The sequence below is a fragment of the Pseudorca crassidens genome, chromosome 16 (genome assembly GCF_039906515.1).
Source record: "Pseudorca crassidens isolate mPseCra1 chromosome 16, mPseCra1.hap1, whole genome shotgun sequence".
Lineage (NCBI taxonomy): Eukaryota > Metazoa > Chordata > Mammalia > Artiodactyla > Delphinidae > Pseudorca > Pseudorca crassidens.
Genome location: NC_090311.1, coordinates 19792488 through 20053410, shown reverse-complemented (window position 1 = coordinate 20053410; position 260923 = coordinate 19792488). Strand labels below are relative to the sequence as shown.

General features: G+C 40.1%; 1 protein-coding gene, 1 long non-coding RNA gene and 1 pseudogene across 12 annotated transcripts; 1 reads left to right on the top strand and 2 right to left on the bottom strand.

Moving 5' to 3' along the window:
* Nucleotides 1-69998: 69998 nt before the first annotated feature.
* LOC137208784 (uncharacterized) lies at nucleotides 69999-78276 on the bottom strand. Of its 2 annotated transcripts, none has more exons than XR_010935761.1 (3): nucleotides 78177-78276; nucleotides 77182-77291; nucleotides 69999-70104 (listed from the first exon to the last, which is right to left on the bottom strand). It is a non-coding gene; the product is annotated as an uncharacterized lncRNA (long non-coding RNA). The 2 variants fall into 2 exon arrangements; XR_010935760.1 differs by lacking the exon at nucleotides 69999-70104 and adding an exon at nucleotides 75671-75952.
* ADD3 (adducin 3) lies at nucleotides 78206-203479 on the top strand. Of its 10 annotated transcripts, none has more exons than XM_067709451.1 (16): nucleotides 78206-78372; nucleotides 171742-171803; nucleotides 175898-176121; nucleotides 186663-186801; nucleotides 188808-188959; nucleotides 189953-190033; nucleotides 190873-191022; nucleotides 191508-191651; nucleotides 191764-191862; nucleotides 192976-193158; nucleotides 193716-193973; nucleotides 195263-195382; nucleotides 195820-195906; nucleotides 198746-198869; nucleotides 200508-200603; nucleotides 201208-203479. In XM_067709451.1, exons 3-16 carry the CDS (start codon nucleotides 175927-175929, stop codon nucleotides 201498-201500), a joined length of 2121 nt encoding a protein of 706 aa, XP_067565552.1. In that variant the 5' UTR covers nucleotides 78206-78372; nucleotides 171742-171803; nucleotides 175898-175926; the 3' UTR covers nucleotides 201501-203479. The 10 variants fall into 10 exon arrangements, with proteins under 10 accessions (XP_067565552.1, XP_067565551.1, XP_067565556.1 ...); XM_067709449.1 differs by lacking the exon at nucleotides 78206-78372 and adding an exon at nucleotides 80224-80502; XM_067709448.1 differs by lacking the exon at nucleotides 78206-78372 and adding an exon at nucleotides 147774-147868.
* LOC137208781 (ATP synthase subunit f, mitochondrial pseudogene) lies at nucleotides 96846-97109 on the bottom strand (annotated as a pseudogene).
* Nucleotides 203480-260923: the final 57444 nt, after the last annotated feature.

Here is a 260923-nt window from a genome sequence, read left to right as displayed (position 1 = left end):
GGGCCCTTGGACTTGCTCTTCCCCCCAAATCCAGGGTCCCTTCCTCACCTTTCCCTCCTCTTGCCTTCTAATCTTTGCTCAAGTATCACCTTCTCAACAGACCTACCCTGACCACCCTATTTAAAATTGTAAACCACCCCCAACATTCCTAATCCCCCTTAACCTGCTCAGTTTTTTTCTGTAGCACTTATTATCATTTAACATGATTTAAAAAATGTATTTATATGTATTGTATTCTGCCCCGTACTTTACACACACACACACACACACACACCATAGCCATCAGTGCAGGAATGGTATCTGTGTTGTTTAATGATGAACAATACCTGACATGCAGTAAGTTCTCATTACATATTTTCTGCATCAGTGAATGTCCCCAGAATGTGCAGTACTCAAGGGTAGGGATGGTCGCTCTCTTGTTCATTGTTATGACCTGGTACTTAGAACAGCTCCCAGAACAGAGTCAGCACTTCAGAAATATTTGCTAAATGAAAGTGACTACATTTTTATTTATTTATTTTTTGCAGTACGCCTCTCACTGTTGCGGCCTCTCCCGTTGCGGAGCACAGGCTCCGGACGCGCAGGCTCCGGACGCGCAGGCTCAGCGGCCATGGCTCACGGGCCCAGCCGCTCCACGGCATGTGGGATCTTCCTGGACCAGGGCACGAACCCGTGTCCCCTGCATCGGCAGGCAGACTCTCAACCACTACGCCACCAGGGAAGCCCCGAAAGTGACCACATTTTTAAAAGCGATCTGCACCTCTTGCTTTGACCTTGGTGAACCCCTGATACACCTGTATCACAAGTAAGTTATGCTGCCTGCAAGAGCTTAGAGTTCTAGTTGTTATTCAGTCAGCATTTAGACAAGCTAAATTAGACCCTGTAGAAAAAAGTATAAAAGAACTAAAAGATGTGGCGCCTTGTAAAGCAGCAGACCGTCTGCTTCATTTCCCCAAATTTATGGAGCCAAAAAAAAAAAGAATGTAAATATAATGACTGGTTCCAGCCCACATCTAAAAGATGGTGGGCAAGATCAAGTTGTACGAAAAAAAAAGGAAATGTCTGAGAGACAGATAAGTGGGACCTAAAGGGAACAGGTATTTCGTAATCACATCGCCTAGGAGGAGGCTGCTCAAGATTTATCGCATCTGGCTTTAGGCGAGAAAGAGAAATACTTTGTGTTCTCTGAACTGGATTTGAATTTCTGTTTGCAGGATAACAAAGCATCCCTCCCCTTCTTGAATTTCTTTCAGGAGAACCTCAGGGAGAAATTATTGAGCCGAATTATCAGCAGAGGGTGAGAACACTGAGGTTATGTCAGGCTCTTCTCCTATCTCTGCAGTCCTCATATGTTTGAACAGGTGGAACAGTTACACTAACATTTACCGAGTGCTGTGTGCCTAGCCCACAACAACCCAATGAGCAAACGACTGTAATCCTCATTTTACTGGTTGAGGAGACAGATTTACAGTGGTTGAGTCACTTGCCCAAAGTCCGCAAGCTAGTAAGTGGTTGGAGTGTTGTATACATTCAGGCAGCAGGATGGATTCCTAGCCCCCAAACACTTAATCATCACTAAGTTATATAGAAGGGACCCTAGAGGTCACCTCATCCAACCTCCTAGTTTACACAGTGGAAAGCGGGAGGCAATGGGATTCATCATTCAAACTCAGACTGGATGGGTTTTAAATGTAGCCAGAAACATTGTGTGGAAACATTTTATGGGTTGAACTGTGTCCTCCCAAAATTCATATGTTGAAGCCTCAACCCCCTATACCTCAAAATGTGACACTATTTGGAAATAGGGTTGTTGTAGATGTAATTAGTAAAGATAAGGTTGTACTGGGGCAGAGTGGACCCCTAATCCAAATTACTGATGTCCTTATAAAAAGAGGGAATTTGGACACAGAGAAAATGCCATGTGAAGATGAAAACAAAAATCAGGGCAATGCATCTACAAGCCAAAGAACTCCAAAGACTGCCAGCAAACCACCAGAAGCTAGGAGAGACATGAAACAGATTTTCCATCCTGGCCCTCAGAAGGAACCAACACTAAGGATACCCTGATCTTGGACTTCCAGCCTCCAGAGCTGTGAGACAATAAATTTCTGTTTGAGCCACCTAGTTTGTGGTAGTTTTTTACAAAAGCCCTAGGAAACAATACAAGATGACTTCGAAATGTCCAAGAGTATGCATTGCAGAACTGTTATTTTGGCCACACAACATTCATCCATTATTCTTCTGGTAACCCTCCTCCTATTTCCCTCTAAGGACCCATCTTTTCTTCCATCCCTCCCTCTCTCATTCTCAGTCTGTGTTATTTGGTGAAACACTTGGATTCCAGGCACAAGCCACAGTGATAGGCTCAGAAATTGCTTTGGGACCAGTGCAACAAAATTTCCATGGTGAGTGCTGGAAGAGAGCCTTGTTCACCTTTGCCAGGCAAAAACCTGGATGTATCCACTCTGGAACTGCTGCCTCTATGTGCAGCATGTGGATGGCACCAAAGCAGCAGAAGGCAGAGCAAAGAGAAAGAGAAGCGGAAACCTCATAACATCATTTGATCCCTGAATCCTGCCATGCCTTAAACCAGATCTCCCACTAGACTTTTCAGATGTCAGCCAAAAAATTTCCTTTTGTGTTTAAGTCAGTTTGATATGGATTTTCTGTCACTTGCAATCAAAAGACTCCTTGCTGAATCATTTAAGTAAATTATGTTTCATCTATACAACTGGATTTTATGCATGAAGTAGATATAATTGTATTAATATTGATAATCTTAAACTAAGAAATGGAACAAGTATTGATAGATTGTAAAACAATGTAATATCCCATTTTTATAATCTTATATAAATATGTCTATACTGATATAGATTTATTTTTTAGAATAAAAAGAAAATGATCCACAAAATATTAATAATGCTTATCTCAAGTTGGCAGAATTTGGGATGATCTTAATTTTGCTCTGCTTCTTTGTGTTTTTTGAGATTTATTTTTTAATTTAAAAGAAATTCAAAGTACTAATCATTTCTCTGAGCCTTTCACCTTTGAAGAGAGAATGGGGAGCCTGTTCCATCCTTCAAATCTGAGCACCACAAGTAATAGTAGTCCTTCAATATTCAACTTGATAACTGGTTGATGCCCGGACCAAGTATTGCGGCGAAGGGCGACATCCTTTTTCGTAAACACCCAGATGAGAGGACTGAGAAAAGAGAGATTCCTGTAAGCTCTCAAACAAAATTACAAACTTCAGAGGATGGTTTTAACCTTTTCAGACATTTCAATTTGTGCTAATAAAATTGATAGTTATAGGAACAGTGATGAGTGAGGCTCTCATAAATTGTTATAATATGGTCTTATTTTCTGTAAAGTTAACTGAAAGATAGGCTTGTGGTTACACCCTAGAAAGGAATCAGAGAAGAAAAGCCAACTTTCAGGATTGTAGAGTCTGCCAAAACAATGTACTGTAAATTAAGGGTGGGAGAATGCATTTGGCTCAGTTCAGAATCCACTCACCCTTTGTATTCAATGAAAACTGAACTCAGACCTTTGATATCTGAGTTCCATTTACTCTTGGCAAAGTTCAGTTCTCTGGTTCAAAAAAAAAAAAAAAACCTCAGGAGGCCCAGAGGTTTTCTTGGACATCAAAAGTTTCTTGCACAAACAACATATTGATGAGCTAAGTGTAAATGAATCAGAAACATACAGAATAAGTGAATCTAAAACACACACACCCTCCCATGCTATACAAAAAACTTAGCACTCAGGGAAGCACTATATTTGTCTCTTCCCTTAAAGAGGATTCCTTTTTACCATATTTTATCCCTTTCTCAAGAAGTCTTCGAGGGACCTTTGTAAAATGTAGCAAAAGAAAGAGAGTATATCCAGCTGTTCCTGATGTTGGCTTCTCACAGTCCCTTCCTGGCTATGCCCTGAAACTTAGGCTTTGGATAGAGGTAGCATGGCCTAGAGGTCAAGGTCAAGAGACAAGTTCTGGCCCTGGCTCAGCCACTGAAAAGTCATGTGACTTTAGAACTAGCAGAGCACCCTCTTCTCTGGTTTCCTAAGAATTTGGGTTGGACCAGCCCCTTCCAGACCTGCTATGCATTTGATCAAGCCTTAATAAGAGGACTTGAAGTTGGCAGCCTGGCAGATAAGTTTTGTGTGGCCCTCACTGTATCCTTTTTTCATAATAGCTTTATGGGTATATATTCACATACCATACAATTCACCTATTTAAAGTATGCAGCTCTTTAGTATATTCATAGAGTTGTGCGTCCATCACCACGATCAATTTTAGACCATTTTCATCACACCAAAAAGAAACCTACACCCTTGAGCATCACTCCTCAATTCCCTTCATCCTCTCCATTCTAGGCAAGCACTAATCCACTTTCTGTCTCTCTAGATTTGCCTCTTCTGGACATGTCATACAAATGGAATCATAATATATGGTCTTTTGTGATTGGCCCCTTTCACTTAGCAAATTGTTTTCAAGGTTTATCTATGGTGTAGTATGTATCAACTTGATTCCTTTTTATTGCCAAATAATTTTCCCTATAATGTTTATCCATTCTTTAGTTGACGCACACATGGGTTGTTTCCACTTTTGGGATATTGTGAATAATGCTGCTATGAACATTCATGTATAAGTTTTTTTGTAGACATATGTTTTCATTTCTCATGATTACATACCTATGGAAATATTGAGTCATATGATCAATCTATGTTCAACCTTTTGAGAAACTGCTGAACTGTTTTCCAATGTGGCTATGCATTTTACATTCCCAGCAGCAGTGTATGAGGATTTCAGTTTCTCCAAATCCCCACCAACATGCGTTATTATTTTTCTTATTGATTCTGGCCATCTCAGTGGATATGAAATGGTTTTGATTTGCATTTCCCTGGTAGCTAATGATGGTTTTGATTTGCATTTCCCTGTTAGCTAATGATGTTGAGCTGCATTTCGTGTGCTTCTTTGGCCATTTGTATATCTTTGATGGAGAAATATCTATTCAGATGCTTTGCCCATTTTTAAGTTGGATTATTATTATTGAGTTGTAAGCATTCTTTATATATTCTAGATGGAAGTCCCTCATCAGATATATGACTTGGAAATATTTTCTCCCATTCTGTGGGTCGTTGCTTGTTTTATTCTAATGAGACAGCAACATTTAAAAAGGAGGTGTTCGCTATTTAAAAACCCACATCTTGGGAATTCCCTGGTGGTCCAGTGGTTAGGACTCCATGCTTTCACTGCCGAGGGCCGGGTTTGATCCCTGGTGGGGGAACTAAGATCCCACAAGACATGTGGCGCAGAAGCCAAAAAAAAAAGGTTGTAAATTCATTAAAAAATAAATAAAAATAAGAATCCACATCTTCAGCTTCTTCTGGAAGATCAGAAGTTTGGCTTTAGCAACACTGCTCCTTCCTTCTTGTTGCTGGTTGTTTCAGCAACACCAGCATGAATGGAGCAGGGGCTACTCCCTTGAGATGGGACAGGGAGGCCTCCATTTGACCATGTTGTCTTTTCTGTTTTACCTGCTACGCCTCTGTACATATTCCAGTTTGTGACTCCTTCTCCTAGAGAATTTGACAAAGCACGGACTGAATTTCCACTCTGCTGAAATTGCCCTGGCAATTGAGTTGAATCAACTACTTCTTGCTAGAATGTTTTCACCTTTAGCACTTAAACACAGACTCCCCCAAACTTAGCACAAACAAGCAAGTCCCCCACTCTTCCTGTTTTGTGATTTGGATTTCGTAAGGTGTGAGGCAACTTATCGGGGCTTGGCAAGGCCTCCAGGGTTTTGGCAGCCCTGTCGGTGCTGATGTTATGAGTGTCCCTTTTGCCATAATGCATCCTCATTACTAACTCAAACCAGTTAAACTCAAACAAATGGAGTTGAAAAATACAGTAACAGGCTGCCTGAGCTTCAAAACACTGCCTAAAAATACCAGAAAAACAATTTTGTGCTTAAGACCATAGCCAGGAGTGAAAATCACAATTTCTGACTGTTGACCATCCCTTTCCCTAATCATAATTTGCCTTCCAAAAGCAGCCCCTCTTAGAATAAAATGAGAATCTCTAAAGAGATATATTAGTAACTTAACCTAGTCATATAACATTCTTTTCCCCTGTTTCTCATCAACCTTTGTTTAACTCTTTACTCATCCATTCCTTCATTTAAATATGTTTATCCTTACTATTCTTTTTTGAAACAGTTTTATTGAGATATAATTCACATACCATACAATTCACCCATTTAATGTGTACAAATAAGTGGTTTTTAGTATATTCACAGAGCTGTGCAACCATCAACACTATCTAATTCCAGAACATTTTCATCACCCCAAAAATAAACCTCTTATCTTTTAGCATCAGTCCTCATTTCTCCCATTTTCCCCAGCCCTGGGCGACCACTAATCTGTTTTCTGCCTTAGTAGAGTTGCCTGTGCTGAGCATTTCATATAAATGAAATCACACAATATGACATCTTATGTGTCTGGCTTCTTTCATTTAGCTTAATGCTTTCAATGTTCATCCACTTTGTAGCACTTATCAGTGCTTCATTCCTTTTTATTGCAGAATAATATTCCATTGTGTGGATATGCCACATTTTATTTATCCATTCAAATGGACATTTGGGATATATAAGAAACTCATACAAACCAATAGCAGCAGCAGCAGGAGCATCACCATCATCATCATCATAATCCAATTAAAAAATGGGCAAAGGACCTGAATAGAGATTTTTCCAAAGAAGACATACAAATAGCCAACAGATATATGAAAAGGTGTTCAATATTACTAATCATCAGGAAAATACAAAACAAAACTACAATGAGATATCACCTCACACCTGTTATGATGGCTATGATTTTAAAAAAATTAAAAAGATAACAAATGTTGGCAAGGATGTAGAGAAAAGGGAATCTTTGTACCCTGTTGGTAGGAATGTAAATTGTTACAGCCATTTTGGAAAATAGTGTGGAGGTTCCTCAAAAAGTTAAAAATAGAACTACTGTGTGATCCAGCAATCTCCCTCCTGGGTGTATAGCCAAAAGAAATAAAATCACAATCTCAAAGAAAAATCTGCACTCCCATGTTTATTATAGCATTGTTCATTATAGCATTGTTCATAATAGCCAAGATACGGAAACAACCTAAGCATCCCTTGACGAATGAATGGATCAAGAAAATGTGGTAAATACACACGATAGAATATTATTCAGTCTTCAAAATAAAAGAAAGTGCTCCCACTTGAGACATGGATGAATCTGAAGGACATTATGTTAAGTGAAATCAACCAGACACAGAAAAATAAATATCACATGATCTCACTAATACGGGGAATTTTTTTTTAAGTCAGGTTCATAGTAACAGAGTAGAATAGTGGTTACCAGAGGCTGGTGGGTAGGGAAAAGAGGATATATTGATCAAAGGGTATCTTAGTTATAAGATAAATAAGTTCTAGAGGCCTAATATACAGCATGATGAATATAGCTAATAATAATGTATTATAGCTGAAATTTGCTGAGAAGATAGATCTCAAGTGTTATTCCCACCAAAAAAGGTAACTATGGGTGGTGATAGATATGTTAGTTTGATTGTTGTAATCATTTCACAACGTATACATATATCAAAACATCACATTGTACATCTTAAGTATATATAATTTTTATTTGTCAAAGATTAATTAATTAATTAAATTTTTAATCAATATGTGGGTTGTTTCCACTCTGGGGCTATTATGAATAATGCTGCTATGAACATTCATGTATAAGGTTTTTTTGGTAGATATAAGTTTTCCTTTCTCTTAGTTATATATATAGGAGTGGATTACTGGGTCACATGGTAACTCTATGTTTAATATATATATATATATATATATATATATATTTTTTTTTTTTTTTTTTTTTGCGGTACACGGGCCTCTCACTGCTGTGGTCTCTCCCATTGCGGAGCACAGGCTCCGGACGTATAGGCTCAGGCCATGGCTCACGGGCCCAGCCACTCCGCGGCATGTGGGATCTTCCCGGACCAGTGCACGAACCCGTGTCCCCTAAATTGGCAGGCGAACTCTCAACAACTGCGCCACCAGGGAAGCCCTATGTTTAATATTTTGAGGAACAGCCAAACTGTTTTCTACAGTGGCTGTGCCATTTTATACGCCCACCTGTGATGAATAAGAGCTGCAATTCCTCTACATCCTTGTCTGTTCTTACTATTCTTGATTGATATGTTTGTCCTCCTTCCTCCATCAACTCTCCCCAGATTTCAATGAAATTCTAAATGACTTTTGCCACTGGGGAAGTGAAGTGGCACTTCTAGAGAGAAGCCTTACTTAGCCTCTCTTTTCAGGGAAGCCATTGGAAAAAGTATACTTCAAAGGTCCCCATTACTCTAGTAAATCAGATTTATTTCTACAGTGTGCCATAAACCTGAGTCTCTAAGCACCTAGTCTACATATTTTAGATACAAACAAAAGAAAGTAATTCAATCACGTAAATTACAGCCATAGATTTATGGAATTTCGGAACTGGAAGGAACCTCCTACCAAAGATTTTGTTTTATAAATGAGGATGCTCAAACCAGGAGATTCATGTGAGCGATGCCACATAGTCGGTTTCTAGCAGAATAAGACCGGAACCCAGCTCTGATGATTCTCTACTATTGGTCTTGTCAGTGCAACCCAGTCACTCAGTGATCTGAGCAAACCCAGCTCAGCAAACACTGGGGCGGTTATAATTTCAAGAGCAAGGGCTGCATCCATACACACACCAAGCAAAGTGAAGAATTAGGTGATTCCCTGGATAATTCCTAGACAAAAGCCACTCAAGTCAAAACCTAGATCAAAGGTTGTGAATCGGGTACTTGAGGGCTGAGTCTAGCCCATAGGTATGTTTAGCTTAGGCTACATGGTATTTTAAGATTTAAAAACAAAATAGTTGCCAACTCATAAAAATGAAGAGATTTCACCCCCACCCCCACCCCCCGCAAAAGATCTATTAACATTGGGCCTGTGGTTCCTGCTTAATTTTTGCAACAAACAGGCTGGAGCTGAGCGGCACCACCAAGGGCCCACCTAGTGGGCCCCACTCATCAGGCCACATGCCACGTTCCTGAATGTATTTGAATTTAGGGCTCTTGATCCAGATGACTGAGACGTGGGTGAGGCGTTGGTGCATTTGCTGTCTGCAGGAGTATTCCCACTCTGTATGGCCCTGGTTAAAGAGAGAAGACAGACACCAGACAGACGGCCGAGTACTGGTGGGCAACTGAGATCTCTGCAAGGCTTATCAGGGCAGCAGATGATCAAAACAGGAACACCAGAGTGCTGGGAGAAGCTGTTGGGCCTCTGCGGGGCCTCCTTTCGACCACAGTTCACAAAATAAGCAGCAGATGCTGCAAGGCCGCCACAGATTTCAAAGAGAAATCAAGACAGCATGTAGCCTCAGAGCACAAGTCCCCACAAGAGAAAGTCTGGGAACAGCATGCCGCCTTGTGAGCTGGGGCCCTTCACCTCTCCAGGTATGAGGCGCTGGGCTTTGCTTGTTTCCAGGAAGTGCCTTCTAGTTTGCTGGGCCATGCAGCCTGGCAGCTCTTCTAATCAATTGCTAATTGGTGACCCTGGGGGAAAAGAACACCTGAGACCCTAAAGGCGATTCTGAAGACTAAACAAAAGAACACAAGACAAGCACTTTGCACTGTGTCTGGAGCCCAGAAAGAACACAAGAAATGTTAGTTCTATTATTACTGGTGAACTCCCACAGGGCATTTTAAAAATCTGATACCTATACATCTTCATAGAATCAGGACTGTCAAAACCGCAGGAGTTGTGGAGACCATCTAGTTCACTAAACTTACGAGAAAAGCAGTCTCCTCCTCCCTCAGAGGAGGTGGTGGCCCTGACCAGTGTGTGGTCCCATCAGTCTAGGGTTTTGTCAGTGCCTCTATTGTGTAAAGCAAGGCACACCTGTAGACTCCAGGGTCCGTTTGCCCATGGGGTAGGCCTCACTGTTACGCTAAAGAGTCACCTTTCCTGGCACTTTTGGCTCACTACTTAATAGTCAGGACTTAAGAGGCCCTTGGGTGAGGCTCAGAGACAAATGAGCTCGGAACACATGGGGGAGGGCATGATTTGCGTCCTTTCCCTCTTTGCTGGAGTTGCCCGAGTGTGTGAGGAGTGGGATAGAGGGCTCTCAGGTTGGAGGTGAGGCTCAGAGACAAATGAGCTCGGAACACATGGGGGAGGGCATGATTTGCGTCCTTTCCCTCTTTGCTGGAGTTGCCCGAGTGTGTGGGGAGTGGGATAGAGGGCTCTCAGGTTGGAGTTCAGCACAGCTGTAAAAACAGCCCGTCCCACTGGCCTCCCCCAGCTCCTTGGCACAAAGAAGCCATGGAGTGGCTTCAGGAAGTAGGAGCAAAGGAGGAACTGCTCTTCAATGGAGAGAGAGTAAAACAAAAAGTTTCTATTGTATGACCTCATCACCAACCAAGTCTTTCTTCCTTTCTTTGAAGTTAGGTGGAATTGGAATCATGTGGGTGTTAAGTAATAAAAAATAAATGTAATAGATTAAAGCTCTCTAAAGAAGATTTTGTTGTATGACATGATCGCCTGTCAACTGCAAATGGGCTTTAAAAGTTTAAAAACCTTAAGCTGCTATGCTGGGCAAGGCTCTGTCCAACCCTCCACCTCACCAATGCCCCTCTTTCTGGGCTCCAGCCTCACCATCCAGTTCCTCAGAGGGACCTTCCCTTGTGTCTCAGGACCTTTGCACACTGTGAATGCCCTAAGAGGCTGCAGGTTCCCTGGAACAGCAACTGTGCTTCCAGGTGTGTGTGTGTGTTAAGGGGCAGGGGAGACTGGCATGGAGCTTAAAGAAAAGAGGATCCAGCTGATCTCTCAAGAGAAGCAACAGGATGAACTGGAAGGAGAAAGGGTCTTAGGAGACCTGCTTCTGCCAATTGCTGAACTGTGTGACCTCAGGGGTCATTGTCCCCACTGGGCCATAATCCTCTTATCTGTAATATGGAAGAATGGATGCCCTCTAAGCCCTGTCCCTGCTCTAGCGTTTGGTGACTCTAATATCAAGTGAAGAATGACCAAGATATTCTTCTCCTATGTCTGCACAGTCAGCAGACAGACAGACAGTCATAGGTTCACCAAAAGGCACATACAATTGCAGCGCTATTCATTGCAGCCCCAAATCAGAAACTACCCAAATGTCCATAAACAGTAGAATTGATAAATTGTGGTATATCCATACAACTGAATAGAATAAAGCCATGGGAAACTACTGCTCATGGACAACGTGAATGAATCTTACAAACAGGACCCAGACACCTAAGAGGTAGATGTTGTATGAATCCGCCTTTATAAAGTTCAATAACAGGAAAAACCTATTTGTAACATTCGAAGTCAGGTTAGTGGTCACCCTAGCAGGAGAGTAGTGACTGAGGGAGATGAAATGGGGCTTCCAGGGAACTGATGATGTTCTTTCTTGATCTAGGTTCTGGTTCATGAATATGTTGACTTTGTGAAAATTCATGGAGCTGCACTATTACAACTTACACACTTTCCTATATTATTCTTCAATTAAAATTTTACTTAAAGACAATTTTAGAATAAAATACAGAAGACTATCTTTAAGATTTTGGGGTAGGGAAAATTTTTTAAATAAGACACAAAGAATACAAATCATTAAGGAAAAATTGATTAATCTACTACATAATTTTTTTTTAATTAAGAGGGAAACAGAAACAACAGCATGAACCTGTACATAGCTTCAGTCTAAGGAATAACATCATGAATAGGTAACATTTATTTTGCCATGAACTATGCCACACCCTTTGCAAACATTATCCATTGAACTCTCATGACTACCCTGTGAGGTCAACGCTATTATCATCCCTATTTTGCAGATGGGTAAACTGAGGCTTGGAGTTAAATGGCTTGGCTACAGGCACTTGGCTAGTGAGCCAGTACTTGAATTCAGGTGGGCCTGACTTCTAAGCTTCCTCACTCCCTACTCAGCCAAGGAGGTTTAGAGGTCAGGTCATCAGATATCCAGGCTGTAGGGAGAGGGAGGTCACAGGTCACAGGTCACAGGTCCAGATTCCCATCCCAGTCCATTCCCAGCTGTGTTTTCGAAAAGAGCAGATGAGTTATGATACCAAGATGCCTCTCTCCAGAGATCAGGAGCTGCAGTCCCATCAGAACCCTCTCCTCCTGAGGGAGTAGAGTGAGTATGAAGGATGGGATATGGGGTTGAGAATTGAGAGGAGGAGGGCAGCCTCCTCCCTTTCATTCCCTGTGCTTTTATCATCAGTGGTGATGGCTTCCATGGTTGCTCAAAAGGAAGTCTCTGCTCCATCTAGGCCTCTTCCCCTGGGTGTTGTCCCAAACTGCCAGGTTCATTCCAATCTCTGAGTGCAGTTTCATAGTTTCTCCCACCGGGAAGACCCTACCCCTCCTCTTCTACCTAATTCTGCTATTGTCCAGGCCCAGCCCGAGCCATACCTATTCTATGAAGTTGACCTCTATTACTCTAGGCCAGCTCTGCCCAATAGAACATTCTGGAGAGGAATAATATTCATTTGCTCTGTCCAATAGGGTGGCCACTGGCCACATGTGGTTACAGAGCACCTACTATTGCTAGTATGACTTAGAAACTGAGTTTTTAATTTTATTTAATTTTACTTTACATTTAAATAGCTACATGTGGCTAGTGGCTACCATATTGGATAGTACAGCTCTGACTCCCTGTAATGCCTTGATTTTATTCCTCAAAGAACAGAATACAAAGTTGATTGTTTCTCTAAATATTTTCTTTGCCTGAGTGTTGCCTTTGGAGCTGAACCATTAACATAAAGAGGGAGTTAAAGGTAGGAAAAATCTACTTTAATGGCCCTACTAAGCTCGTGCTGAGCACAGAGCAGGTTGGTCTCTTGCTAAAATCAATTGTCGCCCAGAACAGGCAGAGGTAGAATGCAAGACCTGGAGTACTTGGAACCACAAGTAACCTGATGCTCCACTACAGAGGGGAGGTGCGGGGTGGTGGTGACTCCAGGGAACAAGCAAATGCTCCCCTGTTACAGAAGCAGCGCCCAGTGTCCCGATGAGGGCAGCTTTAGTCCCAGCCAAGTATTTCAACCCCCTCTGAGGCCTCATGCATTTCCTGGAATCCTCTTCTTGCACCTCAGAAGTGGCTCATGCTTCCAGAAACTGCCCAGGTCTGAGGCCCAGTGCAGAGATGAATGCAATGCAGCAGGACAGCGGAGTGCAGGAGCGCCTCTGGGCGCTAACTAGAGGCGTTAATCTTAGCATTCCTGTGAAGCATTCCTCTGAACTCTCCCTTCCCTTCTCCAAGTCCCAGAAACACCCTGCTTAAGATTTTCTCTCTGAAGTGCTGACAGACCAGCATGGGCCCAGTCCCCATAGCTTGAACTTAGGCACCGCCCACTGGCCTAGGGTGATTTCCATGGGGACAGGCAGCGAAGAAGGGGGTCACAGGGGTACTACCAGCAACAGCTAGAAAGGAGAAGGGTCTGTGAGTCCCTTGAGACAGGAGGATGAAAGATGCGCAGGGGCTAAAGCCTATTAAAGATGTTCATCAGATGCTGTGTCCCAAGTCCCAGGTGCTCCCACAGCTCAAATAGGGATTTTTGAAACAGATGAAGGTTGAGCGGCCAGATGAAGATAAGCATGAAAGGGAGAGGACTGGGGAAGCTCGGACATCGTGGGAAGTAGTCTACACACTAGACAATCTGGGAGGTCCTCGTGTGGAGTTGGAGGAGCCTCAGTACTTCCTGTAGGGGAAGGTGGGAGTAGAGAGGAGTGCAGATACCCGCTACCACCCAGGATGCCCAAGCTGCCACTCAAAGATGCCCTGGGGCTGGCCTGGGTGGAGAGGAAGGGCAGGAAGTCAGCTGGGTTCCTGGGCGCTTTACGGATGGTCACCCTGGGGCACCACCAGTCCTTACCTAGTCTAGAAAAAGGAAGGATTTAGGCTCTGCCGGCTGTAGTAGACCCCAGCCTCCACCTCCTATGCCCACACTTGCCCTCCTTGTCCAGAGAGAGGAGCATCAAAAGGTTAAATGGCCTGGTACAAAAAGCACTAACCCATTTAAGACCCTGTCAGGAAGAAGATCGTCTTCTCCCTCTTCTCTGAGTCCTGCCCTAGCTCGCCCTGACCTTCAGAGACAGGCTTACAGGATGAGGAAGCCCTGTCACTGCCTGCACCACCTCCCTTCCCCGTCTCTCCCCACTGACTCTCTTCCACCCGCCGCAGACCTCCCAGCTGTCAAACTGAGCGCACACCACTGAGGCCTCATCTAACGTGGCCTCTGAGATGACGCCTCCCTCCTCCGTGAACTGCTCTCCCCCAGGCCTTCCTGATACAGCGTTCTCCTCCAGCCCCCAGGGTCCCCCTCCCTTTTCCCACTTCTGTAGGTGTCAGGGTTCCTTCTCACTCACCCTGCACTTCCCCTGGGCACTGGCCCTGCACTGCCCCTAGATGCTCAACCTGAACTTACTTGTCTCCACTGTCATGTCCTTAACCACCTTATCTAAATCGCCAGCCCAAACCTGACTTTCTGAGTAATGAATGGGTCCTTATTCCTAACTCCCTACTCAACAGTATTGCCCAAATCATTCTGTGGGCACTTGAAACTCAATATGTCCAAAATTAAAATGATCTTCTCTTTTCTCCTTGAAATTTGATTCTTTTGTAGTAGTTACAAATATTCAATACCATTCTGTCCATTAATAAAAAGAACCCCTAATGAGATGAATTTTTGCATGTATTCCCCTTCCTTCTGTTGACAGTATGTGGATTTACATTCAGCCAAAACCCTTACCCACCCCCACCCCACAACCCAGCCCATCTTATCTTCCCCAGTGTCTGGGGAAGAGACTGCCAGGCATGGTCCTTATTTACCAGCATATCCCATCCTCCGGGCCACAAAGTTTGGTTTAGGAATAGGCAGTACATGTTCCAGTTTGAACTAGTGAGATGGGAGGAGATTCTCTGGGGAAAAAAATGCCTCACCCTTATAAATTCCTTGGACAACTGCTTTTCTCCTGGTGGAAGTAAATAAGGAAGCATGTAGCTCTCAGAACATTCTGGCAGTCATCCTATGTTCCAAGGACAGCCAGCCTTAGGGTGAAGCAGACAGCCTGGAAGTCTGAGAAGAAAGAAGAAACTGGGTCTTTGGTGAAGTTCTGGATCAAACCTCACCTGAAGGCCACCTTACCACTGGGCTTATCAATAAATTTGTATTATATTTTAAGACTGTTGGAAATGGATATTCTCTCCCTTGCAACCAAAATCACCCTAAGTGATACAACTAGTAATAAGTCTCCAATAACTATTTGTTGAATTGAACTGATCCCTGAAAAACATTAATTATACATTCGCCTCTAGGCGACGTAATGCCTTGATCCAGTTAAACTACACACGTCTCATTAAGAAAGCACTTCAGTGGCACAAACTGCTTGTTTTAGAGGTTTCCAGAAATAGCAGGCCTTGAGAAGCGCCTCAGTCATACTATGGAGGTAGTTAACCATGCTGCCTACACATAAGCCTGGTTTTCTCTCTCTGTTGCAGTTTCCTTGTCTCTAAATCCAGGTGATAGAACTTGTACTTCCTTCTACTGTTCCTGCATATGAAAAAGTTGAGAAATCAGAGGCATTAAATTTTGGTAAGGTTTTCTTCACATAGCAAGAAGTACAGATTGCAATCTATATAAAGGAGGCCTTAGCAATCTTCTCACCTTTGGAAGGACAGTTTATTTCTTGGAAAACTTGCACGAAGAGCCTTTAGGTTGGCTCCGTATGTTGAGAAAACCTTTAATGAGGTGTCAAAATCACAAATAAAACTTCAACTCATTATGCCCCAAAACAAATTTATCAAGCTACAAGAATATCTGGAAAAAGAGAGGATCAAACTAGATCAGAGGTTTTCAGTCAGACTATTCTAACACCCTGGTAAATCACAACCCATTTGTAACGTACTTTTTAAGTAACTTCTTAAAAATAATTTTCTAAGTATCATGTTTACTGTAGAGAACATCTGTTGGTTTTGCCCACCCAGCTTCCATTCTCCTAGTTTCTTATAACAGCCCCTCAATTTTCCTTTAGGGAATACCCCACACCCACTCAGTCTATGTGGTTCAGACAAGACTGAGCCCACCTCCATCCCCCATCCCCCCATAGTGGAAAGAGTGGGAGACAGTATAGTCCCAGCCAATCAGCACATCCCATTGGCTTGAACCCTGTGGCTGATTCAGGAAGCGGGCAGTGCTTCCAGGTCAACCCAATGAGTCTTGATCCTAGGATTTATGCTAGAATTACAGTATTGAGAAACTAAAGCTCTCTTTTCACAGAGGGTGCTAAGCTTTGAGAATACAAACCTAAGGTTCAGCAGTCATTTATCACTCATGAAGCGATTCTTCCTGAAAATGTCAACACAAACTAAAGTAGAACCTAAAGATGAATACATAGTCCAAGTCCCGATAAAACCATTTGTGCCTCTGGATCCATGACAGAAGCATCTGCCCCTGCATATTCTCATATGACACAAGTCAGTGCATTTTATCTTCTGCTTAAGTCAGTTTGGGTTGGGGTTCTATTACTTATAAGAATCCCAAGTTTGCATTTTTGGAAAATAAATTGAATGAAAATGAATTGAGTGAAATCAAGGTTACCCTTATAATAACATCTCACTTGCTTGCATTCTGATACACTTTCTTGAGTGAAAGGGAATGAGGTGGAGAAAGAGCCAACACAGGCAAAGGCATTTGACCTACAGTTTAGGCACCCCTTGAAGTGAGAGAGCAAACATCTGAACCGACAAAAGAAATGTGTTCTGTTCACGACCACCATTCATCTGTCTGTCTTCACAAGAGAAAGCTTGAAAACCTCTTTACTGTTTTATTTCTTAAATTCTTACAAGAGTGTGTAAATGACTTTTATCATCACAGCACATTTCTGTCTGTAAGCATACCTCAGAGATATTTCAAGTTCGGTTCTAGACCACGGCAATAAAGTGAATATCACAGTAAATCGAGTCGCGAGTTTTTGGTTTCCCAGTGCATATAAAAGTTACCTTTTGGGGCTTCCCTGGTGGCGCAGTGGTTGAGAGTCCGCCTGCCGATGCAGGGGACACGGGTTCGTGCCCCGGTCCGGGAAGATCCCACATGCCGCGGAGAGGCTGGGCCCGTGAGCCATGGCCGCTGAGCCTGCGTGTCCAGAGCCTGTGCTCTGCAACGGGAGAGACCACAACACTGAGAGGCCTGCGTACCACAAAAAAAAAAAAGTTACCTTTACACTATGCTCTAGTCCATTAAGTGTGCAATACCATTATATCTAAAAAAATGCACACACCTTAATTAAAAAATATTCTATTACTAAAAAAACGCTAACCATCAGCTGAAAACGCAGGGTTGCCACAAATCTTCAATTTGTAAACAACACAGCATCTGCGAAGTGCAATAAAGTGAAGCACAATAAAATGAGGTATGCCTGCATAGCTTTTTGGATTTCCCAAAGCACTTCCCCGCTTTGGGATACACAGGCACATTTGTACGTATCCAACCCTAAGCACCCAATAGCAATTCTGATACCACTCGACAGATGGAGAAACTAAACCTGAGAAGCGACTTGCCGAGACCCAGAGAAGGAGAAACTCAGATTTGCTCATCCCAAGCAGCTCCCTTTCCTCCTCCTGTGAGGGCAAAATGAGATCATAAGTAGGAAAGCACTTGGAAAGAAGGGAACTCTATCGATGCCAGATGTATCATTATAAAGCCAAACCTAAGTACAGAATGACCTTGTTATCACCCCTGCAGTGGGAATGCTTACAGATCAGGCCTGCTTAATCTCCTGGTACCCTGGGGAGAGCATCTGGGGCCTCTTCTCCAGCAGGGTTAAGTCTTGCATGTTCCTGACATCACTTTCTCCAGAGGGGACCCATCAGGAAGAAAAGAGTGACATCCCCTTCATTCCTTAAAAACATCACCCCCAAATTATGCCCAAGTCAGGCCAATCCAAATGTCAGAGGATAATAACATCGATGTCAGGATTCAAAATTTATAGACACTGTGGACATGTGTGATGTTTTGTTTGGGGAAATGGATTCTTCATGTGCATGATATATGGCACCAGATAAAACATGCTGACAAGATTACACACTTGGGGAAGCGGGGGGATGCACAAGCATATTATTTTGAAAGTACACTGTTATGACATTTAAAAATTCCAGAGTGAAGGCTGAGCAGATCCAGAGGTTAATGCGGTGCGGGAACATGCAGCTGTGCGGGACCGTGAAGAACCATTCATTTTGCATCACAGTGTGCATTTTCATTTTCTTCTCTCTCAAATCATAGAGCTCAGTGTATTTTAAGCAAATTTGATTGGGGGTATATTTAAAAGTGCATAATGTGAAGGTAATCATAAAGACTTTTTTTTTGAAGTTTTGAAAATACTCTAAAATTCAAAATCTGTTCAAAATTGCAAAATTTTTCACCCGAGAGCCCCAGTGAATTGGAAATTCTGCTGATTCTCTTGCCAGCTGGCCAACATGATGGCTGCTATCCTTTGCCAGGAAGAGTCTTGCTTCATGAAATTTGTTTGTTTTTTACTTACCATGAGGTCTTACAGCCTAAGAGGTAAATAATACCACGCGCACCTTACGGAGGAGAAAATGGAGGCTTAGAGGATTCCAGTAACTTGTCCAAGGTTACATAGATAGGAGGATGCAGAGCCAGGACTCACAGCCAGGATGTCTAACTGCTCATAGCACAGACACCGCAACCCAAAAGAGGTGGAGGACATTCATATGTGCATCCATTGACCTCTAGCTTGACCCAGGGGCTGGGCTAAGTGTTAGGTCAATGGGGAGAGGATGATGCCAGGACCAAGATTTCCAAGGGTCAGGCAGAGGCACAAGATACAGGGTCCAAAGTTCCAGGCTGGTTCCAGCACGCTTCAGTACCTAGAGATTCCCCTGCCAGTAAGATCTGAGGGGTTGTGGGGTGAGGGTTGTTCCTCCTACCAACTGACTCTCTCACTTTCTCTTATTGAGTTCAAAGCTCTGAAAGAGAACATCTGGTTGGTTTACTTAATCACTATTAATCCTCTTGTGCAAAACTTTTGTACCAGGCTACCTTATAGGCTGCTTTGGGGAGCCTGTAGACTAGCTGCCCTTATGACAAGTGTTCATCTGTGATCTAATTAGCTATGACTTTGGGGTAGGAGATGTTAGGGATGTTGTCCAGTTCCAAGGATAACTTGGTTTACAAGATCTAGGCACCAGGCAGCACCCCAGCACAGAGAGTACAGCAAAAAGTTTAAGCAAAAGCCCAGTCGTTTCAATTAGGCAAAGGTAGCAATAGGTTGCAGTTCAGGGAACAAGTGAGTCTCTGAGACATACCTAGTGCCATTGAGATATTGGACCCTGATGAGCACAACTAACTTGAAACCCTACTTCTACAGGCTAGAGACTCTGACTTACCATCTGCCAAGATAACGGTGGGCTCAGGAACCAGAGAAAAGTGGACAAGAGAGGGCTGGGCTTCAAGACTCTGACTGCTGTCTTTTGTCCAACTTTCCCTTTCTGGGGATGCTGGCGAGTCTAACCAGCCTGGACTCCCCAGAGCTGGAGCTGGGCATGGAGCTGAGAGGAAGACAGTCTGAGACATGGGTGACTGGGAAGCAAGAACCAGCTACAAAATAAAGGGTCAGCTCAGCAGATCAGGTGAGATGGCAGGAGCAGTGGGGGAGACAATGTCCAGAGACACGCTCTGAGATAAATGTCCCAGGGCATCTGCATCAAACCTGTCGGTTGGCAAGTAAGATTGAGGATCACCATCTGGTTTGGATTTTGGTTTGGCGTTTTGAATTTTTTGCACCATAATCCACACTTTATATACTGATCCAGTATACAAATAACTAAAACATAATTTCACAAAACAATGTTTACCATTATTAGAGGTGGCTTCTCTGCTTCTAATCTTTTCAATTTCATTTTTATGTTTTTAAAAGTGTGACTCACTAAATTGATTTCACAGCTCATTAATGGATCATAGCTCACAGTTTAAAAACATTGGCTTGACAATATCTATATGCCTTTTGGCTATTCATTTTTCCTGTCACTGGCCCTTGGCAATGCCAATGCCGAATTCTTTCAGTAGATGCCATGTTTTGAGACATCTATCCTTCCCATCTAATACCTTCTCTCCCATATAACCCCAGTGCCCCCACATAGGCTCCCCAAAAGGACTGAAACTCTGGATCCATGTGTCTATAACATGATGTTTCTAACTTGGGCATATCTGATTGGACAGGAATGAACTGACACACAATGGATGACCATTTTGAAATTAGACCATTGAGATGACAGTTGGATGGTGGATGGTCCTTGAGATAGGTCTGTAACATATGGTTGTACAGGTTGTGGACTACACAACTCTAGGGATTACCAAGCACATAGATCATGGTGTAAAAGGTGTCCCCTAGAGTCACTTGGTGTACAACCTGTACAACTGTACATGACAACCCTTCTGGAGCTCAAAGTTAATTGCGTTCCAGGGCTAAAAGGGCCATATTCCATCATGTCCATGTAAAATAAAGTGAAAAACATATTTATACTATTACCAGAATTCATTTTAGGGAAAAAAAATTATCTCTGTATGGGAGAGTACCTCGATAAGCTACTTAGGGAATCCTTCAATGACAAACATAAATTGGTGCCGAGACATCAGAGGAGGAAGAAAACCACACTGCTTGAGACAAAGGGAAATATTTCTTGGTTTTTCTCCTAAAATGGAGACAGTTGAGCAATGCTGTCTTAGGAGGAAGTTGGTAGGCCACAGCCTGGAATGCCAACCTATAAACAGCAGTGAAGCCGTACTATAAAAATGCCACTGGAAATGTGAAGGAAATGGGAAAGTTGAGGTTCCCAAAACTTCTCTCAGATACAAAAGTGTAAGTTTGCAACAGATACTCTGATAAGCCACATAGGTTGGGATGAGCCACCAGGAACATGATTGTATAAAAACAGAGAATTGGTTTTAAAACAACTTTTTAGGATAGTGGGTCAAGCTAAACACAATACTTTTATTTTACTCAGTGAGCTGTGCATGTTTGGGGCCAGAGTGGAATTGCTCAGGAAGACAAAGCGGAGGCTGAGTGTGATGCTCCTCTTTTGTTCTCCCCCCATGCACCCCATGCAAGGCATTGCCTCCCCTCCAAAGATGGATTTGAAAAGTTATCCAATTATCAGTCTTCCCAGGGTGACAAATTGTTAAACTGTCCACTGTGTCCAAGAGCTTTTGTCTGGTTCTTGGTATAAGTAAAGGGGAAAGAGAAAGAGGAAGGGAGAAGAGTAAAAACTAAGGAGATAAGGTGAAGTGAAGGGCTAGTGAAACTCACCAGGGGTGGGTGGTTTAAGAATGGTGACACCTACTGTTTCATTGAAGTTTTACAGTTCATGGTTGTAAGCTCTTCCTCCATTTCTTCCTCACCAATTTCTCTGTACAGCCTCTCATGCTCATAAGGAATTTGTGTGAATGAGAGGTGTGTGTGATGTGTATGTGTGTGTATAAGTCAGAAAAGGGTTGAGTTTCTTGTCTGGTCACTATGGAACAGAAGAGAGAACTGAGGAACTCAAGAGGGAAAGGAATCCGTAAGAACAGAAGCTCCACTGGGAATTCAGAGATATCTTAGAAAAGTCTTTGGATAACCACAGGACAAGGAATTGAGAGTTCATTCCAGTTTCACCTAGAACTCAAGGAGGAGGGAAGCTCCAGCTAACATCTGAGTTACACACAGAGGAGCAACGAAAGCCAGTCTTCAGAGAGAGAAAGGGTTAAGCAGACACAGAGACTATTTTGTTTCTTGTATTAATTAAGTAGGCTAAGCTGGGGTGACAAAATTTTATAAATGCTCACAAACAGTAGGAGTTTATTTTTCGCTTACTCAACAATCTGAAGACAGCTCTTTTCCATGTGCTGATTCAGAAACCCAGGCTCCTTCTAGCTTGTGGCTGCACTATTCTCCAGGGTCTAAGATCTCATCATTATCTATATCCAGCCAACAGAAAGGGAATGAAGCAAGGATGTGACATATAACCTTCTTGGCCTGGAAATGGCTTACATCACTTTCACTCACATTCTTTTGGCTAGAACTCACTCATGTAGCTGTGTCCTACTGCATATGTAACCCAGGAAGTGTGGTCTAGCTATGCATTCAAGAAGAAGAAATAGATTTTTAGTAAATAGCTTCAATCTATCACAGTCCACCCTTCCAGACACTAACTGACCATCTGTACCCTTCTTCCCACATAAAGAGTCTGCACTCATGTCCTTCTCAAGGAAGACAACCTAAAGCTCCATTTAGTCACTACATGCACCTCAGAGTCTGGGATTCTTGAGGATTCAATGTTTTCTTAATCAGGTCTGTATGTGGTTCCTCACAGCCCAGTGATTTATTAACTAAAAGACCAGTTATCGGGCCTCTAACACACATCCACTCTAACATGATGGAATAGGACTTGATAACTGCAATAAGACTCCAGTTCAGAAAAAGGAAGAATGGGAAAAACAGAGTCCTTGGTTAATAGCATGATGGAGCCCTGCTAGGTGGACAGTACGAAGACACTCTGCCTGGTAAGAAAGGGTAAGTTCCCTGTTTAGTCCTTTAATCGCCTCTTTGGGAGGATTTCACTGCCTAGTTTTCTCTAGGCCCCTTTACTCCACCCTCCTGATATCCTTCCTTGCCCACTATTTTTGGCCACTTCTGACATGTCCTCCTTGAAGGCTCCACAGCCTTCATACTCTACTTTCTACTCATGCAAATTTAGGACCAAAGGGTAAGGCTTGACCAATTTAAGATTATTTCACCCAGGTTTGTGACTCCAGTAGTAATACAATCCCCTCAAAAAATTTGGTAAGCTTCTCATTTATTTGCTTCTAGTAAATTCCAAATGCCAATAACCACACCCAAAATTCTTTCCTGGATGTAGTTCTGAGTCTCTGTAGCTTTCTCACAACTTAATGGCAGCTACCTTGAGGCCATCTGAACAATAGACCCAAGTGGAAAGGATACACCCTTAATCTGATCTTTGCTGCAGGGGTTGAACTGCTATATTTAACTGAGAATTCTTAATAGGCTTTTGTCCTTTCCAAGTTTGGGGTTTTAGTTTTTTTCTTCTGGTCTTATTTCTTACTGTTTGAGACCCAGAATCAGGTTTTTCAAATTCAGAGGCTTTCTTCAGTCCCTTTTATTTCTGTTTATAAACGGGCCAATTATTGCCAGGGCTCATATTTTTCTAGTAGTAACTTGTTATAAGTAGCAAGGAACTCAACTCTAACACACACTAACATTCTGTCTCTTTTTAATGGCTTCCCCTAGAGCTACAGGTTCATCTTGGTCTGCATTCCAAATGACTGCTGGCAACAGCTGAACAAATATTCTGCCACTGCATGACCTGGGTCACCATTTTTGCAGCCCACTCTATTTTCTTGTCTCTCATTGCACAACTGATAAACGAGTGCCACATACTGTAGGTGTTTCTTACTTAGCAGTCCCTTTCTAACACCAATTTCTGTATTACTTAAGGTAGGTAAACTGCGGTTGAAAATAGACGTGAAGTGTATAATGATTTGAGCAACATAGAAATTTATTTCCCACTTGCCTCGTAGTCTAAGGCAGTTGTTCCTGGTCAATTGAGTGACTTCCCTCCACACGGTGATTCAGGAATCAGATTCCTGTATCCTGTGGCTCTGCCACTCCTAGAACTTCCTCATCGTCTGTGTCCAGTCTCAGAGTGAGACAGGCTGGGACCTGGGACCCTCTACCGGAGTGCTTTGCACCTGAACAAACCTCTCCCTGAGCAATAGGATACAAAGAAACTATAAGAGACTAAAAATAACTGCATGTTTGTGCAGTTGGGGCAATTATGAGCAATAAGATACAAAAAGGCCACAAGCAAACTGCCCTTTCTGAGGTGCCGGGAGAAAAAGCAGGGTGCTTCCGTGATCCCTGCACACAGCACCACCAGGACGGTGGACAGACCACCTGAGCTACACCTCCTGCCTAACCCATGGATTCACCCTTGTTGTTATCCCATTTAAGGACCCAAGCACCTCCTCTCGGGAAGCAGGCAAGGGTACCTGCTTCTTGCTTTCGCTCCCTTGTGCTGTAGCATGAGCCCCATTAAAGCCTTGCCTGAAATTCTCATTTGGTCTCATCAATTTCTGTTGATTAAAGAGTCCAAGGACAAGGATCAGTAACAAGAGGGTAAAGAGAGTGTGAAGGGGCATTGCGGCTTATTAAAAGATTTGACCCAGAAGTGGTCCACGTAACTTCCACTTGTGTTGTGTTGGCTAGAACTCAGTCATGTGGCCACACCCAATTATAAGGGAAGCTGGGAGATTAGCCCCTGGCTGGGCAGCTATTTTTCCAATAGCAACTCTCTAGTTCCAGGGATCTGCCAACTATAGCCCACAGACCAAATCCAGCCCACTGCATGTTTTTTAAATAAAGTTTTATTGGAACACAGCCATACTCATTCACTTACGTATTACCTATGGCTGCTTTTGCACTTTAAAAGAAGAGCTGGAAGCTGCAACAGAAACTGTGTGGCCCACAATGCCTAAAATATTCCGCATCTGTCACCTTTACAGAAACGTTTTGCTGACCCCGGATTTGTACTATGGAGGCTAGAACTATCGCAGCCACCTTCCTACCACAAGGGGGCGTCTGGAACTGCTGGGGCCCACCACATGACTGCTGAAAATGAAGCCAGTCAAACAGAAGGCGGAGCCTAGAGATGGAGAGAAACCAAGTCCTGATGACCTCATTCGAGCCCTGAAGCCAGCCATCCCAGAAGCCAGCTTAGCCTTGGGGTTTCTAGTTACTTGATCTAATACATTTCCTGTTTCGTTTAAACCAGTTTGAATTGGGTCTCTATCTCAACAGAAAGGGCCCTGTCTGATAACCTCTCCCACCTTAGGGTGGCAGACCACGGGGGAGAGAGTGATGCTTACCTTATAACTAAGAACAGTGACGAAAGTTCAGTCTGACTTAGCACACCAATGGGTCAGACCTGAACTGTGGACAAATGCTACTGAGGTGTAACCAACATGTGACACGTCCCCAATTTAAACACTGCAAGCTGTTGAGACACTGGTCGCTGGGAGCTTCCTTTGAATATTTCATGTCTCTCTCTGAGTCGATCAAATTTCTAAAAGCAGGTGAAGTGAAAGGCAAGGGTTCAGCGAGGCAGCTGCTTAATGATCCCTCAGCCCTAGGAGACCTTGCGTAAAACCTGGCCAAGAAACAAAGCAGAGATTTTTTTCCGTCTGGCTTGTCCTGGAAAGGCCCTGTGTCATCTACACAATGAAACATAATAAGCGGCCTCTCTTCCAGGCCGAGCCCTTGGAGTTCTCTGCAGGTGCACTGGCAGAGCATGGAGGGGTTGGCAAAGGGCAGGTGGCTTTGTTCCCCCTGCCGCCTCCTCCTCAGAAGTTACTCATTACAGAGTGAGACGGCGGTGTTATATAACACAAACTCGGCCTGATTCCACTGCAATACAAGGGAGAACAAAATGTATAATGTCTTCTAGACACAGCAGACTGAGAGGCCATATATAGGCCCCTTTAGATTCCGACAGGCAGTGCATTGAAGTCAGAATATTCCCTAGTGTATGTATAGCTGATTCACTTTGTTATACAACAGAAACCAGCGCACCATTGTAAAGCAATTATACTCCAATAAAGATGTTTTAAAAAAAAAAAAAGAATATGCCCTAGACTTACTGTGAGGTGCCCCTTATGAAGGCAAACTCTTGTTGTATGATAAGAGTCTTCTAGAGTAGAGTCAACAATAGCAAAGCCTGTGTTTCTAATAATTCTTGGCATTGGCCAAGCAACCTCCCTTTGTGGATCTCCAGGAGCTTTGCAAACACTTGCTGTCAAATAACTTTACACACAGGCATACAACTGTACTTAAAAATCTCCCTTGCGAATAAGCGAAAACTAATTATACATACTCTCTTTTAATTAATAAATATGTCCTTCTATAACCACATATATCCTGCGACATGAACAAGAAATACAATACCCAGGAGATGGAAATGAATCCAGCTGCTTTTTAACCCTTTGTAAAAGTATGGGGACATTGTGTAAAGAATGTGGTTTCTAAGCAGAAGTATGTAGGGCAAGAACGCCCTAAAGCTGCTGAAGCACAAAAAGGCAGGAGCCCTGGAGGCTGTGAGCATGTGGACAGCTGTGCGTGTACCTAGCTGAGCTCAGTCATACCTGTTCAGGTCTCTTGCGGTCACTCAGTAAGGTCTCAGAGCTGGAGGCAGATCAGAGGAAGTTTTATTCAAGGAAATAAACAGTAGCTGGGCCAAAAAGAAAGTTTAAATCTTGGTCATCTAGGAGGAAAACACAAGGTTGGAACTAGAAATGTAGAGGTGAGAAGTGAAGCAAGTTCATGTATAGAAAAATAAGCCAGAAACTGAGAAGGTCACATAGGGAGGTCAAGTGCAAGGTGAGTCAGGGCAAATGGTCCAGTAGGAAATATAGAGAGAGAGAGAAAGAGGAGAAAGATTTATTTTCAGAAATTGACTCATGCATTTGTAGAGGCTGGCAACTCTGAAATCCATAGGGAAGCCAGTTAGCTGGAAATCCAAGTAAGAGCTGGTGTTGCAGGCTTGAATACTAAACATGCGGGGCAGGCCAATAGGATTTCAATTCAGGCAAGATTTCTATATTATAGTCTCGAGGCAGAATTCCTTCTTATATCACAAGAAATCTCAGTCTTTGCTCTTAAGATCTTCAGCTGATTAGATGAGGCCCACCCGCATTAGAAAGAGTAATCCACTTTACTTAAAGTCAACTGACTGTAAATGTTAACCATGAGTGCAAAGTGCCTTCACAGCAACATCTAGACTAAGGTTGACCAAACACCTGGACACAAAATTAACTGTCATGTGTTGTTTAAAGGTACCCAGCAGAAACAAGTTCCTTACATCATAAAGATTCGGGGCTAGGAGAGACTCTATAGATGAGGAATCTAAGAAGCAGAGAATGGTGAAGAGTGACCCTGGGGCCAAAAAGAGAGTCTAGGATTTATGTCTCCTAAAACCCAGTCAATGCTTTTTCTCAAACTCTGGAGCTAGACATCCTAAGCCCTAGTGCCAACTCCCACACCATTTCTTTTTTTGATCAAACTTGGTTGGGTATAAAAACAGACATGTGCCTTTAAATTAGTGCCAGCTAGATTGCATTCTATTCATCCAAATATCTATTTCTCCAATAACTTGAGGAGGAAGTTAGGGATAGCAGAAGGCTAAGGACAACAACAAAATGCAAGAGTTTCCAAGAGTCTGGAAAACATATGTGGACTTGGAGCCTTGCCCTTACGGGTTTTAATTTTGAGTCAAATGCATCTAAGCAGTATTTACTTTGGGAATTCTCATTTGCACTCATGTTCATCTATTTGCAAAAATGAGTTGCCTCAACATGGGTCTGCTTATCAAGATAGTGTTGTTCACTTTTCCATTTATTAGGGCTATAGTGGAAATATCAGCTTATTTCTGACTCTTGTCAATGAAATAACGGTGCTTGCTGTGTGGAACCATCTGGCCCACGCAGAGCCTGGATCGTTTGCATCAAAACCTGCCTGGCATCCCTCTGAGTTCAGAACCCTCCTGTGACCGGGGTGCCTCCAGGAAGTGCTTAGAGCAACAAAAAATTGGCAAAAATAATCCACCAGAGCATCATGAATACAAAAACTCTCCCCACAACAGAACAATTACCAGACAAGCCAAGTACTTTTCTGTGGGAACCAGGGTGTACTTGAAGAAATCACCCAGAGACTAAGGCAGAGAGAAACGATCTGTTACCATTCTTCTAATTTGGCCTGCTTTCATTTCTCTAAAATCACAATGTGCAGTGTGTGGGTGTTACCATGCTGTTTTTTCCCCCAGCAGAAATGACAACCACGAGAACCTCCACCCTGCATGTGAGCGAGTATCTGTCAATTAGAGTGGTGTATATTGAATATAATAATAGCAGCTTCAGTGCTTATTATGTGTCAAGGAATGGTCTGAGCATTTTAAGTGAACCAACTCATTGAATCCTCACAACCCTATGAGGTAGGTACCATTATTATTTTTATCTCTTAAGTGGGAAGGTGAAACAGAGAGAGGTTAAGTTAGAAAGATTAAATTTGCTAAACAAGTGCCATTGTTCATCAATTCTAAGACAAATTTTTGTCATATTTTAACATCACTGAAATTAGGATATTTCCTGCAATTGACAGCATATTAGCATTGTGTCATAATTTGGTTGGCAGCTCTTTTTCTTAGTGAGGCTTAAAATAATGATTGTTTTACAGTCAATGGCATCTTAAACGTGATGAGATCCAGAAGGTGAGAGAGCCAGGGTACAGTCCAAACAGTTTGGTTCTGGAGTCTGTGTTCTCAGGCCATACAGTGAGAAGTTCCTGCTGCCCCAGGGAGGGGGTAGGGGAAAAATACACTTTGATTTCAACCAGGAGTTCAGAAAGTGCTGTGAATAGGATTTCCAGGAAGACCACACCACTTACCTAGTTCTTAAATTGGCCATTAAAAAGTAAAACTTTACTTACTTGGTTTTGAAATGGGAAAAAAAAAAAAGCTAAGACCGTCTAAGCCAGTTTCTCAGTCTTTTTTATTTTTTCAATCCTCAACACTTTTTGACAAATCTCATACCAGTTCCCTCCCTCAGACACCTCCCAGGAATTCTGATATGCTGACCCTGCCATCACCCCACTCAGAGTGAGAGTCTTCGGCCTGAAGATTACCCCCAAATGTTCTTGTTCTGTGTACAGTTATGCATGGGATTGGATCCCTTTCTCTTTCCCTATCTTCTCGAGCATAGTAATATTCACACAGCACTAAACTTAAATTTTTTTAAAGAGTGAGGCTGAGTCACAGGGTGTGAAGAAGAGTTAAGTTTATGTGCGTGTGCGTGCACACGCGCGTGCGTGTGTGTGTATGCTGTGTGTGTTTATATGCTGTGTGTGTGGTTTGAATTTTTTGTTTGCTTTTTGTTTTGTTTTATATTTTGGGTTGTTGGGCAAGAAATCCCTATTTTAGAAAAAAAAGAAAATCTGTAATGTAAACCAATTGATTGTTCCCAGTTTTTCTATCAACAACACATTGATTTTGTTGCCCAGGAAACTAGAGGGAGTTTCTGGAGAATTAATTACCTCATTCCAAACCAAGGGGTCACGAAACACTCTCTTTTCAACTCTGTTTTCATAGGAAACAAAGACCATTCCTTGTAGCTCACCTGAGTCTCTCTTGAGTCTGAAACCTGAGCCTCTACTCATAACTGGGATTTCGCACTTCCTGCTGCAAACCATATGTTAGGTTATAACAGGAAAACCCTATAGTTACAGTTCGGGGGAGGTGGAGGGGGGGAAAGAAAGGATGAGGTCACAAACCCCTGCAGGAGGCAATCACAGCTCTAACCCAAAGTTGCTAGAAAAACATGTTCCAATAAATTAGATAGATTGTTTTCGTAGCCCTTCAACTTCAACATTTGGCTTTTTATGGTTGGAAGTGTCTTTCCCTCTACTCCTTGTCATGATTGGGCTCTTTCTAGACATCTGCAAAAGCAGCTAGCCTGCCCTTGGCCTGTAATCAGCCTGGATTTTGTTCCCTTCACCTGGAAAGTTACTTTAATTAGATGCATTTTTATTCCTCTTCTTCCTTTGGTGGAAGCACCATATACAGAGGATCTGGGGGCAGGTGGGGTCTTCAGAGTCACTAAACCAGACGGAGCCCTCTTAGGGGGCTTCCGTGGTGCCGAGGACCCCCCAGGACTCTAGAAAAAGATGCCTGAGGGATCCAGGTGAAAGCACCATGGAAGAATTTGCCCTCCCAAAGGCACAAGGTTGGGAGTGAAGACTCACAGACGTGCCCCACTGTCAAAAAGGAAGTCTTGAGTACCCAGGAGTAATCCAGTTACCAATCTGAGCCAAAGACGACATTCACCAGGAGTGAGAACATAGTCATTGTCACATACGTGGAGGCCGACAGACGACAGGAGTGTTTCCTTAAAGATGACTGGCAGAGAACTGACTCACATGCCAATGGTTGGAGGAGAAAGGGAACAGGATTGGAAATCTGGCAGACTTAAATCTGCAACCTGGCTCTGCCACTTGCTAGCTGAGTGATGTGCAGTGAAATATCTGAGCTCTCTGAACCTCTGTTTCTTCTTCTATAAAGTGAGGATTACAATAGAAAATAGGATTCTTATGAGAATTAAATTATGCCTTGTATTCCACAGGCACTGAATAAATGCTCTGCCCTATGCAATGCATCATGGGATCTTTAAGCAGAAGGTCCTCACTCTCCACAGGAGAGGGTTAAGGCAGCACCTTTGCCTATGAGGGAGCATCTTTCCAAGATGGCAGTTATGCTATCCGTACCCCCTCACCCCCAACAAAGGTCACACTGCTCCTACTCTTCAGCGCATCTGAATTCCTTTACTCTGGGGCCTAGTGAGCCTCAGAGGTTAGAGCTGTGCTTATTCCACTTCTCCTAACAAGATACCAGGAATGTGGACACCTCTGGCCTTGCAGGAACCGTGCTGTTTGAACACATCTGGATCAATGTCATGGATAACTTACCATCTTGTGCACTTTCAAAAACAATGTAAAGGGACATATCCCTTTCTTTCAGCTCTGTTCCGTGAACTTATTTCCATAATAAGCACATTTTAGAAGGCACTTGGTCTATTGCTGCTTAATCCTTTCTTTGGCCTCTAAGCCTTTAAAATGCCCATTCTGCCTGCTTTGGGAGCCCCACCTCCTCTGTGAGGCCCCCTCTGGTTGCCCAACACCCAATCTGCCCTCCCTTCTCAGGACTCCTGCAACACTTCTAATAAGCATCATATGGTTGAGCAGAGAACGTTCCTCCTCCCCCTCCCCCCTCCTCCTCCTCCCCTCCCCTCCCCCCCTCCTCCCCTCCTCCGTAGTGCCGTGGTCACCTCTTTGACTGATGTTAAGTCCCTCGACTAAGGCTGCCAGATAAAATACAGGATGCCACTTAAATTTGAATTTCCAAGAAGCAACAAATACCTTCCCAGTATAAGTGTGCCCCATGTATTGCATCCCATATTTTTATCTGCTACATCTGGCAACAATAAGGCCAGACTATGATGCTTCTGCATCTACCACTGCACCCAGCATGGAAGTGAGACTATTCTGCGCCAGGCAAAAATAATTGCTGGTAACAGCAACAATAATAATAGCTAACATTTATAGAGCATCAACCACCTGTATTTGCCAGATGCTGCACTAATTAATTTTATATAGCCTATGTTAAGGAGAGGGCACGTGTACATACACATGTTGTTGATACACAGGGTAGGATACGATTTTTTTTAAGGCAATACAGCTTAAAGATGGAGGGGAGGTCCTATAAGCCATGTGACCCAGCTCTGTCACTTACTGTCCCTGTGCCCTTGGCTGTTTACCTACTCTTTCCTTATTCCCCTCATCTGTAAAGTGATGTGTTTTTCTCCTGGAGCTGTGTAATGGAGAAAATACACTAAAATAAGTGAGATAATACACTAAGGATGAAGAACAGTGCCCAGCACACAGTAAGTTCTCAGAAACTGTCAAAGACATCTGGTGATGGAGATGTTGTCACTCTTGTTAGAAGTGAGGAGGGAAGCTCTTTAGCCTGAGTAATCAATAGAACCCTCAAGGATAGGTAAGTTTGACAAGTCAGGGGTGATTCCCAAGACAGCAGGAAAGTGGGAAGCAATTTTAGAAAATGTCGAATAGACTTGTTGGCCAGAAATCAGCACCCCTGCTGCTTCGGTTTGCATGGGATTGATTAAAAATTTTCTTTACCATCTAAAGTGCTCTGTTAAACCTGAAGTCCTCAGAGCTAAAAAATTTGCTATCTTGACTAGAGCAGTTTATAGGTCTAAAGATGCAAGTTGAATATTCAGTTATATGGTGGATTTTTTTTTTAAAGAGGAACCACCAGGTACAGTTCTACACTTGATTCCTAAGCTTATCACAGTGAGATAATATTCATCAAGGCGCTGAGATATTTAATGACTATAAATCTATCAACTGATAGTCTTTTGGTAATGAACCTTGGGAATCCCCTCCCAAATATCTTTTTGTCCCCTTCTTTTCTACAGGAAAACTAGGGTACCAAAGCACGGGCCCAGCACTTGGGACCTTTGCAAGATCTGGGCTTCCGCTGAGGTTTCTACTCAGATCTGGGGCTGTGGGAACGAAACCAGAGAGGGTGCCAGATGGCAGAGTGTGGGAAGTCCTGGGCTGGAAAGGAATGGCCAAGATAAACAAGCGACTGGAGGTCTGAAAAATGAATGGATAAACATCCAGACCAAAGTCAACAGTGCTAGAGAATCCAACCCGGTCTCCGTAGCCAGCGAGGTTTGGACACATGAATTCAGCCTCAAGTCCTTGAAAGAACTTTTGTGCATCTGATTCTTAAGCAGCCTTGCCTTGGGACGTTGCGGGTGAGGGCAATCACACAGTTCCAGTAGCAGCGCAGGAACTGTTAGATTTTCATCAGCATGACTTTCTGTAAGATTTCTGCTTAAAAATCAATAGATGACTGGATACTGGTTGATATTAAAGAGAGAACGTTAATTTTTATAGTATGATAATGGCATTGCGTTTATGTTTTTAAAAGAATCTTTATCTTTTAGAACTATATACTGAACATTTACAGATGAATGATATGATGTGGATTTGCTTCAAAATAAGCTAGGGGTGGAGGCTGGGCGTTGGCCATAAACTTAGAGAGCGTTATATGAGTCTCTCTACCTTTATATATGATCCTTGAAATTTTCCATAATACAAAGGTTTAAATTAAAGTTATCACAGACATATTTATTTTGTATCATAGAAAAAGATACAAACAAGGATCTAATAGAATATATGTCTGGGTTTTTTTTTTAATTTATTCATCATAAGGGACATTGGTTTCAGGTATACATAGAACAAAATGAAATGGCACACTGGCAAATTTAAGCCATTTGGAGCTATGGATTAAACCTCTTGTATATCAGAATATTTTATGACAGAATGCCTATGCTTTCCTGTAAATTCCCTGATAAAGTGTTTATAGCACTGTTTGTATTCTCACTTTCCGGGATAATTGGATTGTGTAGACTTAATTTTGGGGAACAGTAAATTCAGGCAGTAGGATTTATGGTGTGGACCTAAGAGATGCTTCAGACTAGCAGTTATTCCTTGGTTGGCTGGTGTCCTGTTTGCCATTCAGTGGGGTCTTGACACAGACTGGGGCAAAAAGAGGAAACAACTGCTTGAAAATAAGAAGGCTAACACACTGACCAAAAAGTCCCTGCTGGAATTCTTCTCTGACTCAATTCATTTCCTCCCAGGCTTCTGGTACGATGGGGTTTTTTTTGTTTATTTGGTTTGTCTTTTCAATCTCCGATAAATTTGAATTATACTCACTCTATGATGTGTGTTATGGAAAAAAACAAAAAGGCAAACTCTTTAGAATCCTTGTTTAAACTGGAATAACGGATTCAACTTTGAAAGTAATACATGTTCATTTCCTGACCAGCAAAAGACCCCAAATCCTGTGTGACCAGAGTTAGTATTCATGCAACTACAATGCCTTGAGTTCGTTTGCTGTTGTTGGGGGCTGGGTAGAAATGACCTGCTGTTTCTCTAAAGTACGGTTGGCACAGTCATTGACTATATAATCTTACTTAGGTTGCAAATGTTGTTAGAAAACCAGCACATGTCATATCACATTGTTTTTAATGCAGTAAAGAGTCAGATGATCCTGCACAGCTTGCGCTGCGCGGGAAGGCCGTGTGCAGGACGGCCTGCTCTGCTCACGGAGTCTGAATCAATTATGCTCTAATCAGGACTGTTTCCGGAACTGGTCGGATGGAGGTTCAGAATGAAAAGGAAAAATTGCTATTTCTCTCCAGATCCTGTTTGCATCAGTGGACTCCATCTGAGACACATTCTGTTTGACTTTTGGCATAGAGGGGGAGGGGAACTGTTCTGTTTGACTTTTGACTGTCACTGATCCCAGGGCCTCCACTTTCTGTTGTTGTTTTCTTTTTTCTTTTTCTTTTTCTTTTTTTTTAGTAAAAGTTTGAATTAGTACTAAAATTCAGTCATCATCCTCAGTCCGTGAGGATACACAGTCTGAGCTATTCGTGCTTCTCAAATAGTGGATGAGAACTGCTCAAATCCAGGTTCCTAATCTCAGACCACTGAATCCAGTGAGGCCTAACTCCCCTATTAACATTCTAATGCTGGGAAAATTGTTTTGAATTTGGGGTGCCTAGAAGGGACAATCAAAAGAGATGCCTTCACTTGTGGGTCAGGCAGACTTAAGGACATCACATCTATACATTACCGGGGAGTGATCAGTGAGAACTAGAGGGTCCGCAAGAAGGCTACTGTCAGACCCTAACCAAGTTTTCACCAAGCCATGTCAAAAAGAGAAAAATAAGGGTAAAGTTATTCAAAGTATTTTCTGATTGTGTTAGCCATATATTTCTGGAAATGTTAAAATACCTGTCTTAGTCTGTTTGGACTGCTGTAACAAAATACTACAGACTGCGTAGCTTATAAACAACAGAAATGTATTGTTCACAGTTCTGGAGGCTGGCAAGTCCAAGATCAAGGCGCCCGCATGGTTGGTTTCAGGTAAGAGCTCCCTTCCTGATTCATAGCCTGCACCTTCTCGCTATGTCCTCACATGGTGAAAGGAGCTAGGGATCTCAAGGGAATCTCCTTTATAAAGCCCTAGTCCCATTCATGAGGGTTCTACTCTCATGACCTAAGCACCTCCCAAAGGCCCCACCTTGTAATCAACTTTGGGGGTTAGGATTTCAACAAACAAATTTTGGGGAGACACAAACATTCAGACCACAGCAATAGCTTTTCTTTTAGAGATTTATTTGGCATTTACTTACTTATTTTTGGAGTAGCTAATACATGAGGCCCCTAGCACAAAATTCAAAATGTGAGAAAACCTCCAATATTGATTATGTAGGCCACCTCCCTCCTACCCCAGAGTTCTAGTTCCCAAACCCAGAAGCAGCCACTGTTACTGATTTCTTATTCTTCAAGAAACGTTTCAGCTTCCCTGGTGGCGCAGTGGTTGAGAGTCTGCCTGCTGATGCAGGGGACACAGGTTCATTCCCTGGTCTGGGAAGATCCCACATGCCGCAAAGAGGCTAGGCCAGTGAGCCATGGCCGCTGAGCCTGCGCGTCCGGAGCCTGTGCTCTGCAACGGGAGAGGCCACAGCAGTGAGAGGCCTGCGTACTGCAAAAAAAAAAAGAAATGCTCTATGCATATACAAGCAGATGTGTTTATAGAAACTCATTTTTAATACAGCAGGCAGCATCCTGCTTTTTTCACTTAATAACAGATTGTAAAGATATTTCCATATCAATACATTTGGGAAATCTTTTTTAATTAAATGATAGTGATAATATATTGTAATTGAGTAGTTTTAAATGTTCTGATGACTATACACGCATACACACACACACACACACACACACACACACACACACACACACACACGGCAGTCTCACATTAGAGACCCAAAAAAGTTGAAAATTTTTTTCTAGTCCAAGAAATCTGAAAGCTGAAGCCACTGGCATGATAATAATAAATATGTAATATATATAATACTAATAAATTAATTATAGTATTATAACATTTTATAATAAAGTATTTTATAGTAATCATTTATTAAACTATTAAATAATAATAGTAAACATTTCAGAATCAACTAGTTCTAGGCTTAAGCCTTACTTCTGTCATTTTCTAGCTCTAAGAACTTAGATAAGTTACTAATTTCTCTGAGCCAGTTTCCTTATTTAGCAAAACTAAATAAGGGTGAGGTGGGAAATAAAACCTCCTTCCTAAAGTTGTAAGGATTAATTAAGTAAATAATGAATAGAAAGCACCTGGAGACTTGAACCTGAGGATTGTCAGTATGTGGGACAGCTATTGAGAGTTGGCAGCAGAGAAATGCTGCAGAGAGGTGACATTAAGTAAAAGCTGAAAGTATGCATTGACTTCAGCGGTTAGAAGATCAGTTAGAAGATTCAGGCAGAGTTCAGCAGAGTGTTGCGGGCAAAAAAGCAGAGCTGGCAGGAGGGGAGGGGCGGCTGGTGGCGAGAGGAAGAGGTTGGTGGTAAGTACATCCATTGTTGCTAAAGTTGGATGCTTTGTGGTCCAGGAGAGGTAGGGTCCTAGCCAAAGAAATACTGTCTGATAAATAAAAAGAAAATTCAGGAATTCCCTGGCTAGCCAGTGGTTAGGACTCCACGCTTCCACTGCACGGGTTCAGTCTCTGGTCAGGGAACTAAGATCCCGCATCCTGCATGCCATCCATGTGGCCAAAAAATTAAAAAAATAAAATAAAAAAAAAATCAACCCTCTGGTCCTTTACCTGCATTTTCTGAACACCTAAAAGGGAAAAACAGTGTAGAGTAGTATTTCTTTCCTTTTTTTTTCCCACCCAAATCCTATCTGTAAATGGGAAGAAATGGAGAGTGGGTCTCTTCTGCAACTACACTGGGAAAAGATAAAAGTGGTATAAGTATTATTGAATAAGTGCTGTTGAAATAAGTTTTAAGAAGTGACTTATACCATCTTGAAAAGTGAGACATCATAAGATTTTTTTTTTAAACAGTGATGGCAAAACTGATACATCATGTTCTGTTTTTTCACTGTCTGTTTTGTTGAATTTTTTTTTAAGGAGAATTTCAAACATATACTAAAGTAGAAAGACAGCATAATGAACCTTATGATCATCTTCAACAATTATCAACTCATGGTCAATTTCCCAGTACACTCCCTTCACCTCTCGTCAGTATTATTTGAAGCAAGTACCAGAAACCATATCATTTTATCTCCAAGTATTTCAGGATGTATCTCTAAAAGATAAAGATTCTTTTTAAAACAAAACTGCAATACTACTACCATCCCTAAAAAATTAACAATAATCCCTCAACATCATTAATTGTCTAATAAGTGTTCCAATGCCAATGGTCTCATGGATGGCTACTTTCTTTTAACAGGTGATTTGAATCAGGATACAGATAAGATCCACATTGCAATGGCCTTTTCAAAAAATCAGTAGGCTCTCCTTTCATTTCTCTTTCCCCGTTCCCCCTTGCAACTTATTTATTGAAGTGTCTTTCTTTCCATCAATCTGGATTTTGCTAATTGCCTCCCTGTGACATAGTTAACATATTCCTCACACTCCTTCCTAACCCCTATATTTCCTAAAAATTGAAAACTACAGACTTTTCCTTTTTTTTTTTTTACAATTCAGTGGATGTAAAATAGTATTTCAGGTTTTCCCTGGTGGCGCAGTGGTTGAGAATCCGCCTGCCAAGGCAGGGGAAGGGTTAGAGCCCTGGTTCGGGAAGATCCCACATGCTGCAGAGCAACTAACCCCGTGCGCCACAGCTACTGAGCCTGCACTCTAGAGCCCACGAGTCACAACTACTGAGCCCATGTGCCACAACTACTGAGCCCATGTTCCACAACTACTGAAGCCCGTGCGCCTGGAGCCCATGCTCCGCAACAAGAGAAGTCACTGCAATGAGAAGCCCGTGCACCTCAACGAAGAGTAGCCCCCGCTCGCCGCAACTAGAAAAAGCCCACGTGCAGCAACGAAGACCCAATGTAACCATAAATAAATAAGTAAATTTTTAAAAATAGTATTTCATTATAGTCTTAATTTGCTTTTTCCTGTTTATTGATAAAGTTGAACAACTTGTCGTGAAAAAAAGCTGAAAATTACATCTGAAACCTTGATTAGATTCAGGTTTGATTTTTTTTAAAAGACTATTTCATAGTGTTCATTTTCATCAGAAGGGACTTAATGTCTAATTCTTTCCTTTCTGTGCTGTTAGCAGCCACTGATGTTTGATGGCAAGTCTCTTAATGTTTTTGGTTTTTCCATCTCTTTTGTTCACTGTCTTTCAGTAAGCTGTTGCTTCTGGGCAAGGCTGAGTCACAAGTTAAGTTCTCCCAGCTTTGGACCACTAACAATTTTCAGAGACCCATTACCCCAAAGTTATGCTTTTCCGGAATGATTTTTTTTTTCAGTTATACTGAGATATAATTGACATAAAACATTGTATTCATTTAAGGTACAACCCAGTTATTTGCTACATGTAAATATTACAAAATGATCACCACAACAAGTTTAGTTAACATCCATCACCTAGCATAGTTACAATTTTTTTCCTTGTGATGAGAATTTTTAAGATCTACTCTCTTAGCAATTCTCAAATGTATAATACAGTATTGTTAACTATAATCACCACGCTGTACACTGCATCCCCAGAGCTTATTTATCCTCTAATTGGAAATTTGTACCTTTTGACCACCTTCACCCATTTCCCCCACCACCTCTCCCTGCCTCTGGCAACCACCAATCTGTTCTGTTTTTTTTTTTTTTTTTTAATAAATTTATTTATTTATTTATTTTTGGCTGCACTGGGTCTTCATTGCTGTGCGTGGGCTTCCTCTAGTTACAGTGAGCGGGGGCTACTCTTCACTGTGGTGCGCGGGCTTCTCATTGCGGTGGCTTTTCTTGTTGCAGAGCATTGGCTCTAGGCACGCAGGCTTCAGTAGCTGTGGCTCACAGGCTCAGTAGTTGTGGCTAGTGGGCTCTAGAGCACAGGATCAGTAGTTGTGGTGCAGGGGCTTAGTTGCTCCACGGCATGTGGGATCTTCCCAGACCAGGGCTCAAAGCAGTGTTCCCTTAATTGGCAGGCGGATTCTTAACCACTGCACCACCAGGGAAGTCCCTGTTCTGTTTCTGAGTTCAGTTTTTTTTAGATTCCACATGTAAGTGAGATCATACTGTTTTTGTCTTTCTCTCTTTGACTTATCTCACTCAGCATAATGCCCTAAAGGTCCATCCATGTTGTCACAAATGGCAGGATTTCCTTCCTTTTTTATGGCCAAATAATACATATAATTATCTATTATATACATAATAGATATATCCCACGTTTTCTTTATTCGTCCATCTGTCGATGGACACTTAGGTTGTTTGTCTTGGCTATTGTAAATAATGCTGCAATGAACATAAGGGTGCAGATATCTTTCCTAGTGATTTCATTTCCTTCAGATATATACCCAGAAGTAGAATTGCTGAGTCATATGGTAGTTCTGTTTTTAATTTTTTGAGGAACCTCCATACTGTTTTCTATAGTGGCTACACCAATTTACATTCCTATCAACAGTGCACAAGGGTTCCCTTATCTCCAAGGGAACCCTTGGAGATAAGCTGGAGTTTGGCCTGCTTTAATCCAACATTCATTCATTTGTGAGGAGACAAGAATTATTACACAGCAGAGTGTAATGCCCTTTCCCCCCTCTTTACAGCCAAAAAGGATTGTGTAATTGTGAACGGTTCTGCCCTTGGAGAAGGATTCTGTCAAGAGATAACAAGGATTGGTGAGAAACATTTGTTATCTCTTGCCTTTTTAGGACAGGTGTTCTGACAGGTGTGAAGTGATATCTCCTTGTAGTTTTGATTTGCATTTCCCTGATGATTAGTGATGTTGAGCATCTTTTCATGTACCTGTTGGTCATTTGTGTGGCATGCAGGATCTTTAGTTGCGGCATGCAGGATCCAGTTCCCTGACCAGGGATTGAACCCGGGCCCCCTGAATCGGAAGCACAGAGTCTTAACCACTGGAACACCAGGGAAGTCCCTGTGTGTCTTCTTTGGAAAAATGTCTAGTTCCTCTGCCCATTTTTTAATTAGTTTGTTTTTGCTATTGAGTTGTATGAGTACTTTATGTATTTTGTATATTAACCCCTTATCAGATATATGATTTGCAAATATTTTTCCTCCCATTCTATGAGTTGCCTTTTCGTTTTGCTGATGGTTTCCTTTATTGTGCAGAAGCTTTTTAAAGTAGTCCCACTTGTTTATTTTTGCTTTTATTGCCTTTTCTTTTGGTGTCAAATCCAAAAAATCGTTGCCAAGATCAATGTCAGGGAGCTTACCACCTATGTTTTCTTCTAAGAGTTTTATGGTTTCAGGTCTTATATTCAAGTCTTTAATCCATTTAAGACTGGTCCTGGGTCTTCCCTGGTGGTGCAGTGGTTGGGAGTCCGCCTGCCAATGCAGGGGACACATGTTCGAGCCCTGGCCCGGGAAGATCCCACATGCCGCGGAGCAATTAAGCCCGTGTGCCACAACTGCTGAGCCTGCGCTCTGGAGTCTGCGTGCCACAACTACTGAGGCCTGCGTGCCTAGAGCCCGTGCTCTGCAACAAGAGAAGCCACAGCAATGAGAAGCCCACGCACCACAACGAAGAGTGGCCCCTGCTCGCTGCAGCTGGAGCAAGCCCGTGCACAGCAACAAAGACCCAATGCAGCCAAAAAGCAAAAAAAAAAAAAAAAAGATTGGTCCTAAATCTGTATTATTCTGAACACCAAGAACGGAAAAATAGTATAGAGCGATATTTCTTTAAGCCCCACTTCTTTCTTATGGGCCTTAAAGACTGTTGTGTTTCATTCACTAAAACTGCCCCCACCCTGCAATCTTCTTCAAAAACTTTCTTGATGGTTAATATGCCTCTTCCTACTCTTCCCCTTCCTTTCCGATTCTGTATCTAGAAAGCCCAAAGAACAATTCAGCTGGCGGTGACAGGATTCTTCTCAAAGGGCAGAGCAATTCACAATTACACAATCATCTTTGGCTGTCAAGAGGGGGGAAAGGGTGGGAACTCTACTGTGTAATAATTTTTGTCCCTTCACAAATGAATGAATGATGGATTAAAGCGGGCTAAACTCCAGCTGGGATGCACAGACCCATGGAATGTGTGAAGAGGTGTACCTAAGCAAAACCATGAGGGACTGTGAGAAGAATGTGTGCCATGACAGATGGTGCACTGCATTTAACATGAATTAGTTGATCACAGGCACTTTGCTGGACCCGTGGGAGTGATATTTGGGAACAAAGACCATTCTAGGGCCTCTCCAGTAACTGTATTAAGGGAACCAGTTACTCTCTCTCTCTCTCTGCATATAGAGCTGCATTCTTGACCCTAGACCATGTATCATGCCATGGCATGCTACCTTTTTCCATTTCTGAGTAAACAATCCATGGCCAAAGGCTGACTAAAAAGTGCTCGGAGAATCCTGGGCATCAAGCCCAGCGTCCCAAGGTAAGCATAGGATGGGCAAAAGAAGACAGAAGCCAAGGGGAAGGGGCCAGTTACTTAGCTCTGCAAGCATCCTAAGCTCCTTGGAATAATGCATCTCTCAGCCTCTCCTCCCAGTCCCCTCCTCCAGAAAAATTAGAGCCCAATTTAACAAAGCAGAAAGGTGGACAACTTGACCGTGTGTTAAGTTTGGTTACTTTCAAAGTGATAGTCTGGTTTACTTAAAGATACAGTGTAAATAATTGGGTTCATGTTTCACCAACTCAGATGAAAGATGGGTGTCAATGTGAATAAGTGATAATTCTCTTTTACCCAGAGAAACTCAAACTAAGAGAGGCAAAACAGTGGAGTGGTGGAGCTGCTGAGAGCCCAGGCTTTGGGATTAGACAGAGCTCGTTACATCCTGTCTCCATCAATTTGTATCTGTGTGTCTTTGGGCAAGTTTCTAGAAAATGAAGATGAACTAACCACACCTACTTCATAACAGTTCGTGAGCACATGAGTAAGACATTTTGCAATATGCCAACCAGTGTATGGGTTCAATAAACAGTTTCTGTTGTTGCTACTAAGAGTTCTTGGAGAATCAGACTTCATGAATGTGCAAGATTTTTTTTTAATAAACTTAAAATTTTTTGGATAATTTTATATTTATGGAAAAGTTGCAAAGACAGTCTAGAGAATTCCCATATATGCTTCACCCAGATTTTTTTTTACATTAACATCTTATATTACTGTGGTACATTTGCCAAAACTAAGAAGCCAACCTTGGCACATTACTATTACTATTAACATATCTATTACTATTAAACTCAACACTTTATTCAGATTTCACAGTTTCCTATTCCAAGATATAATCTTGGATATCACATAGCATTTAGCAGAATGCTTTTAATTGGCACAACAATCAACATTATTAATCTATCAGTTAGTGACTCCATGGTCAAAACCTAAACATGCCTTCCTAAAACACTTGAGAAGTTCAGTAAGTGGTGCTGGGAAAACTGGACAGCTACACGTAAATGGATGAAATTAGAACATTTTCTCACACCATACACACAAAAAAAACTCAAAATGGATTAAAGACCTAAACGTAAGACCGGAAACCATGAAACTCCTAGAAGAAAACATAGGCAGAACACTCTTTGACATAAATCGTAGCAATGTTTTTTTGGATTTGTCTCCTAAAGCAAAGGAAATAAAAGTAAAAATAAATAAATGGGACCTAATTAGACTTAAAAGCTTTTGCACAGCAGAGGAAACCATTGACAAAACAAAAAGACAACCTACTGAATGGGAGAAAATATTTGCTAATGATATGATGGATAAGGGGTTAAAATCCAAAATATATAAACAGTTCAACATGAAAAAAGCAAACAACTCAATTAAGAAGTCTTGAAAATCATTTATTCTCTTAAGCAGTATTTTTGCAAACTTATTGACCTATTATTGGCAAAGTAAATCCTTTCACATTGTTAGTTAATCAAATGTAGGTTAGCATCTGCCTGAATTATTACAATATTCAATTTATTCAAATTTGAAATTAGTTAGATTTTACTGTGTACATAATCATGGCCTGCAAAGCACCTGGCACTTAGTAGGTGTTCAAAAAGTGTGTGTTGCTAAGCTACATGTAAAAGGGAACTCAGATCTCCTGAAAGCTTGATTCCCTTACAGGTACAGTTAGGTGTATTTTGCCTTGAGCTGGGTCTTGTTTTGAATAATTTCTTAGAGTGTGACCTTACCTTTGCCCATAGAACTTGTTTGTGCAAGACTGTACAGAAACTGAGCAAATAAGAATTACTGTTTGGCAAACCATTAACTTCTTTACCATCTTTCACTCAGCAAGGGTTGTCCCTTGGGGGGATCAATTCTGATGTTGAAAATATATATTTTACTTTTATCTGTGAAGAAAAAAAATTCATGTGTGTGAATTCAATTTCTTGGAGGTTGGTTGTGGTAGTTGCTATTTTTCATAAACAGTATTAACCAGGGGTGATGAGAATCACCAGGATAGCTCTGGCAATGAGAAGGACAAAGATAAGGATGTCCAGCCAACCATGAGCTTCCTGGTGTGACCAGGTGGGTCTGCTGTAACCACACTGGGACCTCAGGGGTAAGTTATTCCATGACAGGTGTGGCAAGGGCATGGCTTCCTCCACCAGTGTTAACAAACGCAGCATTGCCTCTAAGTTGTTCATTTAATCATTCTTTTATTCAACTTAAAATACCTATCAAATGACAACTATAGACCATCTACTAGATTTCTACTGAAAGTAGATTGCTACTGAAAGTGTGGCCTGTGGAGCACCCATTTACTTGAGGGCTTGTTAGAGATGCAGAATTTCAAGGTCCATCCCAGTCCTCTGAATAAGAATCTGTATTTTAGCATGATCTGTGGGTGATTCTCATGTGAGAAGCACTGGACCAGATGACAGGGTTAAGAGCCAGGATCCTGTCAGGAGATAAATGATGTATTTATTGGAGGGACTATTAATAAAATCTCAGTCAGAAGACTTAAATAGACATTTCTCCAAAGAAGACACACAGATGGCCGACAGACACACGAAAAGATGCTCACTATTGCTAATTATTAGAGAGTCAAATCAAAACTACAATGAAGTATCATGTAAAAGTCTACGAATAACAAATGCTGGAGATGGTGCAGAGAAAAAGGAACCCTCCTACACTGTTGGTGGTAATGTAATAAACTGGTGCTGCCACTATGGGAAACAATATGGAGGTTCCTTAAAAACCTAAATACAGAGTTACCATCTGATCCTGCGATCCCACTCCTGGGCATACATCTGAAGAAAACTCTAATTCGAAAAGATTCATGCACCCCAGTGTTCATTTCAGCACCTATTTACAACAGCCAAGACATGGAAGCAACCTAAATATCCATCAATAGATGAATGGATAAAGAAAATGTAGTATATATATATATGGAATATTACTCAGCCATAAAAAGAATGAAATAATGCCATTTGCAGCAACCCAGGTAAACCTAGAGATTATCATATAAAGTGAAGTAAGTCAGACAAAGACAAATATCATATATCACTTATATGTGGAATCTAAAAAAATGATACGAATGCACTTATTTACAAAACAGAAATAGACTCACAGACATAGAAAACAAACTTATGGTTACCAAAGGGGATAGTTGGGTGGGGAGGCATGGGGGTATAAATTAGGAGTTTGGGATTAACACATACACACTACTATACATAAAATAAGTAAACAACAAGGACCTACTGTATAGCACAAGGAACTATACTCAACATCTTGTAATGACCTATAATGGAAAAGAATCTGAAAAAGAATATATATATAGGGACTTCCCTGGTGGTCCAGTGGGTAAGACTCCACGCTCCCAATGCAGGGGGACCAGGTGTGATCCCTAGTTGGGGAACTAGATCCCACATGCATGCCACAACAAGAGTCCGCATGCTGCAACTAAGAAGTCTGCATGCTGCAACTAAAACATCCCACTTGCCACAACGAAGATCCTGCATTCCGCAACTAAGACCTGATGCAGCCAAAATAAATAAATAAATATTTTTTAAAAAAGAAAATATAATACACACATGTATACGTATAACTGAATCACTTTGCTATACACTTGAAACTAACACAGGATTGTAAATGAACTATACTTCAGTTTAAAAAACATGAAAAAAACTCACTCAGTTACAGGACACCAATAAAGAATGGTGAAGCATCGTGGAACTAATACTAGCAGAAAGCTATTACATCCCAGCAAGAGCTATAGCATTGGGACAGGGCCGCTCAGTAGAACCAATGGTCTTCGTTAGAGGGAAGCAAATATTACCAAACTGTGCCTTGGCAAGGAGCAAGCTATGGAATAAATACCCCAACCTTTCTCTCATTTTCTTTCAGCCCGGTGCAAAGCCAGAGAGCAACAGACCCCAGTTGGTATAGTCTGTAAAAGTCCCATGTCATGGGCAGAGAACACAGAAGGAAAAGGTAGAAAGTGTCTCTGGTGAGGCCAAAAAAATATCCATCACACCATGAAACACAGGTTCTGTTCTCAGTTGAGTCTGGTCTCTAGAAGGCTATGGGTTGGAGGTGATGGTAGCCCCTACTGTTACAACTTAAACTTATTTTCAAAATGGCCTTGAATTTGGTATTCTAGGATTCTCCTAGATCAATCTTTACCAAGCTAACTATATTTCTGAATAACTATTATGTGAAAGGCACTCAACTAGAAACTAAGAAAGACATAGAAGTGTTAGATTTGGTCTCTGCTTTCAAGGAGTTTGTGATTTTAGATAATCGATGTTTCTTATATAAAACTTTGCAAAGAAGCTCAAACAGTCAACCAGAATCCAATGAAGCAGTACACAAAGTTGAGACTCTGGAACCACACTGCTGGGTTTGAACCTCAGTCCTGATACTTACTAGCCATGGGGCTGTGGACATGCTGCCTAACTTCTCTGTATCTCCATTTCTTACTCTGTGAGGTTAAAATGATAAAAACGGTTGTCTGCCTGTAGAGACTTTCTAAGGGGACAGCTTCCTACAAATCTTTCCAGTTTAGAGGAAAATAAAATGTAAGTATAAAAATAAGAGGGACTTCCCTGGTGGCACAGTGGTTAAGAATCCACCTGCCAAGGAAGGGGACACGGGTTCGAGCCCCGGTCTGGGAAGATCCCACATGCCGCGGAGCAACTAAGCCCGTGCGCCACAACTACTGAAGCCCGCGCACCTAGAGCCCATGCTCCGTGACAAGAGAAGCCACGACAAGGAGAAGCCTGCGCACCCCAACTAGAGAAAGCCTGCGTGCAGCAATGAAGACCCAACACAGCCATGAATGAATGAACGAACGAATGAATAAATAAATAAATAAATAAATAAATAAATAAGAGTGCTTTTAAGGAATTGAAGTTGGTTTGTACTCAAAATTAATCAAAGGCAAGAGGGAGGGGACATGAGGATATATGTATACATGTAGCTGATTCACTTTGTTATACAGCAGAAACTAACACAATATTGTAAAGCAATTATACTCCAATAAAGATGTTTAAAAAAACTAATCAAAGGAGTTCTAAATACATATGGGGGTGCAGTTACCCTGGGTATTGAATGTGTTATGCAGCAGTGCCGATGGAGTCCCGTACATACTAAGGGCAGAAGTCAGTTCTTAAGATTTTGTATAGTTACCTCTGTGTCAGAATTTCCAAAATTGCAGGCTCCTTTTGTTAGATCCGGCACTGGTTATTCTTTGCTTTTTTGATGAACTTTTTGTCCTAAATTGTATTTCCAATCTCCAATCATTTAGTGGGAGACCATTCGTGACTGGTTAAACGCACACGTGCCTGCACACACACACACATTCATATATTACATTTCAGGCCAATTGAATTACAAAAGGAACCAATTTGAAAAGTTATTGAATTAAAACCCTAGAAGAGAGAGATGGATTTTATTGTTTGGGGTTGGCATGACAACTTGATATGCTGGAGAGTAATATGTGCTGAGTTCACATCGTTGGCGACTATGACAAGTTCAAGGCCAGGACTGTGCCTCTAAATCTTGTTGCCACGGTAATGCTGCATAATGCCAGAGTCCACTGAAATGAATACCTCTGACAGCTCATGCCAGCAGGAGCTATCTGATTAAAAGGGATCTTTTTTTAAAAAAAAAACCAACAACAGTATTTTAACAAGAGCAGGAGCAGAATGCAAAGGCGGGATATTGAAATATGGGCAACAGAAAATGTAAAAGGAAAGCAGCCAATGGATGCCAAGAAGTAACTAATAAAGGATCTGTTTTATTCTCAAGGGGTTGGTGATGTGTGAAGGTCTGCAGGCAGGGAGTCCAGCCTGCTGGGCCATTTTGCAAGTGAAATGATACTGCCCCAGTTTGGTGCCCTGGCTCAAGTTCAGCAGAACGATTTCACTTGACTGGTGGCCACCTCCCTTCCCACCCAGACTGACAGATTTTCTTCTCTGATAATGCATGAAAGAAAATGATTTCTGAGGGACTTTATAGCTCACACATATGTCCCAAAATGAAAAAGAGGCCCACAAAAACCTCAGCCCAGAGTAGAGGCCACCAAAATGCCACGACCTTTAACCATTAGAATGGCCTTTGGGATATTCTCCTGATTCATGTCCCAGTAACTTGTCAGTTGATGATTTACAGGATAATGGTCTTAGGATCATGATCTTAGGGGACCCTCGTTTCCTAACTTTGTGTGCCAGTTTATCTTGGATTTGTCCATGACGAAACCGTAGTCTTCGAGTTTCTTATGCTCTAAGAGTGGAGAAGAAGAAAGGATCCTCAAGTTCATGAGTATATTTCCCATTGGGATTTGACCCAGGCTCCACAGGAGCCGACTCTCTTTTACACTTCCAGGGATTTAATGGGCGTAATCGGTAAATGGGGACATGCAGGTAAGAGGGTGAAAGGTGGAATTTAAAAGGAATTCAGAATCCCAGATCAGCAGCTCTAATTTAAAATTCAGATCAGAGTATTATGTCATAAGCAAATAAAAATTTACTATGCTTATCCCTCCCTATACAAGTGGCTTCTACAGTATAAACTGTAGTGGAGAGAATATTGACCTTAGAAATACCAACCAAAATCCAACTCCCGCCTCCACAAATAATTCACTGAGTGACCTTGGCAAAGTATTTGACATGTTTGGTCTTTTTCTTAAGATATAAAATAAGGTAGATTATCCTAGCCTTCACCTGTTGTAACAGTAGTTTGGAATGTACAGCCAAACTACGGAGAGAACTTTTTAGAAATTCAGATTCCCTAGGCTGCACCCCAATTTCTACTGAGTCAAATTTTGTAATTTTCAAGAGCTCTACACGTGATTCTGATTTGCATCTCTGTTTAAGAATCACCAAAGATTACGTACAACTTATACTTACATATATTATGTAAGCTAATATATGAGTTGTCTTAAGCTATCAATCAAAGAAGAGTACTGCTAAAGTCAGCTTTTTTTTTCAGCTTATGTTTAATATTTAAAACAGGGCAAAGAAATTAAGAATGCAGGAAAGTTGGCATACATAAAGTGGTTATAGTTACTTCTATCATTTGAAGTATTTGGAGACGTCCAAGCTTTAAATGAAAAGCTCCTTGAAGTAACTCTCTTTGTTCACAGTTTGCAGTATTCCCCTCAGTCTTTATTGATCCAGACAGAATGATAATTGATGTTTATCTAATGCTTTCTGGCACTGTTCTGAATGCTTTGCAAGTGTCAGCTTATTTGATCTTACCCCCTATTACACACATGCTGTAGAGAGAGTAAGTAAGCTGTCTGAGGCCTCACAGGTAAAAATAGGTGGAGGTGGGCTTTGAAGTCAGGAACTCCACTCCAGAGCCCCATTCTTAATCACAGTGCTGTTCAACCACTTTGTAGGTCATATATTTCCAAAGGAAATTGTTCAACTTTCTGAGGTAAAAACAAAAGCCTAAAAATAAAAGTTTTCCTGGTCTATATCATCTCTTAAAGTGTGGTTCTTAGACTTCCTACATCTGAATCATCTGAGGTGCTTATTAAAAATGCAGTTTCTGAGGATGTGGAGTAAAGGGAACACTAGTATGCTGTTGGTGGGGATGTAAGTTGGGGCAGCCACTATGGAAAACTGTATGTAGGTTCCTCAGAAAACTAAAAATGGAACTACCATATGATCCAGCAATTCTGCTCCTGAGTATATATCTGAAGAAAACAAAAACACTAATTTGGAAAGATACGTGCACCCGTGTTCATAGCAGCACTGTTTACAATAGCCAAGATATGGAAGCAACCTAAGTGTCCACAGACAGATGAATGAATGATGAATATGTGATTGATACACGTGTGCACACACACACACACACACACACACACACACACACACACACAATGGAATATTACTCAGCCATAAACAAGAATGAAATTCTGCCATTTGCAAGAACATGGATAGATCTAAAGTGTAGTACGCTTAGTGAAATAAATCAGACAGAAAAAGACAAATGCTCTGTGCTATCACTTACATGTGGAACCTGAAAAATAAAACAAATGACTATAACAAAACAGAAACAGACTCACAGATATGGAGAACAAATTACTTGTTACCAGTGGGCAAGATAGGGGTAGGGGATTAGGAGATAAAAATTACTTTGTAACACATGAAAGGATGCTCAACATCACTAATCATTAGAGAAATGCAAATCAAAACTATAATGAGGTATCACCTCACACTGGTCAGAATGGCCATCATCAAAAAATCTACAAACAAGGGCTTCCCTGGTGGCGTAGTGGTTGACAGTCCGCCTGCCGAGGCAGGGGACATGGGTTCGTGCCCTGGTCCGGGAAGATCCCACATGCCGCGGAGCAGCTGGGCCCGTAAGCCATGGCCGCTGATCCTGCGCGTCCAGAGCCTGTGCTCCGCAACGGGAGAGGCCACAACAGTGAGAGGCCCACACACCGAAAAAAAAAAAAAATTCTACAAACAATAAATGCTGGAGAGGGTGTGGAGAAGAGGGAACCCTCCTGCACTTTTGGTGGGAATGTAAATTGATACAACTACTATGGAGAACAGTATGGAGGTTCCTTAAAAAACTACAAATAGAACTACCATACGACCCAGCAATCCCACTACTGGGCATATACCCTGAGAAAACCATAACTCAAAAAGAGTCATGTACCACAATGTTCATTGCAGCACTATTTACAATAGCCAGGACATGGAAGCAACCTAACTGTCCATCATCGGATGAATGGTTAAAGAAGATGTGGCACATATATACAATGGAATATTACTCAGCCATAAAAAGAAACAAAATTGAGTCATTTGTAGTGAGGTAGATGGACCTAGAGTCTGTCATACAGAGTGAAGTAAGTCAGAAAGAGAAAAACAAATACCATATGCCAACACATATACATGGAATCTTAAAAAAAAGAAGAAGAGCCTGGGGGCAGGACAGGAATAAAGATGCAGACGTAGAGGGTGGACTTAAGGACACGGGAGGGGGAAGGGTAAGCTGGGACAAAGTGAGAGAGTGGCATGGACATATATACACTACCAAATGTAAAATAGCTAGCTAGTGGGAAGCAGCTGCATAGCACAGGGAGATCAGTTCGGTGCTTTGTGACCACCTAGAGGGGTGGGATAGGGAGGGTGGGAGGGAGATGCAAGAGGGAGGAGATATGGGGATATATGTATACGTATAGCTGATTCATTTTTTTATACAGCAGAAATGAACACAAAAATGTAAAGCAATTATACTCCAATAGTTAAAAAAATTACTTTGTATAAAATAAATAAGCAACAAGGATATATTATTGTACAGCACAGGGAAATATAGCCATTATTTCATAATAACTTTAAATGGAGTATAAGCTATAAAAATATGAATCACTATGTTGTACACCTGAACCTTATATAATATTCAATTTTTAAAAATACATTTTTCAGAGACCACTCCCAGACCTATTGCACTAGAATCTCAGGTATGAGTGGAAACTGTTATTTAGAAAATACACTCCTTAGGTGATTCTTCTTTTTTTGAGCTTAATTGAGGTATGATGGACAAATAAAAATTGGTTATATTTAGGCTGTGATTTTTAAAAGGTATGCAACATGATTTAATGTAACTGTATACACTGTGAAATGATTACTAATCAAATTACTAATTGATCAAATTACTAATTGATTACTAATCAGTTTAATTAACGCATCTATCACCTCACATAGTTGCTTTTGTGTGTGTGTGTGTGTGGTGAGAGCATATACGATTTAGTGTCCTAGCAGGGTAGGTGATTCTCGAGCCCAGTGACGTTTAAGAACCACTGGCCTGGATCAACGTTTGTGGGTCATCACTGTTGGGGGTGAGGGTGGGTAGAACACTTGGGAACCACTGAACCAAAGCTGTTTGCTTTAGAATCAGATGTTGGGTGCTGCCTGGGGTGGAATGTTGTTCAGTCTTGTGACTAATGGGTGGTCTGAACAAGGCACAGCTTCTGCCCAGGAACAACTGGCTGTTGTCTGTCAGGGAGGGAAGCCAGCAAACTGACAGTACAAGTTTGCCCTCAGGGCCCAGATCTCAGTTCCCCTCGGTGGGTTCCCGCTTGTTGCTAGCAGGGCTAGCACTGGCCTGGAACTTTGAAGTTTTCCTTTTCAATATCCAAATACCAGGGAGGCTTCGTGTCACTGCACACACCGTCTCCGGCAGGATGGCAGAGTCAGGGAGCAGACTGCTTGGAATGCATTCTGGCCCCACTGGGGATTTGAATTGGGCTAGAACTTGCAGACTTATAAGAGTTCATCCTGGTGTCTTTTACAGATGGGCAAAGAAAAGGAGGCCAAGAGGCTAACCCAGAAGCATTGGGGATTTGTAGATTGGAAGAAGTCCATGGTGATTCTTTAAGGAATTGAAAAAATTTTAGTGAGGCTTATTGAAGTATAATTTATATGCAGTAAATTTCACTTTTCTTGAGTGTACGGTTCGATGAGTTTTAGAAGCTATACTCAACATCATACCACCAATGCCAGTTCTGAGTTTTGACTAATGCATACAATCAGGTAACCAACATCAAATAAGATGTAGAACATTTCCATCTCTCCCAAAAGTGCCCTTGTAACCCTTTGCAGCCAATCCCACCCCCTTTCCCCCAGCCCCTGACTACCGCTGATTTGATATGTCTGTATTCCAGAGTATCACATAAATTGAATCTTACAATATGCACTCTTTGGTTGTTGTATATGTCAGTAGTTCTTTCCTATTTATTACTAAGTAGCATCCCATGGTATGGGTTACCACAATTTATTTATCCATTCACCAGATGATGGGCATTGGGATTATTTTCACTTTGGGGCAGAAACTGAGATTTAAATGAGCACTAATTCAGCAAGTATTTATTGAACATGCATATAAGTAGACTCTGAAAACTGAAATTGTTTATGTTTGCAGCCTCTGGTAAAAAAAAATAATAATCATTACACTGGAAATTCTAACACCTAAAGAAGAAGGAGCTTCATTTGTGGCCCTGGAAACAAATGGGAAGGAAGAGAATGCCGTTAAATGGTGTTGGCATGACTAGAAGAGCATTTATGCCCTTTGAAAACCCTGAAATGATATTACCACTCTGAGACACATGAGGGCGCTCTAACCAACAAGCATTGCAAACACTTTTTTTTTCATTCTAACAAAGGTTGTTTGTTTTTTAATTTATTGGAACGCTTTGTTGAAAACCCTGGTGAATTCCCACTCCCACCCTTGGTCTCGTTGGCCACTCTTGGGTGATAGAAAAGAATTTGGCATCAAGTGAATCCGTCTTTGACTAGTCCTCAGGGGTTTATTGTACCCAACCACCGTTTAATGGTGAGGCTCCAGTCGGCTTCCCTACTTAAACTCACAAGAAGAGGCTTCCAAAGAAACCCTAGTGTAGAATACCTCGTGAATCACAAAGGGAACCGAGATCGGCCCTAAAGTTCTTTTTTAAACTATTGTTGTTTTCGGACCTTCCCGGAACAGAGCACACAAGTGTTAAAGATAATTCCTGGGCAATATTTTACAGAGACTTGTGAGGTGCTTCTTTCACCTGGTCAACAGTTTGGCTGGTTGAGAGTTGCTCATTCCTGTCAGAGGAACCATGGTGATCCGCACAGAGGAAAGCTATCTTTACAGCAAAGCAGTGGGGAGACAGGACAGGGTTACCGGTTTTGGCTTCTGAGTGGCTGTTCAAAACAAAGACCAAAATGGTTCTGGATACATTTAAAATTTTTTGAAAATCACTGACTCATTTGTTACAGGGGAACCAAGTACAAAACAAAAGACACTTTATAAAAATTGCATTAGAACGCTCCGGTGGGACTCTAAATGAATTTAGGGCTGGGGATGCATGATTTTCTTGCAAGGTCTGGGAATTCTTAGGGATCACTCTCTTAGGGGAAGAGCTGGATTCCATCGTTTGCAAATGGTCTCCACAAGGACTTTCTACAAGGAACAGCATAAAATGCTCACTTGAAGAAAGAAGACTTTTACCCAGTCAAACCTACCCAACATAAAATATGATTGTCTCAAGCAGAAAATTACCTCTGGCTGTATATCCAAACTATATAACAGCATGGCCTTAAAACCGGGAAGAAGACAGTAAAGAGATGATTCTAGGGACAGGGTGTGGCCCTGGCCTGAATTCATGGATGCTTGTCGCCAGTCAGGAGGGCCGCCCCAGGGTCCTCTGTCTCCACATATGGGTAAAATCCTGAACCACTCAAGATGCCCAGACCTGGGCACCTTTATATGGTCCCACTGTAGATCTTCTCAATCACCCCCTTCAAAAGGCATTCTCCCATTCTATCTTTACCTTAAACCTTGGATCCAAAGCTCATCATCATCATTATCATTAATATTTGTCGTTGGGCTCCTCTCAACTATGATCTGACCTCCCCACCCTGGTAATCCATCTTCAGACTACTGTGGGAAGAATCTTCCTAATCAACAAAGCCCTTAGCCTCTTCTGCCCCTGCATCTCCCTCAGGAACGTCTTCCCCTCCCACGAGGGCTCACAAAGAAAATGCAGCCTACCCCAACAATCTGGTACCTTCTCATATCAGAGTTGTGTTAAGAATGCCAGGAATGTCAAGTGGCCATCACATTAGCTAACCATCAATTTGGGGTGGATTTACCTAAAAGGTGACGTGCACTCCATTCTATTATAAATCCCTACACTCTTCATCCAGGGGAGAAAGGTGACTTCAAGAACATATTCTGTACATCAGCAATCGTCTAGTGACATGCAGAAAGAGAACAATGTGAGAGGAAAGGTGTTCTGTTTATGGAGAGAAAATGCTATCTTTTGGCATTTCAGTTATGTCCCCAGCAAGCAATAGAGTCAAGGGCCAAGCTGACCCTCATAACGCCAAGTTTCTCAAGAGAAATGGAAAGGAGGAAAAGGAAATCCAAAGAGTTGGTGACCTGAGTTGGTGATCAAGTTCTGCAAAAGATGAATGAGGAAAAGCAAAGTGCCTCAAAATAGATCTGTTAACATTTTCTTTGAAGAATGGAAGGGGGGGTTTCCTACATGCAGTTCAGAATAACTTAGAGACAAATTGTATTTTAAACAAGTTTTCTGATTAGATGGTGTAGTGTTTAGAAGTGTAGATTCTGGATCTGTCTATCTGGATGAAATTCTTCCCCAGCCCCTTAATCTCCATAAGCCTTAGTTTCCCCATATGTAAGATGGGGGTAACACCATTGCCTACCTTATAGCATTGCCATTAGAATTAAATACAATAGTCCATTTATACCATCAAGCACAGTGCTGGAAATGAGAAGGGGGATAGGAGATGAAGGAGAAGAAAATAATAGAGTAAGATAAACAGAGAAGGGCCTTGTCCAGACTAAGGAAGAAAGACTGCGTGAACCCATGAGTGTGATCAACACAACCCTGTGCACCTGAGGTCCCAGGAAAGCAATAACGTGAGGGAGCTTTAGTACATGGACTTTGATGTTGTGCTTGTCCATTCAGCATCTTTTGGCTTATTTCTTCATTTTCCACTGTGTCTGATTGAGTTTGCCTAACAGCCAAGTTCCAGAGAAAGTAAGTAGCGAACAAAAAGCAATTATAGGGCTTCGCTGATGGCGCCATGGTTGAGAGTCCGCCTGCCAATGCAGGGGACACGGGTTCGAGCCCTGGTCTGGGAAGATCCCACATGCCGCAGAGCAGCTGGGCCCGTGAGCCACAACTACTGAGCCTGCGCATCTAGAGCCTCTGCTCCGCAACAAGAGAGGCCGCTATAGTGAGAGGCCGCGATGAAGAGTGGCCCCCGCTTGCCACAACTAGAGAAAGCCCTCGCACAGAAACGAAAGACGCAACACAGCAAAAGTAAATAAATTAATTAATAAACTCCTACCCCCAACATTTAAAAAAAATCAATTATAAATATGCATAGAAGTAAATTCACAAACTAAAGGGATGTTAGCGGTACTTTAGGTCAACCCTCTGAGGTTGGAGAGTTTAAGTGGTCTGCTCAACTCACTGGCAGCCACGGAGTAGCCAAGCCAGGACTAGACGCTGAAGGATCTCCCTAGGACATTAGACTGCAAGAGAGATGGAGATAATAATAATAATGTTACCTTATTTCATATCGTTTGTCCAACGAAAAATGAAACAGAAACTTTTGTACAGACATCTTTTGAAGTTCAATTCACAATAGGCCTTACACTTTAAATGGGTCACTCTCCATCACCATGGTGATTCTTCCAAGTTTTCCTGGAATCATCGCTGTTTTCTAATGAGAGCACTCCCCAGAACTTGCAGCTCTACCAAATGGATAAATATTTCCTAGTAGAAAATACTTAGATCCTTAAGCAACTTAGTCAGCAACTGCTTTTCCTTCTCCACTTCTCAGGGAAACAGTCTAGAGAATACTCCTACATTTGCTGTAGGTGTCATAGAGTTCTTTAAAAAAAAAATGTCTTGATTCTACTGATGGCAAGGCTACTTCCCTGGGTGTTGTGTGGTTTATATATTGAAAAAACAGCCACCTTCTTGCCTTCTATCTTTCTAACCAAGCAGTAAGTATATAACAATTTAAAAGCCTTGTGACAGTATGGCAGCTCCTCAAAAATAGAATTACATGTGATTCAGCAGTTCCATTTCTGGGTATATACCCAAAAGAATTGAAAGCAGGATCTTGAAGAGATATTTGTACACACATGATCACAGTAGTATGTTTTACAATAGCCAAAAACTGGAAGCACCCCAAGTGTCTATCAATGGATGAATGGATAAATAAGATGTGATATATATGATGGAATATTATTCATCCTTAAAAAGGAAGGAAATTCTGACACAGGCTACAACATGGAGAAATCTTAAAGATGCTATGCCAGGCACAAAACGACAAATACTGTATGAGTCCACTTATATGAGATATATAAGGAAGCCAAATTAATAAAGATGGAAGGTAGAATGGTGGTTGCCAGGGGTTGGGGGCACTAGGAAATGGGGAGTTGCTGTTTAATGGGTAGTATAGAGTTTCAGTTTTGCAAGGTGAAAAAGTTCTGGAGATTGGCTGCAGACAATGTGAAGATACTGAACAATACTGAACTGTACACTTAAAAATGGTTAAGATGGTTATTGCTATGTGTATTTACCACAGTTAAGTTTCTTTTAATTAAAAAAAAAAATAAGAAAGAAGAGAGAGGAGAGAGAGAGAGGGAGGGAGGGAGAGAGAAAGAGATGGGAAGTGTCTAAGTTCTGTACAGTTTGTTACAAGCATACATACAGCTATTATAGTTTCATTATACTTCAGTAAAATTGTGAAGGTTCACTGGTAAAATCTCAGAGCATTAAGGCAGCGAAAAGCATTAGCCTGCTTTAAAGCAGGGTAAGTAGACAGCAAATGAAAGAAAACCAGAACCAAGTATTTATGTATTGTTCTTCTCAGTATCTCAAGTTTCCACTCAGCTCATATTGATCTCCAGTCAACTTGAGATATCTGTTCTTCCAGTTTTTTCAATATTCCCAGAGTTCCTTTGCATAAAATATGATTTTGACCAAAACTTTAAAACTAGTGTGTTGATTATTTCACAGGAAAAAAATTGGTTTATCTCTAAAGTGGAGAAATCCAAAATCCTAAAGTTCAAATCTTTGCACATGACACAGATAACATTTTTTTTTTTTTTTTTTTTTTTAGCGGTACGCAGACCTCTCACTGTTGTGGCCTCTCCCGTTGCGGAGCACAGGCTCCGGACGCCCAGGCTCAGCAGCCATGGCTCACGGGCCCAGCCGCTCTGCGGCATGTGGGATCCTCCCGGGCCGGGCCACGAACCCGTGTCCCCTGCATCGGCAGGTGGACTCTCAACCACTGTGTCACCAGGGAAGCCCCTGATCACAAAAATTTTTATATCTGCTTTTATGGGTTGAATTTTATGTCCTCCTTCCTGGCTGAAATATGTACATGTTGAAGTCCTAACTAACCTCCAGTACTTCAGAAAGTAACCTTATTCAGGAATAGGGTCCTTGCAGATGTAATTAGTTAAGGTGAGGTCATACTAGAGTAAGGTGGGTGCCAATATGACTAGTGTTTTTATAAAAAGAGGAAATCTGGAAACAGGCACACACCCAGGGAGAATACCATGTGAACATGAAGGCAGAGATCTACAAGCCAAGGAATACCAGAGATTGCCAGAAGCTAGCGGAAAGGCAGAGAACAGCTTCTTCCTCAAAGCCCCAAGAAGGAACTAACCCTGCCGATACCTTGATCTTGGACTTGTAGTTCCCAGAACCGTGAGACATTAGATTTCCATTGTTTAAATAGAAACCAATAAGAAGTAAAAAATAAAAATAAAAGCCTTGGCATGAGCTTCCCTAATGCTAACATTACTCCTTTCCTTGATTCTTTTGCCTCTTAGCTCCTTCTGCTTTTTTTCAACTCTCTTCTCTCCTGTTTCCCTGTCCTTGGGAATTTTACTTACTCCATGCATCATGGAGTGTTAAAAAAAGGCTTTATCTTTATGCAATTTATTAACTTGTTTCCTGTTATTATGAAAGTAATACATAGTCACGTTTTAAAATTTACTTTCACATAATTTATAAAGAAAATAAAGTGGAAAAAAAGAGACCTCTCTTTCTTTGAGCAGAGTTTCACATCACTTCCCCAGAGGAATCTTTGTTAAAGTTGGGTAGTCCTCCAGAATTTCTGGTGCCTATACATGCATGCATATATGATTTATGCATTTGTTTTCTAAAAGAGAAAATATAATCAAATAATGTATGCTGTTCTACACTTGTTTTTCTTCAACTAACAATGTATCCTGAATAGCCTTCCGTATCAGTATATATAACTATGCCTCTTTCTGTACAGATATTCCCTAAGTTATTCAACCAATTCACCAATAAAGAATATTTAGATTATTTTCAGTTTAGTGTTATTGTAGTCAGCACTGAAATGAACATTCTTGTGTTTGTATCTTTGAGCACCTATTTCAGTATATCCACAGGATTATCGATTCTGCACCCAATTTACAATGTGGAGGCGGGGTGTGGTATTCCCCACACCACCAAGCAATTCTTTGACACCAACTGAGTATCCTACAATTCAACTCAATTCTGACACCATCTACCCTAGAGATAGCATCAAATTCTACAGGTTAAGGGCTCAGACTTCCACTTCAGACACAATTCCAGATGCTTCTGACCTGTGCTTCTGACTGACCACTATAGATTCAGAGTTCCAAAGACTCCCTCCTTGGGTTCAATTCATTTGCTAAAGCAGCTCACAGAACTCAAAGAAACATTTTACTTACTAGATCACTGGTTTATTATAAAAGGTACAACTCAGGGACAGCCAGACAGAAGAGATGCACAGGGCAAGGTATGGGGAAAGGGCACAGAGCTTCCGTGCTCTCTGAGAGTGCCACTCTCCGCGAAACTGCACATATTCACCAAACAGGAAGTCCTCTGAACCCCATCCTTTTTGAGTTTTTAGGGAGGCTTCATTACAGAGGAATGAAGATTATTGTCCATTGGTGATTAAGCTCAAGGTGGGGAAAGGGAAGGGGCTGTGACTCAAAGTTCCAACCCTCTAATCACATGGTTTGCTCCTCTGGCAACCAGACTCCATCCTTAGATGTGATACACTAGTCACCTCATTAACAGAACAAAAGACATCTTTATCTCTCTCATCACTTAGGAAATTCCAAGAGTTTTAGGAGCTGTGTGCCAGAAATGGGACGTAGACCAAATATATGTTTCTTATTATAAATCACAAGATCCGAGGATAAATTCCTACAAGTAGAATTACTGGGTCAAAGGGGATATGCATTTTACACTTCCATAAATGTTCTCCATGGACTTCAGCATCAGACAAAGCTGGGATTGAATCTGTGCTCTGTCACTAACTGTGTTACTTCAAACAAGTTACTTTATTCATTCTCAACCTCAACTTCCATGGCTATAAAATAGATATAATTTAAAGTCTATCTCAGAGTTGTTCATGGATGAAACAATATGTTTGGTTCATATGGTTAGCAGTTAGTTCACATATACGCATCCCATTCTCTCTCCTTTATTGTCTCTCTCCTAACTCCTCCACGGGTTTTTGCAAAGATCTCATTTCATTTCATGTCAACAAATAGCACATCTGATATATGCAAGATTTGACAAATGCTAAGGGGACTCTAAGTTTTGTTTGTTTGTTTGTTTGTTTTAAGGCACAGTTCTTTTTGGAGCTTACAATATTATACGAGAAAAACAACTCTCAGCTGCTAGTATGTGGTAAGCTCTTACTTAATATTGTTGGAATGAATGAGTAAAGGAAGCGAGGAATGTTACTGTGTAACATTGAATGAGTAACAACACTCAATCTGGAACTCAGTTCAGTGGAGGTCCTAGTAGCCTGGAGTGCAGCATGGAGTTGGGAATGATGGAGATGAGGCTTCTTAAAACTTTTCCTCTGAATTCCATGTAATGAATGCAAAGGGGAGCATTGGGCCTGAAGGTCAAAGCATTTTTTTTTTTAAAGCAGAGGCAATGCTTTATTTACTTTTTTTTTTTTTTTGGCTGTGTCGGGTCTTAGTTGCAGCGCACCGGCTTCTCTCTAGCTGTGGCACGCAGGATCCAGAGTGTGTGGGCTCTCTAGTTGTGGCACGTGGGCTTGGCTGCCCAGAGGCATGTGGGATCTTAGTTCCCCGACCAGTGATCAAACCGGTGTCCCTTACATTGCAAGACAGGTTCTCAACCACTGGACCACCAGGGAAGTCCCCAGTCAAAGCAATTTGGCTAGAAAATTATTCGAAGTCTTGTGTTTTATCTTGACACTTCACATAAAATTTGTATTCTACTCTATAACCTATTGTTTGCTTTCATATACATGGCATCCTTCTCCTCAACCCTGGAGACACTCCAGCAAGATGTACCATATTTATCAGATGACTCAGGTTCCTCCTGACACGTTGTCAGGGGTGTGCATACCTGAGTTTGAGAAGCATAACAATAAGATAGATGCTCTCACTTCATGCTTCATCAACTATCTCCCCATCTCTCTACCCTACATACCCATCTCATACCCTCATCAGCCTCATTTCTCCCAAATTTCTGCTGAAATTCTCCCCTATCCCTGCTTTCTCTTCAATCCTGATTTTGTTTTTCTAACTAATCTAAATTCTATGTTGAAACTCCACTACTCAAAAAATATTTAAGAAAAATAGCTCAACTGCAAAAGTCCTTCAATATCATTTGAGGTCATTAAAGTCTCGCGGGACAGGCTTCATTTATCCACATTACTTTGACTTTTGGTCTGTCTCATCCTTGTCATCTATGACAATAGACTCTTAGAGGAATGTAGCTTGTTTCATTTAAATCTTGACAAACACCCAAACTAATGTTGTGGTCAATTAATGTTGATCTCGTTCTGAGCTCTCTCCTCTGTGTTTGAAGGACACTGTAAATGGCACATATGTTTTGAATTGCTTCTCCAGAGCTCAGGGTGACTCTGATCTGTCCGCCTCTTCTCCATTCCCACTGCCTGCGCCCTGGGTCAAGCCCTCATCATCTCTCACCTCGATTATTGCTCTAGCTCCCGCATGGAACTTCTTTCTTATCTTTCCACCCCCCACTCCTCCTAGCTGCTAGAGTGATTTTTCTAACACAGAGGTCAGCCCAAGCCACTCTCCTGCTTAAAACTTAGGTGGCAATGATCCATAACTACATACAATGACATCATGTTTCACTTATCAACATGAGTGAAAGAGCCAGACACAAAAGAGTACATATGTTAAATAAAGCACAAAACCCAGTAAAACCAATCTATGGTATCAGAGGTCACAATAGTGGCCAACAGGTATGTGAAAAGGTGTTCAACATCACTAATCTTGAGGGAAGTGCAAATCAAAAGCACAATGAGATATCACCTCACACATGTTAGGATGGCTATTTCTTTAAAAAGCCCCAAAAGATAAGTACTGGTGAGGATGTGGAGATAAGAGAACCTTCATACACTATTGGTGGGAATGTAAATTGGTGCAGCCACTATGGAGAACAGTACGGCGCTTCCTCAGAACGTTAAAAATAGAATTATTGTATATGACACTGCAATCCCAATTTGGGGTATTTATCCAAAGGAATTGAAATCAGGATCCCAAAGAGTTCCTGCACTCCCATGTTCATTTTGTAGCATTATTCTCTATAGCTAAGATAGGGAAACAACCTAAGTGTCTGTCGACAGATGAATGGATAAAGAAAGCGTGATACATACACCCAATGGAATATTACCAACCTTTAAAAAAAAAGGAAATCTTGCCTCTTGTGACAACATGGATAGAACATTAGCTAAACTAAATAAGCCAGACACAGAAAGACAAATACTGCATGACCTCATTTATATGTGGAAGCTAAAATCGTGAAGCTCATAGAAGCATAGAGTAGAATGGTGATTGCTAGAGAAAGGTGAAATGGGGAGGTGATAGTCAAAGGGTACAAAGTTTCAGTTCTGCAAGATTAAATAAGTTCTAGAACTCTACTATATTATATAGCTCTTATAGCTAACAATACTGTATTGTACACTTGAAATTTGCTAAGAGAGTATGTCTTATGTTAAACTTTCTTACAACACACAGAATGATAATTATAATAAAGGGGGTGGGAGGAAGATTTGGGAGGTGATGGATGTGCTTATGGCTTTGATGGTGGTGATGGATTCATAGTGTATATTTATCTCCAAACTCATTGAGTTGTATACATTAAATATGTATAGCTTTTTACATGTCATCATACCTCAATAAAGTGAGGAGCAATTGTTGGGATTGGTAGGGATCATGAAAGGGGCTTTTGGGATGTTGTTAATGTCCTATATCATGATTGGGGTGCTAGTAAAATAGATGTGTTCACTTTGTGAAAATCTATCAAACTGTATACTTATGTTTTAGGCACACTTCTCTATTTTTTTTCCTTCAACAAAAAGTAAAAACAAACAGCCAGCATTGGTTGCTTCCCCTTAGCACGACACACAGTCTTTCATGTATCTCCCACTTGTCCCCCTCCCCCATCCCCAACTATCTTCCCCAGGATCCAGCCACACCAGATGACTCAATGTTCTCCAAACAGCATGCTTCCTATATTTTTCCTGATGCTGCTCCCTCTGACAGGAAGCCCTTTAGTTGAAAGTCGACTTATCCTTTGAGGTTCCACTCAAATATCACCTCCTCCATGAGATTCCTTTCTGACCACCCTTGGCAAAACTAATGGTTCCCTTCTCTGTGTTTTCACAGTACTTTGTAGTTCCTTTCCTACAGCTGCAGTGACCATACTTTCAATGTACAAATACAGGATTCTTGGTTTCAAAAGTATGAATTATACTTAAGAGATCAATAAAATACTGGGATCAGGAAAGGCTTAGAACATCTAGGGTGTGTATGAAACCTCGTATTATAGTAATTTCTCTGGATTTGTGTCTCCACCTAGACCAGAGTTTCTTAATCGTTTCTGTGCCATGAATCCCTTTGGCAGACTGGTGAAGCCTATGGACCCCTCTTTTTAAAAGTAAATGTTTACAAAAGTACAACAACTATAAATAAGTGCTATAGATGGATAGCTCAATTCATTTGTGTAAAGTGAACACATTGATATTGCTAACATCTGGATCAATAAATAATACAAAAGTCCCATACCCATTCCAGCCACCACCCCACAAAAGGGTAAACACTATACTGATGTCTAACTCCAGAGATTAGTTAGCCTGTTTTTAAACTTCTTATGAATTGAATCATACAGTATGCTCCATTTTACATCTGGCTTCTTTTTCTCAATCTATGTTTGTGAGATTCACCCATGTTGCTAAATGTAGCAATTGTTCATTCAGTCTCATTGCTGGGTGGTATTTCATTGTATGAATATACCACCACTGATTTATCCATTCTTCTATTGATGAAGATGTAGTTTTGTTCTGCTTTTCATTGTGATTAATAGTGCTTTTACGGACAGCCTCATACATTTACCATGTCCTCATATATGGTAAATGTATGTTATGTATGCATTTCAAAACAATGTTTTTAAATGCATAAAATACAATACATAGGACCACAAAATAAATAAACTAATATATAGTTTTTAAATTATAAAATTTTAGGTATAGCTATGTTATGTTTCTTTATTAACACAATTCCCAGAGGCAGCAGTGGGTCTAATAACTATTCCAACTAGTGCATCATTTAGTAGTGATGCACTAAATAAAATTTCTGCAAAACTACAATGTGCTATGACAATGTCTGTGATTTCTGTGGGTGACAAAGTCACACATATTGTGAATTCCTCTGTGATTTGTTGTATAAATTCATAATTAAAAGAATGTTAAATTTCAGTTAAGAGGTTAGTGAAAAATAGATATGTGATTTTTTTTTCCCATCCAAGTTCAGGAAGTCCCTGAATTCACCTCTGATCTAAACTTAACCCTCTTAAAAGCAAGGATCATACCCTAATCATATTAAAAATTCAGAATCTGACACAAAACTTGGCACACCCTAGGTGCTTAATAAATATTTTTTTAAATGACAGTAGTAAATTTTGATTGTGTGTATAATATGTGCCAGGTACTGTGCTAGGCCCTTTAAATGCTCTTCTAAACATCCTCACAACAACATTTTGATAACTACCCCTATTTTACAGATGAGGAATGGAGGCTTGGATAGTTATGTAATTTGACAAGATTCTATAACCAGTGTCAGGCCAGGAATTCAAACCCAAGTATTTCTGACTCCAAAGCCGCCAGCTGACTGCTAACTACAATATTTTACTGCTGACAATTGAATGAAGAGATATATGAATAACTGAATGAACAAATTGTTGACTAACCAATCACACACACCCTCTAGTTCCCTAACCTTTACAACTAGTGGAATAGTTTCAAGATGCAACCAGCTGGAGTTAGTGATGAAGTCTGATTTAGTGAAGAGTATTTTTTGTGTGTGAGGCAATTTGGTCCCTTGGGAAAAAACTCAAACCTAAGTGTTCATTAACATCGTTCTTTAATCAACTGAACTCTCATCTAGCAAATGGTAGGTGACAGATGTTTCCAGTGCTGAACTTGAGAAGGCGAGCTCCTGGACCACAGAGCTTTATTCATAGTAACCAGCACTTAACCCCAAGTGTACACATCAGGTTGTGGAAAGATATCTGATGACCAAATCTCACTTCCTTTCAAGGAAAACACTTGCACTCTAGTTAAAATTTTGGCCATCTCTGAGGTCCAAAGAAAGCAGTGGAAAAGTGTGAAGAAACCCTGGGATGTCAGGGGTTCCAGATACCCACCTTGACTTGAGGATTCGGATAGGAGGGTATATTTCTAGGGAGTTAAACAATATGATTTTTCAATTCTGAGACTCTTTTCATCCAAAAGAAACAGGTTAACTTTATCCATTTCCCTTGAAAAGGTATTCTCCGAGTGAGGACTCCTGAAACTTAGGAAAAGGTAACTAAGAGCTTAAATATATGTTTCTGAATTCAGCTATTCTCATGTCATTGTTTTTCAAAATGATACAAATAATATTTACACATGTAAAAACATTCAAATATATAACATTTAAAATAAAAAATCAAAGTGTCTCTCACCCTCCTAATCCCACTTCTCAGAAGTAAATACCTACTGTTAACATTAACCGTTTCATGTACACATTCTAAACCTTTTTCTAAAACATATATTTATACCTATTTGCACATGCAAATATATGTACATTCACATATGTATGTATGTATATATACAAATATGACATTACTCTCAGCATGTTATTCTACAACCTACTGTTTTCCTTTAACAATATATCATGGGCACCATGCCAGGTTAGTATATCAAGGTCAACATCTTGCTTCATCAGTGCTGCATAGTATTGTTTTATGGATCCATTAAAATTGTTTTTACTGTTCTCCTATTTAAAGATTTAGATTGTTGTTTCTTTTGTTTTGCTATTGGAAACCACATGGCAGTGAATATCCTTGTAATTATCTCATTCAAATGCTCATACAAGGATTTCTGTAGGGTAGTGTCTTTTAAGTGGATTTACTTAATCAAAGAGTCATATGTTTTAATTTTTGACAGTTATGACCAAATTTAAGAGGACACACTTTAAAGCTTCTGCTCCTAAGGAACTCTCTATGAGGTTTTGACTGACTGTGGGATCCACAGCTCTGGGTTAACTCACAGAATTCCTTTCACCCCAGTAAAGTGAACATGCTCTCTATATTGCCACAATCTCTCCTCCTGGTGCACATTTAAGCAACTATGCTTTGTTTCAGAAGCAAATAATTTCTTTACAGCAAAACTCAGAAGCCGCTCTGTTTCAGAGTGAAGATTAAACTCCACCTCTACTGTGGATTTTTTCCCTAAATGGTTAGCATACACTCACCTACAATTTCATTAAGTCTGAATTCAAGTTCCTTTCTCCTTTTCTGATTGTACAAGGAAGAGAAGATTTATTGGGAAGGGAAATGCAATGAAATATATAGGAAGTAGTTATTTATTTAGGACTGGAACAAGAGGAAAAGCTAGCAAATCTCAGAACAAACCATTGTAACAAGGACATGCCATAAACTCCTCAGGCCTCAATAGATATTGATTTTATTATATTCTAAGAAGAAGAATCCTCTTAATGGTCTTTTTATGTGAAGGCCTTTTAAATAAATTATTTCTACTTGTCCCAACAAATTTGCAGGGTGGGTTGCAATTTCTCCATTAGACACATAAGGAAACTGAGCCTCATAGAATTGATGCAATGGTCAAGATTTCACAGCTAGGTAAGTGCTTGAGTTGGGATCCAGACTCAGGCTCATCCGATTCTCTTTTCACTGTATTGTATCATCTCTGTTGCCATCCAAGTTGCCAGCTTAGAACTTCATAGGAAAGAACCATGGCCAAGGAATGGAGGTCCTGACGTACCTCCTGAGGTACACAGAACTTAGCTCAGTTTAAGGAGAATAAAGAGATTATGAGTGCCCTTTCATGGGAGGTTGGGTGATTGGTTTTCTGTCAAAAATACTGTAGACAAAATTCTTGCAGTGGATCAGAGCCTGGATCAAATGACCTCTGAGTCCGTTTCCAAGTCTACAAATGTATAATTTGATTCCCACACCCATTTCACAGATCAGAAAACAGAAGCTAAGAATCCTTAAGTAACCTGTTCAGGTTCACAACTAACTAGTGTGGAACCCAAGCGTCATGGTGACTCTTCCACTGACCTTTCCATTGAACACACATACTTCCATGACTGTAGCCTTTCTAGCACTCAGCTACATAATTTTGAATCCCTTTTACAGACATATTTTGTTGTATTGCACTTTGCTGATACTGCAATTTTTTTTTTTTTTACAAATAAAAGGTTTGTGACAACCCTGCGTCAAGCAAGCCTATTGATGACGTCTTTCCAACAATATTTATTCATTTATGTCTCTGTGTCACATTTTGGTAATTCTCACAATATTTCAAGCTTTTTCATTATTATTATATATGTTATAGTGACGTGTGATCAGTGATCTTTGATGTTACTATTGCAAAAAGATTACTACTGACAAGGCTCAGATGATGGTTGGCATCTTTTTAGCAGTAAAGTATTTTTAAATTAAGGTATGTACCTTTTTTTAGACATAATGTTATTGCACACTTAATGGACTGGGGTATAATGTAAACATACTTTTATATGCACTGGGAAGCCAAAAAATTCACGTGACTTTCTTTATTGTGATATTAGCTTTATCTTGGTGGTCTGGAACAGAAGCCATGATATCTCCGAGATATGTCTGCACTCCTTTGTTTGTGCCTTTAGCTCACCTAGGTTCCACCTTGATACCCCACAACAAATACATGATTAGAGGCAGGGAGTCATGCCTTTGTTTCGCCCTCCCATCTCTTCCTTTCTTTCCCTCCTCCTGTCTCTTCTAAGAGCAAAGTCACCAAGGGCAGGACCATTTGGTGTCACCCTACATTCTCTCTCTCTTTTTTTTTAACGCCTTGGATTCCTAATCCAGTAATAAGAGTATTAATGTTGTATGTAAAGAAAGTAATGGCATGAGAGAAGAGGAGCTGGCATACTCCCAGAAAAAACAAAAGCCAAGCCCAACTAGAGGTACATCCTGTAAAAACTCTGTCAGTCTTTTAGACAGCAGTCAGAATTGGATCAATTCTACAACTCATTTCAAGGAAAAGAAAAAAGAGTAAGAAGAGTCTTCAAGAAACTACCCACCTTCTGGGCTGAAGCACGCTGTGCCATGGCCAGACTGCAGGGAGACCGGCTCAGAAAATCTACGCTGTATCTGCAGAGCCTCTGAATGTTCGAGAATAAGTTGTTTAATGTATGTGTCACCCTCACTCTGTACCCAGGTGAGTACAGATGCAAGTCCCAGGCTGGTCTCTCAATTATCTCTCTGGCAAAGAAGTAAAACCCACCTATCAGAAAAAGAACCCACTTTTCTGTGAGAGATCACCACCCATTCCTCCATCCCAAATCCACTGTAACAGCTTATAAACCCTTCAACAGAATCTGAAAATCAAAGGCCTTGCTCATGCATTTGGAGACTTGACTTGGTTTAGATCTCTAAATTCTTACTATTTTACTTACTGTAAAATCTGGGTAAGTAAATTTCTGTCAAGGCTGCTGGAAAGGCTCACCATTTAGTTAACAATTAATATCCAAGTAATTTGGCATCTGGAAAGCCTAATTATTTTGGTTACCTAGTTCACATAGTTTTCAAAATGTAGTTTTAAACATTCAAAGTGAGGGTTAGAAGGGCCTCAAGTGCAGGTGGAAGGAAAGACCAGGTGTTATTTCACTAATTGACTAAGCAGCGTTGGGAGGCGGTAAGAGAAGGGGCTGAGAACCCAGATTTTGTAGTCATTTTACTGCCTGGATTTAAAACCCAACCTCTGCCATTTACCAGCTCTTTGATCTTGGGCAAATTACTTAATTTCTCAGTGCTTCAGTTCCCCTGTTTGTAACAGGAATAATAGGATAATACCTTATGGGGCTGTTGTAAAGATTACATGAGATACCTATATTATAAAGCACTTTGAATAGTACCTGGAATATAGTAAGTGTTCAGCAAATGCTTGTAATACTATTTTATGCTTTAATAATGAGAGTGGTGATCCACCCCTCTCATCTGAGAGGAAAATGACCATGCAGACTCCGTACAGATTTATAGCCAAATATTGTTATGACTAGTTTTCACAAATAGCAACCACTGTTAAAAATTTAAATGTTTAGGGCTTCCCTGGTGGCGCAGCGGTTGAGAGTCCGCCTGCCGATGCAGGGGACATGAGTTCGTGCCCCGGTCCAGGAAGATCCCACAGGCCGCGGAGCGGCCGGGCCCATGAGCCATGGCCGCTGACCCTGCGCGTCCGGAGCCTGTGCTCCGCAGCGGGAGAGGCCACAGCAGTGAGAGGCCCGCGTACCGCAAAAAAAAAAAAAAAAAAAAAATTAAAATGTTTAAATTAATGAGACTGTTTTTTACATTTGACCTCCACTAACACTGCGTATAATCTGCAAGTGATTAGATGTCATTTTTATCACTCCTGTTAAACTATAACGTGTTCCTTATCCTCCGTGGATGTGGTTCACACTCAGCACGCTCTTGGCTTTGTTCAGCATCCTGTCTGTTGTCGCTTAATCCCAGCAATCACTAAGAATGAGGGTGTGAGAAACTTGTTCAAGAAAATATTGCTTACAACACATGAATTATTAATTTCTTAAGAGTCTTAAAGAGTTACAGGTCTTTTTTTAAATGGGGGGAGGGGAGAGGTCAACGAATGACTAGGATTTAACAGAAATGATTAAAAGGACAGGATGTTCTTTTTTCCCCCTAGGGGCCACAGAAGGAAATGAGAACTAAATTTAATATTATGAGTTCTCATGTTCATAAATTGATGTGTTAGGTTTATGTGTCCCAGTAATTATGCCCTGCTTTGGAAAGGCTTACTCTGAAAGTTTAGTCTGAAGATAGAAATTCAGAAGCTGGGAGAGCTGAGTAGGAACTATGAAATAAAAGTGTTGAGAGTTTCCAGCAAGCTATTTATCTCATGTGTAAATTCAGGGCAAATTTGTAAAGTGGGATTTATGTGTCATGTCCCAGCCATCCTTTTCTTTCGTACCTCAGTGGTGGAACCAATGTCAAGCCACGGAGCCCTTTCACTCTCATCTGTCTGTTCAGTCTCTGCTATAAGACGTTTACACTTTAATGAAAACTTAGGTCAATGTATTACTGCTTTCAGGAAGGGTTTGTTTTGAAAGTTTTACCTCGAATGACAGGTTGCAAGGTTTGTAATTGCTGTGTCATAGATTATATTGCAAGCAACTGAGACCAGTCTAATTTACTTAGGCAAAAGGAATTTATTGGAAGAATAAGGCTCACGGCTCATAAAATTGAAGGTAAAGCTGAAGAATCAGGTCTTGGAAAGGACAGGAGCCAAGTCAAGCAAGATCTTTGCAGCAGCATCTAATCACATTCTCCTCAGGGACCTCATTCAAAATGAACTCATCTCCTTAAGTTTTTGTGTCATTCTATTCAATATTTAAATGCTAGGGAGAGAACATTTGGTTGGTCCAGCCTGAGGCCAACCCCTCACTCAGGGAAAGGGAAGGGTCCCACTGCAAGAACGGGATGAAAAAAGGTTCCGCAAAGGAATACTGAGGCACTCTTAGCGGAAAAGGGAACAGATGCTGTGCAGACAAAAACATACATTTACTATAATCACCAAGTAAAGGCATTTCACATACCTGTCAATGGGTGCGGGACACACTTTGGAGATGTGGAAGAAGAGGAGGATTGTCTCCACACTCAGGTAGCCATTTTTCTTCACATGAAGGAGTGTCCTACGAGACCCTTTCCAATTAGAGCACATAAGTCAAATGAGATGGGAGGGACCTCAGCATTCTTTCAATGGTTTTCTCTCAAAAGCTTTAAAATGAACACCTTATGATTTAACTGCACTTGAGAATACCATTGAATTCTTAAAGCCACACTTTTCAGTCTTTTGGGATGGTGCTGAAATGTGGTTTCTAAAGTAAATATTTGAATGAATACTAATATACCTCAACCACGGGTTTAGATTGTAGCTCACTGCCCATCTCCTGTCCTAACTAAATATGCAGTTTCCTGAGTACAATCCCAGACCCACTAAAGCCGAGTTCTGGTGGGGAGGGCTTCAGGCAGGGGCTGATACTGAACGTTTAATAAGCTTCCCAGGTGGTTCTGATGTATGTTTGAGAACCACTGAATGGGACTCAACAAATCTCAATAGCTGTTGAGCACATACTCTGCACCGGTCAGTGTTCCGGCCTCTAGGGATCCAACAATGAACAAGATAACCAAAGTTCCTGCTCTTTCAAAGATTCTTACAGGGAGGAAATTAATGATGAACAAATAGAAAAAATAAACAAGATAATGTTAGAGTGGAACAAGCATTCTGAAGAAAGAGGGTGATCTTAAGCCAAACATGACCAAACAGAAGTGTTCACTTTTACCTGTCATGCTCTTTCTTCTCAAGTCTTCTCTGTCTTAGATAATGGTGCCCTCTCCACCCAGATGCTCAGGCCAAAGGCCTAGAGGTCATTCTGGGTTGATTTCTCTCTTTCCTTCCCTTTCCTTACCCACTACATGAATCTATTCTCAAGTCATGTCAGCTCTACTCCCAAAACGTGCCCCAAGTCCATTCACTTCTCCTCATCTCCACAGCCACCCCTGCAAAGAGACCCCATTTCCTATTGCATGGATGGCTTTGATAACTTCCTAACTGGCCTCCCAGCCCCTAACCACTTCCCTCTTGAGCCCATTCTCCACACAGCAACCAGAGCAAAATTCCAAAAATGTAAATGAGACCCTATCCCTCCTTAGCTTAAAACTTCCCAAAAGTCAAACTCTCACCCTGATCTCCCAGAACTGCACGATCCAGCCCAGCACCCCACCCCCACCCCCAGAACTCTGGCCACCTCTGGGGCGCTTTGTCCCTTGCACACAGTGTTCAACCACCATTCCCTTCTCTCAGTCTCCCAGACATACCAAGATTATTCTGCCTCATGACCTTTGAACTTGCTTTTCTCTCCAGCTGACAACTTCAGGTCATTTGGGTCTCAGCTCAAATGTCACCTCCTCAAAGAGGCCTTCTTCATCCTTCTTAACTAGTCATTGTCAATGGTATGTTTTCTCTTCTTTATAGTCCTTAGCATCTGAAATAACCTGACTTGTCAACTTGTTTACATGTTAACATCTGTGTTTTCTCAGTACAATAAAACTTCATGAGTACAAGGATTTTTGTCTGCTTTATTCATTGTTCTATCCCTAGCACCTGGTGGCTGGCACATAATAGGAGTTCAAAAAATGCTATTGCCTCAATGAATGAAAAGAGGTGAGTATATTAATGGAAAGTAACTCGAGATGGGGCTACTTAAACAGGCTATCCATAAATGAAGGTTGAGTTTTCAGGGTCATGTTTGGGGACTACATGTATTCTAACTTTGCCCCACACAAACGTTTCATTCCAGGCAGACAGGTTTACTTGCTGTTCTGCCAACATTCTTTACACTTTCCTGTCTGCTCAGTGAAGAGACCCAAGTCGTGCTTCACCATGAGCATGGCCTGAGCAAAGTGCTGGGGGACCTGTCTCAGGAAACTCACACACATACCTTTGCTCCTGCCACCTCTGTCATCAAAGGCCCTTCTCCTCCATCTTTTCCCTGTCACAGTTCTGCCCTTCATACTTCCTGTTTTCTCCAGCAGGAATTGATCTCTCTCTTCCCTGACTCCTTTTGGATTCTTTGAGTACACTATTTACCTTGACTCTGGAATACGTATCAAATATGTGCCTTGGGCAAGTTATTTAACATCTCTGAGCCTCAGTTTCCTCATTTAAAAAATATGGTTAATGGTACTAATTTAGCAGGATTGATAAGACGATTAAATATATATATACATATAAAACACCAAGCACAATACTTGGCACATGATCACTCATTAAATGGTAGCTATAACAATTATTATTTCTTCTTATTTTTAATAAAACTATAATAATTATGACAATGATTATTAAAATAGAAAATAATATTATGGATAATAATTGATAATATAATATTGGTAATAATATTTTTGATAAAATGTATTGCTTGTTTACTGTTTGCTAGGAGCTTCACATTTATTAGCTTATATGTAGTGATTTTGCAGTCTGATTGCTTCATGCATTTGTGTTTTATTTTCCAGCTGGGTGTTTAGGGTATAGGCTAGATATGTCTCAAGGTTTTGTTGCTGTGGTTTTTTTTTTTTAATAATCCTTTAAGTGCCAAACTGTGCATAGTTCATTGCAAGTGCTCAAGAACTATTTGTTGCAAATGATAAGATTATCCATAGCTCTGAAATGTAGTGACTTGCATTATGTCAGAATATAAGCTGATCTAGAAAATCTGGAAAATTTAAAACTTGGGCTTAGATATGTCACCTGCTTAAATAGTATGCTGGTGAAAGGTCTGCCGTACATCTATTCAATACTTTTGAACACCTACTATGTGCCATCCTCTGTTATAGGCAACTGGCAAAGGTTTCTAAGATAGGCAAATGATGGCATTCATTTGTCTGTATTTCTGGCAGGTTTATAAACTCCATTTTTGCAGTTGCTTTTTCCTTCTAAGAGACTGGCTCCTATGTTGGAATCTAAGCCACTTAGAGACTATTCAAAACATACGGCATTATAAACAGGCTCTGGAGCCAGAATGCCTGGGTTTGAATCCCTGCTCTGCTAATTCTTTGCTCTGAGATTCTGGGCATGTTACTTATCCTCTACAATCCTCAGTTTCTTTAACCAAAAATAATAATAGCCCCTATGTTTAAGGATTTATTCTTGGTATGAAATGAAATAATGAGTATAAAGTATTTAGCACTGGCATACCATAAGTACTCAGAATATTAGCTCTCATTAAACTACTAGTTTGTATTCCTCTACCAAGCATACTAAAACACTGGACAAGAAGAAACCACCTGGAAACCCATTTTTGAACAAGGAGAGAAGGAATGAACATATACTTCAGTTCCATTATGGGCCAGGCTCTAGAGCAGAAGCTCTCCATATGTTATGATTGACATGTTGTGTGACATAATCCTCACAACAACATGGTTGAACAGGAATTATTTTATGGATGAGGATACTAGGACCGAGAGAGATTAAAAATTTTGCCCAAGTTTACACTATAGAAAGGGTGGAGCCAGTGTTAGTCCTTCTCTAAACCCTTCTCACATAATAAACAAGGAGCCACCTATGTTTCTCTCATCCTGTCTCTGAGATTCTACACACAGTCCATTGTTTCTGTAGGATAGCAGTACTCAAATTTGGTGCACATAAGAATCACCTGGAATGCTTGGCAAAAACCCTCAATCTACGGCCACATCCTAAAAGATTCTAATTCAAGGATAGGGTCCAGGAACCACAATTTCAGGAAACACGCCAAGTGATTTTGTTGCAGGTAGCTCCTGATCACATTCTAGAAATAGTGTCATAAGGATTAAAACACCTAGTTTTAGACCATGTCATATATATTAAAGATTAGCAGCTGAAATTTTAAGGCATGAGATGTTAAGATTTATAGGTAAATGATGTATTTTAGGTTTAACATAGCAATTGCATACTTTGTATTCATTTTACGTTTCTCTCCACAGAAACTGGTAAGTTGATTTTTTGTGAGTTTTTATCTTACCTGTGTGTGGGCCTCTAATTTGGAGTATCTTATTTATAGCAATTGTTTATTAGTTGTTTGTGTATTAGCAGTTATTTATTTAGCCATGATGATTTTAAAAGACTCACCAAATGGAAAATGAATAAATGACAAGAAATACTTTTAGGAAAAAGAAGGAGGACTCTGAGGGTGATAGTTTATAAACGTTACAGAAATTTATCAGGCCTGATTACTTAAACAGTTGTATAAGGACCTATCAGGCATTTAACTGAGGTAATTCCTTTAAAATAAACCATATAGGTCACATAGTGCTAATAAAATATGTTGATGAATCCTTGAGTATGGAGCCCCAATTATATCTCCTTGGGGAGCGGAGAACTCATTAGCGTGAGTTCCATGTCAGTCCTTCCTGCTCTGTTCCCCAACTACTTTCCAGACTCGCTCGACACAAAAGGGTGATCAAAACGTATGTAGCATGGCCAAGTTTCAAAATGAATGGTTCATCTAACCCCACTTATTGAATACATGACATTAGGAAGTATTAAAAGGCTGTTGTGCTTCACTGAGTTTACTTTTTGGTCGAGAGCTTTAAAAAGGTACATTGGGGGGAAAGGATGGAAGAGGGATCTCTATATAAATTCTTAGCTCTTCATATTGCAGATGTTATTCCCGACCCAAGGGGAAAGCCTCAAAGCTGATAAGTTGTTAAATTGGGAGCAGCAGGGTGCATGTGTGTGTGTGTGTGTGTGTGTGTGTATGCATGCACGCACGCACACAGGGAGAGAGACTAACCTGTTTGCTTTCCGAACCAGTAAGTAGTAAAACAGGTTGTTTAGGGTAAAGTCCCTTGAACTAGATAGTTGATTTTAAATACATCTGCCTATAATAATACCTTCTATTTACAAAGTACTTTGAAAAGTTCAAAGCATTTTTTTCCTTTATTATCATTTGAACTTCATAACCACCCTATGAAGTAGGGACAGCAGGTATTATAAGACACCACGGCCACTTAAAAGATGGCTAAACTGAGGCACAAGCATGTCGAGAAACTTGTTCGAGGTCACATAACCAGTTGGTTTCCAAACTGGAACTAGAGCACTGGAATTTTGAAATTTAATCCAGTGCTTTCTTGGCAGAGAGACTGTCCCACTACTGCTTGATCTACCCAGAGTTCACGTGGAGATTTGTGGCTACAATTTAATTGGAGGATACAAATCAGGCATGCCTAAAGAGCTCTCCAGAAAGGAATTTGTTTCTCTTAGGTCATGACTGTGTTAGAAAAAGGAAGTAGAGGATGGAGTCAGTTGTTTTAGACAATCCAAATTACAAGCAAACAAAAACACTTTGTAATCAGTTTCTGGATATTTTGGGAGTTATTCATTTCATTAATTTGTGTATTCATTTTTTAAAGTATCTATTAAGTGCCTTTATATAAGAGACTGTGCTCAGTACTTTGGGGAAGATACAAAGAAATGCATTTAATTTTGAGGGGTTGCTTTGAATTATAGAAATAACAGCCATTTTATTCATTGTCCATTACCACCTGGTAGATGAAATGAAATGCCTTCCTTGCAGAAGAGCAAGATAAAAACAGATGAAGAAACTGGGCAACTAATTTCCTTCAATTCTCTCCCTATAGGAGGTCTTTTTATTTATTTATTTACTTAATAATTTCATTTATTTTTTGGCTGCATTGGCTCTTTGCTGTTGCTCGCGGGCTTTCTCTAGCTGCAGCCAGCAGGCGCTACTCTTCGCTGCGGTGCGTGGGTTTCCCATTGCAGCGGCTTCTCTTGTTGCGGAGCACGGGCTCTAGGCGCACGGGCTTCAGTAGTTGTGGCACATGGGCTCAGTAGTTGTGGCTCTCTGGCTCTAGAGCGCAGGCTCAGTAGTCGTGGCTCACGGGCTTAGTTGCTCCGTGGCACATGGGATCTTCCCAGACCAGGGGTCGAACCCGTGTCCCCTGCATTGGCAGGTGGATTCTTAACCACTGCACCACCAGGGAAGTCCCTAGGAGGCTTTTTTAAAGAAAAAATGTTGATGACAAATTGTCTTGCCAGGTATACAAAACACTAATTTTGCTATGTCATCTAATCTAAGGTAATGCCCCTTTGAAACTAGGGAGGATGGGTTTAGGTTAGTGCCAGGTTCCTTATCAGGAATACCAAACCAGGATTTAAGGAAAAATGTTAGAATCTAGCCCCAAAAGCAACTTCCAAAAAGCATCTCTGAAGGCCAGAATTAAACCTCTACAGTACTTTCCCCTGCCTGGCTCCAAAATGAACTTTTCCTCTTGACAGATATGCTTGAGGATGTAGACTAATGGGAACAGAGGCACCAATGGGTGCAAGGAAACAAGCGCAAGGCCCTGTCATTTGTGTGGAAGGTAAGTACGAGTTTGCAAATAATTGTTGTGAGTTTCCTTAGAGGTCACTTAAAAAAAAATTCCCCTGGACAAATTTCTTTACTTTCTAGCATAAACATCTCCAAGCCTGAAGGCAAAACTTGTGTTAATATTTACACACATTATAAGCACTTGTTTGATATATCTCTTTAGTTTATACTACATGTACACAAATAGTATCACTGAGTGAAACTACTTTTTTGTTGCTGTGACAGGTCTTGCTCAGCCCCCAGTGTGGGTGTGTGAAACAGTGTATATGGTCATACGTGCTGTTTATTTGACTTATGTGTATGGGAAGAGTGGAGACTGAGTTAACTTCCCTGTGTCCCCATTTTGCTTCTCTGGGTTTCCATTTTTTCCACTTGTGAAATTACAGGGCTGGAGTCGGTGAGCTCTAAATTCTGTTCCAACTCTACCATCCAATGATACACCAGTTTTTTTAACTATGTCCTCATCGCTATTAAACATACATTTTGTGCTCCAGCCAAGTTAGTATCCTTAGCAATACTGTAGGGTCCTGCTTCAGGAAAACTTGTCATAGTTGGGTACAAAATCATAAGTCAGATGAAACTGTTTTCACTTTACAAAAACGATACTTGATTTGCAAAATAATTTTGGAATGGTGGTAAATAACAAACTCTGGCGGCACATTTTAAATAAAAATTTATTTTTAATCCAAGTTTTCAGGAAAAGTAGTGTAGACCGAAAGATACATGCATTAAATCACACACAAAAAAGTTTAAATCTCATAAAATCATAGTCTATTGGATGCTAAAGGAAAATTTCAATCCAACATCCTCAATTCACAAAATAGGGAACTATGGAACAAAAGAGTTTACTTACTTGCTCAAGATCACACAGGTAGTTAACAAAGGCTGTGCAAAAACATCAATTGCAGAATATTTTCCATATTTTTCTCTATTCATATTTTGGGACCACACCTCCTCATTTACCTATGAAGAAAAAAATCACAAATGTTGAGTGCTTAAATTGAGGAATATTGTCTAAAATAAAATTTAAAGTTATAATGCAGACTCTCAATTTCCTCATATGTGGACACATCACATTCTAATAGTGTAAACAGTAAATTTGCATGCATTTAAAGTTATCGACTTATGAGCTCCTTAATTTTGCTGAACTTTGAATTGCCACTGAAATACTACCCTGCTATTATTTTCTTAAATTATTTTAGATTTTTTTGATTTTTCTATAAATGATATTGTGATTTTTATAAGTACAAAGTGGTATCTGTCAATAATATATTTTCTTTTTTAAAAAAATTGAAGTATAGTTGATTTACAATAATATATTTTCTAATACTGACATTCATTGAAATTCCAGATATGCTTATAAGTATTAGTAAGACTGAACTCTGTTGTTCCCAATCATGTAAATCAGTTTTATTTTATGTATCATTCTTTTCACATTCTTGTATTAAATACTAAATAACCTCCCTTTATACAGTTATCATTGTAGTGCAATGATTGGAAATTAAATATTAACACAAAATACTATTCAGTTTCAAGACACATGGCTTTATTTTTGCCATGGACCCCAGCGTTTGAAGTTAGCAGGGCTCTTTAAAACTAATGCTTCTAGCATTTCATTGACTCACACTAAATTGGTCCCTCGATCACCCAGTTAATTTTAACCTTGACCTCCTACAGCTGTACTGCCTTACTCAGTCCAAAAAAACTCCCTGCTTCCACCCTTTCTGCCTTTTATGAAGCAATAGTGGAGAGGAAAAACAAAACCCATTCCTTTAAGAAAGATTCCACCTCCTCTCTCATAAGCAAGTGCCTAATGGTAATTGTGGAGTCTCTACCAAAGTCACTCACTTTACTACTCAGCGTTGGGAGAAGCTGCTGCCGCCCCTGCTGCTGCTGCTGCTGCTGCCGCCGCCGCTGCTGCTGTTGCCGCTGCCACCGCCGGTCTGAGGCTGCAGTGGGTTTCCGTGCAGCACTGCAGAACCCACACCTAGAAGATACACACGTCTACTACCCTGGACACAAGAAAGCCTTGGATCCTCAGTGGGTAAGCAAATCTTTTATCCATTTTGTCCAGAAACTGTGGGAAAGGGAGTGATCATGGAAAGGATTGCTCATCAGACATGCTTAAAATGGACTATGTTAATTTGTCTTCCTTTGAGGGGGGTCTAGATTTGTGACTGGCAAATGTCCTGTACAGTGGAGACTATTGTCTGATATGTACCCCTAACACATTTTTGGGGGGCTATTCATAAAAAGGCTAACCTTGATGTGTGCCAAGCTTTTTTCATTTTTTGCTTTTTAAATGCAAGAAAACATCTAGCCACTCCCAGTATCTCTCTCAAATACTGCAGATATTTTAAAACGCCACATAAAATGACAGGCCGAGCGTTTTCTAAATATTTTCTTCCCAAAGCCAGGAAGCCTTACCCACGATCCTTTAGGGGTATTTAAAAACCATAAGGCATGGTTAGATTTTGAGCATATGGGAGATGGTGGTAGACTAAAATTTCTGTAGCTTTAGTCCAGTGGGGAGAGAAAACGAGGATAAATGAATCACAGTTTGTGTCAAGCCAAGATTCATTTCCCACACTTCGTATGTGGGAAGAGGAAACTACATTTTAATTAGCACATTTTTAGGGAAGAGGGAGGGAATGAAGATGAGGGGGATGGCATGAAGTATTTGAGGGGGAAGAAGAGAGTCTGCAGAAGAGGAAGGAAATGAAGGGGACTGTCGCCAGTACCTTGGAAACGCAGGGAGATAAGCGTGGGGAATGAAGTTTGTTGTTGTGTGTTAGGGTGGGGTTGACCCAAGGGACCATGAATAACCGGAATGCCGCTCGGAGGGTGTGCTTGGTAGTGGATTCGTGACTGTGGAGGACATGTATGCGGGAGGGATGTGCAAGTCGTGGGTAGTAGAGAAAGGTGTGCGTTGCTGGGAGGTCTATTTTTAGAGTAGGTCGTGTCTGGGCGGCCGGGATGGGCGGCCCAGCGTCACCTGTGGATGGATCCACATCCCTGCTACTGGGTGCAAAGTTTACCCGGCCCCGAATTCATTTTGAAGGCTGTCGGTGCCTTGACTTTTCACCTCCAAGAGATCAGCTCTCATAAGGTGTCAAGACCAGGGGCCAACGTCGGGGTGAAAACCCTCGACGGATGCAAGTGGAGCTCATGGAGAGGGCCCTTGCCCGGCCTCTCAGTGGAGGTGAGCAGGGGAAAGAGGCGCCCCCAAAGGCAACTGTGCTGAGAATACCCAGGCCCCTCCTACAGGGGTCGTGCGGAGGTGCAACCTTAGCAGTGGCCTCCCGCTGAAGACCCAGCAGGCGGTGTGGGCGGCTGAAGCTGACTCTGAAAGCTGTGTCTCAGCCTCGGGAGCTGGGGTTGCGGGGGGGTGGGGGGGTGGCTCGCTCAGGTTAGGGAGGGCGGCATCGCCGAGGCCCCCCTCCTCCCGCTTGTAGTCTGGTTTCCGTCGGGGTCGTTTACTCCTCCGACCCTCAGGGGACGCCGCTAATCGAAGCTGCCTAGCGGGGAGGACGTTGAAGAGATAGATGCTAGGCAGCTGCCCCACACCAGGCCCTCCCAGAGGCCAGGCCAGTAGGGGCCCGGGGCCGCGGCTTCAGAGACAGGGTGAGGGAGGTAAGGAGGGGGCCGCACCAAAGCTTTGGAGGGGCGCGAGGGGCCGCGTGGGGCGGGGCCTTGAGGAGGCGGGGCCAGGAACGTACTGTGATTCCGAGGGGCGGGGCCATGAGCATTTGGGGGCTGCGAGGGGCGGGCCTGTGGGGGTGGAGCCAGGGGAGCCGGGGGCCTAAGGGCGGGGCCTTAGGGGCGGGGCCAAGGGACACTCGGTGGGCTCTCGGCCAGTCCCGCCAGAGCGCCAGCCGCCTGCCGGTAACGGTCGCGGGGCCGCTGGGCGGGAGGGGGAAGAAGGGGGTTTAAATTATATTTTTTAAAAACAGAGAGCGAGAGCTAGAGGCATAGCGACCCAGGTGTCGCCGCTTCCTGCTACACAGGGCTCGGCGCCCAGGTCCCTCCCTTCTCACGCCCCCTCCCCTTCTGCCCTTCCCTCTGGAGCCGTGCGGCGCTTAAGAGGCGGCGGTGGAGGATCGCGCGGCCGCTGCAGCCCCGGCGGCCGCGGAGAAGGAGGGAGGGAAGCACAAAGCCGGCTTCGCGCTGCGAGGTAATCCTGAGGGGAGAGAAGGCGCGGCCTTCCCGCCGCTCCTCCCGGCGGGGACGGCGGGCGCCCGCGCGGGCTGGGCTGCGGGGACCCTTCCAGGGGGTCGCGCGGGGGTGGGGAACGCGAAGGCTCGCGGGGTGGAGGGGACTGCCTATTGGCTGCCCCTGCGGCCTCAGGTGGACCCCTCTTCCTCCGGGACTGGAATGGGAGCCTCGGGTTGGTTCGAAGAGGGTGGACCTGCAGGGGAGGATCTCGGGACGCCGCGGGGTGGGCCCGAGTCTTTCGGGCGTCCTCTGGTTTCTCCCGGAGGACTGGGAGTTCTAAAAATCAAGAGCTGGCTGAAGCGTCAGTGACCCGGGGTACTTTAAGCACTGAAGGTGCGCTCCAGGAAGGTGGTAGGTTCCCGCGGTTGGAAAGGGTGGAGGTAAGGGAGGGAGTGTTGGTTAGTTTTGTTTTTCTCATTTAAATAACTTCTGTTACAAGTTGAAAGTATTCAACCAAACCTTTCTCCTGTAATTTGCGTTCCCATCCCCCCCGACCCACACCCACCCCACCCCTACAAACGTATACATGTTAGGTTGCGCTTCCTGCCCGGGGTGACAGGCAGAGTTGGCAGCAGGTCCGCTTTGCTGGTGTCCAGCCTCTTTGGGGGTATGCTATTATAGCTGAGGCAAGACCACAGAGACAGGTAGAATAAGCTAGGCCTCTATTAGAATGGCAAGAATGGCCTCAGGTAAACTTTTTTGTTGCAGAGATTTAATTGCAAGTAGGTGCCCGTTTAAAATGGGAGCGTGAGTAAAACCACTCATTTCTTTGGCACATGTGCTGTTGCAATTGACCTGCTAGAGGGGTATAGAGAGAAATGGAATTTAACTCAACCAAGAGACATTTTTTAAAAATTTATTTATTTTATTCATTTTATTTTTGGCTGCATTCCGTCTTCATTGCTGCGTGCAGGCTTTCCGTAGTTGCAGTGAGCAGGGTCTACTCTTGGTTGCAGTGCGCGGGCTTCTCATTGCAGTGGCTTCTCTTGCTGCAGAGCACGGGCTCTAGGTGCATAGGCTTCAGTAGTTGTGGCGCGCGGGCTCAGTAGTTGTGGGTCGCAGGTTCTAGAGCGCAGGCTCAGTAGTTGTGGTGCACGGGCTTAGCTGCTCCGCGGCATGTGGGATCTTCCCGGACCAGGAAGGTCAAACTCATGTCCCCTGCATTAGCAGGCGGATTCTTAACCACTGTGCCACCAGGGAAGCCCAACCAAGAGGCTTTGAGTGAGGATTATATGCAAGTTTGGTGAAGGAGTTGATAAGGTTTGGGGGAGGGGGTAGGAATCAGCTACATAACCGTGCAGGCACGTTTATGTTAAATTGTACGACATGTTAGATTTAGCAGTATGAAATGGTTGCTTTTCTTGGAATGGAGTGCAACTGCATCATACTGGGTACATCCTAATTTTGACTTTAGAAGACTTCTAATGAGACTGTTAAAGAGAGTAAACGAAGAATACAGCATAATTTGTCGTTTTTAAATAAGATGCTGGACTGTTTTTAAAAATGTGTAATTAAGATATGGGACTTATTCATTTATAGGGTTAAGTTACTTTTTAGCTATGTATAAAGTTTTTATATCTGAGTCTCCATTGCATTGTAATTACACTGTAACTCACTCATTTTCTTCTGCTTAAATTGAGCAGATGAACTTTGCAGAGGGAAGACCAGAAAAAAAAAATGGCCACTTTTGCTATATTTAAGTGTTCATTTTTCCAAAGAGTTCAGTCTGTGCTCTTAAAACTCTTTAAATTGACCGCAAATGTTGGCATGTTGGTAATAGTTGCTTTTAAGGAAAAAAAATGGTGTATCTGTTTCGAATGTTAAACATAATTTAAGAGTTCTTGAGGTAGTTGGGTATGAGGCATTCAACATGTTGCAGCTTTTTACAGGTATGATAGAAGGAAATGTTTGTTGGTAAACATTTGACATATTACATATGTGATCATATGCCATCTAGGAACTATCTTGCATAATAGAAGGATTGTATTTTCAGAATATAAGTTTTACATTCCGAAAATGAATGAGAAAATTATACTGTACTCTTTGCTATTTCTAACCCCCTTTTTCAATAATGTTACACTGGGATGAATGTGGCTTCTGCTCAATGATGTTTGAAGTGTGGATCTGGTCTTTGTAAAACCAGAACGTCTTTTGAGACTAAGAGGACACAGCATCAGCCGACCTCCTACACACAATCCTAAATCCTAAATACAGGGTGGGGCCCAACCTCTGGGGTTGTGAGACCTCCTGAAGTAGGTCTGTCGTGTCTGAGTGTTTTTGTCACACTCAAGCCTATACAGGTTGTTAGCTGTTTAATCTCTCCTATCTCAAAGTAGTTGGTTAGCAGTACAGGGCAGCACTTATGTATGTCGTCAGAGTATAAGAAGCATTTCTGTTGAAGGAAGAAGTCACATAAAAGCATAAAAACCCAACTCTGAACAAATTGGGTTTGTAAAATGTTGGGGAATGATAATATCGAAATCTTAACTGAGTTGTTATATGGGAAGTGCGTAGAATATAGTCTGGTACTCAGTGTTTTATGTGTTTATCATCGTCAGTATAAGATGACATTTTTTCTGAAGGTGTCTATATCATGCAACCCAGCAAGTGAAGACTCAGCAGATATTTGTAACAGCCAATATTTATTTGCTCTACCTCTGTGCCAGGCACAGTTTTACATGATTTAATTTACTTAATCCTCATGACAACCCAGTGCCTAAACAGACATAAAGAGGTTAAGTATTTTGTACAGCTACTGGGCACAGACGGGCTGGTTCTGAACCCAGAGCCTGGCTTGAGAGTGAGCCCGCATAACTAGTAGTCCCTGCTGCTATTACACTTGTGGTAATTCTAGCAAATCAATGAAGTACCTTCACAGTATCTCCAAGACTACAGGTGTGCATATGCCTTGTTTAGTAACACCCTCCTGTGTTAGTACCACCAAGTTGTGTTTAAATGTGAATGGTGGTAATCTGCGTTAAGTAGAATCACCTTTTGACTTTGGAAGAGGATTCTCTTTTCACACAACATATGTTTAGCTAGGATGCTAGAATTTGGGCTGTAGTATGTTATCTTTTTAATTACTAAAGATTAAAGTCTTTTTTGTTTTTCAAGCTTGCCAGATGTGTAGGGCTCCAGATGGTCCAGCAGGGTCCTTGGAGGGATTCTGGTTCTGCACTAAATCGGTAGGCCTCATCTTCTGATTACCAACACCACCATATTAACCTGAGGTGAATTTTAACTTAAGTTTGTTCGAAATTCCACCCGAGTTGCCTCTTAAAATTAGCCTGACATGGAAAGATGTCACTTGTGGCTTTTACTTTGTCACTCACATTCCTCAAGGAACTGTGTGTTGCTGCTTCACCAGTGTAGTGGATATGTCAAGCAAATTAATTATAACCTAAATTAGTAGCTGTTTTACGTAATGTTTAGAATAACTATTGTAGAGAGTTAATGTGTCCTTTGTTGGCAATTTAGTGAAAGGTAATATTAGGAAAAAATGCTTAAAAACAAGCATACGTTGAATTAAGAAAACTCACATGGTACTGAAGACACAGGTTACTAATCTGTTTCTCATACTAAAAATGCTAATATGCTTTTGCTATAATTAAAATTCAGTGCTGTTTCAGATTCCGTTGGAAATATTAAACTTGTATATTTGAATAGAAAACATTTTAAATGTTTAATCAAGAGTACTATTCTTTCTTTTAAACATGGACACCCTATTTGAAATTAATTGAGCAGTCATAGACTGTGTCTTGTCATTGAGATTCAAAATGGGTGCCCTGATACTTTATTTCATGTCTTCTATGTTAATGCTTTGTCATTTGATCTTGGGGTCCATGCCCCAGTATTTCTAGATGCGATTGTTATGAGGTCTTTCAGGTCCTGCTAGTGACTAAATTGTCTTGGCCGAAAGCCAAGACAATCTCAAATTTTTACTGCAATGGGTTGTGTATATTAAGAATCTTCTCTAAATTATATAAGTTATCAGCCTTTCATTGACTATGGCTTGAAAGAAAAAAAGTCTGTTACCCCTTGTATATCCCTTATGTATAATAGTTAGATGAATTTATTTTTTTCTTCTGGCAGTAGCTAGTTATGGACACACATGAGTGTAAGCATACTACTTGGGGTATGCTCTTGCCTTCAGGTTAGTTAGAAATGACTCACTTGGCATTCATGCAGTGAATATTTGAATACCAACAGCATGCATAGAGCAGCTTTAACTGAAAATTAACAAAGTGTTGGAGAAAAAAAGGTGTGTGGGTTTTTGGTTTATTTCATGTGTATTTTAATATTGGTCTGTTATATGTGGACTAATCGCAAAATCAAGTTCAAAAGTAAGTTAATTGCACAGTTGAAAACATACTTGAATGTCAAGAAAGTACTGTTTAACTTACCCTAAAGACTTAGACGATAGCATAGATAATGAGAATCAGTCTCTTGTTTCTTTAAACTATTTTTTGTTGGGTATCTTTGAAAAGCGGCGTTAATAATCTCTTTTAGGTTTCTAGGACATGACTTACTACACTGAAGGAACAATTTAATAAAGAGTATCCTAGAAACCTTAAAGAATGAATGTGGCTTTCAGAGTTGTCTAGCATAACTCAAAAAGTAGTTGCATGGTCACCAAAAGGTATAAAATGGATGAAACCCATCCCTGATATTAAAAGCCTTTTTGTTTTTGTAAATTTTCCTCTTAGGAAGATTGTATAGACTAGTTTTTAAGTATGCCATAGCTGAAATGTTATTATGAAAGATGTTTAGGCTTTGACATATAGTTATATCTTTATAATGAGGTTAGATCTAAGTTGAGCTTTTTACCTGATGTCAAGCTGATCTGTTTCACCACCATATACTTTACAATTACTTGTTTAAAAGTTGGCTTTAGTTAAAGCTTGATTGGAAATGGTAAGGCTCCCTGATATAAGATGAACTTTGAAACCTCTTGTTTTAAATTGCCTGAAACTGGGCCTAAGGATATTGGTGTATAGCAGTACATTAACTAGCAGTTAAGATTGCTACCTCCTCAAACAAGACTACAGTTATAACCTTGGGTTATACAGTTTGAACCTTGGGTTATTCCATTTCTGCCATAGGCATACTGACGTCCATAAGATAAAAAAGTTTCCCACAACCAGCCAGCCAGGGGGTAAAAATACTTTTTATAAACTTAAGGGCAATAACAACAACATATGTTCTTAAAACCAATGTCTCAAGAAGCACACCGTATATATTAATAAAACAATTTGAAAAAATTTGATGCTCACAATGTGCATTAAGGCAAGTAATATGAAAACTTAATTCTAAGTAACGTACATGAAATTGTTACTTTATTCTTTTTGCTATCTCTTATACCCTTTTGAATTTGTTCTTGTAATTTTTCACTCCCCCACCAAGGAAGTGCTTACTTTGGATGGAAGAGGAAAGGACAGTGCATGTGTGAGTTCAGGAGCCTGTTTAATTCAGCTCTCATGGCTATTGTTGGTTGCCTGCTAGGGGAGCTGGAATTCCAACAATGTAGAAAGCAGTCAGGTTGGAGAAGTGCTGAGTTTTATCAGTGTCTTGGGGACTTAGTATATGCCTTTAATTTGTCACCATCAGCAATGTTTCTGTGAAGTTCTTCCACAATGGTTCAGCTCATCCTGTGCAAAGACAGCATTTCCTTTTCCCTTTTCCATACAGTATTCTTGTCCTGTCATCTTTTGATCTGCTGGAATGACTAAATGCCATAGCAAAAAGATAGGTTTACTCAGTATCCTCATGGAGAAGGTAGTTAGGTTTATTTGGTATGTCTAAAGGAGTATATTTTGGGATCAAGGCCTCCCCAGGGACTCTTCTTTAAGAACACTCTACTTATAATCCTACATAAATTAGAGCCAGCAACTGTAAGCTGCGTTGTTACTTCTAATCTCATTTGTCTAATTAGTACATAAGAAAAAGATTCTGTAAGTTCAGACTTTTAATATCTAAGGAAGTGGTTGGGGAAGGGTGATAGAGCGCAAGTGGAGTTGTGAATGGGCTTAAGTGCATAGGGTGAGAGTGTACAGAGGAAAGAGATTGGCAATGAAATCGATATATTTTTCTTATTTCTTGTCCCTACTCCCAATGCTTTTTTTTTTTCTTTTTTAAATTTTAAAAGTGTTCCTTTTACCTTGCCTTTCTCCTTTGACTTTTATTGCTAGGACTGAGTTTTATCTTTCCTAGAGAAAGGTGGAATTTTTAAGGTGATTCCTCTGTGACTGCTGAAAAGTTTGGCTTTCACCTGGAGGTTGCACTAAAAAGAATTTCCTTCCATCTCTCTCCACAACTGTCTGCTTTTTAAATTAAAAAAAAAAAAAGATCTCTGAAACAGAAGTGTAAGAAACCTTGTCATGTAATAGTTGGGAGCCATTATGTATTAAAGTAAAAGACATATCATTAATGAATCAGAAATCCATATTATTTAAACCCGTTTTTTTTGCAAAACTAGATGTACAGTAATTTTGTATTAGGATGTTTGGTTCTTTTTAAGTGGGTATCAAAGATTACATGAATTTTTTCAACCAAAAATGTTGAAAGTAATACAAAAGTAATATATCTTTCATTGATCTTAGTGAATGTTAATAATGACAAAATCATAGTTCTCTAAACACTTTGCTATTGTTAAATACCTTAATGAGATATTTGATAGACAAGATTTGGTCACTAGCCACTGAAAGACTGTCGCCTCTGTAGCAGAATGTAATAGGAAAGGAAAATTTTATGCCTGAATAAAAAGTGTATCTGCTTGACATAGAAAAGGCTCTGAGAAGCTGATTACTTGGTAATCACTTGAGTTAGGTGATTTTATATTGTAGTTGATGTTTTATAATCTGAACTTCCTTGGGCTCTTTAAAAGTGTCTGGTTGGACCATCAGCTTTTGATGAATGGGTTTCTGGAGGGATTGTGACGACCAGTTAAGTGCTTTGAAGAGGGAATCCCTGTTTTGTATCACACCTGAATGTCACAGAACATGCTTCTTGGTGCTTTTGTAATTTGGGCCCAAAGGAAAGAGTGCCATCTACTGAATGGCCAGCATCGAGTTGAGCAGCCCCAAGTTTTTGTTGCAGAACTTTCAGCTGGCTCCTGGAGAAACCAGACTCAACTTCATTGAAGGATTTGACAGGATCTTAGCACCAAGTGGAATTGTTGCTTGCTTAATTTTAATTATGCTTCCCAGCAGGAGGCCTAAACACATGATGAAGAACTAATTCACTGCTTGTTGGAATGCATGGGAAAGGAGAAACTTGAAGAAATTGTTGAGACTTAATATTAAAAAATAGTCTAGCAATGGTTAAATCATTGTTAAATTAAAAGTGTTAAAGAAAGTTATTTTAATGAGGCATGTTTCATTAGTAGTGCTGGTTATTGATGGTCCTGCAGACAATAATAATGTTGTTTAAAATTTGTTTGGGCTTCAAATCGTCAATCATTTGTTTAACTGGAAGTAAGGGTTTTAAAAGTATTTGAATAATTTGGTTTGTTTTTTTCTTTTGCCTTTTTCTTTGTCTCAGGTTCTAAGGCAGTGATTCCTACTTGAGTGAATTCACTGTTTCAAAGTGGATTTTGTTCTTGTTTTGGCTTGCTCAAGTGGCCTCCCGTTTTGGTTTTTGTTATGTTTTCCCTAACTTCCAGAAACTGCTTATGGTAGTAGCCATGGGTAGAATTGGAGGTTGTAGAACCAGTTATAGGTCAAGAGTGGAGGTTTATGATACCTGGAATAGACCCGTTAGAGCCAGACAAGAAGGAATTGAAAGGAAACTTTGAAATTGTTATGATAAGAAGAATATCTTTGTTATATATCTATTATATATAATTACTTAATTAATCAGTAACCACTTTTCTCAGCCCCTTAAACCTGCCAAGGGTCATGTTAAGCACTTTACATAAATTACCTGAAGTTTAGTTGAGTAACTTGCCCAAGATCATACAGTTAATAAGTGACAGAGCCAAGACTTGAGCCCAGGGCTAATTCCTTTAAACGCTGTGCTCTACTGCTGTTTATTTAAGCTCATTCTTGTTGGTGACTGCACAAAGGACTTGAACTGAGGTTAGAATGATATTTCTACCTCTGCTGGAAAATATTGGTGGTTTTTGTTTGTTTGTTTTAAGAGGGTGATGAAATGGGTAAATGGGATTGAGATTTTACTAGAATCAGGAAATATATGAGAGATGGACTTTCAATATTTGCTATTTGGTTTGTCTATAATGTTCTTTTGTTGTTGTTGTTCCTTTTGCTATATTATTTATTAACTTGAAACCACAAGAAAAGTTTATTATTGAAACATTGAATTGTTTCACATTGCTTAAAATCTGCTACTTCTTGGGAGGAAGGGTTAAGTTGCTGAAGGAATTTATTCTGGATTTGGGGGTAGGAGCAGGGTTGGGGTAGGGAGGGATTTGTTAGTATTTCTATATTTTGCTTGCTCCTAAATACTTTTAGGTAGTAGTACTTTTTGATGTGGCAGTAATATTCCATGTCCACAGCACAGTAACATTCAACCATGTGCCAGTCTGGTCCTGGAGGAACCTCAGCTTCTTGTGCACATCAGGTATGCTCTGTGGACCAAATGAGTACCATACCTGACATTGTGTACTTATACTTTTGAAAGCATGTATTCTCAGTTAAAAGAAATTTAACACCTGAATAATATTAAATATGTTTTTGGTTTTTTAAAACATATTTTGTTTTTAAAAGCCATCCTTATTACTTTAAAAGGTTGGAAATCATTATTTTGGTATAACCCAAAGCTTTTAAAATTATAGTTCAGTGATGGTTGTGCTGTGTATTCTAAAACCCAGTTACTCTTTTGGGACTTCTGACTCTTTCCCTTCATATGTAAGAGCATAAAGCGTTATTGTCCAGAAAACACCCGTAGGAATATCAATTATGTAACTCTTTGGGATTCTGACTCTATCCAGTCAAACGTAAAAATAGCCAGCAACAACTAAGACGACTGTACAAAAGATGTTACTTGCCAGTGTGTGATGAATGCTAAATGACAGGTACAGATGACAAATGCCATAGGTCATCTGGTCAAGAAAAGAGCACCATGGATGGAATGGTCAGAAAAAGGTCCCCAGGAAAGAGGAATAAGGATGGGCCTTTAAAGGCACAGTAGGATTTCACTAGATGCAGACCATGGAAAGGGTTTTGGCAAGAAATTACTGTCCATGAAAATAGTAATCCTTTTTGTGTAGCATGACAGGAGATAGTTTATAATCGTGGTTCACAATCTCGTCTCACTGTAAGGCACTTGAAGGCTGCAACATACTCGTATCAGAAACAGTGCTGAGGACACACTTCCCTAGGAGGTGTGTTAGAATATTGTCGGGGAAGGGGGAGAGAGTGGTAGGTGTGGTGAAAATCATGTACCTTTTAACAGATTTTCTCTCTGAACCCCATGTGAAAATGATTGGTTCATAGAAACATCCTTCTACTGCTATTTTGAAGCCAGTAATGCTTAGGAAAGTTGTTACTTGAAAAAGAATTTAGAAATCCTCATCATTTCCAACACTGGACAAGGAAAGCCTCCTTTGGGGAAGAGGTGTACATTTTTTTAAAATCCGAATTTATCCATCATTTACTGTTTGCTGAATGCCAAAGTTTCATTGATGGTTCTGTTATAACTTTTAACTTTAATGTGTGGATAGATAGAGTTGTTGATACTATGAGGTATAACTTCAACTTAGCTTTTATAAATAACATTGTCTGGTTTTGGATTTTAGAGAATTTGTTCCAAGTGTCTGAATTCTCTTAGATTTAATAGTATTTATCACTTACTATTTGAAAAATACTTAGTGTAACTATTCAAGTTATCTTGAGCAAGTCACTATTTCTTTTTCACTGTAGTTTTTTAAATATATAAAATATGTAAGGGGTTGAGATCATTTTAAGATCCATTTTAGTTTGAAGATGCTGTGATTGTAGTTCTAAGGAAGGTGAGTTTACCAATTAGTAGCTTTAGCTGGAAGGTGACCAAGAAACCTATGATTGTACTATATGATGGTCCTGGGAATAGATCTAATAGAAAGCCAAGACCATGAAAGTCCTTGGCTCCGTGTATATGTGGCAGTTTAGAAAAGGACATCATCATTCTAGGAACTTGTCACCTCCCAGAGTTTTTTTCAGTTCTTCAGAAGCTAAGGGCCCTTGGCAATGGACAATGGATGGACCCTTTTTGAAAACAATGAAATAGTCAAGGATAGCAATTTTTCTTAAAGCCAACTATAGAAACATTGTAGCATATTTTTATAGAAATGGTGCTTTCCATTCCCATCACAACTTTATTATGTTTAGTATACTAGTTCCTCATAAATATTTCTCTGGCCTCTTTTTAGCTCTTCTGAGCAGCTTTATGCTTCCTTTCACTTGTTCATTTATTCAATCAACAAATATTTATTGAGCACTTACTATGTGCCAGGCCCTGTTCTGAGTGCTGGGAATACAGCAGTAAGCAAAACAGACAAACCCTCCTGCCTTAATGGAGTTTATATTCTTGGAGGTAAAGAGAAATAAATAAGTGAAGTATATATTTTGTTAATATAAATATTATGGAGAAATATAGAGCAGGGGAGGAAGATAAAGGGAGTGTTAGGGGGCAATGGCAAATTTAAATAGAGTGGCTAAGTGAAGTCCTCACTAAGAAGGTGACATGTATGCAAAGACTTGAAGAAGGTAAGAGAACGCGTACAATCGGTATTCCGTATCTGTGGCTTCTGCATCTGCAGATTAAATCAACCACAGATCAAAAATACTTGGGAAAAACAATTCCAGAAAGTTCTGAAAAGCAAAACTTGAATTTGTTGTGTGCCAGAGCCTACTTACATAGTATTTATAACTATTTACATAGCATCTACATTGGCTTAGGTATTATAAGTGATCTAGAGATGATTTAAAGTATATGGGAGGATGTGTGAAGGTTATATGCAAATATTAGGCCATTTTATATTGTATAAAGGACTTGAGTAGCCACAGATTTTGGTATCGCCAGGGTCCTGGAACAAATCCCCCTCGAGTACTGAGATGACTGTGTAATATCAAGGGGACTATCATGGCAGGCAGAGGGAATACCAAGCATGTGGTACTTGGTGTTGGGAAGCCACTGGATGACCCTTAGAAGTGGGACACGATCTGACTTATGTTTTAAAAGGATTATTTTGGCTGTGTTTTGACACTAGACCATAGTGGTACAATAATCTTGGTGCAAGATTGTGTATCTGTTAGAGGTGGTGAGATTTGAGTGGATTCTGAATGTATTTGGATGATAGAATCAATAGAATTTACTGACTGGGATGTGGGGTATAGGTGAGTGGAAGAAGTCAAACTTGACATCAAGGTTTGGGATGTAGGCAAAAGTTTTCAGGGGGAACAGTTTTGGGGAGTAGTAGAGAACAGAAGTTCAGTTTGAGACATAAGTTTTTTTGTTATCTTTTTTTAAAAATTATTTATTTATCTTTTGGCTGTGTCGGGTCTTAGTTGTGGCATGCAGGATCTATCGTTGTAGCACACGAGCTCTTTGTTGTGGCATGCAGGCTCAGTAGTTGTGGTGCATGGGCTTAGTTGCCCCGTGGCATGTGGGATCTTAGTTCACTGACCAGGGATCGAACTGGTATACCCTGCATAGCAAGACGGATTCTTAACCACTGGACCACCGGGGAAGTCCCATGAGACATATTAAGTTTGAAATGTCTATGAGTGATGTTGGAGTAGATGTTTCTGTGAGTGGAAGGTCAGTGCCTAGTTATTGGCTGACTGTATAAAACTGGGAGTTGTCATTATTTTCCTCTTTCATTTAAAAATATTTGCATATTTAATGCCTTTGATGACTAGAATAAACTTCGCTGTAGTAAGGGTTTGATGTATTGCTGTATACATCTTTATTCTTTGGAGGGGTTTAATCTGTCTTGTAAAATCTAGAATTTACTTTGACTTCTAAGGACACTTAGTCCCAAAGGAAATCTTTTCCTCTAGGGACAGAACAATTTACTTTTAAGCAAAATGTGAAAATAAAAAGTGTTGTTACTGCCCTTAAAAATGTGTATGTGAGGGCTTCCCTGGTGGCGCAGTGGTTGAGAGTCCGCCTGCCGATGCAGGGTCCACGGGTTCGTGCCCCGGTCGGGGAAGATCCCACATGCCGCAGAGCGGCTGGGCCCGTGAGCCATGGCCGCTGAGCCTGTGCGTCCGGAGCTTGTGCTCCGCAACGGGAGAGGCCACAACAGTGAGAGGCCCGCGTACCGCAAAAAAAAAAAAAAAATGTGTATGTGAATGTAAAATGGAACAGTTTGGCTGATCCTCCAAAAGTTAATATGGTTTAATGGTTAAAAATAGTTACATATTGATAGTTTCCATTATGACCCAGCAATTCTATTCCTACATTATACACTCAAGAGAAATGAAAACATGTTCACACAAAAACTTGTACACCACTGTTCATGGCAGCATTACTCATAATAGCCAAAAAGTGGAAATGGCCTAAATGTCTATCAGCTGATTAATGGATAAATAAATGTGGTATATCCATGCAATGGAATATTACTCAATCATAAAAAGGAATGAAATGCTGATACATTTTACTACGTGGTTGAACCTTGAAAACACTATGCTAAGTGAAAGAAGCAAGACACGAAACACCACATATTGTATGGTTCCAGTTGTTTGAAATGCACAGAATAGGCATGTCCATAGTGACTGAAAGCAGATTGATTAGTGGTTGCCAGGGGCAGGGGATAAGGGAAATAGGAAGTGTCTGCTTAATGTGTACTGGGTTTCCCTTTGGGGTGATGAAAAAGTTCTAGAACTAGATAATGTTGACGGTTGCACAACATTGTGAATATACTAAAAACCACAGAATTGTACAGTTTAAAAGAGTGAATTTTATGGTGTGTGAATTATATCTCAATTTTTAAAGGAAGATACCAGGAAAAAAAGTGTATGTGCGCACCCATATGTACACAAGAACAACTGAAACAACTTACATGGATCTTATTCCTAAAATCAAACTGTTTTCCCAGTAGAAAGTTGATGAAGCAAGAATTACCACACTAAACTTGGTTTAGCTTGGTTTGCTTAAGGAGGCAGCGTTAAGATACTTAGATCATTCAGGTGGAAATCAGGAAGCAGTTTGTGATCCTATTTGGTGGCAAGTCATGGGTGAATCTAAGTGTTTCTAAATACCCAATTTTATGGAGATGACCTAGATAAGCAAAAGAAGCCTCTATTATTATCATTTATGTGGGTTTCAGAGAGCAGGAACCAGTTTATAAATGTTTATTAGGTCTTAAGTCATTAAAGATGGCTTAATTTTTTTCTCCATGCCTGTAATTTAAAAATATGGAGAACTCAATTCCCAACAATTTTTTTAGACAACCCACGATGATATTTACCTTCTTAAAAACATTATTACCATCAAAGAGTTGCCTGTTGAGGAAGTACAGGAAAGGATTGTCTTTAACTTTCATGTACCACTTACCCTAATGTTATTTTTTTATTAAGACATAATTTGCATACCATAAAATTTACCCCCTAATTTTATTATGAATATATATATATATATATATATATTCCTTTATTAGAATAAAAATGTCTGGAGAACAGAGGTCCATATTATTTGAGTGGCTTGATAAGTTTTCAGCATTTTAAGGGAAGCATATGAGGACCAGACCAGAACCATAGTGGGAAAAAGAGACACTTATGTAACTGACTCCAGCACCAACCTGAGAGCAATGCTATAGCAACAATTTAAAGGAAGTGCAGGTGGGCACAGAAAAGGGAAATGTTTATTCCAATGGGAAGAAATGATTCATGGAGGAGGATGGAATTTGAGTTGAGCTTTAGAGGATCTCTTAAATGTTGACGAGGAGAGTAAATTACTGACCGAAATAATAGGCTATGCAAAGGCATGTGGATCTGTGGATGGATGTGGTGGGAGAGAAAACAGGAAGGTAAGGTTGAGAGCACCAGATCATGAAGGCCTTGGGTGCTATTTTAAGAAATTTAGGTTTTATTCTGTGGCACTTATTTTAGCTAAAGAGAGGCATAATCAGATGTGTCTGAGATTTGTTGTTGTGAAGAATGTGGTGATAGAGAGTGTTGGCAGAGAGGCAAGTTAGGAAGCATTTAGAGATAAGCAAATGAACTGAGGCAACGGCTTTGAGGTTAGAAAGGGAGGAATGGGACGTTTTGGAGACAGAAATCCATACAACTTGCTGAACAGTTCAGATGTTGAGAGAACATTTGATCACCAGGGATAGAAATTTAAATATTGTGTTTTACTCCATTTCGAATACTCTGATTTATGACAGAGGCAAGATACACCTGTAAAACTAGAAATTAGGTAGATTCAGCAAGTCTTGAATGTATCTTTTCCTTACTATACATAAAAGACTTTAGAAATGTGACTATTTCGTAATCTTCTTTAATTTTTACTGCTTGTCAGCTATTACTCAATTTTCCAATCTTTGGATATGTTTTCATTTGTGCATTTGGAAATGGTTGAATAGTCATCATTTTGGCAAAAGAATAGTATTTTTGTTTCCAAATGAAACTGTCTCCCTATGCTGTGCGCTTTTGTGTTTTATTTTAAACTTTTGTGTAGTGGAATAATAAAAAAGAGCTGAAGGTAGTATTGGGCATTGCAATATTAAGTATTGTACGCTGTCATTACAGGAAGTCATTGGGCCATCTTGAAATTTCCCCTTTATTACATTTATTGGTTTATCTTGTAAATGCTAAACTAACACATGGTAAGCGCCTGTAAGAAACAATTAGAAATGTCAAAAGAAGTATGTGCAAAGTCATTTGTTTTTTTCTGTGTAAATTTAGTGGAGAATCCAATCCAATAAGACTTTTTTGCACATTTGTTTAATGAAACAACTAATATAAGATTTGGCTCCTCTGATGTTTCTCATCGCTTATTTACAGGCATGATTGGCCATTTTTGTTTGTAATTCCCTTTAATAAAACATGTACAAAGAGGGTGTCATATTAGGACACAGTGATTTTATAAATGGCTGAAAGAAAATACCAGATTTGACAGAACTGACTTCTAAAATATCGCAGTATAAAACTTGCTTTCATGCTTAAAAGTCCTAAGTATTAAGTAATGTTTAAAATAACCTATTCAAAAGCAACTCAATAAAATTAAAAAATATTTTATAGACATTACAATATAATGAAAGTTTAAAAATCAGAAACAAGAGCACTCGCTGATTTTTTTTTTAAAGCAAGAATGATTTTATTAACTTGATTTCTAAGGTAAACTTACTATTTGAGTCACATTTTTACAAAATCAATTTCATTTTAAAATATCTGAAATTAACTTTTGAGTATGAAATATGAGGACATGAAACAAAATCCAAAAGGCACAAAAGAGTATAAAGTGAAAGTTGTCACTCCATCCCTGAACTACTACACTTTCTTTCTTCCTTGTATATTATTCTAGAGATATTTTTCATTCTTTATTTTTAAAATCCTGAATCAAGGCTTTGCCTGCCTACACCTGGTGGATGAATTGCTGCAAAAGAAATAAATAATAGCTGTAGGCTCAAAACAACCTGACGAAATAGGCAGCCCTGTTCTTCTCATAAGTGTGGTTTCTAGATTCATTGTCTCTCTTTATTAAAGAGTGTGCTTTCCTAGCTTCCCCTCCACTTAAGGCAAAGGTATGGAAAGTGGGAGGTGGTTAATTGTAATCATCTTTCACTCATATTTTACCCTAGGCAATGACAAGTAACTTTTATGAAATGATATGTGCTAACAAAGCAAATTCCAGCTGAGAAGTGCTCCCATGCAAAAACATTCTCTAGTACCTAAGGAAAAGAATGGTCAGCCTTTCCCATCTTTGTGCATCTACCCTGTTATGCCAGCTGGACTGGACTGCTTCTAAAACTTTACTTTTAGTTTTTTAGTACTTGGCATTATTTTGTTGACTCTGCCTTTGGCTGTCCACCAAGTCATAAGATTTTCTCCCAAGCCTTGGGATTACCTGACTCTAAACTTTCTGATACTGGACTTTGGTTTCTTTTCGTCTTTAGATGGTATTTAATAGAATGTCATTCTTATGCAGATACTGTAAATAATAGTTTCATATTTGTGCTGTGTGTGGAAGGGTCCTTTTAAAAAGTTTTCCAATGTATTTTTAAATTTTTGTACTGGTTATCTTTTATTGGTCATTGTTCTCAATTAGGGTATGAAAAGATTCAGCAGTGATCAGGTTCCTCAAGGAGGAGTGTCAGGCAAAGGTCATGGTCAGTGTGTCCTCAGCAGTGGGCCTTCTTCAGTGGTATTTGCAGAGCTGCTCATGTTTGAGTTCCTTCTAAGAAAGGCAGTAGTTGAAAAGCACCTAAGCTGCCAGTACTGTAGAAACCCCAGCAGTGTTAACTTTCTTCACGTTGACATACCTGTTGTCATACCACTGGTAACCTCTTTGGAACACTCCAGCAATGCCCTTAGGGGCAGAATCCTGCCTCAGCATCCAACTTGGCAGCTCCCCTATTTTAACATCCATGAGTTTCTTTTTCACTGGTGCAACTGATGCCATCTTTTTTTTTTTTTTTTTTTTTGCGGTACACGGGCCTCTCACTGTTGTGGCCTCTCCCGTTGCGGAGCACAGGCTCTGGACGCGCAGGCTCAGCGGCCATGGCTCACAGGCCTAGCCGCTCTGCGGCATGTGGGATCTTCCCGGACCAGGGCACGAACCCGTGTCCCCTGCATCGGCAGGTGGCCTCTCAACCACTGCGCCACCAGGGAAGCCCCTGATGCCATCTTGGTATCCTGGGTGTGTGCCAATACTTTTTATTGTGCTAAAATACACATAATATAAAATTTACCATTTTAACCATTTTTAAGTGTACAGTTCAGTGGTATTAAATACTTTCATAATGTTGGGTAAACATCACCAACATCAGTTACCAGAACTCTTTTCATCTTGTAACACTGAAATTTTATACCCATTCAACAATAACTTCCCATTCCCCCTCCTGTATTCCTGGATCAGAAAAATTAAGATCAAGATTTTGGGTGATACAAAATCTGTTATTCCTGTTCCTAATCAAGATGTAATTTGAAACCCTCTATACAGGTCTGTATTATGTAACAAAGATTATGATTGACATTCAAGACCCAGGAATTGAGACAAGGGACACAGAACCTATGGCCTTTGATACATATTTCAAAGTGAAGAATTTAGCTGCATTATAATTGGAAGAGACCTCACCCTTCAGCTGTGCAAATTATATGTTGGTGGATGGGAGAGGGGGTGATAATTATGGGAGAGGCAGGGATCAGCAAACTGGTGCTAGCTGATCTGCTAGCTCTGCCCCCAGGACCCAATAAAAAGGAATTTTCCCCAGTAATAGAAATTGGGGTTCCACAGGTTTGTAGGTTTCATTGGATGCTAAAATTCTGCCTTTGTTGAATCATTCAGACTTTCTATTATGAGCAGAAGTGGGAATTCTCTGTAAACTTTATCATTTGGAGAGGCAAAATTTGGGAGAGTAAAGAGGAGGATGAAATCTAGACTCATAGAATTTTGGAAATCCTCACCGCATTTTTATGGGCGAAGGACTTCGTTTGATTGAGTGAAATGACATGTTCAGAGTGGCTGATGTAGACTCACAACTGTGATTCCTGACTCTCAGTCTAGTGCTTTTTCTACTTTATCACATTACCAGCCATCTTAACCCATTCATGCAATTCTGGGATGAGGGAGTTCACCAGAATTCCACTTGACCTTCCTTAGAGCAGGGTTTAGGCAGGATGGGAGACCTTTATCTCTTAGGGATTTGAAGCTGCTTTTCAAGAAATAGTTGGTACCTTTCTTTGTTTTAATCTTTCATTGAATTAGGGATTGTATTGTAAAGAAGTTTTTCTTCTAAAAATCTGGACCATGTCGTGAACTTTCTTATTATCTTGACAAAAAGCTATGCTGATCTTCTATATATTGTTCCAGTTTGAGCATACTCACCACTGAAGCAAGTCATGTACATGGTAAGTGTTACTGACATGTTTAGGAACATTATATTGAAAATTCAAACTAGATATATTTGGCTGCCTTGATTTTTTTTTTTTCTTTCTTTCTGGAAAAGAACATATTTAAATGAGAAACAGTTCCACCCTCTGATGAAAAGAAAAAGTTTTAGGTCATTTGTTTCAGTAAAATAGATGATAGAATTTATGGCCCCAATTTTCCATTATTTTCAACTAAGTGTCCCATTACATAAGGCACAGCAAAGGAAGAAATTGGTCATAGAAATGTTAATGTTTTAGTATAATTTTGTGATTAAACTCAGTTATCAAATAAGATTTTTAGCTATCATATGTTGCATCATACCAAGGACTTTGAATGGAATCAGATTTTTTTTTCAGTGTTTTGCTATAGCATTTGGTTTCATGACAACAGTTTCAGTAGGCAGTGTTCAAGATAACCTGGTCTTTTCAAAATATTTATTACATATGGCCTTATGTAATACATCCTTCTCAGGAACTGAAAAGACTCATTATTATGGTGGGTGTGTAAATAAAATATAATTGCTTTTGATTTTACTATGGGTATAAAAGATGTGTTTTGCTCTGATTTTAAACCAATGTTAATAGGAGTAGGTACAAGGTCAGAGTACTTACTGGAGAACTTTGAGTTCAGTGTTTAAGTTGATTTAAACTACTTGGAGGCTAGCTGTGTTTCATGATGACAGTATTTGTATTTAAAACCTTATAGGTCAATTTTATGAAAACCATGTCATATTTCTTTTAATTATTGATTTTTTAAAAGCTTCTATTGGTGTTTCTCCCTGAGATTTTGGTCTATAGAGAATAAAATGTCTTTTAAATAGATGCTTCAATTACCTGAAATTCCTTGGGTCCTTTAATGGAAGAGAACCAAATGATTAAGCACACAAGGGAGTTTCAGGGATGTATTGGAAGCAATGACTTCTACGTGGGTGCTAAAGTCAGCGCACTTTGACTCCAGTATCTTCTTTTGTCTAGTGTACTTACAATCAACATTCAGAGGGAAAACTGTAATATTTTGCACAAGTCTTAAGCAATAAAGATAAATGTATTCACGAATGTATACGAAACCAGAAGTTGGAATGATGGCTTTTAGATATTGGAGGAACATAAGTGAGAAGGCCACATGTTTGGCTGGTTACTATAAGAATTGACATTTATTTACCATTTATGATCAGAGTAATTAATTATGGGTTTCTCCAAAGTGTTTTGATAACCCACTACATTTTCTTTTAAGAGGTTTAGTCATAAGGGTTTGGGCCTTCTGTTCAGGGATGGCTTTTGTACACAGTTTTATTTGAAGTCTCATATGAAGGCCCTAGACTACTGCTGTCCCCTTCCCCAAAATACAAGTGTAATTTAAAATTTTCTAGTAGCCATGTTGAAAAAAAAAGAAACGTGAATTTTATTGAACACAATTTAAAAATATCCAACATGTAATCAATATTAATGAAGTGTTGATTCATTGAAATATTGATTCAGTGAAAGATTAATGAAATATTTTGCTCTTTTTTTAATATACCAAGTCTTTGAAATCCTGTATATATTTTACATTTTAGTACATCTCAGTTCATACTGGCTGCATTTCAAGTACTCAGTGGTCACATGTGGCTGGTGGCTACCAAATTGGACAGCACAGCTCTAGAACATCTTTCTCTTTTGTCCCACATCAGTGTTGAGGATTCTTCCACTAGAAATTTATTTTGGGGGGACTACAGTCTTGCCATCTATCTCTATCTATGCTCTTCTATAATTGAGTGGAAAATGAAAAACTCCATAGAGGAAAAAACAATTCTCAATCATATTTGTTTTAACAATTTTTCGCCTTTACAGAAACTAGTACTGCTGAAGAAATGCCAGTGTTACTGAATGGGAACTTTAGAGGGCAGCTGCAGTTGGTGTGCGTAGGTGAAGAGAGCTGGGGTAGAAAAGGAAGAGTCAGCACTGGGTTGTGGAAATAGGACAGATCTCACTTTGAATCCTGCTGGCCTTGAGCAAGTTACTTCACTTCTCTGAGCCTTTTTACTTTATTCATGTGTAAAATTGGGATAAAATTACCTATCTCTTGAGTTGCTATGAAGATTAAATAAGATGATGTATGTGAAGTATGTCCTATGTATCTGGTACCTATGAGGTGCTCAATAAGTTTGTGTTGAGTAAATGATTGTTGCTTGCTTATGTCCCCCACTCCCAAATCCCTGCTTGTGAGAGGAATAAGGAAGGAGGTAGGTATGCCTAAAATAAATGTCGAAATAGAGTAAAGAAGCCTATCCTGTTTTCTAAACTGATTGGGATTCAATGTTTGTCCAGAACAAACTAGTCCCTAAGCATTGTGTTTAATTGAGATTTTAATTCAGGACCATTATCTGAAAGGTTCACAAAGGAATGATGTGAAATAGTTCGTACTCTACATTGCTGAAATAGAAATGAATTTTGTCAATTTTATTTCAGTATACTTATTTCAATAATCAGTAAAAATAGAACCTGCAAATGTTTCTAAAATTTGTTTCAATTATTTAAGAGAAAAATCTCAATTATTAAAGATACCTCTTTATCTTTTTACCACAAGGGATTTTGCAATTTGGAATTTATGTTTTGCATCTACTTCAGAAGGCTTGTCTTCAGAGTGATAGTATACTGATGATTGTAAACTTGTGTAGTAATTGGAACTGAGGAAAACTTTTCTAAATGGAAGGAAAGCTGCCACTTGGTGACTGAGCTTTATGTTACAGTGCAAGTGACCTTTTCTTCTTGCTCAGGCATTAACATCAATTTGTATTTTTAGATAGAACGGGGACTTTCTGTGTCATTAGCTGTATAGCATATTCTGAATCTATTTAGGAGGGAGTTTTCAATCATACATATATTTCTGATTTGCTATGCATTTTGAGAAATTTATAATTCACTGAAATGTGGGAAAGCGTGGAGTGTTCTGAACAGATGATTAGATTAGATATGAACTTTTCAAAGCTTTGTGTGCACCCAACGTGTAGCCCACATCTGTGGTAATGTTCTTGGAAATCGGTCACATTTGAAGATTCAGTTCTTTGCCAATAGCATCTGGTTGCACTTTGCATTACAGACTTTGAAAGTAGTTTTTGAATTGCAAAAGAGCAAACCACATGACACATTTTCTTACCTGACTGAAAGTTGTTTACAGTTATAGGTGAACTTTAACAAACAAGGTAACTAAAGGCATAATTGTCCAAATGCATGGATTGTTATCACTGACACCTGAGATAGAGGATTCTTATAGTTACCAGCTTTTCAAGTTGTCCAGACTTTTTCATTATTCTAATGACCCCTGACAGAGGTCTTATTTACTAAAAGTTCTTTAAGGTTTGTGGAATTTTGAAGGCACTGACCTGGTTGGAATACACTGTGCTCATTGGCAATCATGAAATGGTGTTAATTGACGTGATTGGCATTCCTTTACCAATTTCTTACAGCTCCCTACAGGTGTTAGTAGTTACATTCTTGTGTAGATCTTTGTCATAACTGATTGTGTGAGCTTTTGATATAATAATAGAAATATAGGGCTAGGCAACCTAGAGAAGATTTGTGCCATGTATTAAGTGGCATGAATCTAGGCTAACCTGTGAACTAGGCAAAATATGTCCTTGGTTTCCTTAAGATTCCCTTCTCAGCACCCCCTGTTTTTGCTTTCTTTTGCTTTCTTCCTCTTGACTTTCCAGGTGGCTAACCTGTATCAGATAATCTCTGTTGAAATGTTAGTTAATTAGTTCACTGCTTTTCCAGAGATGTTTACATTTTAAAAGTGAGATCTTTTAATAACAAGCCTTTCAAGGTCCCTAGTGGGATAGTGAGTAACAAGTATTGGGGTAGATTCTGTGGACTGGGCCCAGGCTTGGTGTCAGGATTGTAGGGCCCCACTGTCCAATACAGCAAGCACTAGCTGCATGTAGCTACTGACCACCTGAAATGTAGCTAGAATTAATTGAGATGTACTGTTAAGTGTAAAATACACACTAGATTTCTAAGACTTAGTACAAGAAAAAGACTGTAAAATAACTCAATTTTTAATATTTATTACATGTTGAAATGATATTTTGATATATTGGGTTACATAAAATATATTACTAAAATTAATTTACCCTGTTTCTTTTTACATTTTTAATGTGACTACTAGAAAATTTAAAAGCAGTTATGGGGACTTCCCTGGTGGTGCAGTGGTTAAGAATCTGCCTGCCCATGCAGGGGACAAGGGTTTGAACCCCGGTCCGGGAAGATCCCACATGCCACGGAGCAACTAAGCCCGTGTGCCACAACTACTGAGCCCGCATGCCACAACTACTGAACCCACGTGCCACAACTACTGAAGCCCGCACACCTAGAGCCCATGCTCCACAACAAGAGAAGCCACCGCAGTGAGAAGCCTGCACACTGCAACGAAGAGTAGCCCCCACTCGCTGCAACTAGAGAAAGCCCACGTGCAGCAACAAAGACCCAACACAGCCAAAATAAATAAGTATATAAATTTATTTTAAAAAATAAATAAATAAAATAAAAGCAGTTATGGCTCACATTTTATTTCTATTGGACAATGCTATTATAAGGACAAGAGAGTTTATGTTGTGTTCTTACTGTTGGGAGCTTGCAGAGGTTCAGGGAAATGCTCCCTCAGGATGCCTTAGCTACAGCTATTCCAGCTGACTTGGCTAGGCCACTTTGTATTACAGTGCTGTTTTGAGAGCTGTTGCCTACAAGCAGCCACTGTCTCTCCTTGTTCTCTAACTCTCCCAATTCATGAAGTATGTATGTATGTATTTATTTATTTTCATGAGGAATTTAAAAAAAAATTACTCTGCCCACAACCTCTAATGGTTGTTATCTCCTGACTAGCTTCTTCTTGAAGGTAGGTGATTAAAAAGATTAATTTATAGCTACTATTTATTGGGCACTGTCCATGTACCAGATACTGTGCTAGATACTTTACATAAAATCTTGAATCCTAACATCACTTCTTCAAGACTGATAATTATAAATGACAAAAGAGATTCAGATACATTGTGACTTTGCCCTGGGTCAGCTAGTGGCAGCTATGTGGCAAAATCAGGATCCCATCCCAAATCTCTCTGATTCCAGAGCCATTGTTCTTTCTGCTTTATTATGCTCTACTCATGTTTTCCATTAACTATGTGTGTACTTTAGTCTGAAACAGAGTGCTCTCTATAAAGGGCTCTCTTGCCAAATGGTGTTGACTGATCTTTAAGTTGATTTCCTTTGTCTTGGTGAATGACTTCAGTGCTCCTCACTCCAGGTCACTTTCCTCCCCTGTCTAGTACCTAGTGAGTGGCCCAGACATTAATGGAGAGACTTAAGCTTATTGACAGCCTGTTGAGCAGGACAGATAATCTAAAAGCCTCCTGTGAAAGAGCATCCCTTCTAAAGTCAATCAACAAAGAATGTTTCAGATGTCTTCAGGAAGAGATACAAGAAGAGAACTCTGAATGCCAGGAATATCAAATCTTAGACTTCAGAGACTGGCCATATAAGGAAGGGGCTTTTTATAGACAAAGGGGGTGAAGTAAAATAATGGGATAGAATAAGCGTATTGAGCTGGATAAGTCTTGTATAATCCTAGGCCATCGTTTAATGGCTGTGTCCTTGACATTGTTGCATTAAGAATGAGAGCAAGGGAAATAGTCCATGTGTTGGCATGCTTGTCTATAAATTAGAGTAGATATAGTCATAACTCATGAGTGCTCTGGAAGGCTGGATGCTGCATTTACTCTGCTGCCTTCACTTAGGCTCAAGCAAGTGGTATTGACTTTGAAAATAAAAATAAGGGGAGAAAAGGAAGATCAAAGAGGTTCAAGAAGTGAAACTAGCCTGGACGTGGGCCACAGGGAGGTTTGGGCAAATTCAAAAATGCAAAGCCCTTTTATACATGTACACACATTGTATTGATAATACTAAAAGCTGTGTAAACTGTAAAATACTGTTATTTCAGGAAAGGAACTGTGATATACTAGAAAGAAAATAAAATTTCTAACTAGGTGGTGTAGATTCAATTTTCCCAGCTCTACCACCCCTAACTGTGTAACCCTAGGAAATTATAGAATCTGAGATACTCATTGTCTTTCTACCTCTCTGACTTTCCTTCATGGTTTAATAAGATTGTGATGAGTTTGAAAACGCTTTGGGTATGCTCATGTGCTGTATGCATGTTTTTAGTGTTTTTATACTGTTATTTACTCTTCATCTGAAGTGTTGCTTACCTGTGAAACTTCATTGAGAGGAAAAAATGGGTACCCAAGAACACACATGATTAAAGGAAGTTAGAGTTAAATGGCCAACAAGCAGGACTAATTTGGCTCACATCCCTAGGCTTTATAAAAGGGACAGTGGCAGCCTTGTGGGTGAAGGGAATGTGGACCTAATTGCTTATTTAATTCATTCATCCTTTTAACCCCTTTTAAAACTTGACTTTTGTAGGTCGATTATATAATGCATGAGTGTGAAAGCACACATGATGTTTCTCTTTAAGTGAAAAGCGCTATTCCGTGACTATTTTTAAAAAGATTTTGATATATTCATAGTAATAAACCTGGTTTGCATTTCTTTGAGGCTCATGGTCTTCAACTTCCGACCAAGTTAGTAAAGGGTTGCTATAACTACCAGATGGCAGTCTTTCTTAATCCAGTGTTAGACACCAACAGACTTACACAGAATGAATGTAAGCAGAATTGAAGCACAGAATTTGAAGTATTATTTAAACTGCTTATCTTGTAAATTTAGCATAAAGAGGATAAGTTGTATATATTCATCTTACCATGCAATTTTTTGGTTCTCAGGGCAATCCCGGAATGCATCTTTAGTTTGTATTCTATGTAAAATGCTGGCTACAGGGATATTTTGCCAAATGCCAGTTTGAAATTTACTTGGGATCCATCCAGATGGCAGATCAGTTGTGCTAATCAACTGAGCCCATTTCTGGGGAATGGAATTTCATAGCAGGAGCAGTATTCTTGAAGTATAGTTATTTTTAAAATAAATTAAATTTTAATTTTAAAATTCTCATGTGCTATATTGAAATGTATGTAGTATAAACATTGTAATATATGTAGTGCAGATACTTCATGCATTTTTATAAGTAATAAACAGCAGGAACAGTAGGTTCATTGTATTGTATTCATTTGTTTTTCATTTCTATTTTGAGTTCCTGGGATCATAACTTGCTTCCCCTTAATCTCTATGAACAAGAAAGATACTGAAGTGCAGATGGGTTAAACCTAGTAAAGGTAGGCAACTCACTTTCTGTGTAGAATTAGCTTTAAACTAATACTCTGTTTAAGGTGAGGTGGTAGATAGGCTTAGTGAAAGACAACTTGGCACAAATGAAAAAGAATTCAAACAACATACATGGGGATTAGACCTGAAGAACTAATATGACTCCTTTTTATCCTCAAAGTTAACCTGTATAAGTGTTAATATACACTTTCATGTTCACATTAGAAACCTCATGCCCCAGAGTAGCATTTCCCACAGTATGTTCTGTAGATCATTAGTTCTAAAAGATTTCCCATGAAAAATAGTTCCAAATATGTTTGGGAAACTATTTTCTGCACTCTTTCTCTTAAAGGCTCATAATGAATATTAGCATAGCAAAGACTGAGAAGTATTGCTAAGTACTGGGTTGACCTTAAAAAAAAAAAAAAAAACAGTGTATCGCAAATTAAATATGTCACATAGACCAGGGAAATCAATCAGTCTCTCTAATAAAATGTATTAATATCCCGTGGAACTCTTGTTTCTTAGAATATACTGGGGGAAATAATGCCCTTAAGTAATGTGTTAGCAGATCTCAGAGCTTATTTTTGTGATTACTCTTTTTTTAAAAAAATCACAATTAAAATTATATTTGGCAGTTATAGATATCTTAGCCTGGGGGATAGAATGCTTGTGTTTAAACTTTTGTTTTAAAATTATAAGACAACTTTACATAGAAATTTTATAATTTTACATAAAAATGTTCATTTCTATGAGGTATGTCTTTACATTGATATTCATATCTTTTGGGGGCATTTTGATGTTTTTTGTAAATGTAATTTTTCTTATACCTTAAAATTTACATTTACTTTTGATAGACCAGATAATTTCTTTAGCAAGCTATTTTCTAATTATATATTGTTTCACGAATAAAATAAAATGTAATTGTTTTAAATTCAACTCTCAGGTAAAGAGACATTTTAGTAGCAATTAAACTAGTCTGTAATTGTTTTTACCTGAACTGGAAGGAAAATCAAAGATTTCAGTAACCCAAGATACTGCTATGAAATTTGTTCTATGAAATGAGGTTTTGAGACTGTCAACTTAGACAATGACACTCTACAGATGAACAAATTACTTCTCTATATCAAAGCCTACTATTTATATTCTCTAACCTGAATATACATCATGGATTTTAAGCATTTCTTGCTTTTCATGAATTCCTTAAAAATGACATCTGAGAATTTTAAAAAATGTTACAGCTAAATGTGGATCTTGAATCATCCCCAGGTTGGAAAACTGGAAAGTTGTGTCGTATTGTGAGTAATAAAAAATACTAAATATATTCAAGCTTAGTGTGAGCCAGCGCATACATTAAGTTAAACCAAAAAAGCTTAACCAGCCACGTTTCAGGTTTTGGGATATGTAATGTATAAATATAACCTCCTACAAGAAAAGAAACAGCTGGGCTTCCCTGGTGGCGCAGTGGTTGAGAGTCCGCCTGCCGATGCAGGGACACAGGTTCGTGCCCCGGTCCGGGAAGATCCTGCATGCCGCGGAGTGGCTGGGCCCGTGAGCCATGGCCGCTGAGCCTGCGCTTCCGGAGCCTGTGTTCCGCAAAGGGAGAGGCCACAACAGTGAGAGGCCCGCGTACCACAAAAAAAAAAAAAATGAAATAGCTGTCTTATCCATTAACCGCCAAACTAAACCGTATTTTATTTTCAGTTGTATTTGGAAGACCATGTTTCTGTTAGCTTTGGCTTGCCATTTGCTGAATAACTAAAAATGGCATGTTTAAAACTAAGTAGTATTTAATGACTAGACCATCAAACCCCAAATGGAATTGAGGGAGAGATTCTTTTACTGAAATATAAAATTTTTTTTCCCTTTAGTATTATGTTAGACAGTACAAGATCCTTAAACTTGCTCTCTTATGGAACATAAAGTAAATATCTTATCCACACAGTTTCCTTTCATCCATAGGATTGGTTAGTGAGGAAGACTAAAGATTATAGTGATAACTAACTCCACCAGAAAGGAGCTGCTCAGCAACAGAAACAGGATCAAAAATTTTACAGCCGAGTTAGATGAGCTGACGAAAGAGAAACTGCACATGTGGAACTAACTTTCCCAGTTACCTGTAGAGGGACTGGCTCTCTTACTGCCAGTGATAGTGTGAAGCCTTTTAGACTGGTGGTTCTCAGACATCAGCCTGCATCAGAAGCAGCCGGTGGGCTTGTTAAGCCATAGATTGCTGGGCTGCACCCCACACTTCCTGGTTCAGCAGTTTGGAGTAAGGCCCAATAATTTGAATTTCTAATAAATTTTCAGGTGATGTTGCTGTTCGGAGACCAAATTTGAGAACCACTGTTTTTTTCCTAGACTAGGATATCTTTCTGAATCTTCTCTTTTCCTTTCGTTCCTTTTCCTCCCTCATGCCACCCGCTGTCCCCAACAAAGCCAGCTGTCTTCTTTTATGGAACTGTTCCAGAAGCCCTCTTTTCTTATTAGCTTTTTTTACATTGGTTTCCTTTATGTTTTTTAACCATCTACAGTGAGACAGCATTGTACAGTGGAGTCAATTTATAACTGTACAATATTTTTACCAGTCTTGGAATTCTTTATACTTTCTCCAAGCCTTGATATTTCTCATGTAAACATCCTCTTTCATAGTTTAGAAAATACATCTTCCTTTTAAAGTTTAAAGTCTTGTTGCATTTTTGGGGGGAGGTGGTGGATGTGTTTATTACCTGGACAGTGGTGTTGGTAAAATGAGTATATACATACATCCAAATTCATCTAATTGTACTCATTAATTATGTTCAATTTTTTTTTCACATCTTTATTGGAGTACCTATCATTCTTTGAGGGGGAAAAAATATCACCATTGGAAGCCACATTTTTTTTCACATCTTTATTGGAATATAATTGCTTTACAATGCTGTGTTAGTTTCTGCTTTACAACAGAGTGAGTCAGCTATACATATACATATATCCCCATATCTCCTCCCTCTTGCATCTCCCTCCCACCCTCCCCTCTAGGTGGTCACAAAGCACCAAGCTGATCTCCCTGAGCTATGCGGCTGCTTCCCACTAGCTATCTATTTTACATTTGGCAGTGTATTTATGTCCATGCCACTCTCACTTCGTCCCAGCTTACCCTTCCCCCTCCCTGTGTCCTCAAGTCCATTCTCTACGTCTGCATATTTATTCCTGTCCTGCCCCTAGGTTCTTCACAACCAATTTGTTTTTTGTTGTTTTTTTAGATTCCATATATATGTGTTAGCATACGGTATTTGCTTTTCTCTTTCTGACTTACTTCACTCTGTATGACAGACTCTAGGTCCATCCACCTCACTACAAATAATTCAGTTTCGTTCCTTTTTGTGGCTGAGTAATATTCCATTGTATATATGTGCCACATCTTCTTTAACCATTCATCCGATGATGGACAGTTAGGTTGCTTCCATGTCCTGGTAATTGTAAATAGTGCTGCAGTGAATATTGTAGTACATGTCTCTTTCTGAATTATGGTTTTCTCAGGATATATGCCCAGTAGTGGGATTGTTGGGTCATATGGTAGTTCTATTTTTAGTTTTTTAAGGAACCTCCATACTCTTCTCCCTAGTGGCTGTATCAGTTTACATTCCCACCAACAGTGCAGGAGGATTCCCTTTTCTCCACACCCTCTCCAGCATTTATTGTTTCTAGATTTTTTGATGATGGCCATTCTGACTGGTGTGAGGTATTACCTCATTGTGGTTTTGATTAGCATTTCTCTAACGATTAGTGATGTTGAGCATCTTTTCATGTATTTGTTGGCCATCTCTGTGTCTTCTTTAGAGAAATGTCTATTTAGGTCTTCTCCCCATTTTTTGATTGGGTTGTTTGTTTTTGTGATGTTGCACTGCATGAGCTGCTTTTATATTTTGGAGATTGATCCTTTGTCAGTTGCTTCGTTTGCAAATATTTTCTCCCATTCTGAGGTTTGTCTTTTCATCTTGTTTATGGTTTCCTTTGCTGTGCAAAAGCTTTTAAGTTTCATTAGGTCCCATTTGTTTATTTTTGTTTTTATTTCCCTTACTCTAGGAGGTGGGTCAAAAAAGATCTTGCTGTGATTTATGTCATAGAGTGTTCTGCCTAGGTTTTCCTCCAAGAGTTTTATAGTATCTGACCTTACATTTAGGTCTTAATCCATTTTGAGTTTATTTTTGTGTATTGTGTTAGGAAGTGTTCTAATTTCATTCTTTTGATGTATCTATCCATTTTTCCCAGCACCACTTATAGAAGAGGCTGCCTTTTCTCCATTTTATATTCCTGCCTCCTTTGTCACAGATGAAGTGACCATATGTGTGTGGGTTTATCTCTGGGCTTTCTATCCTGCTCCATTGATCTATATTTCTGTTTTTGTGCCGGTAACATATTGTCTTGATTACTGTAGCTTTGTAGTATAGTATGAAGTCAGGGAGCCTGATTCCTCCAGCTCCAGTTTTCTTTCTTAAGATTGCTTTGGCTATTCGGGGTCTTTTGTGTTAACATACAAATTGTAAAATTTCTTGTTCTAGTTCTGTGAAAAATGCCATTGGTAATTTGATAGGGATTGCATTGAACCTGTAGATTGCTTTGGGTAGTATAGTCATTTTCACAATATTGATTCTTCCAATCCAGGAGCATGGTATATCTCTTCATCTGTTTATGTTATGTTTGATTTCTTTCATCAGTGTTTTATAGTTTTCAGAGTACAGGTCTTTTGCCTCCTTAGGTAGGTTTGTTCCTAGGTATTTTATTCTTTTTGTTGCGATGGTAAATGGTATTGTTTCCTTAATTTCTCTTTCTGATCTCTCGTTGTTAGTGTATAGGAATGCAAGAGATTTCTGTGTATTAATTTTGTATCCTGCAACCTTATCAAATTCATTGATTAGTTCTAGTAGTTTTCTGGTGGCATCTTTAGGATTTTCTATGTATAGTATCATGTTATTGGCAAACAGTGACAGTTCTACTTCTTCTTTTCCAATTTGTATTCTTTTTATTTCTTTTTCTTCTCTGATGGCCGTGGCTAGGACTTGCAGTACTGTGTTGAATAATAGTGGTGAGAGTGGACATCCTTGTTTTGTTCCTGATCTTAGAGGAAATGCTTTCAGTTTTTCACTATTGAGAATGATGTTTGCTGTGGGTTTGTCATATATGGCTTTTATTATGTTGAGGTAGGTTCCCTCTATGCCTACTTTCTGGAGAATTTTTATCATAAATGGGTGTTGAATTTTGTCAAAAGCTTTTTCTGCATCTATTGAGATGATCATGTGGTTTTTATTCTTCAGTTGGTTAATATGGTGTATCACATTGATTGATTTGCGAATATTGAAGAATCCTTGTATCCCTGGGATAAATCCCACTTGATCATGGTGTATGATCCTTTTAATGTGTTGTTGGATTCTGGTTGCTAGTATTTTGTTGAGGATTTTTGCATCTATGTTCATCAGTGATATTGGTCTATGATTTTCTTTTTTTGTGATATCTTTGTCTGGTTTTGGTATCAGGGTGATGGTGGCCTCGTAGAACGAGTTTGGGAGTGTTCCTCCCTCCGCAATTTTTTGGAAGAGTTTGAGAAGGATAAGTGTTAACTCTTCTGTAAATGTTTGATAGAATTCACCTGTGAAGCCATCTGGTCCTGGACTTCTGTTTGTTGGAAGATTTTTGATTACAGTTTCAATTTCATTACCTGTGAGTGATCTGTTTATATTTTCTAATTCTTCCTGGTTCAGTCTTGCAAAGTTGTACTTTTCCAAGAATTTGCCCATTTCTTCCAGGTTGTCCATTTTATTGGTGTCTAGTTGCTTATAGTAGTCTCTTAGGATCTTTTGTATTTCTGCGGTGTCAGTTGTAATCTCTCCTTTTTTGCTTCTAATTTTATTGATTTGAGTCCTCTCCCTTTTTTTCTTGATGAATCTGGCTAAAGGTTTATCAGTTTTGTTTATCTTCTCAAAGAACCAACTTTCCGTTTTATTGATCTTTGCTATTGTTTTATTCATTTCTATTTCATTTATCTCTGCTCTGATCTTTATGATTTCTTTCCCTCTACTAACTTTGGGGTTTCTTTGTTCTTCTTTTTATAGTTGCTTTAGGTGTAAGGTTAGATTGTTTATTTGAGATTTTTCTTGTTTCTTGAGGTGAGCTTGAATTGCTATGAACTTCCCTCTTAGAACTGCTTTTGCTGCGTCTCATAGATTTTGTATGTCATATTTTCGTTGTCATTTGTTTCTAAGTATTTTTTGATTTCTTCTTTGATTTCTTCAGTGATCACTTAGTTATTTAGCAGCGCACTGTTTAGCCTCCATGTATTTGTGTTTTTTACTGTTTTTTTTCCTGTAATTGATTTCTAATCTCATAGTGTTGTGGTCAGAAAAGATGCTTGATATGATTTAAGTTTTCTTAAATTTTCCAAGCCTTGATTTGTGACCCAAGATGTGATCTATTCTGGAGAATGTTTCATGAAGGAAAGTGTATTCTTCCACTTTCAGGTGGAATGTCCTAAAAATATCAATTAAGTCTATCTGGTCTGTTGTGCCATTTAAATCTTGTGTTTCCTTATTCCTTTTCTGTCTGGTTGATCTGTCTGTTGGTGTCAGTGGGGTGTTAAAGTCTCCCACTATTATTGTCTTACTGTCGATTTCTCCTTTTTTGGCTGTTAGCATTTGCCTCATGTATTGAGGTGCTCCTATTTTCGGGGCATAAATATTTATAATTGTTATGTTTTCTCCTTGGATTGATTGATCCCTTGATCATTATGTAGTGTCCTTCCTTATCTCTTGTAACTGTCTTTATTTTAAAGTCTATTTTATCTGATATGAGTATTGCTACTCCAGCTTTCTTTTGACTTCCATTTGCATGGAATATCTTTTTCCATCCCCTCACTTTCAGTCTGTATGTGTCCCTGGGTCTGAAGTGGGTTTCTTGTAGAAAGTGGGTTTCTCTGTGTTTCCTGCTCAGAGAAGTTCCTTTAGCATTTGTTGTAAAGCTGGTGCTGAATTCTCATAGCTTTTGCTTGTCTGTAAAGCTTTTGATTTCTCCGTCGAATCTGAACGAGATCCTTGCCAGGTAGACTAATCTTGGTTGTAGGTTTTTCCCTTTCATCACTTTGAATATGTCCTGCCACTCCCTTCTGGCTTGCAGAGTTTCTGCTGAAAGATCAGCTGTTAACCTTATGGGAATTCCCTTGTATGTTATTTGTTGCTTTCCCTTGCTGCTTTTAATAATTTTTCTTTGTATGTAATTTTTGGTAGTTTGATTAATATGTGTCTCGGCATGTTTCTCTTTGGGTTTATCCTGTATGGGACTCTCTGCGCTTCCTGGACTTGATTGACTATTTCCTTTCCCACGTTAGGGAAGTTTTCAACTATGATCTCTTCAAATATTTTCTCAGACCCTTTCTTTTTCTCTTCTTGTGGGACCCCTTATAATTAAAATGTTGGTGTGTCTCATGTTGTCCCAGAGGTCTCTGAGATTTTCCTCAATCCTTTTTATTCTTTTTTCTTTATTCTGCTCTCCAGCACTTATTTCTACCATTTTATCTTCCAGCTCACTTATCCGTTCTTCTGCCTCAGTTATTCTGCTATTGATTCCTTCTAGAGTATTTTTAATTTCAGTTATTGTTTTGTTCATCACTGTTTCTTTGCTTGTTAGTTCTTCTAGATCCTTGTTAAACGTTTCTTGTATTTTCTCCATTCTGTTTCCAAGATTTTGGATCATCTTTACTATCATTATTCTGAAGTCTTTTTCAGGTAGGTTGCCTATTTTGTCTTCATGTATTTGGTCTTGTAGGTTTTTACCTTGCTCCTTCGTCTGTAACATACTTTTTGTCATTTCATTTTTTTTTTTTTTTTTTTTTTTTGGTAGGTGGGGCTGTATTCCTGTCTTACTGGTTGTTTGGCCTGAGGCATCCAGCACTGGAGTTTGCAGACAGTTGGGTAGAGCTGGGTCTTGGTGCTGAGATGAGAACCTCCAGGAGGTCTCACTCTGATTAATATTCCGTGGGGTCTGAGGTTCTCTGTTAATCCAGCAGTTTGGACTCGACGCTCCCACCACAGGAGCTCGGGCCCAGCCTCCAGCCTGGGAACCAAGATCCTGCAAGCTGTGTGGCACAGCAAAAAAAAAAAAGAAAGAAAAGGAAAAAAAGGAGCGGTACAATAACAAAGAATAAAAAATAAAATAAAATTAGAGAGATAAAAAAATATATTAGGGGGCTTCCCTGGTGGCGCAGTGGTTGAGAGTCCACCTGCCGATGCAGGGGACACGGGTTCGTGCCCCGCTCTGGGAGGATCCCACATGCCGCAGAGCGGCTGGGCCCGTGAGCCATGGCCGCTGAGCCTGTGCGTCCGGAGCCTGTGCTCCACAACGGGAGAGGCCACAACAGTGAGAGGTCCGCATACCGCAAAAAAAAAAAAATATATATATATATATTAGGAAAAATAAAAATATAATTGAAACAACTGCAACAAGGTAAACAAAACCACAACCGAAAAAAGAAAAAAACGGCGGGGGGCGGGAACAAGTCAAAAGGAGCAGACCAATAACAAAGTATAAAGAATAAAATAAAATTAAAAAAAGATTTATTAGAAAAAAATAAAAATATAGGGGGTGGTGGTAGTGGGATGAATTGGGAGATTGGGATTGACATATACACTAATATGTATAAAATAGATAATAAGAGGGCTTCCCTAGTGGCGCAGTGGTGGAGAGTCCGCCTGCCGATGCAGGAGACATGGGTTCGTGCCCCAGTCTGGGAAGATCCAACATGCCGTGGAGCGACTAGGCCCGTGAGCCATGGCCACTGAGCCTGTGCATCCAGAGCCTGTGCTCCGCAACAGGAGAGGCCACAACAGTGAGAGGCCCGCATACCAAAAAAAAAATAATAATAATAAAAAGAAGAAGAACCTGCTGTATAAAAAAAATAGAATTCAAAAATATAAATGAATCAACAACAGCAAGGTAAAACAGAACCCCAACCTAAAAGAAGGAAAAGGAAAAGAGAAAGAACAAGGCCTTGGCTATGGGGAAAATGAGTATATACATACATCCACATTCATCTAATTGTATTCATTAGTTATGTGCAGGCTTTTTAAATAAGAATTATAACTCAATAAAACTGGGAGGAAAAATTAGTCAAACATCAAAAACGGGGTCAGACTCTTTATTTCAGGGGAACGTTAAAACCCCTTGGCCAGAGAAGGCTTACCCCAGAGAAGCCTCCACCCTTAGAAGGCTTGCACTGCTCCTCAGCGTAGGCTCTACCAGAAAGTCTTTAGGCAAAGTCATGTAAGTAGCCTTCCTGAGTCATGTATATGCAGCATCAACAGGGTCCTTTATGGTTTAGAGAGATTAATAAGAAAGGTGCTTTGCCCCTGCTTGAGAAAAGGCAAAAAAGCTTGTCGTTGAGAGGTGGGATTGAGCTTCTGGGTCTATGAGCTGGTTGCCAGGAGTGGATCCTGCCCAGCCTCCAGGGTTGGGCCATGCTGGGAAGCGTGACTGTGTGTGCAACAAAAGGTAATTCCATAGCGGTGTAGTAATAGCTGTAGGAATGACTTGTTAGGCAATTGCCACTGGGTGTGTCCAAGGAGATTGGTGTTACTTTCACTGCTAGGGAAGGGCTCTGTAGCACTGGCACAGGGGCCTCAGTTTGCACTGCCATGTCCAGGCTTCAAGCTTCAGGGACAGCCTTGTCATTCTTAACTTCTACCATAGACTTCACGAAATTCGTGAGCAGGTTCAGATCACCTGTGCTGCTTCAACTCCATACTCCTTGTCCTTTCCAGAAAGACCTATATTTCTTTTTTTGTATGTTTCAGGTGTACAGCATTATAATTTGACATCTGAATATACCACAAGGTGATCACCATAAGTGTAGTTACCATTCATTTCAGCTTTTAAATAGATGATTCCCACTCTCTGTGGTACTGTCATATATGTGATCTTCTAAATTCATTTTGGCATTTTAAGGCAGGAGGATAGTGTTTCATAGAGGGGTGTGCAGGTCATTGCCCAGCAATCAAAAGTAGTGTCACGACTAGCCTGCTGGAGTGAGAATTTAGGTAAGGAGAATCAGACTATCCCTCTTCAAGCAACTGTTGCTTTAGCTGCGAACAAGACAGATTCTTTTGTTATCTCAGTCCCTTCCTGGCCCATGGTTAACTGGACTAGTGCTTTTTGCTTTCCAGAAATGGCCAGGTACTGAGTTCTGAGAATGAGCAGGTGGGTTTCTGGGGGACGGAGAGTTATAGGAGCACTAGGTGCATCATAAGAAAGTAAGAAAATGCTACGTGCAAGGAACTGTTCGTAGATGTTAAAGGTCATCTAGTTCAGCTTTCTCACTTGACATGGTAGGAAGTGGAATGTTTCCCAGACTTGCCCAAGGTCATAGTCATATAGCCAGCCATTTACAAATCACTTGACCACTGTTTCCGTCTTGCTGCAGGGCTTCTGCTGCTCTTTGACACTGGCATGAAGGGAAATTTTGTGGCATACTGAGATAGTAACTAGCCACATAGTTCAGCTTCTTAAGAAATTAATGGCATATAATATTTATTTTTAAAATCATAATGTTTTGGTGATTTAAAAATTATGTAAATCCAAAGAAATTGCTGCCATATCATAGCATATATTGTGTGCATGTGTGTATTTTATTTTTTTAAATAATGTTTGTTTCTGACTGTAAAAATAATACAAGCCCATTGTAAAATGTTTAGGAACTACAGATACAAGTTAGTAAATAAAAACCAGGAATAAATCATCCCACAGAAAGAGCCTAATATATTACAGTAGGCTATCGGTGCTTATAAACATCTCCAAAATTCAGTGACTTAATGCAGTGGTTTACTTTTCACTATGTGTAGTTCAATGTAAATGGGGAGAGGAGTGGTTCTGAGATCCAGGCCCATCCAAACAGTGGCTCCATCCCTCAGGGCCTTTGGATCCCACACTGGATCTTGGATCTTTTGCAACTGACCAGTAAGTAAGGGAAGAGAGAGACAATGAAGGAACCTGTAGTAGCTTTTAAGAACTAGTGTTCAAACCTGGGACAGCAGTGTAAAAACAATTTTGTATCTTGTTTATTAAAACATTTGCTTATCATTTGCCCCTAGTCATTAAGTACTACTGGAATATTATGCAGCCCTTACAAACTGTCCCATTATTAAGTGTTGTTTTAAAACAGATGTGAAAGATAGCTGCTGTACTCTAGATGCTCTTTAAAAGCACATGGTCTTGATGCACCCTTTCTGAAGGTTTGTGTGTGTGTTAAAATGTTTTATGCTCTTTGACTAAATCCTACTCCAAAGAATTCAGGAGCAGAGGAAACACGTAAAAAGTTGTATGCATAAGGATGAAAATTATATCTGTAAAATAGTGAAAAACTAGGAAAAAAACCTGAATTTATTTGAAAAGAACTGATCAAATAACTTTTTTTTTTTTTTTGCGGTACGCGGGCCTCTCACTGTTGGGGCCTCTCCCCTTGCAGAGCACAGGCTCCGGACGTGCAGGCTTAGCGGCCATGGCTCACGGGCCTAGCCACTCTGTGGCATGAGGGATCTTCCCAGACCGGGGCATGAACCCGTGTCCCCTGCATCGGCAGGCGGACTCTCAACCACTGCGCCACCAGGGAAGCCCTCAAATAACTTTTGATAAGTACATATGACATTGGAATACAGTGCTGCTGTTAACAATGATGATCTTTATTTGCTTAGAAAGATGTCACAACAAATGAGACTGCTAGGTTTCAGGGTAGCATATATAGTATGTAAAACTGAATATATGAATGTGTATGTGTATAAGAAGAGATAGATGTCCTTATGTGTGCTTGAAGGATGTTTACCAAAATGTTAACAGTAATTTATCTCTGAGTTGTTAGATTTGTGATTTTTATCAACTTTTCAGAAATGTTTTAGTAGTTTTTAATTTTAACATTGTGTATGAATCATTTTTATAAAATCAATAAAATTAGTAAAGTTATTATTAGAAGATAAAATATGGCCAGAGTTATTTATATATTGATTTACTCAACGTTCCCTATTGTATGTTTTGAGGCTGAAAGTTATACATTCTTCTAATCATTATGGGACAAAATCATAAGGTCACATGTTTGGTTCTGTTTTTTTAGTGTTTGGGTTTTTTCCTTTAAAAGTTGGTGTATTATTCAAGTTTGACAAATGCTGCTTTAAGGAATTTCTGGTAAAATATTAGAGATGGGTAAAGAATTTGTGTGCCTCATGGCTTCCAAGAGGAAAGCATACATGAGCACTCTCTGATGTTAAAATAAGCAAAACCCAAAATACTATATATTAGTTACCTACTGCCATGTAACAAATCGCCTCAAAACTTAGCAGTTCAAGACAACATTTATTATTGCATGGTTTCTGTGGGTCAGGAATTCAAGAACAGCTTAGCTGGGTGGTTCTGTCTCAGGCTCTTTCTTAAGGTTGCGGTCAGGCTGCTGGCTGGGACTTCAGCCATCTCAAGGCTTGTCTGGGGCTGGAGAATCTCCTTCCGGCCTCATGCACTTGGTTGTTGGCACACCTGAGTTCCTCAAGACTGGAGCCTCAGTTCCTTGCCACGTGAGCCTTGCCACAGGACTGTCTGAGTGTCCTTAAGACATGGCAGCTGGCTTCCCCCAGAATGAATGGGTGGGGTGTAAGTGGGGGCAGGGAGGATCTAAGATGGAAGCCACAGTCTTTTTATAACCTAATCTTGCAGGCATACCATCACTTGTCATATGCTATTATTGCTTTCTCAGGCCAATCATAATACAGTGTGAGAGTGGACTACACAAGAGTGTGCACACCAGGAGGGTGAACTCATTGGGGGCCATTTTAGGGGCTGCCCACCACAAATACTAATGGTGGTTTTAGGGTAAATCACTAGGGAAGTTAATATTTTCACAGATTTCCAACCTTTATCTTATAAAGAGATGTTAGACATTGCCAGCGATGCTTGTTTGAGTGAGCTTTGGATGAGAATACACTCAGTGGGAAAATGTGATATAGCTTTTTTCTCTACCTAGTGAAGATAGATCATGTAACACTTTTGCCAAGATTGAGAGGTGATTAATGGGCCAGCTTACCTGAAACATGATTGAACAAATTCACACTGGCAGCATTATATAGCACACATCTACAACCAATTAATATATGTATACTTCTACAGTAATTTTTTAAATGGTTATCCATAATTAGCAGTTAATTGCAAATTTAAGTACTCATTATTTCATTGCAGTATAAAGCAGATAGTAATTTATAGCAAAGATTATATCATGGAGAAATTTACTTACCATGTTAAGGAATTTGGACTTTATTCTTTGGAAAATGGGGAGCCATTGAAGAATTTATGGGAAAAGGAGTGATGTGGTCAGATTGGTTAAAAAATCTCATTTTGGCAGCAATATTGAAAGTAGATTGAGGAATGAAAGTTTGAAGGCAAAGAAATTATTACAGTATTCCAGGAGAGAGAGAATGAGTGCCTGAAATAAATCAGCAGTCTCAGGGATAGAGAGGGAGAGAGAGGAAAAGCCTTGAGAGGAAAAATGGTAAAATCAAAAGGAGTTGGTTATTACCCAGAGGTAGGAGGTAAAAGTCCAGTTAAAGAAACTCTGGGGTTTCTGGCATAGAGAAAGAAAACTGTGGCAAAGATCTCTTGTCTCTGTAGAAGGATGTGTGGGAAATAGGAGTTTGATTTTTCAACATGTGAAGGTTGAGAGCTGGACAGCAGTAGGAAATATAAAGTGAGCAGTTGGACATATAGATCTGGAGCACAAGCAAGGAGTTTGACAGGACTGGGAATAGAGATTTGTGAATGAGAGAGGCGAGTGATAGTTGAAGTCATGGGAGGCAGATGAGGTTGTCCAAGGTGAAGGTGAGAGTGAAAGAAGTATGCCCAGGATTGAACTTTGTCAGATACCAAGGTCTAAAGTCATTCTTTTTATAGCTACAATCCAGACTAAAAAGTACCATTGTAGGGATCCGTTCTAATCCCAGCCCTACTTGAGGTTACAAAGGTAGAAGTACCAGGGCTCCTCTGTGACTTTGAACAAATCACTTAAAACTCTGAGCCTAAGTTTCTTCATCTATAAAATGAGGACATTGCTTCAAATCAGATATTCTCAAGCTTTTTTCTGCAGGATTATGTGTAACGTAGGATGTTCACATGCACAGCACATTTCTACAAGTGTGCTCAGAATTGTGGGCAAATTCATTGCTCTCAGTCTCTCTGTCATATAAGAAATGCAAGTAAATGAGAGTTATGTTAATATAAAGATAATTTTAGGTCTGCTCCATTATATATTTCAAAAAGCAAATATTTCACAAACTTGAGTACTTAAATCAGCAAGAAGTTACTCGTGATAGATAACCTCACAGCTGATAGGCATGTACCAAAGAAACCATACTTAAAACTCCCAATCTAGTTAGATCACTTCCTAAACTCTTCTGAGGTCACAGGCTACTTTGAGAATCTGATGAAAGCTATGGACTCTCCCCAGAAAAGTACACATATAATTTTGTATTTAATTTAAGAGAATCCAAATTAATTTTTCTGAAGTTTATCCATGGAAGCTCTTGGGATCCATGAGCCCTGTATTAAATTCCTTATCTTAGAAAAATCTTCTCCTCGAAGATTTTATGACTTTATATGTTGCAAAAGGAGGCCTCATTCTTTTTGAAAATATACTTTGTGATTAGATAATTGTAGGTAAGGAATTCTGTCGTAGTTTTCGAACAACGTTGTTTCTTAAAGGCATTATTATTGTTTGTATCAGAGCTTGTCATAATTAGAAAACAGTTGCCTATTCTGTGGGCAAACTAGAAACCACATTAACATTAAGAAGAATAAGGTGATTTAAAATACAACTATATTAAAATAACTATTAGTTTATACTAACATTCTATATTATCATCTCAGGAGGCAGGCAGAGCCAGAAGGTTACAAAGAGCCCAGGCATTCAGGAGGTTTGACTAGTACAAAAGTGTTTTGCTTGTTCATGGCAATGTGTTTGTCAAATTCGGTCTTGCCCAAGTGACTTGGAGGTGTTTAGGAATATATGTTAGGTGAACTAGAAAAAAATCCTATAAATAAAATAATCCTATAAGAGAAATCCTATGTGAGAAATAATCCTACAAATATTTTTACAGAAAAACCTCATGTTTTAAAAGGAGAAAAAATAATTCATTTCAATTAAAATAATGCTATTATTAGTCAGGGAATATTCTGGAATTACATGTAATGTGGATTTTAATTTAGATTTAACACAGTAATACAATATTAATAATAATCTTACTCATAACTTATTTTGTCTGGTAATTTTTTCCATCAATTTTTTCACGTCTTAAACTCAGGAAAATCTAATTATCCTGGTAATTACAAATAAGTACTTCTTCAACAATTTCCATCATCCGGTTATTTCATAAGAAGGTTTCCACTAATGGTAAAAGAACTTGATTTTGTTCTTTGTCTAAAATTATATACGTACCAAAGAAAATTTAAATTAATCTTGATCTAAACTAGTTATTAAAACTTTGAGAAAAAAAAGTAGAATGCATTTTTTTTTACTTCAGAGTTTTAATGGGTCACTTTTTATTTTGTTTTTCATGAATTATTATGTATTTAAGCTTTTCGGCAAATTACATGCACTGGGCCAGTAATGATTAATCCTGGTTCAGTGGTCAAGAATGTTGATTTAAAAAACTTATTTCCAGGCTGTGGAATAGCCTAGGGAGGACATAGTAATTTTGTTTGCACTTCAGTTGTGTGCTGGAGACCTTGGTCTGTGTGATTGTTGGGCCAGTTCAGTTTTTAGTCAATCTGCTTGCTCTTTACAGGTGGACATCACTTTCTGCTCTTGTAGTAACTGTAACTTTACTTGAGGTTGTCTTAGCCTTTAAATCCAGATGAATTTTTTTTTCCTGAAATAACTTTAAGCACTAAAATAAATAAGATTAATATATTCATCAAGTTTTTTGATATTTTAAAATCATGCAATAGAAACTTTTCAAATCTGTGCATGTATATTTTTGAAAGAAGGAGGATTTATTTTCAACTGTATCTGAATTAATGTTTTCAGAGAAAGCTATAACATTATCATGTAAAGAAATTGATCCCCCACCTTAGTATTTTCTAACAACCCTATTTTTAAAGTATAGCTAGTCTTTCCTTATGACTTTCTATCTTTACTGTGTAAGTTATATTTGAGTGTGTTTAGATATTTTACTTACGATTTGCTGTTACTCTTTTTATGGTTAAATTAGTCCAATTTTTTATTTTTATGTTTCAACCAAGGATGAATAGCCTGGGAAGAATGACAGGGTGAAAAGAACCTATCTTTCTTTGGGGGGGGGGTGGAAATATCACCGTTGGAAGCCACATTTTTCCCCTGAATAAGTTCTCCCAAGAGTAGACTAGGGGAAATTTTAAAAGCTACATTAATCCCTTGAAACTAAGATTTTTTTTCAAATTATTTCATGGGGTTCTGAATTCTTCATTCAATAAATATTTTAATTCTTTAAAATATTTTAAATACTTTAAACAGGATACAAAGATAAATCAGAAATAGATCCTTTCCTCAAGGAATATCAAGTCGCTTGGAGAGGACATACTGTGTACTTAAGTAGTTATGGTATAAAGTACAAAGTGGTGAGAAGGTACAGCTCAGCAGCTGTGGTAGTTCAAAGGAAGGATTGATTTTTCTGGTTTGGAAGGAATGAGAATTAGAGAACATATTCTTATGTATCTTTTATAAGAAAATTTGCTAAATACTTAGTAGAAAAAGGACACTTACGGTTATAGAAATTAGGCTTCATAGTTTGAGTATATCCTATGGGAGACCTTATGCGGGAATTTATCATTTTGTATTATTGTGTCTTCTGGCCTATTAGACCATTGGCTTCTTGACAGTAAGAATCATATATTTTTATGTTTGTGCTTCCAGAACTTCATACATATAATGCTTGATGAAGCATTATAAAATACTCATTTGAAAATATTGGTTTAAAATTGGAAAAGAGTAAAACCTGAAATACTGTCATAATCCAGGATAATGTGTCCCTTTTTTCATTTGTTTTATGGAGTTTGTATCCAAGCACTGCTGAGATCCGGTATGATTCTGAAGTAATATTTACCATATGCCATAAGGCTTGTCCATAGGTCACAAATTATGGCCACTGAGATGAAGTATTTTTCATCCTAAAGACAGTGGAATCCTGGGTAAAGACCCAAAGAAAATGAAAACACTAATTCCAAAATATATATACAGCCCTATGTTCATTGCAGCATTATTTACAATAGCCAATATGGAAGAAGCCTAAGTGCCCATCAATAGATGAATGGATAAAGAAGATGTGATTGGTATATTTTTATATATATATATACACACACACACACACACACACACACATATATAATGTTTATATAAAGGAATATTACTCAGCCATAAAAATGAATGAAATCTTACCTTTGTAGCAACATGGTGGGACCTAGAGGGTATTATGCTAAGTGAAATAAGTCAAACAGAGAAAGACAAATACCAATGATTTCACTTATATGTGGACTCTAAAAAACAAAACAAATGAACAAAGATAAAACAGAAACAGAGTCATAAATACAGAGAACAGACAGAGGGGTGTTGGGGAATGGAATTGTATGGCAGGAGCAGTGTTCTTGAAGTATAGTTATTTTAAAAATAAGTTAATTTTTAATTTTAAAATTCTCAGGGTAGCCCATGCTGTAAATCTCAGTCTGAGAGCAGGAGGTAAGATGACATGTCCCAGCTCAAACAGTAAGGCAGAAAGAGAAGCGAGTTCCTCCTTCCTCCATCTTTTGTTCTATTCAGGCCTTCACAGGATTGGATGATGCCCATCCACATTGGGGAGGGCAGTCTACTAAATCCACCGATTAAAATACTAATCTCATCCAGAAACACCCTCACAGGCACACCCAGAAATAACATTTAATCTGGACATCTGTGGCCAGTCAAGCTGACACATAAAATTAGCTATCACAGGCACTAAGGCCCTTACAGCGACAGGGTTGCTGGAGAAGTTGGAGTAGGACAAAGGAATTTCCTTACAGCTTAGAGAAACCGTTGTTCAACTGTAGTGCAGAAACAACAATATTGTAAGGAAGTATAGCATATTCTGTTGAGTTAATAAATAATCATGAGGCCTTAAAGAATCCATTCTGAGGTGGGCAGAATACCTGGCCTGGCACATGGGAATATCTGTGCAAACACAATAGGAAAGATAGAGCTTTTACTTTTGTTAGTGAGCAAATATAGCTTCCCAGTAGGACAGTAAATACAATCCAGATGGCTGAGAGCATAAGATCATAGCAGAAGGGGGAAAACTAAACTCAACAATTTACCATTAGTTGTCTTTCTACATTTTCCCATTTAGTTCAATAGTAATAAAAAGGATGCTTTTAGATTCACTTTAAGGTAGGTGAATTTAAATAATGCCAGTTTCTATTTGGACTTAATGTGAATATTTCTTTTTTATGGCAAATAATATGGAATATGAAAGCTTTTCAGTGAGCACTCCTTAATATATTATCTTTTTGGTTATTACTATTAGAAACTGTCTATCTGGATTCTATAAGGTCACTGTTGGGTGTTTAGATGTATTTTATGTCAGCATTTCTAGTAATACTCTATTAGAATCAAGTGCTATGCTCTAATGCCAAGACTATTCTTTTTCTATAAATTTAAAGTAGCAAAGTTTATATCACAGAATGTACTTGAATTATTTGTTTTTTTAGCTTGATTTTTTTTTTAACTTAAAAACAGTAAATGGAACCTTCACTGATAATTAGTAGTCTAATCTTGCAGGAAAGTTAATAGAACCACTGATTCCTTTTCCTTGAGCATTAATGTTTTCACTGAGTAAAGAAATGAGTAAGATTCCCCTGGAACAGAAATTATAAGTGAAACTTTAATTCTAATGTACACAGTGGTGATGAGACTGTTAATAAGTCCCAATTTCATGAAAGGTTATTTGTCAATACTTATCGGAGGTTAAATGTCCCTAACCCTTGACCCATCAATGACATTTCTAGGAATTTACCTTACATTTTACTTCCAAAACGTGTGCAAAGTTATATGTACAAGGATGTCTGTTACTGCAGAGTTGGTTATGATTAAAAAAACAAAAACAAAAAACCTGAAAATGGGGGATGACGATGGCATAATCATTCACCGTAACTATTAAAGAATGGCATCATTCTGTTTATACTGATTTAGAATATAATGTCCATTATATAATTATTAATTTAAAAACTAAGGTGTAGAACAGAATATACAATATAATATGAGATTTTCTTTAAAAAAGTGTGAACAAGGATGTTTCTGTTTCTATATGCTGAGAAAATGTATGAAAGGAAACCTCAGAAACTGTGATTAAATTTATTTCTGGGGAATGGTATGTAAATATGAGTATGGTTTTTATAATAATACATTTTCAGAACTCAAGAATGTAGTATAAAATGTAAGAGCTGTAACTCTTAGTCACAAAATATTTTAGTACTATCAGATAACGCTAATATTATTTGTGTGTAATGGATGGAGCACTGGATTTAGAGTTAGAGGTCCTAGATTCATATTCTGGAACTGCCACCCAACTCGTGACAAAACTTTGAAGAAAGCCGGTCTTTAGGAGCTAATTTTCTCATTCTTTAGTGAAATCCAAGTAAAGTGCTTAGCATCTAGTGAGTTCCCAATAGTATTAATTGTCATAATGTTGCTGAAATCTTCCTTGATTGACATGATGTCAAACTGGAAAAAATACCAGAAAGACAAGAAACAGGAGAAAGATGTAGTGATAAAAACATCCAGGCAGATGTATTCACAGTATTCGATTGAACTGTTGAACTTCTTGCCCAAGTGTTCTGAATTATTTTGGCATTGTGTGGATGTAGAAAATAGTGATAAATCAGTGTGTTTACATAGACCACTCAGCTGCTTATCACTCTTACCCTTAATTTCAGAGATACTACATGTGGTACTTCCTGAACGTTACTTTGCTTTAAAATACATGTATTTTGGGCTAAGTGCTGAGTACAGTGTTCCATATTTGGCAGAGTCAATCAAAAATCTGGTTTGCCCCTAAGTGTCCATCAATGGATGAATGGATAAATATAATATGGCATATTCTTACAATAGAATATTATTCACCCTTTAAAAGGAAGAAAATTCTGACATATGCTATAACATGGATGAACCTTAAGGACATTATGCTAAGTGAAATAAGCCAGTCAAAAAAAAAGGCCAGTACTCTATGACGCCACTTATATGAGATTCTACAATTTTCACTTGAAGTGACAGAAAGTAGAATGGTGGTTACCAGGGGTTGGGGAGGGGAAATGAGAAGTTATTTCTTTCTTTCTTTTTTTTTTTTTGTGGTACACGGGCCTCTCACTGTTGTGGCCTCTCCCGTTGCGGAGCACAGGCTCCGGCCGCGCAGGCTCAGCGGCCATGGCTCACAGGCAGGCTCAGCGGCCATGGCTCACGGGCCTAGCCGCTCCGCGGCATGTGGGATCTTCCTGGACCGGGGCACGAACCCGTGTCCCCTGCATCGGCAGGCGGACTCTCAACCACTGCGCCACCAGGGAAGCCCGAGAAGTTATTTCTTAATTGGGATAGAGTTTCAGTTTTATAAGACAAAAAGAGCTATGGAGATGGATGGTAGTGATGGTTGCATAACATTATGAATGTATTTAATACCGATGAACTGTACACTTAAAAATGGTTAGGAGGGTGAATTATATGTTACGTGTATTTTATCACAATAAAACAAAACTGAAAAAATTTCACAATATAAATTATTGGGGTGATGGGATTATCTAAGGTTCAAGTCTTTATAAATATTTACAATGTTAATAACTTATTATTTTTACTTGATTTTTCATATTGTAAGTGTAAGGAAACCTTAATTTAAAAAACTGATATGCTGAAAGTTTAAGTTTCTAAAGTATGCCTAAGAATAAAGAGGCAGGCATCAGAAGACTTGGATTCCAGTCCTAATCATGCTATTTATTAACTCTGTGTCCTTGATAGATTTTCATCTGTGTAATGGAGGTATAATTTTAGAGTTGTTTTGAGCATAAAATGAAACAATAGATTTGAAAGTGTATTGTAAACTAGAAGGCACTATACATAAAAGGGGCTACGTAATCTTTTTGCTATCTAGACTTTCTTTGCACAGTATGTTTTATTAGATGACATAAAAGCTCATCATACCAATTTTCTTAATGGAATTAGACAGTAATGGTAAAATGGAACACTTATTGTAAATCCAAGCTAACCACTAAGAAATCTTTTGGCCTAGCTAAACATGCAGACTATTATAGTGCCTGTGGTAGCATACGAGCTTATGACCGGAAGGCTCTTGAATTGCAAACAGGTTTTTATACATCAACAAAGACATTAATCCAAAAATCACATCACAACCCCAAATGTTCTTAATGAGATGACTAGCTGCATAACTGTCACCCTCCCTCTGTTCCAAGGCTTAGACCTGGAGGGAAAGCCTTAATCCTTGAGCTGACATAATTCAAAAGGGTTCTGATGAGCCTCACATAATTAGTTCCATGAATAAATTGCATACCCAGAGTGACTTCCATTTTGTATTTCCAAACTTTCTGTTCCTGGATTGAATGGTATGTTTTCTAATCAGCTGGTTCCTTTAATGATCAATTTCAGGCACAAACAGTAATACTTATAAAAAGCAGGAAAGTACAGGTGAGACCTAGCAAGATTTAAAAAAATTAGTCTCGGGGGCTTCCCTGGTGGCGCAGTGGTTGAGAGTCCGCCTGCCGATGCGGGGGACGCGGGTTCGTGCCCTGGTCTGGGAAGATCCCACATGCCGCGGAGCGGCTGGGCCCGTGGGCCATGGCCGCTGGGCCTGTGCGTCTGGAGTCTGTGCTCCGCAACGGGGGAGGCCACAACACTGAGAGGCCCGCGTACCGAAAAAAAAAAAAAAAAAAAAATTAGTGTTGACCTTTTATATTGGGAATTAAAATTATTTTGAAGGTTACAGCCCAGCTGAAATTGAGGATTTTTCCCCCCTTCACAAACAATAGTGGATACAATTTTTAGAAGTAGGAGAATACCTTTCCTTATGCTTTGGGAAGAAATATAATTTTTTGCAAAATAATTCCAGGCTTTGGTATAGAAAGTGAAAAATGCACTTTGTGGTTTAGGGTGTTAATTTGTTCTGACCAAGAGTTAACAGAGGCAATGGGAAATGGACAAATCAGATTTTTCATCCAGTCAACACTGAATAGATTCACAAAAGTATTGAATTTAAAACACTGGCATAAATTTAAAATCCAACCCTCCAACCCCTCCCAAGTGAAACTTGATGAAGTTACTTTATAGCTCACCTTCCTCAGAGGTACCCTCATCATGTATCTAGAACAAATGGAAAACTCTTTCTTTTGATTGGTTTTCTTCAGCTTCCAAAAGGACTGTTTGGACAGTGGCGATACTAATGGGAAGATAGAATTATAATCAGATTATTTTGGTTCTTTCCAGACCCATGTCTTTATTAGAAAGTTGTTTGGATTCCTGTGGTCAGTGTTATAAGGAAACACTAGGTTATTAACAGTGGTTAATAGGTTATTTCCAATGATTTCCTCAAGAGTTTCTTTGGTGGCAAAATCCTTTGATGCCTTTATTGATAAGAGGTGGGGTGAGGGTAGACACTCAGTGACACAGACTCTTAAGAAATCTGTGATACTTGCATATTCTTCCCTTACACCCCTAGCTCTCCCCTTCACTACCCCATCCCACCCAACACTTTTCTAATTGGTTATTATGTGACAACTAACCTTTCTCTGTGTATTACATTGTTGTTATGTATCCAAAAATAATTGCCAGTAATTTTCCCTAATAGCTTGCTCTGGAAACTTCTTCCTTTGAAAAGATGTGGGAAAGCATTTTTACTTAACCAAAAGGTGTCTTTGTTTTTTGCCACTAGATCTCTTTATCTCTCTACTCACAGATTAAAGAAAGATGTCTTCAATTTGGAATGTATTCTGTGTAATGTGGGTTGAACTTTGTACATAAACATGTCAAAAGAGATTAAATGTATTGTTTGGTTAACAGGCAATATACTATAATGAATGGTTCTACCACCTTAGAAATGGTGATTTTTGTGGTGTCTGTGTATGATGTTACTTTTCCAATAGTTATTTTTAAATCATGGACTATTACCAAGTACATTCTTGGGACATACTAATGGGACATGCCTAAAGCATTTAGAATATTTACTTCGAAGAGAAAAGATGTATACTAAAAACTGAGTGTGGTGGATATTACAACACATGGTATAAATATTGAGAAATGCTTGTGACTCACACGTGAAATGAAAACAACCAGGAAGGGATCAGTGACATGCCTGAAGGATTTGGCTGTAAAGTCTGATGGATATAGTGAACTGGAGGAGCACAAGGGTTTGTAAACTAGGTAATGACAGACTTTCTAGATGCAACTTTTAAGATAGCATCAAGTATATTCTCTAGAAAGATCTGTGCAGGTCTAGAATGAGAACTCTTCAGAATTTTATAAATCAGCTTTTATGAGATATTTAGGTGCAGGGAATGACCTTTCATGGTGAAAAATGTAGTTCCATTTTGCTCTTACTAGTTAATTTAAATTGCTTTTTAAATAAACATATAGAAATATGAAAAAGGGACTATACTTTGCTTTATAAAGGACTTTAATTTTGTCTGTCTTTTGGCTTTTGTTCCCTTTAATTCCACAACATTATTAATAATACCTACCTTTGGATTTGGGCATTTCCTAATGATTTTACCTGTATTCTTCCCATTGAGAACCAAAACATCTTGATTTTGGATTATTTTGTTTTATCAAACATATACTTGAGTTAATGGTGCCTAACCCCTTCTTGCTAATTTGAACCTCAGTGTGACTTTTTGATCCTAAGATTTAAGAAAATGATCCAATAAGCAGAATTTTTTAGACAATTAAGTTCTTATGCTATGATTATCATATTATAGAAGCACCTCTATATGCTTCATGTGTGTCAGCATATTCCAAGATGACTCTTTTGTCCCCACTTATCCCAGATGTCCTAGCAGAAGGCAGAAAAGGCAAGCTTGGTAGCCCCCCCCCCCACAAGAATTGTATTTTGACTAGGGTGAGGGGTGGGGGAGTTGCTGATGTGGATAGCAAGTAAATCTCACCTCCCCACTAAGAAAATTGTCCTGTACGCCCAATGAATCTTCTTACTTTGGGATGGTAGGATTGGGAGAAGAACATAGAGGAATCTATTTCTAGGAATTCTTTATTTTTATCTTCATTTCTTCAATGAGAACTGATGTGCCAGTTCACTGGTACTCAAATATGACTTTTCTTTGAAGTCATCTAGGAAGCTTAAAAAAATACTGATGTTTGGGTCTCACCCCCAAGATTCTGATTTAAATGGAATGGGATGCAGCCTGGGATTTTTAAAATCTCCTCATGTGATTCTGTTTTGCAGTAAAGTTTTAAAATCACTGCTACTATTCAGTACAACAAAACTAGACAAAGCAATTTTTAAAATATATCCTTCACAGTTGTGACTAGTTTAAGTTCAGAGAGGGCAGGAAGCTTGTACTCCACTGTGTCTCAAACATGTAAACTGGTATCTAGTGCAGGGTAGGCACTCAGAGAATACTTTTTGCTGAATGAAAGAATATGCTTAAGAGTTAGTGTAATTTATTTAAAGAACAAACCATTTAAGCATCAATTCTTTGAAATAATCTGAACTATAAGAACTTGTGATAAGTTAGTGATAAAACAAGGATCCTTTTTGTGTGTGTGTGTGTAAGAAAAACTGAAACTAGACATTTATTTTTTTTAATATATATAAAAATCCCTGCATGAATATAAAGTGCAAATAGGTTCTTATCATTCCCCTTAAGCCTATTTGCACTTGAGATAACCCCCTGGGGCAAAATGATTATCCCACTAAGGCTAACTCCTACCATGTGAAACATTTCCATGGTTTAGTTGTTTTCTCCTTTATCTCTTGAAAAAGATTTTTTTCTGCTTGCTGTATTCATGTATTTTGCTTCTCGTGTGTGTGTGTGTGTGTGTGTGTGTGTGTGTGTGTGTGTGTGTGCGCGCGCACGCGCGCGCGCGTGCATGTGTGTGTTTTAATAAAGGCTGTGCTCTGTCTCCTTTCTTCAGGAAACACCTTTTTTTCTGTGTGATACAGTCAGTTTTTGTCATTTCCACTTTAATGTGAACTAAGAAGTCATCCTTTTCCTGTGAAAAGGAAATTTCCCAGCTGTTCATAAATTGTGGAGCCTGTGGTGGCAGAGGGCAAAATCTCAGAAAGAGTTCCTTCTCTCCATTCCACATGTTTTTTTCATTGCTTTTTCCATACAGCTGATCTTTTCATTTCTAATGTGTATCATCTAATTGACAAGATGGTGACTTCCTGTTTGACTTCCTGTTTGAGAGTGAGCTCTGTTTTTGTGTGTCAGACCCATGGTGATAACACTTTGTAAGGATTGTGGCAACACTGGTGTGCTCTCCTCCTGTTGATTTAAAAGGTAAGCTGGGAAAATCAAGCAATTAAAAGGGGTATTCTTTTGAAAGTAATTCTATAGTGTTTTCTTGGTTAAAATGCTCACCGCTTCCTCCCTTCTCTAAGCACACCCATTTGAGCACATCCCTATTTCCTTTGTTTTGAGCCTGTCTTATTTATATACGCAGAATTACCATTTGCAATATGATCTCCTGTTGATTCACCTGAGCACCTCTAATCAGCATCCAAGTATCCAGCTAACTGACTTTTTCAGTATCAAACCCATTCTAAAGTGCAGCTATGTATAAAATAGATAACTAATGAGAGCATACTGTATAGCACAGGGAACTCTGCTTAATGCACTGTGGTGACCTGAATGGGAAGGAAGTCCAAAAGGGAGGGGGTATATGTATATGTATGGCTATTTCATTTTGCTGTACAGTAGAAACTAACACAACATTGTAAAGCGACTATACTCCAATAAAAATTAACTAAAAAAAAATCAAGTGGAGCTATAGGAAGGATCTGCTGTACTACTGCTAAATTACCATTGGTCCCAGATATACCGTTGCTTTTGCTCATGCTGCTGCTAGTGCCTAGAACACTCTCTCACTGCTTCTTTGCTTGGCTAACTCTTATCCTTTTAAATTATAATTTATAAATCAAATATATATAATTTATAAGTCTCATAAACATTGTATATATTATAATCACATGTTAGCTCCACTATGAAATGCTCCCTTTTCCACCTCTGTTGCCCTGGACCTGGGTTAGGTGTCTTGTTTGTGAGCTTACATAGTGTCCTGCAAAGGATATGAAAGGAAATTCTATTTTTTTTAGCTATATTTTGATGCCATGGAAACAACTTTCAGAAATGGGAAACTAAAGATCATTCATACAAATATGAATTTCTTAAGAGCCAAGGCTGGTTTTGTCATTCTTACTACAACCTCTTTCCTCAGAGGAGTAAAACCAACATAGGTTTTTTATTTGGGGACGTCATGGTTAAAGGTTATTCTTGTGGACTCTCAAAAATACTTGTCATCCATAGACTACTGACACTTCATCAAGGCTATTTGAATGGGTGTGTTCAACACAGGCCTGGTCAAAGGGTGAGTGTGTGCTGAATATGTGAAGGGAAGGGAATAGAATTGGGGCTTGGGAATATTTATACTTTTTAGATTGCTACTTCCTGTTCAGCTAAGGAGAGTCCTATAACTTTGCTGTTAGCTAAGGAGATAGTCCCGTAAGCTTGACAGATCACAGCTGTATCCTGTACTTTGTGTGAAAATATATTTGCTTTCCCTCCTGTTCATTTTTCTAATTTCTTAATATATTAAAGTTTATTCCAGTGTTGCATGGAGCAAGGGGTTGGATATATGCCCAGATTAGAATGTGAACATGAGTAAAATACTGGGTTAGAGGCAGAGAGTGAATTAAATATGGAATATGTGTGCTGCAAAGACTGAATGACAAGGAGAAACCCCTTCTGAATAAATTTTTTTAAAGAAGGTCCCAAGAACATTTAGAAGTTTTCATGCTATAATTGAAGCAGTTCTATTTCTTTTATAAACCAGACAATTCCTTTACAAAGAACTAAATACTTGCTCTGTATTGTAACTATTCTACCACTTTATTCTCTCTTAAAGCTTCAGAACAACCTCAGGATATTACACCTTTCATCTTACCATCCTAAAAATCTTTGATTGCCACTGGAACAATGCTAATTACCCAGAGGTCCTTCCTTCTTTGGGATTTATATTCTAATGTCTGTTACACTGATAAGTTGCTCTCAACAGTGCAAATTCATTTTTTGACATTAAACAGATAGCTTGGAAATGTTTTTCAGTATCTCATCTCAGTTGGGATGGAATGGTTCATTGATGATTCAGCAGAATGACAATCAACAAGTTCCATAGGAAAGAGGATTCCAATTTGAGCATTCTTTCCTTAATGGCAACTTTAACTTTTATGGTAAGAGTGGAAAGAGTACTGGCCTGAAGTCAGGAGATGAGTACTCTGTGTGACCTTAGGTAGCAGCCTTAGGGCCCTGAATTCTCACAGGTGAAAAGAGAGAATTGGACTAGATGACCTTAAAGGTCCCTTCAGGTGTATTTTACATTTTGGGAGCATTAGTTCTCTGCTAGAACAAAGTGCAGCTGTCTCTCTCATTATGTTAATGGCTATTTCTCCAAACACCCACTATATCATATGAAAGATGAAAAGAAGGTAAGCCAGTTGAGCTTTTTGATTTAGAAGGAGGAAGCCACAGTGTTCCAGATGGTTAGGCCCATCCAGCAGAGCCACAAACTACAGCCAAAGTAGACTCAGGTAAGGCTGATGGCCTCCTGACACTGTAGGTAGTGGACTGGTGGTAGGGGCTAATGGATTGACTTATTCAGTGACACTCACTTTTATTGGAGTAGGACATTGCAGAAAAGGATTGTCTTCTTTTTCACTTACTGCTAGTTGGCCTTGGGGAAGTCTAAGTGAGAGAATTGACTGGAGTTAAGCCTTCCTTTGGGAACACAGAATGAGAGCATCTTCAAGAAGTATTTTTATAAGGAGTGAAGCAAATTGGTGCTATACTTCACACAGAGTAAACTTCCTGTAATGCACATAGTTGCTGTAATACACAGATGAAATCCAGGTGCTTGTAGAGAAATAAGGAATATCCATTTGTATGGAGATCTACCATAGCAAATAGACTGGATTAATGAAGGATTAACTTTGCTTTTTTAAAATATATATATTTATTTATTTTATTGAGATATAATTGACATACAACACTGTTAGTTTTAGGTATACAGCATAATGATTCAATATTTGTATATGCTTTTTTTTGCTACAGAGAGGAGGCTTTTCTCTCTTTTAAATTGTTTTAATTTTTTCAAGTATAAGTTAAACATAACATAGAAAAATGCACAAATCATAAGATACTACAGCTTGGTGAATATACACAGAGTGAACCCTGTGTAACCTCACCTAGATCAAGAAACGGAACACCAGGAACACCCTGATATGCCTTCTCAGGCGTTTCCTCCTCCCTGCAAGGTAGCTGTAATCCTGACGTACCATAGCTTAGCGTTGCTTCCTTCTGAGTTTTGTATTAATGGAATTACTCACTGTCTACTCTTTTGTATCTGGCTTCTTTTGCTCAACAATTTTTTCCCCATGTTGTTGCATGTAACAATAGTTCATTCTCATTGTGTGTATTCCATTACATGAACATACAATAATCTACCCATTTTGTTGATGGCCATTCAGATTGCTTCCAGTTTTTAGCTATTAAAAACAATTCTGCCATGAACATTTTTGTGTTGTTTTTGGTGTTCCTATGTATGTTTTTCTGTTGAATCTGTTCCTGGGAGAGGAGTGGCTGGATTACAGGGCAGGTGTGTGTCCAGCTTTTGTAGATAATGCCAAACAATTTTCTAAAATATCTGTACTAATTGCACAAGGACTTGTAGTGTTCAGGAGTCCCAGATGCTCCACATCCTTGCCGATACTTGATATTAACAGCCTATGGTGTTTGTTTTCATTTTAACCTTATTGGTAGATAGCAGTATCTCATTATGATTCTAATTTGTATTTTCCTGATGACTAATGATGTTGGGCACTTCTTTATGTATTTATTGGTCATTTAGATACTCTCTTTTGTGAAGTGCCTATTCAGATCTTTTACTAATAGGCAGAATTAGGGTGTCATGTTTTATTAGTACTGATTTTAGTGGTTTTGAAAATATTCTAGACAAAGGTAATAGCTCTCCCCTTCTGACCAATATAAGGATCTTAAAACAGTTTAACTCTTATTCTCCATTCCAATCTTATGTGATGGGGTTTTAGTTCTTGTTTTTAACCCCCTACATTTGTTGTTGGAATTGTTTTATATAACATTTTTGAAATTACTCACTTGTTTACTAGTTTCTTCCCTCACTCCTTCTTCCATCTCAGCTCTTCCTTCCAGTTTTAATTTCTTTCTGAAATTAATCCTTTGAAAGTTCCTTTAATGAGCTTATCGAACACTTTAGTGAGACAGTGTTTTATTTTACTTACTCTTGATAGTTTTGTTCGATATGCAGTTCTAGACTGACAGTTATCTTCTCTCAGCACTTTGTAAATATTATTTCTGTCTTACGACATATATTTATTTTTTCTTTTGAGATCTACTGCAAATCTAATTGTCAGTCCTTCAGATGATTTGTCTCTGGACAGCTGTGGAAAACTTCTAGGCATGATCTCCTCGAACATGACCTCTGTCCTATTTCCTCTTTAGGAATTCCAGTACGTTGGACTTCTTTATTTTCTATGTTTCTTAGCCTCTCTTTTACATATTCCATCTCTCTGTGCTTCAGTCTGGCTAGTTTTTTCAAATCTGTATTCCAGCTTATTCTCTTTCCACTTGGGTCTAGTCTACTGTTTATTCCATTCATTACGTTTTTTTCAATTATTCAGTAGTTTTTCAAATCTATTGGTCTTTATAACAACTTGTTTCTTTCTCATGCTTCTAATTCTATCTTTAAGGATTTTGAACATGGTAAAGATACTCATTTTACAGTCTATGTCTCAGTATTCTATTGTCCGCAGTTCTGGGCATGGGGGAGGTGTCAAATTCTATTCTGTTGTTTCTGCTGACTTTTGTTTAATGTGGTTAGTTTACGCATGTGCTTTGTAATTCTGAATTTTTAACTTGGCAGGATTTTATCTGTGGGAATCCTTAGGTGGCCCACTTTTGAGAGCACCTTTCTCCAAATATATCTGTTTCCTTTACGCCAGGTGTCTGGTGGGGGTGTAAGACCACTTCAGGTTATTCTTTTGGCGTGGGGTTTTGTGGCCCATGATGGTGTGTAAATTCAAATCCCGAGTTCTTGGGAGGATAGACCTGTTGTTACAGATTCTCAGGAGAGGTTTTTCTTTTCCCACTCAGTGCTCTGGAGAAGACAGATAAGGCTTTTTGGTGGTTGTTTGTGTGTGTGTGTTTTAAATTCCCTCTGTTTGTGGACAGATTGTTTTTTTTTGTTGTTGTTGTTGTTGTTTTGGTCTACCTTTTTTTTTTTTTTAATTTTATTTATTTATTTATGGCTGTGTTGGCTCTTTGTTTCTGTGCGAGGGTTTCTCCAGTTGCGGCAAGTGGGGGCCACTCCTCATCGCGGTGCGCGGGCCTCTCACTATCGCGGCCTCTCTTGTTGCGGAGCACAGGCTCCAGACGCGCAGGCTCAGTAATTATGACTCACGGGGCTAGTTGCTCCACGGTATGTGGGATCTTCGCAGACCAGGGCTCGAACCCGTGTCCCCTGCATTGGCAGGCAGATTCTCAACCACTGCGCCACCAGGGAAGCCTCCTGGTCGACCTTTTAACTGAGGGTATTACCCTTCAGGATTCTGACTTTTGAGGGGAGGGTGGTGGCAGGGCGGTCTAATAACTCCCTGCTTTCTGGAAAGAACTCTCTTTCTGTCTACCCCTGTAAGTTGTGACTTGAAGAAAACTTGATTTCTGATTTAGCAGTTTTTTCTTCATAACACCGTTTTCAGAAGACTAGGCAACTTCTACTTTTTCCTTTTGATCCAATTTACCCTGGTAAATTGATTGACTATGATTAGGAATTCTTTCATAAGTTTTAAGCTGTTTGTATTGCTTTGTGATGTAATTAAATGTCTAGTTTTTTTGAAATTACTGAAATAAAAGTATTTCCGGGCTTCCCTGGTGGCGCAGTGGTTGAGAGTCCGCCTGCCGATGCAGGGGACACGGGTTCGTGCCCCGGTCTGGGAAGATCCCACATGCCGCGGAGCGGCTGGGCCCGTGAGCCATGGCCACTGAGCCTGCACGTCCGGAGCCTGTGCTCCGCAACGGGAGAGGCCACAACAGTGAGAGGCCCGCATACCGCAAAAAAAAAAAAAAAAAAAGAAGTATTTCCATGAGTATTTCTTAATAGTGGTATGATCTATGTAATGACTTTATATTGAGAGAGGTTTGCTCCTTTGAGCCCTATCTACAAATTTTTGTTGTTCAATCGAGTCAGAATGCTAAAGCTGCAGCTGGTTGCTCTGTTCTGACTGTACTAAAAACACTGGTCTAGGTGCTCTGATGGCTTAACTGGTTTATCAGGTACATCTTTTGTGTCATGACAAAGGCAAACACTTGACTATACAGTATCCCTTTTCCAATTCCTGTAGGAAGGTATTCATTAATGCCTAGACGAATGAAGAGATGTGATTAATGGAGTAAATCATCTGCAAAAAGCTTGAAATATCTCTTATTCAGCTTTCATTTCTGAGAGTGTAGCAAATGTAATAAATAGCTGTTAAACTTTAAATTGAAGAAAGTAATTTGCTTGTGGTAGAAGGCCTACCCAAAATCCGTTCTGTAATTTGTAGCCACATGATTGAAAAATATAGTAGTAAATGTATATTATCTTATTGCTTCCCACTTCCAGTTTTTTTTTTTTTTTTTTTTTAACAGCAACTCCAAAGGTACTGTTTGGACCTTCTTTTTCCCCTCCCTCTCCCCTTTTTATTTAAAACATCATGTCATTTATTATATTGGACCAGCAGGAATCAGTTTAAAGGACTTGAGAGCTGTTTTAGATTAATGGCTTGGCAACTTGGAAATAGCCCACTGGAGTCACAGTCCTGCTTATCTTGGAGTAAGTTTTTAAAACTCAGCCATTGAGAATTGTTTCTGTAAGCTGCCAAATCAAAAGTTGGATTGAAGAAAAACTACACTGATCCACACCCCCCCAAATTCTCATCAGTATACTTTGCCGGCATCTTGTTGTCTGAAGGATGGTGTAGTCCACAGGATAAAAAGCTTTATCATGACAATCCATAAATGACGTGGCCCTGGATTTACATGGACTTTATAGTGTTTTTCCTCAAAGGTCTCAATTTTTCATTTTCATATATAAGGTAGTTACTTCTCTTTTTCGTTTAATAGTTTTAAAAATGATAGCCATTTATTATATCCTACCTTTTTCTATATTAGAAAAACACCCCTTTTTCCTTCTCCCATTTGTAGGATTGCTCAACCTTTCAGTTAAACAAAACCAAAATTGTTCACTTGCTCAGTGTTCCACCCCCTTGAATAAGCCGCATAGCTCCATGTGGGTGTGCCGGCCTCAGACTGCTGCGACAGTTACATGATCCTCCTTATCTCTTGGCTCCGTAGTTGTCTCTTCATCTACTGTCTTAGCTCCTCCTTTTTCCTCTTCCACCCAGTTTTTATACTGCTCTAGTCACCTCCCTTCTCAAAGGCTCAAGAGCAGTTCTCATAAGGTTTTGTTTTTCCCTTTTCTCTCAATATTTTGAGGAAGTTACTTACACACTGTCCAAAGATACATGTTTCATTGCGAAATTCCTACACTAGGATTAAACCTCTTAGTTCAAACATTTTGCAGGAGGTCTTTATTTTCTTTTTTGTCAGAGCTTAGGTATTATATGTGTGAATTCATGAATATAAAGTACAGATAGTGCTTGCTTTATGTAAAATATGTGCTCTAAAAAATTGGCTGTATCCTAATATAATATATTAAATGCAGGGGAGATTACTATTTAAAAGAACCTGGCAAAGGAATCTTTAGAATAAAGAAGTCACATAATATAAGTAATCCTACTTTAATTTTTCTGTTTTAGATTTTTTTCACTGAGGCTGTCGTATAGTGTGCGTTGTAAATGATCTTCATAATACTCTCCATAAAAATGGGAGATTTGTTACTTATGTGTACTTTGATGTGGAAACATATCTTAAATTTTAACTTTACGGCATTTTCACATCAATAGTAACTTGATCAAAATGGGTGGTCTGTTCTCAGCAATTTAACATGGCATTCTTTTCACCTTTCATCAGATTAGCCAAATTTTCCAACCACGTATGTATCAGCATCTTTCTGGGCCAGTGAACTTGAGCATTTAGGTGCCTTACAAACACAATGCTTGTGATCAGTTGTGTTTTTCTTTTTTTTCCTAGCCCCTCCCATTGAATCAACCATGCTTTATGCTTGATACCATTAAGGCTTTGAGCTCATAGGGTGTGGTATATCTGTGCCAGGTTGACCAAGTCTTTGTTTACTGACCTTTGTGTTAACCTAGGGCATTCTTAAGCCTCCTTTCATGATGATACGGTGGCAGATTGCAGTTGGACTGGCTTCAAGATAATTGGTCTTACTTATTTCTAAGTCATTGGTTAGTGCAGTGTTAAGAACAAGCATTGTTCCAAGAAAGGATATAAATGGCTTTTGAGTTTCTTTTCTTAGCATGCAAATCAAAAGGTTAGAGTGAAAGCAAAAGCACATGGTACAAAACTGTATGGTTTGCTAGTAGATTGTAGGGTTCCTCTAGCTTAAATTATACGAACCACTGTTAAGCTGTTAACTAGTGACAATTTTGATTTCCTTTTTGTATTAATGGATCTGTAATACTTTTATTCAAAGTAAAACCATGTGATAAAGGACAGGTTTATTAAGTATGCTGCTTTGCATACCTGTCTGCCCCCCACCCCTCATACCTACTCATCCTTTTAAGACCAGACTCCAGTGTAACTTCTCAGGAATCTTTCATATTGGCTCCTTTCTGAGTTTGTAATACATCTATAATAATACAGTGTACTATATAAATTTTTAAGAAACTGTCTCTCCCTTCTTCCTCCCCAAACCCACTAAGTTGCTAGTATTTTAGAATCAGGGATCATGTCTCATTCATGTCTTGCATTCTCCAACTGTACCACCTCCTCAGTTGTAGCACATGATAGGTGTTGAATGAGTTGTTGTTCAAAGAATAAATGAATTTAAGCAGAAAAGTAGAGAAATTAGTTGATGAATTGACTAACCAACTTAGAATTTAAAGATAATTTTTTAAAATCTAAAATCAGAATAGATTAAAATCAGTATAGTATAGATTTGGCACAGAACAAGTTGATATCCTCCAACTTTAGTAATATTTGGGGGCAGGAAGTATGATGCAGTAAACTGAAGTGTCTCCAGATGCAAAGAAGAGATGTGTTTATAGGCTACTTTTGGTTTTGTGTTTGTTTTTATTTTAATTAAACCTCCTATCATGCTGTCAGTTTGCCTGAGGAAATAGAAAGTTGGCAAATCCACCAACCACCCATGGATACTTTCACTGAGGCATTGAGGAATGGGAGTGAAGATGGGGAGAAAATTCCTAAACCTGTCTCTTGCCCTGTCTTGGAAAGAGCTTATGATGGAATTTGGTGACTCAAAGCTGTTTTAGTTTTAGAGGATGGGATGTGGTTCTTGTCATGGATGGGCAGCACATGCTCTAGAGCAGCAGTCCCCAACCTTTGTGGCACCAGGGGCTGGTTTCCTGGAAGACAATTTTTCCACAGACCGTGGGGTTGGGGGAGGGGGATGATTCAGGCAGTAATGCCAGAGATGGGGAGCAGCAGATGAAGCTTTGCTCACTCGCCCACCGCTCACCCCCTGCTGTGAGGCCTGGTTCCTAACAGGCCACGGATGCTAGACCCCTGCTCCAGAGCTTGATCTTGGAGAAGTGAGATTGTTAGTCCTGTAAATCCTGTGATTTGTCAGCTTGGCCTCCTACCTATCTTATTAGCAGTCTTTGAAGGTAAGTACTTGAATCTGGAAGGAAGAGAATACTTAAATGCCCCAAGATTAAAAAAAAATTTGGTATGTCTTTTTTTTTTACTGGGTAAGTCGTTTGAAATATGACGCGTATTTTTCCAACTAAAGAGTTTTTTCCTCATATTTAGAAAAAGCAACAATTAAAAAATGGCTGCATAGTCCCATACCCTTAGATGGTGCAGATCAAAACAGAAGTAATACTTTTAACAAGAAATTGCATGTGTCATGAATGTTTCGTATGTTGCATGGCCATATTACATTTCATTTTTGCTTGTTTTCTGTTCTGTTTTTGGACTCTTTCTCAAAGCAAAAATTATTTGTGAATGCAGGTTTTTTAATAGCACGTAAATATTTATTCTTCACTTTTTTCTGTGGCTGTTTTTTTTTTTTTCTTTTCGTGTAGTCTTTGCCATCTTTTAAGAGGTGGTTAATGAAATGCATTGTTTTTGGAAGTATTATGCCATAGTTGAGTCAAAGTCACATTTTTTTCCACTTGGAGTTTGGCAACCTTCAGATACAATATAAGCTCACTAGTTCGGTTAATTTTTGTTTTAAATTGGGATCATGCCTAATCTTTAGACCCAATGTTTTACTGAATTTCAGCCTCAGCTCCATTAGACTTAACTCGCCAATCATTGTATGTTATGTTGAATACATTTCTTTTTAATCCAGAAAAAAAGACCTGTTTTGAACATTAACCAAGTCTCAGTTATCCCCAACCTTTTCTATAATATGACTTTTTTATAATTGCTTCCTCTTTAAATCCTGTATTACCTCTTTTGACAGATAACCATCTATCAAATATTAAATAGGCAAAGGACATTATTCATTTACCATCCATAATATTTTTTGAACTTGCCCTGTGCTAGGTCCTGAGGGACCCTGCCTTGCAGGTTCTCACAGCACATGTGAGAACTATATCCATGAACAGCCAATTGTGAGCCAGTGTAATGAGTGCTATGTTGGAGGTAAGCCAGAGGGCTGTGGGACTTGAGGCTTTAAACTTCAAGGTGGAGGCTTCTAGGAAGCTTCCTTCATAAATCCATCTTTGCAAGGGAGGCAAAACCAGGGTATTCCTAAAGGAGAAACTACAGAATGTAGCCAGAGATGCCTGCAGACAAGAGTTCATTTCATCAACTTGGTGAGGCTCTCATTATCTTCTGAAGCATGAACACCATGGTCAGCATTTTTATCCATGTTGTATTATCACTTCGGAGAACAATTAGTTTGGGGGAAAAAAAACCATGCCGAGAGTAAGAGCTACTCTTTCGCACTCCTACGTGTTCTAGGGCCATCTCTGGCTTATGTTTCATGACTCCGGGCGGCGACCTGTTCTGTGAAGATAACTCCTACGTAGAAGTCACACGCCTCTTATCACCTCAGCTTTGGTTTGTTTTTTGTCTAGGCCTTTTTTTCTGCCATTGATTTTTGCTCCCTCTGTTGAATCTCTTGTACTATTTGGTTGCCCCTCAACTGTTTGGGTCTTCTTTAATGCAGAGCCTCCCCACGCGGTGTGTGAAGTAGGCCTAATATGAAAATGACTTGCAATGAAACATCACTACTCTGCTTTTTATCTCCATTGCCACTAGCTGTGTGACCTTATTTGCTTAACCTCCTTGAGTCTCAGTATTCTCATCTATAAAAGGAAGGTAATAGTACTGCCTGATAGGGTTGTCGTGGGTGGTGCATGGGATAAGTATATAAAACACACAGCACACTGAATTATTCCAGTGGCACTTCAGCTGCTTAGTGGCAGTCACTTCTCTGAGAACACAAAAGTTTACACACAATTGGCTTTTAATCTTTTCTAAATTTCATGCCTTTTAATATGCCCTGTGATCATCTCCCTGCCCCCCATTTTTCTGGCACTTTGCTTTCCTTTTTTGGTGAGTGTTCAGACTTAGTTGTTTTGCTACTTTGACCATAACCAGGCATATCCATTCAGCAAATACTTGTGGATGGTTTCAGTGTGCTAAGCTCTGTGCTAGGCTTTGGGATGCAGAGGCGCTCCCATTCAAGTAGGGGAAACACATGGAAGCAGCCAGCTGGGATGAGGAGTTCTGTAATGCTGTTATTTAAAGCGTTATGGAAACACAGATGAAGGAGCTTTAAATTTGTTCTGAGTAGATCAGGAAAGTACGTTAGATTTTAACTGGACCTTCTCTTTTGGTGGATAAAAGGAAGATCAGTCCAGACAGAGGGAGCCGTTTATACAAAGACAGATAAGGATATAAGGTACATATGGTCACTATGAAGTCAAAAGTCTGTGCTTCTCTCCCCCCACCACTCCAGTTCTGTCATAAAGACAAACAGAAAAGGAGTAGCCTTTGTTTTTTTTTTTTAGATGTGAAAAACGGCTTGCCTCAGTGCTGTTATTTTCTTTGCATATATATGCAAAATGAGAGCAAATGTCGGGGTAGCACAAGGACTTAGAAGCAATATGTGAAAGTGCATATTCTTGAACTGTGCTTCGTACTGTCAGTTTTCCCTCCACTTCCTGTGTTTCCTTCCTTTGATCACTTACAATATGCCGGGCACTTTACAAATGTTATCTCCTTTAATCCATAAAACTTTATGAATTAAGATTTTCCTTGTTTTGCAGATGAGAAAACTGAGACTCAAAGGAGTTTAAAAAAAACAAAACCGAAAAACTTGTTTAAGATGTATAGCCTGTAAGTGGTTGAGCGCTTCCTCTGAACCAGCATTATCTCCAAAATTTGTTCTCCTCACCCTAAAATGAAGTGTAGAGCTGCTGCCTAAAAGCCTTAGACTAGGCCCACCCAGTAAATTACTGAGTAGTTGGATGACTGGTACAGGCAGCCAAAGCTTTCTAAGTTTTGTTTCCTTCACCTAAGAAATTGAGTAATTGGAGCAGATGAGTCTACACTTCCTTTTAAGTTTATGATTTCTTCTTTGGCTCCTTCCATCTATTTGGTTCATATCTGATCACTTTGTTCAGCCAAGTGTAAGTTATGTGATGTAGTGGAGAATGTTCTGATGCACAGGTTGCGAAGGCATGACTACTTGGAGTTGTTTAAAATCACTTTTAAAATCAAAATAGTGATTGCCTCTGGGAATGTGGGAGAAGGGGATTGCCTGGGAAGAGGCATGAGAGAACTTTTCTGGGATGAAGGTAATGTTCTATATTTTGACAGGAGTTGGGGTTATACAAGTGTACACTTACATTTCTGTATTTCATTGTATGTACGTTTTACATAAAAGAAAAAAGCGATAAGCAAATACTGAACTCTAGGTAATGATATGTATGCTGAAGTATTTGGGGGAAGTATACTAATGCTTGTAATTTACTTTAAATGCACGAAAGGTGAGGTAGATTAATGGATGGAAAGAGGAATGGGTAGTTGAAGAGATATGTGATAAAATAAGTATAGTACAGTGTTAATGATAGAATCTAGCTAGTGCCTACATGGTGCTTACTGTAAAATTCTTTCAAATTTGCTGTATATGTAAAATTTTTAAGACTAAAATAGTAAATCCATATATATTAGTATTAAATATTATCATAATAAATTGTTGAGGGAAAAAATCACTTTAAATATGAGCTGGCAATTTCGTATCTCCAGCCTCCTCTCCTGAATGGTCTTTGTTAATGCTACCCAAGGCTCTAGTTAGACTATCATGAGTTTAAGTGACCTGATTTCAACAGCTCAGAGAGACCTTTTCTTTCCTCAGCCAGCCTTGTAGGTGGGGAAGTTCCTTCCCTTAGACATTTCAAACTAGTCTGTGTCCCACAGAGCTGAAGTTTGCCAAGCAAAGCTCGTCTCTGTGGCTGTTTGAGTCACTAATAGTTATACCATATTTCTATAAGTTAGTGTCACCATCAGCCAAAGGTTAAACTTTCCTTCTCCTCCCCTTTCCTACCCCAGATATATCCTTGATCAGATGGTGTTTGTTAAGGAAAAAACCCTTTTTTTGGTTTTGTGCTTTGTTTTCAGTCTACCACTTGTTTGAGATGCCTTCTATTTCTTTAACAAATCACACTTCGTGCTTTCACAGCACTTTAGTTGGAGACAGCTTCTCATTGTGCTGGTTTGAGTTCTGGCACTTGAGAGCATCTTCATTCTGAAGATTACAGAATGTCTCTCTCATACTTGGAGCAGAGAGCTTTTCTTCTTTTCACTGGTTAAGCCCTATCCCCTAGTGGTGCCCAAATTGAGTGTGCCATCCAAGTTGTGCTTGAAAATATACTGGCGTTAGGAGTACATGAACTCTTGTGCAGCAAAAGGGGAGAGGGGAGGTGCTTAGAACAATGAATTCAATCATGGGATACCTAGTTTCATATTAAAAAAAAAACAGTAAAATAGCTTAAATATGTTTTGAATTATTTTGTTCTAAAAATGTCATCTTTTTCTTTTCTCTAACTTTCATGACAATAATTAACCACAAGTCATTTTACATACTGAAAACACAAGTTATTTGACTCACTGTATATTTGAAAATACAATGTAACAAAATGACATTTTACAAGACTTAAGTGAAACAGACATTTTGAGATAAAATTGGAGTTGGAGTGCAGGGAGAGAAGGGGATAGAATACTTCTTGAGTTGCACATGAGTTTCTGGCACTCAGTAGAGAGTATTTTTATTTAAAACCCACAAAACTGAATGGGAGAGGAAAGGAGAAATTTGATTACTTGACTGTTACACTAGAAGATTGGATCTGTAAATTTACCTGAATCCCTGAAACGGGCAGGTATTTGTAAGTGCCAAATAATGTCTGAACTAACCAAGAAAAACTTGCTTTTCTGCATGACTGGTGAAAGCATTGGTTCCCAACAACTTTCACGTTTATAAGGATTTTGTTTTGAGGACTAACTACACATTGGGCAAGCAGCTGTGTAGTCCAGAAAGTATTGGCTGGATTTAGTGTACTACGGGCATGTGGATTCCGAGCAATGTCACACCTTGTCTATGCCAATAAATCAGAGTGTCTATTCTTGTTACTAAATCTGATGTCATTGGCAGATTTTCCTCCTTATTGGTAGGGTGATATTCAGACAGGATAATTTTTGTGTGTGTATTTTCCTCTCTCTGTGATTGAGGTGTTTTTATGGTTTCTTTTTCTTTTCTTTCTTAGCTATGAAATAATACTGGCAAGTCCCAAGAAAACTAGATCTGGATTTCATTTTGTCTCTTCAACTCTGTGTGATCTTGCACACATTCCTGACATGTTACAAACAGCTTGTGTCTCTGAATATGCAGTATCAATTTTCAGTGGTGAAAGCCCCAAAAGGAAACAGACTGATTCTTCCATGCACAAACAGCTGGGCAGTTGTGGATGGAATTAATTGCTGATATGTATTGGCTGTGTTTTTCTTCTCTTGTCATTTCCTTTGCAGCTGTGAAAGTGAAGTTTGACTTGAAAACAGACATTTCCAGCAGTGCAAATCCAGAAAGTATCAAGATGGGACTCTTCAAATGTAATATCCAACTGCTATCTTTGAGTTGTTCAGTTTGGGGGTTAGGTGGGCAAGAGCAAGGGATAGCAGCAGGCAATTCATAATTATGTATATGGATGAAAAACATAATTATATCAGGCACTTGGACTATGAAAGGAGGATTTTGGAATGGGTTAACTTATCATGGCAAGAGTGACCTCATAATCCAACAACAGACGAAATCAGTCAGCACCTACCCGCAGGATCCTGAAAGAGGGTGTTCTAGGCCATCTCTCAAAATATTGAAATATTCAATACTCCAGACTGATTTATTGTTCCAGTGTGAGGGAGTAGCAGTTGGAGAGGGTAATGTGACAACATGTATCATTAAAAATATTTTCCTAGTCTTCTCCCAAAGCTATTTCCATTATTTGTTTTAAATTCTATGTAAATGATTATATAGCTTATTTTTTACATGCTTGGGTATTCTACTGAGAAACCTATTTTTTTATTTCATGGGTTATAGGAGTTCCGTTAAAAGTAACTGTTGGTGCGTCTCTGAATGTGCATACAGAAAGTAGTATTGATTAAAATCATTCTGAACAATAATCGGATGTTTAATAATAGTTTCAATAACTGAAATTTTAAACGCTATTAAAGAGTTTTAGACAGTACGTATACATCCTCCTGAATATCTTATTTGGAAATAAATCAGAAAAAAATTAAAAATCAAAACTTATGGAATTATTTGCAGAAGTGGGTGATTGCAAATTTTTTAAAGCATAGTATTCATATTAATGATTTTCATCAAAATAATTTCCCCTTTTATGTGTTTATTTCAATATTAAAGCATCAGTCAAATCCCTTATTTTTGAAGGCAGTTCTTGCTAATTAGTTGATAAGAAAATGCTTTTATTGTTTCTGTATTGCCAGGAGAACTAGAGCATTGGTAGAGAAGGATAAGTAATGCTTGATAATGTTCAGGTCCCCTGTCTTGGCCACCTAGGCCAAAGTCAAGTTCTAGAGCAGTGTTGCTGACACCTTGAGATATGCAGAAGCTGCTGTTGCTAAACTTAGCAGTTCGCATGGTTTGACTTCCTTTACAGTAGTCCACTTCCACCTAACATTCTGTTGGCTGAGCTGCGTGATCTACCTTGCATTTTATCTTTACTTTCCTCACGAAAAAGAAATGTCTATATTTCATTCCATGGCAGGAAAGCTGAACTTTCCCCCCATTTCTATGAAGAGGGTTTATTTAACCCAATTAATTTTGACTCTGAGGCACTGAAAAACGTTGTGGCAACATTAACGTGCCGTTTGCTCTCACTGAAGTCGGCCTGGGTGTGTTGTTTCCCCCAGAGTGGGCTCCACCCCTGCTCTAACCGCACTGTGTGGATATCTCACTGTTTAAAACAAAGTTCATTTTTAGGGCAGCATTGCATCAGAATTGCTACACAAAAACCAGCTTAAGATATGTGCGGCAGCTTCCATTCTTTTTAATAAGTAAGTACAAAATTGTCTATTGTAATACCGATAGCTCACAGCTTAGGGGGAAGCATAGATAAGATAGATGGTTAATTTTGTGCCAGCTGCTAGCAATGTGCAATATTCGTCTTGGGGAGGAGCTTGTGGCTTTATCACTCAATTAAATTTTTTCCTGTTAGTTTGCTTTTTACCCCTCTTGAACTGTTTACTGAATTGTTCTTAATTGTTTGGGGGATGACATTGACTAAGGAAAATACTGGTAGTCTCTCAAATGTGCTAATTATTTAAGATAAAAATGCTTAAAAATATTGCACTGAATTTATTGGACTCATTAATAGCATAATCTGGCAATACTGTATTTCGAGACATCGTGGCATGAACTCTGTGTGTAAGAGTGGGTTCATTGAATTAAAAAAAGGCAGCATCTAAAGAGCCTTTATTTCTGTCATAATGATGCTTTGTCCTTCTGCTGTTGGGTATTTGTCAGAGGAGTTGGGGAAGGCTGCAGCCCAGAGTTCTGCTCTGTGCCTTGTCTGTGCCTCTGTGTTCTTTCTAGAGTTTGTGACGTGAACGGTAAGTTGAACTATAGGAGATTGTTATTCAGTGAGGTCCACATTCAGCAATATTTCTTTGCCAGTGGGGTCTAACCTTCTCACATGTTGGAGTTCTTTTTGTAGTTGGGTTTTAAATGCCTGTGAAGTGTTTAATTATGCACTGATCAAAGTGGGCACGTTGAGAGAGAGGTTGTGCTTTGTGATGTCTGTACTGTTGTCTTCCTCTCTTGCGTGTTCATTGTGTCCCCTTGTGGGGCAAAGACACCCATTCAGTACAAGCAAGTTGAATCATTTGCCTTAGTTGAAATCTAAAGCTGCGGGTTGAAAACGGCAGATTTCTGTAAAGCTTGCAGGGGTGGCATTGTGTCATCCTTTCTGGACTTAAACATCCTATCATTTCCTTGCTTCAGCTTCCTCTTGGCTGAACTACTACTCTTTGGTAGTAGTAATGTGTTTAGCTATTTTCTAACATCACAAGGATATAAGAATAAAGTAAAAGCCTGATATAATAGAAAAAAGCACTAGCCTGGGAATTAAGAGGCTTTTACTTTGGACACTAGTTTCTTCACCTGTAAAATTAGGAATTTGGGTTAGCTCTCTAAGACCTTTTCCAGCTTAGAATACCCTAATTTTCTCGGTAAAAGACTCATGCCTATTCCAGAGATGCTAAAGGGAATGTATTAGATTTGAGAAAAAATGTTTAGATGTTAACCCAGAATCATTCTTACAAATGACATGAAAACTAAAGCTTTGCTTCAAATAAATTGTGTATATCAGAAATTTTGGAAATTTACTGTTTAATATCTGAGCGGTAGAATTAGTATATAAGTGATGTCCTCAACAAGAAAATAAATTTTCAAGCAGGAACTAGGTGAACCTCTTGCCACACGTGTTGTGTAGACATTTATTAAACATTGCCTATTATACTCAGTGTACAATTATTAGTTGTATAACCTTGGGTAAGTGGCTTTCAATCTTTTTTTTTTTTAATATATTTTGCGTCACGACCCAATACATGTACCACATACACACCACTTAATCTCTAAAATAAATTTCTCTTAACAGTGCAAAAAACATACTGCTATATTTTCTGTTCTGGTTTATTTTTTTTAAATGTGTTTCAATCCACTGAGCTAGATGACCCCTACTGTCCCTTTGAACTCTAGGAGAATATAGTTACTCCTAGACTTTTATAGTTGCTCCAGAGCAAAGCTTGCCAACTAGTTTGCTGTTAAATACTGACATTAGAAGATTTTCTAGATAGATTTTTATTTGGAAATTTTGTAGAAAGTCAATAGCCAATATCTAATAATACTCTATCTTATTTTTTTCTTGTAATAATTATGTAATACAGAGAGTGGGTTTTTTTTTTTTACTTAGCCCTATTATATGGCTGCCCCCAAACCCCCTCCTCTTTACTCCAGTATGCTATACAAATTTTATTTATGCACACTGTATTAGTGAAAACTAAAGTGACATGAAAAGGGTTAGGAAGTCTTTTCTAGAGAATTAAACTGTGTCACATAGATTAGATACAGAGTATCAAATTACCCTTGATAGACCCCATCTTTGTCTTCCTCAGGGTTTTCCCAGGGCTCTAGAGAAGTTCCCTTCTCTGCTTTAATGTACTTCTAAAAAGTATTAATTTTATAACTTAAAGAATGCACATGGTAAAAAGATGAAACAATATAAAGGGCATATGACAAAACGTCTCTTTCTTACCCTAATCTTTGAACGCTGTGCCCCAGTGGGGAGTTTCTTCTCTATTTTTCCGGAAAATTTCTGTGAATATGAGTGGACATCTTTTTTAAAAATCCAAATAAAATTATACTACACACACCATTATGTATCTGCCTCATTCTTTTTAATGGTTGTATGGTACTTCAGTGTATGGATGGGTATACTATAATTTATTTAATCATTCATCTTTTGATAGGTATCTGGATTATTTCCAAGTTGTTCCCTTTCTCCCCATCAGATATACTTAGGCTATCAGCCTTCCCTCCTACCTCCATTTTGGGACAGAACCCAGAACCTAGGTGCTACTGGAAAGGGGTGATAGTGCTGTGTGGAAATGGAAAAACCCCTCACCAACTTCTCTTCCTCTGGCTAGAACACCAAAAGTAGGCCCCCACTGTCCCAGCCATTCATGAGTGGGTAAGACTGCCCTAGGAGTCATTTTTCAGCAGATTAATGAAATAACATTGGGTTCAAAGTCTGGTAACTGGCGTGTGAGATTGTGAGCCTGTCACTTAACCCCCTTGATCCTCAGTTTTACCATCTATTGAGTATAAAATGAAAGATTGGAATAGATGAGTTTTAATGTCCCTTCCAGCTGTAATAGTTACATAGTATTATTTTTAATATTGACTTAAGCTATATAACCCAAATTGTATGAAGTTTCTGTTATTTAAATTAAAAACATCTTTTGTGTATATTGTGTGGTCTGTAATTTGTTTGACCTGCCATATGGCCTAAGCTATTTGAAAGTTTAAGAATGTGGGAAAAAAAAAAAGAGAGAGAGAGAGAAGTTAAATATTATACTATATTTTACATAAACTCTCCTTTTCTAAAAAATCACTTTCAAAACTATAAAATCCATTCCAGAAGTAAAAGCAAATCTTTTTATCAAGCTTGAATACTTGAGGAGAAGATTCTGAGGTGATGTTTGTTTTTAAAATGGATCTTTGTAATTTTCAATGAATCCAGCCATTCAGAGTTAATCCTGAGGGCTTTGAAACTTGGCTTCAGTCCCCTTGTTTAAATTGTTTTCACATTCTAGGCCTCTAATCCATCTCTCTGTTTCACTGAATGCTAAAATTGATGTTGCTTGACATAGCTAAAGTTTTCTGACTTGGTGCTGAGGAAGCAGCCTTAGAGGTGAACTGTGCACTACCATCCTGCCAGCAAAGTTATCAAGTTACACAGCAAAGTTATAAAGTAACCGAAGCAGGAATTTTTGCTGCATCACATGTAGGTTGTTTAACATTACCTGTTTCACAATTTTATTCTTATAATTCCATCAAACGACAACTATCCTGAAAGCAACATGGAATAAGAATTCATCGTTTGATTTATATAATTACAACAGGAAGATAAAAAGACATTTTCTTGGCCTGGAGATAGGGGAGTCTGTGTGTTTTCATGCTGGTCACCCTAGCTTCTTAGCAGAAGGCTTGACATACCTTGAATAAGTATACTTCCCTAAAACCCAAGAGATTATTTGTTATCCAAATAATGCTAGAATTCTGTGTTAATTTTCATATCAATTGTTTGACATAGTTCAGTTTAGCAAAATGTGTTGAGGACCTTCTAAGAGGCAAGCACTGCATTAAAGGGTGGGAGTACCTAGATGACAGAGACAGTCTCACTGGAATGTACCAAAATGACAACTGTTCTTAGTTCTTCTATTGTTGGAGTTTTCCAGTATCCACTGGTAAGTGGAACTGGGCAGAGAAAGTTCTCCAAGTTTGAGTCTGTGAAAATAGATGGAAAAGAAGTACATTTTCAGTATTTAAAAAGGGGTACTAATGCCTTGTTAGGACAGTGTCAGTTACTCTGCTGTGTGTGGATCTGCTAGTGACATCAGTTTCTCACTAATCAAATTCTAAATGAAATAAACACATTTGCAATGTGTGGATTAATTGAGCCCCAATTTTTGCGTACCATTGCAGTTATTGTACCTCGTATATTATAATGGCTTAAACAATTGCTTGTATGAAACTAACCTTGAAAATGGTCACACTGTGTCTTTATGACACATCCCAATATCTTCTTTGTCATGTTACCTTATCCATTGTGGCATTTACGACTAAGGAAATTCTCTAGAGTCAGAAATATGCAGGATACTGCTGCCTACAGGATGTTGAACAAACTTTGTCTAAAATATTTGAAACCATTTTAGAAAAACAGTCCTATGATAGCAAAATCAGTCAAATAGACTGTAGTTTGAGCTGAAGCAGAAAGCCTTTTTAAACAAGAGGGAAGAAAAAGTCTAATCGTTACTCTGGTCTGTTATGTATGCAATCTCAGAAGGGACTGCTTTTTCTCCTTTAGAGCCCAACTTTTGGCTAGGGTCCTGTGACACACAGTGGGAATTCACTTCCTATCAGGAAACGCTGTTTTTCAATGTATTATCTTGTTGAGACAACCACAGTGGACAATAGGCTATTAATGTATTAGAACAACAAGTGTCATAACTAAGCCAATATTTGCTTTGTTTTGAGTGTTGCCCTAAAAAAAAAAAGAAAAAAAAAACACAAAACTTTGGCTGAACTTCAGAATACATTTGATCATCAGTAACTGCTCGGTACAAAAGCCATGACAGTCAAAGAGAACAAAGGAAAAAGTGCTTTAATAGTGGTGATGAACTTTTGCAGGTTTACTCTATTCACTTCCTATCCACAGAGAGACAAGAATAATTTAAATGATTTCAAATACAACTTTTGGGTATGAAAAAGTGTGCACTTAAAAGCCTGTTTTGAATTTTGGAAGCCACACCAAGAAACTGGTATAAAGAAAAAAAGCCTCCAACTCAAGTTCTCTTACAAAATACCAAACCTTCTTGTGAGATATATCACATTCAGTTTTGGATATTTATATTTAAAATGATTTGATAAAACTGCTTACTTGAGGACTGACAGCTTTTTAAAAGCTGTTACTTTCATAATGATTAAGAAGAAAACTCTATTCAGGGGGTGGTTAGTTAATATCAAGTCACTATTATTGATATAACTATGTGATAAGATACAATAAAATTTCAGATTTGGAAGGTAAGCCCAGAGGTCATCTATTTCAAACCACCTCATTTTATGCATCGTGAAACTCAGACCTTACCTCTTCATTGAGATCTTCCCTTACTATCTTAATCCATAATTCTGTTTATCAGCAATCCTCAACAACTCTTGGATATCTTATATTTATCTTTCATTTAGCATTTATCATAAACTGTTTTTTTTAATAAATTTGTTTATTTATTTATTTATGGCTGTGTTGGGTCTTGGTTGCTGTGCACAGGCTTTCCCTAGTTGCGGCGAGCGGGGGCTACTCTTTGTTGTCGGGCATGGGTTTCTCATTGCAGTGGCCTCTCTTGTTGAGGAGCATGGGCTCTAGGTGCACAGGCTTTAGTAGTTGTGGCATGTGGGCTCAGTAGTTGTGGCTTGCGGGCTCTAGAGGGCAGGCTCAGTAGTTGTAGTGCACGGGCTTAGTTGCTCTGCGGAATGTGGGATCTTCCTAGACCAGGGCTTGAACCTGTGGCCCCTGCATTTGCAGGCAGATTCTTAACCACTGTGCCACCAGGGAAGTCCCATAAACTGTTTTTTATTATCAGTTTTCTTCCCATGAGGTCAATAGAGAATTTTAGTTCTTAATAGTTAAAACTGGGAAGTCTTTAAGGGCAGAACCTAGATCTGTGCTTTATATCTCTTTATACTCTACCTAACAGCTGTATTAGTGTTTACTGATTGACTGGATAAGTAGTTTTTTGTTTATTTTAAGATGACATTTTGTAGCACCATTTGTATCTGGTCTCAGAGCACAGCAGTAGGTATAGATTTTTTTTAATTACTCTTTTTATACCTTCATACTTTTTTGTGATTACTTTTTCATTACCTCAACCATCTTGGGTAGCTGGCCATTCTGATCAAACCATGATTAGCCCACTTTTCAAGAGTTGCTGTAGATTCTCTGCCCTAGTTTACTCTAAGACTAGAGAATGGGATATTATGAGTCAATAGCCCTACTCACCTCACTCAGTTTAATAAACCCTTATTGAGTATAACTGTTAGTAGACAGTGAAGAAAGGAAAAAGATGTTGGCCCAGATACTGGGGCAGAAAGACATACTCAGATAATTCAAAAGCAACACAGACTATGACAAAGTGCTTTGGGAACACTAAGGGGGGTGGGGGGCTAATTCTGATAGAGGAGATTGGGAAGCCATCGTGGAAGGAGTTGGTTTTTGAACACACCACAAAGTGTGGAAGACTTGAATGGATGGAGGTGAGCAGGGAAAACAGTCCAAGTATGTGAGAAATAAGGTGAGCAAAGCATTAGTTAGAGAAATGGCTTTTGTTTGGGAGGGTCATCATTTTCCTCTCAGTCTGTGGGGTATACTTAAAAGCCTTTTCCATGCTATTTTCAGAGCCTGAATTTTACAAACCCCAGACTGATTAAGATGGGACTCCAGGATGCTTAAAAAACAAACAAAAAACCTTGGGAATGACTAAGGAAATTGTGTGTTTGGAAAATTATGGTAGGTGGCTTTGTGCTTCTCAGTTGTAACCATGAACCTGAAGGATTGTAGTATCCATAGTACCTTTTAGATGTGTAAAATAATACTTCACCACTCTATAGAACCCTTCCTTGACAATAGAGATAAAAAGTAGACACAAAATATTTACCAAACTCTGGAGAGCTACTTAAGTTACTAAGCTCCATGAAGATTGCTTTTTGTTTTGACAATAAACTACTTGATGTGGGCTTTAAGTCCAGCTAAATAGGCACTGTAGAACTAAGCTGTGAGTCTAGTCTTTGTGAGCCTCAGAGAAACAAGAATCCTACTCCAGGCCTGAAATTAAAATATAGCAAGCAATTTAAGTGGACCATTCAGGCATGTGTGAGTGAGCACAAAAAGCTGAGTCATAAAATTTACTCTCTCTAGTGAATTACCATGAAAGCTTAACAGAGAAGTGTTCTCATTATTTTAAAATGGTATAAATGACTCTAAATTCTTATGAAAGCACACATCAAGAAAATTTGTTTTGTGTGTTTTTAACTCTGAATGCATACCTACAAACCCCTTAAAATCGAGAAACCGGTACTTGAGGCATTAGGTGATTTTCCTTTTTCATGAAAGTTAACATTTTATTTAATGTACAGTAGCTTTTGAAATTAGTTTATTGCCAAAACCTTTAGTTAAAGGAATTTTTTTAATGTAGTTCATATTTAAATCTTTTCTTACATGGATAGATCATATGATCTACATTCTATGTATCATATGCTGCTCTAGATAATATGAAAAATCTTGAGTAAGATAAATTGAAGGACTTGGACAAGTCGGATTCTCTCCTGGGACCTGTTTCTTCATATGGAGGAATGAGGGGTAGTACTAGATGTAATAATACCTTATATCCTGTTAAGCTCTAACACCTTTAAATTCTAAAGATGCTATTCCTCTTTTGGCTGTAATTAGATAATATTAAGGAAGGCAGTATTTATTTCTTGGAAGAGTTGTTATATGGACTTATAAATGTTTTGTTTCTCTGTTATTCTTACAAAGGTATTTTTCAGCCTGCTGTTTTTGATAAACTTTCCTCCATAAATTAAACAATGAGTTCTTTTAATGCTTTCTCTTTTCCCGTGAATTGGACAGTTAGCCTTTTTAGGTCTTCTTTCAGATTTTTTTTTACTTTTTATTAAGACCAGTTTCCAGCTGTGGATTAGAGGCTTGGGTGGTTGTCTCTTTATTATCTTCAGTCTCCTCACTATTCATGTCAGAAAAGAATCTCGATCTCTATTCTCTTATATGAATTGTCGTAAAATATCAAAATGTCTGCACACATTTTCAGGTTTGTTATTTATATTGACTAGGCCTACTTTGCAAGGCTAAATCTTATTTTATACCAGGTCAGAGCCTAAACCTCTTTAAATGAATCGACAAACCTGTATGGCAGTAAATGTCCAACACAGTTCTAGATGAAATAATGGGGCATATATAATCTAGGTAGTAGGAGCCAGAGGACTCCCCTCACCTCTTTCTAAAGCTCACAATTATAGTTGTAATTTAGATTACACTTTGTAGAAGATGAAATTTGATGAATGACCAGGGGATTTTACTTATTTATTATTGATTTAATCATCAAATTCCTGAGTGTCGCACCCTGTACCTCATGCTTTTACATTCAGGTAAACTTCATCGTAAGAAAATACAGCCTATGAAAACATATATCTTTTCAAAGAGTTCACATTAGAGTTGGGGACTTAGATTTGGGGCTGGGTAGGGGAGGAGTTGGAAACATTTACTGGAGGATCTTAACAGGTATAAATTTGAAATGACTTAAAATTTGAAAACATCATTGGAGTTTAGGGATGGGGATAGGGTAGCAGAAGGTAGAGATGCAATATAGTGTAGTGGTAAAGAACACAGGTTCTGGAGCCCATCTACTTGAATTTATATCATAGCTGCACACATATTGGAATGTGACCTTGTACGTAACTTCTGTAATGCTGTTTCTTTGTCTGTAAAATGAGTATGGTAATAGCACCTACCTGTCTAAGGTTATTATGAGGATTAAATGAGTTAAAACATGCTGCCTTCTTAAAACAATGTTAGGTAATAGTAGATGCTCAGGAAATGTTGACTACTGGCCATTAATCCTCTCTCCCCATAAAAACATACTTTCATCAAAAATTGTGTTTTTAAAAATTCTGATGTAATTTGTTTAATAGAAAAACACAAAAGCTAAATTACTAAGAAGGATGATGTCAGTAACAGAGTCGGAGTGGCTGAATGCCTGACAAAGATTTGGAATCCAGGCAGACCCTTGAGGACAGGGCAGGTTCCTAGCAACAGGCAGTAGGAAAAAGCCCAGGTGTATGGACTGTCAGGGAGGTTGGACAGTAGGTTTCAAACCCTGGCCTGTAGGCAGTGCATAGGAACAGGGTGTTTTGGCAAAGGGTGGCAATAGGTAGAAGCCTAGATGGGGAATTAATACCAGGGAAGTTTGCATGGCATCAGAAATCCCCTACTGTAAGCCAGGGTGTGAGCCATCAGGTTACCTTAGGGAATGGTAGAAATGGATAGAAGGGTCTAAGACTGAGACCTGGGAAAGAGGGTTCAGGCATAGATCTTCAGTTTTGAAAGTATTTGGAGTTACCTGATAGAAAAACAAGAAAAGGATTTAGGCTGCTTTAGAGTGAGTGGAGTGGCTAAGAGATTAACAGAGTTTGATTATTAACAATCAGATAAAAGTATTGCTGAAGTGAAAGTCAGACATCAGAATGGGAGCAACAGCAGCAAGACTAACTTGATGCTGAGCTGCTAAACTAGTTTCTTAAGGTTTCTCATAATCCTGGGGGCCCAGAGCCTGGCATGATGCTGAATCTGCAGGTTAGGGTTTAGTGTTCCCTAATGTGGGGAGAAGGGCAGAAATGCAGCTTGTATGTACACATGGCAAGAAACCTGATAAACGGAGTGAATGGCTTTTTAAATCCACTCTTGCTTAATGAAAAGACATTCCATCAGACTGGAATATTTTAAAATTTGATAACTGCTTTAAGTGTTTCAGCTATGATAGAACCAGTAGAGCCCACTGCATCTTTAATTTGTGGTTGATGTTCATTGTGAATCTTCATGGAGTTTTACAAAGAAATTTCTGTTCAGAATCTGATATGACAAGAACATTCATATCATCTTCATATTTTCTTGGAAACATTGTTTCTTGATCTAACATGGTAATAGTTTGCAAAAGTCATACCATTGTGCAAGACATCTGTGTTGCGTTGCCCTTACGTATATCAAATGGTATATCAAGTGTCATTCGGGAGTCTTCCCCAGTGGCACAGTGGTTAAGAATCTGCCTGCCAATGCAGGGGACACAGCTTCAAGCCCTGGTCCGGTAGGATCCCACATGCTGCAGAGCAACTAAGCCCGTGCACCACAACTACTGAGCCTGTGCTCTAGAGCCCGCAAGCCACAACTACTGAAGTCCGCCGGCTTAGAGCCTGTGCTCGGGAACAAGATAAGCCACTGCAATGAGAAGCCTGTGCACCGCAACAAAGAGTAGCCCCCACTCACTGCAACTAGAGAAAGCCCGTGCACAGCAAAGAAGACACAATGCAGCCAAAAATAAATTTATTTTTTTTAATGTCATTCGGGTTGCTATTTTGATTTCTGTTATTCCCAAAGAGCTGACTTTGATTTTGCAAAGGTGTGCTATCTATCTACACTGTTGTGATGGTGAAATGCCTCCTAAAATAGGTATTATTAAGATGGAAATTCCATTGGAACAGTATGTATATTAGTTTTCTAGGGCTACCATAACAAAGTACCACAAAATGAGTGACTGAAGACAACAGAAATTTATTCTCGTACAGTTCTTGAGTCCAGAAGTCCAAAATTAGGGTGTCAGCAGGGTTGGTTTCTTTTGGCTGCCCTGAGGAAAATCTGTTTTGTGTCTCTCTCCCAGCTTCTGGTAGTTGGTAGCAATCCTTGGTGTTCCTAGGCTTGTGGCTGCATCAGGTCAGTCTGTGCCTCTGTCCATCATCACATGGCTTTTTCCCTTGTATGTCTCTGTATCCACATCTCTCTTACTTTTCTCTTATAAAGACACTGGTCATCAGATTTAGGGCCTACCATAATCCAATATGACCTCATCTTAATTTAATTACAAATTAAGACACTATTTTCTTTCTTTTTTTTTTAATATATTTATTTATTTTTGGCTGCATTGGGTCTTCGTTGCTGCGCACAGGCTTTACTCTAGTCGTGGCGAGCTGGGGCTACTCTTCGTTGCAGTGTGTGGGCTTCTCATTGCGGTGGCTTCTCTTGTTGCAGAGCACAGACCCCAGGCACGTGGGCTTGAGTAGTTGTGGAGCGTGGGCTCAGTAGTTGTGGCTCGTGGGCTCTAGAGTGCAGCCTCAGTAGTTGTGGCGCATGGGTTTAGTTGCTCCGCGGCATGTGGGATCTTCCCGGACCAGGGCTCGAGCCCATGTCCCCTGCATTGGCAGGCAGATTCTTAACCGCTGTGCCGCCAGGGAAGTCCCAAGAGCCTATTTTCAAATAAGGTCATATTCTGAGGTAATGATATGAATTTTAGGGGACACTATTCAACCCCAGTACAGGATGTGATACCAAACTTTAGATTTAAAGGATAATTCATTTGAAAAAGCTAGTTTCCCAAAAATAGCTTTTTTATTATAAAAACAGATTTTCAAGGTTGATAAACATCTCTTTGTATGGATTTCCACTTAAAACTGTTATCAGAGTTCTAAATGGTGGGTTATGACCAGTGTTTTTGGAAATAATTTTCAAGTACTATTACCTATGCTTAATAAATTGCATTTTCATGACTCAGTATTAGACTTTCCATAGAAAGAAAACAGATGAGGTTGTGATGATCTTGAAATCCTCCTTACCAGCCAAATCTAGAGGTAGGAACTCCTTCAAATGACTTCTTTGCAGTAACGAGTTACCTACAGCTTTTGGATTGGCTTTTGCAGCTGTATTTTATAAGTTATAATCATGAAAGCCGGAAGTCTTTAGTTGGGATACCTGATAGTAGATCAAAATGAACTCTTGGAATGTACTCATACCTTGTGTTCTTTAAGATTTTTTTGTATATTTTCCTCCAATTTTTAACATAAGGAGCTTTGCCTCATACTTTTTGTGCCAGCCTCCCTACTGTCCCTCACTGGTCACAACAATCACGTTAGGAATGGACCATTAGAAGTACCATCCACTATAACAAATCAGTTTTCTAGACCAGCCTTTTGGGTGAATGTTTTGATTTGAAAACTCAACTCATTTTTAATAGTGAGCTTTTGTAGGATCATTTGCATTTCTTCAGAATGAGGAACTAGAATTTCTTGAGTTCAGAAATTTTGAAAAATAGGTATATGTAAGATTGGAATTTGAGGGAGTTAAGTTTTCTATATTACTTGTATTCTGATACTCACTTTGGAAAAAGTTCCCTGAGGTTTCAGAGTAGATATGCAGTAATAGGTAAGAGTGATTTTTCCTCAGACATTGCTCTCAAGAAAATGTCAAAAGCAATGGCTTTAAATTTTTCAAGCTCAGTGCTGCACATGTAATTTTTTTTTAAAAAAAAGCTTTTTTCCAGGACTACTAAATAGTAAAGAGCCAACGATTTAAGGTATCTCCAGAAATTGAGAGCAATGAATCTTTCTTTAAAAATCGTAATCTCCACTAATTCCACTTGTTTAAACCTCTCATTTATCATGAGCTGTCAAGTTCTGGATAGTTTCCTGGATTTCAATTTAAAAATTTTCACTGATACCAGGGGACATAATAACAGAAACTAAATGTCTTGGAGGCACATCTGAGTAATCAATCCACTGGTCTCTGTCAACTTTCTCTTAGGGAAAAAAAACAAAAACAAAAAACCCCACCTTTTGGTTTTTTCCCAACCATTTCCAATACACTCCATGTTGAAGACAAATGATGACTGAGGGAATATATACAGAACGTTCATCATGTTTTGTAGAAAGGAGGGTAAAGGCACTGAGGCCATGTGTTTTTGGATTCTGCAGGATACTTGAGAGATTGCCTTTCTCTCTGGTTGATTGTTTTACTCATTATTTTATTTTATATATATATATATATATATATAAAATCAGTCTTATATTTGCTTTTCCGAATGATTCATGTTGGGAACAATTTGAGCTAAGTCTAAAAAGTGATTGAGTTTAGGCTTCAAGAAAATACACTTCTTCTGAACTTCTTGTACATGTTTTCAAGTTTATAACTCTGTCCCTCGCATGGCCATTACAACTGGTAAATTTGACCTATTTATAATGAAAGTTTTTTTCAAGTTACTGGTGAACATTATTTCCATTCCTACCAATGTCTAAGCAAGTGACTGACTCTCTTCTCCCCAGCCCCTACTCTTCACGTACAGAAGTCCAGCTCTCTGTTCCTTGCAACAGGTAGTGTTGATCAATAAAATATTCTTCATCAACTACTGACACCTTAGTGAGAAAGAAGTTAGATTCATTTTCTGCCTTATCCAGCAGTGAATGCCTTTGGTCTTTGGATCACCCTGCTCAGTGTAACCTAGCAAGCACCTACTTAAACAACGTGTATTATGGTTATACTGAACTACTACTATGTTCCAATTATACTAGCACAGGATGTATTTTTCATGTTTGCTAAAGTAGTTTATGTTAATTAGCAGCATTGCTTTTATTATTAAAACAGTTTGAGACCAAAATACTCTCATAGCTGTGCCCTCCAGTTGATACTTTTCTTCTATCTGTTTTTTTAGTAAATGCTGAGCCAGCTATCAACTTCCATTAAAAGTACAAGACCCTTAGAAACATAAAGGGTTGCTGTTACTGTTACTAGTTTGTTTTATTATTGTTGGCATTTTTTCCTTGACTTTGTCAGATTTTTTTTTATTGAAGTATAGTTGATTTACAATATTATATTAATTTCAGGTGTAGAACATAGTGATTCCCTATTTTTACAGATTATACTCCATTAAAAGTTATTAGAAGATAATGGCTATAATTTCCTGTGCTGTACAATACATCCTTGTTTATTTTATACATAGCAGTTTATATCTCGTAATCCCATTCCCCTAATTTTCTCCTCTCCTCTTCCCTCTCCCCTTTGGTAAGCACTAGTTTTGTTTTCTATATCTGAGTCTGTTTCTGTTTTGCATATACATTTGTATTTTTTTAGATTCCACATACAAGTGATATCACACAGTATTTGTCTTTCTCTGTCTGACTTATTTCACTAAGCATAATATTCTCTAGGTCCATCCACATTGCTGCGAATGGCAGAATTTCATTTTTTCTTATGGCTGAGTAATATTTCATTGTATATATATATACACCACATCTTCTTTATTTATTTGTCTGTTGCTGGGCACTTGGGTTGCTTCCATATCATGGCTATTATAAATAGTGCTGCTATGAACATTGGGGTGCATGTGTCTTTTCAAGTTAGTGTTTTCATTTTTCTGGATATATACCCAGGAGTGGAATTGCTGGATCACATGGTATTCTACTTTTTTTTTTTTTTTTTTTGGTTGCGTTGGGTCTTCATTGCTGCACGCAGGCTTTCTCTAGTTGTGGCAAGCAGGGGCTACTCTTCGTTGCAGTGTGTGGGCTTCTCAATGCGGTGGATTCTCTTGTTGGGGAGTACGGCGCAGGGGCTTCAGTAGTTGTGGCACATGGGCTCAGTAGTTGTGGCTCACTGGCTTTAGAGCGCAGGCTCAGTAGTTGTGGTGCCCAGGCCTAGTTGCTCCGTGGCATGAGGGATCCTCCCGGACCAGGGCTCAAACCCATGTCCCCTGCATTGGCAGGCAGACTCTCAACCACTGCACCAGCAGGGAAGCCCTGTTATTCTACTTTTAGTTTTTTGAGTTAAGTTGCATTTTTGACTCAGGCCCAGATTAATGGTATCTTTTGCTAATCAACTGTAGATTCATTTTTTCCTAGACTTTTGTATTGAAGCTTAGAGTTTATAGTTTTATTTTAAAGATATACTCAACAGAAGTCATTTCAGAAGAGAAAAAAAAGTATTCAGAAATTTAAGGACCATTTGGATCAATTTTAGGATTCTGGCAATAGACCACAGAGAGTTAAATTTTCACATTTATACCAGTTTGGTAGCCATTCAAGATTTTTTTATTTTACTACTTTGATAATATTTACCATTTCTGTTTTGGTGCTGAATATTGTGATCCTATAATATATTTTCAGGTGCCCCAGTAAAGAAAGACAGTAATTAAGTTTGTAATAGCTGTGTATACTTCTAGGAAATAACAGTCCTTTGAGCCGTTCCATCTTTTTTGGTCAACTCTTCCACACCTAATTAAGATCTATAACCATGAATAATTCCTTGTTTGGTGAAGAATATTTGGTAGTCCGAGGCAAATGATTAAATCTCAGTTTTTTTAATCTGTACAGTGGAATTATTGCCAACGTAATCTTTTTCCGAGGGTTGATTTGTTTCATTATAAATAGTTAAAGGCCCTCAACTCTTTCAAAATGATGCTAAATTAACTTTAGAGATAAAAATGTAAACTTGAACATAATTTACTGTTACCCAGGGCACAGTCAATGTCATTCTGATAACTTCTAATTAAGACATAGCAGTTATCTGCTAGGTTAACAGTTACAACTTCCAACATACTGATCATTGCCCATGTGGTGGTGTTTTCAGATGGACTTGAACCAGTTTAAGGGCCCTCACCCTAAATGTATTTAGTTCCTCTTTGTTTGGAACTCAAAATTTTATGGAATGTTCCATGATATTTTATGATACTACTTATCTTTGCCTACTTCATTAAGCTTCTTGGTCTGCCCATGTCCTAATACTCCTTGTCCTTATGTCTCTTATTTATCTGGTTTGCTAAGTACTGATAGAAAAGAAGGCCAATTATGAGGAGGCAATATTGTGTTGCATAAAGAGCTAGGAGAACTTAGATCACCCTGATGATGTTAGGTGTATGATATTGGGCATGTCTCTGTATGAAGACCTCTTTCATTAGTTATCTAATCTAGAAAACAAGAGATTTGGACTGGTTGTTCTCTTAATTTTTGCTTCAAAGCCTTCAAAGAATTTAAGTGAAAGGACAGATCCTTAATTTACTGGTAATATGTTAGTAGATACTTCTTAATCTTTAAAAATCTAGTTACTTAAAGAAAGTGTATTCCTTAGGTATTTAAGTCATGCAAACCACCACTATACAACTACCTCATTTGTACATCTACTTTTCTGTGCATGCTAGACAGATAGACAATCATAACATTAAGTCTATTTAGAAGCACTAGGATTTTTAGGCTTTCCTTATAGCCTATTCTTCTCAGTCAATACTATTTATAAATTACCTGCATAAACTGTGTGTGGTGGGCCTTGTTTTTTTCTTATATTTCATTTGAGGGTAAATTATGGCCATGGGGCAGTCTGTGAATGATATGGTAATACTAATAAATGTCATTATTATGATTTTATAGCAATATCTGATACTTGAGCTTTAGAAAAATTGTAGCTTTAGAAAAATTACTCAACACCTCTGATTATAGTTTCCTCTCATCAGTAAAATGTGTTCCTTGAATCTAGTCTGAAAAAGAGAGCTCTCATAGAATCAGTAGCCGTTATAGCAATGAGATCCTAGTGCTTTGTGGGATAATTAAATCTTCTTCCGTTTGGGCACTTAGAAAATGCCATCTGTATTACTCAGTGCCACTCAATGCCTGTTTTTCTTTTTTCATTTTTCTTGACTTTTATCTACTTCTGTTCAATTTTCCATATCTATCAATTTCTGTGTCAGCTGTATATAAAATTTTGGCTAGCAGTTGAAAGTAGTTCATGTATTTTGCAGTTTAAAATGAATAAAATTTCAGTGGTCGATCTGATGTGGCTTGTCATAGTTTATGCAGAGTCCAAGTTGTTTTCTAGAACTTTAAATACCTTCACAATTTTATAGTAACTTTCATCAAGAAAAACTAAATAAACTAGCATTTGTTGTTGTTGTTTTTAACCAAATATGCTGCTTTGAAGTCTCGGCATATCTTTGATTATTGTTTTAAATATCAAACAATGGGCCTGGTACTTGAAAGTACAGCCATCTTTTTGCTTATGTTCTAGAGAAAGCTGTTAAAACTACCAAGAATTTCAAGTTTGGAAAGGCTTTTTATAAGTAATAACTTTTCATAGGATTGTTTTTACCATTCCCAGTCTAGAAGTAACACAAACAAGGTTGTTTTGGAAGGAGTTGTGATATAGTGAAATAATTCAGTTCAGCCACTGCTGTGGAGTATTCTGCTGTTGTGGGGACTACAAACATAAGCAAAGAGGTCTTGAAAATTGAGCTAGAAGTAGATATGAGTCAAGAAAAATGAAGGAAAAAAAAAAAAAACCTGACATTGGGTAGTACAGATGGTACTTTCTAAGTGCCCAGATGGAGGAAAATCTAGTTATCCCACAAAGCACTAGGATCTTATTGCTATAATCTGCCATAAATATTAAAAAAAAAAAGAATCATTTCTTATTCCCTTCCATCTCTCTAGCACATGTTCATTCCCCCCATCTCTCTCTCTCTCTCTTTCTTTCACACACACACACACACACACACGCGCGCGCGCGCACACACACATGTACACGCACATGCACATGCACACACACATTCTTCTTTTCCTTTCTATTTCCCATCTGACCATGACTTAGAGTTCCTAGGGCAGTGTTTTTCAAACTGTAGATTATAACAGCTTATTAATACATCATAAATCAATTTGACGAGCATTTTTTTTAAAAAAGGAAGAGATTAAAATAGAAAATACCAGAATATACTACATAGTAAGGGAAAGTATCGTGTCCTGAATTTGTTTCAGTTATACATCTCATGTATTTGTATGTGATTACAATATAAAATGTATTTCTTACTGTGGATTACCATTTTTAAAAAGTTCAAAAGCCATCATTCTAAAGTGTTTTATCTAATTTTGTCTTGAACCTAATGTTCTTTAAACATGCATATTGTATAGTTACTGCATAAATATTTGGATAATGTTTTTAAAGCTAGAATTTTGTTTATGCTTGATATCTTGTTTCTAATCTGCATGGCCAGAGGAAAACCCATAGTATTAGCAAGTTTTATAATATTATTATTTTTTTAATCTGTCTTCTGCATCATTTTCAATTCAGAGAACATTGTTGAAAGACTAATTTTTTTCCCCTAATGTAGTTCATACTGGTTTGCACTGGTGTTTATATTGTTCTGAAGTAGTAGAAAGCATGACTGTGTATATGTGGTATTAAAAAATAAGGTTGGTTAATTTTAAACAGAAGGAGCCCTGGAACTGAGTTGTTCCAAATATCACCTGGAAGCAGGAATATTTATGCTTAGAATTAGTTGTTCGCGGTTAAGAGGAACTAGAATCTACCACTTACTTCCCTTAAAACATCCTTCCTTAGCGGGCAGTAGTGAAGATGCCTGACTCCCTTCTAAGCCATGGTAATTCTGGTACTTTTTCTTCTGGGGCCTGAGTAAAACTTTTCAACCCCTCAGTGCCACCGAATAGCTGGAATTGGCATTTGAAAAGAAACTACTAGTTACCCCTGCCTGGGTCTGAGTTGTGATTAAGTCCATGAGCTTTAGAGATCAACAGACTAGATTTAAATCCCTGGTCCACCACTTGCTAGCTCTTGGACCTGAAACAAGTTACTTCTCAGTGACTTTATTTCCTCATCAGTAAAATGGAGATAATAACACCTACCTCATAGGATTATGTGGAGCAAATGAGCTAATGCATTTAAATTCCAGCCGCTAGCACATAGCAAGAGCTCAGCACTGACAGTTGTTTCTAAATGCTGTGGTGACCCATCTCTAAAGTAAGGAATTTCTAGTTATTGTTGGAAAATCTCTAGCTGTTATGAATATCAAGCTATATCAAGGTTCCTTATCTGCCTCATTATGGGACTAGATCAGGGGATACCAGTAGGACCATAGGATGTTAGAACTAGGAAAATCTAAAGGGTCTTTTGAGATAGCCCTTTTATTTTACAGTTAATCTTGGGAACTTTATGATGTAATTGCTTACTTACTTCTTCGTATTCCTCACTAGACTGCAAACCTCAGGAAGAACTGTGTCTTATTTGCCATTTTTATCTCCACATAGTAGGACCTTGGCACGTAGTAGATGCTCAGCCACTTATTGATTGAATGTGCCATGGCTACTCTAAAGTCACACAGTACTTGGTGGACGTGCAGAGACTTGAGTCCTGGTCTCTTTGTCCTCAGTCCAGTACTCTGCACCATTCTGCTTTCTTCTTGACAGGATTACATACAAGGAAATTTTTAGAATATAATTAGAAGTTTTTTAGTCTGATAATCAGCTAAGGCTCCTAGAACATTTTAACTATTTTCAACTAAGTGAAAATTTCTGATAGAAAACAATCATATTTAAATTGATCTGACCACAGCAAGATTTTTTAAAGTTCCTTTACAAAGCCAACAGTTGAGTTAATGTTTCCCCTTGCTGTGTGCCCTGGCTTATAAAGCCTAGTACTGAAATCTGAACAGTATCCGTTAAATGCTTTTTTACAGTATTTTATTTTGTCTCCGGGGGCTTCATATTCTAATTGTCCTTAACTTGAGTAAACTGCTATGTAAGCAGATGTTAAGTTCTAAAGTTGCTCTAGACTAATCATCATGAGAAGTATTTTGCAGTGACCAGGTGACGCTAATAGAATATGCATTTTTATTCAGATGCAATTTAGTTGTATTGACGGAACTGCTTTTAAAATACATTCTGGTACAAAAGATACCTAAAAATAACTACAATATAAGCTTTATTCTGCTCTATAGTTGATCACATTCTTATGGAATGGCCTTTTTTCAAATTAAACTTTTAAAGTTTGAGATTATTGTAGATTTGCATGCAATTATAAGAATTAATACAGAGAGATCCTGTACCCTTCATCCACTTTCCCCCAATGGTAAATCTTGTAAAACCATAGTGTAATGTCACAGTCAGGATACTGACATTGTGGTAATCCACTGGTCTTATTCACATTTTCCCAGTTTTGCTTGTAAGTCACTTGTATGGATGTAAGTTTGTGTGTTAGTTCTGTGCAATTTTATCACATGTGTATGTTCATGTATCCACTACCGTAGTCAAGACATAGAAGAATTCCATCACCACAAGGATAACCATACCTCCTTTTATAACCATACCTGCCTCCCTCCTTCCCTCCCTCCCTCCCTCCAGAGCATACTCCTTCCCAACCCCTGGCAACCACTAATCTATTCCCCACTTCTATAATTTTGTCACTTGAAGAATATTATATAAATGGAATCATGCTGTATATAATCTTTTGGTATTGGCTTTTTTACTCAGTGTAATTCACTGGAGATTTATTCAGGCTGTTGTGTTTCAGTAATTCATTCCATTTTATTATATTTATAATGTTCCATAGGATGGGTATACCACAGTTTGTTTCATCGTTCACCTGTTGAAGGACATCTAGATTATTTCCAGTGTTTGACTGTTACAAATGTCCATAGTAGCTTTATTTGTATACAGATTGTGTGAACATATGTTTTCTTTTTTCTGGATTAAATGACCAGGAGAGCAATTGTTGGGTCATTTCATAGTTGCATATTTCGTTTTATAAAATGCCAAACTGTTTACTGGAGTTGCTGTACCATTTTACATTCCCAGTAGCAAGGTATGAGGGATCCAGTTTCTCTGCATCCTCTCCAGCGTCTGAGATTATCATTATTTTTTGTTTGTTTTAGCCATCCTGGGACCTGTATAGTGGTATCTCGTGATTTTAATTTGTGTTTCCCTAGTGACTAATGATGTTAAACATCTTTTCATATGCTTTTCTACCATGTATCCTTTTCAGTGAAATGGCTGTTCATGTCTTTTGCCCATTTTCTAATTGAATTGTTTGGTTTTTTTTTTACTGTTGAGTTTTGAGAGTTTGTTATATATTATACATACTAGTCCTTTGTCAGATGTACGGTTTGCAAATATTTTCTCATGGTCTATGGCTTGTCTTTTCATCCTCTTAACAGGGTCTTTTGCAGATAAACATTTAAAATTTAGGGGAAGTTCAATTTATCAGTTTTCCTTTTATGGACCATGTTTTGGTGTCAAATCTATAAACACTGCCTGGGACTTAATCCTGAAGATTTTCTTTTTTTTTCTGGAAGCTTTATAGTTTCTATTTTGAGTTAATTTGATCTAGTTTGAGTTAATTTTTTATCATGGTAAAATACATATAACATAAAATTTACCATTTTGAAGTGTATGATTCAGTGGCCTTAAGTACATTCACAGTGCTGTATAGCCATCACCACTCTCTAGATCCAGAACTTTTTCATCATCTCAGACAGAAACCCAGTACCCATTAAGCAGTCACTCCCCATTTCTGCCCCCCGCACAACCCAGCCCCTGGCAACCATCAGTCTGCTTTCGGTACCATGGATTTGCCTGTTCTGGATATTTCATATAAATGAAATCGTATAATATGTGTGGCCTTTTGTGTCTGGCTTCTTTCACTTAGCTGATGTTTTTGAGGTTCATTCATGTTGTAGATGTATCCGTGCTTCACTTCTTTTATGGATATATATTCCATTATGTGGCAACACCATATTTATTGTTTATCCATTCATCAGTTGATGGACACTTGGGTTGTTTCCACCTTTTGGCTCTTGTGAATAGTGCAGCTATGAACATTTCACGTACAAGTTTTTGTTTGAATACCTGTCTTCAGTTCTTTTGGGTTAATATTTAGAAGTGAGTTAATTTTTTAATAAGGTATAAGACTTAGGTTGAGGTTCTCTTTCTCTTTTTGTTTTTTCTTTGCCTATGGATGTACACTTTCTTCACCATTTTTTTTGAGGAGGCTCTCTTGCAAGGGCCATTTTAAAGAATATTGTAAAGCTTTTGGAGAATCACTAGAATTTCTGTATGTATACAGTAATTTTGAAGAAAAGCAAAAGAATTTGAAATGGAGCATTGTAAAGATAGTTTGGTGGGTTTTACTGGGGTTTTCTTTATATTATATTTGTGAAAGTTTAAGCTTGGATGTTTCTATTACAGACAAAGCAATTGTATTTTCTATGTATTGAGGTGATGAGGGAAAGAGAAAACAAGTGAGCCACGAATAGTTTTATCCCATGGATGACAGGAAGCCATTTAAGGTTATAAGAAAGACAGACATAATCAGATCAAATTAAAAGATGAAATTTAAGAACGACAACTCTTGGTAGGATGGAATAAGGGCTCTGGTCAGGCAAGACTGACACAAATGTGTAGAAAGGTTTTCACACCCGGTTTAAGTGAACTCACATGCATTTTCTGTGGCATTTCTGACTTAGAAGCTTGAAAAACAACTTGAGAAAAATCAGCCTCAGGCGAATAAAACTGGCACCGTTTTACATATACTGCTTATGACTTGTTAGTTTTTGTTGAATTTTTTTAAGCTCAAGGACCTAAAATCTTACTCCTGAAACTAGCTTGAGGAGAAAACTTCTATTTAAAGAAGTCTACTTAGCTGCTATCTTTAGGGGCCTATTAATATTGTTATTTTCCTTAGACTACTTTATTCCCCTGCTCCCAGAAAAGAATATTTTAACATTAGTGGGTGAAATAGGCTTGATTTCCTAGTCTTAGTAAAACCACTGAACTTTATTACAAAATACTATGAAAAAACTTCTGGGTCAACTTTTTAGTGAAGGAGAATAGAGTGTATGCATTAATAAGTAGTGATTACTAGAGTAATCATTAAGTGTAAAGTTTTCACTTTGGCAACCCAATTTTTCACTTGATATTGTTCAAAATTCTGAGAAATGGTAGGAAATTACTACTTGGCTTGCATTATCAGTCTGTTAGTAAGTTTTCATTGCCTTCTAAGCAAGTGTGAAATTCACCTGTTTCTTTAAAACTCATGTAACTTTTTATTATAACAATAATGTATTTAAATGCTTTAAGTTACCTGTAGGACTGATTTTTAACCAAATCTTTAAGCAATTGCTTCTGTAAGATGTGCTGTTTATCCCGTTGCTAACTTTATTCCCTGGCATATTGCTGTTTCCCTGGGCCTGTACCTTCCTTAGTGTAAGAAAATGTTATGTTCTCTAGGAAGCTTCCCCTTATGATGGGTAGAGTCCTTTTCACTGGGTTATAGAAACCTCTGAACTACTCTAGGAGCTCCCAGAAGGATTTGATTCAACATTCCAGCCATACCTTTAGTACAAAGCCTGGCACATAGTAGATGCTCAATAAATATTTTGGAAGGAAGGAAGGAGGACCTCTGACATATATTTATATACAGCACGTTAGTTAACTGTGGCCCATTTCTCATTATTTCAGACTAATTTAGGATTTCTCTCTAAGCATAGAAACCACTTATTTTTATATTGTATAAGCAAATTTGTTAGGTTGAGTAAAAAGTCTTTTCCTTTTGGTATGCTAATCTTCCAGAATGGTATTTGGTGATATGTGTCTTATGGGTAACTATATAATTGAGATATAATTGACATAACATTGTATATGTTTAAGGTATACAATGTGATGATTTGATACATGTATAGTGAAATACCATAATAAGGTTAGTTAACACAGCCTTACATCACATACTTATTTTGTTGTTGTTATGGTGAGAACATTAAAGTTCTACTTTCATAACAGCTTTCAAATATATAATACAGTATTGTTACTATAGTCATCCTGCTGTACCTTAGGTCCCTGGAACTTATAACTGAAAGTTTGTACCCTTTGACCTACATCTCCCCATTACCCCCACCCCTCAGCCCTTGGCAACCACCGTTCTACTCTGTTTCTATAAGTCTGATGTTTTAAATTCTACATATAAGTGATATCATATGGTATTTCTCTTTGTTTTATATGACTTACTTGACTTAGCATAATGCCATCAAGGTCCATCCATGTTGTTGCAAGTGGCAGAATTGCCTTCTTTTTTATGGCTGAGTAATATTTCATTGTGTGTGTGTATCACATTTTCTTTACCCATCTGTCTGTGGATGGACACTTAGGTTGTTTGCATGTCTTGGTTGTTGTAAATAATGCTTAAAGCTTCCCTTATTTTTTTTCTGAATTCTGTTTATTTCAGATAATCTTGTGGATCCTAAGTTTTTTCCAGGCTTGAAATAACACTTCGGTCTATAGTATTTGGTATGTAAAATTGCAAATAATCAGTTGTTGCTTATGATTGGCTTAAAAATCTGTGTAAAGCTCTTAGTGTTGAGTATCTAGGTATAGAAGAGCACCAAAATGGCAAACTAGTGTTCTTATTTCTATATCCTTCTTATAAATTCTCAATTCTTATTCCAAGTACATAAAACTTTGAAACTTCTTGTATTAAAAAGCCATGCTAAATAATGAGCTTTTTTTAAAAAAAAATTTATTGATGTATAGTTGATTTACAATGTTGTGTTAATTTCTATTGTACAGCAAAGTGATTCAGTTATACATATATATACATTCTTTCTCATATTCTTTTCCATTATGGTTTATCACAGGACATTGAATACAGTTCCCTGTGCTATACAGTAGGACCTTGTTGTTTATCCATTTTATATATAATAGTTTGCATCTGCTAATCCCAAACTCCTAATCCATCCCTCCCCCACCCCTCTCCCCCTTGGCAACCACAAGTCTGCTCAATAATGAGCTTTTGAAGTTTTAAAAAGGTCTGAGTGTTTTGAGTCATTTCTAATCCTATTTCCCCTTTTTGGTGTCATTTCCTCAATTTTGACAGATTCTATAAACTCTGAATTGTTTAATATTTAGGACAGAATGTCGACTAAAAGGCTCAAAATTTTGTAGCCCTCTTATGTTTTATGATATGTTTCATTGTAAGTGGACTAGGAGACAGAAATTGTGACTTTGAATGTTGCCTGTGACACAAGCAGTGTGATTTTTGGCAGGATGCTTAACCCCCTGAACCTCCAGATTATTAACCTCTATCTCATTGTGTAGTTGCAAAGGTAAAATAAGGTAGAAAGGTGTAAGAGCATGGTATAAACCATATAAAGTGTTACACGTATACAATACGTTCTTTTATTGTTAAAATGGGTGGTTAGATATATTTTCCTCTTTACCTTACTCATCTAAAAATGCATTCATCAAGAGTTCTTTAAACTCTAAGCTTTTACTTATCAATGTTTCTATTATCGGTTTCTTAAACCAGTGCTGGGACAACAAAATGAAACTACTACAACAGTTCCTTGCTTTTTGCTGTGTTTTAATAAAATTAGTTTATAAGCATCAGCAAATTCAGTTAGACATAAGCTTATTATCTAACTCTGTTCCTCCATTAGGCTAAACAGAGCTTTTTGCGGTTGAGGAATAGGTTAAAATCCAACTGAAAGCAATATTTGTGGAATTTCTTTTTTAAAAATGACTTATTCATAGCCAGTGACCTAGTGTGGTAAACTAAACAGAATTGATTTCTTTATTAATTGATGTCCCATTTATTGAGTACCCACTTAGTCTGTACTTGGCCAGAGCAGCATGACATTTACTAATATATGTGAGTTTGTTTGTTTGCTTTTTAAAAAACTTTCATTCTCCTTGAAATTTTTATCTGCTAGCAGTTCAAATGACCTATTATAAAAAGCTTCTAAGAAAACTACGTTCCAAAGATTGATTAGACCTTTAGACTGCTGATAACCCAGCTGGATATGAAAAAAAGCTTCTTACAGTTGGTGCTCTGTGCACCACATTTTTGGTTAATAGCAAGATGATGATAAATACCATAGGCTAGGGTTTCCTTGGTGGTGCAGTGGTTAAGAATCCACTTGCCAATGCAGGAGACACGGGTTCGAGCCCTGGTCCAGGAAGATCCCACATGCCGCTGAGCAACTAAGCCCGTGCACCGCAACTACTGAGCCTGTGCTCTAGAGCCTTTGAGCCACAGCTACTGAAACCCCTGCGCCTAGAGCCCGTGCACCACAACGAAGAGTAGCCCCCGCTCGCCACAACTAGAGAAAGCCCACGCACAGCAACAAAGACCCAAGGCAGCCATAAATACATACATACATACATACATAAAATACCATAGGCTAGTGCCAGTCTAATAACAGTGTAGCAAAACCTAATTTTTGGAAGAATATAATATGTCCAGGATCATTCCATTAATAGTGGATGTTATACAAAAAGAAGAAAAAATGGCCATTTATCCTGTGGAGAACACATATAATGATCAGATATTCATTCTTTAGTGGAGTGTTTTCTCCCAATTTTTAAATTAATGAATTAAGATGTGGAAGACTCAGTTATAGAAAAGTTCATTTTTCACATTTCCTTCACTGATTAGTTGCTTTCTAGTCATAAAATCAGAATTTCATTAAAGCCATATGATATAAAGTGTTTTTAACCATATTTCATGAATTTTGGGGGTAGTACACTAAAATAATTTAGGTAGCTTTTAGAATGTTCTGCATGAGATTGTTGTTGGCAAGTAAAAGAAAACAGTTTTAACATTGTTTTGCAAAAATTATTTAACAGAATAAGTTTACATTTCCAGGACCAGAATTAATGCAAGAATGTTTAATGTCTTGCAATGAGTTTGCTTGGGCTGAGTCAAGGCAGCTTTAGAAATGAATTCTATCAGAGAAAACTATTATTAGAGACAAATATAGTAACCTCACTGGTTGTTATTGTGTTTAAAAGATGAGATCAGGTATCTCTGGTCTTTATCAGGGATTCAGATCCCTAAGAAAAAAGGTGGCCCTTGCCTTTTCCCTTCTGGATCTACCTAGAAACTATTCTGCTGAGAAGGAATCCAAGGCTGTGAAGAATCTTGAGAGTTTCAAGTCCACAGATATTTCTCTCCCCTTAGTTTTCTACATAAATAGAAAAAGAATACTTGGAATTTTTCACATTTAATTTCCCTTATTATGAAGTGATTCTTCTTACTAGGCAAATAATCCGTTGAATAAATACCATTTTGTAGTTAGAATGTTTTTTTCTGTTACCCAGTCATTTATATTGAACAGGTTGCATTTGTTACCACCTGTAGAGAAAACTGTGTTAAGCAAAGCCGTCTTTACAATTCTTATTTAAAATTTGTTTCCTTTTATTCTTCCTTGTTGCACATTTTTTGCACTTTCTACATTCAGTTCAAAAGAACAACTATGTAAAGGGATACACTAATCAGTGGTGTCCTGTTCTCTTGATTTAGGCTTCTGCCAAATCACATCTAAAAGTTAGAGGAAGCATTCCTTCAGTGTGCAGTGACTGTTACTCTCTGCTAGGTCAGTGATACTCTAAGTGTGGTCCAGGATCCAGTGCCAGTCTGCAGACTGCAGTCCGTGACAAGTACAGAATATAATATTACGCATTTAGAAACTTCATGCAGTTTGACATTGCCGTGACATCTAAATGCATTATTTTGTATTTTACAAAAATACTGGTTTACGGCAAATTGGAGAAGGTCCTTCACCACAGACAATCTGAGAAGCACTGGGTTAGATGACTTCATCAACTTCTAGCACAAGCCATCACAGCCTGGGGCTGGGGATGGATGTTAAATAACTGTCCTGTTGATCTAGCTACAGTTGGTTGATTAGGTGCTCAGCTGTAGCAAAGCCCAAACGAATTTGTTTCCCTGGCATAAAGTCAAGGGTTATCCTAAGTGTCAGTAATAATTAAATGAATCAGCTGTTCCTGTGGTTTCTGAACGGCTTTTTATTTTTTCTTACTTGGATTTGAAGCACTATCTGCTAAAGTTATATAGTCTGGCAACCTTAATAATTCCTACATTTTCCCTGGAACTTGAAAAGCTTACAACTGTGTTTCTCTCATGTGTTAATAAACTAAAACTACATTCACTGTAAAATACTGATCATTAAATATGGCCAGAGTTTGGTCTAACGTAAAAGCATGAGTAAGAGAGGAAAGAGAATCTCCACTAACAGTAATCACTAATGGTGAAAATTTGCTGTCTTAGGTGTGGCATTTTACTTTCAGATATTTTGATCGTTGCTTCTTTAAAAAATTCATATAGCAGTTGACGACATTATTATAATTGAACCACAAGTTGCCACTAGCTCTGAAAATATCAATTTCCAATTTAGCATTGTAATCTAAGATATTTTTATCTTAATAAAAAATTGTTCTAATATTTTTTGAAAAGCTACTTTTTAAAGAAAGTTGCCACTGTTACTCTGAGGGCAAAAAAAAAAGTGCTGCATGACCTGTGTAAAATTTGAATTTAATAATGAATTTATTATGAATGTCCTACTTTGTGTTTATTAATGCAGATAGCAAGGAGAATTGGCAGACTTGAAGCATGAGTTCCGATGCTAGCCAAGGCGTGGTCACTACTTCTCCTCCTCCCAGCGTGCCTCACAAAGAGAGGTATTTTGACCGCATCAATGAAAATGACCCAGAATACATAAGGGAGAGGAACATGTCTCCTGATCTACGGCAAGACTTCAATATGATGGAGCAGAGGAAACGAGTTACTCAGATCTTGCAAAGTCCGGTGAGTCAAAATAATTTGAAGGCTATAATTTTTCTTCCTCTTTGGAAACCTTGATACAGTGATACTCTCAGGTTAGAAGAGGGGTGGAGGAAGAGTGACTAGTTGTCCCCAGTCTTTCAGAGGCAAAATAAGCACCTAATTTATAAATTTAATTTGCAAGGCTTTAATAATAAACTGGTATCGTCTTGGTAGGATAAACTTTCTTGAGTGATTTCTGAGTGTAATGTTTCATTAAAGGAGGACAAAAGATGCTACTGAACTCAAGGATTCCCATTACAGACTGAATATCTGTGAAGAAAATAAAGGTATGAGTGAAGTGTTAGGAACCAAGAAATAGATACACCCCATGAACATACTTTCTTCTTCCTTTGGGTATCTTGACACTCAGAGCAGCATAGGAAGACTTAAGGTTCGTGAGGATGTCTGTGATTTGGCAGCCTAATGTTACATACACCTAATGTAGGCACACATATATGCATATGCACCAAACTAACTAGATTAAACATGGATTCTAACCTTAACTCAAGCTGAAAATTCTGTCTGCACAGTAATATCCAGACTTTGTAAATCATATTCAAGTGATTTGTTAAGTTTCTTACAAACCTTTAGTGGAATTGTAAAGGTCACATATAAGTTTTAGAAAATGAGTGAACAGCTTGATTTAACATGCAAAATGAATTCATAGCTTTATGTATAATGAAGATCATGGGCCCCTTAAGACAGAGTTCAGCATACATAGACACACGATGCCCAGGTTGGGGTTCTATTAGATTTCCAACTTAGGTACTAAAATAAACACCAAGACATAGAACTGCCTGAGGTGGCCCTGGTGAATCATTTTTGTTGTGCCCTTGTGGATTTAATCACAGAGGCTGAGTCCAAAGCCAAAGGGGAATTCCACTCCTGAGTAATTCTTATATATCAGTGGCCTAGATAAAAGCAAGTACAAGTTATAAAAGCAAGGCAAGCTTTGAGGAATTTAAGTATAGCTTAAATGTAAAGCTATCCTTTAAGTAAACCCTTAAAGAAACCTCTTCCCAATGAAAAGGAGACTAACCAGAAAAGTCATCATGAGGGACTAAATGTTCAGTGCCTTCTTTTATGCAGACTAGTTTCTATGTTTATAAATACTTGAAGAGCATGCTAATTATATAGATATATTTCCTTCTATAAAGAAACTCCACTTTGAAGAACAAACTCATTAGCCAAAGGATTATGGTAATATATAGAATAAAGTAACTGAAAGAATGAGATGAAGTTCAGATTTTGTTCAAGATTATTAAATATTGAGATTTCTTTGGGAAGTGCTCCAAAGAGGATCATTCAATTCTAACTAAAGTTTAAAAGGAAAAAGTACCGGGGCTTCCCTGGTGGCGCAGTGGTTGAGAGTCCGCCTGCCGATGCAGGGGACACGGGTTCGTGCCCCGGTCTGGGAAGATCCCACATGCCGCAGAGTGGCTGGGCCCGTGAGCCATGGCCGCTGAGCCTGCGCATCCGGAGCCTGTGCTCTGCAACGGGAGATGCCACAACAGTGAGAGGCCAGCGTACAGCCAAAAAAAAAAAAAAGGAAAAAGTACCCAACTACATTTCTATGCCAGGGTTTTTTTAAAATAATTTCTCCACTAAACTAATGACAGTATAACAGGAGATTACCTAATGTTTTTACTTGTGTATTGCTACTTGTAGATTGGCTTAAAAGTATCAATTTTACTTATGCCCAGGGGAATTTAATGAAAGAATGGGAAAGGGCAGGTATATAGATTGTCATTTCCATGTTCATATAGCAAGAGTGATAATTTTTAGCCCAGAGAGAAACAAAGAAAATTTAAAAGAATTGTGGATTGATCATTTTTTCCCTAGATCTTTGCTAGTGAATTTAAAATCTTGTTTGTGAAAGACTTGGAAAAGTGTATACATTTTGTCTTTCTGCCATGTTTTAGGACAATGGCTTTCAAATTTCTTTTAATACAACAAACTTTTCACCACAGGAAATGATACATGGTGGCCTGTATTGCTAAATAACAAAACCTAGCAGCTTAAAACAACAAGCTTTTATTAGCTTGTCATTTCTGTGGGTCAGGAATTGAGGAGCAGCTTAGCTGAGTGGATCTGGCTTAAGGTCTCTCATAAAGTTGCAGTCAAGACATCAGTCAAGGATGCTGCATCTGAAGGCTTGACTGGGGTGGAAGTTTCTGATCTTAAGATGGGTCACTCACATGACTGTCAGCAAAAGGCTACAGTTCCTTGCCACATGGACCTTAAACCTGAGGCTGTCTGAGTGTTCTCCCCCAGAGGAAGTATCTGAGAGCAAAGAGGAGCCTGCAGTTCCTTTTATGACCTAATCTCAGAAATTAAACACCATCACTTCCACCATATTTATTAGTTAGAAGTGAGTCACTAAGTTCAGCCCATACTCAAGGGGAGAGGAATTAAGCTCCACCTTTTGAGGGGAGGATTGTCCACTCTCTGATGACAATTTATTTTAAAAGTATCACAGTCTGCCACAATTTATTTACCTTCCTTCCACATGCAAAATACACTCACCATCTCCTCCTTCCACATGCAGAATACACTCACCATCTCCTAACACCCCTGCAAAAGTTTCATCCTATTACAACATTAGCCTGAATCCAGAATATCATCATCTAAATATGGTCCAGGTATAGATGATACTCCTCAAGTGTAATTTCTTAAGTACAATTCCTCTCAATCTATAGACCGGAGAACGAAAGAGACAAGTTATCTGCCCCACACACACCCAGTGGTGGGACAGGCAAAGATAACTGCTACAGACATTCCTGTTCAAAAAGGGAGAAAATTGGGAGTACAAAGTAGTCACTGGTCCATAGCAATTCTGAAATTCACCTGGGCAAATGTTTGGCAGTTCCCTTGATGAAGATTCAGTCCTTCTACTTAGTAGGAATGAGTCTCCCTAGTTCTTGGCTCTGCCCTCTGAGCTTTTGGTTCCACTTGTAGAGGTCTTAGAGTTCAAAGACCTCTTTCCTTTTTGTACTCTCTTTGTTTCTTTAAGTCCAAGCTTGTAATGTTTCTGTGAATATAATTTTCTTAAAACCTTTGTGTGTCTCCTGTGAATTTTGGGGTTCACTCTGTTGGACAAAACCCATAACCAATAAAGATCAAAATCAAAGGTATTACTAATTCATGTTCGTAAGAAACAAATTTGTAATCCTTCTGTTTTAATTGCTGAGTTCATTTGGGAAGAAAGGAAATCAGGAGAAAAACTAATAAAAGCAAAGTATAATGCTTTTTTTTAAAGCACTTACTATGTACCAGGCACCTATTATGTACCAAATCCTATTTAATCCTCAAAACAACTCAATCAAAGAAGTATTACTATCCCTAGTTTACAGTGGAATAAACTGAAACTTAGAGGCATTAAATAACTTGCAGAAGTTTTTACAAGCTTAGTTAAATGGTGGGGTCTGGATGTAAACTCCAAAGCTCACACCCTTACGCACTAGGCTGTACCACTTAAAGCATTCAATAACTATGAAAAAATTCCACTCATATATTATTGTTTCATTCTTCTTGAAATTCTCTTGCTCAAGTTAATTCAACCCAACTCAAGAAGAGTTTCGAATCATAAGACATTTTGGTGTCTGTAAATTTGGATAACAAACTTGACACCTTATTGCCTTGAGCTGAGAAAATAAGAGCAATTTGTCTCATCCTAACTCCAAGTTATTACTTCTTTCTAGGAATTTCACACACTTTTGTCATTTTTTTTTTAATTTAAGAAAGTATTTGTCTTAGAGATTAAGAGCTGGCGAGTAAACTTGTTTAGCTAGAGATTTTGTTAATGCACTCAGGAGAATCCATAAGTTTTCTTTGACCAATATATTCCTCATATATATGTCTCTGATGACATATATATGATTGCCCTTGTCTCGGAATGAAGTGTCCAGGGCAAACTGTTAGAATTAAATGATGGACCTCATCAAAGTTAAAGAATCATGTAAGTTGAAAACTAATAGCGCATTGTGCATAGTAGATATTTAGTAAATTCTGAATACATGGATGGATGGATATATGAATAGCTGAGTGGGCTTTGAGTCATTAAACACTTGAATGTTGTCCAACAAGCTCCTACTGAACTTGACTGCTTAAATGACAATCAGTTGGTGGGTTTCAGAAAAAGAATGAACGTTCTTAAGCCATATCACTATAAGAAGCAATTTAGACTTGTTAACAGAAGTGTGCAATGTTACTCTGAAAGATAGGACGACAGGAGTGTAGGTGGTGATTGCTCAGGCACATGACACACTAACATTTCTTAATAAAAGGGCAGTGTGTCATGCTTCAAACTTATTTTAAAGATAGGAGAAACTTCAAAGCCATATACATGTTAGAATCTCACTGTAATCAAGGCCTAAAATGTTAACAGATCACCTCAGTTAGAATAGTTGGTCAAAATTACCATGGTTTATCTGGTCACTTCAGAAGTTTCAGACACAAGTATTCTTCATTAACTTTGTTTGCATTTTTATTTTATACCAGCTTTAAGAAAAGATATTATTCTAACCTTTAGCTTTATATTAATTAAGACACATAGATACAGGAGAAAGATCATCCAGAAGAAGATTTGGTTGATTTGTGTTTTCTCCTTTCAACAGGACCAGTGGTAATCTATTTCCAAATGAATACATTTCTTAATGGAAAAATTCTAAGTAAGTTTGTTATGCTCCTAATCCCACTTTAGGAGAGATCTAATAGCATAATTGCAGGGTGCCTTGGGAGCAGCAAGTCTGTAATCTGTTTTTCTTTTTGCTCCAGTTTTTCTTTCTCGTAATTATTTTGAGGTAGAACATCCAGATGTGGATATTTAAAATCCAGTTCTGATACTTATCAGTATTCTGTTAACTGATTTTCATTAAGTTAGACATTACTTATAGGTCAGTCTATGTAATTTTTTTTAGCCTTAACCAAAATAATCGTATCAAGTCAGTTTCTTTTATCAAATTGGTTCTCTTTTCTGTGATTTAAAAATAAAAAATCTTTCATCTATTGCCACTTTCTCCTGAAAGTTCTGATCTTAGATGCAGAAGCCTTAAGATCTGATGTTTCAAATTACTCCTGCTTTTGGTGTATAGTATACGTGAATATGTATATACTTAAAGTATATACTTTAAGAGTATACTTAAAGTATACTCTGACCTTACATGAATCTCAAATCTCTGAATCTTTTGTGTTTTTACAAGTTTATTTTTATCCATACCTTTATGAATTCAAAGTTTACAGGATCACTCCTTCAACATTGACAGGAGAAGTATCAAATGAAACGGAGATTCAGAGAAGGCTTTAAAGGCAGGCACCCTCTCTCTAAGTTAAACATTTTGTTTTTCACCTAGTGAAAAACACTTTTTTTTAACCACACTTTTTTGGACATGTGTTTGATGAGAGAGCTGTCCAAACTATAATGTTCTGAGGACAAACCAAGTTTTCAAGTAGGATTTTGTTTGAGTTGAAGAATTAAATGACTTTTCAAAAATGTATAAACTTCTGTGAAGATTCATTTCTTACTTTAAAAAACTGAATTTCTCCCATTAGATGATGGACAAGCCTTATTACACAGGAGGAATTTCTCATTCAAGTGACAGACTGATGAGACTGCATTCTAGAACTTCAGATTCCAGTGCTAATAACCTATGAAATGGATCTTTGCTATCATTAACTGAAGAGGAGATCAGATTCTTTGCATTCTTTCCTTATATCTAGGAAAATATAGAAAAGAAGCTCTAACTTACGATTATAATAATTGAGCACTGAATAATTGTGTCCAGGAGACTCTAGAAGTGTGAAAGACACAGTCCCAGCCATCAGATATTACTGTATAGTAGAGTATGAAAAATAAATCACAATCATGGTAGCTACCCTAAATGTAGTATAGGCAAATGTTAAAATAATTCAGAGTGGGGTGAGAAGAGAAGAAATATGGAGATCCCTCCTAACTGTGGTGATTAAAGGAGAGACTTCAAGGAGAAGGTGACATTTTAAGATGAGTGTTGAGTAAAGGGTAAGAATTCATCTGGTAGAGGAACAGTAGAAGCCAGCATTTCCGTTTGACGAAATACAGTGAGCAAGGATAGAAAAGTACAAGTTGTGATCAGAGAATGCTCAGCAAACCTCATAGGCTACCAGAACATGAGGTAGTAATGGGAGATAGAGCCAAAAATTGACCTAACAGATTGTAGAGATCCTGGAGTACCAGACTATTGTGACCTAAGTTAGAGGTCAGCCCATTTTCTCATCATTTCCAGTTTTAATCTGTTTATATAAATGTTTTATACATGCATGTATGCATATAGTGTTTGTTTTGGATCTTGGCTCAGCACCACTTAATAGCTATGTGACATTAGGAAACTCACTTAACTTGAGCTTCACTTTTCCTTGTTGGTAAAAATGGACCTGACATGGTGGTTGTGACAGTTTAATGAAATAACATAAAAGCATGTAGTGCAGTGCCTAGCACATAGTAGACAACTGTTTCTGTGGAAATATATACATAGGGTTAAATACAATATCGCTAACTTAAAGCATTTTTATGCTTTTGTGACAACACTTTGAAGATTATAATCATAATTCATTGGACTGTATTTTGGTTTTTGACGGCCTTAAGGAATCTATCACCCCGATGGCACTCTGCCTTATTCATGTTCATGTATTCATGTATTCAGGGACTGCCTTCTCTTCTCTATTCTTCTCTATCTGAGAAGGAAGATGGTTTATGCTGTAAAACCACATATGTGTATGTGTTGTTTGATATTTTAACCTGACTCTTCTCTAGTAGAGACCCTAGGGAATTGTTGGTTTAATCTGACTTCAGAAGCCCCAGCATGTGATCTTGCTGCCCTGCTTATAACTGAGTTTCTCATTCTGCTTTGGTGGGAGAATTCCTAGCTATAAGAGGGCAAGTTTTGGTACTCCAAGATCTGCTGAATAATTTTTTTTGCTTTAACTATCATTATAACCTAATGCTCTAATCTAGCCTAAGAGGTTTACTCATATTTCTGATCACAGCACACCTGCTGCCTTATTAGTTGTACAGGCATACCTAAGGGATATTTCAGGTTCAGTTGCAGACCACTGTAATAAGACAAACGTTGCAATAAAGTGAGTCACACGAATTTTTTGGTTTCCCAGTGCATGTTAAAGTTATATTTACACTATACTGTAGTCTATTAAGTGTGCAGTAGCATTGTGTCTAGAAAAACAATGTACATACCTTAATTTTAAAATAATGCTGTTGGAAAAATGGCACTGATAGACTTGCTCGGCAGAGTTGCCACAAACCTTCAATTTGTAAAAAACACAATATCTGCAAAGTGCAGTAAAACAAGGTATGCCTGTGTTTGGTTTCAGTGATACAACCCATCTCTGATAAAATTAGGCAAATATCTGTGCCCAACTGAGAGTCTGAGATTTGAATCTTTATTCCATTTACTTGTTAGCTGTGTAACCGTGAGCAAGTCATTGCCTATTTCAGGACTTAGTTGTGAGATTCAAATGAATCAACTGTAAAGGATTATTTTATTAACATTGAATTTTAGTAGGAATATGATTAACTATCCACCATAAAGACAAACAAAATTTTTATTATTTTAACGAAAGCTTAAGTTTACTGATAAATTTTAAAAACCAGCTGAAACAATTTTATATCATTAGTAAATTTTATACTGACTGTTTTATGGCTTAGGTAATTATCTGAACAATATTTCAGAAATATTTGGAACATAATAACTGAGTTATAAATGTTCATGACAAAAAATATTAACTCTTTCGGAATAGAAGAATTCATATCTGTTGAAGCACTGTCAACTATATAAAAAGGCTGGGGACATTTCATTTACTTTGAAAATTATTTTCTTCTTCTATACTGCGTAGAAGCAATTCACTAGCCTTAAAGGGGAAATTCATATTTTTTTCTTAATTAATTACAGAAGGGCTTTCCTTCACATTCCTCTGTGACACCATGGATCATCTCAAAGCTTTAGGATGGTACTCATCATGCTATGGGATAAATGGAAGTAAAAAAAGCATTTTCACTGATAAAAAAAGCATTTGACCTGAGTCCTTGCTTCTGACATTTACCAGCTCTGTGACCTCTGTGAACGAATTTTTCAACCTTTCTTATTTAGCTTTGTCAATCCACCCAGCAAAAATTTCTCATCAGGGTCATAAATAGTTGTGATTCTCTTGAGCAACTAGTTGGGGTTTCTTAAAATTTCTTAAAACCCTTGTAAACCAGCATATTGAGCGATTGTGTTGATTCATGTTGGCTGCTGGAGACTTTAGATAAAAGTTGGCCCATCTCTAGCAAAGGATACAATTTTATAGTATGCTCTTTGTATCTTAACCTCATTCCTGGCTCTATCTTACCTTCATATGCCTATTTTCTCGTTAGCTTGATTTTTCTTACCTATATTTAATTTATTTTCGTGTCATGTTAATCTATGGAATCTGCCTTAAATTCTTCCTGGAATAACATAAGGTGCATTCAATAAAATAAATTATGCCTACTTCTCAGAGATATTGTGATACATACAGTAGGTGTAAATTTTTTTTTTTACACTAAATCAAAGAATATTGGTTATAGCTGCTTTGAACTGTGGAAGGTTTAGAGTTTGGTTTTGAAGGGAAGATAAAGTTTCAGAAGAGAATTTTGGCCCATTGTCAGGTATCTAGAAGTTTTCTGTAGTTTATATAAAGATAAATGAGTATATCTGGAAGATTCTTTTCCTTTCAGCCTTAAATATGGTAAAACACTCATGTTACTCATCAGTATGAATGCGTCCATCCATCTTATATGCAGCTCACAACCATTTTATGTTCACACGGTCTTAGAAATGTACTAATGGAGTTTTCTGATAAATGTAATGTGTCTTTGTAGAGAATATTTTATACGATAGTTTCTCCGGTTTAAATCATGTATTTAAATGAACTAGATAAAAGTCAATGGAATTAGATGTTTAGAATTTTTTTATAATTATGCTAAGGATTTACATTTAATAAGTCTTGAATTTGTAAAAGAAAAACCATGTTTAACTGGTATAAACTTCTCTATGAACTCAGAATTCAAATAAAGTCACAGCTAGTATTTTTAAAATTAATCATTCAAACATCCATTTGCTGTATGAGCAGAAAGTTTTCTAAAAGCAACACAAGCATGAGTCAGTACTGGTTCTAATATGTACTACCACCTCATAGCCTCACAACCACATTTCCACTTTCACCATGGGCTTCTCTGCCATTATTTAAACTTTTTTAAAAAGTTCTTCCTTCTGAAAACCTCAGAGGTGTTCAGCCATCCTCTAAGCAAAGCTACATCTAAGCAACTGCTCCAGGAGATCTTATTCCCAGCCTTCTGAGGAGGGCTATTCTCAGCGACTTGAAGGAGAGTCACTCTTCTAAGGAGGATTTCCCAATTATCTCCATGGTGTTTATATCTACCCCTCTTGGAGGTAATGGTTCCAAAGCAGTTTTCTGCCTTCTCCCTCTTAGGTGAGGCAGGAACAAACTGAATTTAATTTCCAGCAGTGCATTCTGCTATACATGTAACCAATCTCAAACAGCAGAGCGAGGTCTAGATGGTTTATATTGCAAGAGCCTTCATGTTTAAGATGAATGAATATAAACATGAGCAAGAGAATAAATGATGAATTTAATAAAATAAGTGTTGGTTGAGTGTGATAGAAATACAAAACCAGCTATTTCAACTAATGTGAAGGATTGGGAGATGTTTCAAATGATGAATCATATTAGCAACTCAAGGGTTACTGGAATAGAAAATTTTCTCTTAATGTTCAGTATTTTTATTTATATAAATACTGCTTCTGCCACACATTCCCCCCCCCCCCCCACCCCGCAAAAAGAAAAAAAGAAAAGAAAAGAAAGAAAAGCAGCACTCCAGAACAGGAACATACAGTACCCGAAGCTGGGGGGAAAAGTTCTTTCTTTAGCACAGTGTTGCATAAGGGAAGTAATCAACTCTCAGCTTTTATAAGTTTGCTTACAGAGTTTATAGAGCTACGGAATTGCCATGGAAATCGTAAAATGGAAGCCATGATTTACTATGTCTTAGTGAAAACTTTTGCTGGGAGTTGCTATAGTCAGAGTCATGCCTCATTCAGATAAGAACTCTATCCTAACCTAGATAATGAGCTGCTAGGCAAGGAATGGGTCTCTTTTTACATCAGTCTGTACTTGGTGCTCTAGTTGCATATTATTAACAAAGTTGCTTTTACCTATACCTGTCTATTATAGATGTTGTAGTATAGCTCATTTGCTTTGAGATTAAGAATGCCTAATGATTTTCCCTCCCCTGAAAGCAAGCTTCTTGCTTCTTCTTCCAGTGTTTTAATTTTATTATTTTGTGTTTTATATTTGTTTTAAAATAATGTACATGAAAGCTATTCAAGAGAGGGATGGGGGAAGAAGACTGATTACATCAGAGCAAGTTATGTTTGGGTTGTTCTGCTCCAAGCGAGATGCATGTGCTCAGTGATTATTTTTGTGTATTACAGGCCTTTCGGGAAGACCTGGAATGCCTTATTCAAGAACAGATGAAGAAAGGCCACAATCCAACTGGATTACTAGCATTACAACAGATTGCAGATTACATCATGGCCAATTCTTTCTCGGGCTTTACTTCACCTCCCCTCAGTACGTCAAGTTTCGTAAAGTTTAAAAGACAGTAATTTCATCTCTAATTTGTACACTGCACATTTCTAGCAGCATATTCTGATCTGGTTCAGTCCTTAAGTTCATAACATCTAATAGTTAGAGTAACATAGTGTTAGGATCTCTTACTTTTTCATACCAACCAGACATTTATTACACTTTGTGAGGATTACAAAATAGTTATAAATGTGGTCCCTGCCCCAGATAAATGCATATTTGAATTGAGGAGACATACAGTGAATGCACAAAAGATTAAAACTGCAACGTAGGGCTTCCCTGGTGGCGCAGTGGTTGAGTCCACCTGCCGATGCAGGAGTCGTGGGTTCGTGCCCTGGTCCGGGAGGATCCCACCTGCCGTGGAGCGGCTGGGCCCGTGAGCCATGGCCGCTGAGCCTGTGCGTCCAGAGCCTGTGCTCCGCAACAGGAGACGCCACAACAGTGAGAGGCCCGCGTACCACAAAAAGAAAAGAAAACAAAAAAAAAAAACTGCAAGGTAACTGTAGAGGAAAAAATTACAAAGCAGCTGGTAAGAAATTGTCTAATGACCTTTTCTAAGTCATCTAGCTATGAACTCAGAGTTGGAATTGATTATTGGCTGAAGTGGACAGAGAGAACTTTGTGGAAGAAGAGAGGCCTCAACTAACCAGACTTTAAAGGATGGAGCAGTTAGAGCTTGGTGTAAAAGGGTTTAGGACATTTTATTCATTCAACAGTTCTTTAGTGAGAGCACCAGTTTGGTGGACTGAACACTAAGGATACCAAGAATCATAAGGCGTTGAGTCCAAGCACTTTACATCTCAGAGAGACATGCAGAGAACTCATTGCTGTACCAGGGCAGGTACACAGAGTCCCAGACCATCAGGGACTTTTCTTTTCCTTCTCTTTCTTCCTTTGTTACTTGCTTTTTTTTCTTTTTGGTTAAAGATTTACGAACAAGAGTTCAACAAATTCAGATACTTCCCAGATAGAGGAATGGTATGAAAAGAGACATGATGGTGGGAACGTGCAAGATAAGGGTAGAACTCCTAAGTGGATCAGTATGTTGGGACATACATACTGGTTAAAGAATCTTTGAAAGAGTCCCAAAGTGAATTATAAGTGCTTGAACTAAAGTAGTGGTTGCGGGTAAAAGAAGGAAGAGATCAGTGAGAAAGGCATAGCCAAGGAAGAGGAGAGAAGACTTAGCAACAGGTTTGAATGTGGTGATGGTGGGGGTGGCAGATGGATGGTGAGAAGAACGATGAGTTCCAAAATCACTCACTCTTCCAGCCTGGGAGAAACATTCTAGCAGAATCAACAGGAAAGTTAAAATGTTGAGCTAGTTTTCTTCACTTTTTCTATAACATTGATTATCTGTCGTGTGCCATGCATCCTAACAAGAGTCCATAAGGGCTAAGGGATAAGAGGTCCACGATAGTACCACACAGGCCTGGAAAAGAAGTCTAGGAAAGAGGTGGGAAATGGTGTCCAGGAGAATGAAGACTGAGCGAAAGTTGAATTCAGCAATTGGGTCATTAGAGATTTAAGACTCGTTTTTGTTGCTTGGTGAGGGCAGAAACCAGACTGCTGTTTGACTGCATTCTTAAATATTCTTTGTTTGAATAAAAGTCAAAAGGGGTATTAGAAAGGTACAATAGCTTTCTGTTGAGATCTTTTCATCATAAAATTAGCAATAACCTCGGTGTTAATCACGCTTTTACCATTGGGATCCTGTGACCATTTTTCCGCAGTGGTGTGAGCCTGACTCCCTAACATCACTCTCGAACAAGTACCAGGTGAAACAGCAAGGTGATAGGTGATACGTATTTTTACTCTCAGTGTACTTCTCTGAAGCAAGATAAGCTAATGCAACATTGTGTGGGCTGATAGGTTTCAGATCATCATTTACAGGCTGGGACACTCTCGGACTCAGGCTGCTTCCTGGCAACTAATTTTCAGGTAAGGAATTATTTGACCTGGTTCTTTCTCCACAATTTTTCCTCGTTTAGGTCTCGGCATGGTCACACCCATCAATGACCTTCCTGGGACAGATACGTCCTCGTACATGAAGGGAGAAAAGCTTACTCGTTGTAAACTTGCCAGCCTATACAGACTTGCAGATTTGTTTGGATGGGCCCACCTGGCAAATACATATATCTCAGTGAGTCCTTCGTCTTTCAGTTCCTTTTTTTAAAATCCCAACTTAAAGGCAACTATACTCTCCTCACCTTTACTCAGAAGTCTGGTATTCTCTGAACCTAGCACGCTGGACCACAACCTCATCCTGATATAAACCTTATGTTTAAGGGAGAGGCTGCAGTTACCCCAACGTTCTTCTCCATTTGTTATCTGTGTTGTTTCCCTAATTCAGACCAGTCACATAACCCATCCAGGAAGAAATCCTCCTGGCAGAATTTTCTCTCTCGTTAATTATATCTGAGAGTCAGTGATATTAAAAAATGCTTTAAAAATAATTATATCTGAGAGTCAGTGATATTAAAAAATGCTTTAAAAAGCACTTGGGGCAGGGAAAATAGAGGGGGCCAGGGAAGTTTCCTCTCTCGTCTTTATTTTTTTAATATTTTTTTCCCATTCATCATCATCTTGTTTTCATGTTGCCCCATTGGACACAAGACAATATTTGGAAGCAAAAAGTATGAAAATATTGTGTGATGAAAATGGCACAGATGTGAGGTGCAGTCTTCCTACAACTTTTCATCCCTTCCTCCAGCTATTCCTTGGTTTCCCCTTCCATTTCCACCTTAATTCGTTCCTAGGAAGAGAATCTATTCTCTTTCCTTTGCCCATTTCCCCTTAATTTCCATATTGTGTTGGGTTGAACAATACTGGCATTCGTTTCTCCTGCATGTAGCTGACCCTAAATAACCTTAGAACCCCCAAAATAACACTTTTAGGTAAGTCCAGTAAATGAGAAACTAATGTCAGAATTTTTTAGCAAGTACTTGAGGGCTTGAGGGAAGAAAACTTTTCAAGGAAAGTTTCATGCTGCACAGCTTTAATTTCCGCTTTGTTTTCCCCCCCAGATATCTTACAGTTATTCATTGTAAATATATTCCTAGTCATGTATACACTGCAAAATATGAACACCTCATAGTAAATCTGTATTGTTTTGGTTTTTTTTTCTTTCTCCCAGGTAAGAATAAGTAAGGAGCAAGACCACATAATAATAATTCCCAGAGGCCTGTCTTTTTCTGAAGCCACAGCCTCCAATTTGGTACAATTTTCATTCCTATGTTACTTTTTCTGTGCTTCCTTGTACTTTTCTGACAGATTTTAGCTTTTAATACAGGACAGAACAAGAAAAGGTATGGATGGAAGAACATTTACTAGTGAACAGGGAAGAATTTGGAAAGCTAATGTTGATTTTTAAGAAAAGCTTTAGCGTTCAAGAAAAACAGGGTAGTTGAAGAGCCTAATAAATGAATTGGTCTAATCAGTTACCCTATTTATGTTTTGAAGAGAATCTTGATTTTTTTCACCCTGTACTCTCTGTAATTTGTTTTTTTAAAAACAACCCACACACAAAGTCTGTATATTTTATAGCTAGATTTAAACAAAGTTCAGTTGGTGTGAGTATAGGGTCTGACATTCTAGCATTTTATTTTTCCATGATTGTACCCCGAGCCACTGTCATTGGCCTCTAGAAGAGTAGGAACTACGTTGGTTCTGGTGCTATAGTGTTAATTAGCAAATGAACATTTTCCAGCCAGTTCAGTAAATGCCAGACTTATCCAGACCTTCAGTGAAGAGCTTAAGTTATTCAGTTTCTTGGAAACTGTGCTTCTTGCTAAATGCTAAGTTTTGTTGCAGACTACCTGTTTTTGTAAATAAAATTTTATGGGAACAAAGCCACACCCATTCTTTTACAGTAGTTTGTGGCTGCTTTTATACTACAGTGGCAGAGTTGAGTAGTTGCAACAGAGGCCCACAAAATCTAAAATATTTGCTATTTGGCTTTTGACAAAAAGTTTGCCACCCCCTGGTTTAGCTCATGAAACGCAGGAAACTTTGATGCATATGTGCCAGTTAACTGTGTCTTTCTGATTTTTCCAGGTGAAAGTCAATATAATAGGAGAAGTGGTTGATCAGGGAAGTACTAATTTGAAAATTGACCACACAGGCTTCAGTCCCCATGCCGCAATCTATTCAACACGTCCTGATGTTAAGTGTGTGATACACATCCATACCCTTGCAACGGCAGCTGTAAGTCACTGAAGGGCCAAAATCAACAATGACCCTGGGAAGTGTATTTTTTCATGGCTTTCCTTACATGATACTTTATAATCTTCATTCTTTCAGACCCCACCATTTGAAGTTATTTTCAAAGTATTAATCCTCTGCATATCCAGAAAGCAAAAGTCCCTTTGGAGTCAATGCTCCTGTTCTAGGAAACAACTGGAGAGATAGCATTTGCATTTTTGAACTCATCAGTTTAATAATGGGGTCATTGAGGTCTTTAGAGCAAGCCTTCTTTCCTAATATCTGGCACAGCATGTAAATTGAATAGTATCCCCAAAAGGCCTTTTTTTTTTTCTCTTGAAGAAGTGAAGAACTAAAGTGGGAGGTGGGCTGGAATGGTGAACACAGTGAATAGGCCAGCGCTCCCTGAGCTGACTGAAGAATCCAGTTCCTATGAAGGTGTAGTTAGTAACTAAGTGTGTTATCTTGGCATGAACCCAACCAAATAGGTATCCTCCATGAAGTGCGGGATCCTTCCAATTTCTCAAGAGTCCCTGATCCTGGGAGATGTCGCCTATTATGACTACCAAGGGTCACTTGATGAACAGGAGGAGAGAATTCAACTGCAGAAAGTTCTGGGGCCAAGTTGTAAGGTATGTAGTAGAGTTTCTATCTAAGGAGCTATTTTTGTTGCTGTTACTGTTGATGAAAGCAGTGTGAGCTATGCCAGTTATTTAAAGTGATTGCTTTGGGATTCTATTTTAGGTGCTGGTACTCAGAAATCATGGTGTGGTAGCACTTGGAGAAACAATTGAGGAGGCTTTTCATTACATTTTTAATGTGCAGATAGCCTGTGAGATTCAGGTAAGAAAAATTGTCTAACCCCCTCTTTTTTTTTTTTTTTTTGCTTTGTTATGTTGGGTATTGTGTTTACTTATTTCCAGAGTTCTATCAGTTGGTGGCTTCTTGTTTTGTTTTGTCTTTTAAGAGACGTTCTGCTTCATTTGAGTAAAAAAGGGTCAACTGAGGTATCTCTTGAATTGAAAACAGGAGGAAAGAAAATTAAAATTCATATACAGACACACACACCAAATCTAAGTGCTTCATAAGCATCATTTTCCTCATAATCCTACTTTTTAAGATGGTATAATTGCACATTTCTCCATTTTCACCCTCTAGTGATGTGGTGCTAATTGAGAAAGGTGACTACCAGTTATCAAAATAGACCAGCTGTGTTGTGGATACTTTTATAAAAAGTGTAAGAGCAGTGCCAGAAGTTTTATGAACTCATGCAGTTTCCAGTGATGCCACAGCCTCAGCCTCATTATTATAATGGATTACTTATTAACCACTTTTTCCCCAGAGAAGCTGAATGCATTTAATGGCCCTAATTTCCCTCTTTAAGTAAAGTCAAGCAGATTCTCTTGAAGCAAATGGTAATAATCTGAATTTATTGGAAAGGCCGCAAAAAAGGGGGAAAAAACTTTTTCTACCAACTTGTCTTAACAACCACCTTTTTTTTGCTTTAATGGTCGCTCTTCTTCTCAAATGAGGCTATGAAAAGCTTAATTATATTGAGATAATGAGCTGACTTCTGCCTAAATATTCTTAAATTCACAGTATAGTGTTTATATTCCTTTAAAATTATAACTGTCAACAAAAGTATTAACTGGATTGCCATGGGAAAACTGCAAGGAAAGAACTTTAAAATTTGGCAAGAGAATTCAGTTTCTTGAAATATATTAAAAGGTATGGCTCTAAATGTGTTTTCCATCAGGGAGGGTCAGAGTCCTGGAAGGTATAGATAGATGGAAAAGATACTTCAGCTGCCTGCTTTCACAAGTGTATTTCTTTGTTGGCAGCCCGGAGGAAAGTGTTACAGATATTTGCTGAATCAACCTTATGCCTCTTTAAAAGTGAAATTACTCATTCTAGTCTTTACAGTCCTGTGCCTCTATATTTTGCCATTGATTACAGGTGCGGGCATTAGCAGGGGCAGGTGGAGTAGACAATCTGCTTGTACTGGATCTTCAGAAGTATAAAGCTTCCACTCACGCTGTGGCAGCATCTGGAGGAGGAGGAGTGAATATGGGTGCCCATCAAAAATGGAAGGTTGGCGAGATTGAGTTTGAAGGGCTGATGAGGACTCTGGACAATTTGGTAGGTGAAAAATTGAACATAGCCTTGATTTCATGTTTCCAGATTCAAGAGCAGATGTTTCCATCTCCCTTTGGTTTTGGAACATGCTCCTTACTCCAGAGTGTGACCCTAGGAAGGAATTCAGTGTATTTTAGGAATCAGTGAAACATGCAACTGTCATCTTATCTTAGTTATTAGCCTCTTGCACTAAGAGTCAGAAGGCAGATTGCCTTCAGACCCAGGAACAAATACTTAAATGAGCACTGAGATTTGGCCTCCAGAAAACCAGTTTATATCTAGGAACATGTTTCTGGTGAGCAGTTTTGAAATTACCTTTGTCAGGAACAGTTGTGTGAGTGGAAATTGCTTTGTCAGCTGAAATCAGTTTTAACCAGATCTTGAAATTTGCTTAATTTTCAACTCTAGTGTTATGTGGAGGTTATATGGAGTTTGGAAGGATCTTCCCTTTGTTTTTCGGTAAAAGGGTCTTATTGAATCATTTGTTTAAAGAATTAGACTCTAAATGCTGTGTTTGGTACAAGTTTGATAGCTTCAAATGTGGTTTTTCCCTCCCCTAGGGATATAGAACAGGCTATGCTTACAGGCATCTTCTCATTCGAGAAAAGCCTAGGCACAAGAGTGATGTGGAGATCCCAGCAACTGTGACTGCCTTTTCCTTTGAAGATGATACAGTGCCACTCTCTCCTCTCAAATACATGGCACAGAGGCAACAGCGTGAAAAAACAAGATGGCTGAACTCACCAAATACCTACATGAAAGTGAATGTGCCTGAGGAGTCTCGGAATGGGGAGACCAGTCCCAGGACCAAAATCACAGTATGCCCCTACTTTACGTGGTTTGCCTTTACTAAATATTTTGCCTAGTTTGCTGATGAATTGAATGGTCTATGTTGAAATATTGGGGAAGTAGAATATGACATTAACAATAACATCACTATAACTTACCAGGTACCCTTTGTGCAAGGCACTTTGTTCTAAGTGCCGTACATGAATTATCTCATTTACTTCTCCTAATATGGAAAGGATGCTGTTTTCCTCCTCCATTTTATAGATGAGAAAACGGAGGCACAGAGGGATTAATTAATCATCTGTGAATGGTAGAATCAGGGTTTGAATGCAAGCCGTCTGACTCTGGAGCCCAGTGTTACCCATTACATGATACTGCTTTGTAGTTTATATTGTACTTGTGAATCAGAACTATAAAAGTTATCAACACCAGATTTTGTAAATTACTGCACATAGGCAAGATCTTGTAGATAAAGAAACAGGTTATCTTAAATTTTTCAGCATTTTGTCTCAGATTTGGTTTAATTTTGGAGTGTTTATCCCTAAATATTCTGTAGATACTCAAAATTGGTTCATCCTATCGTATAAATCAGTAGTATTCAATGTGGAAATACCTAGGCATCAAAGTTTTTTTTTCCCCTCGTCTATATTGATTTCTTATCTCCTAGTAAAAGAACATAAGTTTCCCAGAATTAATCTTATTGACAGAAACTAATGGCCAGTCATCATTAATCTTGATGAATATTAGCTTTCTTTAAGGGATGTAACGGGTAAATGAGAAGAATTATTTAAGGCTCTTCCACCCTTGTGGTGCCACTATTACTGTAGATTACTACAAGCTTATCCCCTTTGTAAAATGCTGGTCAGGGGCCTGGCCCATTCTGTCAGCCAAAAATAAAAATGAAATCTGGAAAACTAAATCTTAAGAGATTTCTTGAGTCCTTTTTGATGACTTCTTAGCCATCATCACTTAAAACTTGAATGCAGGTGGCAACTCTGAATGTGAGTTAATGTGAGATCAAGCTCTATATGCTTGAAATATTTTCACCAACATATTTAAAATGCCAAAAGGAAAAAATTTAAATAGCCATAATTTAATATTCATGTGAATAGTAATGACATTTGTTTGTTTTTTAAGTGAATGCTGATTCTAACTAGTATGGGAGATACACTAATTGACCACTAGAAACTACTCAGTGAAATTCTTTAAAATATTAGCAGTGTATGCACCCACCCACTGGAGTCAATAAACAGTTGTTAAGAACCTACCATATTTCCTTAACACAAAGCTTCATTCTAGAAAATTTTTTATTCTTTAGTGGATGAAAGCAGAGGACTCTTCAAAAGTTAGTAGTGGAACACCTATCAAAATTGAAGATCCAAATCAGTTTGTTCCTTTAAACACAAACCCGAATGAGGTACTAGAAAAGAGAAATAAGGTAAGACATGGTCGATCTTCTATGACTAGAGGAGGCCTTTTTATGCTGTTTTATGTTTAAATCACTGGTGACTGAATCTGATTAATGCTAAGCTTAGAGGTTTAAATACAGAAGAATTTGAAATTGAATTCTGTATAATTTTAGCTTGTACTGAGTACCTCCAGCTCTGTTCTAGTTTCTGGTGAGCAGGCTATACGGGGAAGAAGTATTAGACATATTTCTGCTGTATTAGTGAAAAATGTAGTCCTCTGATAACGTAAGACAATAGGAAATCACACATCAAGAAGAGTGGAGATTAATGTGAGTTGTTATGATGGTAAAAGAGGGCTTTGTGGAGGTGGGAATTAAAGAGGCTCTTACCCTGGGGTGGTCAAATAGTAAGCCAAAGGTCACCTGCAGAGTTGCCCCCAAGAACTTGTTACTGTGTTTCAATTCAGATTCGAGAACAAAATCGATATGACTTGAAAACAGCAGGACCACAATCTCAGTTGCTTGCTGGAATTGTTGTGGATAAGCCTCCTTCTGTAAGTCCATAAAGCAGTATGATCTTTGTTTTCACATTAATTTATTTGCTTTTTAAATATGAATATCTGTCTTTACTAAAGTTAATATAAACACAAGTTAAAAAGTCAAAGAATCCACAAGACTTAAAATGTCACCTTCAATTCCCAATTTCTAGGGGCATGGACTTTATTCTAGCATATACCTTTGTTTCTAAAGAGCATCTTTATTCTGCTTTTTCTTGGTTTATCAGTTTTAGATGTCAACTGTATTTCATCAAATCTATTTCATCAACTATTTCATCAACTATGAGAAGTACCATTATTTTATGTATCACTAAAAGAGAAAAAAACCTAATTATAAGATGAATGCCAATTTCAGGATCAGAAAATGTGGGAGAAAAGTGCATCTTAGAATTAATGAAAGACAGTAGTGACTTTTTTTATGGACTGTGAGGATCTAGCCTGTTTACACAAGGCTCTTCCCTTTTTCATTCTCCCAGTAAGGTTGTACCACAATGTTTTGTCTAGTCAGCTTTCAGTGTTTATATTTTTAAACGCTTACTGCTGAGCCAGGTAGCATCCCATGATGACATTTCCTTTCTTATACAACTTTTCTCCCCTTGGAGAAAAAGTTACCTCCTTTTTTCATTGGCTTAGTACTTAGGATACATTGGGCTTAGTTCTTCCCGAACTTTTCTTAATATTATTTTCCATAGGGTCAGAGGTAACAGGTAATCTCTCAGTTCTAGCCCTTTGTCATTGTCCTTCTGGTCCAGATCTGGACTAGGTGCTCTTCAGGCCAGATGTACAGGCCCATCCTGAGGATTCCTGTGCTTCTCACCATGTAGTCCTGTTTCCTGCAGCGTATGTCTCCTACTTAAGAAAGGAGACTCCTTTCTTACTCCTTTATCATTGAGTGCATCCTCTATTAGCTTTCTGGGAAAGGATACATAGGAGGTAACAGTCTGAAAACCTGTATTCTGCCTTCAAATGTGCATGTAATAGATACAGAATTCTAGCTTACAGATAAAATGAAAAGCATCACCATATTATCCCCTAACTCCATATCATTGTTAGGAAGTAGGAGAGTACTGTGATTCGTGTACCTTTGTGTAGGCTTTTTTTTTTAAGACCTTTTCTACATTCCTGCTATTCTGAAATTTTATGATGGTGTGCTTTGTAGTAATTTCTATTTAGTCTCCACTTTTAGCATGTAGTAACCCTTTTCAATCTGCAAAGTCATGTCCTGGGAATTTTTTAAAGTATTTCTCCGGTAAGTAGTCCTTTTCCCTTCAATTTCTTTTTCTGTCAGGATATACATACTGTTAGTTGGATCTCTTTGACTAAGCCTCTGATTTTTTTCTTTCCTATTTTATATCTCTTTGTCTTTTAATCCTACTTTCTGAGAGATTTGCTTGACTTTATTTTCTAAGCCTTCTATTTAATTTTCTATTCTGATTTTTTTTTTTTTTTACTTTTTAAGACTTCTTATTCCCTGAATGTTCCTTTTTTTTTTTTTTTTTCTTTTTAAATAACATCCTGGTCTTTCTGGATACAGTATTTTCTCTTATTGCTGTAAGGGAATCAATTTTAAATTTTCTTTGGCTGCCTTTATTGTCTGTTTCTTCTCAGTTCCCTTTTTCTTTTTAATTCTGGTTTCCTCCATGTTGGAAACTTTCCTCAAGTGTCTGGAAATCCGTGGTAGTCTGTCTGTGTTTAAGAATGAGACACTGAAAGCCAGTCAGAAGCTTCAGATGTGTGCAGAGCTTGGGAACTGGCGAGCTCCACTGTAGGGTTACTGGATGTGGACCAGGTTGATTCTTTCAGGAATGCCCAGATGTTAGTATCTGTAGTTGTTTTATCTGGGGTCATTTAATTTATCCAGAGAATTCTCTAGTCTCTTGCCAGTCTCCCACCATCATCCTGGGAACCCTCAGCTATGTTTTGTGTCCCCTAATCAGTTGTTCTGAAGAATAAGCCTCTGATCTTCTGCAGAGATGAGAGAGAAGTAAATGCTCAGCTGTGTGGAACAGGAAAGGGGACCTGAGAATCTATCTGTTCCTTATTTACACTTCTAACTTGTCCCCGCTTTTCAGCTTTTCTTCACAGCACCTTCTGTGATACCTGAGCCTTACCAGGCCTCCACAGGGCAGATGAGCAGGTTTCTCCTTTGCAAGGCTAAGGCTTCAACTTTCTCAGCTCTTCCACCCATTCTTCCACCTGCTTTCCATCTTCCAACAATGTGTTATGACTTCTCATCGTCTGTTGTCTCATCTTCCATTCTTTTGTCCTTAAAAGTTTATACTCTTTTGTTGTTGTTCTTTTACTATCATTTTAGTGGGGTTTGGGGAGCAATTTTTTTAAATGCATGGGTTCAATCTGCCAGGTTTAGCTGTAAGTCTCATTAATTTCTTTTCTAGAGCAAATAGGTACAAGTTTATTTTCGTAGCAAATTTAAAGTTCTTTTGGTACAGTTTCATTTTTCTAAGACTTTTTTCAAAGGCTTTTTGAAATTCTTGTTTTTTAAGATATTTCTTAGTTATGTGAAGCTTTCTAGAACTTGGCTTAGTTTTTTTTTCAGAGTTATTAAAATTGACCTATGCAGGCTTATTGAGGAAACATCACTGGCAATTTTAGCCTATTGGATCAGTAGTCTAAAAGCATTAATCTGATATGAATATTTTAAACAAAGCATGTTACTTTATCATTTCTTATGATTGTTGTGAGGTGGGGTGTCACAAACATCATATATACATTTAAGTGTGTGTGTGTGAAATTGTGTATATATGTAAATATATATAAATAAATATATAGATATAAGTAAAGCTCTTGGTAACAAGTCAGTGCTTTTCTTTGCAAGACCATGCAGTTTGAAGATGATGATCAGGCCCCACCAGCTCCTCCCAACCCCTTCAGTCATCTCACAGAAGGAGAACTTGAAGAGTATAAGAAGGCCATTGAACGTAAACAGCAAGGACTGGAAGGTCAGTTCGTTTTGAGATTAAGCCCAGGATAACCACACTGCTAACAGAGCCTCTTGAGTTGGATGATCGAGGGCAGTCAGGGTTTTTTTTTTTTAATGTTCCTTTTACAATCAGTTGTTCCATATCCTCTCTCCCGGTCCTTACTTGAGTAATAAGTAGGACTGAAATGCACATAGCTACCACACACCATCTATGTTAACATGTAGAGAAGACTGTCTTCCTCAGAAAGCAATCGGATTGCTAGCAAAAAGTCTTCTATAGTAAAGTGAAATCCCCGGATGAGTAAAGAATCACTAGCTAGAGTAAATGTAGATACATTAATAGATTTAAACATTCAGAATATGTGGCTTTTTTAAAAAAAACTTTCTACTTTGACATAATTATAGATTAACAAGTATGTGGCTTTAATGCTTTATAGAATCTCTATTGTTACTGGATGTCTCAAGACGTCAATATTTAATGTCAAAATCAAAATATAAAACAAACTGCTAGAATTTTTATGTGACTTTCCTTAAGTACATGGGCACTCTAGTGAGGTCACTTTTATCTGACTTCAGAACCCTAAGCAAGGGTTGTATCTAAGAATTGTTCATGAAAATGCCAATTGAATATTAGCTCCCTTTTTCTCAAGAATAAGAGATTCTTTATAGCAAGGGTTCTCAGTCTTGGGTCTTTGGATAAGCTTTAGACAGTCCATGAGCCATCTGAAAAATATATGCTTAATTTTGTGCAATACAGATTTGAGGAAGGCAAGGGTGCAAGGTGGAGGGCAAGAAGTCTGTAACCCCCAAAAGAGGGTAAGAGCCTCTGCTTTAGAGCGTCTTCAACATACAGTTGAAATTTTTATGCAAAACAGAACGAATAGTTAAAGAATCTTTGTCCCAGTTAGATATCATGTAGAAAGAACTAATGACATCTGGATCATCCAGGGAACAGTTTTTATAAGTGTGTTAGTGTCTTTGTCACAAAAGGAAGTCAACCTGACTCATTAATGTAATTACACTAAATGTTAGGTGATACTATTCAACTTGTTTATTCTAACATAAGGTTGGAAACTTTCTCTGATTTTGTATTTTGTAAAATGTCCCTCTTTAATCTCTTATTTTTTGAAAGCCTAAAGATGCCAGGTAACAAATATTGCACAATAGAACCATCACCTTTTATATATAACTTTATAGTTTCTTCCACATGCATTATGATCTGAATTAGCTCACTAATATTGCTGACAGGAATCACTAATTGGATATTGATCAAAAATTCAGTGAGGCATTCTGCCTCATTAATGTAGCATCATTGGTGAAGCTTTCATATTTCTTTTCATTTGGCTGCTCAATGTATTTTGATTTTCTAACACTCTAGCAAAAGTTAAATGCATACATATTATTTGCCTGGGCTTCCAGTAGCCATGCTTCCTTAAAGCATGTGTATAAAATTACCAGTAGCAGCCAGAAATGTTAACACATTAACCTCCTCTTACTGCATAGTTATCGATATGTGGGATAACTGTTAGCATGCTCAGCTCATTGCTGAAGAGTTTATCATCCCTGGGTATGCAGGTATTTGATGTATGCACTAACCTCCCTGAAATCTTATGCTTCTTTGTTTTGCATGGCTTTTAACTAAACTCTTATCCAACAGATGCTGAGCAGGAATTACTCTCAGATGACGCTTCATCTGTTTCACAAATTCAGTCTCAAACTCAGTCACCGCAAAATATCCCTGAAAAATTAGAAGGTATTCAATGTAATTTCCCATAGCCTTCACCGACTTAATCTTTAGAGTCTGTCCCTCTGTCATTTGTCTTCATATAAAGAAATTGAACACCTGATACAGTAAGTTTACCATGGATTTTACTTAAAGCTCCCAATAATTTTATATTTTTTATTAAATGGGGTGCTACTTTTGTTCAGCATTTCTATTGACTTACCTTAATCTGGATATTGGCAACCTATAGTTCTTAAGAATTTGTGAAATTAAATTTGGTTTGTCATATGTCTTCCAAACAGAAGCATGAAATCTTTTTCAATTTTGATTGCCCAGTGACCCCAAAATTAAAGAAAAATATATGTATGTTGTCTTCCTCATTTATACTGACTTGCTTTACAATGAAACTATCAAGTCATCAAACTGGACTTATCCAGCCTTCATTCTTTGGTCTAACAACTTTGTCCTCTTTATACCACTTAAGAGCATTAGCTTTATGTTAATAGGCCCATAGTCTATTAAAATAATGATCTATCTTTATTGGAATTAAAGTACATTGCTTAAACATTTCAGTTTTGTAAAATAAAGCAAGGATGTTGACTATATAAAATTTAAAAATCCTCCCCTTTTGTAGAAAACCATGAGCTGTTTTCCAAGAGCTTCATCTCCATGGACATGCCTGTCCTGATAGTGAATGGCAAGGATGACGTGCATGGTGTTGAAGACGAGCTTGCTGAGCGAGTGAGCAGGTTAACTACAAGCACCACCATAGAAAACATCGAGATTACCATTAAGTCTCCAGAAAAAATTGAAGAAGTCCTGTCACCTGAAGGCTCACCTTCAAAATCACCATCCAAGAAAAAGAAGAAATTCCGCACTCCTTCTTTTCTGAAAAAGAACAAAAAAAAGGAGAAAGTTGAAGCCTAAATAAAGTCTTTTTGTAATTATTATTATTACAATGTGACGTTGCACATTTAAAAACCACATTTAAGTTGATCATTAATATGCAGTGGTAGATCAGATTGGGGGTACGTAGCAAACTGGACTTTAAGAACTGGAAAGAGGTTTTACTAAAAGAAAAACATATTATGAAAAACACTTTCAAATTCATCTCTCATTTTGTATGTCCAAAAAAGGTTTTGAATTTTTAAACAATTTGCTAGTTTTGATTAGCTCCGCCCTCATGAAGTATTATTATAATCACCACAAACAGATATCTGTCTGAATTACTTCAGGCCTTCTACATAATATCTGTTGGAAACAAATTACCAGGGAACAAGCGAGAGAATTTTTGTTTCTCAAAACCTGCTTCACTTGGTAAGCAGATTATAGTTTTTTATCATTATTATTGACTGTCCCTTTTGGGTTCCCATTGTTAAAATGGGCATTAACAGAATGCTTTAAAAGCTTCTAAGATAAGAATCTATAGCATTAGTATACACTGGCACATAATTGTTTTTTTAAATTTAAGAAAAGATTCATTTGGAATTTTATTCATAGTATAAAATTTCCTCACCTGAAGTAACTTTGTTTGCAAAAAAAACCACATCATTTTAGTAAACTATAATTTTTGAAAAATTCCTTTTTTATTAGTTTAGAAAGCCCCTTATTTTTCAACAAAGGGGATTTTATACACATAACATGGGTTATTTAGTTTAACTCTGGCAAAAACGATTTTTGTATGTTGAGATGTTTGTATACCATTCAGTATAAAAGTGTCTGAGCATATTAGCCAATCATTTAACAGTAGAGCACATTTGAGGCTGCTTGGTACTAAGTATACTTAAATATAATTAAAGAATCCAGGGACTTGGTATCAAAAGGGGATTAGAGCATTTAAAGGCATAACAGGATTCATATTTGAACCTTATAATGTATTTTTCTCTTAGTATCACTAATGAATGAAGAAGCCCTCATAAGGTAACCAAACGGAAAGGAAAAGAATGAGAGAGAAAGTGAAAAATGAAGGGAACAAGAGAGGTGTCATGAGAAGAAGAATTCTAGTTCGATAATGATTCACAGTCATGATAGGATTTGAAGTGTCATTTATTTGACGCCTGTCCCAAATTTCTAAAATTCTGCTTCTCTGCCAAAATCATTCTATTTCTTAGTTGATATTTGAGTTTTAAAAAGAGTCAGATCCTCCTTTTAACTTGCGTATCTTCAGAAGGCAGCACAGGAGGAAATCAGTGGGTCTAATCCCACCCTTACCGTGAGAAAACTACCACTTCTTAATTTTTACCAATTTTTCTTATCTTTTCAGTTAACTTTCTTTCTAATGTAAATACAAATTTAAACCTAGGCTTAATATAGTTTTATTTCCCTTTCACCCAAGTCATGTCACAAATCAATGTAAAATCAATGATCCAAAATAGTCAGTGGGTAAAAATAATCCAAAGTATTTCTGAAGGGTGAGTTGGCGTGTAAAAAACTTACACTGATGATAGTGTGCTCTGGGGCTGGTTCTGTTTGGCTGTGAGTGTATGATGATGCAAAGTTGAAACGGAGCCTGGAAAGTTCATTCTAGATCTCACTAACTACTGGAATCAGTGTTTTAATCTTAGTGGAAACTTTCAGTTGCTTAATTCTGTATTTGAGGATTCTTTTATGTTCTACATCATTTATGTTGTATTACAACGTATGTAGAAACAGTAACCTGTGAACTATGCTTTTCCATAACTTTTTAAAAATATATATAAAATGAATGCAATGTGCATAAATATTTTTTAAATGCAACAGTGAACTATTTGCACCTTTTGCTAATGCCTCTATTTACTTGCTTTGGCATAAAGAATGAGCCAGTGAACCTCTGTGTCATGTGGAAAATGTATAAATGTTATCTGATATTGCTCTTAGATGTAATGCTAATTAATGTAAAATCACAAATAAACAGTATTTTAAATAGATGGACTTGGTATCAAGAGCTTTCAGTTCAAGGGTGGTTACTTATCCTGAATTACTCTGTGGACTGTTGAGTTTTGTACTGCAGTGAGGTTTTGAGTAAGACTGACACTTCTGAATAAGGAATGTCCTAATACATTTATTTTCAAATTAGTTGAAAATCAACTATATAAAACCCTTCTTGTTTCAGCTCATTTTGGAGGAAATATTCCCCAAGTTACCTGCTTTTGTTTCTTGATAGGATATGGCAACCTTAACTATTTCTCTGACATCTAGAGATCTTTGAAGGACTTAGGATTCTGATTCTCAGTCTCAGAATCTATGGATGTAGAATAGAAAATGTTGCAGAATATGTGTTGAGTTTATAGATTACTTCTCTTTGATTTTTATTTATGTAACAATGTAACAATAAAGAAGATATAGAGAGAATAGAAAGGTTACTTACAGTTCCACCACATTAACATTCAACAAAATATTTCACCCCCTTCTAGCTCTTGTTCAGCTATGTATGTATTTCCTGTGTATTGGTTATCATGGGGTGAGTGTAATTTTATTCAAGATTTTTTTTCTACTTAAACATAGCATAATCTGTCCTAGAAGATTTTCAAACCAAATCCCTCACATGAGTGATTTCTTGTGATTTTTTTCTTCAACTTTGTCCTAAAAATAGAGTACAAGAGGGGAAATCATGTTAATTGAGGGTTCTGGTTAATTGAAGTTTTTACTATAATTACCCGTTATAAAAATGAAGGGTTTGGGCAGAGGATAGATTCATAGTCTTGGACATATTTAAGTATTACCTTGGCTTGTAAATAATCCTTTGGTGAAAAACTGCTGTTTTAGAAAGATGCTCATTTCAAAATTCCCTTTCATAAAGCAACAAAGGCAATTATCTTCAGTTCTCACTTGAGAGTCCATATAGCATGAAAGGTAATGTTGCCTGTGTCTTTTCCTCTATTGATTAGTATTTTCATTCAGCAGGGAATAAAGAGAACCAAATGGATCAAATTGTGACAGCATTGGTTTTTCTTAACATCAGCATTTTTTCTTTTTTGACACAGGCAGAAAACACATAAAGGCAAGTGGGTTATTTTTTAAACCCCAGGATGAAGTATATACATCAAAGTTGCAATCTTGACCAAACTAGGATTTTAAAAAGAACAATCTTCTTTGTGGCCACTAGAGGGTGTAATAGACCTAACAATCCTGTATGTTTCTAGTCCTTGAACTTAACTTCCCTTTTCTTAATTGCTAGGCACCACCATGTTTGTTGTGAAATACCCGGAACTTAGAAGACTTTGTTGCTGATCATTCTTCTCTCGAGACTGTTCTCAACCTAGTTGTCTCAGCAGGTCCCATTTCACCAATACCAATACCACCAGCAGGGACTCAGTGCCTCTGGAGAACACATTGAAAATTGTTTGAGGTGTGGTCTCAGAAAGAAACCACGGTAGAATATAACTCCTCAGAGTTTTCGTGCCTGTGAGTGGTAATATAATGCCTGCTTCAATAACTGACATTTTGGGGGGAGATAACTGATAATATCTGTCATTTTTTGATGCCTTCTGTTTATCAAAGATTATGCTAAATGCTTTTCATGTATTACCTCATTTGGCCTTCCCAACATCTTAAGAAAGTAGATGATATTATCCTCATTTTGTAGATGGAGACTAAGGCTTGCAGAAAACTAAAAGGGGGTGCTAGTATTTCACTCAGAGATTCAGATTTCCAAAATTGCTAGTGCCAGACCCTGTGTGCCTCCAGTGTACGTTTTCTGGGGGGAGAGGCAGTTTACTTAATGTGGACTATAAGTCCAGCCATGTTGAATTCATGTTTTGATATAAGATGGGATATAGATTTGGGATAAAACATTAACTTTTGATTTGGAAGACTTTTTTTAAACAAATTACCCCAAGAATGAAGAAATTGATGAATACCTGGAAAGTGGGAACAACCTGTGGTAACATCATCCTTTAGGACAAAGAACCAGCTCTTGAACTTTCACCGTAATGCCTAGAAGATAAGATATCTATACTTTTGCTTAAGATGCAAAAAAGGCTTGGGTAGACGCTCTTTTGCTTTTTTTTTTAATTTCCAATGTTGGGGGCAAGGAGAGACATTCTAAGGAAAGTTATTTTAAAAACCTGAAAAGGCTGCTTAATCTAGTTACAGAAGCAGTTTTAAAGATAAGAAATATACTGTACCTACTTACAATTTTATTTAAATGAACATACTTGGAGATGACCTTTCTTGGAGAAAAATCTAGTGTACATGCTGATGATCAGAACAAGGATAAGCAAAACTTTGGGAGAAATCTGGATAGAAAAAACAATTTGCAAATTCAGTAGTTTTCAAAGAGATTTCATTTCTAAGAGATGACCATTAGGGGGCAATCCTGGGTCTATATTTAGTTTTAGTTAATTAAGGGAAATTTCTTCAAAATATCTATGAGCTTGGATTTGCAACTTTTTTCTGATTATGCATTACTAGATGCAGAATAAGGTTGAGGAAAGTTTATACATACCAAATTACTTCATTCATGCCTTACAGCCTAGTTATCTTGTTTGAATTAGGAAGAATCAGTCCTCCAGAGAAGTTGTGCTTGCCTGACATACAGTTCAGAGATGGCTTAGCCAGGATTCAAGCAAAGGTCTTCAGGTCTGCATCTCACACTTGTCTGCTATGCTACAGTCTCTCTTGGAAGCCTATTGGATCGTAAACTAGGAACAGATACACAGTTATCTAAAATTCCCTGCAAATTAATATTTAAAACTTTATTATGGGAATAGTTAAGAGAAACATTGTAGAATGGAGCCTGTATATTATTTATCAATAATTGTTTTTCCTAAAATTTCAAGTCTGTTAGATGCTCTGTTACAGTCTTCTATGTTTCCCCTCAAGATGATGTTTTCTTTAGCACTACAGCCTGTAATATTTTAAATGCCATTTATACCTTAAATGATAAACTGATACCTTTAGATATTCCTTCCATAGCAAAAAATGTTATATGTCTTACCTAGCAGATAGATGGATATGTCTCCAGTCAACAATTATTTTTAAGGCCTATATAATTTCTGGTTGGTTAAGTCTTGATATTGAAGCAATGGTGAAGGTTATTGATTAAGCTAGCTTTTGTTTTACTCCTACACAAACTACTTTAGGTTTTGTCATTCTCAGGCCAGCACTGACCTTGCTTATAATAGTAAAAAAAAAAAAAAAAAAAAAAAATTCCTTATTTTCAGTCCCAGGTAACTCCTGTCACTAGACAAAATACTAGTTCCTCACTAAACTCTGTACCTTAAAATTAATAGCATTGATTTTATTAATCCAATTTGGATGTTCACCGAAGAATATCAAATTTCTAAGAAATCATTCAGTCTCTTGCCTTCTGAGACGGACCGCATTCTGCCTGTGGAATGTGTATCTCTCTAAATAAACTTGCTTTCACACACACACACACACAAAAATAAATAATAAATTTCTAAGAAATGATTCTAAATTTTTAATATGCTTTTGAAATAACAATATGTAGCACAAAATCTTATAGACAAGATTTTTCCTCATTATTTGTCTACTTATATTAGACTGTCCCTCGAAAGGCCAGTAAGTATGTGAGCCCTATGGAAGGACCAATTTGTTGTGTTAATTATTGGACTTCTTAGACCAAAGAATGTCCTATCAAGTTGGTATTTAGACTTGAGATTTTTCGAGAAAAAACTTGGATTTCCCAAAGCAGTAATATCCTAACCGATGGGGATGGAAATGAGGAAGTGGTTTGGTCAGAAGAGGTAGACTGTTCTGTGGATTTCCCACTGGTCCTCTTGACTTAAATGATATTTCCTGGGTTTAAAAAAAAAAGTGGTAGTGACAGTCCCAGCCTGAACCTGGAGCTGCAGTGCTGCTAGACGCCTTTCAATGATTTGCCAGACTAGCATGTGTCCTTCCTTAACATAAGGGCACTTTCTTTCATAAGCAGGATCTAAACTAATTGTTTTTTCCAAAAGCAATAGCTTCTGAAGATTCTTACTGAGCAGGAGCTCTGGAGGAAGTCGTTGCTGCACTCTATAACTCAGCCCTTTCCTGTTGAGTAATGCTCTAGGGGCTGGATTTCAGTGGGGACTGGTTTGGTAGACTTTGACTTCAGAGTAGATGATCTCCTCGGTTTTATGAGACAACATGGAGATACAGACAACTTGCTGGCAGGCACAGGCCTACTCTTCCAAAGGTGTTTACTGGACTAACAAGTTAAGGTTAAACATTACTTCCTACCTGCTTTCTATTTTGGAAATGTTGGCTTCAATTGTTTCAGCTGAAATAAAGGTCATTTGAGGCTATTCAGACAACCAAAAATGTATTCCAAATATTATCTACCGGGCCTCGGTGCTGAGAGGAAGAGGGGGAGAGGGAGGGGTGAGGCTCCCACTGCAACTGGATGTTTGGCTGTACTAAGCCCTTTAAAATATGTTGTGAGGTAATTGAGATGTTTCTTTTCTGTTTTGTTTTGGTTTTGTTTTTGTTTTTTGCGGTATGCAGGCCTCTCACTGTTGTGGCCTCTCCCATTGCAGAGCACAGGCTCCGGACACGCAGGCTCAGCGGCCATGGCTCACGGGCTCAGCCGCTCCGCGGCACGTGGGATCTTCCCGGACCGGGGCACAAACCCGTGTCCGCTGCATCGGCAGGCAGACTTTCAACCACTGCGTCACCAGGGAAGCCCGAGATGTTTCTTTTTTAAAATATCTTTTAAGTAATTTTATATTGTAGAAGCACGTATGGGAAATGATTTTGTGTAAGTATGGTTTCATGTCTCCATTTTGACCTTTACGTGGGTATTGAGCAAGAGTACATGCACATATACTTGCTAAAGTCAAGCTGAGCATGGCTCGGTTAACTGCAGAACAGGGCAGACTGGGTGGGGCAAGCTCTGGAATTCTACCCAGTCACGAGCCAAGTCACAGCTTCAGCTGAAGCAGCTAGTAGGAAGTCCAGCCCAGCAGGTGAAGCATGGAATCTGGAGACGTGGCAGTTAACCAAGAGCACAATCCGGTAAAGTGGTCGCACCTGGGAAATGTTAAGTCCCCGTCAGACACCGGAGCAGGAGAGCAGGACTGCAGAAGTCTTGTAGCACGTGTAGGAGCCCCAGCCCCAGCCTAAGCTTCAAGAGCAACGCTTCCTCCACTTCCTGTGGGGCAAGGGCAAGATCAAGGCAGGATCTCGGGCTTATGGGGCCTGAGTACAGTTCAGGCTTCAGGACAGAAACTCAGAAGGAAGGAGAATGACAGATGGGGATCCTGTTATCAGAGCTGAGGTACGTGATACTGCTCAGGATCCCAGGAGCAAAGCAGGGTTCGGAGCCAAGACACAAGGTCATGAGGGGCCTGGAGACAGCTGTGGCTTCTTGTGAGTGAGTCCCAGAGCCTGGAACTAGAGCCACCTTAGTTGCTCCTGCCTCATCAGGACTCGTCCTGGAGCCCACACCCACGTGAGGGGGTCAAGTGGCTCCGGCCGATGCAGGGAGGGGAGTGCTGCAGAGACAGGCAGGGGCCTGGCCTGACTCTCACAATGGAGGCAGCCCCATGTGACAGCAAGACTCAGCAGGGCAGCCAGAATGGGTTATTAATATTTCACACCAGAACCTACCTGGGAGGACAAGGGCCAAGCGCTACTGAAACACTAGCTGTGGAAATGGCCCTGTGTTCCTTGGGAACTCATGTTTTCTCTATCTGAAGGCACAGCTTCACCCCAGAAAAATGAGCTCTAGTGACGAGTCTGGCCCCTCTTCTGGGGGTCACTAGGAGATGCTCCTCAAGAGTACTACCTGGATAGAAGAGGATCAGCGTGTGGTCTGCGTTTCCTCCTCCTGCCGCTGCTGCTGGAATAAGTGAGGCTCTGACTTTAGGCTGGCAAAACAGCTTTTTTTTTTTTTTGCGGTACGCGGGCCTCTCACTGCTGTGGCCTCTCCCGTTGTGGAGCACAGGCTCCGGACGCGCAGGCTCAGCAGCCATGGCTCACGGGCCCAGCTGCTCCGCGGCACGTGGGATCTTACCAGACCGGGGCACGAACCCGTGTCCCCTGCATTGGCAGGCGGACTGCCAACCACTGCGACACCAAGGAAGCCCCGAAACAGCTTTGATTCCATGTGGCACGTCCTCCAGACCCTCCGGCTGTGGTTATAGCCTTTTGCCCCTGAGTCAGAAGGCCTCACTGATTTGTCTTGCCACACTTGCCCACATAATGACCCCTCAGTCCACTCCTCCAGCCTGCTACTAGAGAGGATAGCTTCCTCGGGCCCTTACCTGTCAAAGCTCAGATTGGTCATCATCCTCTCTTTGAATCGTTCTGTCCTCTACTCCAGTAGTTGTCCACAGAGCACCTATTCCCACTCCCTGACAAACAGAACCTCTTTACACCCATCTCCCTTAACCTGCTTACCCCGCAGAGGGCTTGCAGCCTCTCAGGTAGCTTCCCAGCTCTCCAGGCATCCTCCACCTGGCCCCATTGATGAAAGATGTTACTCTCACCAAAATGACTTCCTCCTTTACCAAACTCCAATGGCACTTTATTGTCAAACTTAGCCTGTCTTAAATTACCATTGTTGATTATCTGTCTCCCCTACAAGATTGTGAACCCTGGGAAGGCAGAGACTACACCTTGTTCATCCTTTTGTCTTCCACCATGCTTGGTCAAACATAGAGGCTGCATTTTTGTTGCTTATGATGGACACTACTGTACAAGTTAACGATATGTATATAGCAAAAAGATGTTCTCATATACCTTAAATGGCCAAAGTCAGGAAGTGGCTTGAGGTGAAAATCCTGATTGGAGTTCCTAGTTTGATCTGCACAGCAAATAATAATAATAATTGCTACAATTTATCAAGTGCCTACCACTCGTAGGCATCGTACTACATGTTTGAATTACATTATCTCATTTAATCCCCATTCCCGCAGTGACAGGAACCTGAGGTTAAGGGAGAAGCTAATAAATTGTCTCATACCGCTACATATTAAGTGGTAAATCCAGGATTCAAAGCCCAAGTCTGTTTCTTACTCTTTGCCAGGTTATTCACCAAATGCAACCCTCTTGTCAGTTGGTAGAAAATTCAAGCGTTAGAACTTGCAGCAATGTCAGAGGAGCCTTCCCCAACCTGTCTCTCTCATGGCTAGAGTGGCTTCTAAGTGACGAAGAGTTTACCCAAGGCAGACTGCCTGGGCAGCGCCACTGCAATCACTAATCTACAGTGGGGGAGGGAGAATCCTGTAGGTTCTAAGGTGTATTCGTGGAAGCAGGTAACTTTGGGGCTCTTGCTGGAAAGGATTACATTTCCTAGCTCTCTTTGTCCCTTGAAAGCTGAGTGCCATCACGTAGAGGGTTGGTTATCTGCAGCCTTTGTGGCCCTAACTGTCTGATCTTGGAAATCGAAGAAAGTCCTTTATGAACAAGCTTAAATGATGCTTCACAATTTTCAGTTTTCAGCATCTTGGGGATGCTCTGGTGACAGAGGTTAGTCTGAACTGTTCTCAGAGCACCATGGAGAAATCCCAGAAAACGCAGTTTCATATCAATCCTGGGCTGGGCAAAACATTAGTAAGAAAATAAAGATGCTTCATGAGAAAAACCTGCATATGCTCACAATATAATTGTTAACATGAGGGAAAGGGAAAGGGGTTATGTAAAAGTAAATGGGAAGGGAGCCCAGAATGTAAAATTCTTTCTACAGTTTGAATAATAAAACACATTATACACTTTCATATTCATAGGGGAAAGAGAGGAAAGAATACACCCAAACAGAATATATTTAACAGTGGTGATATCTTTTTTTTTAATTTATCTTTATAGTTGATTTACAATGTTGTGTTAATTTCTGCTGTATAGCAAAGTGATTCAGTTATACATATATATACATTCTTTTTCATATTCTTTTCCATTATGGTTTGTCACAGGATATTGAATATAATTCCCTATGCTATACAGTAGGACCTTGTTGTTTATCCATTCTGTATATAATGGTTTGTATCTGCTAATCCCCAAACTCCCAATCCATCCCTCCCCCACTCCCGCTCCCCCTTGGCAACCACAAATCTGTTCTCTATATCTGTGAGTCTAACAGTGGTGATAACTTGGTACTGGGATTACGTGTGCTTTTTATTTTTTTTGACTCTTTTATATTTCCAAATTTTGACTAAAATGTTAAAAACTCAGAAAATCAAAAATTACGCTAATTAGGGTAAATGTTATTTTCAAGTCATATATCAATATTGAATGATAAGCGCAGAGCAGAACAGTGCCTATTGTATGCTACCAGTCATGTAATAAACGAAGCAAACAATATATATTATTTGTATGTATATAAAATATCCCAGGAAAATTAAGCCAGAAATCAGTCACAGAGGATTGACCATGGGAAGGGGAATTGCCCTGTAGGAGACAGGGATGGGAGACTTTTCACTATAAACCCTTTTACATATTTTTTTTTTTTGTAAAATGTTTTTTAAATACAGTATATTTTCCCCTATTTTTGTAATGTCAAGTGTTCCTGAAAACTGTCAGAAAACACATCATTATAAGTGAACTATATGCTCACCATTTCAAACATGCTCTGTGTGATCTTCAGTAGGTAGAACGTCTGCAAGATACCACGATACCATCCACCACACTGTGTGGGGCTGTTTATCTAAAGGCCCACATGTCAAATGCGGATCCTCATTTAGAGCCAAAAGAAAAAAAAATTAGTCTTAATATGACCCATCAAATTTCCACTTTTGCCTTGGCTTCCAAGAAGGCTTGAGCTATGTTTTGTCTTCAACCAGATTGTCTGGTTAAAGGGGACAGTCAGACTCGTAACTAAACCCACCCCATTTATTACTCCACTCTCATCTTTCAAATCTTGTTCTAATAGTTTTCCATTTAGTTATAGCTATGCCTTGCCCTAGATGCAGTTTCAAAACCTCTTTGGAAGGCAATGGATACGTATTAGTTAGCTATTCCTAGGTAACAAGTTACTCTAAAATGTAGAGGCTTAAAACAACAATATACATTTATTGTATCTCACAGATTATATTTCTCTGGGTCAGAAATTCAGGAGCATTCTGGCTTGGGATCTTTCAAGAGGTTGCAGCTAAGATGTCAGCCAGAGCTGCCGTCTTCTGAGGGCTCGACTGGGACTGGAGACCCTGCTTCCGGGAGGGTCAGCAAGCTGGTGCTGGCTATTGGTGGGAGGCCTTCGATCCTCCCCACATGGGACTCTCCACAGGCTGCCTCAGGACAGGGTGGCCCATGGAGCAGACAATCCAAGAGAGAACAAGGCAGAAGACACAATGCCTTTTATGACTTTGCCTGGGAAGTCATACACCTTCACTTCTGCCATAGCCTCTTCATTAGAAGTGAGTCACCAAGTCCAGCCAGTCTTCAGGGGGAGGGCTATTCAGCTTCACCTTTTGAAGGGAGGAGTGTCAAAGAATTTGTAGTCGTATTTAAAAACCACCACAGGGTATAATAAGTAATCAGAGTTAGTCAATTAATATCAAATTAGTTAAATGAGATGGTAAAGACAATGAGAAATAAGGGAAGGTCGCTTTTAGAAGAAGGACACACCCATTCAGCATCTGCTATGTCCTAGGTTCTGTCCTTCACATACATGATTGTGTTTAATTTCATCAAAACTTATTCTCCGTTTTACATATGAGCAAAGTGAGACCCAAGGAGGATGTATAACTTGTCCAAGGTCACGTAGTAGCTAGTAAGTGTCAGAGGTGCATGTCAAGCACATGTCAGCCTGAGGTCACAGCTGTGCCATCTCCATGGGGAATGGAAAGCTTTCTCAACTATTTGCTACCTTGACTTATCTAAGCCGTGGCTATTTGGTCACCAGAGAGAAATGTGATTAATACTCCAAGTTGAATGAATTCTTACAGAGCTGTTTAACTCACTTTTAAATCCCCTGGAATCAAATGTGTTAATTCTCCTGCAGAAGCACCTCCCCTGCCTTTTGCCATTGCCAGTATGTGCCCAGTCCGGGCAGGGCCATGCCTCTGCTCACCCCTGACTTTGAAAGCCAGCCAACTTCTCTTCCCATTGCAGCTGGCTGTGATACGGAGGCCAGTGGGGTCAATGGAGTAAGATGACATAGCACAGGGGTGTGCGAGGACAAGGCCCTCCTTCTTATGGGGACTGAACCGAGCGCAGTCGGGTGGAGATCAGACAGCCCATCTGCCCTGGTGCCATGCCGGACTGCGGGGGCCTGATAAGCCAGGGACTCACCCACCCAGTTCAGTGTCCTCTTCCAAATATAGATTTCTCCCGATGCTGCCCTCCCAGCCGTTGACTGTCACATGAGTGCTTTTCTCCAAAGGTAGCTGGTGGCCTCCTCACTGCTGCGAGATGGGACCTGATCCAGGGCAGGACCAGCTCTTTGGCGTGCCAGGTTTACCGGCTGGGGTTAGAGGAGAAAGCACTGAATCCCTACCTCTCCTACCCCACTTTCCGTTTCAGCCTTGGCCATTCCATTCCTCTTCGGAAACAAACTTCTGATGGATTCTCTGGTCAACACTGTCCTTTCTGCTGAGAATTCATGCCTGGGGAATCCCTGGAACTCTGCTCCACGGGTATCTCGTCTCCTAAGGCACATTTCCTTGTACAGAGAATTCTCCTTGGTTTGGAAGCTAAGGAACCAGTGCTGTCATCAGAGGCAGAGCTGGAGTGAGATGTAGGTCAGTCGGGCCGTTAATCGGGGCTCCAGTCCATAGGGGCACTCAAAAACATCCTTTCAGGTAAAAAGGAAGAAGAATGTCAACTTCTTAGGAAGTATCTTTCAACCACCTGTGACTGAAAGAATACTGTGAGGAAATACTTCGAGGTAGGGGAAGGCATTGAGACCTCTTGCATCAATTTATTGCCAAAGGTGAAGATCTGGTGAACAGCAGGGCTTTTTCGCTGGGTGTGGTCTGTGCATTTGAAGCCTGGTGCTGCCCCCACCCCACCCCACTTGGTTTTCCACCCTTCTCTCTGTGCTCAGCCTCCTCTCCAAGAAAAGGAGCAACAAATACTGAGAGGTTATCGGCAGGGTACCGTCACCAAGCTGTCAGCTCATGGACAAGGACCCAGGGCTTGTCTGCCCTGGTTGGAGCAGTGTGTGCCTGGGACACAGAGCAGGGCCTCTGCAGAGGACCAGAGCTGCCCTCGCTGTGATAGAGGGAGACTCTGGGAGGGACCGAACCCATAAACTAGCGCTGGCTGTCCACCTTGGTCAGCAATTAGGTTGAAGTTTCCCTTTCTTTATAGCTAAGGCTGATCCCTCACGTGGAAGCCCCCAGGACATCTGACACTGATGAATGAAGCAGGTGAGCCCACAACCCTGCCAGGAGGGCAGCTTCAGGTCAGTGCCAGACCATGCTGTGTGCAGGTGAACAAAACTCTGCCATGTTGTCCTGAGAGCCCACGAGTGTCTGATGTGGCCCCGGGAGAGGTCAGTCTGGGGGTAGAAAGTACAGGAATGATAACCTCTGCTAGTATGCGTGGTGCTCCCGCCATGTCCAAGGCAGCGCTCTGGGTGCTTTATAAAGACGGTTGTGTTCCCAACAATGCCCCTGGGGACAGGCTGCAATATTACTCACCCTGTTCTGAGTAAGGAACCTCAGACCAGTGGAGGCTAAATTACTTGCCCAAGACAGTGGTAAGTGGGGATCAGGATTCAAAGGCTGGCGTCTCTGACTCCCGACCCTTTCGAGCTCCTAGGTCCCTCCTGAGAGAAGTCACCTCTTCCATGCGTGGGACCCCCAAGTCTTGCCTCTCTGAAGCCATCTGTTCTGCTCTAGCTTCCTCCCAGGACGGAGGCTGGGCCCTGTCACGCTGGGAAGCTCCTGTGATCCCTGCTGTGAGGCAGGCCTTTCCAGAACAGATCTGGGGCCTGAAACCGGGCCAAGTACGTCCCTGGAGAAGGCAGGGCCCAGCCTGGTGAGGAGGCGCTGGGTCGTGGGTGTGCAGGGCCGTGATCGTGGACTCCACTCTGGGGGAGGGAACAAGGCGAGGCAGAGGCTGAGCGGCCGAGAAGGAAGCAAACGTGTGAACTCTGGAGCCGGAAGCTCTGCTGAGGACCAGCTGAGTGACCTTGGGCAGATTTCTTCTCCAGGCTTAGCTCTCTCAGCTCTAAAGTGAGCGTGAGCATGTTTGCCGTGTAGGGTTGATGCTGGGGACTAAGCAAGTGTGAGCCCAGCGCCTGCACTGGCGCTGGCGCGCTCCAGGCATCCGCGTGTCACTGCAGGGCCTGTGAGGCTCCTCCTGGGACCCGGCCACCCCGACTGTGCCTCTCCTACTCTGTCTCCTTCCTCTTCCTCCTTCTTCACTCTTTGCCTCCCCCTCCCTTCTTTGTGGCTGGGGGCCTCCGTGTGGCCAGAGAGATGTGGCTGAGTGTCCAGTGACACTCTGGGAGGGGTCACTGGACACACCTGTTGGTGACCTAGAACACTTCTAAGCGGAAGGGTTAACTGAGCCAGGCCCGGAGTCAATCAGAGGACACGTGTCCCATGACAGCCATACCCCGGGCCTCCGACCCACCACCCCGCCCCTCACTCACAGGCACCTGCTCGCCACCGACCGCCACCCCAGGAGTTCCAGCTGTGGTCCAGCGGAAACAGCTGACTGCAAAGAGACCACGGTCATGGTCACTTTTAGCTGGAGGGGGAGACTGCAGACTGCCTTTCTCTCTCCCCCTGCTGCCCCAGTCCCTGAACCCAGAGGAAAAGAGAGACAGGAGAGGGGGCCCTGGGATCGCCACGCTCGGCTGGCTGGCTTTCTGTGTGCAGGGTATTGAGGCCGCCTAGTTGAAAGACAGTAAACAGGGATAAAGACCCTGGGGCAGAGAAGCAGGGGGTGGTTTGGGATGAGGCAGGCGAGGCACTGGGGGTGGGGGCTGAGGGTCTTGGGAGACCAGATGGCTCCCTGCCATGTCCCCATCTGGGCCTCCGCTAACTTTAGGCTGAGTGATCAGGGCCTCGTGGACAAAGGCTGATGCCCACATGAAGGGGGCCATGGGGAATAGGGCCTGGGGGAAAGTGGAAGCAAAGGGCTCCCCGTTCTGTGTGAGGCCTGGCAGCTTGGAACCCCCCTCCAGGCCCCCCTCCCTCATTCCCGATTCAGTGAGCAGGGCATCTTGTGCCATGTCCACGCGGCCCCTCAGCTCACCTGCTCCTGTGAGGCAGGCCTGGGACAGCTCCACACGCTGGGAGTGTTCATTTTTCCTGCAAGGGGATGGGGTCTCTGCCCCCCTGCTGCTAGCAGCATTCAGGAAGAGGCCCCAGGCTCTCTGGGAGAGCCTGGCCTCAGCCACCAGCCCTGTGACTTCCCAGCATGGCCCCAAGCCCAGAGGATCTAGGTCTCACTCCAGGATGGGGTTCTAAACAAGGGAGGAAGTAGGGGCTGCCTGCCCTCCTCCCGGGCCCACACGCCATCACCCTTACTCCAGACGTGGGCAGGCTGGGTCATGGTCTACCTTGAACACACTTCGTTTCCAAGGCTTCATGCTGTGCCCAGCCCCCAGGGGAAGAGAGAGGATCAGAAACATCTCAGTTCCTTTGGGGCAAATCCTCTTATTTCACCCTCTCTCTTGCTCCTCGGAGAGGCCTTCCAGCCCTCAGCCTGCCCCACCTGAGTTCTGAGCTGCCAATCAAGCCAAGCCTCTCAAGGAGAAGAACTGTCCTCCCGCTACTCTCCCAACCCTTCCAATGCGCCCCAGGCTTTACCATACAGCTAAGTCCTGCCCAGAGAGACACCAAGACAAAGAGAATAGGCCGACCTGGGTTCCGATTTTATACCTGTGCTACAACTTTGAGCCAGTCACTTACTTTCTTCAAGCCTCAGTTTCCTAATCTGTAACTGGGAAAGTGGGTACCTCCTTGCAGACTTGTGAGGATTTAGTAAGGTGAGATCTGTAGAGCGCTCTGCCGTAACAGAGGCCACATGGCCATCGTATCCATTGGTGCTACCTCCTGAATCTCTCCCCCTTTTGGCCCCTCTTTCTATTCCCATTGTCATGGCCCTAGTCTAGGCTCTTCATTTTTCACCTAAATTCATTTAAACAGTGTCCTTACTGGTTTCTCTGCTCCAGCCTCACACTCCTGGAGAGGGAGCAAATCGTGGTCCTGTCACACGCGGCCCAGAATCTATGACTTACGGCAAAGATGAAATCCAACTTCCTTTGCATTCCAGGAACCCTTTGGGGAACCAGGCTGGCTTTATGTCCACACTTCAGCTGCTCACCTGGCTCTAGACACTTGCTTTCACACGTGTGTCATTGCAAGTGCTCTTTCCTCAGAGTGGCGTGTCCTTCCCCAGCTCGAACTGGAGAACCAGCTCCTCATCCTCCCAGGCACTGTGCTGAGCATTTGATTTGCGTCATCTCCTGAGGTAGGTGCTATTATCATCCCCCACTCAACAGGTGATGGAACTAAAGCCTCAAGAGGTTGATCCTGTTCCCAAATCCACGCTCTTTGTTACAACTGTCTTCCAGATTAAACTCTTCCTCCTCCACAAAGCCTTCCCCATCCCCAGGGATGGAGGCTGGATCTGGCTCCGTGTTTGGGGGACAAAGTGTGTAGATGAGTTTCGAAGAAGCAAAAATTGCTTCAGGAAAAGCACATGGTCAGCCAAGCAAACGTGGATTCAGCCGTTCCTGTATTCAAGGGACAGGTCTCGGTGCTGTGTGGGGTTAAAACCCAATTGGTTTAAAAGAAAAAAAAGGTAAACAAAAACAAGTGCTGGCAAGGATGTGGAGAAATCTGAGTCTCCACACATTGCTAATGGGAATGTAAAAGGGTACGACCACTTTGGAAAACAGTCTGGAGTTTTTCAAAAAGTTAAACATAGAGTGAACCTATGAGCCAGCAATTCCACTCCTCAGTATATCCCCCAGATAACTGAAAAATACTTTCCCATAAAACCTTGTACACAAATGTTCAGAGCAGCATTATTCATAATAGCCAAAAAGTATAACAACTCAAATGTCCATCAACTGATGAATGCATAAACAAAATGTGGTATTATATGTACAATGGGGTATTATTCGGCAGCAGCAGAAAGGCAGTACTGATACACGACACAATACGGATGAACCTTGGTAACACCATGCTAAATGAAGGAAGCCACATATTGTATGATTCCGTTTATATGAAATGTCGAGAATAGTCAAATCCATAAAGACAGAATGTAAATTAGAGGTTTCCAGGGTCTAGGGGTCTAGTGACCGCTGATGGCTATAGAGTTTCTTTTGGGGGTGATGAGAATGTTCAAAATTAGTTAGTGGTAGTGGTTGCAGAACCCTGTAAATGTACTAAAAACCACTGAATTGTTCACCTTACAAGGATGAATTTTATGGCATGTGGATTATATCTTAATAAAGCTGTTAAAAAAAACTAGATACAACTTAAATGTCCAGCAATATAAGACTGGTTGAGAAAACTGTGTTACAACTGTCGGATAGAAGACTCTGCAGTGATTTCCAATAGTATAAAATATTGATATGAAAATGTCTTAAGATTATTGAGCGGGCATAAAAGGAGTTACAGAACTCGAAATAGAATATATGATTCCACTCTAAGCTCTAAGTAAATGTGGTATGTGTGTGTGTGTGTCTGCATAGGAAAATGGAAAGATCACCAAAATGTTACAAGCCTTTGTGGATAAATTTTGTCTTTTGTTTTTTTGGGGAGATGAAGTCTCTCTGGATTTTCTGATATTTCCACACAATAAACATTTACTAGGTGTGTAATTTCTAAAAACAGTGTTTAAGAGGTCACATATGCCCTTGCAAGTGCTCACAGATATGAACGTTGCAAAGGGGAGGCTAAGAGATTGGGAGACGGCGGAGTTAGTCTTACTGAGGGGCCTCAGGGAGATCTCCTGGAGGGGACGGACTTTGAAATCATGGCTGGAAGAAGCATTTGGGGGCGGCAAATCAGAAAACTTGGCCAATGGTCCGCGGTTTTCTAGGGGACAAATGGATAGGGTCAAAGGGCATTTTTCATCAACTGTCCCCCAAATCCTATGTCTTGTAACCTAGTCCTCCCCGAAGCTTGTGGAATAATTTCACCTAGAGTTCATGCCTTCCATATCTCCACAACCACTGTGGGACAGTGGGGACATTTGTCAAACCAGTAAACAAGATTCGTCCAGGTTGGCCCTGGCAGCCTTTGAGCTGGGTCTGGACCAGTGTTCCTGGGAGCAGCCACACTGGCAGGTCGGAGGGGGAATTCCCACTTTCCCAGCAAAGTGGATGAACAGAGGCAGGACATCGACACTCATTACCCTGCTGTTTCCCACCTTTCACCTTCTCTCGGTCTTTTTTTTTTTTGAATGTTGTTTCTTCTCAAGCTGGGGGAGTGCCCAGTGGGCTGTGAACAAAAGTCAGAGGCTGTGAAATAAAACAACCTTCAAGATCAACAGGAAGCAAGGAGATAAATCACAAGGAGAATGACTTGGGGAGGGCGTGTGTTGGGTTTAGTCTTATTTTTAGTGGTCATGGTGGTAACGGTGGTGAGAAATTGAGGCCAGAAGCAGGAAGCCGGGTTTCCCAGCCTCAGCTTTTGATGGTTTCCGGGTCTCCTTGGGTCTGTGAAGAAGGGACTCAGCTCTGTGATGAACCAGCTCTTTTAAGTTGCCTTTGTCTTTGAGAGGTGTTAATATGTTCTTGTGAAACTGCTGCTCCTGGGAGGGGGTCCCTCAAAGCATGAGCAAAGCAGAGCATGTTAACCAGGGTGTGGGTATTATCCTAGAACTGAAGCATTGTGAATGAGCCCCCAGTACACACACTCATGCAGGATGATCCCTCACAACATTGGGAAGATAAGCTTTCTTCAGACTCTCCAAGGAACCCACAATCTGCCCCAAATTAAGAACCACTGCACAGTGACTATAGTTAATAATACTGTACTGCATATTTGAAAGTTGCTAAGAGAGTAGATCTTAAAAGTTCTCATCACAAGAAAAAACAATTGTAACTATATATGGTGACAGATGTTAACTAGACTTATTGTGGTGATCATTTTGCAGTGTGTACAAATATAGAATCATTATCCTGTACACCTGAAACTAACATAATGTAATACATCGACTATAACTCAATTTAAAAAAAAATAATCACTACTAAAAGGAAGAGAGCATGAACTGGGAGTGGAAAACAAAGCCTGAACCTCTGCTTTGCAAACTTACTTGCTGTGTGAGTTTAGGCAAATGATTTAATGTTTCTGAGCCTTGGTTTCCTCATCTAGAAATGATGTCTAAGTGAGCTATAGCATTTGAAAGCATCTGCTACTGATTCTTAGATGCTAAGGAATATGTGCTGTATCCGAGTCTCTCTGGAGAGGTGGGAGGGCATTCTGGGGCAAGCATGCAATGCTGCAGGAAGGAATGGGGTCGGTTGTAGGGCTCATAAACTGTACAGAGGCACTGCCACCAAGAACCACTTCTTTTTCCTGTTTGTTACCACCCTGCCCTTCCTCACGCCGACATGTCACCCAGAACCACTCCACGCACTCCCCCCAAGCATCTCGCTCCTTTCTTTGTTGGCCTGTCTAGCTACCACGTGTTTGAATTTGTGTCCTGACTCCGCCAGAATGCTGGAGTGCATCCAGGGTAGAGAAACGGCCTGGGAGGGAAGCTGGCAGAGTGGAGTCAAACAGACCTTGCTGGAGGCCTGGCTCTACCGAGCTGTGAGACCTCAGGCAACTCAGTCTCTCTGAGCCTCAGTTTGTTCATCTATAACGGAGGATTAATTAACAGCACCTTCCTCCTAAGATCTTGGTTGCAAGATTAAATGAGGTGTTCCACGTCAAGGCTCAGGCAGCACGAGGTAAGCTTTCAATGAGCCTTCGTTATTGTTTTTCTTTCTTCCTCTGGCATGTGCGATACAGCCCTGAGCAGGGCCTCAGCTCCCAAACCTCAGCCAGGTCGATTCCTGCCCTTCCCACAACCTCGCCTTTCTGAAAGGCACTCCAGAGACTGGCTTATTGCAAAGGTAAACCCTATACTCTAAATGGCCTCTTAGCTTACTGGGTCCCACCTAAACCTGGCTGCATTCAGAATAACCTGCAGAAGCTTTTTAAAAATACAGATTCCCAGGGCCCTCCTCTTACCTACCAAATCAATCTGTGGGAATGGGGCCTGGGAATCGGCACATTTAAAACTCTCCTCGGGTGACTCAGATATAACCAGGAGATCACTATTTTAGAGGAAAACACTCTTCTCTTCTGTTAAAGCTCTTGTTTAGTGAGCTTTGAGCCATTTGTTCTATGATTCAGAACACATAACTGACAATGACAAGATGTGTTTATTTCTTCATTAATTTAAAAAATATTCATTGACTTTCTCCTGTGTAGAATAATAATTAAGAATTTAGGCATTGGGCCACTTCACACCCATTAGGATGATTAGAAACAAAAAGATAATAACAAATATCGGTGAGGATATAGAGAAACTGGACCCCTCATACACTGCTGGTGGGAATGTAACATGGTGCAGTCACTTTGGCAGTTCCTCAAAAACTTAAATACAGAGTTACCGGGTTTCCCTGGTGGCGCAGTGGTTGAAAGTCCGCCTGCCGATGCAGGGGACGCGGGTTCATGCCCCCGTCTGGGAAGATCCCACATGCCGTGTAGCGGCTGGGCCCGTGAGCCATGGCCGCTGAGCCTGCACATCCGGAGCCTGTGCTCCGCAACGGGAGAGGCCACAACAGTGAGAGGCCCACATACTGCAAAAAAAAAAAAAAAAAATACAGAGTTACCATATGGTCCATTAATTCCACTCCTAGATATATGCCCAGGAGAAATGAAAACATATGTCCACACAAACACTTGCTCATGAATGGTCAGAGCAGCATTATCCGTAATACCCAAAAAGTGAAAACAACTCAAATGTCCATCAGCAGATGAAAGAGTAAATAAAATGTGGTATACATATGCAGTGGAATATTATTTGGCAATAAAAGGAAATGAAGTACTGATACATATTACAACACCGATGAACCTTGAAAACATTATGCTAAATAAAAGAAACCAGTCACAGAGGACCACATATTGTATGATTCCAGTTATATGAAATGTCCATAGGCAAATCTATAGAGACAGAAAGTAAATTGGTGGTTACCTAGGGAATGACTGCTAATGGGTAGGGGCTCTCCTTCTGGGGTGATGAAATGCTCTAAAATTGATTATGATGATTGCAGAACCCTGTGAATGTACTAAAAACCGTCCAGTTTTACACTTTGAAGTGAGTGAATTATATAGTATGTGAATCAGACCATGGTAAATCTGATATAAAAAATAAAAAATCTAGCTCCCCAGGCTGGAATCCCATCTCTGTCATTCTCCAGCTAGGCAATTTGGGACAAGTAACATAACCTCTCTATGCCTTCATTAACTCACGTGGTTATTGTAAAGATAAATTGAGTTAATACATGAAATATCTCAGAAGAGTATCTGGCCTGTGGTGAGTAGTCAGTAACTATTAGCTATTATTGCTTTGATCCAGGCATATTCCAGACCTGTGCTGCTCACTATGGTAGCTACTAGCACTTAAAATTTAGCCACTCTGAATTGAGATGCGCTAAACGTACAAAATACATACCAAATTTCAAAGGCTTAGTATGCAAACAAAATAAAATATCTCATTAATAATTTTGATATTGATTCCATGTTGAAAGAACATGTTGTTGTTTTTTGTCCATGTCACGCAGCTTGCAGGATCTGTTCCCTGACCAGGGACTGAACCCAGGCCATGGCAGTGGAAGCCCAGAATCCCAAACACTAGGCCACCAGGGAACTCCTGAAATAATATTTTTTATATATTGGGTTGAATGAAATAGATTAGTAAAATTAATTTTACCCTTTTCTTTTTTTAATGTGGCTACTAGACCACCAATTTTAAATTAGTGCATAACTCACATCATAATCAGTGATAAAAGACTGAATGCTTCCCCTAAGATCAAGAGTGAGATGAGGATGTCCATTCTTACCATTGTTCAACATTGTGTTGGAGGTTCTAGCCAGAGAAATTAGGAGGAACAAGAAATAAAGGACATCCAAATTGGAAAGGAAGAGGTAAAACTATCTCTATTGGCAGGTGATCTTTTACACAGAAAGTTCTATGGAAGCTACAAAAAATTACTTTTAGAGCTAATAAACAAATCAAGTTTTCATATAAGAAATATAAGAATATAAGATCTGTATACAGGGACTTCCCTGGTGGCGCAGTGGTTGGGAATCTGCCTGCCCGTGCAGGGGACGCGGGTTCGAGCCCTGGTCCAGGAAGATCCCACGTGCCACAGAGAAACTGGGCCTGTGAGCCACATCTTCTGAGCCTGTGCTCTAGAGCTCATGAGCCACGGCTGCTGAGCCCGCGTGCCGCAGCTACTGAAGCCCACACACCTGGAGCCCGTGCTCCGCAACAAGAGAGGCCACTGCAACGAGAGGCCTGCGCAAGGAGTGGCCCCTGCTCGCCGCTACTGGAGAAAGCCCACATGCAGTGGCGAAGACCCAACACAGATAAAATATTAATTAATTAATTAATTAATTTTTTAAAATATCTATATACAAAAATCAATTGTATTTCTATACACTAGCAATGAACAGTCTGAAAATGAAATTTAGAAGCAGTTGCATTTACAATAGTGTCAAAAATAAAACACTCAGGAATAAGTTTAACAGAAGGAGTACAAGATTTGTACATTGAAACTGCAATACATTTTTTTAAGCTTTTTAAAAAAATTGTTTATTTATTTATTTTCTGGCTGCGTTGGGTCTTTGTTGTGGTGTGTGGGCTTCTAATTGCAGTGGCTTCTCTTGTTGCGGAGCACGGGCTCTAGGTGCGTGGGCTTCAGTAGTTGTGGCACGCGGGCTTAATTCCTCCGCGGCATGTGGGATCTTCGCGGACAAGGGCTTGAACCTGTGTCCCCTGCATTGGCAGGTAGATTCCTAACCATTGCACGACCAGGGAAGTCCCTGCAATACATTGTTGAAAGAAATTAAAGAACACCTAAATAAATGGAAAGACAGCTCATATTTGTGAATTGGAAGACTTAATGTTGTGAAGACAGCAATATTTCCTAAATTGATCTGCAGATTCAGTGCATTCCCTATCAGAATTCCATATGGGTTCTTTGCAGAAGTTGGTAAGCTGATCCTAAAATTCATATGGAAATGCAAGTGATTCAGAATTGCCAAAACAATTTTAAAAAGAAAAACAAAGTTGGAGGACTCACACTTCCCAGTTTCAAAACTTGTTACAAAGCTACAGAAATGAGGACAGTGTAGTACTGGCCTAAAGATAAGCATATAAATCAATGGAATAGAACTGAAAGTCCAGAAAGAAACCCTCACACTTATGGTCAATTTATTCAACAAGGGTGTCAAGACCATTCAGTGGGGAAATGAAGTCTTTTAAACAAGTAGTACTGATCCTGAAACTATCACAACATTGTTAATCGGCTATACTCCAATATAAAATAAAAAAAATTTTTTAAATGGTGCTGATGCAAATAGAGACTCACATGCAAAAGAATGAAATTGTCCTCTAACCTTGCACCATCTACAAAACTTGACTCAAATATGGACAAAAGATCTAAATGTAAGAGCTAAAACTCTAAAAACCCTCAAAAGAAAACATATGGATAAATCTTTGTGACCTTGAATTTGGTAGGGGTTTCTTAGATATGGCACCAAAAGAGCAAGCAACAAAACAAAAATAGATAAACGGTACATCATCAAAATTAAAAACTGTTGTGCTGCAGAGGACACCATCAAGACAGTGAAAAGACAACCCGCAAATGGGAGAAAGGTTTTTCAAATTATGTATCTTATCGATCAAGGACTTGTCTCTAAATACATATAAAGAACTATCACAGCTCAATAATAAAAAGATAAGTAACCCATTTTTTTAAATGAGCAAAGGATCTGAACAGAAGTTATCCAAAGAAGATATACAAATGGCCAATGCACATGAAAGCACATGAAAAGATGTTCAACATCATTAATCATCAGGGAAATACACATCAAAACCACATGAGATGCCACTTCACCTTGGTAGGATGACTACTAAATACAAAACAAAGCAAAACCAAAAACAAAGCAGGTGAGTGTTGGCAAGGATATGGAGAAGTTCATACACTGCTGGTTGAAATAATAACATGGTGCAGCCACTTTGGAAAACAGTATGGCAGTTCCTCAAAAAGTTAAATATAGTTACCATCTGATCCAACGATGTCAGTTCTAGGTATACACCCAAGACAAATGAAAGCATATAAAATCTATGGAGACAGAAAGTAGGTTAGGGGCTTCCCTGGTGGCGCAGTGGTTAAGAATCCGCCTGCCAATGCAGGGGACACGGGTTCGAGCCCTGGTCCAGGAAGATCCCCCATGCCGTGGAGCAACTAAGCCCGTGAGCCACTACTGAGCCCACGTGCTACAACCACTGAAGCCCACGAGCCTAGAGCCCGTGCTCTGCAACAAGAGAAGCCACTGCAATGAGAAGCCCGCGCACCACAACAAAGAGTAGCCCCCGCTCACCGCAGCTAGAGAAAGCCCGCGCGCAGCAATGAAAACCCAACGCAGCCAAAAATAAATAAATAAATAAATTTTTTTTAAAAAAGAAAGAAAGTAGGTTAGAGGTTGTAAGGGCACTGGGGAAAGGGAGGAAAGGAGAGCAACTGCTCACAGATATAGGGTTTCAAACTTTTGGAGGATAATGAGAATGTTCTAGAATTAGATAGTGGTGATGGCTACACAACCATTTGAATATACTAAAAACCACTGAACTGTACCCACTAAAGGAAGTAATTTTCTGTTATGTGACTTATATCTTAACTTTTTGATGGAAAAAATACATACGTGGCTCACATTTTTTAATGGACTTTACTTTTTAGAGTGTTTTAGGTTCAGAGTAAAATTGAATGGAAGGTGCAGAGGATTCCCATATACTCTGTGCCCCCCACAGCCTCCCCCGCTACAAATATCCCACAGCAGAATGGTGCATTTGTTAAAACTGATGAACCCACACTGACAAATCATTATCACCCCAAATCCATAGTTCACATTAGATTTCGTTCATTCTTGACGTGGTACATTCTATCAGCTTTGACAAATGCATAAGGACATGGATCCACCATTATGGTGTTACACAGAGTAGTTTCACGGCGCTAAAAATCCTCCGTGCTACACCTACTCATCCTTCCCATCCCCCTCACCCCTGGCAACCGCTGATCTTTTCACTACCTCCATGGTTTTGCCTTTTCCAGTATGTCATATAGTTGAAATAATACAGTATGTAGCCTTTTCAAATTGTCTTATTCTGCTTGGTAATGTGCATTTAAGGCTCCCCCATGTCTTTTTGTGGCTTGATAGGTAATTTCTTTTTAGTGTTGAATAATATTCCATTGTCTGAATGTACCACTGTTTATGGATCCATTTACCTACTGAAGGACAGCCTAGTTGGCTTCTTCCAAAGAATAAGGCCAAAAACCTGGTTTCAACCAGCTATTTTATAAATGAGAAATGTCTTCAGAACAGAGATAAGATAAGAAGGTAAGAACAGTTCGTGCTGCCCTTACCCATTCCTGGAAAACTCAGCAAGAACACCTACCAGAATCACAAAGAATAAGGAGCTGGTAGGTCCTCATATCATGCGCTCCAACACCTTGATTTTACAAAGGAGGGGGAAAGACTTGGGTTAGGCATGTGACTGACTTAAGATCACACAGCTGGTCTGAGACAGGGCAGAACTACACCGCATGTTTCCTAAGCCCAGTGTCAATGTGTGAAGTTGGCCAGGATTAAACATTAAACATGAGAAAAGGAAACCCCAAGTCTCCTCCTGGGATCCCCCTGCCAGAGCAACGTCGCAAGGCAGCCTCCAACGTCACCTAAAGAAGCCTCTGTATCTTGAGCCAGCAGTTCCACTTCTAGGACTTTATCCTACACACTCTCACACAGGTGTGCACAACTTAGGTACGCAAGTATCCACTGCAGCATCGCTTCTGATAGAAAGCACTGGAGCTGATCCATGTTCATCAGTGAGAGGCTAGTTAAATACATTATGATGCACCCATAAAGGGCCATAATATATATAGCAATAAAAAGAGTTAGAAACCTCTTTGTGTACTAATAGGGAACAGTTTCCAAGATCCATCATTAAGTTAAAAAGTAAGTTGCAGACAGGGTGCAGAGTATGTTCATTTTGCCCTGAAGACAAGAAGGGGATGTGAGCCTCGTCATCGCCTCCCCTTCACCCCTGAACAGGGGTTAAGTAACTCACACAGCAATTATGCAGACAAATTAGCCACCCACTCCCCTGACTTTTAGCTCCTGTTGTTCAGGGATGTGGAGCAGCTCAAGGTTCTTCAGGCTGAGCTTTGAACTCCTGGGACACTCGGCACCCTTCCACTGGTCCCGGATGCAGCTCAGGGTGGCCCTTTGGGAAAGTGGTCCTTCAGGAGCCCTAGGGCTGCCCCAGGGCTCCCTCATCTGATTGAGAGTCAGGAGGTCTGGCTCTGTCCCAGCTCTGGCCCCAACTTGATGTGGGAGAGCAGATAAGTAGGTGAACTGCCTGTTCCAACAGTATCCCATAATACCTATCTCCCCAGCTTCACAGGGAGAGGGTAAGGATCACAAAGGAGAGTGTGAAGCAGCCAGACCCTGACTGGTTTCTGAGGACACCCGTGCTCCTTGAAGGAATAAAGGGCTCTGCGTGATTAAAAAAAAAAAGTCTAGGAAAGCCTGGGTAAACAGAGTTAATCAGGTCCTTCACTGCAGACCTTCTCAGAGCCTTGAACATGCTAACTACATTGTGACATTCACATGTGGCTATAGTATGTATCATTTCCCAAACTTTTCTGACCACAGAACCACTTTGGAGGAAAATACCTATTAAAATCTCCCGGAATAAAGGTAATCCATGGAACACAGTTTGACAAATGCTGTTTAGATAAAAGTAGGGTAAACACAAAACACATAGGCACAATGGTAGAGATAATGACTCCAGTATAAATTCCTGTCATTAACACCCCCTATTCAGTTTCCCTGGCCCTGCTCACAAGGCGAGGAGGTTTTTTTTTAACTGTGGATCATAAACAATTTGTGGGTAGTGAAATCAGTTTAGTGGGTTGCAACCAGCTTTCAAACAAATGAATCTGGTTACAATGGAAAATAACAAAGCACACCGCATTTAATACGGTGAGTATTGTTTTTCTGAAACACATGTACACGTATGTACATGCTGGGTTATACCAGAAAATATATTTCTTACTGTGGGTTGTGGTCAGAAAGTTTGAAAAACACTGCTATAGAGTTCCTCCTCTTCCAGATAGAAGGAAACTGTCGTGTGAGGAGTAGCCTCATCTCCTGACTCAACCTGTTTGACTATCTGGTGAGGACTCCTGGGACAGGGGCCTCTCCCTGGCTGTGCGATTGTGGGATAGATTTTAGGATTAGCAGTGTCACCTTGCCGGACCCAGAGAATGACAGAGGCCCCTTTTGTTATTCACCGTGCTCCAGAAATTCAACCGAAAGATCGTTCCTTTTCCAAACGCTGCTTATCCTCCCCAACCAGAAAGCACCTTTCTGTCTAGAAAAACAGGTTTATTGAAGCTCTCGCTTCTTGTTTCAACTTAGCCATTCAGAATGCAGCTTAAACTCTGAAGACTCACTTTGATGTCTCTAGTTGTTAGATTTTCCTTTTTTTAAAAAAATGCTGTGTCTTGACCTAAGTCATTTCTTCATGCTGGTTCTAATCCTCTGTGACAGGTGAGTATCGTTTAAAACGTTGGGGCGTTTCACGTTGACCAATTAGAGCAAATATCCTGTGGATCTTAATGTATTCCTCAGTTAAGGTGTGCTTTGTCCAAGTCCCAGCGCAGCGACTGGCCAGCTCTGTGACTTTGGGCAGGTGACCTGCTCCCTTTGTGCCTCTTTCTTCTCATCTGTCCAATGGGGGTAATGAAATCTTCCTCACCAGGAAGGTATGGGGATTAGATGGGACAGCCCCTATTAGACACTTAAAACAGTCCTGACGCATAGTAAGAGCTCAATTAAGAACTAATTTAGTTGCCACTCCTCCTCCTGTTTCTTGGAGTGAAATTCATCTGTTTACTTGAAACTTGAGGTGAACTGGTCCAGCCTCTGTGTCTTTCAAGGGACCTTTCAAGGTTTGTAAAACAGTCTAGCGTATTCAGAAGTGGGTCCCCAAATCTCCAGATACCCCAGCTTTCCTTCACCTCCTCCCTGGATGGAGAGTGCCATGAAGAGTTCAGGTGGGCTCTCGTGTGTCTTGGGGGAACACTTGGGGCCTTCTGAAGGTGACCTCAACCTGCCTTCCCTATAGAGTCTGCCCAGGACTTTCCACCGAAAGTTCTGCGTCCTGGGAAGACCCTCCGTCCCCAGAAAAAAAGAGTCAGTTATTTACCCTACTGCCCAGGTTCCCCACTGTTCGCCTCTATGCCCCCAAACAGCGTTCACTGCAGCCTCTCACTGGGAATCACCTCCCTTCTCTAACACTCTGCTTTCCTGCCCCTGGGCTGGGCTCTGGCTCCCACAGTCCCCTGACTTCAAAAGCCCCAGGTTCACTGACATTTCTCACTTGACTTATTCACCTTCTCTATGAGACTTTGGTCCCTTGAGGCCAGGAACTGTGTCTCATCCTATCAGATTCAGTCTTGTATCCCTCAGCAGCTCTCACAGCTCAGAGCAGGGACTCAGGTGAAGGCCTGCTAAAGGCCAGCGACTGGTGACGGGGAGAGAGGAAGAAAGGTAGAGTGACTGATGTTGGGCAAACTCTGGGAGGCAGAACCAGGAAGAAGTTCTAGGACCGCCCCTTCCTTCCCTCCCTGCTCGGTGTACAAACCCAGGAGCCCCCGCCCTGCCCCAAGCATGAGTAGAGTTAACCAAGAGTCCTCCTCTTAAGTGCAACTGCCTACAGGGAGGATACTGTGGACTCTGACCTTGATCAGAGGCTTGGTCACTGGGCCATCTCATCAGAAATACTTGAGGTCTTTATTAAAAACATCTCAAATGGACTCAATCAGAATCTTTGGGGGGTGGAGCCCAGGAATCTGCTTTTGAGCAGGTGATGCTGATATATACTAAAATTTAAGATACCTGTGATCTAGTTGTAGAACTTCCTTCACCTGCCCCACCTTTCTGGACTTGACCACTGGCTCATACCCTTGCAGGAAGGCAAATGTAGGCCCAGTCGTTTCAGGGCAAGGGGACAGGCGTGAGATGGAGTTGCCCAATAGCATGGCCTTTCAGAAAGAAAGGCGTGGCTAGAGCTGACCTTTTCACCTGGCTGGAGGTAGACTCCAGGATCTAGGATTGGTGAAAGGGGAAAGAGAGCTTCAGAGCAGCCGGGCTGAAGACTCCAGGCCTGTGCGCCCCTCCTCCAGTACGTGGTCTTCCTGGACAGGTAACATTAATCCATAGTTATTGTTAATTGGACCCCAATTAATTGGACCCCCTAGAATTGGACCCCAACAGAGGATTTCAGAAGAGGCTTATATCCCTTGAAATTAAGTACACAGTAGTATGTGTATTGCATGGCGGGGGAGTGCGTGCTTTCCTAGGGTAAAGCAGTATAGAATAATGATTAATGGTATAGACTTTGGGGTCAAACTCACCGAATTTGAAGCCTGGCTGTGCCAGTTTACAACCGTTGACACAAGCTACTCAACCTCTCTGAGGCTCTGTTTTCTCAACTGTTGAATGGTGATACACTATAGGGTTGTTGCCAGGTTGAAATGAATCAGTACCTGTAAAGCACCTAGCATAGCGCTTGGGCCATGGCAAACATTGCTGATCACTAGCTGTGCAAACAAAATAGGAGCTGTTGGCACTTCTTCAAAAGTCAGTCATCCAAAGGTAGGTTAAGAAACATTGAGGTTCTCTGGGGGCCTGAGAGGCAGCACGTGGTGTGGTTAGGCGTGCAGGATCCCCACCAATGAAATCTGAAGGCTCTGCCAGGTACTGGGGGCTGGGGACAAGTAATCTTACCTCTCTAAGCTTATTAACTCTTCTGTAAAATGGGAGCAGTCATGGTACTCGCTTCCTGAGGTTTCCATGAGGGTTAACTGAGAGGCTGCCCTATAGGGGGATCAGCATAGTGTCTGGCACAAAACAGGCACTCAGGGAGGTTCAGCAACCATCCCCGCCCATCATTTTGGTGCTGCAGAAGTTCCTAGAAACAGAACTTCTCTACAGTGTCCCTTCTACTCATTTCGCAAAAGCCATCTTCCATCCCACCAAAGCAGTCAGGAAAACGGTCCATGGAAACCTCCCTCCCTCCATCCAGGCTTTCTGATAAGGGATAACTTCTCTGCAAGGGAGGGTTACAGCAAGGACAGGCTCTCAGCTGTTGGCCTCAGTGTGGAAAGAACCAAGAATCCCCCTCAGAGCTGGAAATGAAAGGTCTTCTCCCTCTCACCTCCCCCGCCCCCTTTCCACTCGGCAAATGTGGCTTCCCTCTGCTTTCTGCTGGCGCCCAGAGTCCCTCCCAGCCCGGCTCCTTGTATCTCTGGGGCATCAGGGCAGCTCTGAAGACAGCTCAGGTGCCCGAGAGCCATCACAAGGTGCCAGAAAGTCTGACACTTTGATTCAGGAAAGACCTGCCTAAAAATAGAATCACAAAATCTCAGCCCACACAGGAGTTGGGAGCCCTGAGGGGCATCTGGTCCGGCTTCCTCAGTGCTGGCTTAGTGCCTGTTAAAAACAAACTCTGGGGCCCTCCCGGGAGGTTCAGCTGTGGTTCCAGGGTGAGGCCTGGGCGGCTGTATGTTGAGGAACATCTAGGATGATTCCTGTGATCAGGCAAGTTACAGCATCTCTGGAATACCTCTGGGAACGGGGAGCACACCATCACCTCTAGAGGGTGGGGAAGAGGATGGACTTAAAGGTTAAGAGTGTGGACTTGCGGGCTTCCCTGGTGGCACAGTGGTTGAGAGTCCGCCTGCTGATGCAGGCGACACGGGTTTGTGCCCCGGTCTGGGAAGATCCCACGTGCCGCAGAGCGGCTGGGCCCGTGAGCCATGGCCGCTGAGCCTGCGTGTCCGGAGCCTGTGCTCCGCAACCGGAGAGGCCACAGCAGTGAGGGGCCCGCGTACCACAAAAAAAAAAAAAAAAAGTGTGGACTTGCAGCCAGGTGTGGGTAGGGAGCTCAGCTTTCCCACTTGCTCACTCAGCCACATTCAACCAGTTACTGATCTTCACTGAGCTTAATTCCTCATCCATGATGTAGGGACACTAATTAATTGCAGGCGTCTACCTCCCAGGTGGTCAGGAGGTTTACTTAAGGCAGTGTAGATAAAAGTGCTTAGCATAAAGCTTAACGCTGTCTTCAATAAACGGCAGCTGTAATAACAACAACAACAACAGGAAAGTAGTCTTACATTCTTTCTTATGTTAAGCTGACACTCGCCTGCCTAGGACTCACATCCACCGCACTCTGCGCCTTCTGAAGCCCTACTTGCTAATCTCTTTTCTGTCATAGGCTTTCAGGTATCTGGCAGTGGCTGATGCCACAATCCCCCCTTTTTTTTCCTTCCAGCCTTATTGAGGTATGATTGACAAACATAAATTGTATAAAGTGTACAACGTGATGTTTTGATATACATGGACATGGTGAAATGATTACCACAATCAAGCTAATTACACAGTTACCTTGTGTGTGTGTGTGAACACTTAAGATCTACTCTCTTAGCAAATTTCAAGTATACAGCCGTAGCATTAACCATAGGCACCAAGCTTCACATTAGGTCTCCAGAACTTATTCATCTTATAACGGAAAGATGGACTCTTTGACCAAAATCTCTCCCATTCCCCCATTCACCCAGCTCCATTCACCCAGCTCCTGGTAACTGTCATTCTACTCTCTGTTACTATGAGTTTGACTATTTTTTAGATTCCATACATAAGTAAGATCGTGCAGCGTTTGTCTTTCTATGTCTGGCTTATTTCACTTAGCATAATACCCTCCAGGTTCACGCATGTTGTCACAAATGGCAGGATTTCCTTTTTTTTTTAAGGCTGAATAATATTCCATTGTGTGTATATGTATGTGTATATATACATTCATATATACACACATATACACAAGCCACCACTTTTTTTTTTATCCGTTCACCTGTTGCCAACACTTAGATTGCTTCCATATCTTGGCCACACCCCACTGAATTCCCCTCTCCCCAACAAGATTTTTTTCTGCCCTTGAATGGGAGGACCTCAAGGCTGGGTGGCATCCTCTCAGGTTCGATTTGAGGAAGAGATAGAGATCTCCCCCTCAGACCTGCTGTGGTACCACAGATCCCTAACACTTCCCATTTTACTTCTAGAAGACCTCTGGAGAAACCCTTGGGACCCAAAGGAGGGAACAGGTGAACCTGGCAGCCAATAGCCCATTCACACAACTAAGCTTTAGAAGTGTTGGAGGAGGAGAGCTAGGTGCTGAGGGGAAAGGGCCCCAGGGCCTAGGCTCTGCCTCGGATCAGCAGCCCAGGGGCCAGTAGCCCCTGGCAAGCCAAGGCCGCCGATCCCAAGGGTCCTGAACACGGGACCTCCCACCCATGCCCACTCCCCCTCCTGACGTGAACATGTGCCCCCCGACCTCTGAGATAACTGCTCCCTCTTTTCTCAGGAGGGAGAGGGGCCTCTATAAGCTTCTCATTAACTGGTCATCATGGAATGGAGGACATTGTGGATTTCTTCCACCTCTGAGAGGAACCCAGAGTTCCCTTTGGCGTAGTGGTTGAGAGCTTAGGCTCTGGAACCAGACTGCCTTGGTGCTTGTCTTGCTTCTACCTCTTAAAGTCTCGTAGCCTCAATTTGTTCATCTACAAAAAAAAAAAATAAGGATAGTAACTATTATCCACCTCACCTGGGTACTTTGAGAAATAAATAAGATTACCCATATGAATGCCTCTGGCAAGCCTTTGCTACTGTTACTAGTAGAAGAAGCTAAGGCTGCTCTCCAGCTGTGCCAGAATGGTCCAAATGTGAGGTGTCTTTTGCTTTGCTCCCCGTGGTTTGATGAGCCACAGCCAGTCTGCTTGTTTCCACAGCTGGGAAATGTTTGGTCTAAGGTTCTGGGTGTCAAAGCATCATACGGGGTTCCCTAGAGCGCCTGTTTGTCCATGGAGAGAGAGAAATGATCTGGGCCAAGGGGAGGGGCTCTGCCACCAACTTCACCAACCCTGAGGTAGCTGAAGTGAGGAGGCCCGGGGCTGTTCCTGGAGCTGCCCTTGAGCCCTCTGTGACCTGCGCTGTGTCCATGGCTGCTGCCCCAGGAAGGGGAGGATCAGTCTCCATGTACTTTTCTCTGAGCTTGTGGTAGGCACTTTGCGGGCTCATGGGCAGGCCTTTTGCTGGGGCAGGAATGGGTGTGGCTTTGCAGCAGAAGAGTTGTTTTCTGGTGACCTAGGAGGTTTTTTTTTGCGGGGGGTGGCAGGCATAGAGGGTGGGGATCTCTTCTTTTCCTAACAGCCTTGAGCCAGAGGTGTGACACCGCCCAGGGTTGATTTTCCTTCTGTTTGCATTTGAGCTATGGGAGGTTAAGCCTGATGTGTGGTCCTTCCCAGAGAGGATCCCCGCCTTTCTGCCTTCCTCCCAGCCCACTTATTGTGTAGCCACTGTGGGTTGCTGAGGCCACCAGTGGTCAAAATTTTTTTTTTTTTTTTTTGCGGTACACGGGCCTCTCACTGTTGTGGCCTCTCCCGTTGCGGAGCACAGGCTCCGGGAGCGCAGGCTCAGCAGCCGTGGCTCACAGGCCCAGCCGCTCCGCGGCATGTGGGATCTTCCCGGACCGGGGCACGAACCCGTGTCCCCTGCATCGGCAGGCAGACTCTCAATCACTGCGCCACCAGGGAAGCCCCCAAAAATATATTTTTAAGGGCTAACAAAGAAGACTTCCTCTATCCCACACTGCACTGAGGATCAGTAAAGTTTCAAAAAGAGATGGGAGATCAGGATCAAAACGTGAAACAAGAAAAAACAAAATCTCATCCTGTTTCCCTGGTGGTTTTGCTGCAACTAGCTGAAATATTCCTGGCTTTGGAATGCTCACCTCTCACCCAGGTCTAAGAGTGGTTGCTCTAAAGCCTGGCAGCGGGAGTGGAGGTGGGGCAGGTGTCCAGTCTCACGATGACTCCTCTTTGGAAGGCAATGATCCCTCTTGGAGAGCAAGATCTTCCTTTCCTTTCAGGTCCAGTGATTCCCCACTTGAGGTCTTGGTAGGCTCCTCAAGGCTCTGAACTGGGAGGACATTGACGGCACACAGGGAGCCCAACCCTTTTGTCATAGATGAGGAACCTGAGAGGAAATGACTCACCCAAGATCACAGCCAAATGAATCCTAGGGGATGATCACACCTCATGTTTCAGAGTTAAACAGACTTGCGTCCAAATCACTACTGTACGATATTGTATATACAACTGATCTTTCTGAGATATAGGTTCATCCACGTAAAAGAATACCTCCTTTTGCAGAGTTGTTATGAGGATGAAATTATTGTCTTATATGGTGCCTGGCCCTTAATAGGCCATCAACTAATCATCCACGAGCCCCACCCTCCCCCTGCCCCCAAGCAGCTTTAGTCATTCCCTTTTCTGCCCCTGTTCCCGCAATACTTGTATTATTCCCTCTTAGGTTTGGTTTTTTTTTTTAATATAATAATTTATTTAAATCAGTCTCTCTCTTTCTATCTGTAAGCACCTTGAGAAAGAGGATCAAAGAGGCAACCAGGGTCCCATTCCATTCCTGTGCCTGCCCCAGCCTGAGCTCCAAACCTCACACACCCCAATCCACTCATAACAAGATGGTAGACATCTATTGGCCAATGGTGGCAGAGATGGCATCAGTAAAGTTGGGTGCGAGGGCCTTGGCTTCCTGGTCTCGGCCTCTCCTCTGAGGGAGGGAGACCTGCCCCCTTTTCCTCAGCATCCTATGCTCTTGGGTTCTTCCTTCCTTCTCCCTCCTGTTTCCTCATTAAAACGTGAAAATGTCCCATATGGCTTCAAGGAGGCAAATGGGGCGGTAAGTCTGGGTTAGGATTTGCACTTTAAAATAAACTAAATCTTGGACTTCCCTGGTGGCGCAGGGGTTAAGGATCCACCTGCCAAGGCAGGGGACACGGGTTCGAGCCCTGGTCCGGGAAGATCCCACATGCCATGGAACAACTAAGCCTGTGCGCCACAGCTACTGAGCCTGCACTCTAGAGCCCGCGAGCCACAACTACTGAGCCCAGGTGCCACAACTAATGAAGCCCGCGCACCTAGAGCCCGTGCTCTGCAACAAGAGAAGCCACCACAAAGAGAAGCCGGCGCACCGCAACGAAGCGTAGCCCCTGCTCGCCGCAGCTAGAGAAAGCCCAACGAAGACCCAACGCAGCCAAAAAATAAATAAATTTATAAAGAAACAAATAAATAAAATACATCTTTAAGCTCCATACTTCTCGGAGTATAGTACTAGGACCACATGCATTAGTGTTAGTGTCACCTGACAGGCTTGTTGACAAACAGTCTGTAGTCTGAATCAGGAGGTGGGGCCCTGAATCTGCTTATTTATCAAGCACCTGAAGTCCATCTCAGACTAAAGTTTGAGAACAGATGGGTTGAGTCTCAAGCTGTGCAATTTGGGGCACTAACCATTGAGTTAGAGAAGCTACTTAGAGGGGATATATGCACTGACCTCCTTTTGACACCCAGAAACATCCTACATTGAGCATCCTGATAATAAAGCCTGGCTTCTTCAAAGGAAATTGGATGCACAGCTCACCTTCTCCCTGCTCATCTTTGTTCTTTCTCATCTTTATGCAGTGCTTGCTATTTATATTAAAAAACAAAAGAAAAAAACTTGAATGCAGGTTGAGGCCAGTCTTCCAAGTGATGGATGAGAAATATGTTACTGATGTGATTTGAAGGGCACTAAATAGACCTCCCTGAACTCCAAAACTCTTTCCTAATATGCTGGCCTTGTATCTAAAATCCCATCATAGGTACTGCTCTATGTTCAGTGGGATGGCTTTGTATTTCAGGGGGTCTCCAGAAATATCCCGGGGAATGCCAACTCAGCAGTGATCTATCATTAAGCCACTCAAAGCCCACAATAATCCCCCCACTACTGTCCGCTTGTTTCCTTCTCATTTGCACCATTGGTGTTTTGCACAGTGTTCTAAAAGCCAGACAGCATGTGTCCCTCTCTTGCTACTTTCTAGATTTCTCGCTGCATATTAAGCTTACATAACCAAAAAATTACAATCAGTCCCATTTACCTTAAAACCACTGCTATTTTTATTTTATGACATCTTCCTACAATCATTGTCACTGTGCATATATGATTTTACACAAGTGTGACAGCTTAGAAACTGTTTTGCACTTTTCTTCTAAGCAATATTATTTTATATGCACTTTTCCACGGATCTACTTAAACTTCATTATTATCCTGTTTAATGATGAAGTAATATTTCATCAATCTGATAATGCAAAGTTTGCTTAACCAACTCTCTTTTATTGGGCATGTGGGCAATTTGTAGATTTTCATCACTCTGAATCACTGCTGTAAATATCTTTGTCCAAATAGCTTTTTAACTTTTGACCAATTTCCTGGAGATGGCTTCCCCAGAAGGGCATTTCCCAGGACCCATTGGGATTTCGAGCTCCTGGAAAGCAGAAACTGGCCTTACTGTTTCGCTGACATTTCACATCCCCTATCCCTACCTCTCAACCCCTGATCTCACCAAGGACAGAAATCTACTCATGGGGAGGGCTCTGTATGTGCGCTGACTGACATTGAGGAGGGTAGTCCTGTCTTTCCTACTGTCCTTCTAGAAAGGAGTTCATCTTTATTCAAGAAATACCCCAATCCTTGGAGATTTCAGCTGCTGGGACACATTGTCCAGCAATGTGGCTAGAGGGGATGCTCCCAGTGATGGTGGAGGAAGGGCCCTCAGTGCGATCGGCTGGCTGCCTGCATGTCAGCTGCAGAGTTTGACTTGGGTAGTTCTCCTTGCGAACTGATGTGGGTCCTTTTTTTTTTCCTGGCAGTGAGTGATGAGGACAATGAGAGTTTCTTTGCCCCAGAAAAAAAAAGGCTCCTGGACTGAAAAAGCCCAAGACCTTGGTGCTGAGCCAAGGTGAGACCTGAGTTGTGTTTCCAGGAGATGAGGAACATTTCATTTTAAGCTATCTGTATTCAATAAACAGAAAAGCAGAGGTTAATGTACCATTAGCGGGACTCTTCATGGGCCCTCAGTGCTGCAACAGCTGGTTTACTAGGGGCAGTGTGGGCCCTTGGAGTCCCAGTCCTGCCACTTTGGAGCTATGTATCAAAGGGCAAAGCGCTGACCCCCAGTGATATCCTTGGAGGCTGTACAATGGGGGCAATGCTGATCCTCAGGGGCTCCACAAAGTGAATGTGAAATTCAACAATGTAATATATGTGAGAGTGCTTTGCAAGCACTAAGCAAATGCCATGGATTTCTGTTATTTTTGGTATTTGGATTATCATCATTGGTTAATCGGAGAAGACTCCCGTTACGCTTTTGAATGGGGCTATGACCTGTGCCTTCTCTTAGAGCATCAGGTAACTGAGCTTAACAGCTCAACCTAGTCAAGAAAGTTATGACTTCAGTCATCATGTATTGAATGTTATTTTATGCGCAAGACACTGAGCTTCCTGTGGAAAGAGAAGGAGAGTCCAGGTGCCAGATTCTTCCCTGTCCACTACTTGATTCAATCCCTACTACAATCTCATATGATAGAGGTTATTACTGCCATGTAATAGAGCAAAATTTACTTGCTACAACTCCAAACTCTGTCCATGCCACAGCTGGAATTTGAACTCTGTCCAACTCCAGGACCTATGTTCCTGCCCTGGTACCTTACTCTCTTTCTGCCCCTGGGGACTCTAGTCTAAATGGGCAATAGATCAAGGTATACAGACAGTGAGTATGAGAGGAGGGGGAAAGTACACTAATAGCTTACTATTTGCATTAGTTAGCTATGGCTGCATAACTAACCACCTCCAACTTCAGTGGCTTAATATAAGACAAAAATAAATAGCACACGAGTCTATGTCTTGACTAGGTGGTTCTGGTCTAAGATGGCCACACTTGTGCTGCTGTGGTCCGCCGTGGGTCACCTGTGGGCTGCTCATGGCTGGGCTTTCTCCCATGCCTAGGGCCTCGGCTGGGAAAAGAAGGCTAACTCAGCTCTGAGTCTCATCGTCCAGCAGGCTGGACTGAGCTTGTTTTCATGGCAGAGGCAGGGCTCCAACAGAACAGAAGTGGGTAAGACCTCTTGGGGCCTAGAACTGGCCCACTGTTATTTCTCAAAGCCACTTTGCAAAGGGTTTAATTGAGGTCATCTGTGCAATAAATCAACAGTACAATAGTTCTGTTCTACATGCTTTATCTGTATTAAGGCATTTCATTCTCATAACACCTCTGAGAGATGGGCACTACTAGTAGCCCCACTTTACAGATGGAGACACTGAGGTACAGATGGATGAAGCAAATTTGTCCAAAGTGGTGTATCTGCTAAGTGACTGTGTGGCACAATGAGGTGTGTTTGCAACACAGTGCTCCTCTGGGGAGGGGCAGACACCAAGGCCATGGAGGGAGATGGCACAGGCTACACAGCACAGAATGCCTGACTGTGCAGCTCTAGCAGGTGGTCATTTTAACCAACTTACATGACGTTCTTTTCCTGAGAAGGTCCTGAGGGAAGAGAGGTCAGGGGCCCTGGAGGGTGGCAGAGTCCAGCCTGGACCATTGGCCCCCATGTCACTGAAGATGTTTGCTTTGTTGCATTCAAGTTTTTTGAAAGGTTCCCTGTCCGGGACTTCCCGTGTCTGGCTCGGTCTGCAAGCTGTTTGTCTGGGAAGAGCTGGGAAGCCCTTGGACCTCGGAGGCCCCGACTGCCGCGTCAGCTCAGCATTGTCACAAAAATAGCCCTTCTTAGGGAAGGCAGGTACTTCCTCTGGCTGCGTTTCCCCTCTCAGCCGTGACTGGCCCTCAGAAAAAAAGAGACAAGAACCAATTGCACACAGGATCGGGATATGGCTGGTAAGAGGGCTTTATGGGGACTCAACAGTAACAAAGGGAGGAAATGAATATGCAGTATTGGTAATTATACTGTACACGTCCCAATTTGTATTTCAATATGTCATTTCCATAATAAAACTGCCAAAGCGAGTAACTAATGACACGGACTCATGTCAGGGAGTTGGGGGAGGATGGACGGGGGCGGGGTCAGAGGCTTTTTTTCTTCCTAATAGCAAAATTGCCTTCAGTGAGAAACTCATGGCCGCCGACTGGCTCCTTACAAGGCGAATGTATTCCAGGAGATGAAGCTGCAACCTAAGACTTCTATGGTAAAGGAGTCAAGGTTGATTGGCCAGCTGAGAGCTCCTTGAGTTCCATAACTGTGTGGAGTTGTTCCAGGGCAGAGATGCAGCCTACAAGATGGTCAGGCCAGATCAGAACAAAATGAGATGGACTTTGGGCTTTGGGAAGCCCGTAAGATAAAAGTATGAGCTGGTAACAACCTGTGGATTTGGCTGTCCCATCAAAGCCTCCTGAACATATTATCTTGCTGAAAACCTCCATGCCTTTGCAAATGCTGTTTCTTCCGCTTGGAATGCCCTTTCCCCTTCCTTTGCCTACCTGTTTGTTTGTCTAAACTCAGTATATGATCACCTCCCTATAAGCCACCCCTGGCCACCAGTCCCCAGCATCAGATTTCCTATTCTGGGAGAATCTGCTCTCCAAAGATTCAGATGACATCTGCAACACTTACCACAGCAGGTGGTAATTGTCACTTTGCTTCTCCACTCCCCCACTGGACTGTAAGCCCCCCGAGGGCAGAGAGCCCTGTGAGGTGAGCAGAAGCCTCTTCTGCAAAAGGGGAGCCAGATCAAAGGGCTCATTCCTCTCCGTCACCCCTATGGCCAGGTGAGACTTACCTGGCTTTGCCCAAGGCTCCTTTCCCTACTTTTAGACGGAATAGAATGTAATCTTCAGGAAAAATAACAGAAGAAGTCTGGGCATGAAGAAAATAACAATAGTGCCCCCAAATTATATGGTGCTTTATCAATTACAGTGCTCTTTGTAGACTGTGTTGCAACTGCTTCTCTCATAACAACACTGTGAAGTGGGCAGGTATCATCATTATTCTCTTTTCACAGAGAGGAAGCAAGAATAAGTGACCTGTCCAAGGTCACATAGGTGCGTGTAGCTGAGACTCAAACCCGGGTCTTCAATTCCGATTCCAGAACTCTTCTCACTGATATGGAAAGTGTCAGTGGTGGTTTCATAAAGTAAACTCGTCATAAGGCTCTGACGTCATCAAAGCACTGGAACTAGAGGGCTTAAGTTACCCCTACCTCAAAATTTTTGAAGAAGCCAATGCAAAAAGATTTAAAATAATATGTACAGGAAGACCTTGCCTCTTCTGAAACTGATAGTGGGTGAATGATTTTTAGAAATATCCTCTAGTGAATTTTTATCTTAGAGACAGAAGTTTTGGGCAGAATGAAAGAAAATGAAGGTGGTTCCCCAGCTAAGAGACCCGGCAAACACAAGTTTTCGAGTTAAAAAATTACATAATATTTATTTCAATCTTTAATTTCTCAAAATCTCTCTTCTCATTCATTGTCTTGTGCCCTCAGCCGAAAATCACACTTAGGCATTTTATTCTATCTTAAAAGATAAAACAGTAGCAACCAACAAGCAAACACAGGAAACATCTTCCTTCAGCTCTACCTTCCCTTTCTGTCTTTACTTCTAGAAAGATCTTTCTCAAGTTCTTCACATCTCCTCTCAAGTCCACTATCCCCTCCACTCATTTCATTTGGTCCCTTTCTTTCTCCTGGACCATCAAGTCAGCCTCCTGACAGGTCTCCCCTATTCAGCGTCTCGGGACTTAGGCCCATCCTCCCCACTGCCCACCAAGATGAGCTCTCCAAAACCCACATTGCAAACAGGGCTCCATCCACAACTCAGCCAGGTCCACGTCTCTGACATGGTTTAATTCAAAGGCCTGTGGTGGGCAGAATACAGGATACATCCTAAAATGTCTGCCTCCTAATTCCTGGGACCTGTGAATAATTACCTTATATGGCAAAAGGGACTTTGCAGATGTGATGAAGCTGGGGATCCTGAGATGGGAGAGTATCCTGGATGATCCAGCTGGACCCGGTATAACCACAGGGGTTCCTATATATGAAAAAGGGAGGCAAGAGAGAGAGTCAAAGAGAAAATGACTTGAAGACGCTATACTTCTGGCTTTGAAGATGGAGAAAGGGGCTACAGGCCAAGAAATGTAGGCAGCCTCTAGAAACTGGAAGAGTCAAGGAAATGGATTGTCCCCTAGAGCCCCCAGAAGAAACATAGTCCTGTGGGCACCTTGATTTTAGCCCAGTAAGATCATTTTAGATTTCTGACCTCGAGATCTGTAAGATAATAAATTTGTATTGTTTTAAGCCACTAAGTGCTAAGTGCAATAGGAAACTAAAACAGGGCCCTTCATTGTTTTTCCTGACCTACTTTGCCAACCTCATCTCCTGGTGACGCCCCCTTCCCACACCTGCTCAGCCTCTCAGCTCTCCAGTCACTCAGACTTCCCTCAAACATGCCGTTCTCTTTCACACCTCTGTGCCTTTGCAAAGGCTGTTCCCTCTGACTCAGATGCTCTTCCCCTTTTGGCTGCTTGTGAATTTCCCCTTGTCCTTCAAGACTGATCTCAAGTGTTGTCTCTATGTGCAGCTGTTCCCTGCCCCATCGGGCTGGGCTAGCTGCAACCTCTCCCACCCACTGTGTGTCTATCTGCATTTGTTTGAGCCTCTGATGTAGGTTCTATGCACTTTTGTCCATTTTGTTCACTGCCATATGCTTTATACCTGGAGTAGGCTCTCAAGAAATACAGGTTAATGGCTATGTCTTTCTCCCCTGATAGAACAGCAGATCCTGGCACCTAAACTTTTCCTTCTTGTATCTAGTACAATGCCCGGTACCTGGTAACTCCTCAAATGTAGTCTTTTTTTTTTTTTTTTTTTTTTTGTGGTACGCAGGCCTCTCACTGTTGTGGCGTCTCCCGTTGCGGAGCACAGGCTGCGGACACGCAGGCTCAGTGGCCATGGCTCTCGGGCCCAGCCGCTCCGCGGCATGTGGGATCTTCCCAGACCGGGGCACGAACCCGTGTCCCCTGCATCGGCAGGCGGACTCTCAACCACTGCGCCACCAGGGAAGCCCTCAAATATAGTCTTAACTGACAAATTAATGGCAGTAAACCGTGGTTTAAAAACAGATTGCTCTAAAGGCTCATCTGATTTCAGAGAAGTAAAACTTTGACTTCTCCCCTACTTCCTGGGAAACGTGGACTCCTCCACATCAGGGCAGTGCACAGAGCAGCTTGCTCAGCAACCTGTCACCTGTTCCAACTGACTGTGTGCTTACCATGTGTCTGTTGCTTTCACACACATTCTCTCGCAGCTTCTGCAGAACACCCCCGTGTGGCCCATGTTGTTGTCACCCACCTTTACCCGTGAAGCAACTGTGAAGTCAGCCTTGGAGGCTGAAATCCAATCCACATCTACTAATGCCAAAGCCATGACTCCTTCCACCCAGTCTTATTGCTTGTGGGATGACCCGCACTCACGTGAACTGTTATCTCTCCCTCAGAGCTCTGCCCCCTGCCAACTTGCATGGGAGTCAGAGGAGGGAATAAAGGAGGCGATGAGGGGCTGTATTTAAATCACAGACTGTATTGGCAGCTGTGCTTGTGTGTGTACGGGATATCTTCAGGATATACAGGAGGCCAAGTGACCGTGGTGACTGTCCAGAAGCAGGAGGGAGGCACCATGTGTTTACTGGGTCGCCATGTGTCAAATACCATTTTAGGTACTGGGTATACATCAGTGGACAAGACAGACACCATATACACCCCTTTGAACTGTTTTAATTTATCCATGCATATATTCCCCTTTCAAACTAAAAATAACCATTTAAATAACATAGAGAGGGGGGAAATCACATTCATACCATCGAATACTATATACCTATTCAAAAAGATGGAAAGAACACCAAGATACATTTTTATGTGAAAAATAATCACAATTTATACTATACTATTTTTGTGCATGAAAAGTATACATCTACAAAACAATATATTTATGTTTGCACAGATGAATGCAAATATATGAAGGAAAACCTGGAAGGATTGTGGCGAACGATGGGCGGGTGTGATGAATGAGAATTGTACTTTTTACACTATTTGCTTCTGTGTCATTTCAAGTGTGTTTATGTGTAAAAATATAGAACCTTTTAGATTAAAAAAGGACCCTGAGACCCTGAGGCCATAGCTGGTCTCAGAACACAGATCCCAGTGGAAGCAAGAGTCCGTTGGCCCTTAAGGCTGATTCAGCTGCAAGTTTGGACGAGTATCCCAAATGGAGCCAGGGCCCGAAAGCTCTCCCCTCTCTTCTCTGGAAATAGAGGAAGCCTGCTGGCTTTGGAAACTGATAGTGCTCTACCTGCAGATAAGACGGGAGCCCTCAGGAAGGCTGAAGGGGTAGGAGGGCCATGGGCCCTGCCACAGTCACATTGTTGATGGTGTCACCCAGGCCCCCACTCCAGGAACTGGCAACTTTGACATGGAGGAAATTGCTTTCTTCTGTAGGAAAGAGGAGTTCTGTTTCAAGGACAAAAAGCCACTTGCCCTGACAAAATGCTTAATTAGGAGATAAGCCAGGGAGCAGTGGGAGGGGTGTTGTTTGCCAGGGGTCCTGGGGAGCGAGTACACAGATGCTGTCCTGGCGTCCCATGGTCACTGCTTATCAGGGCTTTGCGGGCCACTGGAGAAGTGGTGTGTGAGCGATTGTGATCAGGGCTCTCCTGGCCCTGGGACAAGCCATCAGATCTATCCAGACCTCAGTTTATTCATCTGTAAACCAGTGACTGTAATCCCCAGTTCATCAGGGGTGGAGGAGATTAAGTGAGACTCTGCATTTCAAGTTCTCAGCACCATGCCAGTCACCCAGTTTATCTCTGTTCAGTGGCTGGTGGGTGATGGCACTGTGATTACTATACAGACAGTTTTGCATAGTGGCTAAGAATGTGGGCTCTGGGGTCAGACCACCTGGGTCAGACTTCCAGCTCCCTCACTTACCAGCTGTGGGACTTGGGCAATCCCTTGACCTCTACGGGCCTTAGTTTGCTTACCAGTAAAATAAGGATAATGCTAGCACTTACCTCTTGGAGTTTGTTAAGATTAAATGAGCTAATACCTGTTAAGCAATACGTGACTGGCCCATGGTGGTCCGCACTTGGTACATGTTAGGGACTATTAACAAGAACAATGATAATAAACACAAGGCAAGCATGTCCTGAGGGCTCAAAGTCTGCTCTCTCACCAGACATTTTCCCATTATCCAATCCTGCTAGGTCGCAAGAGACATGGAACAGGACATCCCTTCTCCCTGTTGCCAGGATGGATGACACAGAAGAAAGGTTTTACTCCACATCCCTGGCTGCCTCGCTGGAGAGTAGAGATCCAAGACCCCTACTTCCTTGCTTTCAGAACCAGTGCTCTTTTCTCTACATGTGGCTCAAAGGCAGCCTGGCCAATCAGGGACCTGGACCACGTGTCTTCTTGGAGGTAGGATGGCAAGGTGCAGATCCTGTGGGGAATTTGAACAGATCCTGTGCCTTCTAGAGATGGCATAGAAGGGAGTGTTGCCACCACTGAAGTTGTTGATCCTGGAAGTAGAGGTGGTATGTGTCTGTCCTGGTGGGTGGGCACCTTGAGAGAATTAGGCTCTGCTGTTTTTTATTTATTTTTTATTTTATTTTATTTTTTAAGTTTATTTATTTTTGGGTCCATTGGGTCTTCGTTGCTGCACATGGGCTTTCTCTAGTTGCGGTGAGCGGGGGCTACTCTTCATTGTGGTGCGCGGACTTCTCATTACGGTGGCTTCTCTTGTTGCGGAGCACGGGCTCTAGGCGCACGGGCTTCAGTAGTTGTGGCGTGTGGGCTTCAGTACTTGTGGCTTGCAGGCTCAGTAGTTGTGGCACGCGGGCTTAGTCGCTCCGCGGCATGCGGGATCTTCCCGGACCAGGGCTCGAACCCGTGTCCCCTGTACTGGCAGTCAGATTCTTAACCACTGTGCCACCAGGGAAGCCCTCTGCTGTTTTCTGGTTTTTTTTTTTTTTTTTTTTTTTTTTATTGCAGTACGCGGGCCTTTCACTGCTGTGGCCTCTCCCGGTGCGGAGCACAGGCTCCGGACGCGCAGGCTCAGCGGCCATGGCTCACGGGCCCAGGCACTCCGCGGCATGTGGGGTCTTCCCGGATTGGGGCACGAACCTGTGTCCCCTGCATCCGCAGGCAGACTCTCAACTACTGCGCCACCAGGGAAGCCCTCTGCTGTTTTTTAATGGAATCACTCCTTCCCAAAAGGGGTGGAGACAGGGGTGCTCTCAGCAAACTGCCCTCCAACGTGGTGGGTAACAGTTGGGGACACCCCAAAAGTACCTCCTCTAATCTCTGAGTGCCAGCAGCAGATGTTACAGAGGCAGAGTCCATTAAAAGGGACACACCACCCTCCTAGACACCCACATCTAAAATGCAAATTGTCATGGAAGGATCCAAACTTTGTCATTAGCCTAAACGTTTAGCATCAGTTAAGAACCAATCAGGAATTAGTTGGCAGCTCCTTGAAAATTAGAATGGCACCCAACTCTGCTGCTCCGTGTGTGTTGGGGAGAGGGGGTGGGACATTTTCATATACAGAGAAAGGGAACAAATTAACTGCAGGACAATGTGACAAAACCTTTTTATAACCTTAAAAACGTGCAAACATATACCCAGCTATTCCCTTCCAGGAAGGTATCCTAAGGAAATAATTAAGGATGTGCTAAGATTTTGCTCCAGGATGTTTATTGTAACATTGTTTACAGCAGCAAAAAATATTTGGAAACAATTTAAATGCATACCTTTGGGACGCTGGTTAAATAAATTACGGTACAGTCATACAGTGGAATATTGTGTAGCCATTAAAATATTGTAAAAGCATATTTATTGACCTGGAAAGATGTTCATGATCCACTATTGAGTGAAAAAGAGGTTACAAAGCAGCCTGTACTTTAAAAAAAGTATATATATAAAATGTAGCTCGGGAGAATATTCTTTGAATATTCTTTGCTAGAGGCACATGTAATATAGGACCTTATGCAGGAGGTTTCTGCATTATGATAATATATTTTTTCACTTGACGTGCTTTGACTTTACCCTAGAGGGGAGAGTGGTAAAAATTAAGAGCCTGAAGTGGGTAGAGTAAGTATATTTGCGTGTATGTATCAACCAAGGTATTATAAGTAGCAGCTGGGATTTGGATGGTTTTTATTATTTTTTTTCTCCTCTGTATTTTGTGTTAATTATTTACTTATTTAAACTTTTTTAAGTTATTGGGGGGAAAAAAAGAATAAAAGAAATCCAAGCTAGATAGCTGGAGGACCACGAGAGCTGGGAGGGAGGAGAGGGGTGTTGAGAGAGCAACAGGCAAACTCCAGTTGCTTCCGAACCTCATCTGCAGTCTGGTCTCCCAAGGACAATGCCCATGACCTTACCTGGGCCCCTGGGACACATGTTACCAATTGCTGGGCCCTCTTTTCTGTAATCATGTTTCCTTAGGGCAATCGTGTAGACATGTGCTAGATTCTGTTTCTGGGCAGACACGGTCACCTCAGCCATACTGCCATGTGGCCCCCTCATTTGACATACATATATTCTGCAGTTATGAATGGGGAACACAGTTGTGTCTTCCAAGGGTAGCTCTGATTCCTTTTTTTCCCCCGACCTACTTTTTAAGTAAATATTTTATTTTAATATAATTATAGATCCTGTCTACCCTTTACCTGGTTTCTCCCAATGATAACATCTTACAAGAAACTTGTGGGTGTGTATATGTTTATAGTTATTTTTTCCCAGCTTTATTGAGATATAATTGACATATAACACTGTAAATTTAAGGCATATAGTGTGATGATTTTATATACATGTGTATTGTGAAATGGTTGCCACAATCAGGTTAATTAACACATCATCACCTCACATAGTTACCTTTTTGTATGTATGTTTGGTAAGTACCTCTAAGATCAACTCTCAGCAACTTTAAAGTATGTAATACAGTATTATTAACTATAGTCACCATGTTGTACATTAGATCCCCAGAACTTATTCATTTTATAACTGGAAGTTTGCACTCTTTGACCACCTTCACCCATTTTCCCCAACCTTGCCTCTGGCAACCACCAATCTACTCTCTGTTTCTATGGGTTCAGATGGTTGTTTTTTCTTTTTTTTTTAGATTCCACATGTAGTGAGATCGTACAGTATTTGTCTTTCTCTGACTGACTTATTTCACTTAGTGTAAAGCTCTCAAGGTTCACCCATGTTGTTGCAGATAGCAGGATTCCCTTCCTTTTATGGCTGAGTAATATTCCATTATATATCACATTGCTTGATCCATTCATCTGTTGATGAACACGTAGGTTGTTTTCATGTCTTGGCTATTGTAAATAATGCTGAAATGAACATGGGGTGCAGATATCTCTTTGAGATAGTGATTTCATTTCCTTCAGATATGTACCAAGGAGTAGAATTGCTAGATTCTATGGTAGTTCTGTTTTTAATTTCTTAAGGAACTTAAGGAACCATTTTCTATAGTGGCTGTACCAATTTACATTTGCATCAACAGTGCACATGGATTCTCTTTTTTTCACATCCTCACCAGCACTTCTTATCTTTTTGATAATAGCTATTCTAAAAGGTGTGAGATGATATCTCATTGCAGCTTTGATTTGCATTTCCCTGATGATTAGTGATGTTGAGTACTTTTTAAGTACCTGTTGGTTATCTTCTTTGGAAAAATGTTTATTCAGGACATTTGCCCATTTTAAAATTAGATTAATTTTTTTTTTTTACTATTGAGATATATGAGTTCTTTATATATTTTGGATATTAATCCCTTACAGATATACAATTTGTAAATATATTCTCCTATTCTGTAGGTTGCCTTTTCATTTTGTTGATTTTTTCCTTTGTTATGCAGAAGTTTTTTAGTTTGATATAGTTTTACTTATTTATTTTTGCTTTTGTTGCTTGCACTTTTGGTGTCATATTCAAAAAAATCATTGCCAAGACCAAAGTCAAGGAGAATTTTCCCTACATTTTCTTCTAGGATTTTTATGTTTTTGGCTCTTACATGTAAGTCCTTAATCCATTTCAAGTTAATTTTTGTGAGTAGTATAAGATAGAGTTCAAGCTAAGTGTTAATATCAAGCAGATGGAGTCAAAATTGTTTCAGCTATTCTAATTCACTTGCCTTTCCATATAAATTCTAGAATAATCTTGTTTATATCTACACTTTTCTCTGGCTGCTTTCAAGACTGTTTCTTTGTTTTTAGTTGTCAGAAGGTTAATAACGGTGTGTCTTGTCAAAGATTTCTTTGGATTTATTGTCTTGGATTCACTCAGCTTCTTGAATCAGTAGTTTATGTCTTGACAAATTTGGGAAGTTCTCAAACATTATTTCTTCAAGTATTTTTTCAGCCTTGCCATCTTTCTCCCCTCCTTCTGGGATTTCAATGACTTTAATCTTAGATGATTTGCTATAGTCTCATGTTCCGCGCCTCTGTTCATTTTTTTTTTTTTAATTCTACTTTCTCTCAGTTGTTCAGACTGGATGGTCTCTAGTCTATCTTCTAGATCACTGATGATTTCTCCTGTCCCCTCCATTTTGCTGTTGAGCCCATCCACTGAGCTTTTTATTTTGGTTACTGTACTTTTTAGTTCTAAAACTTCCATTTGGTTCTTTTTTAGATCTTTGATTTCTGTGCAGAGGGTTTCCATTTTTTAATTTGTTCCAATCATGTTTGTAATTGTTCCTTGAAATACTTTCATCATGGCTATTTCTCTGTTATCTAGGTGTTGGCATCCTTTGATTGTCTTTTTCCATTCGGTTTGAGATCTTCCTGGTTCTTGGAATGACGAATGATTTTTCTATTGAAACCTGTTTTCGTATTATAAGACTCTGCATCTTATTTAAACCTTCTGTTTCATGTGGCTTCCTCTGACACCGCTATGGCAGGAAAAGCGGGGGGGCTGCGCTGCCTTGTTACTGCTCCATGGAGATAAGAGTCCAGGTTCCCCTCTCATCCCAATGGACACCTGACGAGGATGACCTTTTGTTAAGCTGTGCAGAGACAGGAGTTCCCCATGTGATCTGCACTAACACTGTGGGAAAGGGCCCTCGTTACCAGCTGGTAGCTGTGAAAGTCCTGGCTCCCTGTTCTGCCTTCTCTGGGACCATTCTGGCAGGGGGTGTTGGGGAGCCTTGTTACAGCCTGGCTAGGGTGGAAGTCTAATCTCCCCACTTGGCCTTTACTGGTGTTGGTGTGGGTGGGGTCACAATTTTTCTGCGGTGTTTGGCTGAAGCAGAGTGGTTATTATCTAAAAATTTTTCGTCTTCCTAGGCTGCCCCTTTCCTGATCATTTGGCTAGAGAGGACAGACTTTTGTTTGTCTTTTTTTTTTGTCTGCACTTGGCATTTCCAGGTTGCTGGCTTCTTCAATTCCAAGTCTGGGATAAATGAGGCAAAAATAAAACCCAGAGAATTCACCACTGTGTTGTTCCTTGGGTCCTGAGATCCCTAGCTGGTCTGTTTTTCTCTCTCTGCCTCTATATACATAATGTCCAAGGTTTTTAGTTGTGCTTAGTAGGAAGAATAGAGAAGATTATGTCTACCTCATCTTCCTAGAAGTGGAAGTTCTTTCCTCCCTGTGTTTACTTACACCTCTTAACAAAAGCAAAAACCCACTGAAATTTCAGTATCATGCTAACTTTTAGCATAACTTACCAACACTTTTAAGTGATCAAAGTCCTTTGCAAATAGACTATCTCCATAAGATATTTTGAGCCCATCTTTCCAAAGAGATGATCAGTCTTGAATTATGCAAGGATCCTCTCTGGGTAAATCTGTTATTAGAATAAAAATAACCCCATCAAAGGATGTTAACGTTTTGATAGTTCAAAGAGGGGAGGTAGAGGTAGTTTTATACCAGAATGGCTGCCTTAAAAACACCAACATGACCAAAAATTTGGTCTTCCTTCACCATGCCAAAACTCCAAATGGTTGCTGACAGGTTTCCCCCAAATTAATTATCTGCAACCCCTTCCAACCTTTTGGGTTTGATTTCCCACAGATATTGCCCAAATTCCTATTTTGTTTCTTTCAGCACAGCAACTTAACAAAACCAAATCAGGAACAAATCTCTGAATAGTATTAATAAAGGAGGAGTTTCCTTTGAACTAGAGTCTTTTAAACTGTGTTTCCCAGAGATTTCCTGTGCAGCTTCAAAAGGAGTCCATGACCACTTTGATTAGGACTTTATCTCCAGCGCTCATGGAGACAGGCGTGTTCTCAGACTATCCATCAGAGTGGATGTTAGCCAATTACGTCCCCTTATAAAACAGTAACACAACCCCTCCTTGGGATCCACGCTAATAAAATGATCTTCTTCATCAGAGGTGAGAGTCGGCTGTTTCTTCAGCTCTGAGCCCTGTGGCAGGAAAACTTGGGGAAACCAAAGAGGACTTTTCTGTTGTTACTTGATTTATTTGTAGGTCCATCCTGATAGTGAACACACAAGGACAAAATGCTGTCTGTTGCAACCAGATTCTTCTATTGCATTATTATTTCAGTCATTTAGGGGTTTGGAGAAAGATGATGTGTGGGGGACGGCTAAGAGAGACAGATGGCCAGTGCAATTATCACTTGAGAAACAGGTTTGTCCTTCAAAAATGGCAACAGCAGTGGACTCTCAGTGGCAGGTGAACTTTGAAAAAGGATTAGTAAGGGATTACCTAAGAGCAAAAGAACAGGTGTATCCAGGGTGCTCCAGTTGGAGGGGGCACTTTAGCTTCTGAATGACACCCTCAAAGTCGCCCCTTCACATTTCAGGTCCATTTGCACCCGTGGACTTTGGCAGTGGCCAGTGGTGATGAGTGTGGTATCATCTTTAAGAAGGGCTAAAGACAGAATAAACACTGAAGTTTCCCTCCATTCTTCGAAGGGAAAACATAAAGGGGAGGGTATGTTGAACTTTGTAGCAGAGTATATATGTACCTGAAGAGAAGGTAGGAAACCCACAACTCTCAGAGCTCTCTGCCCTGCATGAACCCTGAAGCTCCACTTCAGAACCCTGGGAATAAGCAGAAAAAGAACCTTAATTCTCTGAGGAGAGTGGCTAGGGAGTCAGGGCCAGAATTTCTACAAGCAAGCTGATCACAGAGAATTATGGCTAGATGTGACCATCTGGCCTATATCCATTTTATAGAGACAGAAACTAAGCCTTGAGAAGTTCAGTGACCTGCCCAAGATCATGACCAGTTAGTGACAAAGTCACAAGTGGAATTCAGGGAGTCAGGTCCCTTTTGTGTAATCTGCCCTTTCCCTTTTGCTATGAGTAATCCTATCTTACAAGGCTTGGTCAAGGGCTCAAAGCCAGAAGGCTGAGAACAAGAGGGTCTGAGCTCATGTTCTGGACTCCTTGGGGAGCTCTGGGTTGGACAGTACTGTAGTCACCTGAGCCTCTTTTGAGCCTCTTTTGCTGCCAAGCCTTGGGAGAGGAAGATCTGCAGGGGCATCTGGGAAAGGCAGCAGCAATGCAATAATAACAGCTGCATATTGAATGCTTCCTCTGCGCTAGGCACTGTGCTAAGCACTTTACAGGCATTATATCATTTGATCCTCACAATAACTTTGTGAGGTAAGTATAATTATCACTTCCATTTTGCAGATGAAAAACCGAGGTTCAGAGAGGTTATGTAACTTGCCCAAGAGTATATACCTGAGTAAATGACAGAAGCAGAATTTGAACCTATCTCTGCTTGGCTTTAAACCCCAGGCTTTTTATTTATTTATTTATTTAAAAAAATTTTTATTAAAAAATTTTTTTTTAATTTAATTTATTTTTGGCTGCATTGGGTCTTCGTTGCTGTGCGGCCTTTCTCTAGCGTGCAGGCTTCTCATTGCGGTGGCTTCTCTTCTTGCAGAGCACGGGCTGTAGCTGCGTGGGCTTCAGTAGTTATGGCTGATGGGCTCCAGAGCACAGGCTCAGTAGTTGTGGCACACGGGCTTAGTTGCTCCGCGGTATGTGGGATCTTCCTGGACCAGGGGTCGAACCCATATCCTCTGCATTGGCAGGTGGATTCTTAACCACTGCGCCACCTGGGAAGTCCCTGTCCACCACTTTCTGCTTGGGGGTTACCTACCCTGGGCCAAACCCCATTTCCCCTCCTTTACCCTCCACAATATTAAGTCCCTTCTATCAGTGATTCTCCAGCCCAGCTGCACATGAGAATCACCTAGGGAACCTTTTAAAAGTATTGGTATCTGAACCACATTTCCAGAGATTCTAATTTTGATTTTTTTGTTTGTTTGTTTTTGGCCGCACCGCATGGCATGCGAGATCTTAGTTTCCCAGCCAGGGATCCAACCCGCATCCCCTGAAGTGGAAGCGTGGAGTCCTAACCACTGTACCACCAGGGAATTCCCCAGAGATTCTAATTTAATTGATTAGGTTAACCTCCCCAATTAAGTTGCCAAATAAAATACAAGACACTTGGTTAAATCTGAATTTCAGGTGAACAATGAATAATTTTTAGCATAAGTATGTCCCCCAAATTGCATGGGCCGTACTTATACTACAGTATTATTTGTTGTTTATCTGAAATTCAAATTAAAGTGGGCATCCTGTATTTTCATTTGATAAATCTGGTAATCCTATCTCCAAGTCATTCTAATGCACAGGCCCAGGCTGAGAACCTCTTCCCTATGTGGTCAACAATCCTTCTAAGTGCACTTATGTGTTGCCTCAGCTTCACAACCTCTGGCACAGGCAGCAAACACGTGTGTTTTCTTAGGGCCTTCTGTGGCACGGTGTCTGTCCTCTGGCTCAGCAGTGAGACTAATTGTGTACAAGGGCAGATAGCTCATGAGAAGTTAGCTTGGGTGCCAAGGGGAGATTGTCAATGTCTGATAAATAACACTGAAGGTGCTGCCTACACCCTGAGTTGGTTCTGTGCAGAGTTCCTAGTAAATGAACAACGTGTATTGCAGTTATTTTGCACAGGGCACTTGTTAGGCACTGCAGGGGTTGCTGTGGAAGCTGTGGAAGAACTCACAGCCTGGGAAGGGAGAATCCAAGTTTCCTTTACTGGAGAAATTTTCGGTCTACAATCTAATGAGGATTTGCAACAAGTACCTTTTTATGTACATAGGTGCGAAACTGCATAAACTTACACCCAACCCACATGGGCTGGACAGAACTGGAAGAACGTAAGTTGGTTATAAACAGGAAGAAGGAACATCCTGCTGTGCTCGACTGGAGACCAGGGAGCACCCCAGCACTGCCACTTGCTCGCTGTGCCATCTGGGACAAGGCACTTATTTTCCCTCAGTCTCCATTTCTTCATCTGTAAAATGGGGGTGATGATAATACTCACGGAGTGATTATGAGGATGAAATAGAATGTGCTTGGAGAACAGGGCCTGGAATATTATAAGCATTCTGTAAATACTAGCTCTTATACTTACAGTGTCACAATATGGGACCTCACTACACGTAAGTATAGTACACTCAAAAGCGCTCATGTCCAAAGGATGAAAAATTTAACAAGATGAGAAGACATTTCCTTAGCATCAGTTCAGCCTAAGATTTGACAGAGTCCAGTTCTTCCAAGACTTTGAAAAGTGAACCAGGAAATGGAGAAGAATTTCCCAGTTCTAGCCTCCGTGTTTGGTACTTTCTACTCAATTCTGCTTTAACAATGATGCAATTAAGAATCAAAAATCTAAAGCAGATTCTTGCAACTATACGCCAACATGTTATTCTCATGTGCCTGCCTGTCTGGGATGGGTGTTTTTAGGGTGTAGTTATATGGAAATAGCCTCTGATTACATTTCTGACTTTTCCAGGTAAGTCATAATTTTAGACAGTTGTTTTGACGTGACTCTTTGGCAGGCCACACATATCTGTGAGATTTTTAGAACTCTGTGAATTAGAATAACATATGAAAATTTTTAAAAATTTAAGTATTCTGATACATAGTGTAGTATGCCTTACTATGTGAAAACACGCAAAAGGTCAGTGTATGCAAACAAAAGTCAATTTCCAAGGTAAGTAAGAGGAGAGAAAAGGTTTCCAGTGAGGGCAAACCCTTCTTTACTCTCCTTTATGACTGTTTCCGTGATACGTAAAAGGATGTAACAGTCCCTCTGTATGAATCCCTATTACTCTGGCTCCAACTTGGAGTTTACATTTCATTTTCTGAAAGATATGGGGGTAAAGGGTTTTGTGGGCATGTATGTGCCTATGTGTATACCTGCATGCATCCCACTGGTCCTATGTCACATGTATACCTGGGTAAGAAATAAGTCCCGTGAGGGTGGGAGTTTTGGCTCTTTGCTCGCTGTTGTGTCCCTACACCTAGAAGAAGCTTGACACGTGGGAGACTATGTCTTCTGATGGAATGAATTAACCCATATGTTGAGTATGTGCTCAAGCATCTATTATCCCTGAGAAATATACCCACTTCAGTGCTCATTAACCTTTTCACCCAGGAGAACTGAGCTCTGGGTCAGGAAAGGGAGAGGGCAACCTGCAGGCCTCAGTCAGGAGAGGTAGAAAAAGAAGAGAGAGAAAAAAGCCTTCAGAGGGGAGGAGAGCGTGGGTGGTGGACAGGTGTCCAGGCAGAAGGTCAGGAGCTAGAAGCAGCACCATTCTGGGCTGCTTCTTCCCTGTAGATTTTGTGTAGCCCCCAATGTGGGCGCTGATTCCCAGATTATTGAGTTTAATGGTTCACAGACAGGGGTCCTGGTCCCCCAGACCTCTTTGAAGACAGAGATGGGTCTCCTCCACCTGTTTTTTGTTTGTTTTCCAAAAAGAATATCAAAGGGAAGCAGGTTTTTCTCCCAGAGATAAGGCAGGTAGGGTGACCTAAAATGCCAGTTTCTTCGCTTTTGGCTAGAATTTTACAAGCTCAGTGCAGTCATCTGGTTTTCCCATGCTGACCCAAAACCCCCATAGGTAATGACATCCCTGTCTGTGATTAATGAACATGGGGAAGATGAATTAATGATGCTTTTCAGAAAGAGGTAGACTGTGTGCCAGTGGAACTCTCCCATCTTGGGTGGGGACACTGACACTGCAGATGGTGAGATTATTTCTCCAAAATTACACAACAGTGCAGTCGAACAGCTGGCCCCAAACTCTGGGGTCCTAACTCTTGCTCCCATCCTTTTGCCATTCTTTTAGTTTTCCCCGAAAATCTTCCAAGACTCTCTTAGCCCAATACTATCCTGACATATGTACAACACAGTTTCCAAAGTTCCTTTATATATACCCTTTCAGCAAGGCAAACATTGCTCTTCACTACTGAGGTTCTGAGTGACTCACACAATCAGCTCATCATCAGGAAGAAGATCTTTTGCCACCTGCATACTGCCTTTCCCTTCCATCTCCTGATGCCTAACATTTCACCATTAGAACTGTATTCCTTTAGCTTAAGGCATTGGCCATCTTTTATTTCCAAATGCCCCTGGAAATGATCATATTTGAGCTAGTGTCAGGAATAATTTTGCAGACAGTGTCAAATGCCTCTTTTTGCCATGCTGGAGCAAGGATGCCATGAAGGGCCAGTACCAAGCTCTGGCCAGGCGAGGGAAGGTCATTCATCCCTTTGACCCTTCTGGCCTAAACTTCTCTTCCGTGTCACACTTGTGCCATGCTAGGTGCCAGGGGCTGGGGATGCTGGGGAAGCGAGGCGTGCTCCCTGCCCTCAAGGAGCTCATAGTCTAATGAACCCTGTAAGTACTGGGCATTGCATAGGAGAAGCCCAGGAGCTGGCTGAGGCAGGAAGGGCCTGCCAACCTCAGAGGTCCAGGAGAAGGGCAGAGTCCAGAAGATCAGAGATAATGCCCAGGAGCAGGTGACGTCTGGGTGAGCTCCCATGTAGGGCGGAGGCTCTTTATCCTCTGCCCATGTCTGCACCCGCTGGTGAGTGTGGGGTTGGGGGTGGGGGCATGGGGAGTGGTTGAAGGAGACCTGGTCAGCACTTTTAAGCCTGTGCAGGAGCCAGCGGGAGAGGCAGAGTCCCACAGTTCTCCTAGTTCCTGCCGTTCTGCTTGTGCCTCGTCAGTCCCTAACCACCAACTCCTGGGTTTTCCTTGAAGCCACTTCTTTCTTCTAAAACATGAAGGCAAGATAATCCTCCCAAGGAGAGAAGGAGCCCCAAGCCAGCTCCTCAGATCATTGCTGGACAATGCCTTCCCAAAGGGAAAGATGCCCAGGATAAATTTGGCTAGGAAAACTCTGAGGATTAGGACTCAAGTGACAATGCAGGGGACAGAAGATGTCTTGATGGTGTTTACCAAGCCTGAGTCCAAAGACCACAGGTCAAAGAGCGGAGGAGAACCTGACGGATTTGTGCTGACAAGGTCCGAGGAAAAGCGAGATGTTGGAGGGTAGACTTAGGCAGAAAGGGCTAGTGAGGGGAGCACAGGTAAGGAGGAAGGGCAAGGCTAAGGAGCCCAGGAGAGCCAAAGTGGTCCAGGAAGGGGAAGGGCATTCCATACAAATGCAGGATGGGGAGGTCTGGGGGCAACTCATATCATAGTCTCAGTAATTAACCAGCTTGTGTACCTGAAGACGTAATTACAGGCAAAACAACTCCTTTGATGTAAGAGTGTAGTGTAGTCTGGGGGAAAAGAGGGGCAAAGGAAAGAAAGAGTGATTTTGCTTTAATATGGAAACAAGATTGATGGAAAAATATTACCAAACAGGCCAAACAGAAGGTTGAGAAAACGAGACCAGACTGAGTGGGCACCCAAGACACCTAGGGCCCTTGGGAGCATCATGGCTGGCCTGGCCAGGCACTGCAAAAATTCACTGCTTTCCTTTCAAAGAGTTCACATGTTCTTATCAGGCTGGTCGCCTTCTCATCCCCTACCTGTTCTCTGCAGAAATTCTCAGCAAGGTTCCAAAGAGACCTGTTTATTTATGGAGTCAAAGCCCCAGAGAAAGATGTGCAGAGGGTTTGAATGGCTCCTCCTGGGAAGCAAAGGTAATCAAGAATGGAGCTGAGCTTGTAACCCAGCATCTTGGATGCCTGTCCCAGAATATAACTTCTGAAACACCACCCTTTCTGTTGGGGCCAACTTTATTAGAGAAATCTGTTAATTGGGGGTTGGTGAGGGAGGAGGGATGCTAACATGATTTAACACTTGATGGACTCTGAAAAAAATAAGGAAGGACATTCGAGCTTCAGCACATTCATCGCTCCACAGACACGTTACCAAAATGAATATATGCAACTATACTGTATGTGACACTCTGGGGCACAACAGCATAGACTTTGTGAAACAAAAAGGCGTTTCTCCTGCTTCCAACGTGTCTCTTGTGGTGCCATTGTCTGATGCTAAGAACTCACATAACAACAGAAAACAATGCCCCTATGATGGGGGGGAAGACTTGATTTGGCACCAGCAGTGATGTTTTCCATTGGAATGATGGCGGGGGCTGTGGCTGACTGTGGGAATAGTGCAAATCAGCAATTTTTGGAGATTTTCTTCAAGCCATTGTTTGTTTTGGCTTTGGTCAGATTCGTGGCCCAGCTTGAAGATTCCCACTGGTCTTTCTGAAGCTTGCAGATCTATGACAGATGAAACAGGGATAAATTAATAATGACAAAACACCCTACCCCCACCCTGGCACTCACGTGTGGGGTGTGCCTGTCTTGGTGCGTGTGTATATACATACATGCAGGTCACAGTACTGCATATGTGCACATTTGGCCCATGCCTCCACTGGGGAACTAAAGAGAGACCAAGGTTTTCTCCAGGCTTAGGTGGTTCATCGTCTCACTATCATCTTTCATCTAGGGCAAGGGAGATCAGTTTTTGCAAAATGGCGTTGGTTAAAACTTGTTTGAAACTGTACTTCCTAAAGTCCTTAGACGTTTATAGACTTTTAAGCATGAGTAACTCAGATTGTGGTTCCAATAGAACAAATAGTAAGTAATTGTTCTGATGATGCAAGTAATTTCTCTCACAGCTTTTAGGAGCTTCTCCTCTACCCTGGCCAAAGGATGCAGAGATCAATCAAGATGGAAAATGAGCAGAGCATGTGTAGTATGATTATATTATGATACAAACTGTGAATATATTGGCTTTAAAATGCCAAATACTGATTGTTCCTGTCATATCAGCAGCAGGTTATTATAGACTACAAATACACAGGATTTTGGTGAGGGTGTGTGTATTCTGTTTTACATAGTGTTTTTACAAAGAAATGTACTTTCATTTTTTCAAAAAGTTTCCATTTCCAGGAAAAGTCTTCCTGACAAATGTGTGTGAAGCTGACTCTAAACAGGGTGGCTGGGTTGCACAACTCCATGGGGCAGCATTCACTGTGTCTTCTAAGTAAACGGTTTCCCTGGAGGAAAACTCCAGGTGACCTCGCAAGTTGACAATACTTAGGTGGGCTTATTGCAGATAAGTTTTCCAACAAAGTGCAGAAGAGTCTTGTTTCTTGCAACTTATTTCCCCCCTTAGCTGCAGGTAGGGGACTCAGGCTCTTGTCTGGGTCTATACTGGAAGGAAAAGCTCTTACTATGGGCCAGGCAGTGTACTAAGTGCAGATATAATTTAATCAGCACACGAATCTTATCAGAGGTTTCGTGGATGGGGAAACTTAGGCCAAGGGCAGTTATAGGACTCACCCAGGCACACACGCAGTCTGTATGCAGCAGAGCTGGGACTTGAATCCTTCTCTATGGCACTCCTGACTCGCACCGTCCTTCCCGGGCCTGGAGAGCACCCATGGTTCCTGCAGACTCTCACTGGGTCTGCAGTAGCAGTGAAACAATGTCAGCTGGGGCAGGGGTCTTCAGAACCAAAAGGTGGAATTCAGCTGGGGTAGGGGTGGGAGGTTCCTGGGCTGCCACTTCTGCCTTTCTGTCAAATAAAACAGAGCCAGGTGTGGAGGCACCCTACCGTGAGCTTTGCACAGCTGGACTATGGCTGGGAAGAGGAGTGTGGGGAGAGATGCTTACACCTCCTCCCTCTTCCTGGAAAATAACTTTGCATTCGAAGGGAGAAAGAAAGAGTGAGTAAATCTGTAACTGGGATTTGGTGGCCTGGGGATTTCATTTGGCCCCGTGAAGGTAGATGCCCGTGCGTCTGTGAGTGAGTGAGTGAGTGTGCGTGCATTGGGGGAAGAGAACTTGAGGTCACATGTGACGATATTTTGGATTGGGCTTTTATTTTTTAAGTCATAGCAGCCCCCATTTGTTGGAAACCTACTATGTGCCAGGCATTGGTATTA

Excerpts from the sequence above, each read along its gene's own strand:
- ADD3 (XM_067709451.1), top strand. The coding sequence starts at position 175,927 with ATGAGTTCCGATGCTAGCCAAGGCGTGGTCACTACTTCTCCTCCTCCC. Across the intron at positions 188,960-189,952 it reads TGGCAAATACATATATCTCA|GTAAGAATAAGTAAGGAGCA; the intron begins GTGAGTCCTTCG and ends TCTTTCTCCCAG. Across the intron at positions 191,863-192,975 it reads AGATAGCCTGTGAGATTCAG|GTGCGGGCATTAGCAGGGGC; the intron begins GTAAGAAAAATT and ends CATTGATTACAG.